Genomic DNA, 288,358 nt, shown 5'->3' with positions numbered 1-288,358 from the left:
GAAGCACCAGTTGAGTATTTTTGCCTTTGTTATTTATGTATGTATTTATCTTTTGTCTTGGAACCAATCAATGCTTTTACAGTATTATTTTATAGTACTCTTCTTACTGTACGCATTATACTTTGCAACCAGTATTACAATTGTAGAAGTTCACTTTACTTGCATGAGAAAGAAGACTGTTCAATAAACCCTTTTATTGAAAACGCCCGTCTCTCTATTTCTCTGCACCTCTGATGAAACGAAGCATGCACGATTGACTGAGTAAAATATCTATCTATTGTTTTCACGACTCTGAAGATCAGTTTTATTCTTGGGGAAACAAAGTTGTCATGTTTATGCGGTTGTCAGAAACTAATCCCTTCTTGTTTAATCGAGAAAGTTTCTAGTGACCTCTGAGTTAGCTGGCACACACAATTAAGTTTAATGTACTCGATAGAGACATACTGACCTCAGTCCTATGTCAAATCTTATAGTGTATATCATTCCACTGCGCATAGCCTATTCGGGATATAGGAACTACAGTATAATATGTTCACTAAAACCTTTAAAATTGCATATCTCTGGTTATACTGTTTGGATTATTGCAGTTTTGGTCTCAAATGATTTATTACATTTTACTTTTATTTTCCAATGTGGTGTGGGGTTTTCCTTGTGTTGTGTTTTCACTTTATTACTGTTTAAATGCTGCATAAATAGCCTCTAGGTAAAGCCTGGTGCCAAGCTACCAGAGGGTTAAGCACAGATCAATTAGGAGTGTACTTGTTTTTCACCCTGACATAGTTTGTGGTTGCTACTTGAGTAGGGTTTCGCCCTCCTCAAAAAGTAACCCAATTTCCAACACCTAAGTTGTGGTGTAGTTCCTATAAATCTATATAGGATCTGTGCATTTGGACAACATAAACTGTAGGATTCGTGTCCACAATGATTCTAGGCAACCCCACCGGGTATGTTAGCAGGTATACCAGCTAGCTCAAAGAGCCACTAAGAACCCCTCTTACCAAGCAGAGAATAGTTCTTGCTAATTATCGAACATGACAACCCTGATCCCTCAGGATCATGGGAACTGTGTATTACTTTTTGCTCAGTCACTCGTGCTCACTTTGTCTCAGAGAGATACACAGAATAAACAGTGGGTATGTTTTTCAATAAGCATTTATTGAACCAGCATCATTATACTGTAAAATTGGTGCGCTGAAACAACAATTAGACAGTAACAGATATAAATGATTATAAGCACTGAAGGGGTAAAAGGATGGTAGATTTCTACCATCGTACTAAAACAATGAAAAGTATATAAACTACATGAAAGTAGTCTGCATACTCCTATGATGCGACCCTAACTAGATGTACCTAAGTGTACCTAGCATGTATGTAGGTGTACAAGCCAAGAATCGCTATAGGAATAAAGTCAACCTGAAGTGAGAGACTGTGGGACCCGCACTGGTTTTGAGATGGACACCCCGCGAGGGATGTCAGACCACTGCAAGCTGGAGTGTCTGCATGCAGGAAACTCAGCCTCTCGCGTCAGTGTGTCGGCATGGAAGTCCATTTCTCTTCTGACTGCCTCAGCGAGATATGGGGTTTATATATACAAAGTGGTACCCTCAGGGGTTCTACCTTGCTGTGTCATGTTGGATTTAGGATGATGGAAGGAATGACCCTTAGACATAGTTAATATGCAGGAGATGATGGTCCTGCTGAGTTTTCAAGAATCCTCATGCATCATGGATGAGGCTAGTGTTCAGGGAAAACCCTGCGTCCTGTATGCAGTACTGTAACCAGGTAAAAGGTCAGTCCCAAGAACCGTTATGTAGTGTAAAGGTAGGGCGAATATAGGTGCAAGGTTAGGTGACTACATGAGCCTATATTGGGCTACCTATATGAAACATAACAAAGTGTGCTGAGAACTCTGACCAATGCAGAGCTATACAAGTATGACACTTTCGGTGCTGCTAACATCATGTGTTTCATGCACAAGCACCTCCACACTGTATTTCATGTTCCATAGAGAGAAGGGAAAAATATTTCCAAATACTCTGAATTTCTTAAGACAGAGGTTTTATAATTTATAATCAGGATGCCATTCTTTAACCTCATGATCAAATGCCTTTTGTGTATAGTGGGTAAGATGCCCATTCCAGTTGTAGCACAAGGTGTTTTGTACCTCCATAGCCAGACTCCCCTAGATATTTTTGATAGCCCCCGCCTATTTAATGGCTTGCATGTAGTATCCTGTATGGCTAGTCTGGACATCTGGCATGGGTCTGTGAGCACGTGACACCGACCTCTATTTTTCAGAGACTCAACTTCCCAACTCTGTGCAGTATGGCAAGCTCCTACTAATAGTGCATTCTGGACTTTTGCATTTTCAGTGATGTGGGAAAGCATCGGTGGTGCATGTGTGATCCACTGATGGAGTATTGCTCTCCCACGCATTGTGTTGTCCTTTGTCACACTAGTGCAACATACTCGATCCATGCCAAGTGAGCTCTGATATCTGTATCTTGGTGCTGGCATCTGAATTCATAACTGGTCGACCATACTGCACAGGACTAGTTTTACCGGTAATGTGGTCTTTTTAACCAATCAACTACTTCCATGATTATCCGCACTTTAGAAAAAGAGGATATTACCTACTGAGAGTATTTTCGACAGCTGGATTTCAACTAAGCTTGTTAAAAGCCCTGTTAATTCATTAATAATTAGCAATAGGCTAAGATATCATAATAAGCTGTCGACACAGTTTTGTACAGTGAGATGGCCTCAGCTGGCTCATTTAAACATATAATTAAAATAATTATGAATTGTGCTTGATTTAATTGGGGAGTTGCAGGAATATTTGCTGAATATTTGCTGAAGGTATTGACCTCTTTGACCTGCTTAAACGAGCTTTAAATCACAATCCAGTGAGCTTAGAAAGGTGGGAAAATAAGAAGAAAACCAAACGAAAGGGAAAATTACAGAAAAATAGCAAAATAAAAGCATCTTTACCCTGTTACAAACGTTCGATGGGGTAGGAACGCGCTGTACAGATTATTAAGTCCTTGCATTATAAATCCATAAAAGCTTAAATTGGGTAAATAAAAAGGCTCCACAAACGCTGCTGAAATGTTCCTGGAGTATGCACTCGACAAACTCAAAGTGCAATTCATACAGCTAATGACTTCACGACAAACACAATTGTCATGAGTCAAGCGGTCTCCATGGAGATGCCCCTCGCGCAGCTGTTTAGCCATCGAAAGTGTTGCACTTATTTAGATGCATATATAGAGAGATCACAGATTCCAGGCATCTGAAACGAAATAATTTAATTCCCCAATATCTTTCAGTATGAAGTGATTCTAAGAGCCGTGTAGTCTGTATTAGCATATCAATGTGATTCTGACAGGGGCTCCTGCAAAAGACATATTTTGCAGGCACTTCATGTCAATTAGAGGCCTAACTGTTTTATGGAATAATCATTCCTGCCAAATTAAACTCGGGCTGCAAGGTAATTTAATTGGTATCATTATAGCTAGAAAAAAAACCTGCAAGCATAAAGTGCACTGGCTAGAGCTGCCAGGGAGGAAATGTTACACGACTTGAACAAGCATTGGCAAGACGAAAGGTCTCGGTTTAATGTGCTAATGCATGCAAACTGTATTTGTGAGTATCTGTGTTCCAGGCACTTCTACATTGAAGCCAGAACTATCGCCAATGTTCGCTTTGTTTTAAACTACTAGATTGTGTACCCTTAAGCATGTGACTTTGTTGTGAACATTTTTGTATACATGCATGGACTCACTCAAGATTCCGTACTAAAATATTTCAAAAAGTATGCTGAATTGAACAAACTTAACAGTAAAGGATTGCTTACTGTGAACAATATAAATATGAATTGAATTCATTATGATTTAGTGTACTTCTGAAATGTAAAACAGTCCCTTAAGTTTTGCAATACAAGCATACCATAGGAGGCAGCTTGATACATTAACATCCAATAGTATGAGGCGAGATAAAATAGAAATACTCTTATAGATAGAGACAAAACCCTCTCTCTATATATTTTAAGTGCTTGGTATCAATAGGTATGCAGACAACTGGGTTCTCAAGCCAGACCTAAAAAGATGTATCAGTTTGATTCTTGATGCGGATGGGGATGCTGTATACCAAACTATGGCTGATGAACTTAGGCATCAGTATGGAGTCTAATTACATACTGTGGTAATACAAATAGCTTCCTTTTTTATGTTGCATTTAAGTGCTGGAAAGTAACAATTGTTACTATTTTATGGTTCTAAATGTACTGTTCTCATAAGATTAGCAGGTTAAGGAAATGTTGCCAGGATTGAGACTTGCCACCTGCATGTCTGACCAGATGTTAGTGTCAAATGTGTAACTTTGCGTGCGTTGTTGAATATTAACCCATATTTTTAGATCACGGGGATAAAGTCATGACATGTAGGAATTTTAAATGCAGCTCATACTCTTCTTCAGAAAAGACCTCCAACATATAAAAACAAGTTCACCACCTGCATGAATGTAGTCTCTAACTGGATTAAAGCCAAATGTCCCATGCTAAACAATGAAAAGACAGAAGTAGTGATTTTTGGCAAGTAAACCTCATCCTGGGACTCCAACTAGTGGCTAGCCAAACTCAAACCCACACCAAGCACCCATGCCAGAAACCTCAGAATAATCATTAACAGCAAAGTGAACATGACTGCACAAGTCAACGCCATCACTGTATCTGTTTCCATGTCCTAAAGATGCAAATGTCTTCCACAAAGCAATAGAAAAACAGTCACCATCAGACTAGTCACCAGCAAGTTGGACTACAGGAGTATCCTCTACATTGAGATCACCAAGCAGCTCACTAGAAGACTACAAACCATCCAGGCCTCAGCAGCTAGATTCGTCCTCAACCTCCCATACAGAACTCAAATCACACCACACCTCAGGGAGCCCCACTGGCTCCAGATACACAAACACGCTCATGTCAAACTCCTCACACCCACATTCAAGGCACTAACTACACAATTTAGGTGTCATCTTCCTCAACAGTTGCATCTCCTTCCCCAACCTACCCAGACATCCCTGCTTTGCACGCAATCCATGCATACAAAGAACCAGACCAGGAGGATGGCTGTGCCTTTACATTACTCCTAAAGTGTAGAAGGGCCTCCCACTCCACATCAGTGTCTACTCTCTTCTTGAATTCTTCAAGTTTTCAGTGGAAAAGATGTGATGTGTCTATTTTGTATTTAGGGCCCTTTGCTGCTACAGGCATTAGGCTTACCCACATGTGAGATAAAATATTTATTGGGAAACAGAATAGTAGAATATTTGTTATTACCAATTGTATTTCTCTGCATTTGTATCTTCCAAATATAAGGCAGTGTGTAAGAAAGAAGACATTTTGATAAATGCCCTCTACATGGTAGTATGGGTGCCCACAAAGTTGGAGAAGTTCAAATAACCACTACTCATAAACTCTGTTTCTGGTGTCTATTTCAGACATACTTATATTTATTATACCCATTTTGCACTCTTAAATGTTTTCCATATGAATTACTCTATTCCCAGCACAAAATAAAAAAAACATTGTAAGGTGCAGTTCAGTTGTTGGCTCTGGGTACCTTGGGTTCTTGTGGAATGTACAAACCCTATATATATCCCCACAACCAGAAGAGCTAAAGGGACATGATTGAATATTGCTTTTGTGAATCAGCCATCGTAGGATGTTACAAGGAAAATGTTGTTGCAATTGGCCATTTCTTCAAATTTATTTACAATATTTTTTTACTACAATGGTTGGCTTTTGGGGGAAAATCTTGTGGTATCTACACAAATGACACCATGATGAATTTAGAATTCTATCTACTTTTCAGAAATCTGTAGCTTTCTTAGATCACCCACGGGTTTCACCCTTGTCTCCATCACAAACTGGAAGTAGGTTGAAAGCAAAAAAATCCAGATAATGGCTACCACTTTGAAAAATATCAAAACAGTGGTACAAAAATAGTTTTTCAATGCCGGGAAAATGGTGACATTAGCCCAGCAAACCTTCCATTGATGCCATTTTTAGGAGAAAAAAAACAGAAGCTTTTTTGTGGAACAAATTTTCCTATTTTACCCCCCAAAAAAACAAAGAGTGCTATATTGTGAATATTTCCAAAATCCCTTTTAGTCACACCCACAAACCATGGCTACCTTTGGAATCGCCAGGATGTTGAATAAAAGGATGCGAATTTGGTATTGACACCGTATATAATAAAGAAACTATGGGGGCCTAAGTGTGAACTCCCCCAAGTAGCCAAAACCAGAAGGCCACAACGCAATGTTCCTATATGTTCCAGCCCCTTGACCTTACTGTGGGCCTACTTCTGTCCTTTGTCGACACGACTGTTACTAGGATTTGTGATCTTGCTTACAATCTTTCAACTAATAAAAGAAACTTCATGAAAGCCTGACCGAGACGGATGTGAAAAGCGTAATCAAAAAGATTACTTTTAAGCCCTGAAGAAGTCCTGCAACGGACGAAACGCGTCGGCTATTCGCAACTATCAAAAAAAGTAAAAAGAAAGAATAAAAATTGAATAAAAGAAAGAAAATCAAAGTCACAACTTTTGTGTGTCTTATCTGAACATTTGGGAAATCTAATACTTTGTTTATTTGTATGTTCGTTCTTAACAACTGTTCTGCTATGGTGCATAATTTTTGAAGGGTGCTGTGCAATTTCCAAAATTAGTTTCTTGGGTGGTAGATTGCCTATCTTCCTTAAGGCCCGTGTGGGGATCACGTGTCTGGACTTAGCACCTTGTATTCCTATATAGTGTATGGTATTTAAACAGTAGTGCAGATTTTTCCTTAAATTCCCAGTTCTCTTGCCTCATTTAAATTTTCCTATTTTACCCCCCAAAAAAACAAAGTGTGCTATATTGTGAATATTTCCAAAATTCCTTTTAGGCACACCCACAAACCATGGCTACCTTTGGAATCGCCAAGATGTTGAATAAAAGGATGCGAATTTGGTATGGACACCGTATGTAATAAAGAAACTATGGGGGCCTAAGTGTGAACTCCCCCAAGTAGCCAAAAAAAGAAGGGTTGCAAAAGCAGATGCAGGATAATAATAATCAGCATGATTCTCATATTGTAATCAGAATAAATAATTTAGATGATTCAAGAAAGATTTAACTATGGGAAAGGGTAGTTGGAACGGAGCTTGCCCGGCTTCATGATGGCTGCTTCTTGATCGAGCTCCGCCAGCCACCAGAACTATCCTGCAAGAATTGGATGCTTCTACCATCTTGATGTCTAGTGGGGATACAGTGCAGATGTAGCCTTCTGCTTGCTGATTCAGCAGCTGTGCTTCAGTGCTGCATAGCTCCAATGCAGCAGGAGATCTGTTTCGCCCAGTAAGCATCAGGGCGTGGCATGGTAGCGTGGCCGTTACGCGAGATGTCATGCAGTGCATTGGCCAATTGCTGGCTGGATTGTGGCAGCTGTAGGGCGCGGGGCCTCTCTCGGCGCTACTCTTTGCTAGGGATCGGCGGCGCTGTTGATAGCTGATAGAGCCGCATTGACAACCTGCAGGTGAGAGATTAGCCTTGCGCCCCCGTCATACTGTGAAGCGCGGACCAGACGGGCGGAGGGTACGCTGGAGGTTGGGCTGCACTGCTCCTCCGAAGCTCCTCCAAAGCCTCTGGCCCCCTGGAGATTTAGTCTTGCGCCCACGCCCTCCAATCCCTGTGACCGGGAGGTGCGGCATAGCATAGGCCTCGGCGCCTATTTACTCCAGCCTCGGGTCTTAGGCCTGGTACCCCTGAGGACATAATACAGATCTGTCAGTGCTGTCTGGGTGGTGGCTGATATCCTGACCTGCTTTGCCTCGTCCGTTTGGCGTGGGGGTCCCTACAGACTGATTTTGAAGATTTGGGGACAGTGTTTGAGGAGTGTGGAGTACAGTTGGTGACCCCACTCCTGCACTGCCCAATACTGTCGCTATTGATCCCGGTGCACTGCGGATTGAGCTTGAAGCACTTGGCGAGTGCTAATCAAACTTACTTGAACTGTAGTGCAGTTCCTATATTCCCAGTAGGCTCTGCGAATTGGAATAATATATCCTATAGATATGACGTAGGACTTAGGTCAGTAGGTCTCTATCGAATATACTAAACTTAATTGTGAGTGCCAGCTAGCTCAGAGGTCACTAGAAACTTTCTCGAATACACAAGAAGGGATTAGTTTCTGACAACCGCATAAACATGACAACTTTGTCTCCCTAGGACTGGAAAATATCTTCAAAGTTGTAGAAACAATAGATAACTAGTTCACTCAGTCAATCGTGCAAGCTTTGTTTCTACAGAGTTACATAGAAATAGAGAGATGGGCGTTTCAATATTGAACAGTCTTCTTTCTCATGCAAGAGAGATGAACTGCTACAATATTTAGACAGAATACAAAGTATAATGCGTACAGCGAGAATAGTATTATCAATTATACTGTAATAGCATGGTATGGTTTCTAAGCCGTATAAAAATAAATACATAAACAACACAGGCTAAAATACTCAACTGGTGCTTCTAAAATACGCCTACCCCAATGTACCTAACCTAGGTCTAGTATGAGGGAAGAAGTAAGTATTGTTTAGCATAAGTTTTAGTTCTGCCAAGAATTGCCAAAGGTTTCTATAGGTTCTAATCAGCTCCATACCTTAGACTGAGGAGGTTGGTATCTCTGTCTCGGACCCAATTTCCCAACACCCCGCAAGGGGGGTCAGAAACACTGCAGCTGGATTCTCGGCTATCTTGTCAGTGCATCAGATGAAGTGTCGGCTTCCTTCTGCACTTGCTGTAACGAGCTGCTTCGGGCAAGTATGTAGTCGAACTGCACCGAGCCACACCGTGCTTTGCTATAGCAAGTGAAGGTACCTTGAAGGTGTTTAGGAATGCAAGCTTTGATGTAAAGTTGGGCATATGAACGTCATGGATGAACCCCTAAGGAATAGTTGTTAATGCATATTAATGAGTTTCTTGGAGAAATCAATATCCAGGCTAGGGGAAGTTCCTTCTGCTTAAGAGTCTTGTTTTCCAAGAAATCGTTGTGACGTTGATGAACTGATGGAAGTAGCCATGCATGTATTTGGGCAGCATGGGCTATGCCTAAATAAGGGCTTGATTTCTATGCCTATATAAGGGTAACGTGGATTATCCCTATATAAGGGCATGACTCGGGGAAAGTCCTTTGGAATCTAAAATGCCATACAACAGACCTGTGAGCCCCAGCAGACAGGAATTGGTGGACGTGTGCCTGAGAGAGCCGATAGGAGCCGGAGGGCCGGCGGTGCTGTTATGGGCAAGCCCAAAAAGTAACAGCCGAAGATCAATTTCGAGCAATGAAGGTCCAGGCGCTGCGAAGACGTAGTGGAATCCGCAATGTCTGAGCCGGATAATTCTACGTAGGATTCTGTCGGCGACATTAAACAAATTATAGCTTCTATGCAGCAGGGTCTGTCGGCTATTGATGCCAAAATTGACACTTTGGCCTACAGAATGGAGAGAATGTCAGAAAGGGTTGACAAACATTCCGAGCGCCTGCATATGGCGAAGCGCCGCATCGCGGAAACGGAGAAGGCCCAATCTGACTCCAACAAAGCCCAGAAGCCCTGATGGCCCTGCAGGACCATGCTGAAGACTTGGAAGTGAGGTCGTGGTGCAGTAATCTACGCATTTCGGTACTGCTGTTGTTAACCTCCATGGGCAATATGGAAACCTTTGTTGAGAAACTTCTCAAGACGCTCTTGGGTGCTGATTCCTTTTTGCCTATGTTTGCTGTGAAGAGAGCGAATCGCTCTTTGGGCCTTCAACTTCAGCCTGGTGCACCACCCCAGCCCATCATTGCCAAATTCCCCATGTACCGCGACAGAGACGGTGCACTGCGGAAAGCTAGAGAACTGGGTCCCTTGCAGTATGAAGGTTCCTCTCTTTCCTTGTTCCCAGACTTTACTCTTAAGGTCCAGGAAGCCAGGAGATAATTTGCACCTTTGAAGCGCAAACTGCGTGATCAGAAACTTGAAAATGCTATGCTGTATCCGGCACGACTGAGGGTACTGTTTGATGGAAAGCCCCAGATATTCTCGGATCCGCAGTTCCTTCAGAGAGCTCTCAAAGACTGGGACAACACTGGCAAATGGAGGAGGGGTCAGGCTGGCAGCCCTGGAGCTAATGATGCATTTAGTAACCAAGATGAAAATGACTGAGTTGTGACTGTTGGGGTGCAGGCATGTTCATTGCTTGTACCTAAGTGTTGCTCTATGGTGTTTGGCTATCGTTGTTTTATTGCAGATTTTTTCCTGTGCTTTTCTATGCATGCATTTTACCTACAGTTTCTCTGCTTGGGTGTTGCCCGCCTTGGTGTGGTGGGTTGTGTAATTGGGTACTAAACTCTATGGTGCTCAGAGTTTTGGGGCTACGTCAAGTTATACATGGATCCTGAGGTCCTGTTCTTCTCAATTGAGGTTAGGGGCCAATGCTATTTCACAGGGGACGGTATAATCTGCTTTGACCCAAGCTATGCCTCGACTGCTAACCAAGTTGATCAGGCCTAAGCAGCAGTTGGGGGGGGTCGGGCACTCCTGGGTCCCCTCCTCGTATTCTAACTCTATTGCTGGTGTAGGGAGGTTCAGTTGGGAGGGGCTGTTATTATACTGGCGGGCTTCTAGGGGCAAAACGCTCTCCCAAGAATTGTTTAAGACTGCTTTTTCAGTTTTTTTCTCCTCGGGTCTCTTCTGCGCAGAGGGTCCCGATTGGATACCTGACATCAGGGGGTTACAGGATTCTGGGAGGATAAGTAACTCCTCTATATTACTGGTTGTAATGACTGAAGCTTTACGAACGTTGGTTGGTGGTTTGGTGGAGGGTGACCTAGTTCGGCATAGCTGGGCAACATCCACCCCACTGCATTACACGCTGCTTCATCTGTAGTTTTGGGGTTTTGTTGTTGTTTATGGTTGTTAGGAATGCAACTCTTAAATGTATTTTTTGTGACTGGGTGGGATGCTATTCGCCTTTGCTTCTTTGAGGCATGCAAGATGTGGAAGTGGGGTGGTATTGGGGGATTTTTGTGTTTGTTTCTTTTTGTGGTTATTTTCCTTTTGCAGATCAGATGTCTTCCTTCTCCTTTGATGAGCAGGGTGAATCACATGGCATTGCGGGGAGGGAGATATATTTGATCTTACTCATTCCATGACTACCACTCGCAAAAGTCTGGGTCGTAATAAGCGGCTGAGCCACATGACCTGGAACGTCCAAGGCCTGAATGATCACAGAAAGGTGCGTAAAATACTTGCCTACTTAAACCGGAAGGTAGTCAACATTATTTTGCTTCAGGAGTCGCACCCCCACCTGGGCTGTGCATTACTTACGGGCAGGGGGTTGATGGGAGCTTTCCACGCTGCATGTTTTACATCCCACTCTAGGGGGGAATTGACTTGGATTATTCTTAAATCGGGGCTTCAAATAGAACACTGTGCAACTGACCCAGCTTGTGGGTATGTAGTTTCCCGGTGTTAAAGTAAAGAGCTGAATCTCCTTATTGTTAATTCCTACGGCCCGAATTATGATGATCCACAGCTTTACCAGTCCATCTTTGAGCTCCTTATAGATTGTTCTCCCATACCGATGCTCTGGGGGGGTGATTTTATTTGTGTCCAAGATCCTGCTCTGGACCACTCACAAGGCACTAGCTAGCCCCCCCTCCCCCTCTGCTGCTTCTAAGGCCATCGCTGGCATCTCTTTGTGGTTGCAAATGGTTGACGTTTGGAGGACTAGATCCACTTCTGGGGGCAGATTTACACATTATCCAGCATCCCATGGTATCCACACATGTATATATTACTGGCTCATTTCCCAAGCATTACTGCCTAAAGTTCAGGATTGCTTGATACTTGCTCAGTCATTTTCAAACCACTTTCCCATTCTGCTGGCCATAACAATCCCTTCGCAAGATCCTCCTCCTTTCTTGTGGAAGTTTCCACCATATTCGCTACTAAATACAGTTTTTAAATCTGAGCTCCACAATGCAATCTCTGAGTTTATTGCCATTAATATCGGCTCAGTAAAGTATTTCGCTACGGTGTGGGAGTCGTTTAAGGCTTACATACTGTTACCATCAGTAAACACGCGGGAGTTCTTCACTTAGGGACAGGCTAGCCTTATTGGAATCTCAAATCACTGATCACGAGTTACAGGATATGCTAAAATCCACGATTGACGAATACTATATAGAGGTAGATTTTGAAGTCAAACATATGGGGAAATAGGCCACAGCTAGATTCTATGGTGAGGCTTACAGGCCGGGTTCGGTCCTGGCAGCGATGGCTTGCCGCAGGTTGGAGACTGGTGGCGTGGCTGCGTTGGGTGATGAGGGGGGTTCTACTTGAACAGAACTGGTGGATATCACTGATCGGTTTCGTGATTATTACCAAGAGCTATACATCTCTAAGGTCACCTCTAGTGACGGGGATATATTACAATATCTAGAGTATATTGAGCTGCCCTGGCTGCAAAATTGGCACTGTGAATTCTTAATGCGCCCTATAGAAGTTGAGGAGATTCGATTGGCCTTGAATTCTATACGAGAGGGCAATGCTCCGGGACAGGATGGGCTTACGGTAGCCTTTTACAAAGGTTTAAGTGATATTTTGATCCCCCATCTGGCTAATCTGTTCCAGGAGATGGGAGCGGACGGGATTATGCCACCTACCATGCGGGAGGCACTGATAGTTACGGTACTGAAGCCTGATAAGGACCCCCAAAGGTGTTCAACTTATCACCCTCTTTCATTACTTAATGTGTATACAAACATTTTTGCTAACATTTTGGCAAACTGTCTTTCCCCATTACTGCCTCAGTTGGTAGGCCCTGAGCAGGCTGGATTTATTCCGTACCGCACGCTTTTGGGCAATCTCCGTACGGTGTTTGGCACACTTCAACATGTTCGACAAGAGGTGAAGTCAGCAGCGGTCTTCTTAGATGCAGAGAAGTCCTTCGATTCCGTTGAATGGTTGTTTCTGCATGCTGTGCTGTGCCGCATGGGAGTGGGGGAGGTCTTTTTGCAATTGGTGTTGGTGCTTTATAATTCGCCTGTTGCCTGGGTCCACTCTGGGGACATGGTTTCTGCCCCAATTCACATATCACAAGGCACTCTGCAGGGGTGTCCCTATCCCCGCTATAATATGCTATAGCTGCTGAGCCCCTGCTTAGGGCGCTGTGGAAATACCATGGTCACAGGGGCCTTTGCTTTCCTACTTATAACTTAATAGTCTCAGCCTACGCTGACGACATGCTCTTGTATGTCCGGGGTCCAGAGAACCACCTGCTCCTGTGATTTGGGAGGTGATACGCTTTGGTAGCCTTTCGGACTAAAGATCAATTGGGATAAGTCCATAATTTTCCCCTTGATACCAGCCACAACATGATCCCTCTTGACTTCCCGCTCATGTGGACGTCTGAGCCAATCCGCTACTTGGCAATTCAAGTTCATTCGGTTGGTGCCTAAGTGCTTAAGGCTAATTACGGTAGGGCGATTGAGAAGCTGGATGACGACATAGACCGCAGGATTCGGCTCCCACTTTCGCTGGTGGGGAGGGTTTCATTAATGAAGATGGTGATCCTTCCTTGCTTTCTTTTTCTCTTTGTTAATATCCCTATAGTGGTGCCCCGGTCTATGTTCAGGGAGTGACGTCTACTGATGGCTCACCTGGTATGGGGGGGCATTGCATTGGACATTCTCATGCTGCCCCTAATCCCTTGTCTCGTTTCTTAACTAAAGAGCTGACGAGGCATTGTGTAGTTCTTGATACTGTGAATTCCACAGTCCATGCTTGGCATGTTCTTCTCAAACTGTATTCTGATGCACAATTGTATTCGCCCACATGCGCATAGCGTGGTGTCAGTGGTTTGCTCTTAGCTCAGAGCGTGGTACTCTTCGCTCGCTGAATGATCTGCGTATTTATGAGATGGCAGATCTCTTTAAAAGAGGCCCGGTGGTGACATGGGTGGAGGCAGTGGCAGGTATGATGATGCCCCCTGTGTTAATGCAATTTAATTTCTTTAGGACTAGTCATGTTATGCCTGCTGTGCTGGGTGATGAGCTGGCTGAACCAATGGAGATCCCACCACTGTCCATACTAATGCGTTCCCAATCTCCTATTAAGTTAGTATCGCAGCTACATGCCTCTGCTTTACAAACTAGGACGACCCCTTACACGAAGGCGTGGCTGGCCAGGCAGGCAAACATGGGGTTGCCATTCGTGGATGATTTTTGGTATTACTGCTGTGAGCTTACACACAAGGTCTCTTTGAATGGCCAACACCGGTTAGCACATTTCACGTTCTTGAACAGGGTTCACAATACACCAGAGCGCCTACATAGATATGGGTTGCAGGATAATGATAACTGTGAACGATGTGACATGCCGGGCCGTTTTTTCCACTTAGCTTTGCAGTGCCTCCCTGTGGAGGAATTTTGGAATCAGATTATTAAGATGTGAAACGTTATTGTGGGTCTTTTGCTTGTTCCGGACCCCATGATGGCATTGCTGGGGTATTCAAAGCCACTACAAATTTTGTTTTGCAAATTGATTGCCATTGGTCTTCTTCTCGCTAAACAAAGACTAGCAGTGAGATGGATGCGGGGACCTGTACCTACAATTGCGGAGCGACAAAAAGATATGGTGTATTGTAATACCCAATCGGATTTTTATAATGAACTGCTTCCACCCTGCAGCCGACCATTAAGAGCAGGATTGAGGATATTTGAAATGCCATTGTTTTTTAATGAACAGCCCTACTAGGGGTACTCAGGTTGTATTAACATAGCCTTTGGGCATGGGTACTTGCCTTTCTGCACGGCTCCCTAGCTTATGAATATGGTAGGATGAATAGCTGTATAAGTGATTGTTTCTCTCTTGAGGTCTATTTTATCAATGAGACCCTGCGGGCATGGTAATGATGTGTCACCTAGTTATGTGATCTGTTTATTTTGATTGATTGTATATTTCTTTTTTTTTCTTTTCTATGCCTAATGTAAAAGTCCAATAAAGAAATTAATTAAACAAAAAACTATGGGAATGGGTCTGTGGGCAGTCAATGTTTATATCTACATCTTCTTATGCAAAACACAATACATGACAGTAATGGCCATAAGATACCCCACTAGTGACAGTTCACAGTAAGTAAAAAAATCCATTGTGCTGCCATGTTTAAAGTCCCACTGTCAGGGGCACCGCCTCTAACAAACACACTACTAAGGGGAGCACCCTAAAAAATAAAATGTCTGTATATATAACTTAAATGTCTACAGGTCTAAAAACACCAACGGAGATCCATCATATATTTGTAGTTCAATCAACTTTTTCATTCAGTCTGTTCAGAATACTTGAGCCTATATCTGATTTCCACAAAAAATGAATTCTTTACATAGAAAATTCTCAGCCCAGGCCAACATGTTTCGTCCAATAAAATGGACTTCATCAGGGCTGTGAGAAACATGCAAAACACCCAATAAATAGAAACATATTAAAAATCTTATTTAAAAATAAAACTACAATACCACACAACACATTTTGGCTCACCTAACACCACATATGGACTGAAATTACTAATTGAAATAATCTGAACTATCTGTGACATAAATTTTATATGAAGTCTGTAATAAAATATTTTATCAAAAAGACCAGTTTTCACTTAGATCAAAGAATATTATAGAAGGAAATGGCATCAACCATTAATCTAAATCTCTTACTATTCATATAAAGTGATACTCACAATGGTCATCCCATTATTTCAGCATAATAATAGACAACTGTACTCATAATTGCAATGACGACAGTAAATTATTTAATTAACACATATGTCTCTTGGCGTAATTTTTTTTAACATATACTATATCCACCCCGTATTTCAAGGTGATTAGCATAGAAACCAAGGACTTTACAATTGTTTATTTCAAAAACAGGAGATTTATAAATCACATAATGCTTCTCCTGACAATTAACAACTTCATATTCATCCTGCAGCAGAACATTTCCATAATATCACCCCGTGATATAAAAAGTATCTAGTCACAGTCCCAAAATTCTTTCTAATTACATTTTAGTAGTCATGAAAGTATCAATGTTCTCCTCGATCTCTCCCTATTAATAAATGTGTGTACCCACTATTGTTAAACTTTGGAACTACATGACTCTAAATCAGTACATATCATCACAGAAAAAATAATTTATATACCCAAACCTCAAACTGTGCTGACCCTCCACATTTTAAAAGAATTTGTGAATAGAATACTCAATTAAATACACTCCCGCATAAAACACATTCAGCAATACATACTATATATCCCAACAGCATTTAAATAACACAACCTCCTTTCAGAAAGGACAAGCTCTCTCTTAACAATATTATAAGTCCCTTATTAAAAAATCTAGCAGCGGCCAGATTAATCTATATCCTCCTTTAAAAAAATAGCACTGCTTAATCACACTTTGTCCACAGGTACACTACTACGTGTCAGTGTTGCACGTCATACACTGAATAGACAAGCCACGGCATGCCATAAACACCTTATAAACTCAGTTACATTCCATCACCTATAACTACCTCTAGAGACACATTACCGCTTAACAGTATTAAGTGTCTATTCCACCAAGCAGCAAGTCTCATCCACATTACAAACTTGCAGAACACAGCAAACGTTGTCATACGTCCTCTAAAGAACTACTGCTGCTTATCAGTATTGCATGTCTATATCACCAAACAACCAGTCTCAGTGACATTAAAAACTCACGTAACATAGCAAATGCAATCACATTCACATCTGATACTAAACTTTCAATATTAAACAAATATATAAACAAACCCATGAGTCCCAGACAAATACAAACAAAAAGTAAACCAACCATACTAACTATAAGAGCATGCTTACATGTATCACCAAATATATATACTTACCAAATGAAAAAGAGCGTCCATGCTCCATCAATCTCGAACACAAGCAAAAGAGGCCATTTCTAACAGTATTGCTCTTTTAAATTTACTTCCCTCCAATCACAGCCACTACTACATTAGCACATCCACTCATATCTTTCGAAAAAGATATCCTTTACATAACAATCAATCAGTAATCTCCTGTGGAGCTACCTCACAGTCCTAACGCTACTACTGTGATTACATCAGTGAAACAAAGCACCACAGAGTGAAATAGTGTGGAGTGCTGTATAGTAGAGTTGCGTACAATGAAATGGCGTAGAGTGGAGTGACATAGAGTAGAGTGGCACACAGTGTAGTGGAATAGCAAAGATGGGTGTAGTGTAGAGTGCAGTGGTGCATAGTGGAGTGATGTAGAGTGGAGTGAGGTAAGAGTGGAGTATGTTAGAGTGCAGTGATGCACAGTGTGATAGTGTAGAGTGGAGTATCGAAGAGTATAGTGCTGTAGAGTGGAGTAGCATACAGTTGAGTACAATGGAGTGAGGTAGAGTGGAACACCATTGAGTGTAGGGTTGTACAGGGAGTAGCATAGAGTAGAGTGGCGTACAGTGGAATGGCGTAGAGCAGAGTGGCATACAGTGGTATATCATAGAGTGGAGTGACATACAGTGGAATAACGTACAGTAGAGTGCCTTAGAGTGGAGTGAGGTACAGTCTAGTGATGTATAGTGGAACGCAGTGGAATTGTGTACAGTGGAGTGGCATAGAATGGAATAGCAAAGAGTAGAGTGAAGCTGCATAGAGTTGAATAGTGTTGAGTGGAGTATTGTACAGTGTAGAGGAATACAATGGCGAAACTGTGACTGCAACGGTGTAGAATGGAGTGGCAAAGAGTGAAATAGTGTGTAGAGTAGTGTGGTGTAGAGTGCTGTTGTATAGAGTGGAGTGGAGTAGAGTGGAGTGGCATACAGTGGAGTTGTCCACAGTCTAACAGTATACAGGCATACAGTGGTGTGGCAAGCAGTGTAGTGGTACACACTGCCATAGATTATACTGGAGTGACATAGAGTGGAGGGGGTACAGTGGAATGGCATAGACTGCAGTGTCAAAGGCTGGAGTGAAGTAGGATGGAGTGGCATAGAGTATAATAGTGAACAGTGTAGTGTGGCTTATAGTGGAGTGACGTAAAGTGGAGTGGTGTAAAGAAGAGTAGCCTTGAGTAGATTAGCATATAGTGAAGTGGAGTGGCGTAGAGTACAGTGTGGTTGTTTAAACAGCTATTGTGTGAAATTTTGTTAACGGAAGTAGATGTAAAGTGGCAGGAATATAGATTATGGGGTGCACATGGTAATTTTTGGTAGTAGGTGTAAATAGTTTAAGTAGTGTTAACGTTATGAGTGTAAAATTACTTAGTTATATATAGTGCCATGGCATACTACAATAACTTTATGGTATACTGCTGTACATGCGGATGACAAGGCAGTATACGATTGGGCAATGATTGTCTTTAGAAATGTAAAAGGCAGCCATATAGTTTTTCAGCTCACTTCAGCTGTGTTCTGGGTTAGGGCCTTAAACATAGGTAAGTAGTGGATTGTATTATTTTTCCCTACCTATTATTACTTTATGAAAGTAGAAATAGGTAATGAAATGCATTTCTATTTTTCTATATATTTTTGTTAAAACATTTGTGGTGAACTGCGTTAGCACCTAGAAAGTACTGCAGTAGTTATAGTAAAAAATCTATATTTTTATGTATAAAAAATGCAAAATACAGTGTAGTACTCTATATTACCAAATAATCAAGAGAGAATGGATCACTTGTACCTTTGTAACCAGAGCCGGGTATAGTGGCCTTCTTAAAAAAAAACTCAATCACGAACAAAGGTGGTAGGGCGGTATATCTTGATTATCTGCCTTTTATTCACGTGACTGCATCATCATCGTGTTTTTTTTGTGTATACGTTATCCTCCACCTGGAGATAGACCTACTGGTAATACAGTAAGATCAGTGATGAAAAAAGTGATAAAGTGAGGTGAGTTAAAATTCCCTACTTCTCCAAGTGTGAACCGTCTTTAATTAATTGGAGATGTGGAAAAGTAAAATCAAGTGGTACATATGGAGATGAGTTACTAATCTAACGCACTAGTTTGTCAATGTGAGAAGTCGACATGTTTCAGCCCCATCGGTGCCCAGCCAGGTCGGGGCTTTCTTCAGGACCTTAGAGAAAGTGAGGTTGCTAGATCGGCAGCCTTATAGGGTTAGTTCAATGACTTACTCTTCTTCTTTAATCATTATTGGTATTGTTACCTATAACTGTCAGGAAAGAAGAGAGAAAACTCAGAGTCATACGGGATTAGTACATGATCCTTGTGATACCCAATAACAATACTACGTTACAGAGATGCTGATTGTGAATATAAGCTATTTTGTGCTTGTTGAGAAAAAAACATAAAAGATATTAAAAAGGGAACATTAAAAAAGAGGAACATATTTGGCACAATACTGGGTCAAGCACAGTGGTGTCTCTGGGGTGCTTGTACAAGGCAGAATGCATACTGTCAAAATTCAGTCCTTAGTTGTGAGAGGTTACTCACTGCGCACATTGGTGAAATATCTATGTTTAGCCATGACTCCATTGTGTTTTTTGGCAGAAGAGTCATCTGAGTGAGGGCCATATTAATTTGACGCTTTGGTTCTGAAAGGTCAGTAAAGCTTGTGTCGCTGAGTTTGGACACAGCTTTTTCGCGCTTTTAAATGGTAGTAAAGGCGCGATGCAACACAGGTAATGGGATTGTGTGCAGTACTCCGTTTTTAAACCGCTAGGCGTAAGTGTCAATAGAGAGGTGATGGCTGGTAAGCGGGTTTCACCATGCTAAGAAGAAAGTCGAAGCGCATGCATGTGGTATTGTTTTAAAGCTTATATGGGATATCTTGCACATGGATAATGAGCGTTGCAGTATGTTTAAAGTTTGTGTGTATGGGACTCCATTTCCAGCCTCTGGGCGTAGGTGTCAATAGCGAGGTGTATGGCCAGAAAAGGGTTTTCACCTTGTTAACCAAAAAGGTCGAGGCGTGTATATGTTGTATGTTTTAAAAAAAAGCTTACATGGGTCGCCTTGCACATGGATTGGGGGCGCTACACAAGGATACAAAATGATGTAAAAATACCTTGTATACCATTTTGTTGGCTTCCTCAGGGGAACAGCGGGCTCAATATTGGGCCTGCTCACAGAGAGTAAAGAGAAAAGAATCAATATTGGGAATGTTTAAAGATCGTATACACACGTAATTGTGTTGGTAACAGCCCCACATTACTTCAATATAATATAGTACAATGTATTTGTAATTTTGTTTCTGTGGTATTCTGTAAACCTTTTTATAAAAAAATGAAATATAAAAATTCTTTAACTACATTTATGGACAGATTATAATCCTGTTCAGAAAGCATTCGACCAAATTGGTTACGCCACAGGGCGCATTTGCACTAGCCCACCAGCTATCTCTAGTCAGCGCCACCGAGCAGTGCTTCAGAGTGGTGTTAAAAGGGGCTGTGGCCTTAGACAACCTCTCTGCAATGCAGCTCCCTGGCGCATACTGGAGGTACCTGGTGGGCTAGTTGGCCCCCAAAGACCCTCAGTATTCAAGGGGAATTAATTCCCCAACTTACAATGCACCAGGGGGCGCGTTTGCTGAGTGCTGCAGGGAGGGGTCAGGGCACAATGCCGTTTTTTAATTTTATTTATTTTTTAGAAGGGGGTCTGTGTGGCCCCACTTCTTTTACAATATTTGAGGCCCTGGGTACCCCATTCCCCAGGGCCTGACCTGTTTTTTACAATAAAAAAAAGACGGGAAGGAGGCCGCGTGGTCCCCCTTTCGAGGCAAAACCCCCGGGGCATGGCCACATATTTAATTTTTTTTAAATAATTTTTTAAGAAGAAGGGCTATGTGGCCTCTATTGTCCCCGGAGGCCCCATCCCCCCGCAGCTGTGCCTCTATTTATTACAAAAGTATATATGTTAATGACGGAGGGGGGCTTTGTGGCCCCACTCCCGGGCTGCTACTGACCCCGGTGGCAAGCCCTTTCCTTTGGGCACCCTGGGGGGAGCCCCATTACCCCCAGAGACCCACTGGCTCCCCACCTCCTACAGGAGCCGGCATTGCTTTTCCACAAGGGGAGCTGCTGACATGCAGCTCCCCTTGTGGAAAAGCAATTCTGCTTTGCTTCATTGAGACGAGAGCAGGTTTCCCTGCTCTCGCTTCAATGAAGCAAAGCAGCATTTGCTATTACAAGGCTCGAGCCGCACGGCTCCCGCCCTGCCATTGCAAACAGCAGTGCCCCTTGGGTAGCACACTGCAGGAGCCGGCCCTGGGGGGTGGCGGTCCCCAGGGCCATCGAGGGCTCCTGGAGGGGGCCACCCGATCACCCTCCCAACTATTTAAAACCCAGTATTTCAATTCTAAATGCCCCGGGGAGGTGGTGATCCCCGGACCCAAATTATTTATTATAACCCCAGCCCTTTTATAATGAAGCCCTGGGAGGTGGCGGTCCCTGGGGCAGAGTCCCCACACACTATTTTCTAAATAAGCCACGGGGAGGTGGATGTCCCCTGGGCTACTGGGGCCCTTGCTCTCGCTTCAATGAAGAAAAGCAGAGTTTGCAATGACAGGGGGTAGCAATTCCAGCCCTGTCATTGCAAACAACAGTGTCCTGAGGGTGGGACCCCTCGAGACACTGCAGGAGCCGGCCCTGGGAGGGTGGCCCAATTTTATTAATTAGAGCCCCAGGGAGGTGGCGGTCCCCGGAATGTGTAGGGGGGTTCGAGCCCCCCACACAGGAATAATTTAAAAAATAAGAGCCCGAGTGGATGTTGCTGAGAATGCCCCCAGCTACACCCATTGCATCCCCCTTTAGTTTTTGCAGAAAACTGTGTTAAAGGGAATGATATTTACAAGGCAGCATTAAGCTAAAAAAAGTGGCTTAGTGCGGCCTGGTAAATATGGAGCAGGCTCCTGCACCACCAGAGCATCACAAAAAGTTACACACCGGCAGCACAAGGGGGTTATAAATGAGCCCCTATGCATTTAGTACCTTCTTTACATAGGACCTCATAACAGCAAATTACCTAAATTCATCAGGTGCAAAGTCAAAAGCTGTCTTTTCGCGATACGAGCAGAGGGAGGATGAAGGATTAGACCTGGACGTAGCCGCTTGGATTTTTGAGAGCATTCCAAGGTGGACCAGGAAGCACAAAAATCTACCGCCCCGGGGGACTGAAAGCAAGAGGGAAGATTAAAACTACATTCTTTGATTCGAGGAAACAAGAAGGAAATACTGTTTACAATTGCCTACCAGCAGGGGACATAATTGCGCAGGAAGAGGAGAATTGAAAATAGTAGTGTAAGCCAAAGGAGAGTTAGGACACACGTGAAAAATAAAAACCATATTCCATTAAGGCTGACTACCATAACTCTGGGAAGAAAAGAAGACGCTTTTTACATACACTACCCGCAAACAAGAGGTAAAAATTACAATAAAAGACCTAAATAACAAGAAGAAGCAGGAATACATCGGAAAACAAACAATAGAAGAAAATATTCAGATGACTGTAAAAACAAAAAATGAGATGTGGAAGAAGTACAAGGCTAATATGATATAAGGATTTCCTTGAAAGTGGCAACCATCCAGTGCAAGTGTTTAGGAGAGACATATCTATTCTGTCTTGAAAAAGATGGTCAAATTTTAACCTAACCATCGAAATGCGTCGACGCCCGGAATCACATAATCAAGGGATAGAGCTTTTCCCATAGACATCGAAATTAAAGTGTGTCCTGGACTAATCTCTTATATTTGGGTTCTCTGATATGTATACATATGACAAATAGGATTGTCTGTCACTTGTTCTCTCCTCTGCCTTTCCCTCTTTTTTGATTATAATTGGTTTAGAAACCTTTTTTAAAAAAAATGTATTGTTATTTTATTTTTATGTGGTGTCTACAGATATGTATTTGAATGCACTTATTATGTATTGTTTTTAAACTTCGCAAACACAAAAAATCTTTTTTTTTAAACTGAAAATAAAGAAGAATTTTAGAACTTACTGATTGATTTGTAACATTCACTTCTAATATATGGGCTAGAATACTGTAAATCACATACCATCTGGTTGTGCTAATCCGATTCACCAAGGGATCCCTTCCTTTTTACTATCTGCAAAGTCAAATTATCCAAAATGCTACTGCAAGACTTCATCTCCACCTTAACCCAAGAGAACCAGGGCTCCAGTCTTGCAATGACTCCACTGGCTACATATAGCTTAAATAGCAATGTTCAGGAAACTGCATTGTACACAGAGTTTTTTAAGGAAAATGACGGCTATACCCACAAGTTAAATCCAAGCTATATAAAAAACAGGACATGCACTCTGGACGTGTACCACTTATCATCATACCACCTTACCATAAGAAATCTGTAGGAGGTAATGCTTTTTCAGTATGAGCTGCCAAGTTATGGAACTCACGACTATGCAGCTTCCAAAGCGATCAGTAGCATTTACGTATCAAAAGACAGTTGAAAATATGGCAATGTCATCTACACCACACCACATCCTAACAACAGAACCCAGAAAGAAGTCATGCCCTCAGAATGAATCTTCAGTTTACACTCCACAGACTGAAAACAACCCAACCAGCAACTACGTTCTATAGGCTAGTAAGTTAAGGAAGGCTGCCCTACAGTTTGCCATGGTATTATATAGTTATGCAATTTCACATTTTACATTTTTGTCCCACAGAAATACTAAATCCATAACACTGAGTGGTCAGCAGTCAACTGTAACTTACACCCCTTACATTCACATAAGACATATTTGCTACAAGGGTTGTGCTTTACTGATAGTGTGCATCCAATAAACCGGCTTCAACCAAATCAAGGCAGATCAGGGTTGGACCTAAGTTGGAGGGGAAGGGAGTTTCACAGTTTGGCGGCATTATAAGAAAACATCCTGCCACCAGCTCTTGTTCTCTTGATTCGGGGGAACTGTGGCTAAGAAGGCCTGGCTAGAGCGACGGTGTTTTCTGGGGTGGTAGTGTGTGATTAGTTGGTGACTAATTGCCGGTTCTTTGTGCCAAAAGGCCTGAGGAGATATGCACATTGCCTTAAAGGCAACTCTTTGCCGGACCGGGAGCCAATGCAGGCTACTCAGCCCAGGTTTGGCTGACAGTCTGCGTGGCAACTGGAGCAATGTGCGAGCCGCGCAGTTTTGGACAATCTGAAACTTGCGCAGTATGTAGTCGGGTGCACCGAGATACAGGATGTTGCTGAAGTCCAGGCGAGACTGGATCAGGCCTTGGACGGCAACTTGCTTGGCCTCCATAGGTAGAAGTGGAAGTACTTTTTTCAACATCCTAAGGAGGCCAAAACATGTTGCGGAGAGCTTCGTGGCCTGGGTGTTAAAGGGTAAGGCTTTATCCAGCCATACCCCCAAGCTTTTTATGTTGTCCTTTGGTATGGGGGGAGTGCCTAGGCATGGAGGCCAGAGGGAGTCAAAATGCGTTGGAGCAGGGGGGCCCAGGATCATCAGCTTAGTTTTATCCCCATTGAGCTTAAGGGAGGATGTCGTCATCCAACTTTTTACTTTCTCCAAACGCTTCATTAACTCCATTTGTGCTGATTGGCCGTCCTCCTGCGCCAGGGAGACCACTAGCTGAGTGTCGTCCGCGTATGAAATGATCTTAATACCAAACGGGCGAACAACCTCAGCCAATGGTCTCAGATAGATGTTAAATACCGCAGGGCTTAAGGAGGAGCCCTGCGGTACCCCACAGCTCAGAGGTTTTCCTGAGGAGACCGTATCGCCCTCAAAGATCTGAAAAGACCTGTTGCTCAGAAAGGATTTGAGCAAGAGTATTACCCCACCAGAGATTCCAACATCGGAGAGACGGTGCAGCAGCATATTGTGACTAACCGTGTCAAATGCTACGCTCAAATCGAGGAGGACCACTGCCACTGCTCACCCTCGATCTAAAATCCTTCTGGTTTCCTCAGTGACTGCTAATAAAGCAGTCTCCGTCCCATGTCTAGGTCGAAAGCCTGTTTGGGTGGCATCCAGCAACTGGTTATTCTTGAGAAAGTCCATCAGATGTATATTAATGTGCTTCTCAAGAATTTTGCTCACCCAGGGAAGCAGGGAGATGGGGCGGTAGCTGCTAAAGTCGCCAGGGTCCAGTGTCGGTTTATTCAGTAGAGCAAGTACCATAGCCTGCTTCCAGGGGGACGGGACAATGCAGGAGGTTATAGAGGCATTGAGGAGGTTCATGATAGTAGGGAGGACGGCCTGAATTACCGAGATCATTTCCTCTGGTAGAGCTGGATCGCATGGTGACCCTGATTTCACTTGCCGAGCTAGAGATTCCAGGGATTCCTGTTCCAACAACGGAAAGTATTCCAAAGTTGCAGGGGGTTGTGGGGAAGCGTTCACCGGACTTGACCACGCCTGAGCAGCGGGGTCGAGATCCATGGCAGGAAAGGAGTAGATTTGGTGAACTTTTTGATGAAAGAATTCTGCCAAGTCATTACAGTGGGCTATTGTTTTACACGGAAGCGTAGAGGGTAGAGGAGGTTTAGTGAGGCTTTTTACTATATGAAAGTTTTCTTTAGGTTTAGATTTTGCCCGTATGATTTGTGTAGCGAAAGATTTGTGTAAACGTAAGACAATTATAAATTCTCATACTTTTCTTACTGCTCTTCATGTATACACATCTTCAGTGGGTGAACTAGAGATCTAAGACCCCTTTAAGTTGTATGAGACCATCGTCATGCTTTTATAGTACAGTGACCCCCTACTGCAGAGAATTTTGTGTTCCTTCTGTACCATGGTCATGTTTTATATTAAGTTCTTCAATGTATATTCCATGCATTGCTTACCTTATTTCAGGCTGCGTTATTTCATTTGATTATCCTCCCTATCTCCATAGTGCTTATATGTTTAACTGTACTACATGTTATTGAGGTCGGTACAGTACAGAGAGATGCCCCGCCCACTTACCTTCCAATATTTTTCATTTGCTTGTGTCTTTGTCCTTCGTAAATGCTGGCTTCTGATTCATTAATAGTTTCTCCTTAATACCGCCATGTCTTCATTTGTAACCTCCCATGGCTACTGGCCACTTTACTTTGGATGTTACACGATACCTGTTATTTAGTCTTGTAAACATTATTTTCTTTATTCTTACAGCAGGCACGACGTGCTTAGCTTACGTTTAGCGCCCCAAAAGCGCTTTCACTTTCGAAGCAGCCAGGACAATAGCGACTGCTTGGTGTAATGGCATACATTTAACGTGACCGCTGGGAATAGGTTTACATTCAGCATTGCAACTCATGCTAAATGCCCAACAGTGAGCAGTTTCAGGTTGATTTAACTCATTTTGGGAGTATTTAACCGGTGCCAATATGTTCAGATTACTATACTAGAAGGCTGTGCATTGACTTCCAAGTTAGAGCTCTCTCGGTTATCTCTTTCTGTATAGAAAAGCTGTATCTAGTCTGTGATTATAACAAACAGCATACCACCAAGCTTGATAAGATAATTTGGCGAGGTCTTTCTAATTTTAAGTAATTTGTTGAAAGGCAACAGCCAATAAAAGGTCTATAATTTTTATATTGGAGGATTGATCCAACCATATCGGAAATAAACTACCTAGAAATATTTTGGAAATGGAAAAAGGAAATTGGGAATGAAAAATTTAGTTGATTTGGGTCCAGATCTTTTTCCAAAAAACATGAACGGGTGGACATGTAAAAAGTAAATGGTGAAGGTCTGCGTGAGGAAAGGAACATGTCCAACAAGAGTCCGAGACACAAGCATGTAGTTAATGTAGCGCAACTGGAGATAGTAACAGCCTATTATAAATTTTAAAAAGTGTTTGCATGGTGTTAGCCGCTCTTGAGAATTTCCTGATATTATTCCATATTTTATTCCAAAAAGTAATTGACCATTCAAAAGTCAAATCTTACTTCCAGGAGAGTTCTGTCTTGGATTTGTCCTGTGGGGTGAATGAAACGTGTAAATAATTATAAATGGCAGAAGCTTTGGGATTAACTTGTTATAGGGAATGTAATTTATCAATCAGAATAGTAAGCTGAGTACTAAAGGAGGTGGGTGGTGAGCAGTGAGTGTATGCATCAAGAATAGCTTGCTTTAGATGGATGTATGTATTTAGAGTGGAAGGAGGATGGTAACCCAAATATACTTTTAATCTGCGGAAAGGACATGAATTGGTCTTGTTGATATAATTGGCACCATCACTCAAGCCCTTGTCATCAGCTGCTTGGACAGCAATGCACTCTATACAGGAATCACCTCACACCTCCTGAAAATACTGCAGACCATTCAGAACTCAGCAGCCAGACTCATCCTCGACCTCTCCAGACAGACCCATATCACCCCTCAATTGAAAAACTCCACTGGCTCCCTGTCCACAAGAGATGCCAATTCAAGATTTTGACCTACACCTGCATAATCAAGAACCAGCATACATCAACCACCGCCTGAGCTTCCACAACCCTCCATACTCCTGTGCTCCACCTTCCTCTCGATCGCTCACACCCTCTGCATCCACCGAAGCAACTGGGGAAGATGTTCCTTCTCCTACCTCGCTGCAAAGTCCTGGAGCAACCTTCCCCTCCATCATTGGACCTCACCCTCCCTCCAGAAATTCAGAAGGGAACTCAAGACATAACTATTCAACTGATGCCTCCAGAGCAGTGCAGATCTCAGCCCCCTGATACCCTTGAGGATGATTAGCAGTACTTTATAAATCCAGTTGGATGTTGATTGATGATACTAAGCTACATAGGATTTATTTTGCCCACCATTCAACAGTTCTTGTAGCATTCGATTGGGGTCTTATAAATGCAGTTTGTGGGTTTTTCAATGGATGGATACCACAGGGGGGCTTTGTTCCCTATCATTTCATATGGGACAAGTAGGTGATGGTGATGTGACCTGTAGGGTGTGCGTTTTTACTGCGGCAGTGCTATGTGGATTGGGTGGACATTGTGGATCTTGCAGTCGTCTATAAAACCTTGCTTGTGTGAGCCATTAGACTAGAACACCTAAACTTGCTAAGGGGCATATTTTGCGTGATATTGCTTTGATTCCACAAGCTTTTATAATGGTTAGGAAATCAATGCAATGCTTTGTATTGCATTGCTTTGTGCCATACGAGCATCTATCTAAGAAAACTCTATGTAAATAACTCGCAAAATAAAGCATAATGATGTTCACTAATGCTAACCTGCAGCACACTGTCCATGTGAGCTTTGAAGGTGTTATTTGTTAGTGTCAGGGACTTAACAGGCACCCTTGAGCTTTCCTCTTCTGTTGTTAAGAATTTGCCAATCCACATGTGTTTCTAATCTTCTGTCAGTGACTAATTTTGTTTCACTGACCTCGGCAGAGTGTCTCCCGATGTGTGTTTCTTCCTGACTCTGTGTCTCTCTATCTCAATGTTTACATGTCCTTGTTTCTCAGTTGTAACTGATTTATTTTACCCCCTTCAACTTTCCATGCCTTCAAGTATCCATGTGCTGATGTGTCTCCCTTAGCCAATTTGTCTTTGTCTCAGTCTCTCCCTGACTCTCACTATCCCTAATTCTAACTGAGCCAGAGTCAAATGTAATGTAATATTTATTTTAATTAGGCATCTGATGACTGTTGTTACTTAACCTGCATACATTATTGCAGAAGAAGAAGCACATAGGCACACCGATACCACCAGAATGACAACTTGTCACAGTCTATAACAAGCATAGATAGACATTCCCTTCAAGGAACACATGCACTTCAGCCTATACACAAATTATAGCTCCACCCTGAAGTACACCCTGGCATACGGACCACCCAGACCATGATACAAGGTCAACAACCTCATCTCAGACTTCTTTGCCGCCTCATCATAAACTCCAAGGACTTTATACTTCTCAGCAACTTCAATTTCCATCTGGAAGATCCCATCAACCACTGCTCCACCTACCTTTTTGATAGCCTGTGCAATATGCAGCTTTCCCAGCACATCACAGACCCCAGGCACATCACAGGACACACTCTAGATGCAATCCTCATCTCTGACAGCAACATTGAATACAGCTGTGTCATACCACTCACAGTGATCGACTGCTCCATCATCCACTTTAGAATTTCCACCCGACAAGAAATAGCACCCACCAGCATCAACCTCCCTAGATAAAACTGGAAAAGATCAACAGAAACTGAACTGATCAGAACACTTAAAACAGACCTACCTAATACCGCTGACAACCTAGTCAATGATATCACCAACTTCAACCAGTGGAGAGCGAACTGTGAAGACACACTTGCATCCATCAATATACATAAACAGCGCAGACCCAAAAGATCGGTTACGTGGTACATTATGGGACTACAAAAGATATTGCAAGCAGCTGGAAAGGAAACTGAGGTCAAACCATAAAGGTGATGCCAGATCTTCCAATTAGGATGCACTTGGGCACCACCATCATCTTCTAAGAGACACCAAGGGAAGATTTCCCACAGATTGGCTATAGGCCAGCTCTAACACCTGCAAGGAGTTTTATTCTATCCTCAAGGAGTTCAACACCCTACAAGCCACAGCCAACTGATTCACTCCTTCCCATGAACACTGCAGCAAGTCCTCCAACTTCTTTCATAGCAAAGAAATCTACATTAACTTCCAAAAACAACCAAACCGCCATGACATCATCACTAACCTGCCCACTGCCTACCTGGACTCCTACTCAACAAACTGGAGAAAACTCACCAAGGCAGACACCATAGCAATCATGAAAACATACCTCTCTGGGAACCCAAAATACCCCTTTCCACTTCAAATCTACAACATAGGAGGACCTCTGATCACACATTTCTCACACACATCATCAACTCCTCTATCAAATCCGCCACCTTTCAGAAGACTGTAAATTAAGGGTGGGCAAATAATTCCGCCCTGCCGGCGGAGTTTGCAGAGCTTTGCCCGCTCTCTGCTTCGCTTGGAACATAGAGGTTCCACACAACGCTGCCAAAGTTAAGTTGGTGAGCGCAAGCAAGAATTTGCATCCCTCACTGATTTCCGGTCTCTAAAAAGCCTCCTAGTGAGATTTCTCAATGAGGGCGGTCGCAGTAGGTCATGACCACTCGTGTTGAGCAAGCTGCCACTCGAGTAGAAAATTTGCTTGAGCAGCAGAAAGCTGTTCCTTCCAGCATGCTGTGTGGTGCTGTTAGTGATGATTTTACAACACAGAAAAACCTCTTGGCACCAAAAACTAGTGCAAGCAGCGAGGCATGGCAAATTTTTATGTATCTTCCCGGAATTTTGCGGATTGAAACTTTATGAGTTGTACCCACATTCAGCAGTCACTTTCCTCCTCAAAATCTTCTGTCAACTCCAGCAAAAGGAGCACCTTCCACCCTAGCTCCCTGCTGCGATACCCAGCCAAAGTGATAGAGAAGTCAATCAACCACAATTCACCAACCACCTGGAACTGCACAACATACTTAATCACACTTAGTCTGGTTTTTGATGCAACCATTGCATGGAAACAGCACTCATCACTGCCTCAGATCAGATTCACGCCTTACTGTACATTGGAGAATCTGCTGCCCTCATTCTGCTGGACTTCTAAGTGGCATTTGACACAGTGTCTCACTTCAGCCTCATCAAAAAACTACAAGAAAAAGGCATCCAAGAATAAAACCCTGAAATGGATATGCTCCTTCTTCACAGGAATAGCACAGAGAGTCAGATTCCCACCCCACACATCAGAGCCCAAGAACCGGATCTATGGAGTTCTCCAGAGTTCATTAGTCAGCTCAACCCTCTTCAACATTTACATGACAACACTTACTGATATTATCAGAGCAAATGACATCTCCATTATTTTCCATGCAAATGACATCCAACTCATCCTATTAATGTTCGAAAAATACACCACCACTAGGACTGACTTCACTGAGTGCATGATCCATGTGGTGTGTGTGGCCAAGTAAGCCACTATGGCGGATGCTTGAAACAAATCCTGGAATAACTTGCACCATAGGGGTGCATCGGCAGCCCCCCGCCCCAGCCTACCAACCTATCTCCCTCTCCTTCCAACGGAGGAGTATGGCAGTACCAAAGCATTCACCAGACCACATATTAGCAATTACAGTAGCGGGCCTGCTGATGGAGCATGGGAAGGACCCCCTCCGGCAGCTGGGACAGACAGCCAGTGTACACTGCAGGGTGCTCCAGAGATCGGTGGGTCAGCCCCAGCCGCAGCCTACAACCAACCTCCTGGGGACCAGACCCCGGGAGAGACGAACTGAGCTAGGATACCTTCATTCATTGACACTACTTTGTAGTGAAGCTCCATCAGTTGGCCTACTGCCAGCACCAGAGTACATATTTGAGAGAAAGGGTCAGCAAATGTGACCAACAAGCACAAGCTGCAGAGGGCCAAAACTGGTGCAACAACATCCATATGTTTGGCCTCCCCAAGAGCACGGAGGGTTCAGACATAGTGGTGTACCTGAAGACGTGGCTATGGGTTATAGTGGCACAACCCAACTCACTCCCTTCTTTGTAATCGAGAGGGTGTACAGGGTACCAGCATGGCCACCAGCCCTGGGGAGACTGCTCAGGCCAATCACCCTAAAACACGCTCTGTCAGGAGTAAAACCCACAATAGTGAAACCCCCAAACAAACGCTAGCGGCAACAAAAGAGTCTGCCCTAATTAAAGGGAAAAAACCCACTGCAATTGACCTAATGTTAAAGAAGGTCTCGGGGGAAATAAAACGCATGGAAAGGAGTTTATCCTCCTCACCTAATCTCAATGTAGTAACTCTAACTCCCTCTAGAGATCCATCATTTGCTGATAGCCCAATTATGACAGGGAATGTGACCTCACCAAATAATGAAACTGAGGATGTTCCCTGCGCTCAATCCCCGGGGATAGAAATTTCCGGGCGCAGTGAAATGACCCCTCAGAGAAAACAAAAGCGACAGGAGAGGACTAAGGGACCACAGATACAAAGGAAATCACTTGTAGGAGGCAGTCGTTCTAAGGGTAGGCAAGAGGCCATCGTAGTAGAAGATAACAACCACTCAGGCACAAATCCTCCAGGATGGATTGAGGTAGTCCTAGGAGATCTCAAAAAACACCTAGAATCTTTCATAACTGCGCAGCTAAAACCCATCATAAGCAAGGTGGACAAAATTGCATGTGAGCTGGCTAAACAAAGTAAGGTAATAGAACATACTTTTAAGAAACCCCCTACTGGCTCTAATCAACCAAATGAGATGGTCACCAATGTCAATGTCGACAAAAATACATTGTCAAATAACAACTGTGTTAGTCACACTCAACACACAATTGGCCAGATTCATGAGGTACTGAAAATTCCCCAAGACCCAAGAGGGGGACCCAATAACGAACAGAGAGGGGGGCACCCTCAAAAGACGAGTTCTAAAAATATGAACAAAGCCCCTTTACAACCACTAATGCAATGGAGAAAGGAAGATTCTTATCAGAGAAATGGGAATCACAGTCCATCTCACATGGATTCTGACCCTTTCTTCACTACAAATAGCCCCCCCCCACATATAGATCTCCCCCCAGAGGCCTGCCTATTTGTAATAATCTTCGCAGGGGTACCTGAAATTAGGGCTACTGAGAGAGAATCACACTCCCAATTACATGCAAAAATCTCCAGGTGGCTGAATATACATAGACCCTTAAATAAGGGGGACAGAGGAGAGATAGTGCATGTAAGAAGAGTGAATTTGCTTGGCGGGAGGAAAAAGGACATAAGAGGGGACTGCATAGTTGCAAATTTCAGAGACACTAGACTGGTTGATTATATCCTGAAGAACGCCAACAGGAATCAAACTAGCAAAATTTGTGCACTCCCACTCGGGTATTTTTACCCAAGGAGTTGGTATACTAATTGTGCTGATGATGGTGGGTGGAACTCTGGAAGACCTCAACGCACACAAAGAGCAAGACCCGTAGGCTACCCTGACCAGTTCTTACCTCCACGAGATTACTCTCAGTGGAGAAACAGATATGCCCCTTTGCAGTCACTTGAGGATAATGATTGACTCACCCTGACGGAAAATAATTCTGTAACACCCGTAGCTACCAGTGAATGCCCATGTCTTGAAATAGAGGGTAGTCGTTTGAGTGTCGGGAATGAGCAAATCTTGGGGCTAGAAGAACTCCCTAAACACTGGGAGGAGATCGAAAATGCCATAGGGCCAATAGTAGTGGATGAGGGTAGAACAAATGAACTCAGCACAGAGAGTAGGAAAGAGAATAGAGTTGGATTGTCCGTGATATCCTGGAATATAGCAGGTCTGGAAGCTAAACTCAAAAACAAGGAGTGGAAAGAATTTTTAAGGGACTTTCATATTATAGCTCTCCAAGAAACATGGGCACGAGATTCTGACCCCTCTCAATTGGAAGGTTATAAATGTTTTTTTAGACCCGCCCAAGAGGTGAAATCTGGGAGAGCAAAAGGAGGCCTAGCGATATATGTAGATTTAGACCTAAAGGGCACCTGGTCACAGCCAGACTGGGCTTCAGACACATTACAAGCAGTCTCACTCCAGGGGCAGGGGCAGAGATTTCTATTTCTAAACTTTTACAACTCTGGCCCAGTTGACGGGAACTTTCCTATACTATTAGAGCTTGAGAGTAGGATAAATGAGGAAATAGATCTAAGGATGAGGGGGCCTGAACCAACTGTCCTGCTGATGGGGGACTTTAATTGTCACATATGCCTCAAGTTATTTCCCATTTCTGCTGATTGGTCTACTTGTCCTTTAGAAAAGGGTCCCCACGTCGAACATAACAAAGAGGGCACAATGCTGATGAAGCTTCTAGACAACTTTGCGCTCACCCATATTATGGATTTGGTTGAACTGAAAGAAGGGGAGACTCCCATACCTACATTTAAAGGGAGAGGCTGTGGGTGTATAATGGAAAGGGGCGACCACTCGGTCCCCCCGAACGTATGGTTGGGTGCCCCGATCCCCCCGGGAAACCATTTTGGGCGGGAGGCGTGTCTCGGCTGGTATGCCCGAAGCGGCGTAGCCGGGGCGCGCCTTTTCCCGCCCAAGAGGGGTTGTCCTAGACACCTACACCGTTGGACACGCCCCGTAGGCGGTTGGAGGAGGGTCCACGCCCTCCCGAGGAGGAATAAAAGGAGCAACAACCCAAGGAAGCATCCTCTTGTTCCTGTGCTTGGAAGCTGCACCTCCTCGTTGCACGTGAGCCCGAGACGGAACAAGGAGCCAATTTTGAGAACTTGTAATTTTGTGTTTCTCCTTTCAGTGATTCCGAAGCTTTGGACCCAGGACCTCAGGTCGAATATCCGTGAAACGATGCCTGGCAAGAAGGTCGGAAAGAAGGTTGGGACCGAGCAAATGCTTCGCATGCTGGTGAAGGACATGGCGAACATGAAGAAGCAGATGGCGGCAATGAATGGTACGGGTAGACCGAAGAAAGTCATCGGACCAGCATTGCCGGGAGTAGTCCCTGCCGGGAGAGGTAAAAGGGCCAGGAATAGGGCGGCAGGAGGGGAGGCCCCAGTTCCCGAGTCACCTCCGGCGAGCCCGGTCAGTCCGGTGGAGGCCCCAGTTCCGATCCCGAACGCGGGACAGCCGATCCCTGTGGTAATTACACCTGTTAACGAGGGGGATACGCCTCCTGAGCTGGCCGCCCAGTTGGCGGCGTGGTTAGGCAAGAACAACGAGGGTGCTGTGGCACCGGGAGACACGGCCGAGGAGGCCAGGTTAATAATGAAGCAGTTGCGGCAATCGAGAGATGCTGCGAAGGCACCTTGTCCTCTTGTTTTCCCGCAGGTTCCCTTTGGAACAACCGGCGTCGAGCATTGGAACAGCAGCGACAACAGATCCAGCTACTGGTTCGGGTAAGCAGCCGTTGCCAATGGCGGGGGAGGGATCGTTACCCTCAAGGAGGGAAAAGGTGGTCCAACATATCCCGATGGATGTGAAAGAAAGGGTTTTGGCCTTTAAATATGTGAACATGTTTTCGCTGTTGACCGACCACTATGAGATTGAGCACGTTAAAAATCAAAAAGAGTTGTTGCATCCGAGTGTATGGCGTGCAAAAATGGCGGGTTTTAGAGTAGATGAAACGATCGCTAATTGGGCCAGGGCGTTTGGAATGTTCACTGTAATCATGGGGGAACGTAGGCCTGAAGTACTGTCGGAATTAGCTTGTTACCAGACACGTATAATGGAATTTTATGAAACGTATGAAGGCAATCAATGGATGGGTTATGATAACAAATTTCGTAAGGCCAAGGAGCACGACTCATCCCTGACGTGGGATTGTTTTGACTCTATTTCATGGCAGAAGCAGGTTATGCCGAACACAACAAAGTCGTCTTCTTTTGGCGGGAATGGGGCGGAGCCTTCCCGACATTATTTGGCGGCGCCCTTTCGGGCGGGCGCCAACAGTGATCAGCACACAAAGAGTAATGGGAACTCAGGTAGGAAAGGGGTCTGTTGGAGCTTTAACAGAGGCAAGTGCACTAGGCCACAAGGGACATGCAAGTTCAGGCATGAGTGTGCAGGGTGCGGATAATCTTCACACCCCGAGAGTTCGTGCAGAGCCAAGAATGGTGATACAGGAGGTAGAGGAGGGGCCAAACAGGTCTAATATCGACCGAGGGGCACCGTTACCTACTCCCGTTGACATCATGGCAATGATCCCTTGGCTGAACGAATACCCTGATCATGTCTCCGCCAGGGTGTTGCGAGACGGTTTCTCATATGGTTTCCGCATCCCGGCGGGGGATTTTCGGGGGGAAGCACAGTGTAAAAACCAACTATCGGTTCAACAAAATACGGCGGTGGTACAGGCAAAGATTGCAAAGGAGGTGGCCCGAGGTCGGGTTGCGGGACCATATGGGAACCTGCCAGTTGTTAACTTTGTTTGTTCACCGTTAGGAGTAGTCCCCAAGAAGGACCCAGGTGAGTTTAGGTTAATCCATAATTTGTCCGCTCCTAGGGGTCTTTCGGTGAACGATGCGATTGACCCGGGAGTTTGTTCGGTGCGGTATGCATCCTTTGATGAGGCTGTCGCCATTTTGAATCGCCTGGGGCCCGGAGCGCTGATGGCTAAATCAGATATCGAGTCAGCGTTCCGGTTGCTCCCGGTACACCCACAGGATCAGCGTCTCTTGGGTTTTGTGTTTCAAGGACGCTACTACATGGATAAATGTATGCCGATGGGTTGCTCCATCTCTTGTGCGTATTTTGAGAGGTTTAGTACGTTTTTACAATGGGTGTTCACCAAAGCCACGGGCTTTACACAGGTTATGCATTACCTTGATGATTTTCTGTTTCTGGGGGCAGCCGGGGGCACGGAATGTGCACAAGCTGTGAGGGAATTCTGTAATCTCATGAAACAATTTGGCGTGCCACTGGCACCAGGCAAGACAGTGGGGCCATCTACTGCACTCGAGTTTCTGGGAATTGAGCTCGATTCTGTAGAGGGGTGCTTCCGTTTGCCCAAGGAGAAGGTAATGAAATTTAAGGCCTCGCTCGAAATGTGCCTCGGCGAGACAAACGTAACTCTCCATCAGTTGCAACAAGCTGTGGGTCAGCTTAACTTTGCCCTTAGAGTGATACCGATGGCTCGCCCCTTTTCCCGCTCTATCGCACAAGCCATGGTTGGCCTCAAGGAAGGGCACCACCGCACTAGACTGTCAGCATTTCTGGCGGATTTCAACGGTCGCGTCGTGTGGAACAAACCGCCAGCTTCCTCCGAGGAGCTAGGGTTGTGGACCGACTCGGCAGGGAGTGTGGGTTTTGGCGCCATCTTTGGTGATCAATGGTCGGCACGAACATGGCCGGCGTGGTGGCACGATAGTGGGCTCACAGGTAACATTGGGTTTCTTGAGCTGTTCCCCATTCTGGTGGCCTTGAAAACATGGCCAGAGGGGTTTCGTGATCGCACTGTCTTGTTCTGGTCTGATAATATGACCGTTGTTGAATGTATCAATAATCAGGCAGCACGCTGCAAATGGATTTTGAGATTGCTGAAAGAAATTGTCCTGCTATGTATGAGACTAAATGTCCACTTTAGGGCAAGACACGTGCCTGGGGTACTGAACCAGGCGGCTGATGCACTCTCTCGTTCCCACATGCAGGCCTTCCGGGGTTTTCTGCCCTCAGCGGACTTGGTGGCGGCACCATTTCCCGAAGCTCTCTGGTCTCTCGGTGCCCCGGATTACAAAACCTCGTGGGAGAGAGTCTAGCACCCAGGACAAGGAAGGCATATGAAGGAGCGTTCCGTTCCTATTGGTCATTTTTGGGTTCAGCTAGGGGGGAGCAGTGGGGGCAGGAGGAGTATGTCCTGAAATTTCTGGTATCGCTACATCAGGCAGGCCGATCACTGGCAACAGCCAATAGGCACAGGGCCGCCATTGCCTTCATGGCGCAGGCTCATGGCATCCAGGACCCCACATCGTCCTTTCTCGTAAGGAAAGCACTGCGTGGGTGGCAACGCCTTGAGGGTCGTAGAGTGGATGAGAGGCACCCGATAGGCCTAGCAAGGTTGTCCCTGTTAATGTCCGTACTCCCTGCGACATGTTCATCTCAATCGGAGACAGTGCTGTTCCGGGCCGCTTTTGCATTAGCATTCCATGGGGCTATGCGGGTAAGCGAACTGGTAGCAAGGAATAAGAAGGATACGGGGGAAGGTCTGTGTCAAGAACACATTCAAATTAAGGGCGAGACGATGGTAGTCTCAATAGCCAGGTCCAAGACCGATCAGGGAGCGATCGGGGACAGTGTGGTAGTCCAGCGGATTCCAGGGTCTCCCATGTGCCCGGTAAAATGCGTGGAGGAGTATTTAGCACAGAGGGCGGTATCATGGGGGGGAAGCTTGCTGAGGCACACCGACGCCACCCCACTGACTAGGTTTCAGTTCCAGCGGGTGTTAACAATGGCAATCGCGGCAGCGGGCTTGAACCCGAGCGATTTTGGGACCCATTCCTTCCGGATAGGGGCTGCTACAGAGGCCACAGCCAGGGGTCTGAGTGTTGAAAAGGTGAAACAATTGGGGCGTTGGTCCTCGAATTGTTATAAAAGGTATGTGCGGTTGCACATGTTGTGAAGCTAATGTCATGCACTCACGCTTCTTGTTTTCTGTTTGGTTTACAGTTTCGCGAGCAGGCTTTGCGGGGCGGACTGTGCAGTTGACCCGACACCTGGGGACCAGCGGTCAAAGATCACCGGCTGAGGGAAGTGTGGTGTGGGTCGTTGGCCACTCATACGTGAGGCATGCCGCGGACGTATTCAAAGCAGGTGACATGATTCACATGGCTGGGGAATACGGGTACAGGGTGACCTTCCACGGAAGGGGCGGGCTTTGTATTGACCAGTTTCGAACTTTTACTGAGGGACTGTTAGGGCGGACGAGGTCACCGCCGCCTGTAATCATAGTACATCTTGGGGGCAATGATTTGGTAACCATTGGTCGACGAGTACTTCTCGAGTCAATTTTGTCCACAGTAAGTTGGTTGGCGAGAAGGGTTCCGGGGTGCACGATTGCATGGTCACACATGATTCCTAGGAAGGTGTGGCGGGGGGCCCTCTCTGTGTCAGCTTTGAATCAGTCGGTAAAGAAGGTTAATAATAAACTGGGTAGGTTGTTTCGTACAGGAAAATTGCATTGTATTCCCCATGGATGTATCCGAGGGGACCATATGTATCTGGAGGATGGGGTCCATTTGTCCCGGGAGGGAAATGTCTTACTCATGGGAGACTTCATAGCTTGGTTAAAGAGTTTGTGTAGCCATGACCTTTAGTAGGAGTTTTGTGGGGGGTCCGGATAGCCGGTCAACTATCCGGCCTGTGGCGGTAAGGTCATGATCGGTGAGCAGTAATTGGAAGATCCCTAGAGGTGGGGCGCCACCCATTATGGATGGGAGCGCCCGGGGGGAGGCGGCCATTGGCCCCTCACACGGGGAGGCGGTACCCTCTAAGGATGGGGCAGCCGAAAGGGAAGGCGGTCATAGGCCCCTCCCTGGGGAGGAGGGGCTACGGGCCCCTCCTGGGAATTTCCCGGGGCCAGGACATCCGCGACGGCGGATGTGGTAAGCAGTGTGGGGTGGGAGGGGGGTCTACGCTACCTTCTAGACACCTCACACGAGTCCTCGGACGACCACCAAGATGGCGTCGAGTAAATATGGGGCCCCCGCTAAGACAAGGGAAATTGGAAGTTGGCACAGAGGTACAGTCCTCTGTGCGCCCGCCCCTCACAAGTAAGGGGAGGAGTTCTGGAATTAGGGATCTGACACCGGTTACGACCTTGCCGTTGGCCCGTAATGTTAGGATGTACAATTTGAATTTTGAGAAATGCATTTACAGGATGTTTAGAATCGGCTAGGAGAACCTTTGTATTAGAGATATGTTAAGGTTAGCCAATAAACATCGTAATGTGTAAATGAAATTGTACATGATATGAAACTGTTATTTTAATGTTTAATTTTGTTTCATATTTTTAATAAATACGGCCGGGAGGGTAACTCCCTCCCGCCTTCCAAAAGTTCAAGAACCGTTTCCGTCTTCCCATTCTTGGGGATTGTGTTGGGAGGGGGTGACGGGTATCCCGGCCATATGGAAAGGGGCGACCACTCGGTCCCCCCGAACGTATGGTTGGGTGCCCCGATCCCCCCGGGAAACCATTTTGGGCGGGAGGCATGTCTCGGCTGGTATGCCCGAAGCGGCGTAGCCGGGGCGCGCCTTTTCCCGCCCAAGAGGGGTTGTCCTAGACACCTACACCGTTGGACACGCCCCGTAGGCGGTTGGAGGAGGGTCCACGCCCTCCCGAGGAAGAATAAAAGGAGCAACAACCCAAGGAAGCATCCTCTTGTTCCTGTGCTTGGAAGCTGCACCTCCTCGTTGCACGTGAGCCCGAGACGGAACAAGGAGCCAATTTTGACCCACCCACCAACCCCTGATGGCAGCGATTTGTATTGCAATAAAGTCGATTAACGAGGATATTATCTCTAACGAGGATATTATCTCTTTTTCAGGTTGTTTCTAATAAAGTTGGGATTGTTTGATGTGACAATAAAATGCTTGCTCTTTTAGCATGTACTTAGGCGAAGTATCGCAGTTGAGTTGAAAGAAGTGTTATTGCATAGTTCGAAGTTTATACTTTGAAATGTCCAGTATAACTGTTATTCCGTACTCATTAGGTTAAAAAATGTCGCATTTATTTTTTGGTCGGGCGGTAAGGTCATGATCGGTGAGCAGTAATTGGAAGATCCCTAGAGGTGGGGCGCCACCCATTATGGATGGGAGCGCCCGGGGGGAGGTGGCCATTGGCCCCTCACACGGGGAGGCGGTACCCTCTAAGGATGGGGCAGCCGAAAGGGAAGGCGGTCATAGGCCCCTCCCTGGGGAGGAGGGGCTACGGGCCCCTCCTGGGAATTTCCCGGGGCCAGGACATCCGCGACGGCGGATGTGGTAAGCAGTGTGGGGTGGGAGGGGTGTCTACGCTACCTTCTAGACACCTCACACGAGTCCTCGGACGACCACCAAGATGGCGTCGAGTAAATATGGGGCCCCCACTAAGACAAGGGAAATTGGAATATGGCACAGAGGTACAGTCCTCTGTGCGCCCGCCCCTCACAAGTAAGGGGGGGAGTTCTGGAATTAGGGATCTGACACCGGTTACGACCTTGCCGTTGGCCCGTAATGTTAGGATGTACAATTTGAATTTTGAGAAATGCATTTACAGGATGTTTAGAATCGGCTAGGAGAGCCTTTGTATTAGAGATATGTTAAGGTTAGCCAATAAACATCGTAATGTGTAAATGAAATTGTACATGATATGAAACTGTTATTTTAATGTTTAATTTTGTTTCATATTTTTAATAAATACGGCCGGGAGGGTAACTCCCTCCCGCCTTCCAAAAGTTCAAGAACCGTTTCCGTCTTCCCATTCTTGGGGATTGTGTTGGGAGGGGGTGACGGGTATCCCGGCCATATAGACTTTATAATGATCTCTGCTCACACTAAAGATTAGATTATAAGAACAAGAACAGAGTGGAGTCCCTTCAGCGATCATAATCCCCTTTCCCTGGAAATTAATTATAAAGATCTACCGGGGAATAATCTAGGGGGTGTCACCGAAATCCAACCAACGGACCAAGGGAGACGCATAAGGTGGACAAGGGTCAATCTGCAAGATTTTTACATCAAGCTAGTGGGTGAAGGGAAAGGGCACATAGAGACTTGTCTAGACCCCACAATAGAGGGCAGAGGAGTGGTTGGGGCTTTTGAATCTCTAACCAAAATAGTGGAAGGGTTATTGAACACTAAGAGGCCTGTTAAGGAAATACCTTCCCCAAGATGGTTCGACACGAACTGCTCAAGGGCACTAAGAGAATTAAAGCAGAGTCTAAAGAAGGTCCCGAGAGACAAGATTGAAATTGCCCGATGTAGACAGAACTATAAAATGCAGGTCAAGAGAGGAAAGAGCGCTCTCCAAAAAAGAAGTTTGGGCAGACCTTAGAGAGGCTGGAGAAAATAGGGACTACACCCAGTTTTGGAGAATTATAAATAGACCCTGTTACCAAAACTCAAGCTCCCCAGTAATCAGTACCAATATACTACCAGTTCAATGGATTAACCATTTTAAATCATTGTATAATCAACAGGAGGTAGACATTGGAGATGGGATCTGGGAGGGACCCAGGGCAGAAGAACTAGAACTCTCTCTGGAGGAAGTCCTAAAAGCAATTCTAGGGCTGACGCGAAATAAAGCTCCAGGCCCGGATGGTACCCCCCCAGACCTATTTTTAAGTAATACTGATCTATGGGCTCCAATCAAGACTAGAGTACTTAATGCAGCAATTAAATCGCAATCTTCGTCAACTGCAGTGATTGTCCCTATATACAAGAAAGGCTGTAGGGACAATCCACAGTGCTACAGACCGATCTCGCTGATCGATGTCTCAGCTAAAGTACTTGGGAGGGCACTTCTTAACCGCTTAATAGAGTGGACTGATACCCATAACATCTTGGTGGACACCCAGTACGGGTTCCGAACAGGCAGGTCAACTAGTGATCAATGTCTCAATCTATACCTGCTTGCGGCTAAATATACTAAGACGGATGATGGGACCATATACATGGGATTCATGGACCTAGCAGCGGCATTTGATAACGTTAATAGAGCTAAACCCTGGACACTTATGTATAGATTGGGAATTGATCCAGACCTGATCAATGTACTTAAGAAGTTGCATTGGAACACCACTGCCAAAGTCCGCTATAGCGCGGGGAGGTGAGTACTGATCCCTTCCTGTGCTCTGGCGGAGTGACGCAGGGGTGTATCCTGGCTCCGTTTTTGTTTTCTCTCTACATAGATGACCTGGAGAGTGCCCTGCTAGCACTGGGGACTGACTGCCCAAGGGTAGGATTGCGCCATATACCGGTACTTTTGTACGCAGACGACGCGGTCCTCCTCGCCCGAACAGCAGCCAGTCTCCTGCTCCTGATCAGAGGTTTTTGCTGAATTTATGAAGAATCTGGACCTCTCCGTTAATTTGACAAAGTCTTTCATTATGGTAGCAGGGAAAAAACCACACCAGAGATTTGTCTTCAAAATAGGGGAAATTGTTCTGGACACTGTGACCACTTTCCCGTATTTGGGTCTCCTATTTGATGAAAAGATTAAGTTTGCCCCATTGATTGAGGAGAGGTCTAGGAAACTTGTTTCAGCAAATGGGCCTATATTAAATTTTGCGTGAAGAGTGGGTCATTGGTCCCCTGAGCAGGTGATGACACTGTACAGAGCGGTCAGCACCTCGAAGGCCATTTATGGAGGGGAACATCACTTACAACGCATTCATTACAACGCACTACCATTACATCGCAACCATTACAACGCAAACCATTACAACGCATTGCGCTGGGGGGCGCTCTAGGATAGGGAATATATTTAATTTACTATCCAACACCTTCCCTACTATCCACGGGGACTGGAGTTGGAATAGTAAATTAAATAATTCACTATCCAGCGCTTAAAAGCACTATGCGTTGTAATGGTATGCGATGTAAAAACCGTGTTGCAACAGCAGGCATTGTAATAGCCTGCGTTGTACCGACACCAATCCTTTATGGAGCAGAGGTGTGGGGTTTTAGGGATGCACAACAGATACAAGGAGAGGAAGACAAATTTTTTAAAAAACTGTTAAAACTTCCCCAGAGCATCACAGCAGCTATTACACACAAAGAGCTTGGCACCCCATATATATCTGACCTGATCAGAATGAGACCGATTTTGACCTGGTTTAAAATTTGGCTAAACCCTAACGCTGAATTAACCAGACAGATCATTAAGGATTGTCTACTGAGAGATAGATGGCTCCAAATCCCTTGGTTGAAATACATAAAAGAAACCCTAGGGTCCATTAACCGGGAAATGTTATTCTCTGACCCCTCAAATGTGGATACCTCCTGCAGAAATTATGTACAAAAGCAATTAATGGAAAAATATGATTGCAGGAGGATGGAACTTAACTCCACTAAATCCTCGGTAGTAGCCCACTCGCTTGTATGTAATGAAATGGGCATGGTACCGTATTTCTTTTTAATGTACAGTCAACATGAGAGATTTTTATTGACCCGGTTTAGGTTCAACTTGTTGCATAATATTTTAGCTTACCCGTCTGGTTTTACGCTAACAATTGAGCAGAAGGGTGCCTGCGGCTGCGACAATAGGTCTCCGCAGGACACCCTTCATTTTGTATTACTTTGTTCTTTTTATAAAATCCAGCGTCGAAGATTTTTGGTGAACATTTTAAAGGAATCAAAAATTGACCATGCCAAACCTGCTCTATTCTTTTTGCAAAGAGCAACTGAGATGCGTACCTTGTGTGCTATTATGAGTTTTCTAAAAATGGTGGTCAAATTAAGAAATGCAAGGGGTTGATGGAGGATGACATGTAATTTACTGCTCCCTTTTATGCTTAAAGCCTGTATATAATAATAACAAAACTCTTTTTTTTTAAATCGTTTTTAATTGTGATGTTCAGTATGATTTTATGTGGTTATGTAATGATATGCATTTTTATGATGGTTTTTAACCATCGAAATAAATAAAGAACTGAACTGAACTGAACTGACTGCTCAGGCCAGTGGTGGCATGCTTGTTACAATTCAAGGACATATATGTAATTTTACAGTAGATCTAAGAAGCAGGCCCCTTTGGAGTGGGCATCAGCTAAGAGACAGTAACCAGAATATATAGCAGTAGTCCAGGCCAGGAAGGCCTCTTTTATGACAGTTAAGAAGGCATTGAGGGGGAGGGCATGTTTAACTCCCTTATGTTACATGCAAAATTGAAAAGCATGGAAAATGGCACCTCATACTTCTGCCAGAAGCCGAAATAAGCTTTGTCCTGGATTGAAGCGTATCGTGCTGAAACACCAAGACCGACACAGACCAGATCCAATGGAGGGAAGTGCCGAAGGACTAAATGGTGTCCCTGACAGCCCTACAGAGATTGACGCTATCCAAGCCCTCCAAATCTCAAACAGATAGGGTCAGGGCAGAAACCTTGCAGATGGCCACAGAGTTGTTGGAAGCTAATGTCACGGAAGATGAGGAGGACTCACCCTCAGGGTGATGCTAGGAAGGGTCAGAATCAGAGGGCCCAGATCAAACAGAGATCGGTCCACCAGTGGTCACCCTGCAGACGTCGGACAAGATCATCTAGAGGAGGTAGCCTGGGGCTTGGGGCATGGGGAGCTTAACCCCTCTCAGCCTTCAGGCAGAATGCAGAAGACAACATGGAGGCTGGTACTGTAAAGTGGAAGTGCTGGCCAGACTTTGAACCTGCTCCCACCTTCGATCCCATAGACTTGCCATGGTAGTCAAAGGTAGTGACTATTTCTTTGACTTGGCTAGTTTGGGTAGACAGCCATTGCTGGGCTGCCCGAGGGCAGGGGTGTTGGGATACAAGTTCACTATTGTTTTGTTTTCTTTGTTTATCATGTATGCCAGTTTTGGGAGGGCAAACACTAAAGGAGGCACTGTGGCGGGTGTTGGGGGCGATGGACTCAGTGCACATACAGAGTTAAGTGCTATGACACGTTCACTGTGAATGAAGTGACCCGAATAGGTATTTAGGGCATCATTTATGAGGCCTTGCGTCAGTTTTGCGTTTCCAATGCGTCACTTTTTGTGACGCATCGGAGGCGTAAAACATGCCTCCTGTTGTGCACTATTTACAAAGTGACGCACCTAAGCAGATGCGCCACTTTGTAAAGCCCTGTGCTACATTATACCTGCGTCAGGTATAATGTAGCACAGGGGGGTTGTTCCCCCTCAAAAAGCCACGTAGAAGTGACGCAGTGAAATCTATGAGATTTCACTGCGTCACTTCTAGGATGCCATTGCGTCAAAATCTTGCACCTGCCTTACAGCAGGCGTAAGACTGACTCAGGCTCTTTCACATGGGGCTTGCCCCATGTGAAAGGACGCATTGCTGGAGTTGCGTCTCTTTTGTGACACACTCCAGCAATGCGTCACTTTTGCGCTTACAGATACATCAGAAATACTGACGTATCAGTAACTCCTTGCGACATGATGCGTCATACATTAACTATGACGCATCAGGGATGTCGCAAGGGGTGCACACTGAGAAGTGACGAACGCTGCTTTCACGCAGCGATGCATCATTTCTCATAAATGAGGCCCCTAGTATTTACACTCGGTTCCCTTGCACATTGCAGTCATGTTGTCGGGACCATTGGGTATAGGGATCAATATTCACGTGTACGATTTATTTTACATTGTTAACTAATATAAGGACTGCCCTAATCCATAATTTCTGTGTGAATGTAGTCCAGAATCAAACATCGGTAGAGAAGTATGAGTCCATCAAACTTTATTTCACATTAGTTATGGAAAACCAATAGACTTCAAAAGATTTTCTTCATTGATGTCGGTGTAAAGTTCAAATCATACTTCTTTGCATACAGATGTTATTCCAGTCAATGCTGCATAGTCAAGGTTTGCTAAAACACATGTGATCCCGAGTCCCTTTGAAATACTAAGGAAACCAGGTACAGCAGTAGTCCGCATTGTGCGCTACTGCTTTGATCCTGGGTGCATATATGTTGCTATTGTTACAAATTTAGTATTGAAAAAGTGATGTTTGAATAAATAATGGATGTTCTATTTTTTTCTTCACAGGGTATGTATGTACTTATATAGCGCTCGATTTTACCCTTGGGCATCTCGGCGCTTGCCTTGGGAACCCGTCCTGGTTTTTCCCTGTGAGATCACCCGTGCTGGGCATCCCCAAGATGAAAGCCAGGCATCCCGCCGCGGGGGGCCGTTGTGGAGATTAAGCAAGCTTGTTGCCCAGAGCTGCATAGTGTGAACTTGTGCTCAGAGTGGGCACCGAAGCGAGAATTATCGAGTCCGTGGACAATTGGGTTCAGGACCCTGCCGCGTCGGGAATCGAACCCTGGTCCCGGTTCTGACCTCAGCTTCAGGGTATGCCTCCTCTAACCAGTGAGCCACACTTCTCCTGGTATGCCTTTATTTGTTCTTGAGGGTATTTCCGAAACTGATAAATTGTTTCTAACTGGTTGGCTTTGTTTGACACCAACCACATTTTATCGTTTTACCCTTTCTAGACTATTTCTTGGAAAGCTTTTTGCTTTGAAGAAATCTTACCAAGTCTGTGAAGGGTACTATTGGGTTGTCCTTGTGGTATTTAAACCAATTGTGAGTTGAGTGGACTGGCATCTCCATGTACAATTGTACTGTTCTCAGTCATGAGTGCAATTGTTATGGTATCTTGGCTTTACCAGAAGCAGGAACACAAGAAAATTCAGCTTCTAAATCTCCTAACCTACACCAATCTCGCACATATTTACCATGTACCACCTGCTCAGAAAAGGTGGTAAATGTGTACATTAAACCCCATTGAAGCAGGGAGAAACATGCAGAATTCCAGCTGGTATTTTCTGTCTCGCACAGTTATTTCCATTTTGGGGGGTTTAACTGATAGTAGAAGTAAATATACGGAGGAATGCTGGTAGCCAAACATCTGCAATCTTTACACATATTTACTTATAATCTCTGACCTAATTCTCTCTGACCAATGGCATCTGGGTACAGTGTCTCACTCAGTCAGCATGTCTGATTCTTGTGTTTTATGTGATTAATATGAATTGTGGGATCTGTCACAATTTTTTTCTGAAATCACAGAGGCCCACATGCATCAAGCATTTTTGGAGTCGCAAACGGTGCGATTCCTTAAAATCGGCCGTTTGCGATTCCAAAAGTGCTGTTTGGGATGCATCATGCTATTTTAGAAATCACAACTTTTTTGCGATTTCTAAAATTGCGATAGGATATAAGAAATCGCAATTTTGCGATTTCTTAAATGCTGTGCATCATTTCCAAAAAATGTGCGATTTTTCAAATTGGAAGTGCAAATTACCACGAAGTTCAACCTCGTGGTAATTTGCGAAATTGATTAAAAATGCACAAAAATGCATTTTTTAAACTGTTAAGTTACAGACACACATGTCCTTAGGACATGTGTGTATGTAACTTCTACTGAAAAGTACATTTCATGGGTGCAGGGGGGGTCATTTAGACCCCCCTCTCCACTCTTGAAATGGATTGATGAATTGCGATTTCAAATTGCGAATTCGCAATTCCCATTCATTCCTATGGGCATTTTGGCCCATAGGAATGAATGGGAATTGCGAATTCGCAATTTGAAATTCGCTTTATTTATGCGATTCGGTAAAAATAGCGATTTTTACCGAATTGCATAAAAAATGAAAAAATAATCATGCATAGGCTTTTGCGATTTCTAAATTGCGAATCGCTATTTTTCGCAATTTAGAAATCGCATAAGCCGATATTGATGCATGTGGGCAAGAGTGTTCTATCCGCAGTCAAAAATTGGAGAATGCCTCTTAATGAGATTTATGGAATGCCATTGGATTTTTCTTTTAGCCACAAGAAGAGCAGCACACAGAGTCCCTGCATTTACACTCCCACAGTAGGGGACACTTTCCAATCAAACAATGATTTGATTAATACATTATACTATTTATTTTGGTCCATCATTCTAATTGAAATTGTATTACTCACCAAGTAATCAATTATGAAATGTAAATCAATTGACATTATGAAATGTGCAAAATAGTCCTTTGTCTTAAGCCTCATGACATTTACTAATTTAGTTATCATGGATATTAACCTGTTGGGTTATCTTGTTTAACCATTGAAAGATTTTTTGTAACATTTATTTTCTCCCGCTTACATATTTATATTCATGCATACAATTGAATGAAAGGCACTAGCATGTCTAGTACACTGTAACATTGATTTGAACCTTCTAAATTAGTTACATTGAAAAATGGTACCCTGAATCACTGCAGATGTATCAACTTCATATTATGAAATTGAGTAACATGCAACTGATTTGAATAATTAGCCCCTTCTTTAAGGTAAACAGGCTGCACTAATTAAAACAATACAATTGGTGGTTGAATTTACCATACTATATTTAAAGAATTACCAAGTTATCAACCACATGAAAAAAAGAATGCATTCAGTTTCAGCTTGAATATAAAATCTGATTGCAATAATGTTGCCTACTCAGAACTACAGCAGTCTAATTGCTAATTGCTAAGCTATTCAGGGTGACTCATACATGCATTAATTTGGAAACCTATTGGAAAAAGAAACAGACTGTCTCGTTTCAACTTGAAGATTAGAACCTATTAAACAAAACATTAACTTTGAGTAAAAGAGAGATATTTATAGGAAACAAATTATCTTGTAAAGGAACTTGCACTACATTGACCTTGAAGTCTGAGAAGGAACACATGCTGCCTGACATACAGGGACTTATCTGCTCACATGTTGCTTAGCAAATTAATAAAGTGGTTTCTAAATATTCCTTGTCGACAAAATTAGCTGCTTGTGTGTTCAATAAGGACAGCGTAGAGCCGTTTGATTACCACAAACTCATATTTACGTTTTTTATACTGTTCACATTTCACTCCAAGGGGCAGTAAAGGGGAGACCAGGTTCTATAAAATACAGATTTCCAAATAGAAGGCTAGGGAAACCCCCAAACCACCTTCAAACACCTTTAGGTTAATTAATTAGGGAAACTGTACCCCGACGCTGCTGTTGATAAAGCGTTTACATTACATTATTTGTTCATCATTAGGTAGGCAATTCAATTCAATTCAGTTCAATTCAATTCTTCCCTTATCTACCCGTTAAAAAATTATCATAAAGGAGTAGATTTGAAAACATGAACAATACTTTAAGCTATTCAATAAAAATAAAATCACACCAGTGAGTTGGAGAACATTAACACAATAATAATTGAGCCTATTCTGAACCTTGTCAGATGCATACTTTCCTAAGTGAGGCTAGCACACTCGATGTAGGGCTTCGGATCTAAGGTCGTCTGTACCAAAATATAATGATTAACAGATTGTTTTAAAAGTTCCTCCTTTTTCTGCTCATCTGGCATTCTTAAAATTACAATTTACCGTAGTTTTATCTCTAGCGTTTAAATTATCTGTAGTGGAAAAAAGACACGTTCCGCCTAAACTCTCAGAAGTCATTTTAATGCTCTGAAACCAGGGGATGGAATAACCAAAGTCACAAGAGAGACAATCCTTTTTGTTATCCTTGTCCAGTACAGCAAATTTGTTGCACAATATGGAGATCGGTGGCCCTCCGAGCTCGGTCGTGCGCCCCCCTTCCTAAGCAGGCAGTGAACAATTTACAAGTAAAAATGGAACAGGAGTTATCTTTGAGAGAACAGGTCAATCAATCAATCAATCAATCAATCAATCAATCAATCATCGAATTTATATAGCGCACTACTTACCCAGAGGGTCTCAAGGCGCTGGGGGGGGGGGGGGGTCTGTTACTGCTCGAACAGCCAGGTCTTGAGTTGCTTCCTGAAGGCGAGGTGGTCCTGGGTCAGGCGAAGGTGGGTGGGGAGGGAGTTCCAAGTCTTGGCGGCGAGGTAGGAGAAGGACCGTCCCCCTGTGGTGGTTCTATGGATGCGGGGGACGGCGGCGAGGGCGCGGCTGGTCGAGCGAAGCTGGCGTTTGGGAGCGTAGAAGTTGAGGCGGCTGTTGAGGTATCCTGGGCCTTGGCTGTGTAGGGCTTTGTGTGCGTGGGTGAGGAGACGGAAGGTGATTCTTTTGTTGACCGGGAGCCAGTGCAGATCTCTCAGGTGTCCGCAGATGTGGCTGCGACGGGGGATGTCCAGGATGAGTCGTGCTGAGGCGTTCTGGATCCGCTGGAGTCTCTTCTGGAGTTTGGCGGTGGTTCCGGCGTAGAGGGTGTTGCCGTAGTCAACTAAACCAGTGGCATTTGCTTTTCCACAATGAAACTTCTAAAAAATGTTTTTCCTTGGTTGACTTCCACCTCCAGGGAAACGCTGATAATAAGTCATCTAATTATAGCAATGCATTGTTGGTGACAGCGAACTCTTCGTTGGTGGCCAAATTGCAGTTGGTGCAAAATACCACTACCTGACTAATATGCAACATGCTAACCCAGTCACCACCAGTTCCTATTCTTAAAACTCTGCACTGGTTGCAAATAGAGAAACCTATAGTGGCTTATTTACAAGCCCCTTGCGCGGCTGGTGCATCACATTTATAACGGGAAAAGCACCGCACCAGGGGTGCAAGGGGCTTGTAAATAAGCCCGTAGTTTTTAAATTGTGCTGTGTAACCCATAAGGCCCTGTATCAGGCTCAGCCTGTGTATTTGCAGCAGCAAACATTGAGGCTTTACAGGCCCATAAGCCAGTTAAGATTGGTTTTTTTTTTCAGTTCAAGAAAATTTTTATTAAGGAAAAGCAGGGTGTCAATACAAAGTACAAAAACAGATCTCAAATGAAGCAATAACAATCAAGTGAAATAGCATGAAAAAAGCAATAAAAAAAATAAGTAAAACTAAAAATGGGTTTCAAAACTAAACAAAGGGAGTACAATGGTCGCAGATATAAAACAATGCAGTAATAAGAGAATAAAAATAGAATAATGAAGAAATAGGGAACATCTAGGGTGATTATGGGGGCTTGGAAACTTCTTGTTGAGCAGGTTGCAAATGGAAGGAGAATTTAGCACAAATATCAAGGTAAAGCGTAATTGGAAGCCATATATCCGTACGCTTTGTCGCCATGTGAATGGGGAAAACAAAAGCAGTATCTAATCTGTGATTGTGACAAACGTTGTACCACCATGCATTAAAGGAAATATTTGAGAAATCCTACCAATTGGCTGTGATCTGCTGAAACGCAACAGCCAGCAACAAATCAATAATTCGAACATTAAGGGAGACATCCTCCCAACAAGAGGAGAGACTACCCAGGAAAATATGAGTACAAGAGAAAGGGATGTGAGTGTGAAAAATTTCATTCATTTGGGACCAGACCCGAACCCAGAAATCATGGACAAGTTTATCGGAGAATAGCATATGAAATAAAGTAGAATGTGGGGAAGGACAAGTTCAGCACAGGTCTGAGGTTGTGGAAAACCTTTTACTGAGGAGAAGACTAATATATATGAAAAACAGGGATTGTGTCAGGGTTGCTGCTCTGGAAGATTTACGGATTTTAGTCCAAATCTTAGTCCATAGAGATGTCGACCAAGAAGTGGCAAAGTCACATTTCCATTGTTCTTCAACCTTAGTCTTAGATCTAGTGGAGTCTGTAGGGTGAAGGTACTTGTATATGGCAGAAGCTTTAGATGTAGTTCTCAGGAAAGAATGAAGTTGTGAGGCGAAGGTGGGAAGTGTGGGAGGTGCAAGAGAGTGCGAGAGTCGAGTGTAAGTGGACAATACTGCCTCTTTAAGTAAGAGATATTTTCGGGCAAAAGAGGCAGGCAGATCAAAAGATTGGCAAAGCACTGAGAACGGTATGAATGTGGAGTTGGAGAATAATTGAGATACCCATATTAACCCCTTTTGCCTCCATGACTTCCAGTAAAAGAATTTATTGTTGATTAGAATGTGTAAATTATGGCAAATGGCGTAACTGAGAATGTCAGCCACCGTAGTAATAGGGGGAGGGGTACGGGATAAGATCAATTTGGTGGTGAAATTGTGCAAGGGAGAAGACAGTGAAGACGGTTTTCGGGAGAAAGATAGATACTCAGCAAAAGAAAATGGGAAGAGTGAGAGACGCTCAACTGTAACCCAGAGAGTGCAAGGATCAACAGAATCCTGTAACCAGAAAGAAGCCTGACGCAGAAGAAATGCTTTCTGATAGGCCACAAAATCTGGAAAATTAACTCCGCCTTCTAGTTTAGGTCATAATAGTCTGTTGAGAGACATCCGAGGTTTCTTACAATTCCAAGGAAAGGAGGATAGGATGGAGTTATTTTTCTTTAAAAATTTCGAGGGAATGGGCACTGGGATGTTGGAAATCGTGTAGAGAATTATGGGAGACAGCATCATCTTGATGGTATCGAGGCGGCCCCACCATGACAAATAAAGAGGATGGCATCTAGATGTTAAATCCGATAATTTCTGGATGCACTTATTCAGGTATAGAGAAACTGTGTCAGGGATTGAGGGGGTAACATGTAGTCCTAAATACTTGATGTGTGAAGAACTCCAAGTAAAGTTGGAGGCACTAAAATCAGGTTTGAAAGTAAACTTTGTCAGGGGCAGGATTCCACACTTGTCATTATTGAGCTTATAACCGGAGATTAGGGAGTATTCACGTACTACAGTGAGAAGGGCAGGTATGGATTCAGAGGGGTGCAACATAAAAAGCAAGATATCGTCAGCATAAGCAGCCAGTTTAATATGAGACTGCGAGGTTTGAAAACCATGGATGTTAGGATGCTGACGAACTTTGGAGAGGAAAGGCTCCAGGAAAGATTGTTGAATAAAGCCTTGCTGCAGATTACCTGCATACGTTTAGTTACATTTGGTGGTTGGACTTTTTTTCTATGTAGCGCCGTTTCATTGGTACACTCTCCCCCGCATATCAGTTCCTGTGCTAACTTCAACAACTTTTAAAAACCTGTTGAAACCAAGGTTGTTCTGGAGTTTCTCTTCATGGATAACAACAGCGCAGCACCAAGATATCCCTATTGGGATGAGTCATGTTCGATATTAAGAACATAGAGCCTAGATCCAAAGTAGAAGAAGTGCAAGTTTAATACTATCCTGTATAAAGCCTATCCCCATTTCTTTTTCAGCATAGCATATCTAGAAGAGCTCAGTGGTAGACCCAAAATGAGTCTGCAGCCACGATTTTCTTTAGTTTGTAATGAGATAAAATTGCAGTATTCTCAAATTGGGGCCCAAGCGTTAGTATGGGTTAGTTCTTGCGTCTATACCAAAAGGGGGATAATAGGATTTTTCCCTAGATTAGTGCCTGGAAAATATGGTACCCAGAACACAAGCACAAGGCTCTTTTCTTGCAAGGAGACAATGCACAATGGTCCTCAAGTGCAGTTAGTGTCAAAAGTTACCCTCATATAAGGAGAAAATGTGGGTCCTCTCTAATCATTTCCCCCTAATAGTAAAACAACTGCACTTCAAGGTTTTGCGACCGCAGGCTATGGTGATGATTTCGTGAAGTTTGTCTCCAGGTTAAACCGCTCCATAAAATGTATTAAGATCTGAGTCATTTCTTCAAGCTTTTATGGGTTCTAGCCATGATAACTGCCTCATCCACATATAAGATGACAGGTACAGGTCTGCTATAAATCAGGGGCATGTCCTGCCCATCTTCAAGCAAATTAATTCGAACACTGAATGATTGAGGATAGACCATACATTTATTAGTTTATCCCGACAAAACTTTTTGTCACTGAATCAATACTTGAGTTAAACAATTTTCATTGAAAAAAAACAGACAAAGAATTACCATCAACTTCATTTCTAGCCATACGTATTTCAAAAAACGGTGTGTGCATATTTACAGTGAAAGAGTTTAAAGCAAGAACATTGCATTTAATCATACGTACATGGACACAATAAATCAGAAGTGAAATGAAAAAAACAGATAAACAATTCACAGTTGAAGATCATAAATGCAACGAAGTGAGAGAGCGGGAGTGAATATTTTTCAAAGGATCAACTCCTAGCTCATGAACTAAATTCGTTTATATCTAATGATCAAAAAAAGCCCATTTTATACATGACTGACAAAAGCCATTAGTGTCAAGTCAAATGCCGACGCGTTTCAAATCCTGTTGCGTTATTTGCAGGATTCTCATCAGGGCGGTGATTCTAGTCCATGGGAACTGTTTGCAAAGAAATGAATGAAAAGTTTGATTACCAAACTTCATACTCTCGCCGTTTTTATTTAATAAATTTTGAACCGAGAGGAGGAGCTTCGCTGCCAACCAAGATGGCCGCGTGAGCTCGGAGCTCCGAAGACCTCCCGATCCTCCGCAATAATCCTGCGACCCATCCTGTCCCACGATTGTGGGAATCGGTTGCTAAGCCGGTCCTGAGGCGGCACCCGCTTCCGGAATGAAAATCGGACATTCCTAGACTCAGTTAGCTCGACGGATCCCGGAGGCTCCGCCTGCATCGCTGGTGACCGTTGTGGGGTACAGTGGTACCTCCCTGCCTACGCTTCTTCTTCCCGATGGGTGCTTCTGATCCTTGAGCGCCTTGCTGTGCGGCCTCAACATTGGACTTTGGAGATATCGTAGTGTGCATTGGGCATACTACACTGGACCCTTTCGCCCCTGGTGTCCCCCCGTCCCGAGAGTGCCAACATGGCGGGCAAGGGAGGCTCGGACGTAGGCAAATCTCAGCGGCTCAACAGGAAACCATCCCAGTCCCAGTCCACCATACCGGAGCGTTTCTCCCAGTCTAGGGGATCACCGATACTGTCGGGTCGTTCCAAGGACTCGAGAAGGGATGAATCACCGGACGACTCCGAGATAACACTTCGGGACGTCATGGGAGCGATAACGGGGGTGAGGACGGAGGTGCACACTCTCCGCGAGGAACTGTCCCACAAGGTTGACTCCCTGAAGATTGAGTTAAACCTCATCAGGACCGACCTCGGGAAAACTAATGACCGGGTGAAATCGCTGGACCTCAAGACTTCCAGCCTGGTCACTGATGTGTCTGATATGCAGTTGGAGGTGCGCGACCTGAAAATGGCTAATGGAATGCTGGCGCGTCGACTGGACGAGTTCGAGGGTCGTGCGCGGCGCCAAAACGTTCGCATCACCGGAGTACCGGAAAAGGCCGAGGAGGACTCGACTGAGCTCTTTGTGGAAGAACTGGTGGTTAAGAACTTGGCGCCGGGGGGCCTGAGTAAGTTTTTTTCGGTGGAACGGGCCCACAGGATCCCGGGTGGGCCGCCGAAATCGGGTGCCTCCCCTCGCCCCATCATCGCGAGGCTGTTCAACTACAGGGACAGAGACGCTATCCTGCAAGCATCGAGGACCGCGGGCCCTCTCCGCTTCCAGAACTCTGATGTGAACTTCTTCCCGGACTTCACCCAGGCTGTCCAGAGAAAGCGCCAGAGCTTTACGGGGGTGAAACGGAGACTGAGGGAAATGGGCCTGCGTTACTCCATGCTCTATCCTGCCAAGCTCCGCATCGAGCGTGACCACCGGACTTTCTTCTTTGACTTTCCGGATGAGGTGGGACACTGGCTTGATACCCTGCCCCAGGAACGACATGAGCCGACCGACCAGACGGAGGAGACCACCGGAGGCGCGGAAGCACAGGAATGATTGTTTGGTTACTCGCCTTCCGAGAGCTGGGTTGCCGTCAGGGGCTTCGGCTTTTGACATTGCTGCTATTATTTTGACTCGTTTTGTAATTAATAAGGGGGATGACGGGGGGGATGGGATGCCTCCTTTCTCCTCTGTGGGCTTCTTGTAGGTTAGTTAAGGGGCGACAGGCACACTGCTAGTTGGGGTGGATTATAGTCTAATGCAGGGGTGCAGGGTGGTGGGTAGTTGGGGTGTGTTTTTTCTTACTTTTTCTTTGTTTTACTCTTTGCTCTGGCTGAGGAACTACTGGACTGAAATTTTATTGCTGTGGGCGCCGTGGTGGGTGGGGGAGGGGGCGCGGAACGTCCTTGATGATGGGGGGTAAATCTCTTAATTTGTTGAGCTGGAATGTGAACGGGTTGGGGGACCGCATTAAGAGGGGTGTTGTGCTGCAGATGCTCAAGCGCTGTTCGCCTGATGTGGTTTTTCTACAAGAGACCCACTTGGTGGGGCACGCCTGTAAGGCCTTGAATAGACGTGGATACAAAATGGTGGCACATTCGGGGTTCTCCTCGGGCTCCAGAGGGGTGGGCATCATGGTGCGCACGTCCCTCCCGTTGGAGGTGGAGTCTGTACTTGCTGATGACAGGGGCAGATACGTGGCGTTGGTGGGCAAGTGGGAGGGCCGCACGCTAGTGTTGGTTTCGGTTTATGTTCCCCCGGGGCTGCAGGAGACTACTTTCAGGGACCTGGGAGGCGCCATTTTAGGACTCCCCGAGGGATTGTTGCTGGTGGGTGGGGACTTCAACTCGGTAGCCTCCGGGGACTTGGACCGCTTTCCATCCAGGGATCTTCGCCCTTCCCAGTCTTGGCTGCCTGATTTTTTGAGTTCCATGGGGATGGTTGATTGCTGGCGATTGTTACATCCTACCCAGCGGCAGTACACTTTCCTCTCGGGTGCCCACGGTAGCCTTTCTAGAATAGACTACGTCCTCACCCCGGCTGCCCAGGCGCAGTCTGTGTCCACCGCGCGTCTCTTAGCTAGGGGCATTTCAGATCATTCCCCGGTCTGGGTCTCTTTTGACTTCCGGATACCCGCGTCCTCGCGAGTGGCTCCCATTAACCCGTGGTACTTTCGCGATCCGAAGACCAGGGCCCTCCTGACTAAAGCTATGGACCGGTACTTTGCCGAAAATACTGGCTCCGCTGCCTCCGCTGTCTCCCTTTGGGAGGCCTTTAAAACTGTGCTCCGTGGCGAGGCCTTCTCCCTGATTGCGGAGGCCCGCCGCCGCCGGGATGAGGACGTGGTGCGGCTGGAGTCCGATCTTGCTGACCTAAGCGCCCAATTGGAGCTGGATCCGTCTCCCGATTTGATTCACGCTCTCTCCCTTAAACAGTCCGAACTCCGGGTGACCACCACTGACGCAGCGAAGGCCTTGAGCAGGGAACAGCAGGGCAGGATATATGACTCGGGTGATAAGGCGGGCAAGCTCTTGGCGTGGCTGGATAGACGGGAGCTGGCGTCCCGGGTGGTCCCTGAACTGGTGGGTGAGGATGGTTTATCCCTGACGGACCCGGCGGCTATAGTTGGGTCCTTTGCTGAATACTTCGAGGGGGTATATACCTCCGCGACTCCTCTCCCAGAATCTGTCTCGGCCTCCTTTCTGGAGGACATCGACCTTCCCTGCCTCTCGGATCTTGACCGAGAAGACATGGATCGAGACCTGTCTGTAGATGAGGTGGCCCTGGCGATCCGATCGCTGCGCTCCGGCAAAGCACCGGGACCCAACGGTATCCCAGTCGAGCTTTATAAACTCAAGGCCGACGCGCTGGCTACACCGTTGCTTAATATGTTCCTTGAAGCCCGCGAGACGGGAGAACTCCCCCTCGACCAGAGACTCGCCACCATTGTGGTGATCCACAAAGAGGGAAAACCACGTGATTTGTGCCGGTCCTATAGACCCATCTCGCTACTGAACGCCGAACCCAAGATCCTGGCCAAATTGTTGGCCAACCGGCTAGTGGGTGTGATCACGGACTTGGTTCACCCGGACCAGTCCGGCTTCGTACCGCACCGGAACACAGCGCTCAACCTGAGGAGGCTTCACGCGGTCATGGCACGTGCACACCTGCTTCGTGAACCTGCAGTTCTCGCCTCGCTTGACGCCACTATGGCTTTCGACTCGCTGGAGTGGAATTACCTGTGGGCAGTCCTAGCCAAATTGGGGTTTGGGCCCACTTACATCGGATGGGTCCGGCTGCTGTATTCCGCACCGTTGGCTAATGTGACCATCAATGGTCGGCTGTCGGCCTCCTTTGCGCTGCACAGGGGCACCAGACAAGGTTGCCCGCTCTCGCCGCTCCTGTTCGCCCTGGCACTGGAACCCCTGGCGGCTTTGATCAGGACACACCCTGATGTCTCCGGGATTACGTGGTCACCTGGCTTCGAGGACCGAGTGTCGCTTTACGCGGACGACATCCTCTTGTATCTCACCTCTCCTTGCCGATCACTTATTGTGGTTTTTGACCTGCTGGGTACCTTCGGGACACATTCCGGCTTGGTGATCAACTGGTCTAAATCCTCACTATACACGTTGTGTGGAGACACTCCGCGCCTCCCCCGTGGGTGCTCAATACAGATAGCCCAGCAGGGTTTTCGATACCTGGGCATTTACGTGTCGCGCGACCCCCGAGCCCGATACTCGCACAACCTTCTACCACCGCTTGCGCGTTTACGCAGAGATGTTGAGGGATGGAAGGAGTTGCCGATCTCCCTAATGGGCAGAGCCGCTTTATTCAAAATGATGGCGCTACCCCGCTTCCTCTACGCTCTGCAAAACACCCAAGATCTGGTCCCGGCCAAATACTTTGGAGAGATCGAATCCCTGCAGCGAGCACTGTTGTGGGATGGGAGGCCACGAATCTCGTTGCTCAAGCTGACCATACCGTGTTACGACGGGGGTATCGCCCTGCCGGATATGCGGCGCTACTACTGGGCGTCCCAGCTTGCGGCCGTCAACCACGGCCTTTATGGCCCAGCGGCCAGCCCGGGCTACGCCATGGATCGGTGGCTCGTGAACGACGGGAACTATTATAGAGCCTTATACTCCAGGTCCTTGGACCGGAAGCTGACGGGCCCCACCAAAACGATGGTGCATCTATGGCGCGCGGTCACTGACACCCTGGGCTGGAGAGATAGGATTACCTTGGCCACACCCCTATATGACTCAGATATACTGGGAAAGCTGTGGAAAACTAAGGGTTTCGACCGGTGGGACACCATCGGGATTTCTAAGGTTGGGGACATGATGGCGAGGGGGAGGATCAAGTCGTTTGCCATGCTACAGTCTGAGTTCCAGCTGGCGTCGACGGAATATTTCCGTCACGCCCAGCTTAATCATGCCCTCTCCCCTCACATATCGGAAGGAGATGCGATCCCTGAGTCATCACCCCTGGAGGATCGGGTGCTGGACGGCCACATGCCGGACAGCGCTATCTCCCTGACGTACAAAAAACTCATCAATGTGAGAGTGGATTTGCTTGAACGATTGAGGTCGCACTGGGTGAATGATGGTATAGAGATGGACGACGAGGAGTGGCAAGCAGCGGTCTCCTCCCCCCGGGAGGTGGCCATATCAGCAAGACTCCGCCTTGTTCAGTTGAAAATACTACACAGGGTGTATGTCACTGGCCCTAGACTCATACATATGGGACTTTCCGCGGACGGCCTGTGTCGGAGGGGTTGTGGTATGCTTGCTACTTTCCTGCACATCATATGGGAGTGTCCTGGGGTTGCCCGGTATTGGGCGCGAGTGCATGAGGTGATGGAGGAAGTGACTGGAGTGGCCCTACCGGCTGAGGCCCGGCGATGCCTCCTTAATGTTTGGTGTCCGAATGATTACAGTGTAGCCCAGACCCGTTGGGTCACCCTGGGTAACATGGTGGCCAAGAGGGACATCGCCCAGAAATGGGGTGCGCCTGCTCCTCCCTCCCTCAGCTTATGGGAAACCAGCATGGACTGGTGCATGCTGCGTGAAAAGACGGTGTACGTGGCCAGGGGCAAGCCCAAAATGTGGAGGTCTGTGTGGGGAGCCTGGAACTCCTATAGAGGTGACATTTGCGACCCCCCAATAGAGATTGACACTGAAGACCAACCTTCCCCGTAGAGCCCCCTCCCGCAATTCCAGATGGGTTATCCTGGTGTGTTACCCCCGCATGCCTTACTGTTGTCAATGTTACTGTGTGCTGTCTTGGGTGTGCGGCCCTCGACCCCCTCCCGCTGCGCAATTCCACTACTTCTGCACTGTCCTCAGCCACTCTCTTTCCTATTTGACTCTCTTTCGTGCCTAGCGCACGCCTCTCTCTCTTAGCCTTTTTTGAGGCTCTCTGATTCTTTGGTTTATTTATTCTAAGTTTGATGCTATTGAAAATTAAACCTGATTGCTTCTGTGCATAGTATTGTACACGATCTTACCTGCTACCTCAATGCTGCCTGGCCTCCGGGATGTATGGCTGAATAGCGGTGTACTTTTTTCTACAAATAAAGGTTTTCCAAAAAAAACAAATAATAAATAAATAAATACATTTTGAACCCGCATGAACATGCGGCATACCTTGTCAATGTTAGCCCCAAGTGGCTTCTGTTTGACAATATCGTCTATGGCAGGCGGGTCTGGGCTGCAACAAAGTGAGACTGGTGTCACCAATTGATAGTGCCGGGATTAATACTGAAAGGTAGCGAAGCGGTAAAATTAAAATTTACCTTAAGTCTTCAAAACCTGGGGGCAGAAGTGCCGGTGGTCGGAATTAATTTTCAATGTTGTCATGAATTTTCGCTGGGGGGACAAAATCAGAAAAAGGCGATATTTGGAATGAATCCAACCATAAAAATGAAAGGACATGCACGGAAGCGTGCGCACCTCACTGGGAACACTTACTTTTCAATTGTTCAACACGGGCGGGATGTCCTGACCGGTGTTGGTAAAGGAACGCTGTCCGTTCTGTGAAATAAAGGGGAAAGGAGGCTAAACCAAAGTATGCTTGGTAGCGTTTTTGTAAACAGTTAAAGGCTATCGCTCCGTGAGCAGTGAAGAGAGGGTCGGGTTCTTACCGTAAATCGCCGCGAAGGGCTCCACTAATGCATCCTACTTTCAACCGGCACACACAGAGTTTAGTTGTCCAAGGCACTGCCGGTGCTTGCAACAATAAAAGCATGTGATCCGCTGTCATCCAATCAGGTGAGTGACAGGTGCTAGTGCATTGTGGGAATTGAGGTCCACTACTGAATTCAAGCCCGATTAATCTCACTGAGAGTGTTAAGACCCTTATTCACACTATCAAATCGGAGTATAAGATATGCCTCCTTACGAAGTAGCATAGTTTCAACGTCTGGGTAGCGTTTGGAATCCAGCCACACAAGTGGTGTCCATTTGAAATCGTTTTCAGTGTGATGATTATTTACAAAGTGTTCCACCATTGGTGCAGTCATCACTTTTTTCTTTATCCGAGACCGATGTTGCGTTATTCTGGCATTAATGGCTTGGCTTGTTTTGCCAATATACACCTTGTCGCAAGGACAGACCACTGCATAGACAATATTTCTTGTCTTGCAATTTGTAAATGCATCGTGTGTCCACTTGATGCCATGGTTGGTGAAGGTGTCTCCCTCAATTGTTGAAGAACATGATACACAGTTACCACAATTGTGATGCCCACTGATCGGTTTCAGGTTCCACTGAGCTATGAGGTCACTCTTGGGCGGCGGGATATGAGTGTATCCCTCGGGGTAAATTTGGCCCGAGGGATACACTCCTGCAGGTAAAAGAAAAAAAGCAATTAGACAAATTGGTTTGTGTGACGACCTTCGGTCAACACACGAACCAATTCAAAAACATCATAAGACATAATTGGCATTTGTTGGAAACAATTGAGTACCCTCTACCCAAACCCATCTTTGCAATGAGGAAGAACACGAGCATTGGACAACATCTCATTAAAGCGGATACTCATATCCCGCCGCCCAAGAGTGACCTCATAGCTCAGTGGAACCTGAAACCGATCAGTGAGATTAATCGGGCTTGAATTCAGTAGTGGACCTCAATTCCCACAATGCACTAGCACCTGTCACTCACCTGATTGGATGACAGCGGATCACATGCTTTTATTGTTGCAAGCACCGGCAGTGCCTTGGACAACTAAACTCTGTGTGTGCCGGTTGAAAGTAGGATGCATTAGTGGAGCCCTTCGCGGCGATTTACGGTAAGAACCCGACCCTCTCTTCACTGCTCACGGAGCGATAGCCTTTAACTGTTTACAAAAACGCTACCAAGCATACTTTGGTTTAGCCTCCTTTCCCCTTTATTTCACAGAACGGACAGCGTTCCTTTACCAACACCGGTCAGGACATCCCGTCCGTGTTGAACAATTGAAAAGTAAGTGTTCCCAGTGAGGTGCGCACGCTTCCGTGCATGTCCTTTAATTTTTATGGTTGGATTCATTCCAAATATCGCCTTTTTCTGATTTTGTCCCCCCAGCGAAAATTCATGACAACATTGAAAATTAATTCCGACCACCGGCACTTCTGCCCCCAGGTTTTGAAGACTTAAGGTAAATTTAAATGTTACCGTTTCGCTACCTTTCAGTATTAATCCCGGCACTATCAATTGGTGACACCAGTCTCACTTTGTTGCAGCCCAGACCCGCCTGCCATAGACGATATTGTCAAACAGAAGCCACTTGGGGCTAACATTGACAAGGTATGCCGCATGTTCATGCGGGTTCAAAATTTATTAAATAAAAACGGCGAGAGTATGAAGTTTGGTAATCAAACTTTTCATTCATTTCTTTGCAAACAGTTCCCATGGACTAGAATCACCGCCCTGATGAGAATCCTGCAAATAACGCAACAGGATTTGAAACGCGTCGGCATTTGACTTGACACTAATGGCTTTTGTCAGTCATGTATAAAATGGGCTTCTTTTGATCATTAGATATAAAAGAATTTAGTTCATGAGCTAGGAGTTGATCCTTTGAAAAATATTCACTCCCGCTCTCTCACTTCGTTGCATTTATGATCTTCAACTGTGAATTGTTTATCTGTTTTTTTCATTTCACTTCTGATTTATTGTGTCCATGTACGTATGATTAAATGCAATGTTCTTGCTTTAAACTCTTTCACTGTAAATATGCACATACCGTTTTTTGAAATACGTATGGCTAGAAATGAAGTTGATGGTAATTCTTTGTCTGTTTTTTTACAATGAAAATTGTTTAACTCAAGTATTGATTCAGTGACAAAAAGTTTTGTCGGGATAAACTAATAAATGTATGGTCTATCCTCAATCATTCAGTGTTCGAATTAATTTAATTGGAGGCATAGGCAAATCTTTTGGATTCACGTTAGTGTGGCCCTGCCTACCCTCTCTCCCATTGGGCCCAGCCACCATTGTGGGTTTAATCATCTTCAAGCAAGGCAGCCTGAAATCCATTTGTTTACAATAACAACAAAATTGGTGCCATGAAGCATCCTTGTCGTACCCCAGGACGTAATCAAAAGGATTCGTAAATTCTCCTTCAGTTCCAAAAACACTCAGAAGCTAATAAATCAAAGTGTAGCAAACACTAAAATGTCACCAACCCAGGGTCGATACCATTATCACCTAAAATAACCCACAGCTTGGATAAGTTGAAGCTATTAAATGCCCACGTAAGGTGCATAAAGGCTATATAAAAAGGACTGTGTTAACTACAAAGTATTTAAAAATAAGTAAACAAAGATTCAGACACTGTTCAACGGTCCCCATACCTGTCCTTAATCTGTACTGCATCCCTGAGAAATATCTGCACTCCCTGAGAAAAAACTGCACTCAGGGGTCTATTGTGGGAGCCTCCCCAACACACTGCTGCCTGTTACTTTCACAGTCTAATCCAGGAGAGATATTAGGCGATAGCAAAAGGGGTCTCTATAATTTTTGAAGACAAGGAATATGATTTCAGATCTCCATGACTGATGAAGCCTGGATGCACAAGCTGCATTAGTATCATCAGTCAACAAAGGTGTCCAAAACCCTATATTATCCTTCAAATAGATCTAAGGGAACCCCATCAGGATCGGGTGCCTTGTTACCGGGACTATTGTTGTGTGGAGCCACCAGCTCATGCAGTACAAAAGATATATCAAGGGTGCATAAAGGACTCTGGGATACAGCGGTTAACCTATCCCCCCTAATTATTAAATTCAGGGGACACTCGGGACTCCAAATAAATGGGAGCAAATCGACAATCCTACCTTTAACTGACGTTACCAGATCCTGTCCGATGGAGTTCCCATTGGAATGACAGACAGATTCCATTAAAAACTTGGGGATCTGGTATCACCGAAATCCTGAGGTGGTTGTGCGTTAAAACTATGGTGCAGTCATTAGTAAGCTAAAGGATAAAGTAGAGGGTGGATTAAACTGCCACTATCACTGGCAGATCGCATGGCTGTTGTTAAGATGGTTATACTGCCTAAACTTCTTACCTCTTCAACAACATTCCTATTACACCGCCGTTGGCTGTATTTCGTAAGTTGTCATCCATTCATACGCTACTTATATGGGCTGGTAAACAAGCGTGTATTGACCTCTATACACTAACTCTGCCCTATTTAGAGGGCTTCTTCAACGTTTCCGATATTTTACTATACTACCTGTGCGCACAAGCGCACTATGCGCACTACTGGTACCATCCAATTAGGTATCTACCACACACAGCGTTTGTGGATGGTGACGCATACCCAATACCACTAAACAATATCCTACCACACTTATGCACACATGTGGGCAAACACGAGATAAACACGATCCGCACTACCAATCTGGCCTGGCAGAAGATCCGTAAACTAGCAAATAAATAGCCGCTATATGCACCAGCACTACCACTACCACTGCAACAACTTCCAGAGTTATCTGTCACACAAAACAAGGTGGGAATGGAACTACTTCAGAAAGTGGAAATAGACAAGATGGAAGATCTATTCGACGATGGTGTCTTCATAGACCTTGGTAAACTTGACTATATAAGCAACCCCACACTGCTTTTTAGACCATACCATACATTACAAGGAGCTATCAAAATATTATACCCAACGTTCCCACATGAACCATCCACCCTACAGGCATTGCAAATGATCATCCAAAATCTGCAGAATGTACACTTTGTTAAGAAGCTGTACGCCTTGATTCAGGTGGATATAGGGGGAAAGGCATCTAAAGTGCTTGACAGGTGGAATACACATCTGGACACACACCTTACTGAGGAGGAATGGCATACCTGCTGCTCCCTAACTGACATGCTCACTCCGAATGGTAGTTTACGAGTTACACATTATACATATCTGCATCAAACATACTATACCCCGCTAAAGCTACATAAATTTGGGCTTTGAACAGATGCACACTGCCAACGATGTGGTACAGACAATGCAGATTTTCAGCACCTAGCGTGGCAATTCCCTGATATTGGAGTATACTGGGAAAATGTCATAAACCTGCTTAGTACAATGCTGAAGACACAGATAGAATGTACGATCCGGGTTTGTCTCCTTGGATTAGTGTCCAGTCTGAGAACCCTTAAACGCAAATTTTCTGTAATTGCATTGCTTTTAGCTAAAAGGAGGGTATCAATGCATTGGGGGGGGACAAAAGTTATCCTACTGTTAAACAGTGGCTTTGAGACATGGCATACTGCAGGGACACCACGCAGACCTATGAGGAAGGACTACCTCTGGCTCCAGGCCTAGAAACTTCTGGATACCTCTATCTGATTGCCTTCAAACCCATCACTGTGTAGCTGCATCACAAAAAGACTGAACTGTTATACACCAACCGACCACACTGTGAATTGATGTGGAATGCTGTACTGTACAACATGATTCTATATTTATGCCTGCACTGTTTTGTTCTTGTAACATTGTATGTATGTTATGTACAAAAAGCAATAAAATAAATAAAAAATTATAAGCACGTTGACTTATTTCTAGTGCTTACATACATTTTAATTTAAACTTTGCGAAAGTTTGTAATGAAGCACAATATAACCCTTCAGCCCAAAAAACAGTGACCCACCCCTTCTTCTTTCTCCATGTTTGTGACCAATTCCACAACTGGGTGCAAATTAAAAACATCAACCCCCTAAAAAAAAATGGTGCATAAGGACAAAAGCTCCTCACAACCACAATTATAATCTTGGGGTGTTTTTAAAGTGCGCAGCCCACTCTTCTGGGCTGATGTTCTGGCCCATGTCCTGCACCATGGCCTGGCGAGCTAGCTGGAATGTCCTGCTGTCTAAAAAGTATACGCATCTGTTTTGCTTACAAGAGCCCACTTACTCATTCCCAACATGTCTACAACCCCCTTTTTCCTCTGCTATATTGCTCTTCTATATTCTCCCTATACATAATGATCTCCTATTTAACCAGAGGGACATCTTTAGCTTGGTATTAGTAAGTCTACAAAGAGAGTTGACAGAGTCACTCCTGAGGCGAAAAGCCGGGAGCCTTGGAAACTGAAACTATCGCTTTTAATCATTGTATGCTGTGATTTTAATACAGCTTTTTGCACATTGCCCTGACCCTGACACCCACCCCAGCTTCGCCGATCAGCTGATTTACTTGCTGTATTCGGCAAAAACGCTTGTTTCTCTGCCACCATTACCACGAGCGAGGGAGCCTAGAGACACGCCCATCTCTGCTGGCCATGCCCCCCTCACAAATATAAATAGAGCGCGCTGACCACTAGCGCTGCCCTATTGACAGAGTCACTCCTGAGGCGAAAAGCCGGGAGCCTTGGAAACTGAAACTATCGCTTTTAATCATTGTATGCTGTGATTTTAATACCGCTTTTTGCACATTGCCCTGACCCTGACACCCACCCCAGCTTCGCCGATCAGCTGATTTACTTGCTGTATTCGGCAAAAACGCTTGTTTCTCTGCCGCCATTACCACGAGCGAGGGAGCCTAGAGACACGCCCATCTCTGCTGGCCACGCTCCCCTCACAAATATAAATAGAGCGCGCTGACCACTAGCGCTGCCCTATTGACAGAGTCACTCCTGAGGCGAAAAGCCGGGAGCCTTGGAAACTGAAACTATCGCTTTTAATCATTGTATGCTGTGATTTTAATACCGCTTTTTGCACATTGCCCTGACCCTGACACCCACCCCAGCTTCGCCGATCAGCTGATTTACTTGCTGTATTCGGCAAAAACGCTTGTTTCTCTGCCGCCATTACCACGAGCGAGGGAGCCTAGAGACACGCCCATCTCTGCTGGCCACGCCCCCCTCACAAATATAAATAGAGCGCGCTGATCACTAGCGCTGCCCTATTGACAGAGTCACTCCTGAGGCCAAAAGCCGGGAGCCTTGGAAACTGAAACTATCGCTTTTAATCATTGTATGCTGTGATTTTAATACCGCTTTTTGCACATTGCCCTGACCCTGACACCCACCCCAGCTTCGCCGATCAGCTGATTTACTTGCTGTATTCGGCAAAAACGCTTGTTTCTCTGCCGCCATTACCACAAGTGAGGGAGCCTAGAGACACGCCCATCTCTGCTGGCCATGCCCCCCTCACACATATAAATAGAGCGCGCTGACCACTAGCGCTGCCCTATTGACAGAGTCACTCCTGAGGCGAAAAGCCGGGAGCCTTGGAAACTGAAACTATCGCTTTTAATCATTGTATGCTGTGATTTTAGGTTTAAAGTATTTTAGTAAGGTACAAAAACCATGGGGAAGGGAATAGGAGGTCAAGCGAACATACAATACAAGATGCGAAACGTTGCAGCGATTTAGAAGGAAAGTAGGGAGGCAGGAAGCCCCGGAGGGTAACAAGGCATAAGTCATAAGGCAATAAGGCAATGTAAATGACCCTCCAGAAGACCCCCATTCCCCGAGCAAGGCCGAGCTAGAGCAGCGTCCCGCAACACAAAGAAAAACACACCATCCCTCCAACCCCCCATCCCCTGAGAAAAAGAAGAAAGAAAAGCAAAGGAGAAAAAGGAAGAAAACAATACCCCAACCTCCCCGTCCGAAAGTCAGCATTAGAAGCATGTAACCCCGCCTCCCACCCCCAGCCCCAAACCCCCGATCCCGCCACATTCACTCCGCTGGAGCCGCCGGCGGCGTCAGCCTAAGGAGTCGCAGGTACCGTGGACATGTGAGCTCACGAAATTCCGTGGACAGCAGTGCTAAAAAGGGGTGCCAGAGCTCTTCAAACTGGTCTACATTCCCAGCCACTGTTAGCGACATCTTCTCCATACCCAGTACCTGCCAGAGCCTGTGTAGCCAGCCAGTGATAGAGGGAGCAGTGGGGGTACGCCAGAGTACAAGGATGTTTTGAACCGCTGAGCCTAGCGCAATCGCAATCTGTCTACCCCTGCGGGACCTCAGCGGGTACATCAGGTCATTGGGGAGGCCTAGCAGGACATACGCAGGGAAGCGCGGGAGTTCGATCTGAAAATGCCTGTCCACCTCATCCAAGACCTCCTTCCAATAGGCCGACAGCACCGGGCACTCCCAGAGAATGTGCGTGAGGGTACCTTCCTGTCCGCAGCCGCGCCAGCAACCTTTATCGCCGATTTTGTGCATCTCGTAGAGCCTCTCCGGGGTGTAGTACCAATAGGTGGACACCTTAGTAAAGGTCTCCGTCAGCCCAGTGTGGTACGCAGAGTGCCTCGCCCGATATGCGATCCTGTCCCACTCCTTGTGGCTCAAGGTCCTGCCCAATTCCCTGTGCCAGCGCTCCCTCCCTGGGTTATGGTAATGAAACGGCGGGGGTTGGAGAAACTTATACAAGTCGGTGATAAGCTTGGCATCCGAGGTCCGGGTTACCAGCCACCGCTCATAGGGTGTAATCGAACGGGCAGCGACGTCGCGCACTGGGGGTTGAAGAGCCCAGTGGCGGACTTGCATATAATGCAGTCTGTCCCCTTCCGTCAGACCAAACTCCTGTCGGAGCTGCTGGAAGGGGAGCACACCTTCCGGCCCGTAGATCTGGAAAAGCGCCCTGCAACCCGCGCTCACCCAGTGGGAAAGGGCTCCCGGTTCCAGACCCGGAGTGAAGTCGGGATTGCCAGCTATGGGAGTGAACGGTGATGGAAAAGTGGTGAGCTCACGAAGCTCGCACACCGCGTCCCACACTCGCAGCGGAACTCGGGTGATAAAGGAGGCGTAGAGATTAGGCGGGCGGTGAGTGCGCCGCAGGAACGGGACCTCCTGGAGAGTACGGCCCGCAACTGCCTGGTCCTGAAAGAGCCAGTGCTTGTCCGATTCCCACCGGCTCCACTCCACCAAATATCGGAGTTGCGCCGCCTGAAAGTACTTCCGGAGGTCCGGGACACCGGGACCCCCCGCCTCCGGGGCAAGCATGGAGAGGACCCGTTTCATTCGAGGCTTACGGCCCTGGCACACAAAGCGGGAGATGTCAGCCTGCGCCTGCCGTATCCAACCTACAGGGGGCTGGAGAGGTAGAGCGCGAAAAAGATACAGGATCTGAGGCAGTATCGTCATCTTCACCGCTGCGATACGGCCCAGCCACGAGAGCAGGCCATTGTTCCATCGGCCAAGTTCCTCCTTGATCTTCTTGCCCAGGGAGGAGTAGTTAGCTGCGACCATTGCAGGTAGGGAGGGTGCAAGCAAAATCCCCAGGTAAGGCACCGTGGAGGAGGACCATTGCAGAGGAAAAAGACGCTGGAGGTCCCGCCTGGTGTCGACAGAGAGCGACACATCCAGGGCAGCCGATTTAGACATATTCATTTTGAAGCCCGCCACGCGGGCAATGGAGTTCAGCTCCTGGACGCAGGCAGGGAGCGACCGCTTGGGGTCATCCAGGGTCAGCAAGACATCGTCCGCATATAAGCTGACAGTATGTGTGTATTGCCCCATCTTCACCCCAATAGCGTCCGGGTTATCGCGAATCCTCTGGGCAAACGGCTCCATATAGAGGGCAAACAGGAGCGGCGAGAGGGGGCAGCCCTGTCTCGTGCCGCGCTCAATGGCAAAGCTGCTGGAGCTGTGTCCATTGACATGCACCGATGCTGACGGCCTCCTATAACAATTAAAAACCATAGTGCGGAACTTCTCGCCGATCCCCAGTTTCCCGAGAACCAGTTCGAGGTACGGCCAATGGACCCTATCAAAGGCCTTCTCCGCGTCGACCGACAGCAGCATCCGCTCACCCGGGACGCGTGAGGCCTTTTCTAGCACGTGCGTCACCCTCTTGGTGTTGTCAACCGTCTGCCTACCGGGTACAAAACCGGCCTGGTCCGCCTCCACCAGACCTGGTAGGTGCAGACCCAGTCTGGCCGCCAAGATCCCCGTGTAAAGCTTGAGGTCCACATTTAGAAGCGAGATGGGCCGATACGAGCCGCACAGAGTCCGGTCCTTCCCCGGTTTCGGAATAACCGACACAGTCGCCGAGAGAAGGTCCGGTGGGATGGCTCCCGGTTCAGAGAAGGAATTGAATAAGCGAGCCAGGAGAGGCGCGACAGTGGGACAGAAGGTCTTGTAAAACAAGGCCGTGTAGCCATCTGGGCCCGGGGCCTTGCCGTGCTTTAACCGTGCAATAGCGGAGATGACTTCCTCCACATGAATGTCCCTCTCCAGGTGGTCCGCCTGGGCGGGATCCAGGGCAGGGAGGGTTACCGATTCCAAGTAGGCCTCAGCCTCTCCCGGTGGGGAGGGCTCTGCAGCGTACAGCGCCTCGTAGAAGGCACGGAAAGAATCCGCCACCTCCGCATCACCGGAGACCGGGACCCCATCCGCTCCCACTAGCTCCTTTACCACGTTGCGTTGCTGCGCAGCCCTGAGCCGATGGGCCAGGAGCTTACCGCATCTGTCTCCGCCGGTGTAAAAGGTATGCTTCAAGCGCAACGCCGCATACTCCGCCCGGTCCAGGTCCAACGCAGAGAGGAGTTTCCGCGCCGCCTTCAGCTGCCTCCAGACTCGAGGAGCTCCCGTCCGGCGGTGAACCTGTTCAAGTTCCCTGACCTGCGCCGTTAGTTCCTCCCTCTTACGTTGCCGCTCCCTGTTCTCCGCCGAGGAAATGGAGATAAACTCCCCTCTGACAACCGCCTTCAAAGCCGCCCACTGCATGGCTAGGGACGTATCGGAGTTGTCATTGTGGGTCAGGTACTCATGAATGACCTCCTCCACTCGCTTCACCACCGATTTCTTATGGAGAAGCGTGTCCCGAAGCCGCCACATCCCTCTGGAGGGGGGGCCGCCGGCCAAGCAAAAACTCCGGAAACCGGCGCATGGTCGGACAGGGACAAGACCCCGATGTCTGCTGCTGTGGTGGCCGAGCGAAGCGGTCCGCTCACCAAGAGGTAGTCCAACCGCGAATAAGTGCGGTGTGCGTGGGAGAAATATGAGTAGTCCCTATCGGCGGGGTGCATGGTGCGCCAGAGGTCATGCAGATCCATCTCTGCAATCTGGTCCTGTACCGCTCTGGAGAGCTCCCCCATCTGCGGAAAGCGCTGGGCAGACCTATCCAAGGTGGAGTCGAAGACCATGTTCAGGTCTCCCCCCAAAATGACGTGGCGATCGGGCGAGGCAGTAACGTCTACCAACACAGATTCCAGGAAGCGATCCTGGTGGTCGTTTGGGCTGTACACGGAGCCAACCGTGAAGGCAACACCCCCCAGACGCATGCGATACGCTAGAAGCCTCCCCTTCTGCTCGGCATGTTTATACAACACCTCACCCCTGAAGGAGCTGGCTAGAAGAATGGCTACCCCCGCAGTCTTAGTCGCAGCCGAGGAAAAGAGTTGTGTGGGGAACTTGGCAGAGCGCAACCTATGACAATCTTTAGAGAGTAAATGGGTTTCCTGCAGGAGGCAGATATCCGCCTGCGACCCTTCTAGCAGGGAAAGGATCGCCCTACGCTTCACAGGATTATTCAGACCCTTAACGTTAAGGGTCACTACTTTCAGGGACGGCATCGCTCCCAGGGACGCAAAGCGCTATGCTGCAAGCGAGGGATCAGTGGAAGGGGCGCGCGGGGCAAGGGTGCAGGGAAGGCCAGAGTCGGCTTCGCATGTGTTCGGACAGTATCGGACGGGGCCCCCCCAACACCAAACCAGCTCTTGAACCCCCCCAAAACCAACCCATGGCAACCAGCCAAAACCAAAAACAAGAAAAAACACCCCATTGTCTCAGTCTAGCCCTAGTGGGCGAGTCTGTAGAAACCAGTCAGGTGGACGTCCAGCCACACACCTCCAACCTCTCCCCCCCAATCCCCAGCCCCAGCTCAGCATCGCAGAAGCTAAGAGTCTCTCCCCCCGGAGAAAAGTTAGGCCGTCTGGGCCACGCCATTAGATTCAGGCAAGTTCCTGGCCGCAGTCCTCAGGGCCTCCGCCATATCCGCCCTGATGGTAGGGGAGTCAGGGCGACTCGCCGTCGCCGGCGATTGGCGCCTTCTCGACCTCCGTCGGCCCCGCCGCTCGGGGCGCCTCCATGCGGGTGTCGCCCCTTCTTCCTCCGTAGCTGTGAGTCCCAGCACCCCACAGACATCTTGTAAGGAGCGCAGCTGATGTAGCACCCCATTCCATCGGAAGATAAGACGGAAGGGGTGACCCCAGGAGTAGGCCGTCTCATGCTCCCGCAGAAAGTCCGTAGCGATGCGGAAAGACCTGCGCTTCTGCAGTGTGATGGCGGACAGGTCTTGATAGAGCGCCACGGGTCGTTCTCGGAAGGACAGCGGCTGCTTCCTGCGGGCCTCTGTCATAATGCGCTCCTTTAGGGGGAAATCCATCAGGAATGCCAGGATATCAGGTGGGGGTGCCGATGACTGGCGCTGGCGACCCACCCTGTGTGCTCTGTCGATACGGATCGGGAAGTCCGCTCTTTCTCCCAAGATATCGCGAAACAGGTCCTGCAGGTAGGCCACTAGGTCCGCACCCTCATCCGCGGACGGAACGCCTCGCACCCGGATGTTATTCCGCCTGGACCTGTTCTCGAGGTCCTCAGAGTGGGCCTGGAGCTCGACACATTGCTCCCGTAGGCGGAGAACGTCCTGCTGGAGATGAACTATCTCTTCATCACGACGCTGGGCCGCCGTTTCCACAGTGTCGACCCGCTCGCCCAGGCCCTCGATTTCTCTGCGCACTTCACGGACCTCTCCGGCCACCTCGGTCTTGAGAGTCTGGAATTCCTCCTTGAGGGAGCTGAATAAGTCCTCCATGAAGGACCTCGTGACTGGTGGTTCGCCTCCGGTGGCGTCCGTTGAGGCCCGGGAGGACCCCGGGGACGGCTGCGTCCTGTCTCGCAGTTGCTGGGCCCTGCCGAGCATGTCCGGCAGAGTGCGATCTCCCCGTGCCGCGCCTCGTCTCCCAGCCATCTTGACCTCTGCGGTGGGTGAAGCCTAGAGCTGGCCGCTGTAGATGCGCCCAGCCGCTCGCGGGCACCAGATGTGAAGACCACACCGAGGACAAGGGTAGTGCGTCACAGGCGACAAAATGGCGGCACGGGCCAGGGCGATACGACCATCGAGCCAGTCAGGGCGATAATCAAGGTTCAGGTCGGAGGCTTTCAGCCGCGTGCTTCCAGGGAGGACGGCAGATGCGTAGGCACCAGGATGAGCCGAGGCGCCCGTATGACAAGGGCGCGGGTGAGGGTCACCAATATCAGCTCCTCAACGACAAGATGGCGGGAGGGCGGAACCTAGGAGGGCAGCTCAGGCCAGCAAGTCTATGGGCGACCCTCAAACATCAACGGGTCGGGAAAGTGCGATGCCAGTGTCCCCCAGTTTCACCAACTAGTACGCCCAGGTCGGTCACCGCTCAAACTCCACCGTCCCTCTCTTCCAGGCTCGGGGTCCGCCAGGCGTCACCCCCCGACACCCATGGCAGGGGGATAGATCGCCGGCGCAAGTCTGGGGTCTCTCGTCCAGCGATGACTCTGGTCACAAGGGCGCCGTCCAGGAAGCCTCCGCACTCCGCGGAGTCCGTCGAGTCCGCTCCCTCGGGATCCCTTGCTTTCAGCACTCGGCCCAGCCGAGGCGCGCGGACAGCGCCGCGATACGCTCCGCCTCCAGGCCCTTCTCCTCGGGGCGATCCAGGCTCCACTCCTCGAATCGATCGTTGATCAAACTTTTCGGGGACTTCCCCCGGGGCACCAGAAGTCAAAGTGGCATCAAAATGTGCCCCAAGAACTCCGGCACAGTTCTCTCGCCCGCAGAGCAGCCGCGGGGGGAGAGAAGCGTAGGAATCGGGGCTCGAGCTGAGCTGGGCCGGAGGAGCTACGGGAGGAAGCGTCCGCTCACCCCGCCATCTTGGCCACGCCCCCCCGTATGCTGTGATTTTAATACCGCTTTTTGCACATTGCCCTGACCCTGAACCCCACCCCAGCTTCGCCGATCAGCTGATTTACTTGCTGTATTCGGCAAAAACGCTTGTTTCTCTGCTGCCATTACCACGAGCGAGGGAGCCTAGAGACACACCCATCTCTGCTGGCCACGCCCCCCTCCGACGCCCGAGCTCCCACTATAAAGCATGAGTCTAGAAGCGCAGCGGACGAGCGCAGCGGGAGCGCCGATGGCGCGCCGAAGCCACGCCAAAGGGGTGCCAGTCTGCACCAGTCCGCGCTGGACCCGCGCCCAGCGCCCAATTCCCTGGCCGGCTACCACACCATCCTAGTAAGTTACTGAAATACTCTTCCCCCGATCTGTTAGATATTAAAAACACCATGTTTCGGCACGATTGCCCACACTTCAACTTAGAAGAGTGTTCTAACGTGACTCATATAGCCTGCCCAAACTGCAATTTTAAATTCACTCAGATACCACTAATTCCAGGGGCATCTTGTAATGAGGCCACACGCATTAAATGCGCACTGGTGAACGCTAGATCTATGTGTAAACATAGAGAAGATGTGGCTGAATTAATATCAGCACACAAACTAGATATTCTGTTTATAACAGAGACATGGGCCGACTTGGCTTCCGACCCCGATCTTGTGACAGCCGTCCCTGAGGGCTACTATATCGTCAGACAAGATAGACCGGCAGGGAAAAAAGGGGGCGGCCTTGCCATAAGTTTACGGCTAGACCTAGCAGTAAAAACTGGAACTTCAGATAACATTCCTGCAGAAATACTATCTTTTTCTATCACTTTATCCCCCATCCAAATGTTCAATTGAGTTCTGCTCTATCGTCCCCCAGCGGCCCGAGCGCCTTTTCTCCAATCTATTAGTACTTTATTAGAAAACAGTGCCAGAAGCCTCCAACTTTACAATACTTGGAGATTTTAACTTTCATTTAGAAAACACAACAGACAAAGATACACTGAGCCTTATTGAGGATTTCAAGGCCGTTGGCCTAAATCAGCTAGTTACCTCACCTACGCACAAAGCAGGTCATGTTCTTGACGGAATATTCACGAATAATCCGGCCATTACCCCCCCTACTGTTACTCCTATTGTATGGTCAGATCATGCAGTGGTGATCTTCTATGCCCGTGTCAAAAAACACAAAAATCAACACTCGGCAAAAAAGCAACATAGGTCTTGCAGGGACTGGAAAAACATAGATATGAATACATTATCTGAGAAACTAGAAAATAATAAACCATCCAAAGTGTCAGACTCTCAACTAGCAGCAAATTACTACAACCAATGGCTCACAGACACCTTTAATCAAGTAGCGCCTCTAAAGAGAGTGCTCCCAAATCGTGCAACACCATCAGCCCCTTGGTTCTCTGAACCGTTAAGATTGGAAAGACAGAAATGCTGCAATCTAGAAAGGTGCTGGTGAGTTAAGTATGACAACAACGATAACGAAAGATACAAACAAGCGCTTTCAGGCTACAGGAAGATGTTAAGATTGGAAAAAAGCAAATATTTTTGTGAACAGATAGAAAAAGCACAGAACTCCAGTAAGCAACTATATCAGGTAGTGGCAACACTAACAACTATGTAGTGAAGTATTGGAGAGATGCACAACTTAGTTGATTAAATTTCTCTTTGTTTTATAGTGGTTAATTCAGATTGGTGGTGCTCAATAAGGAGGCGTCGAGAACCCTACGACGTCAAGGAAACTGATTAATGTGTGAGACCAGAGGGACTCTGGTGTCATCCCTTATCGGCACACACTTGTATTGTGTCTCCTTAGATGAAGAAAACACTTTCATACCATGTTCGTTGTGTTCATCATTTATTTCATGATTTTCATTTTTGTTTGTATCATTTCTTATCACATCTCTTCATGATTATCAGCATTTCATAAATCAGGCAATATCAAAGCGTATCCAATGCATTTCGGGCATTTAAATTGGCATGCCCTTCATCAGGGAATTGACACTAGGGAATAATGATATAAATAAACATTAGGATGGACGATTTTACATGTTTGTACATCATTGACAAAATTTAATATAAATGGTGCACTCAGAGTTACTATGTAATTATCACATGTGTGTCATGCAGTTTAGTGTTAGTGATGAAAAGAAGTGAGTCAGAGGTTGTGATCGGTTTAAAAACTCAATAAAAGATTCTGGCGTTCACTTACATGCCTGTAGTGAAACTGTAATGGGATAATCTGAAAAGGATAAAAAAATCGTCAGCGGAATTAAGTCAGCTTCGTGGGCGCCCAAATGAAGCAGTGCGCTATGATCGGTTCCAAGGTGAGCGAGGAAACTAACCTGAGGGTTTGTGTGACTCGCGTCTTATATCTCTTTCCGAACTTCCACTCTTTTATAATGAAAAACCATCTTTATACCGCCTTCGATTCCGCACATTTACTTTTATTTATTACTTGTGAGTTAGGATCAAGAAACAACCACAACACGAAAGTCTTTCTTCTATTTCTCAACCATGTGAACGGTCACATGATCACGGGAACTTCTGATTTTAAGAACGCCGGAAGCTGTTTTGCTTCACCGGCGAATTCAAGAGACGAGCACCGGATAAGACGCGGATAAGACGCGAGTCACACAAACCCTCAGGTTAGTTTCCTCGCTCACCTTGGAACCGATCATAGCGCACTGCTTCATTTGGGCGCCCACGAAGCTGACTTAATTCCGCTGACGATTTTTTTATCCTTTTCAGATTATCCCATTACAGTTTCACTACAGGCATGTAAGTGAACGCCAGAATCTTTTATTGAGTTTTTAAACCGATCACAACGTCCGACTCACTTCTTTTCATCACTAACACTAAACTGCATGACACACATGTGATAATTACATAGTAACTCTGGGTGCACCATTTATATAAAATTTTGTCAACGATGTACAAACATGTAAAATCGTCCATCCTAATGTTTATTTATATCATTATTCCCTAGTGTCAATTCCCTGATGAAGGGCATGCCAATTTAAATGCCCGAAATGCATTGGATACGCTTTGATATTGCCTGATTTATGAAATGTTGATAATCATGAAGAGATGTGATAAGAAATGATACAAACAAAAATGAAAATCATGAAATAAATGATGAACACAACGAAAATGGTATGAAAGTGTTTTCTTCATCTAAGGAGACACAATACAAGTGTGTGCCGATAAGGGATGACACCAGAGTCCCTCTGGTCTCACACATTAAACACTAACAACTATACCAGCAGCCAATACTACTGAGACTACCCAAGATTTCTGTAATCAAATGGCTGAATATTTCAGGACCAAGGTCACAGAAATCTTTGACAAATTCAATAACATCACGACTGGGGAACCATCAGATAGCTTTAAGAACGCACAACTCACATCCTCCTCTCTGAATGAATTTCTCCCTCCATCACTGTCAGAAATAAAAGATCTCATTAAAACAACAATGTCGGGTTCCCCTCTGGATCCTTGCCCACCGACCATCATTAAATTAACATCTGATGTGGTAGCTCCAATCCTGGAGAACATCTGCAGGACTGTCTGTGAATCAGGAAATTATCCTCAAAGATGGAAAACTGCTATAATAAAGCCACTTCTAAAGAAACCCAGCCTTAACACCTTGGAATCAAAAAGTTATCGCCCTATAGCAGCCCTTCCTTTTCCATCTAAAATACTTGAAAAAGTTATAAACAAACAGCTGGCTAGCTACATTGATCATAACAACCTGTTAGATAACACTCAGTTTGGGTTTAGTAGAGGACATGGAACGGAGACGGCGCTCATCAAGGCTTCTGAAGAGATCAGACAGATCATGGACCAGGGTGGCACGGCTGTTCTGATCTTGCTGGATCTCTCAGCGGCCTTTGACACGGTCGATCATAACATCCTGATCGACCGGGTCACAGCTATGGGCATACAGGGCAAAGCTGCGGAGCTCCTGGCTTCTTTCCTGTCTAACAGAGAACAGTCGGTAAAGATGGGGAACTTCTATTCACCTACGTTTGTGCTGCCTTGCAGAGTCCCCCAGGGATCCTCGCCAAGTCCGACACTTTTTAACATCTATGTGTCAGACTTGGCGAGGGTCATTAAAACCCATGGAATGGGAGTGACTTCGTACGCCGACGACACTCAGTTGGTGTTAGCAGTGCATAAAAATGGGATCGAAGTGGCAGCCAACTTTCAGACGGGCATGAGAGCCATCAGTCACTGGATGGACAGTAATTGTCTAAAACTAAACACCGATAAGACCGAGGTAATGGTGTTTGGAGACCTAAAACCATCTTGGTCTCCGATCTGGTGGCCACCGGAAATGGGCAATCCACTCACCCCAGTTTCAAAGGTCAGAAACCTAGGAGTGTTGTTTGACAACAAACTAAGTTTCACCAATCATGCCAATGCAGTAGTCTCCTCTTCCTTTTTCACGCTACGAAAAGTGAAAAAGCTGCTACCTTACCTTCCCCTGTCTGCAGGGAAAACCCTTATGTCCTCCTTGGTGTTATCCAAGGTGGACTACTGTAATGGGCTTCTGCTGAATGCTCAGGAGCAGGTCTTTAAAAAGTTACAAATGGTGCAGAATACCGCTGCACGAATTTTGACCAAATATCCCAAGTTCGCACCTATCTCCTCCATCGTTTACCAACTACACTGGCTCCCAGTAAAAAAGAGAACCAAATTCAAGGCTTTATGTATTATATACAAAGCACTGAATAGCCAAGGACCTGACTTTTTTAGGGAATCACTGCAGGTGTATGTCCCCAAGAGAGCGTTAAGATCTGCCTCATCCGCATCCCTATGCATTCAACGGGTGAGAACAGTTACATGGGGAGACAGACGCTTCTTGGTGGCCGCCTCGAAGCTCTGGAATACTTTGCCCCACCATATAAAAAGCAGCTCTTCACTGATGATTTTCAGAAAGCAAGTGAAGACCTGGCTATTCATTCAATATTGCACAGGAGGTGCCTCTCTGTCTGCTCAGCGCCGAGACACCATTCGTGGTATTTGTTTGCGCTTTATAAGTTTAGAAAGAAATAAATAAATAAATACATAAATAGAGAATCAAAGCACCCTGGAGCTTCCTTACACAATTCCTCACGGTAATATACACCTCAGTTACTTGGTAGTCAATTTTGAAAGATTGTTGGCATCCCTATATAATAAAAAAAAACTGTTATTTTAATGTCAAGTTTTATATTGTAAGGACCTGAATAAGCACGTTTGCTGCCTGGTATTTTTTCCAGCCCAGGGGACTTCTTTCTCAGTAGGTTCTTAGCACAGCTCCTTGTCTACTCGGCCATTATTCAACTTGCCTCTTATTTCAGCCTGTCTTTATTTCTTCTCTTTGCTCCTCTCTGCTCGAGATCCCCAGGCTTTCCTTCTTGTTCTGGAAAAAATCTCAAAAGTGTAGTCCCTCAATACCTTAAAATAAACAAAACTCTGAACCTGTCTATCTTGCTGCCTTGTATTCCCCATTTTATAATTTGTCACAATCGTTGAAACTTTTAATTTACTCTACCTCTATTTCATGCATATAAAACAAACATTGACAAAGTCAACAGGCCTAATTTTCTCAAATATTAAATAGCAAAGCCGATAGGCCAGATGTTTTTGTTAGTTCAAGTGTTAGTAATGATTTTGTGTTTTTGTGGGTGTTGATTCCAGCTGCCTAAAAAGGAAAATACTATATTGAACCCCTTTGCTAAACAGACAAAATTCGAAGGGTTAGGCTGTACCCTCAAATATGAGTGTTAGAAAAAGGAGTCAGGAGATGGGCTTTGCCTTTTAAGTGGTGGATTTAAAAGGCATGCAAAGCAAAACGTTGTATAGTAAACACTTTGGATGATGGTCCAGTATTTTCAGAGTGGCATATGCATCTTTATTTTGTGAACAAAAATAGTAAAGGCGAATGTCCTTGCAAGCGTGATTAGTGAACAACCTCATTCTACCAAAAACGCAAGCAAATGCACTTTCTGAACAAAGAACTAATAAACCATTAAGTACAATGTCAAGGAAATTTATAAACAAAACCAACTCTGAATTCCAAAATACATGCAAGTTGCTTCAGAAGTCTATAATGTCTACTTAGTACAATCATCAATGGGAACACAAGTGGGGCAATGTACCAGTTCAGGAAATTCCATGGCCTTGAAGGCAGACCCTCCACCAATGGAAAAACCATAAAAACACATGAATGCCATTTGCTGCATTGTACTGACCCAAAGCTCACCACTTACACATATGCTTTTAATATGTTGGTAACATGAGTCTCCAAGACAGTTAAAGCTGTCTGTAGCGAGACCTAAACTTTGCAGTCTCGGTACAGTGATGCCCTGGAACATCTAGGGCCAGATGTAGGTCGCCAAATACCGGTCGGTAACGGCCCAAAATCGGTCAAATCGGCTGTTACCGACCGGTATAGCAAGATGGAGATGTAGATGACCAAAAACTACTGAATCGCAAAAAATGAATCGGAAAAATACAGACTCTGTATTTACCGAGTACATATTTACCGATTCGTAATTTACCGATAGGAAACTTACCGAGTCCTTATTCACCGAATCGGTTAATAAGAAATCGGAAAACATGCCCATCAAGATATAGGAAAGGCCAAACATACCAAAATCATTGAAATTCGGTATTTAAGAGTCGGTATTTACCATGGACTGAAAGGTGGTGGTAACCATATACATGCTATAAAAAAGGGCCCAAAATGCAACAGTGTTGCCAAAATGGCGGCACTCTATGAGATTGCGAGGAGGCGAAGGCTACAAGCTGCAGGTCTGAGGGTATGGCAAAGGGAGGAGCAGGTGTACAGGCAGAGGATCACTCTGTTCCAATTGACTGAGCCTGAGATACTCAAGAGGTACAGGCTGCACCCCAATACCATCATGGACATAATAAGGGACCTCCACCCATACCAGGATCATCCAACACCCAGGGCCCACGCCATCCCTCCCCATGTCCAGGTGCTGTGTAGCATACACCTGCTTGCCTCTGGGAGCTACCAGAGTGTGATAGCTGCAGTAGGAGGTGTATCCCAGAGCTGTCTGTCCCGTTTTTTCAGGAAGTTCCTGGATGTCATGACTCAGAGAATGGGACATTACATACAGTTCCCTGACACACCTGCGGAACTTGCCAAAACAAAAACAGACTTCTATGGACTGGCACACTTCCCGCATGTGATAGGCTACATTGATGGCACCCACATTCCCCTATGCCCACCTGCAGCCACTGAACACATCTACAGAAACCGTAAGTCTACGCACTCCATCAACGTGCAGGTGATATGCAATGCAGGGAACATCATCACCGACATAGTTGCTAAATTTCCAGGGAGCACGCACGACTCCTACATATTCCAGAACAGCGGAATATACACACGGCTACTGAATGGAGATTTTGGAGATGGATATCTGCTAGGTATAAATGTTGTACACACCCTGAAATGGATCTCAGCTCAATGTGAAATGTGAATGTAACTCATGTACCTCTCGTTCTCTCCCAGGTGATAGTGCATATGCCCTGCGTTCCTTTGTGCTGACACCGTACCTGAACCCAACCAACAGAGCAGAAAGGCGATACAATGTGGCACACAGGTCCACCCGCAACGTAGTGGAGAGAACCTTCGGACTCCTGAAGAGCAGGTTCAGTTGCCTCCACAAAAGTGGAGTTGCGCGACAGTACATCCCCATCCTGTGTTGCAAAATAATAGTGACCTGTGCCATATTGCACAATCTTGCTACCAAGGAAGGCACAGAGGTGGAGTTGACACATCATGAGAACATAGATAACGACCAAGAACATGCAGAGCCCCAGGCAACAGGACCAGCCGCACTAGATGGTAGATTGAGACGGACAGAAATAACACAACGATATTTCTAGGTAAAGTATGACACATACACAGGTATTCTCCAGGACATGAGTAGTTTCATCAGCACTACATCATAATTGTCATATGAAAGTACGTCAATGTCACTGGCTGCACATTCTCAGTTTCTGTCACTGTGTGCAGTTGAGTCAGTCTCCTGCATAGTTCAGTGCTTGCGTCCTCGCACTACATTGCAGGATTTAGGTGTCTGACCTTCAAGTTCCCTGCTGGTGCCTGACTCTGCATGGCTGTGCCTGCCGCTCCTGCGCACCTCCTGGACAGGTGTACTGGAGCCACTCCTGCTGGTTGACCCCTCAGTCTCCTCCACACCCGTGTCACCAGCATTGCCTGTGTTTGAGGTCAACATCTGCTCCATCGCAGAGGTCACTCTACCCATGCCCCGTGTTAAGTCTGTGCAGCAGTGCACTATTGCTTCCTGCATTGATATGGAGCATCTGCAGAGGAGTGCTGTATTGGTAGCTAACCTATTCATGGCCTTGGTCTATTGGCGCATGTACTGGCGTTCACTGGCACGCTGGAGATGATCCCTGTCCAACTTGTCGGAGAGGACTCCCATGTATGTTGAGATGTCAGTGATCCCTTGTGCAATGTGCTCCAGGCTAGATGCCATTTGGCTTATGCCCTTGTCCATGTTGGACATTTTTGTGTTCATACAGCGCACCTGCCTATGCATGGCTTGAAGTGATTTGGCCTGCTGGCGTTGAACTTTAGCCATTGTGCCCTCCAGCCCACAGAAGACACTCTCCCCTTCCTGGCCCTCCCCACCCTCACGTGCCCTCCTGCCAAGGACACTGGTGCGCGCTGCGCCTGCTGCAATAGTTGGTCTTGGCCTGTCAGCCACTAGTGCAGTCTTTTGGGGGACATCTTCCTCATCCTCTGATTCAGAGGTCTGAAGGATCCTCTGTGGGGGTTCCGCATGGCTACTTTCCCCTCCCGGCATGGACCCTCTGGACATTGCACTGGGTGTGGTACTGAGGTCATATGGCCGAGATACCCGCCACCCCCTCTCAACACAATCCCCAAGAATTGGGAAACCGGAAACAGTTCTTGAACTTTTGGAAGGCGGGAAGGGAGTCACCCTTCCCGGCCGTATTTATTAAAATATGAAACAAAAGAAAACATTAAAATAACAGTTTCATATAATGTACAATTTCATTTCCACATTACGATGTTGGCTAACCTTAACAGATCTCTAATACAAAGGTTCTCCTAGCCGAACTAACATCCTCCAAAACATTTGACTTGAAATTGTACATCCTAACGTTAAGGGCCAAGGCAAGGTCGTAACCGGTGTCAGATCCCCAAACCAGAAATACCCCCCTCACTTGTGAGAGGGGCGACCGCACAGAGGCGTACCTCAAGTGCATTTACCAATTTCCCTTTGTACTTGACGGGGGCCCAAATAAACTCGACGCCATTTAACGGTCGTTCGAGGACTCGTGTGAGGTGTCTAAAAGGTAGCGTAAACCCCCTCCCGCACCCCACACAACTTACCCATCTGCCGTCGCAGATGTCCTGGCCCCGGGAAATTCCCCAGGAGGGGCCGTAGCCCCTCCTATCCAGGAAGGGGCCTTGACCACCTTTCCTTTCCTTCCGGCGGCCTCTCCTTAGACAGGACCGCCTCCCCGTTGAGGGGCCAAATGGCCACCTCCCCCGCGCGCTCCCATCCGTAATGGGTGACGCCCCCTCATAGGGATCTTCCAATTACTGCTCACCGATCATGACCTTACCGCCCGACCAAAATAAATACGACAGTTCTACCTAAGTTACTAAGATCTATAACGCAAAACAACATTTATTATCAAGCGTAAATACTGATCAATCCTTGTTCAAAATTACTTTAGTAGCAAAACATACTGAAAATAATCAATCTTTATTGCATCATTAAAAACTTTCACGACAATCATCACAACCTGTAAGAAAAGAGAAAACCAAAGATACTATATCAACTGTATTTACAACGAATCGCTGTCCTCAGGGGCTGGTGGGTGGGTCAAAATTGCTCTTCGTTCCGTCTCGAGCTCACGTGCAGCGGGGAGGTGCAGCTTCAGAGCACAGGAACAAGAGGATGCTTTGTTGGCTTCCGTTCCTTTTATCCGTCTTCAGGGTGGGCGTGAACCCGCCCCCGCCTGCCTCCAAGGGCGTGGCCGGCCGTGTTGGTGTCTAGGCCAGCCCACTCTAGGGCGGGAAAAAGGCGCGCCCCGGCTACGCCGCTTCGGGCATACCAGCCGAGACTCGCCTCCCGCCCAAGATGGCTTCCCGGAGGGATCGTGGTACTCGACCATACGTTCGGGGGGACCGATTGGTCGCCCCTTTCCATATGGCCGAGATACCCGCCACCCCCTCTCAACACAATCCCCAAGAATTGGGAAACCGGAAACAGTTCTTGAACTTTTGGAAGGCGGGAAGGGAGTCACCCTTCCCGGCCGTATTTATTAAAATATGAAACAAAAGAAAACATTAAAATAACAGTTTCATATAATGTACAATTTCATTTCCACATTACGATGTTGGCTAACCTTAACAGATCTCTAATACAAAGGTTCTCCTAGCCGAACTAACATCCTCCAAAACATTTGACTTGAAATTGTACATCCTAACGTTAAGGGCCAACGGCAAGGTCGTAACCGGTGTCAGATCCCTAAACCAGAAATACCCCCCTCACTTGTGAGAGGGGCGACCGCACAGAGGCGTACCTCAAGTGCATTTACCAATTTCCCTTTGTACTTGACGGGGGCCCAAATAAACTCGACGCCATTTAACGGTCGTTCGAGGACTCGTGTGAGGTGTCTAAAAGGTAGCGTAAACCCCCTCCCGCACCCCACACAACTTACCCATCTGCCGTCGCAGATGTCCTGGCCCCGGGAAATTCCCCAGGAGGGGCCGTAGCCCCTCCTATCCAGGAAGGGGCCTTGACCACCTTTCCTTTCCTTCCGGCGGCCTCTCCTTTGACAGGACCGCCTCCCCGTTGAGGGGCCAAATGGCCACCTTCCCCGCGCGCTCCCATCCGTAATGGGTGACGCCCCCTCATAGGGATCTTCCAATTACTGCTCACCGATCATGACCTTACCGCCACAGGCCGGATAGTTGACCGGCTATCCGGACCCCCCACAAAACACTCCTACCTAAAGGTCATGCTGTAAACTCCTTAACCATGCTTTGAAGTCTCCTATGAGTAATTCGTTCCCCACCCGGGACAAATGAACACCGTCCCCCAAATACATACTGTCCCCTTTAATACAACCATGCGAAACAGAATGCAGTGTACTTGAACGAAACAATCTACTCATCTACTTTATTATTAATTTTCCTTACTGAATGATTCAGCGCAGAAACAGAAATAGCCCCCCGCCACACTTTCCGTGGGATCATATGGGACCATGCAATTGTGCACCCTGGAACTCTTCTCGCCAACCAACTTACCGTGGAAAGCATCGCCTCAAGAAGAAGTCGTCTACCAGTGGTCACCAAATCATTGCCCCCAAGATGTACTATGACTACAGACGGCGGTGACCTTGTCCGCCCTAACAAACCCTCGAAATATGATTGAAACTGGTCAATACAGAGCCCGCCCTTTCCGTAGAAGGACACACTGTACCCGTATTCCCCAGCCACGTGAATCATGTCACCTGCTTTGAATACGTCCGCGGCACGCCTCACGTATGAGTGGCCCACAACCCACACCTCCTTTTTCACAGCCGGTAATGTCTGACCGCTGGCCCCCCGGTGTCGGGTCGACTGGACAGTCCGCCCCGCCTCGTAGGCTTGCGCAACTGAAAACCAAACAAAAACAAGAAGCGTGAGTACATCGTTACAGCTTCACAACATGTGCAACCGTACATACCTCTTATAACAGTTCGAGGACCAACGCCCCACACGTTTTATTTGATCAACATTCAGACCCCTGGCTGTAGCTTCCGTAGCAGCCCCTATCCGAAAGGAATGGGTCCCAAAGTCGCCGGGGTTCAAGCCCGCGGCAGAAATCGACATCGCAAGCACCCGCTGAAACTGAAACCTCGTCAGTGGGGTGGCGTCAGCGTGTCTTAACAAGGTCCCCCCCCATGCTGCCGCCCTCTGCGCTAAATATGCTTCTACGCACCCAACAGGGCACATGGCAGACCCGGGGATCCTCTGGATGATTACACAGTCCCCGATTGCATCCTGATCGGATTTGGACTTTACAAACGAGACCGTCATCGTCTCCTCTCTGACCTGAATGTGTTCCCGGCACAGTCCCCCCATCGTATCCTGCTTGTTCTTTGCCACTAATTCGCTTACCCGCATAGCCCCATGGAATGCTAATGCAAATGCGGCTCGGAACAACACTGCTTCATACTGGGATGAACATGTTACCGGTAGCACGGATAATAACAGGGCCAACCTATCCAAACCTATTGGGTGCCTATCGTCTACTCTGCGACCCTCAAGGCGTTGCCACCCCCGTAGCGCTTTCTGCACAACGAAAGACGCTGTCGGGTCCTGGATCCCATGAGCCCTTGCCATGAAGGAAATGGCGGCCCGATGCCTCTGGGCCGTAGCTACTGACTTGCCTGCGTGACGTAAAGAGAGCAGGAATATTACTACAGACTCTTCCAGACCCCAAAGCTCCCTCCCGGCAGTACCCAAAAAGGCCCAATAGGAACGGAACGCCCCTTCATATGCCTTCCTCGTCCTGGGTGCTAAACTCTCTCCCACGAGGTCTTGTAGTTCGGGGCACCGAGAGACCAGAGAGCTTCGGGAAAGGGTGCCGCCACCGGGTCCGCTGTGGGCAGAAAACCCCAGAAGGCCTGCATACGGAAACGAGAGAGCGCATCAGCCGCTTGGTTCATCACCCCCGGCACGTGCCGCGCCCTAAACAGTACATTTAGTTGCATGCACAACAACACAATTTCCTTGAGTAGTCTCAGAATCAATTTGCAACGTGCTGCCTGACTATTGATACACTCAACCACGGTCATGTTATCAGACCAGAAAACCACAGAGTGACCCCTAAACCCTTCTGGCCATGTTTTCAAGGCCACCAGAATAGGGAACAGTTCGAGAAAAGCAATGTTACCCGTCAACCCGCACTCATGCCACCATGACGGCCATTTTTGAGCCGACCATTGTGTACCCAATATGGCGCCAAAACCCACACTCCCCGCCGAGTCTGTCCATAGTCCCAACTCCTCGGAAGACACTGCTGGTTTATTCCAGACAATTCGACCATTGAAATCCGCCAGGAATGCAATCCAAATGCGCATGTCCTGGCGAACCTCTGCCGAGAGTCTCGTACGATGATGTCCTTCCTTCAAGCCGACCATGGACTGTGCAATCGAGCGGGAAAAGGGGCGTGTCATCGGCATTACTCTTAGGGCAAAATTCAACTGACCTACCACCTGTTGCAATTGATGTAAGTTCACTTTCGTTGCACGAATACATGTTTCAAGGGATAACCTGAATTTTAACACCTTTTCTTTAGGTAAACGAAAACAACCTTCCACTGAGTCGAGCTCGATTCCCAGAAACTCGATTAAGGTCGAGGGACCCACCGTCTTACCTGGCGCCAATGGCACACCAAATTGATTCATTAGGACACAAAATTCATGTAAGGCCTGTCCACACTCAGAATCCCCGGCTGCCCCCAGAAACAGAAAGTCATCGAGATAGTGCATAACATGTTGAAAACCTGTCTTCCTCGTGAATACCCACTGCAGAAAACAACTGAATTTCTCGAAATAGGCACATGAAATCGAGCATCCCATTGGCATACATTTATCCATGTAATAGCGACCCTGAAACTGAAAACCAAGGAGACGCTGATCGTCTGGGTGTACCGGGAGCAACCGGAACGCTGACTCGATGTCCGATTTGGCCATCAGCGTCCCGGGCCCCAGGCGATTCAACATGGCAACGGCCTCATCGAAAGATGCGTACCGCACCGAACATACTTCCGGATCTATCGCGTCATTCACGGAAAGACCATGTGGGGCTGACAAATTGTGTATCAGCCGAAACTCACCCGGGTCCTTCTTGGGAACCACCCCTAGAGGAGAACACACAAAATTAGCAACTGGTGGCAAATCGAATGGACCGGCGACACGACCTCGAGTCACCTCCTTCCTAATTTTTACCTGCACCACCGCCGTGTGCTGTAAGACCGACATTTGATTCTTACAGTCCGGTACCCCCTGAAAATCCCCCACTGGGATGCGGAAACCATATGAAAACCCGTTCCGCAACACCCCAGCGGAAGCATAATCTGGGTATTCGCTGAGCCAAGGAATCATTGCCATGGTATCAATCGGGGTCGGTAAAGGCGCCCCTCGGACTATATTAGACCTGTTTGGCGCCTCCCTTACCACCGTTATCACCCGTTTTGGCTCTGCACATGGACTCAGGATGGGATGGCTGCCCGCACCCCCCACACTCATGTCTGAATTTGCATGACCCCTGGGGTCTGGTACATTTGCCCCTGTTAAAATTCCAACAGATCCCCCTTTTACCTGTGTTGCCACTCGGCTTCGTGTGGGACTCGTTACCTGTACCCGTCCGAAAGGGCGTCCCAGAGTTTTGGCGGGAGGATTCCCCCCCGCTACTCCCTACTAATGGCACCTTCAACATCCCTGTACTCTCCATTTTTTGCCAAGACACAGAGTCGTAACAGTCCCAGGATAACAACGGGTTGTGTTCCTTAGCTTTTCTAAACAGATTATCATAGCAGAACCACTGATTGCCCCCATATGCCACAGAATACTCCATAATACGTGACTGATAAATGGGTAACTCGGTCAACAACTCAGGTCTGCGCTCCCCCATGATGGAAGTAAAAATTCCCCACGCTCTGCCCCAAGTACCAATGGTCTCATCAACCTTAAAGGCGGCCATTTTAGCGCGCCAAACACTCGGATGCATAAGCTCCTTTTGACTCCTTACATGCTCGATCTCGTAATGGTCGGTAAGCAACGAAAACATGTTTACATATTTGTCCGCCCAAATCAATTCCTTGACTTCTAGTGGGACGTGCTGGGCAATCTTCTCCTTTCGAGAAGGTGCAGAGTCCCCCCCGCAATCGGCAATGGCCGCTTACCTGAAGTAGACCCCACGCTTGTCGCCGAACTTGGGCCTGCTGTACTTCCAACCGCTGGGACCTGCGGGGGAACAGGAGATGGAGTCTTCCCAGCCTCCCTAGATTCCCGCAGTTGCCTTATCACTGCCCGGGCGTCGTCAGCCGTGGCGCCCTCGCTATCGTTTCCCAACCACGCTGCCAATTGCGCCGCTAACTCGGGGGGCATATCCTCCCTGTTCGCAGGGGTGACCACCACAGGGATTGGGTTCCCCTCCTTTGGCGCCGGGGTTGGCTCCTCTCGTGGCGCTTCGGGAACCGGGGTCTCCCCCCCAAGTGCTCCCCTTCTGGGCCTCTTGCTCTTTCCACCGGGAATTGTTCCCTGTAAAGGCCGTTTCGGTCCACCCTCCCCGTCCTTAGCCTCAACCTTTCTCTTCAGATCGGCTATCTCCTTCATGAGCATGCGGAGCATCTCCTCGGTACCGACCCGCTTTCCGACCTTCTTGGGCGTTCTTAGACGGGATATCTGTAAGACAAAAAGAGGGATTACAACGCTCAAAATTGCTCTTCGTTCCGTCTCGAGCTCACGTGCAGCGGGGAGGTGCAGCTTCAGAGCACAGGAACAAGAGGATGCTTTGTTGGCTTCCGTTCCTTTTATCCGTCTTCAGGGTGGGCGTGAACCCGCCCCCGCCTGCCTCCAAGGGCGTGGCCGGCCGTGTTGGTGTCTAGGCCAGCCCACTCTAGGGCGGGAAAAAGGCGCGCCCCGGCTACGCCGCTTCGGGCATACCAGCCGAGACTCGCCTCCCGCCCAAGATGGCTTCCCGGGGGGATCGTGGTACTCGACCATACGTTCGGGGGGACCGATTGGTCGCCCCTTTCCAGGAGATCCAAACAACAGAGGGAACATTGGGACAGGTGTACTGGGTGGGTCTGGAGATGAGGGCTCCTGGGTGGGGTCATTTCCTCCTTCTCCTGCGCTGTGACTACTTTTCCTCTTTTCTTTCTCCCCTCTTTTAGATGTTGCTGCCCTCTCCTCCCTCGGCGGTGCAGAACTGTGTGACGACTCTCCTGTGGAATCAGATTGACATAGGGTCAATGTTGTTGTTTGTCTGTGTGTGTTTCTTCATTAAATAGTCTGTACACCTTTGCACAGTCCACATTGCTTCTTTGGTGATGTGTGTGTCATGCCTTGCTGAGTCATGTGTGGTGTACTTTGCATCTGTGTATACATGACTACGTTTACCATGATGCATTGCTGCCACAAAGTCTGAGCTCTCCTGCAGTGTGATGTGTGTACACAGTGGGGTACAGGGTTGGGATTGCTGGGGGTGGATGTGGGAACATGCCTCTTACCTTGTTTCTTGGCTGCTTGCGCTGTGCTGTCCAGGTCTCCTATCCCATGGATGCATTCAGGCTCCATGGTGGTTTCCACAAGCTCCTCTATTGGTGTCAGTTTTGGGGCTTTGCTCCTGCCACCTCCAGTCACACCAGCATCCTTTTTCTGTGCTGCAATTTTCTTCTTCGTCACAATGCGTAGGTCATACCACCTCTTGTTGATGTCCTCAATCTCCCGGTGGGTGACACCTATGGCATTGACTTTTGCCTGGATAGCTAGCCATATGTTCCTCTTCACAGTCTCTGCAACATGCAGAGACTGTCTCCCAAATATTTGGCTTTAGTGGCTAACTATTTCATCCACAGCCACCTGTAGTTCCTCTGGACTGAACTTTATCTTTATTTTCCTCTCACCACCATCCTTTTGCCCTTCCTGTGCCTCCATTGTGTCAGTCTGCTTGCCTGTGGATGCTCTGCTCCTCTCTCCTCTGCAGAATAGTTTGTTCTGTTGGTTTCCACCTGCAAGGCTGTGGCCACTCCCAGGTGCTGGGGTGGGGTGCTTCACTCTCATTGGTTGGATTCACAAGGCCTTGGTTGTGGGGTGTGTAGGCTGTCCCTGATTGGTTGCCAGGCTCACATGGCGTGTTTCAAACTTCCGAATCGGTAATTACTGATTCGGTAAATTCCGAATAAGTAAAATCCGATTCGGATTTTTCCGATTCGGTAAATCACATTCATTCCTATTGGCCATGTGGCCCATAGCGTTGCTTGGGTTTCACTGACTCGGAAATTACCGACTCGGATTATTCCGATTCGGTAATTACCTATTTGGGTTACCGGGTCATACCGATTCGGTAACTTTTACCGATTTTTTACCTACATACCATTTACCGATTCAGGAATACCGATTCGGTATGAGTCGGTATTTATGAGTCAGTAAATGGAAATTACCTACATCTGGCCCCTAATGTTCAGTCTTATTATATGAATACGCTTTCTGCAGCTAAGCTTACACTGACCTGTTTTACGTCAAGCTTAATCAATCTTACCATTAAAATATAATCTTTGTAAAGGCAGTTGCCTATTCGTCTCTGCAAGTAACTAAAATATCAGCTCATTATGCTTTAACCCAAGTAGTCTTTTCTGAGTTTGGGGCCTGCAACATAGCTATATATTTTTGTTTATACATATAACTGCTGAATCACCTGCCCTAAGCAGGCATGCTGACGTTTCAATTGTATGCTGCTAATTTCTTGTTACTAATAATATGATAGCATTGTATGACCACACCTTGTCTCGTGCCACACATCTAATTGTCTGTTTGTTGCTAGATGCCAGAGATGTTGCTGAGGAGATGATGCAATATTGGTCCACCTAATGTGGAGTTGTTGCAGAGACAAGATGATACTGCATAAAGCAAGTAACAAACATGGTAGCATCATGACCCTAGATCCAACGAAGATGCTGTTAGAGCATGAAGCCTCACTCTGCTGTTGCTACAAAACAGTTTGCCAGTCTAGACTCATATTAGTGATTGTCCTGAAATGGGTTGGTAGGCAGATCAGTGATGTTGTAGGAAGCACATAGCACCCAGGGGTATGCCCAAAGATTCCGGGTACTTTTACACTAAAAAACACAAGACATCAGATGTAAAGATAATTTCTGAAGTTGAATATGTGGTGGAAGAAGAGGGGTAATTTACCTCCCGGGGAATGTAGTCAGGATACAGGGGTTTGAATTTCTTTGGTTAGTAATAATGATGAAGGAAGTGAAAGTTAACAAAGGCACATACAGACCACTATGCCTTACTTACGATGTCGGGCAGACTTGAGTCCACCCGACACGTTTCAGAGTAGGAATCGACGGTAGCTCGGCAGGTCCGACCACCGTATTAGGATATGACCCCACATGGTGCGGTCGCAAAGTCCTAATTCTCTATATGAGCATGTGCTCAAGGTGCTTTCTGCCCACAGCATATGCTCCCATTGAAAAATGGGAGTTTGTGTAAATCCCTGCACTGTGTGGCAGGCACCTGATGGTGGTTAATCAAAGAGAACTAGCTATGTCTGTATGCTATGTGTCTGCATGGGAAACCATCTGGTTTAGTATGAAGGCCCTCACCCACCAACCTAGTTGGTGGCATGCTTCATCATCGGGCCCCACCCGAGGCACCGAGTGCGCCCTCAGGTGTGCTGTGACGCCAAATTACTGTGGAGCGGAATTTTTGGAATGTGAGTGTGCTGTGCAGGTGTGTTGCGTGAGATTTTAAAATTCTGTCCTGGGGTCCCTAACGGTTACTTCATTCGTGGGCCCCAGGCAGAGGTTAAAAACAAAGGCTTGGGATGTGTAGGGGTTGACTTATGTTCTGCCATGTCCAGTGAGGTCGACTAGTTTCAGCCAAGCCTTTTTATTAAACTGGCTTTCTTCAGGACCTATATGTGGGGGTGTTACAGGGATCTATGTGATAATCAGTGTCCTGTATGTGAAGCATGCGCTAAGGTGCTGATATATGTAAGAGGTATTCCCTCTCAGTTTGTACTCCTGTCTACAGAGGACAAAACTCCCTGGACTTCCGCCGGAGGGTCGGGACTTATTAGCACTTTGGCTGTGTCTACTGGCCCAATGAAACACCTGTGATCCGGTCTCAAGGTCCATAGGTGCACCCTTGACCCCCAAACGGCAGCTGCAGCGAGAAGGGGGCCCTGCTTTGGGTCCCAGAGTCACTTTCCGACAGGCTTTTTTATTTCGGAATGTCTGACATGAAAAGCCTGTCTGAAACTGATCTCATGAATCTGACAGCCGAAATGCCGTCTGTTTGGATTATGTTGCAGTTTCTGGCTGGCGGATACGCTCCTTGAGTCCGTCTGAAGCCAGTGAGAATTACTGGCCAGTTTGACTTCTGACCACCTACATTGCTTGTAGACGGTCGGAAGTCGAACCAGGGATGTCAGTCGGAAAGCTTACGACCTGTGGTCGGAGGCTTTCCTACCGACATCCAAATGAGGCCCTAAGGTGTAAATAATACAGAAGATGTTTTATTGCTGCTTGTTTTTACAGTACTGCCATTTCAACGCCTCATCAGGGGTGGTGCTATATGAATGTCATTCAAATACCGTTATGCAAGTGCACCTGTCATGGGTGACATTTGTGTTTTATCATAATACACAGTACAACGTAAAACAAAAATACCATAAACATCAATGAAGTAGCACGTGAATATTTAATTAAAGTATAAATAAGTGAGTTGAAAGGTAGAGAACTTGCTACACTAATGGAAATTACAGAAAAAAATGAAGAAGTCAATATGACTGGTTCATTTACCACATAATGAATTTGTCTTGATATCGGCTTACTGGCAAAGGGAGTCAGTTTGGGTTCATTCCTCTGTACGGGAGGGGGCAAAAGAAGGCTGTATAGGGGAACACAGTACATTGCTCATGACTGGGATCCTTAATGCCTCTACCAGCTACCGCGGAAGCCTTAGTCAGGTCATATAATGATGGTTGAGGACTGGGGTGATGCTGATATAGACCCAAGTGCAGATCACTGGAAACTGCTCGCAGGAACAAGTCTGGTAGGAACGCTGCAGGAGTGGCAGCCTGGGAGATACACACCCAAGTTTAGCACTGCTAGTAGGGATTCATTGGGGTTTGTCCTCAGCTCTATCCGACCAATCATGTGTGACCGAGCCGCCATGTGCACAACTGCTCTTTTGCTCTCTGCCATCGTCGTCTGGATACCATAGGTGTTAAAGCAATTAAGAAGCCTGTTGGAATATATTAGAGCTCCCGGGGTCCAGACATCTGGTTGGGGGAGTTTCGCACCTGCCGCATTGCTGTCTGTCGGCATGCTGCTCGGAGAGCAATAACAGGTGTGGGTAGAGCTAAAAAACAACCCCAGGAAGGAGTCCCAGCACACCCACCATGACCATTCACGATTATCCCAATGGTGTAACCTGCTGCAAAACTGCCAAAATGTAAGATAAGACATGGAAGTGGTTGGGTGTGCTCATGCCTCTGGTGGGGCTGTTCAATGCTTGAGCTTCATGCGCTTATTTCTCTTGCCCTTCCTGCTACATGTCCCAGACCATGGGGACCAGGGAGTTTCTTCCAGGTATAACAGCATCTCAGGGGCAGGGGAGTTGTGATGGGCATCAGGGAGTGCATGAGTGCACTCCGTTCCCTAGCCAAGGTGGCCCTAGCTCAGTTTACAGCCCTTTCTTGGCATCTGTCAGTGATTGACGCAGAGTGGTGCCTCAGAGATCTTCTGTTGGGGACATTAGGACAGCTGAAGGACATAACTGGTTAATTGAAGGTACTCAATGCCTTATGAAGGCTTTAATTACTGCAGTTGAACTCAAAGCCATCCTTACACCGTAGGGGAATAGGGCATCAACAGGGGCATGACTAAAAGAATATCCTCAACTAAGCCTTTTAGCTGCCTTAAGCCTAATCCATCAAAAAGCAGCTTGCAAGAAAGCGGGAGGGCTACCTCTCTTACATCCTATTTCCCAATCACAATCTCTACAGTCTTTACATGGTCATGCCTCCAGACACCTTGTAAGAAACTGGAGTATTAGTTGAGGGGGTGAAAACTCAACTCGAATAACAATCACAATCCTTGTCAGAGTGAACCATTCTCCCAGTGGTAAAAGCACAGGCTAAAAGATCCAGGATGTCAGCCCCCTGGTACACCACAGAGCTTAGGGAGAATAAACGGAGGTGTAAAAGGCTGGAGAGGAAATGGTGTCTGGACTATACAGATCTAGACAAAGCTGCATATAGAAATTCCATCAGGGACTATAAATTGGAGATTAAGAAGGCTCAATCCCAGCATTACACGCAAAAGATTAATGATGCTAGGTCCAATTCAAAGGAATTATATAGGATAGTAAAAAGTCTCACTGTCCTTCCCCAGCCTCCCATAAACAGTGATAATTTACAAGTTCGCTGTAATGAGCTGGCAGACTACTTTTTTAATAAAATAGACCTTATATACTCTGCCTTTCCAACCACCCAACCAAAGAATCTATTAGCCACTTCTGACCGCTCCAAACTTGGTGTGATAGATAGTGTGTCACCAGTGCTGTAGAATTTCCCTTTGTTGCATTCGGACCTATTAGCCATCTTAATGACCCAGGTAAAATCAGGCTCCCCCGCCGATCCCGCCCCTCCCAGTTTTTTAAGGACCGTCAGTCAGACCATCCTCCCGGTTATGCTGAAGGTACTTAATGCCTCAATTTCCACTAACACAGTTCCTTCTAAGTGGAAAGAAGCCAGGGTAAAGGCACTTGTTAAGAAACCTATTCTGAGCGTTAATAACTTCAGCAATTATCGTCCAATCTCCCTGCTTCCTTGGGCCAGTAAGCTACTGGAAAAATATATCAACAGCCTTCTGACCAATTTTCTAGAGGAAAACAGTCTCCTTGATCCCTCGCAGGCCGGCTTCCGCCCCAAACATGGGACGGAGTCGGCTTTACTGGCGGTCCTGGAGGAAACAAGGGGCATCTTAGATCGGGGAGGATCGGTGGCAGTCATCCTCCCCGATCTGAGTGCCGCTTTTGATACTGTAAATCACACAATCTTATTGCAGCGCCTCCGGGAAATTGGGATTCAAGGAGGAGCGCTGGAGTGGATCTGTTCATTCCTATCCAATAGAAAATTTCAGGTCTTCGAGGGAGCCACCATCTCTACCAGCAGGCCCTTGGACTGTGGAGTCCCGCAGGGTTCTTCATTAAGCCCGACGTTGTTTAACGTCTATATGAGACCGCTGGCTGGGATCGTCCGTCCGTATGGTATTAAGATCGTGACCTACGCGGACGATACCCAGCTGGTGGTCTCCCTCATGCGGGCTGGAGACCCTGTGGGCACAGTGGACCTGGCGGGATGCCTGAGTGAGGTCAGCAGCTGGATGACCCTGTCTTGTCTCAAACTTAATGGGGACAAGACAGAGGTCATGATGTTGGGACATCCAGCTCCATCCGCGATCAGCCAGATCTGGCCAGCTTGCCTGGGCACTCCTCCAGTCCCCAGGGATGTCATCAAGAGCCTGGGTGTGTGGTTGGACAAATCCTTGACGTTTGACCATCAGGCCGTTGTACTATCTGCCACCTGTTTTGGCCTCATTAGAATGTTGAGGAAGATTCTTCCGCTGTTACTTTTTGAGGTGAGACAAATTGTGGTGCAAGGACTGATTCTCTCGAGGTTAGATTTCAGGAATGCGCTTTACCTTGGGTCCCATATTTCACACTAAAGAAGCTACAAGTGATTCAAAAGTGCGCGGCTAGGACCCTGCTCCAAATCCCCCGCAGGACCTCTGTGAAAGACGGACTAATAAGACTACACTGGCTCCCGGTGAAGGACAGGATCAGTTTCAAATCTCTCTGTGTCGCCCACCAATCCTTTTGGGAAACTGGTCCAATGATCAGTCGCCCTTTAATTACTCCCTACCTTCCCAGCAGACAGCTTCGGTCTACCAACGCCTTACTTGCTGTTGTGCCAAAGGTTAAACGGTCCAGATCAGTAGGTCGTTCTTTCTCTCTGAATGCGGCCAAACTGTGGAACAGTTTACCTTTTCACCTAAGGTCCAACTCGGACCTTACTTCTTTTAGGAAACACTTGAAAACTTTTCTGTTCAATAAATAGTGTGTTTCTGTTTTGCATTACAGCCCAACTGAGATTACTTGTTAGCTATCAGCACTGGGACGCCCCCGGGCAGCTATATGCGCTTTACAAAACCCATTTTCATTTCATTCATTTCATTTCAAGTCACTAAAGAAGTCTGTGATTAACCCTCTGGTAGCTTGGCACAAAGCAGATAGGCTTAACTTAGAGGCAATTTGTAAAGTATGTGTGCAGTACTCAAACAGTGATAAAGTGAAAATACAGCACAAGAAAAATCACAAACCAATTTAGAAAAATTGAAAATATTTTAATAAATACAATGACATAAAAACAACAAAATTCCATTAAGTGGAACTGGATATTTGTCAAGTCACAGCTGAACACTGGCAGGAAAGCACTTTTGTTTTAGGCAGGAAAATTACAACTTCCTAATATAGTACTAAACTACCCAATAAAATGAGTCCTTGAACAGTTTTTAAGCTATTCCCGTAGTGAATTTAACATTTATTAATGGTAATGGTGTAAACCAGCATTAACCCACAGGACAGCCACCATTGGCGCAGTGAAAAAAGATGTTGGAGGTGGTACACTGCCAGGACATATAAAACATTCAATATAAATGTCCTGCATTTCCAATACCATGGACTGTGCCCTATGGGCTTTTAATGCCAGCTTAGGGGTGACCTATAAGTATTAAAGAGGATGGTTTATGCCTGCCAAAAGGTTTATTTTGCCAGATCGAAATGGATGTTTTTAAATCTACACACCCAGGCAATGCTGGCAGGTTTAAACCTGTTTTACAGAGCTACTTCAGTGGGTGGTACAATTAGTGCTGCAGCCCATCAGCAGCAATTAATTTACAGGTTCTGGGTACCAATGATACCATATACTAGGGCAGTGGCTTACAAACATGTTAGATCCAGAATCCACTTTTTAGTCCAACAAACTTGGGTGACCTGCCAAACTTTATTAGACACGAGGCAATGATTTTTTTATTGTTATAAAGCATTGTGTGGTAGTGCATTGTTATTTACAGACAGCGCATTTTCCATTGAAATGGTCAATACATTTGCAAAGGCATACAGTGTTATTGATAAAACTATATTGCACATAAATGATGCTGCATGGTAATTGGGTTTCAGTGAATATTTATTAATAATGCATCACCAAGAAAGTATCTTGATTTTTTCTGATCCTACTAAAATCTTTGGTTCCATCAGAATTACAAATACATGTGTTTCCTTATACTTTCCTAAATGCATTTTGCTTTCCTAACTGCTGAATGTCTACAGTTTATTTTTAGGTATTTCCATGTTGTTGTGTACATGGAAAAATAGCTCCCCACCCCCAGCTTTCCTTTTATACCTCATGTGCCCCAGCAGGATGTCACATAATTCACTTTACTTTTCTTTCTCTGACTGCAAAGTGAGAGGAGTTTGTAAACATCTCTCTGTGTTAAACAATAAGCAGCAGAAGGCTTAGCCTGATATTTAACATCTGTCTTTGAAGAGCAGCAAATGTGACAAAATAAATACAGAATTTAAAGGTATCTTTATTATTGACTAGCAATAGTTGACTCACCTAAATTTGACTCTGGGCACTCCCACAGCCACAGCATCCTCCACATGAGATGTAGTTCTCGAATACCATGAGATACAATCACCACCAACCTTGGAAAACATTTGACTTGCCATCAGAAACTGGCCTTCACTTCCACCAATACAGGCATGGAAAAACTTGTGCACAGACTCTCCTACATCAGCTTCTGACAACAGTAGGCCTTCACACATCAACTTGACGAGTGTTTTCAAGCAGCAAATAAACTAACTATGATCAAATTACTACATCCTCTACATACTCGGAAGAAACTCTCATAAATCGACCATGAACAATAGATGGTCAGGTCTGCCACTAGGCCAATAGAGCCACTATACTACAAAAAAACTGATAAACTAATTACAGAGATCTGCCAAATGAAAGTACCTACTACCAAATCTGCATTCAGCACATTCCCCCCCCCCCTAATGATAAAGAAATTCTTATAAATGTCAATACTGATAGTGCAGGCTAAAACACTTTGATAAAATAGTGCTCGACTGGTCGTGGCTGCCAGAAAGTACCAAAATAGCTTGCAATCACCAGAACCCCTAACAAGAAAGGAAATAATAAAAGGCAGCCTTGCACACAAAAAACAAAACTATCAATTTCTTATTTGTTCATGGAACGTACCTGGCTGGAATCAACTGAGACTTCAAATTGATGAAATCAATTACCTCAAAACATTTATCATCATATGCCTGCAGGGAATGTGAAGGCTGGAGGTGTCCTTTCCTTCAGAATACAAAGTTCAATATAATCCAGCTGCCCAGCCTTCCGAACGGTACATCAAACACAGAAAAGGTGATGGGAGAAATGCTTCAACAAGTCTAACCATTGACAATCAATTGGGATAGCATTCTAACTCATTGTTCTTTTGCCCAACATGCCACCACCTGGCAGTGTGGGAAAGACTGTTCCCATGAGGAGCAGGGTTGGTATTGATTTTCAGATGACATGCCATTCTTAACTATATTTCAGCAGGTCGTCAGCTCTCCCTCTATAACCATCAACATTATTGCAAGCAGAACCGTTTCAAAACCAACCAAAATAATTACATTTTCGAAAACGAAAACCATCAACTCCTTAAGATGGAAATTATGAGATGAGCATATCTCAAGCCCTTCCAATTCTCATCTTCAGGCCACTATAAACTACACGTGTAACATCTGGTTATAAAGGCAGAAGGATTCTGATTTTCTTTGGCAAAAGCAGCAGAGCAAATTTTCTTTCATCACTAAAAACACTGATAGGGGTACTTTCAGAATTCCCTGAAAAACTTAGCAATTGGTTAAAATGTTCCCTATCTAAACTATATAAATCAATATTCAAGCTGCCTAAATTCATGAGGGAAAGGTGATTCAGACTGGAATTTGGTCTAATCAACCAGAAACTGGATCAAAAAGAGCACTTTTCAAATTCAAGCTTTTGAAAGCAGAGGAAGGTTACCTAAAGTACCATCTTAGCAAAGAATTTGCACAGATCACTCGCAGAACATGGTCACTTATCATCAACTGACACTATAGAAACTCCAAACGAGCCCACCATGGGACATTTACATGCCTTCTCAAGAGAAAATAGTCGCTTTAAAATCCTGAGAATCGGATATGCACAACCTAGCAGCAAAACAGGAAAGACCTCTAGAAACCCAGCACAGCAAAAATAGTTTGACTTTGAGATGTCACCTAAAAATCTAATTTCTAAGGCTAAAGCTTGGGCTGGTTTGCTTCTTAGAAACAGCCTTTACTTTGGAAATATAAGAGATTGAATACAACTTTCAGATTCTGCCTCTTTCACTAAAAATCACTTAGAATCACTGGACCACGTCCTTTGATAGTGAACGAATCAAACATTCGTCGACTGATATTCCATGAAATGAAGATAATTGATTGTTTATTCGCTATCAATCAATATTTTGATAGTACAGATTTTTATTTTAAGTCTTTGTGTACACGAATAACCTACTGCATCATCTTTAGAGTCCGTGTATGACCGATGCCACCCTTTCCGGCTCACCAAATTTGGATCATTTCTGCTCACAGCACCGAGAGGAGAACATGTCTACTGCCGCCCTGCCGAGTGCCGCCACCCTGCCGAGTGCCGCCGCTGCCCGCAGCTGTGCTCCTGGACTGCTGTAGCGGTAGTTCCTCCGCTGCGCTGTGGTAACTGCTAGCACTTGTGTCTGCTTTATCTGCTTTGTTCCCCGCTGTATACTCTTCATTTTTCCCCCATTGTATTGTCTTCGTTTCCCCCTCTGCATTGCCCCCTGCTCGTAGTTTCTTTGCTCTGTACCTTTTTCCCGCCCAGCCCCGGTCGCGTTTCCCGCCCGCTCCCCACCGCTGCCCCCCTGCGGCCCGCCCCCTACCCTCTCTCTCCCTTCCCATTTGCCGCCCCGCTCCCGCCTCCCAGCTGCTCCTCCCTCCCACTGGGCAATATAGTGCAGAGTGCACGCAGTGGTGGGCAGTGACCTCTGAACCTCTGGGCCGGTCACCCCATGCACCGCGCACACTCTCTGCGAGTGAGCCCAGGCTGCCCCCGTTCCTGCCGAGTGCCGCCGCTGCCCGCAGCTGTGCTCCTGGACTGCTGTAGCGGTAGTTCCTCCGCTGCGCTGTGGTAACTGCTAGCGCTTGTGTCTGCTTTATCTGCTTTGTTCCCGCTGTATTCTCTTCATTTTTCCCCCGTTGTATTGTCTTCGTTTCTCCCTCTGCATTGCCCCCTGCTCGTAGTTCTTTGCTCTGTACCTGTTTCCCGCCCAGCCCCGGTCGCGTTTCCCGCCCGCTCCCCGCTCCCCGCCGCTGCCCCGCCCCCTTCCCTCTCTCTCCCTTCCCATTCACCGCCCGCTTCCGCCTCCCAGCTGCTCCTCCCTCACTCCGCCCCCCCCCCACTTTCCACATATGGCAGAGTGGCAAACGCGCAGCGTTGACGCGCCCTAAGCGCGCTGAAGGTGCGCCAAAGGTAAGCCCGTCTGCACCCGTCCATGCCTGGCCCGCGCCCTGCGCCAGAACCCCTGGCCCCCGCAGACACCAGCCCCCCGCCGGACCTACAACACCACCGAACTCAACGCACTCAACACCAGCCGAATACCGGGATGCTACCGAACCACCCCAAGACGAACCCACGGACCCTTCAGCTGCCACTCCTGCAAGTTCACCTGCACCTGCACCTGTACCTGCACCGCACCCGCCAAGACGAGCACCAGCAGCAACCACCTGAAGTGCATCCTGCTCAACACTCGCTCCGTCTACAGACACGCCGTCGAACTCTGAAACCTCCAAGACACCACATCCCCAGACGTCGCCTTCCTCACGGAAACCTGGATAAACGCCTCCTCAGCACCCGACATCGCCATCGCCATCCCGGACGGATACAAGATCACCCGGAGGGACCGCAGCAACCAGACCGGAGGAGGCATCGCCATCATCCACAGGAACACCATCTGCATCACGACCAACACCGACGACACCCTGACAACCGCCGAACACCTGCACTTTCAGATCCACACCAACCCGAAGACCACCCTCAGAGGCACCCTCCTCTACAGACCCCCGGGACCCCGCACACAATTCAGCGAAGACATCGCCGACTTCATCACCCCGCACGTCCTCCCCTCCGCTGACTACATCCTCCTCGGGGACCTCAACTTCCACCTGGAGAACAACAACGACCGCAACACCACCACCCTGCTGGACAACCTCGCCAACCTCGGTCTCAAGCAGCTGGTGACCACCCCCACCCACTACGCCGGACACACACTCGACCCCGTCTTCTCATCCAGCAAGAACATCGTCTACAGCCACGCCAGTGGACTCCACTGGACGGACCACAGCTGCATCCACTTCAGCTTCAAAAGAACAACGGTCCACCACCACCAGCAACAGGTTGCACGCAGAAGCTGGAACAAGATCACAGCCGACCAGCTCGCCGCATCCCTGAGCCAGCAACCCCCACCAGCTCAGCGAACCCCAGCCTGGCCGCAGACAACATCACAAAGTGGATCAGCTGCTGCGCAGACGACCTCGCCCCACTGAGGACCCCGCCTAGCAGACCCGGCAGCAAGAAAGGACCTTGGTTCACCGACGAACTCAAGAGCTCCAAGAAGAACTGCCGAGCCCTCAAGAAAACCTGGCGCAGAGACCCTACACCAGACAACATGACCACCCTCAAGCTTGCCACCCGAAAACACCATCAACTGATCCACGCCACCAAGAAAACTGCATTCAAGGAACGACTGGACAACAACGCACACACCAGCAAGGAACTCTTCAGCATCGTTAAAGAGCTCTCCAACCCCAACGCCGGAAACAACGACATCACCCCATCTCAAGACCTCTGCAACTCCCTTGCCTCCTACTTCCACAACAAAATGGCTGACATTCACAAGAGCTTCAGCACACAACCAACGCTCCCCACGACTGCACCTACACTCCCCACCACCACCCTACGCGCCTGGACCCCGAACAGCACCGAAGACACTGTCCGCACGATGAACACCATCCACTCCGGATCTCCAACCGACCCCTGCCCCCACCACGTCTTCAACAAGGCCGACGCTGTCATCGCACCCCACCTGCGGGACATCATCAACACCTCCTTCGACACCGCTACCTTCCCTGAGAGCTGGAAGCACGCCGAACTCAGCGCTCTATTTAAGAAACCATCAGCGAACCCCACCGAACTCAAAACTACCGCCCCATCTCGCTCCTCCTGTTCCCGGCCAAAGTCATCGAGAAGACCGTTAACAAGCAGCTGGCCGCCTTCCTCGAGACGAATGGATCCCTCGACCTCTCGAAGTCAGGCTTCCGGGCCAACCACAGCACCGAGACCGCCCTCATCGCTGCCACCAATGACATCCGAGCCCTGCTCGACAACGGAGCGGCCCTCATCCTCCTGGACCTCTCCGCGGCATTCGACACTGTCTGCCACCGCACCCTAGTACAGCGCCTCAGCAACATCGGAATCCAGGAGAAGGCACTGGAGTGGATCATCTCCTTCCTCGCCAGAAGGACACAGAGAGTCCGCCTTCCCCGGTTCAGATCAGAAGCCACCGAAGTCATCTGCGGCGTCCCTCAGGGCTCCTCGCTCAGCCCCACCCTCTTCAATGTCTACATGAGCCCCCTTGCGGCCATCGCACGCCAACACAACCTCAACATCATCTCCTACGCCGACAACACTTAGCTGATCCTCTCCCTCACCAACGACCCCGCCACCGCCAGAGCCAACCTACACGAAGGGATGAAAGACGTAGCCGAGTGGATGACGACCAGCCGCCTGAAACTGAACGCAGACAAGACGGAAGTTCTCATCCTGGGCTCCTCTCCCTCCGCCTGGGATGACTACTGGTGGCCCCCCGCCCTGGGCAGCGCACCCAAACCGACAGACCACGCACGCAACCTGGGCTTCATCCAGGACTCCTCCCTCTCCATGACCAGACAAGTCAACGCCGTCTCCTCGTCTTGCTTCAATATCCTGCGCATGCTACGCAAGATCTTCCGGTGGATCCCCACCGAGACCAGGAAGACGGTCACCCAGGCCCTCGTCACCAGCCGACTGGACTACGGCAACGCCCTCTACGCCGGAACCACCGCCAAGCTCCAGAAGAGACTCCAGCGGATCCAGAACGCCTCAGCAAGACTCATCCTCGACATCCCCCGACACAGCCACATCTCCGGACACCTGGGAGACCTGCACTGGCTCCCGGTCAACAAGAGAATCACCTTCCGTCTCCTCACCCACGCTCACAAAGCCCTACACAACCACGGCCCACGATACCTCAACAGCCGCCTCAACTTCTACACTCCCACCCGCCAGCTCCGATCAACCAGCCACGCCCTCGCCGCCGTCCCCCGCATCCGAAGAGCCACAACAGGAGGAAGGTCCTTCTCCTACCTGGCCGCCAAGACTTGGAACTCCCTCCCGACCCACCTCCGCCTGACCCAAGACCACCTCGCCTTCAGGAAGCAGCTGTTCGAGCAGTAGCGGACCTCCCCTCTCCAGCGCCTTGAGACCCTCCGGGTGAGTAGTGCGCTATATAAATGCTTGATTGATTGATTGATTGATTGATTGAGTGATTGATCAGTACCCTTCCTTTTCCTTCTCGGACTTGAACCGGAACAAAGGTAAAGAGTTTAGAATAAAATAGTCTACCAACCCTCCACATACTACTTGCCATGGGACCACATTGTCCTTTGCTTCATGTCAAACAGGTAACATTAGAGTTTATCCTACTCACGAACAAACGAAGGTAAAAGCTTCCTTATCTAACTTTAAACTCGCCACATGGACATAATTTTAAAACTCTTTTTAAATCACCGGAAAAGGTTTTTTTATGCTTTTGATAAATCTCTGGGAAACAAGACATTACCCCCAGGTCCCTACGTCCTCGACACCTTCCTTACTATATGAGATTATCACTATCTCTGACAGAAAAAAGAAAAAGAAGGAATGCTGGACCTACCCTCCCCCTCCCGCCGGGAGTACAAAAGGGTACATGTCCCAGCATTCCCTCTGTTTCTTTTTTCTGTCATTCTGACAGGGATTGCTGTGGCGCGTGGAGCATGGAATCGGCTCCTGCGCCGAACTTACCTTCCGCTGGGGCTTCATTGCTTCGGCGGCGTGGATGGCCTCTCCCTCCCTGCCGGGCTTGGGGGGAGTGGCGCGGGCTTCTTTTTGGCGCTCCTGGGGGCCGCGCTGTGATGTGGGACCGCGTGGACCTCGCGTCTGCCCGATGGCCGCCCCTCCTTCCTGCCGGGCTTGTTAGGGGGCGCGGCCGACTTCGCGTCTGGGATTGGCTGGTTGGATGATGCCTTCCTGTGACGTCGATGCCTGACTTCCAGTTTGGGACAGGGTCAGGCGCTTCTGCCCGGTCGTTTTTCCTGATTATAAAAACGGGGGCAGCTGGTGGGTACCGCGTAGCGGTGTTTCTTTCCTGTGCATTTTTGCTGGTTGCTACTGCCTCCTGGGTTGTTCCTTGCTTCAGGATGGGGAAGAGTTCGAGGAAGAGGCGTCACAGGGAGAGGTCCTCCTCTTCTTCTTCTTCTTCCAGTGTATCACGTTCTCCTTCTCCTGCCCGGTCCAGACGCCGTGGTGGGGGTGGGGATGCACGCTTGAAGCGGTTGATCAGGGAGACCCTTACCGAAATGGGTTCTGGTGGTGCCGGTCGCAAGGTGCCTGCTGCGGCTTCCGGTGCTTCTGCTTCTTCTGCTGACGAGTCGGCTGGGGCTGGTGACTCTGAGCTGAAGGGGAAGTATATTGAAAAGGACGCTCTTCCGGGTATCCTGATGCACGTGAAGCTGAATATGGGCTTTGCTGATGACGCTGTTCCCAGTACTTCTGGGGGTTCTTTACTCCGCCAATTCCAGAGTTCTGCAGCGGTGGATGTTCCTGTTCATCCCTTTATTAGGGATGTCCTGAAGAGGGAGTGGGCGGATCCGGATCGCATTATGGTTCCGCGTTTTATGGCCTGTCTTTACCCACTCCGGGATATGGCTACGGATCTTCCTGATTCCATCCCCATTGACTCGTTTGTTGCGAGTTTGGTGGGTCGCACTTCCTTATCTGAGGACGCTGTGCTGAAGGACCCTGTGGATAAGAAGGCTGACGGGGCTCTGAGGAAGGTTTATTCTGGCTCTCATCTGGCCTTGAGGGCCGGTGTTTATGGTACTTATTTGTCGCAGTCTCTGCTCTCTGACATTAAGTCTCTGTACCAGTCAATGGACGATGCCACGGACTGTTCTGGTCTTCTTGAACACATTGAGCGGCAGGTTGAACTTCTGTCCGATGTGTCTTTTGTTGTGGTTCGTGCTGCTGTGCTTTCTGGTGGGGCCTGTGTGGCGGCTCGTCGCAGTCTTGTTCTTAAAGACTGGAAGACGGACTCCGCGCAAAAGGCTTGTGCCTTGCGTTTGCCTTTTCAGGGTTCTATGCTGTTTGGGGGGGAGTTGGAGACCAAACTGCACAAACTGTTTAAGGAAAAGAAACATTCGTCTTCTTTTAAAGGGTCTGCTTCTGCTCCTGCTTCTTCTGCCCCCTCTAAATCTAAATCTTTCTTTCGGCCTTCCTTTCGTGGGAAGTTTGGGAAGGGCCGTGGAAGGTTCTCTTCTGGCGGGGGTCGGGACCGTAAGGCTAGGTCCCCTCCTCCCCCGAAGCCTCGCTCCTGACTCTTTGGCTGTGGTTCCCGGGTTGTTGGTAGGAGGGCGGCTGCGCTTCTTCCTAGATGCCTGGGTTCAGTCCTGTTCAGACGCTTGGGTGTTGGATGTTCTGCGGGAGGGTTACGAGGTGGAGTTTTCTGTTCCCCCTCCAGATTCCGGCCTCCGCCCGACACCCTGGCCTGCTTGCCGGTCCAGGAGGGCCCACCTGGTTCAGGGGGTGGAGGATCTTCTTCGGAAAGGGGCCATTCAGGCGGTTCCTCCTTCGGAGGTGGGGTCGGGCTTTTATTCCCTGATTTTTCTGGTGCCCAAGAATACCGGGGGTTTTCGCCTGGTCCTGGATTTGAGGCTCATGAACCGATGGGTGTTGCGAATTCCCTTCCGCATGGAGACCTTGCAGCGGATCATTCCGTTGGTTCTGCCAGGTCACTTCATGTGTACCCTGGATCTGCAGGACGCCTATTATCATGTTCCGGTGCATCCAAGGTCCCGTCGGTTCCTGAGATTTTGTGTTCAGGGGTGCCACTTTCAGTTCCAGGTTCTGCCCTTTGGCCTTCGCTCTGCCCCGAGGGTTTTTACGAAGGTTGTCGCCCCCTTGGTTGCCTGGCTTCATCTCCGGGGGGTGATGGTGTATCCCTATTTGGACGATTGGTTAATCCATGCTCCCTCTCGGGCCCTGTTGTTGGAGGCGAGAGAGTTGGTTTGCTCGGAGTTGAGGAGGCATGGGTTTCTGATCAATCTGCCGAAGTGCCGCCTGACTCCTTCGCAGGATCTGGTGTTCATTGGGGCTCGGTTTCGCACGGACCTCAACCGGGTGTTCCTGCCGGATCCTCGGGTGGTGACCCTGTTGTCCCTTGCTCGCAGATTCCAGGCGGGGGTTCCTTTCGGGTGCGCCTCTGGTTGCGTCTTATGGGTCTGATGGCGGCGACTGTCTTTACGGTGGCTTGGGCTCGGTTTCACCTCCGCCCCATGTGGTGTTACCTTCTGTCTCTCTGGGATCCATTGTCCCGCGATTGGGAGTGTCTGGTGCCGGTGTCTCCTGTGGTTCTGCCTGCACTGCTTTGGTGGTCGGATCCAGTCCATCTGTCTCATGGGCTCCCCTTGCAGCCCTCTCCGTCGCTGGTGTTGACGACGGATGCCAGCGCTTTGGGGTGGGGGGCGACCTTGGGTTCTCAGTCCCTTCAGGGTCGCTGGTCCCGGCTGGAGAGTCGCAGGTCTTCCAACTGGCGGGAGTTGACTGCTGTGTCCCGTGCCGTGATGGGTTTTCGGGTGTGTTTGCTGGGCAGGAACGTCCTGGTGAGGTCGGACAATATGGTGTCGGTGGCCTATCTCAACCATCAAGGGGGGATTCGTTCGGCTTCCTTGAACGCAGTGGTGGTTCCGTTGTTTTGTTGGGCGGAGGGTCATCTCCTGTCTCTGACTGCGATTCATATCAAGGGAGTGGACAACTGTGCGGCGGATGTCCTGAGTCGCTGCTTTCCAGCTCCTCTGGAGTTGTCTCTCACCCGGGTTGCGTTTCGGCTTGTGTGCGGGATGTTTGGGCGTCCCTTTCTGGACCTCTTTGCCTCCCGGCTGAATGCGCAGCTTCCACGCTTCTGCTCCAGGTTTCAGCAGGAGGGTTGTTGGGGGGTGGATGCCCTGTCGGTTCCCTGGCCGTCCCGCCTGCTCTATGCCTTTCCCCCCCTGGCGCTGATCCCCAGGTTTCTGTCCCGTCTGTGTCTGGAGGATCGGGAGGTGGTTGTGGTTCTGCCCTTTTGGCCTCGGAGGTCTTGGTTTCCGACAGTACGTCTTCTGGCGGTGCGGGCCCTTGGTTCCTCCCTCTGTCCCCGTCTCCCCTGCGGTCCTCCCCGCCACTGTCTCTTCTCCGCTTGCGGCTGTCGGTGTGGAGGTTGAGAGGCAGGGGTGGCGGCGGCGCGGATTCCCGGAGCATTTAGCTGCTGCCATCCAGAGTTCCCGTAGGCCTTCCACTCTCATGTCCTATGATCGCCACTGGGGGATCTTCAGTCATTGGTGTTCGGCCTTGGACCTTTCCCCTTTGCACTGTTCTTTGCAGGCGGTGCTTCAGTTTTTGTGGGAAGGTTTTGAGAAGGGTTGGGCTGTGTCCACCTTGCGTGCCCAGTGGGCGGCTGTCCGGGCTTTTCGTTCCCCGTGGGGTAATCTATCTGATGATGAAGATTTGGTCTCCAGGCTGCTCCGCGGTTTTTCTCTGTCTCGTCCGGTTTCCCGGCCTTCCTTTCCCCTGTGGGATTTGCCCTTGGTCCTTCGGGCCTTGATTAGTCCTCCGTTTGAGCCTTTGTCGGAGGTGGATTTGAAGTTTGTAACGTTGAAGGTTGTGTTCTTGGTGGCCATCACGTCTGCCAGGCGCCTGGGCGAGTTGGGGGCCTTGATGTCACGGGAGCCTTTCCTGTCCTTTTCGGAGGGCGGGGTGGTGCTCCGCCTTGATTCCTCCTTCGTGCCTAAGGTCGCTTCTCAATTTCACCGGTCCCAGGAGTTGGTCTTGCCTGAGTTGGGTTCTGTTCTGGATTCCCCGGGTGGTCCCTGTTGGTCTTTGTTGGATGTGTGCCGGGCTTTGCGTGTTTATCTTGAGCGCACGGCGGCTATCAGGTTGACTGACTCCCTGTTTGTCTCTTTTGGGGCTGCTTGCCGTGGGCGTAAGGCTTCGTCTGTGTCCATTGGTCGCTGGCTGAAGCAGGTCATTTCCTTGGCCTATTCTCTTTCTGGGTCCCCTCCTCCTGTGGGTGTTCAAGGTAGATCTACGAGGGGGGTGGCGGCCTCCTGGGCTGAGGTCCGGGGTGTCCCTCTTTCAGAGATTTGTAGGGCGGCCACTTGGGCGTCTTCCAATACGTTCATCAGGCATTACCGTCTCCTCAATTTGCTGGGTGATGAGGGCGGTTTTGCTTTGGGGGTGTTGGGTTGTGTTCGCCCGTGGTTTCTGTTCTGTGCTCAATAAATGCCTGGTTTTTGCTGTACTGGTTGTTTGTTGTGTTTTGTGGGATGAATGCCGGGGTTTGCTTTGGTATGTCTCATATAGTAAGGAAGGTGTCGAGGACGTAGGGACTTGGGGGTAATGTCCTATTACTTACGGTGATCTTCATTACTCCGGGTCCCGTAGTCCTCGACACCTTCATGACTTCCCTCCCTCCCGCCCTGTTTGCCGGCCTTCATCCTTGGGCTTGGTATTTCAGAGGGAATGCTGGGACATGTACCCTTTTGTACTCCCGGCGGGAGGGGGAGGGTAGGTCCAGCATTCCTTCTTTTTCTTTTTTCTGTCAGAGATAGTGATAATCTCATATAGTAAGGAAGGTGTCGAGGACTACGGGACCCGGAGTAATGAAGATTACCGTAAGTAATAGGACAATAGTAATTGTTTTATATGTAAGGTTCCTAGCTTTCCATTTTTACTGATTTTTAAAGATAAATGCATACAGAAAACAATCTATTTCCTGTCTGTATTTATTTTTAAATATGGAAAATACAGAAAGAGGGTTTTCTTCTGAACAATTCTCACTGCTGTCAATCATGTGGGGTAGATCAATCGATGTACAGACTGATTGGTACGGAAGTTAAAACAAGAAAAAAGATTTCCTACTGACCCTTAACTAACTACAGAAGTACAGCTTTTTAGGCTGCTCTACTATGCAAATGATTTCAAATGACTGCATTGTTCTGTACATGACTAAAAGCCTTTGAACATTCAAGCATGAGTACACATTTCATTAAAATAAACGTGGAAATATACTGGTGCAGCTTCAATTTTTACACTAAGCCCAAAATAAATATGGATAAATACAGATAAAATGAGCAACAAATAAATATGACCAAATATAGGCTGACATTTTAAAAATACGATAAATCCAGGAGGCTTATTTATATTGTAATGGCATTAATTAACTATACAGCAAAGATTCCTAGTTTAGGTCATATACTTGCTAATTTTTTAAAGAAAAATAGGACAGGTTTTGACTGTGACCATTCAAAACATTTATGTAGTTGCTGAGATAGTTATGAGGTTACTGCATTAACTGGAAGGTTTGTGAATTGTCATTGTATACACGTTGCAAGACCCTCGTCACATCACTGGCTAAGCATTAGCAGCAATAGTAAAGTAGAAAAGGCAGGAAGTGTGAAATGATGATAAGGTATGGCGGCCAAGTGTTACAATGTCATTTGTGACTTTGCAGCCCACTGTACTTAGCATGCTAGAAACTGTAACACAATATATATGGCGTGAAAATAAGACTACACTTTTCTAAAGTGAAATGACGGGAAGTATAATAAATTGGACAGTTTATAACTTTATATTCTTATTTTTTGCACCTGGCTCACCTGTTAGAATACAACTATATTGCCCGGTTTGCTTTTTATCAATATAGAAAGTTTTATTCAAATGCTTTCATATGAAATGTTTTTACATCTAAATTCATATATTATTAAATACTATTCTAGATATTGCTTTACTAAAACACTTAGGGGTCTATTAGGATGGCGGGCAGATCACCACTGCCCGTGTGGCGGTGGCGATCCATTCGAATAGGAATCAATGGCAAATACCGATTCGGTAATTACCGAATTGGTAAAAATAACGAATTGCCAAGGGGAACAGGGTGTCACTTTGACACCCTGTTGCACCCCTGTTTCTGGCTTGTGTGCTATGTGACACACATACATGCCCTTACGGCATGTATGTGTGTCACATGGCACAGGTGTACATGCACAGATGTGCATGTACACAGGAATTTGTTATTTACCATGCATTAGTATTACATGGTAAATAACGAATTCTTAGGAGCCTGTGGCACTGTTTGCAGTGCCACCTACATCTGGATTTACAGAATCGGTAAATTTACCGATTCTGTATTTTACCGAATCGGTAAATTTACCGATTCTGTAAAATAAAGCCCCCCTACATTTTAATACCCAAATACCGGTCAGTAACGGCCGAAATCGGCCGTCACAGACCGGTATTTGGTCTTCTACATCTGGACCCAAGTTCTTAGGTACAAAGGCAGGAGTAGTGACTAGGTGACAATGTCATACAGGATATAAGGTCACTTGGTAGCGATGGTAAGGGCTTAAGCAAAAGTAGCAGCTGTTACCAATTTCTATTCTTCTTCTTGTGCTATAAAATAATGCTAGCAATGTGACAATGAAATCCAGGTAGTTGTAATGTGTATTTGTTTATTTAATTTAATTTTGAACTGAACCTTGAATTATAGCTTGGTTAGCGATTGGAATTTAGCTACTAGTTGTGTGCTTATGGGCTGCTTAGACAAGTGGCTCTAGCTTGATTTACTTTCACTCACAGCTCTCAAGTTTCCCTGTTTCATTCATGTGTAGCTCATATAGTCCAGGTTTTTATTTGCATGCCGGATATTTGTAGTCCTGTTTGTATCATTATAAAATAAGGACTACAAGTTCCAGGATGAAAGGAAAAAACCTGGACTGGATGAACAACTCACCTTGAACAAAGACTCCCAACAGCTCTGCTTTTACTGCCTTAAATACCTGTGGTACAAGCTGAGACCCACAGTCAGATCTGAAGGCCATACCTGTGAGACTCAGCAGAGGAAGGACTAAACTCTAGAGGTTCCCACCGCAGCAACAGGTGGACACAATGACACAATGTGCTAGTCTTGGGCACTTCTATGTTTATATGTTACTAGCTGTACCCTGGCACGCGTTGCTGTGGCTCAGTCTGATTAAATGGAGGAGAAAGAAAAGAGTAAGCGCATGTTTCTAATATGTTTAATTTCAAAATGCTTGTGGGCACACAATATGTTTTTGTGACTATTGTCACGTTGTGTATATATAAACACGCGCTAATGTTGCAAAGTGAACCAACTCCTCCCGCTCCCTCCACCCACTTCCCGGTCTGACATCCTGACACCAATTGTTCATCCTAATATATGTAGACTATTGTCTCTATGCCTCCCTTGTAGTTGTTGCGGAGCAACCAAATCGATAGGTTCTGTTCGGCCTTTCGATTAAAAACACGCGCGTATTGACACATGCGTATTTGAATCCAACGTTGTATATATATAAACACGTGCTAATGTTGCAAAGTGAACTGACTCCTCCCCCCTCCCTCCACCCACTTCCCGGTCTGTCATCCTTACACCAACTGTCCATCCTAATATATGTAGACTATTGTCTCTATGCGTTCTTTCTTAATGTTGCAAAGTGTTCCAACTCCTCCCCCCTCCCTCCACCCACTTCCTGGTCTGCCATCCTTACACCAACTGTCCACCCTAATATATGTAGACTATTGTCTCTATGCGTTCCTTGTAGATTTTGCGCAGCAACCAAATCGATAGGGTCTGTTCGGCTTTTCGATTAAAAACATGCGCGTATTGGACACGCGCGTATTATAATCCCACATTGTGTATATATAAACACACGATTAATCAAATCCAACGTTGTGTCAACATTTCAAATCAATCGGTGAAGAACTTTCAGAGATTTAAGATTTTGAACAAAGGAACATTGACATTTTTTTGTGTCTGTTCGGTATTTCGATTAAAAATATGCGCATATTCGACATGTGCGTATTGGAATCCAACGTTGTGCATATAAAAGCACCCCCCTATTCGAATCCAACGTTGTGTCAAAATTTCAAAGCATTCAGTGAAGAACTTTCAGAGATTTGCGATTTTGAACGAACAAATATTTACTTTTTTATTTATATAGATAGAGTTTCCAGCTTATGGGTAAGGGGGACAATAGCCTCATAAGAGGCTTTTCTGTTATAAAGGTCAGATAAAGAAAGCACATGGAGCTGTTGACATGAGCCCCAGGTAGCTGCGTAATCTGACACTTGATGCTTGCCTGATCTTGTTGCGTCTCAGTGTCAGTGAGTAATAGGTGTTAAAGGAATTGTCAACACTAAGATCCATGGCACTTTTTTGAGGTATATATATTGCATTGCTGGCCTATTATTAAATTTACTGAAAATAATTAGAAGGAGCACAGAAATTACAAGCAAGCAGTCAGGTACGAATTAGTGGCTGCCAGCCTCCCAAAAATTTCAAATCAATCGGTGAAGAACTTTCAGAGATTTAAGATTTTGAACAAAGGAACATTGACATTTTTATGTGCCTGTTCGGTATTTCGATTAAAAATAGACGCATATTCGACACGCGCGTATTGGAATCCATTGTTGTACATATCAAAACACCCCCCTATTCGAATCCAACGTTGTGCCAAAATTTCCAGGCATTCAGTGAAGAACTTTCAGAGATTTCCGATTTTGAACGAACAAATATTTACATTGTTATTTATATAGATAGAGTTTCCAGCTTATGGGTAAGAGGGACAATAGCCTCACAAGAGGCTTTTCTGTTATATAGGCCAGATAAAGACAGCACATGGAGCTGTTGACATTAGCCCCAGGTAGCTGCGTAATCTGACACTTGAGGCTTGCCTGATCTTGTTGCGTCTCAGTGTCAATGAGCAATAGGCGTTAAAGGAATTGTCAACACTAAGATCCATGGCACTTTTTTGATGTATATATATATTGCATTGCTGGCCTATTATTACATTTACTGAAAAGAATTTGCAGGAGCACAGAAATTACAAGCAAGCAGTCAGGTACGAATTAGTGGTTGCCAGCCTCCCAAAAATAGAAATAAGTAAAACAAACTAATGAACAAAACTCTGGATCGGGACAGGCAGGGCACCACCAGAGTAGGACCATAATCATCAGAGGAGACTAGATGGCAATGGATGGAAGGGGGTGGGGCAGCCTGACTGTGTGGGTATGTTGGCTGGGGTCAGTGATCTGAAACTGCTAGATGACCATACTTCTCTGGTGTATACATCAGCAAAACAATGTGGGTTGATTGAAACCCTCTAGGATAACCTTCAGAGCCAATGCTAAGTCAGGAACACCATAATCACCAATGACACTTTCTGTATCAAAAATAAAAAAAAGATGTAACCTGAAAATTTTAATTTATGTAAAAATAGTTTTTAATCATACTGTGAACTAAACAAATAAATATATAAAATAATGATATAAAACCAAATAAAAAATATTCAAACAATTTATTAAAAAATATATTAATAAATGAACATCTCAAAATTTTAAAAAATCCAAAATAAACTGCACTATCAAACTTGTTGGACTTCAAAGGAGTCAGAGTAACTAACATGACTCCATTTGGACTTTGGTGGGTTTACATGTATTATTCCCACACCAATGTAAACAAAATCAGGAAAACGGTTGGCCTTTGGAGGAATCAGTTCACTATTTCCACTCCAACGTGAACAACATTAGAGAATGTGTAGGGGTAATATTTACTATTCATCACTCTAACCTTAGCAAAAGCAGGGAAAGTGTTGGACTTTACAAACATTAGATTTACTATTCCTACTCCTAAATGCAGTACAGAAAGTATGGAAATGTTGGACTTTGGAGGGTTAGATGTACTATTCCCACTCCAATCATAAAACAGTAGGGAACGAGGTGCACGTTGGAGAGGTTAGATTTACAATTTCTGCTCCAACATAAGCAATAGCAGGGGAATGCATTGGATGTTGGAGAGGTTAAACTTACTATTCCGACTCCAATCTAAGGAAGATTAGGAAAGGTGTTCAATTTTGGGAAGGTTCGATTTACTATTCCCACTCCAACATATGCAAAAACATGGAAAGTGTTGGATTTAGGAAAGGTTACATACACGATTCCAAATACTAATCATGTTTAGGATAGCATTAAACAAATTAACAGCATAACATTCTTGACATATATTGAAAATATATACTATATAAATAAAAAAATTAAAAAATGTAAAAAATAATAATAATGCAACAATAAGCACATTTAAAAAAGGTACTTTGCTCCCAACTGCTCAAACAACCCAACCCCTCCAAAAATTATAAATTAGAAATATAACAATAATAACATAACCAAATAATTAAATAGAATTAAATTCAATAAACATATAACGTACATGTTCAAAATGTTATCATGAAATACACTAATCTACCAATATCAATTAATTACAATCAACAAAATAAATATCAAATAATCAATTAAAGATTTACATAATTAAGGTCCAGTTAATAATTTTATGGAAATAAGAAAACATTTTACAAATTGCAATTTAAATAACTTTCAACAATATTGCCCTACAAGCCCAATAATCTGCAACTAATATATACATTACTAATTTTTGTATACAAAAATAAAATACAAATTGAAATCACAAAATACAACTACATACTACTAAATTACAATTAATCAGTTAATCAGTTTATAGTTAATCAGAGCTAAATGCTTAGTTAAGGCAAAAAAGAAGAAAAAATAAAAAGATTTCATCATGTAAACAGCTTTCCAAACATTTTCCCTACCCTGCAAACCCAAGAACCCACTAAATGATAAATGATAAAAAATGTAACTACGCATTAAAATTACAAACTGTAGAAGATATATTAAAACAATTACATTAATAATTTAAACTGCTAAACTCAATATAATAAGTAACATATTTTACATTAATTTAAAAACAATATTTAAAAAAAGTGATATTATATACATATAAACTGATATTCTTACCTTCTCAATTTTGTTTCTCAATATTTTTGTAGTAACAATATTTTTACACAATATTCATGTCACAAAATATTTTTGATTCAATATGTTTGTCAATTATCCTTTAAACATTTCCGAGTAGCAGGGCCAACTGAATTATATCAAAATAACTATGGGCCCGATTACGATGAGGATGGGACCGCCACCGACCGTTTCATAGCTGTTTACCTGCCATGAAAATGCCGTCGAAAAGGGACATTGGGGGTCTGTAGCTGCCCCCTTTACTCTCTGGCCCTCAGCGTTGGGTTTTGGGGGGCACCTAAGGTGGCCCCTACATGTCCCTGCACCATGTGGCAGCCACCACATGATGCCTGCCACTTATTGCAGGAATATGTGTAATATCTATTTTTTGTACTGCAGTGTGTGCTGCAGCCTGCAGCACCTGCCGCAATACAACATATAGACATTGTGACGGCCACCACAGCCTATGGCGGGACCCCTGACAGCCAGTTGGTCGGTCTCATTAACAAAAGGATGGCGGTCAGACAAAAGACCAACCACAATCAGAATGAGGCCCTATGCATCTACATTGACGAAGTAATTCAGAAAAGAAAATGAAAATAAGATTATTTTACTGTGAATCTCTGGCAAAATGATGAGATCAAGCTTCATACACATATGCGATTTTAATTTGACAAACATTTTATACTAAACTGCCTTAATTTTCACTCTGGCAAATGTACTGCCTGTGCACCGGGCTTCCGTGCAGTTGAAGAGAGTTTGGATATGAGGTGCTGAATTGACAGAAATACCTTTTCCCACTTCCATCTTAAAAAGAAACCTATAGTTTCTGAACTGAACATTCTACAGCGATTCTGCTGCAGGAGGCCCTACCTTCTAAGTAAAAGTTGAGTGGCATTTAATTGCTAATCTTTGAACCTCAATAGCTATTAAAGTTTAGGGCTTGATTACAAGTTTGGTGGGTAGGGTTATGTGTCACAAACCTGACGGATATCCAGTCCGCCAACTACAATTCCATTATATCCTATGGATTTGAAATTTGGCAGCTGGATTATCCATCAAATATCCATGACTTATGTGATGGAATAACTGTTGTAAATAAACAAAGTCTGGAAGCCAAAATGTAAGTTCCATGAGATGGTTTATTGTTCTTAGTTGCTGGTAAGTTCATAGGTTATTAGCTTAAATCTCAGGATAGCTTCTAAAATAAGCTCTATTATAAGCTATATTGTATGCCCTATTGTAGGCCCCACCAGGAGGAGCCTCCCTGCTGCTCAGCCCATACTCCATCTGACACTCCAGCACCAACCAGGCGCCCTAACATTCCTAAGCCTCACCATCCACACCAACATTCCACACAGTACACTCATACTGACTGAGCAGCAGGTATAACTGTAACCCTGTCTGCAAAACTCGTAATAAGGCCCTCAATTTGCAGATAACAGATAAACTTAGCTGATATAACATTAGTGTAGTCATATTCCCTTTACCTTACATTATTTTACAACTTATGAGTAAGACATTTTCTTCATAAGCTTAGCTGAATCACTTAACTAAATGCATAGAAAACAATTAATGGCCCCTGTCACTCCTAACCAAGTTCCAGCCTAAGCCAGCATCTACCAGTGCAAAATAAAGTCAAACAACGGTTAAAATTTGGAGGGAAGATCTACAATCCTCCTAGGTCTCGTCTATCTCTTACTGGCTCCTGTAGTAGATTGTTCCTTTCCTATTGGAGCCACTCTGAATGGGAAGTCTGGCCAATACATTGAGAGAACCTAATTTAGATCTTGGCTGACGGGTTACTCCATCACAACGGTGACAGATATCCCCATCTGCTGAAATTGAAATTCCAAAGGATATTATGGGATTTATATTTCGGCAGATGGGATATCCATTAGCATTGTGATGGAGTAACCCATCCGCCGAAATCTAAATCAGGCCCAGAGTGGCTATAGATATCCATTACGATGAGGAGAGGGTTAATTGTGTGATGCAAGGGACTATTGCCTAGAATGTTCCCCAAAGCATACATCTCAGGCAACAATTAGATCACACTGAATTAAAATCAGTAGAGTAAGCCTGTGAATTTGATCAGGAATGGTTATTCGGTTTTACCATTGAAAACATCTAACTCATTCAAAGGTCTTGCTAAAGCAGATGCCTATTAAACTAAAGAATTCCTGTTTTCATAACTAAGTATTGAAGTTAGGTTTTTTCCGCTTTTCTTGTAAAAATATGCTCCACAAATGTCTTGATGGTTACTGTCACTAGTCCTCTACTGATTCCATTGGCACCAAAAGAGGTGGAGGGGGCAATGAAAGCTGAAAAGGTATGCCTGCCAATATGTAACTACCTGTCTGTGGCTTGAAAGCGTGTAATATCCTGTAGCAGAGAAAGCTGTTGACTAGCTAGAAGAAAATCAACAGACCTGTTATAACTGGCAATTTCCCTGCCTATTCCTATAGAACATCTATCCTGTGTGTAGAGAACACAGAAAGGACAGTGGACAAGGGAAGAAGTTGTTGCTTCAAAGAAACCTAGAAGATCAGTTAGAACTAGATGTTTTCCTGTTTTTATTTTGGACCAAACTTCCCTCTGTTTTCACATTGAAGTAGCGCCTATATTTTTTTGTTATTTCAATGTGGGAGCGGCAACAAATGGCATGATTAACAAATGTGTTAGTGCACATAAGCTTAACTTAAAGGCCAAAATTACAAGTGACAAAATTTAAATTTGCTCTTCGAGATCAAGTCACTCACAAGTAATACTACACCGACATGCTTCAATATTATATATCTCCTCCCTGGGGTGGAAAGTAGGCTTAATGGGGTAGGAATGCTATGGAAGCTTGGTGAACATCAAAAAACACTACAGCACATTCCCATCTGAGTTATGGGGGGGAATGTACTGTGTCAGGTCGTAGTAAGACCTTATCCACAGCAGGATTGCAAAGGAATTGCTCAGAAAAATAGTGTAGAGTAGGGGAAGAGGTTTCTTCGCAAGGAAAAATATTTTCTCTGTAAATAAAACAAAATGGCATGCAAAAACTGCATTTTTGTGAACCATATGAACATGTTTAATTTGACACAAAATACCAATATGTATGGTTAACTGCTTAAGCATCTGAGCACTTCTAGTATGTATGGCTGTTTCATTTCAGCTTCCCTGAAGAACTCCTACAAAGCACTGAGAATAAAAAAAAGAATAATAAATGTACTACAAATGTAGATGTAAATGTATAGGTGTTAAAGTACTTTGTGGTTTGGTAATCAAGCTTGAAGAATCTTAAGAAATACAATTCAGTGTTGAGGAGAAACACAATTGAAACAGAGGTTGTCTTCAAGTTTTGAAAAGAATCATCACATTGATACATTTTGTAAATTCACCTACTTCATGAGGAGATGCGTAGCAGGCAAAATATTCATTGAAAGTCAATGGCAAAATATAAAAATAAAGTCTCCGCATTAAAAAGAAGGTGGAGACCTTCTCTAAGTTTAAAGATGCATATAATTTCTCTGAAAGTAAAATGCAAATGTATCCCATAAAAGAGAACGTAGGGCCATATTATCAAGAAAGGGCGATACATTAGAACCTGGGCTTCTATGGGAATTCACAAGGGCATATTATCAAGCCCATTATCGCCGGTTTAGCAGCAGTTTCCTGCCGATAAAAGCGGCAATGATGTAGCGCCTTTCTTGATAATATGGCCCATAATTATTTAAAATATTCTAGCTCAACTGAATTTAGGCTTGTTATTCTGCAATTGATCTTGGTTGCTAGCAAAAACTAATCTAGCAAGAGGTTATCTTTAAAATGCAAAACTGTTAAAGTTCAAAACAGTTTTAAGCATGAAGGAAGAACTGAGCAACTTCTGAACAAATTATCAGTTAAAAGTGGAAAGCATGATGGCTCTTTTCACAAGAATAATAAAGCATCTGACATTTACACAATGAAGAATTAACAATAGACTCAATTTTTCCTCTCAGAAGCTACTAAAACTTGGATTATCAGTATCAGGTAAGCATTGGCAGTATGGCTTTGTAGGCAGATATAATGTTTTAAATAACAGATCCTCCTTTCATACCTTTCATACCTTTGGCGGCTTATCTGCCCAGTTCATAGCTGTGTCCTGTTGGCAGGTACACTTCAGACTCTGCCTCCAGTCACCCAGAGAGTCGTGCTAACACAGAGGGTTGTCATTCAGTCACCCTATTTACAGTTCTTTTAAGCAACAGTGGTCGCCGGGATGGGTTATATACAATTAATAAATATAAACTCAGTTGTTACTATATTCCAGAGACATGTCCAGCCAGACAGAGGTCTATGATTTACTCAATAAAGAAATAGGCATGGAATTTCAACAACACAATACATAAGGTAGACACAAGACTGTATCTTGTTTAGCAATTATAAAACAGGGGGGAAGAGACAACAGGGGGCTTACGCAAAGCTTGATGGTTTGTTACACATAGGGAATATGCAGTGACAAAATGAAACAAGCATTTGCAATGCAATAGGTCTCGCATTAGGAAAGTTTGAGCTATTGGTATTGTAAATGACAAATATTGTATTTATGTGTTGGTTTTGAAAATAGCGAAATTAATAGCTTTGTCATTTACAATGCCAATAGGTGTAACTTTAGCAAATGTGACACCTATAGCATTTGTAATGCAAATGTGTTTTATTTACGTGACTTAGATGTATTGATATTACAAATAACAATGGCTTTTATTTATTGTTTAATAATTAGTACTTAAATAAAAGTTATTGTAATTTATAATGGCAATAGCTTAACGTTTTGTAAATAACTTTTGTGAAGATTATGTTCAGTGTATTTTATTGTGACGAAAATCCAAGAATAGATGTGAAATATTAACGTCTTTTTGTGACATTTATAATAAAGCTTGAAATATTGAGAGAACATATTTGAACCAGTTGTTGTTGAATGGTTGCACAGATTGATGCAATGGTGGCGCTGAGTGATGTTGTGGTGCCCCTGAGTGATGCTGTGGTGGTGCTGAGTGATGTTGTGGTGATGTGATATATAGAGTGAGGGCAATAGATAGATAGAGTGAGGGCGATAGATAGATAGAGAAAGGGCGATAGAGTGGGGGCGATGGATAGAGTGGGGGGCGATAGACAGATAAGTAGAGTGAGGGTGATAGGTAGATAGATAGATAGATAGATAGATAGATAGATAGATAGATAGATAGATAGATAGATAGATAGATAGATAGATAGATAGATAGATAGATTGATAGATATAGTGAGGGCGATAGATAGATAAAGTGAGGGTGATAGATATAATTGTGTGGCACTGAGTGGTATTGTGTGGAGTGTGTGTGTTGCATTCAGTAGAGTGTAATTATGGGGGGTGTAATTATGTGGCACTGAGTGGTATTTGGAGTTAAGGTTGCATTGAGTGCAGTGTAATTATGTGAGTGTAATTAAGTGGCACTGAGTGGTATTTGGAGTGTATGTTGCGTTGAGCGCAGTGTAATTATGTAGCATATAATTATGTGGCAATGAGTGGTATTGTTTGGAGTGTATGTTGCATTGAGTGCAGTGTAATTATGTAACATATAATTATGTGGCACTGAGTGGTATTGTGTGGAGTGTGTGTGTTGCATTCAGTAGAATGTAATTATGGGGCATGTAATTATGTGGCACTGAGTGGTATTTGGAGTGTATGTTGCATTGAGTGCAGTGTAATTATGTGCCGTTTAATTATGTGGCACTGAGCGGTATTTGGAGTGTATGTTGCATTGAGTGCAGTGTAATTATGTGGCGTGCAACTATGTGCACTGAGTGGTATTTGGAGTGTATGTTGCATTGAGTCCAGTGTAATTATGTGGCGTGTAATTATGTGGCACTGAGTGGTATTTGGAGTGTATGTTGCATTGAGTGCAGTGTAATTATGTGGCGTGTAATTATGTGGCACTGAGTGGTATTTGGAGTGTATGTTGCATTGAGTGCAGTGTAATTATATGGTGTGTAATTATGTGGCACTGAGTGGTATTTGGAGTGTGTGTTGCGTTGAGCGCAGTGTAAATATGTAGCATATAATTATGTGGCACTGCGTGGTATTTGGAGTGCATGCTGTATTCAGTAAAGTAATTGTGTGGCGTGTAATTATGTGGCACTGAGTGGTATTTGGAGTGTATGTTGCATTGAGTGCAGTCTAATTATGTAACATAATTATGATGCACTGAGTAGTATTGTCATATAGATGCTGCTTTTCTATATACTGTGTTAAGTTAGCATGAGTTTATTAAGTGTTTAAACGACATATTTTCCTTTGGCTTCAGTTTGCACACAACACATAATTGTTATTGTAGCTTTCAACCTAGACGAAAGATGTGATTTATTTGAGAATAATATGTTATTACTCTGATATCAGTCATGCTTGGTACACTGTCTGAACAGTGAGTGCTGAACCCTCAAAGAATAACCTAACACAAGGTTGCTGGGTGGTCTGATCCTCGCACCACTAGACATAACACAAATACAGTTGCTGCCAACATTGGGCTCTAAGCGGGTTTAGGATAGAGTTACTGAGAATGCAAAAACACACTTGATGATGCTTCGCATGCAGAGAGCTGGTAGCAGATGATGTGATCCTCTCCTCCTGACATTTAGAGGTATGGGCCCGCCCTTCTAAAACCCAAATGAGACCTTCTTAAATATAATATAATATGCTAAATAGGGAGTGCGAGAAATAGGTGATATAAATTTCTATTGATTTTTGCATTATAATATGCTATCACCGTTTGCTTATTATGGACTAGTGACTATGCTGATAACTCTGATTCTTATAATATGTCTTCTTGTATTATATAAGATACTGCGTTTGAGAACCTTGCATTGAATAATAAATATTTCAAATGTGCACGTGTCCTCTTTTACTCCAAGTTCTGGTTTGAAATGATTATAGAGCGAAAGAGTGTTCATGTGTTCCACGATACCTGAGGTAACCTAAGTTCATGTTCTGGTTTGTCTAAGTCATTGGGAGTTTGTTATGACCAATGAGACACTGTAGCTAGCTCGGTAAGGGGATTTTGGATACTGAGGTGAGTTTTGGGTCACCCTGATTCACTGAGGTTCCGGATCTCTATGCACAGTTCTCTAAGAGAACGGAATCCCTGCTACATGGCGCCCATACGTTGGTGGTCTTATATCATGACACTCGAGTAGTATATAATTCAATCCTTAACCCCTTCATTCTCGTTTCCGTAAAACGGTGGTGTCGGAAAAACCTACCTATTTTTAAAATAGGTCTTTTCAAGCTTGAATCTATCTGAAACGGTTTCCTTGAATTACTACCCAGTTGTGCTACAAAGTTTGCTTTGTTGTTTCTCTTTCCTGTGCTGTCATGGCACAAGCCGTGGACATCCCGCTGCATAGTCGCATTGCGGTGCGTGATCATTTGCGGGCTTATGATGTTCCTTTGGAAGGCTTGGCTGTGGTTATGGTGGTGAGTGCGAAACATGCTTACCCATACGAACTGTTTTATTCGTGGGTGACATTTCCGGCGGTGGACGCAAATTCTGGTGTGTTCCACTTGTACACTGCATCTCCTGTACCTGCTGAGTATGCTCCGTACAGAGCAAAGGAAGTTCCTATAGATGTTTGGCAGCATGGAGTTTGGTTTGGTGGCGCCCTACCCCATTCTTTGACCGCTCCGAGATTAGGTCCTTTGTCCATTCCGGCGCAAATTGGCCCTCTTTGGCTGGATTTACTACTCACCCTAATCACGGCAATTGTAACTTGGATGAACTTCGGCGACTACATGTCGTCGCGATTGCCGCGATTAGAGCCCTAGTGCACTACACAAGCCGTAATCTTCAGGGTGGAGCCCCGGGAGGTGCGGTGCTTCCGGCAGGGCAGACTGGTTTGAAAATCAGACCTGTAATGGTCAATTCCGTGATGGGCAAGAAGCCCCAGGATAAGGATGATTTTCGTTTCTGGCTTGCCAAAAAATTTGACCAGCTGTAAGCGGTGTTTCCGAATACGACTCCGGGTGAAAAACACCTGATTCTTACGCTTAGTTTGCCGAAAGATTTAGTCCCTGAGCTCGTTGACTGTGAGACATGGGGAAAGATTTTTGCAGCGGTGTATTCGAGATGCTTTGGCACCCGTCTATGTCCAATCTGTCTACGGTCCTTAAACGTGTTCAAGATGATCACGGACCGGAGTCTGTGGTTGAGTTGGGTATGCGCCTGTGTGGCACCTTTGATGTAGTTTGCGATTTGATCCTTGCAAATGTCAAGGGGGATGCAGTGAACTTTGTATGTATGTATGTATGTATGTATGTATAGGCATTTATATAGCGCAGTACTTACCCGGAGGGTCCCAAGGCGCTTCGACCGCTGCGAAACCCTTCCTGGCTTCCCTGAGAGATGGTCCCTTAATGGGTATCTCCAGGGTGAGACCAGGCATCCCCGGCGGTCTGGTGGGGCCGTTAGTGAAGATGAGGCAAGCTAATGCCCAGAGTTGCCGAGTGTGATCGCTGATCAGAGTGGGCACCGAGGCGAGAGAATTATCGAGTCCGCTGACCCTGGTCCAGAAACCTGCCGCGCCGGGAATGGAACCCTGGTCCCGGGCCGTCCTCTGCTCTCGGGTCTGCCGCCTCTCGATTCCCGATCCCGAGAAACCCCAACAGTTGCAAAGATAATTGTGGCGGCTTATAAAACAGTTGGCCGCAATGCCAAGGGTCTTAAGCCTTTTTCTGATAAAGAGAAAAAGCAGCCCCAGGTACAATCTTCAGTAGCGGCGGTTCAGCCCAATCCGAATAAAAAACAAAATTGGCCTAAAAACAGAAACAGGGTAAGCTACAACAACAACAGGCTCAGACATCTCGCCCTGCATCTCCATTGCCTGCGCAGTCGGAACGTGTTTATGATTTGCGCGACCGCGCGATGATTAAATCTCCTGATCGTTTTCAGGCTTCTGAACAACGCTCTCCTCGTTCCTTTCAGGACTCATTGGCCCGTCAACCGGTGGTGGAGGGGGTGGCAGGGCCGGGGTGGCCAGCAAGGACGTGACCAGCCCCGCCCGCGCAACGGTGCAGACAAGCAGGAGGGCTCTACGCCCAAGAGACCGCAGTTTGCCAAGAAGAAAGTCACTGCCTTAACGGCGCATCGATATGCCTCAGATTGTGAGAACGCGGCTTCGGAATCTGACGTGGGCTCTGACCTTGCTGGACAGCGCGACGGAGATTACCATAGTGAGAGAGGCCCTCTGTCCACTACTGAAGGTGACAGCGACTGATACTTATGTTGTAATTGAAGCAGCTGAGACAAGAGTTGCTCCCCCTGATAGACTTTTTGAAATTGTCCTGTTGATAGAAGGTGACATACAGCGTACCATAAAAGGGGTATTTTGGGAAAATCTTTCATCTACGTATGACATTTTGCTTTCGGAGGCTGACTGGCCCCCACCAGTTGTTCTCGCAGATCCGAGAGGGGAGGAGGTAATCCTACCCAGTTTCGCGAACACTGTTTCGAGAGTGGAAGCGCTGCACTTTGCAGAAGAGTGGGCTCCAGCGCTTGCACCGGCTGTGTACCGCAATCAATGTGGCTGGGATAAATTGTCCCCAAGCCACGAGATTCCTTTACGTGTCAGCCGCAGCCTCAACCTCAATATCCCATACGACGTGAAGCCAAAGATTCAGTCGCGGCAATCCTTGAACAATTGGAATATCAAGGTGTAATTGAAACATGTGTGTCACCGATGAATAACCCCCTCTTTACTGTGAACAAGCCGGAAGGCTCATTTCGTTTGGTTTTCGATTACCGGCATTTAAACTCGCATTGCCGTAACTGTGCAGTACAGAACACCCACGGCTCTGCCTTTGTGAATAGTCTTGTGCGTAAGCGGTTCAAAACCACGCTTGACATTTCCAATGGTTTTTATGCCCATAGATTGGATGGTCTAAGTTCCCAATGGACCTCCTTCACATGCAGCGGTGTGCAAAAAATGTTTCGGCATCTCCCAATGGGCTATAAGAATAGTCCTAGAGTATTTTCCGCCCGCATAGTCTCTCTGTTGGAGAGGGTCGACCCAGATGCTTGTTTTTATGTGGATGACATCTATCTCACAGACGACAAGCTTTGGGAGCATCTGTATCGAGTGAACAGTATTATTTGTAACTTTGCAGACATGGGTTACAAGTTTAACTTTGCAAAATCGCACATTGCAGAGTACACAGTGTTGATTGTAGGCTATGAACTCAACAATGAAGGAAAAGGTTTGGCTCCTCACTTCTTGGAGAAATGCGCACAGTTGCGCTCTCCGACAACACTGAAAAAATTACAATCTTTACTAGGCTTCTTGAATTTCGGAAGAACATACATTCTGGAATATGCCCAGCGTATCAAGCCTTTGTATGCTTTGATACAACCATCTTTTTCCAAATCATGCTGGCTGCCTGAGCATTCAGCTATTCTGCAGTCTTTGCAAGCTGATTTGCTCGCTTCTGAATATTTACAGGCTCGTGATAACCAGACCAACCTGGTGATAAGAATTGTCCCTGGGACGGTAGGTTTCACGTACCTAACTTTTAATGAAGGAGATACAGTACCTATTGCTTACAAGTCACACTTGTACACCTCGGCTGAAATGCGATTTTCCACTGTGGAGAAAGTTTTAACGGCTGTGCAGATGGCAATTCTCAAAGAACGTGCCCTGTCACAGGGAAAGCGCATGTTGGTTGTTACCCCGTGTCCTGCGTTGGAGGCAGTTACGAAAGCCAGTGTACCAAATTCCAAAGCTTTGCACCCTCGGTGGATACAATGGACTGCATCCTTGACATCCCAGGATGTCCCGTTTATTTTTGATGCCACTTTACGGTCGCAGGAGTACTTACAGTATGAATTCGTTCACCCGGCTCCTTTAGCAATGCGGCCGTTGGAGGATTTCCATTGCATCATTTACACTGATGGTTCGGCGCAGGTTGCGCATGGCTCTAAACATGCCTACGTTTCCGCATGCACCATTGTGGTCGGTGCTATGGTGAACGATGAGTTCAAGCCCAGTGTCGTGCACACGCAGACACTTGGTGACTGCACTGCACAATTAGCAGAGCTTGGTGCTCTGATGCTAGCATTGGAGTACGCAGATCCTTGTGTGACGACTTTAATCATAAGTGACTCTTACTACTGTGTCCAGTCTTACAATGAAAACTTGTTCTTTTGGATTCAGAATGAATTTCGTGATTCCAAAGGTAGCACAATAAAACATAAAATGATCTGGGTCCGAGTGGTGGAACTTAAAGAAAAGTTACCACTCGTGTTTGTGATTCATACTCTTGGCCACCAGCGTGTGGGAGTCCACGCTGTTGGTAATTCACTTGCTGATGAAGCGGCGAAGTCAACAGTATCAAAATACTTAGTTGCAGCAGTTACACGGTCCAAAAGTAAAATAGATGATGACATCTTGGCGGCTGTTGCTGCCACTGAGAAGGGAGGTAAATATCCTGCGGGGTTCCCTTCGAAGTACACATACCACTTAAGTCCCGAGAAGGTTCCTTATGTGAAAATTCCTGAAGTTGGCGAACGTTTAATTCCCAACTCGGATCACAGAGCTACTTTGATTACAGCAGCTCATGAAGGTGTGGCGTCTGCGCATGTGGGCGTCTCGGCCACTGTAACTCAGCTACAACAGAGGTTCAGGTGGCGGGGACTGTACAAACAGACGCGCGATTATGTCCTTCAATGTGACATTTGCCAGCAGATTAAACCTTCAACTGCTGCGCGTCCGCCTCAGACACAGTTGTACATTTCTAATAAACCACTAGGATGTGTTTATTTAGATCACTGCGGTCCTTTTTCTTCTGATACTGCGTATAAGTACATCTTAGTAGCAGTTGATTCATGCACACGCTTTGTGTGGGTATGGCCCCATCGGAGCGCTGATTCGCGGACTGTCATTAAGGATTTGCGTGTCTTTGTAGGGATTTTTGCCTGTGGTACCTTCCATTCGGATCAGGGTCCGGCTTTCGCCTCTAAGGCGTATAAGGATGCTATGGTTTCGTTGGGGGTCCAAGTCAAGTTTTCGTCTCCGTACAGACCTGAGGGTAACAGTGTAGTGGAACGAATGAACCGTGACTTAAAGCAATCTTTGACAGCTCGAGTTATAGGCACTGGCAGAAACTGGTTGGCCCATCTCAATTGCGTGCAGCGTGCGCTTAATAATCTCCCTTGAAGGTCTCTGGGTGGGCGGACCCCATACGAAATGCTCTTTGGTATCAAGATGTATGTCCCTGACCTCGACGGTCTAGACTGCAAGGCCCAGGCCACGGCCTTTGACGTAGATGAACATTGCAATGTTTTACAGGATCTACAAAAGACCAGAGACAGTCTAGCAAAGGACCATTAGCCCTCCACATCGGATGATGCGTTGCAGATCCCGGTAATTGGCTGGCTACCCCAAGTTGGAGAACTGGTTCGAGAGAAGATCGATAACAAGAAAGAGTTTGGTCCTTCATATCGTGCACCGGTTCGGGTTCTTGGAGTGAAGGGCACGAGAACAGTCATATTAACACCACTTCCAGGTCGTAAGGAAAACAGATTTATCTCAATTGACAATGTCAAGATACACAGGGTGGCCGATTCTTCATAGCATGACACCGGCAGTATCCTGTCCTTCCATGGTGAGGCATTCTGTGTTGGCCATTACTTCTGGTGCTGAGCCAGAGGTGTCCCTCGAGATGCCTGTTATTTCCAGTCCTTTATTAAATACTTTTCCTGTAAATGACACTGATGAGCTGAACTACACCTATCCAACTGATTTATCAATGCCGGATTTGCAGACTCGTTTGGCCACACAATCCAGATTCTCTTTTGACTCTGTTTCAGTACATTCAAAGAAACCCTCAAATATTGCAATATATGCCACTTTATTTAAAAAAAAGAATTTTGGTTCCCCCTTGGACATACATTTGGATGATTCTATTTTCAGTTTATCTTTTTATGTCAATTGGTTTTGTGTTTTAATTTTTCCGTCTGATCGATGGCCACTATGTCAAAGAAAGAACAGGAATTCGGTACCTTAATGGGACATTGGACCCTCATTCCTCTTCACATTCAGCGCACAGACTGAAAAGAGATTTGACTACAGTTAACATCACTGCGTGGCCTGTTCTTAATGGGATTGTGTGGGATGCGGTTAGGTTTCAAATACATGGCCCCACTGAAGTGATTAATGTTCCGAATGTGCTTAGAGTAAACATTGGGGATGTGGTAAAACAAAATATAAGTTCTGATGATTGGGATATTCAGGCCGTGGAAGCATTATTCTCTGATTTGAAATACTATGCTGCCTTTGATGCTGAGGATTTATACTTAGATTCTGTTAATTATGGTGATTTGTTTTGCTTTCAACATTATGGTAATCATTTTCTGCATAAAACAAGTTCCAGAAGGGGCACTGTAAATTACACACAGTGGGAACATTGCCCAGCTCCATTAAGAGGCAGCTCCAGTACATTTCTGAAAAAATACACTTATTTTACAGACTTTAATCAATGAAATCCTGAGTCATTTTATTTCAAAATGACACAAAAGTCCCTGTACAAAGTTAGACTTACCGATACAAAATTGTCCTTTCTAGACAAGTTAGCTGTGGATGGCTATGAGCTATGGAAGGAAACAATTGACCTTAAATCGGTTTAGGGTACCAAAGATTGGCAGGTACAAGGCACTGAGGCTTTGCACTGTGCATGTCTCACCCGAATCACATGTTGTTTCTAAATTCTACTATTTCCCAAAAAACATGCTTTGGATTTGCTACTTCTAAAAAATTAAATACACCAATTATCCCTGAATTGGAAGAATATTCAGGTTGGGGTAATTATACTGAATTGTCCATTCGTGAGTTACAAACTCTATTGCATAATTCATCCTTTAATGTATCCAGTTTGGATCTGAAGGGTTGGCTGATATGGCATAGAAGTGCTGATTCTTGCCAACGTCGTTTTCTGGGTTTGACTGAGGGGTTTACACAAGCCAGGCCTGATCCACCGTTTTGAAACTAATCATACTGTCACAACTTACTCCGTGGGGAAACTGTGTCAGAATTGGTTGCAACATTCCACGTTAGCTGCAGTTAAACTACATCTATCCCAGTTAAATGATAATGTGGATTTAAATGATTTTATAAAAGGCCCGGCTAATGGTAGATCTAAATGGTGGATTTATGCGGTTTACAATGAAATTTGGAAATGTTCACAAATTGAGGCTGCTAAGCGCCCAAGAGCGATTGACCAAGCAAATTTGGAAAAAGTGCTTGCAGTTGTCGATAACAGTATTAACATGCTTTCTTCCCGAATTTACACGTTGAATAATATTATTTCTTCTGTAGTTGACATTGTGAATGATGAGGTGTCTGTATTATACCATGGTCAAAATCAATTGCGTTCTGTAATGCAGTTTGCATGGACACTACAAACTCTTAAGGCGGGCCGTGTGCCCTGGAGTTACATGAACGTGTCCTCCCTCTTTGCCCCATTTAATTTGACTGACAAGCAGCGCATGCTTTTAATGCCGATTGCATCATTTTCTATGTTACATATTGAAATGTTAGAATCTTTACCCTTTTCTGTAGCTGAAGCCGCTGCTGCAACATGGCTTATCCATGGATTAATTACGTTACCATTTGCTTTGTACAAATTTACTAATTGTATGCGGTATATTGCAATAGGGCGATATGAACCACTAGGCAGCGCATTCCTCCATGGGACATGGTCTCTACCATACACATACAGATGTCTGAAAGATGGAAAGGAAGTGAATCTTAATGGTGAAGAATGCACACAGTCGCCTGACCATTCATTAATATGCAGACACATCCAGTTACACGGTTCTTGTAATTAGGACCGGCCTAATTTAGCCTGTGTTTTGAAAGGCACACTAGTTCCAGCAATAGTTCCCACATTTACATTATTGGCAAATTGTAATTATTTGCTTTTGAATAATGAAGAGTGTTGTGGGTTAATGGTCGGTATCGCTTATGTGGTTACTGTATCAGAACGTGTGGTGTGTTGCAAAAATGTACTATATCCTCCCACACATGGGAATTCAGATGTTTTCATCTGGCCACGCATCCCAACCTTGAAAGCGGAGTTCAATGGTATGAGGAGAATAAGAGCTCTTTTGTCTCAAAAGGAAGTGGCCCTGAGCTCGGCCCGTGAAACCTATGTCCTTCACATAGCTAACACACGCACAGAGGTGCAGGCACTTTCAAATACTGACTTGCCGTTTCATTTCTGCGAATTAGTTAATCAAATCTTTAATGCCTCCTCCACGTCTGGCTTAGCTCATTTTTTTAAATTAGTTAGCAGTGGTCTCGTGACTACATTCGAAAAGATTTTTGGTGTCATCCCCGCTTTCTTCCATTCTATATTTTCAAGTTTGTTTGGCGGATTCCCTGTTTTGCTGGCTTTGGCTGCAGGCATTTTGATATTATTCTGCTTCCTAAAACATGGATGCCCGTCCTGCGCAAGAAGCCGCTCAACTCCTTCTGACACTGTTTCGTAACCGGATGCTTGATTACTATGGCGCCCTGCCGCTTGCGACTTTAAGCACGGCATTTGGATTATCGTTTCGATTTTCCTATTTCACATGTGCCCAGCCTGTGTTTCATTGCCTGAGCTGCGATTTCGACTGGGCCATTGATTTGTGTCTCTGCTTGCCGATATCTTCTGACGTCGATTTTAATCACCTGATGGGCTCCGTAGTTGCTCACGAGTTGGTTTGTTCTGGCGAAAGGATTATGGCCTTGGCAGCGATGCATGGACTAATGGGTCAGTGGGACATACCCGCAGCGGCGCATGAGTTTCTGGCACATAGCGTTCTTGAGAACCCACCGAGTTGTCCTCTGATGTTGCTAGAGGATCTGGTGCCGGAGGAGCACGTATGTTCTTTCCCATTACTTAATTGGATGGCTGAACTGTTTTCGGATGATGACAGTGATTTCATGTTGGAAGCTGTCTATTTTGCATATTCTGTCCAATCATGAGATGCCTTGGAGACTTTCATTATTATGGCACGTGACTTTTTAGTATTTTTGAAAGGTGCCTTTTTTCTTACGAACATTTAACTTTATATGACCTAGGCCTATAACTTTATACTTGGCCTCGAGTTGAAGACTTTGGATTAAAACATTTTTTTGGCCACTATAGGCATTCGTACATATTTTTATATAATTTTTATATACACATTTAGCTTGGCTCAATATTGTTGAACTCTGCTTTCATGTTATGCCTCTGTTCTAGTATTGACTTGTGTAATTTGACCATCTTCGGATCATTGGGGGGTGTCATATAGATGCTGCTTTTCTATATACTGTGTTAAGTTAGCATGAGTTTATTAAGTGTTTAAACAACATATTTTCCTTTGGCTTTAGTTTGCACACGACAAATAATTGTTATTGTAGCTTTCAACCTAGACGAAAGATGTGATTTATTTGAGAATAATATGTTATTACTCTGATATCAGTCGTGCTTGGTACACTGTCTGAACAGTGAGTGCTGAACCCTCTAAGAATAACCTAACACAAGGTTGCTGGGAGGTCTGATCCACGCACCACTAGACATAACACAAATACAGTTGCTGCCAACATTGGGCTCTAAGCGAGTTTAAGATAGAGTTACTAAGAATGCAAAAACACACTTGATGATGCTTCGCATGCAGAGAGCTGGTAGCAGATGATGTGATCCTCTCCTCCTGACATTTAGAGGTATGGGCCCGCCCTGCTAAAACCCAAATAAGACCTTCTTAGATATAATATAATATGCTAAATAGGGAGTGTGAGAAATAGGTGATATAAATTTCTATTGATTTTTGCATTATAATATGCTATCACCGTTTGCTTATTATGGACTAGTGACTATGCTGATAACTCTGATTCTTATAATATGTCTTCTTGTATTATATAAGATACTGCGTTTGAGAACCTTGCATTGAATAATAAATATTTCAAATGTGCACGTGTCCTCTTTTACTCCACGTTCTGGTTTGAAATGATTATAGAGCGAAAGAGTGTTCATGTGTTCCACGATACCTGAGGTAACCTAAGTTCATGTTCTGGTTTGTCTAAGTCATTGGTAGTTTGTTATGACCAATGAGACACTGTAGCTGGCTCGGTAAGCGGATTTTGGATACTGAGGTGAGTTTTGGGTCACCCTAATTCACTGAGGTTCCGGATCTCTATGCACAGTTCTGTAAGAGAACGGAATCCCTGCTACAGTATTGGGTGGAGTGTGTGTTGCATTGAGTACAGTGTAATTATGTGGCTTGTAATTATATGGCACTGAGTTGTATTTGGAGTGTATGCTGCATTGAGTGCAATGTAATTATGTGGCATGTAATTATGTGGCATTGAGTGGTATTTGGAGTTTATGTTGCATTGAGAGCAGTGTAATTATGTGGCACTAAGTGGTATTTGGAGTGTATGTTGCATTGAGTGCAGTGTAATTATGTGGCACAGTGGTATTTGGAGTGTATGTTGCATTGAGAGCAGTGTAATTATGTGGCGTGTAATTATGTGGCACTGAGTGGTATTTGGAGTGTATGTTACATTGAGTGCAGTGTAATTATGTGGCATGTAATTATGTGGGCCAGTGGTATTTGGAGTGTATGTTGCATTGAGTGCAGTGTAATTATGTGGCGTGTAATTTTATGGCACTGAGTGGTATTCGGAGTGTATGTTGCTTTGAGCGCAGTAATTATGTAGCATATAATTATGTGGCACTGAGTGGTATTATGAGGAGTGTATGTGGTATTCAGTAAAGTTATTGTGTGGCGTTGAGCGGTATTGTTTGGAGTGTGTGCTGCATTCAGTAGAGTGTAATTATGTGGTGTGTAATGACGTGGCATTGAGTGGTATTTGGAGTGTATGTTGCATTGAGCGCAGTGTAATTATGTAGCATAGAATTACGTGGCACTGAGTGATATTGTGTGAGCGTATGTTGTATTCAGTAGAGTGTAATTGTGTGGCATATAATTATGTGACACTGAGTGTGTGACAGTGCAGTGTGTGAGGGTGCAGTATGTGAAAGGTTGCAGTGTGTGAGAGGTTGCAGTGTGTGAGAGGGTGCAGAGTGTGTGAGAGGGTGCAGAGTGTGTGTGGGTGCAGAGTGTGTGAGGGTGAAACAATATTATTTGCCTCTTGCTTGTTTCAATGTTTTGCAATATAGAATGTACATCCTCTGGCGACGTTTGACGTTCGGTATCAAGTCCTTCACAAGCACAGCTGTGTGCACCCACAAGTATATAGCATACCCACACTCGCTACCCTGGATGTGTAAGGGACAGTGTCAGCCGCTCCAGGCATTGTAAAGATTTGCTGGCCTCAAAACCCAAGAGTAACGAATACACCTTAAACTCAACACTGCATGCGTGGAACTGTGGGCTTTAAGAGATATTAAAGCTATGCATACATCAAGTGGGGGGAGCAACAGAAGAACACTAGAATTCGGTTGCGCAGGGCAGGTGAGAGGCTGGGGTTCTGCCCAGGCACCCCGGTACCGACCATGACCGTTTAAACATTCCAGCCCCACGGGTCTGGTGCAGTGGCAGCTAGTAATATACTTAAAGTTAATTTACCTGGGCTGTACAGAAGAGGGCCGGGACACTCACTGCCTTATTGATTACTCCGTAGTTCCTGTTAGGCGGGATTCAGAACTGGGGCACAACACTGCCTGGCGTGCACAATCCCGGGCGGAAGTCAGGCAGGCCGGGGGCGGGACATCAAGACACACCGGAAGCCCGCGTGTGGGCAGGAGGAGAAGGGCGGCTGGTGCTAGCGGGGCTCCCGTGAGGTGAGAGAGCCCCGCACCGAAGGAAGAGACCACCGCCGCCTGCAACGAGCCCTTGCCTGGAGAACTGGAGACGAGTACCGGTGAGTAGGGGTCTTTGCTGAGCTGCGAGGGCGGAGGTGTGTGTGTGCGTGCGGGGGGGGCTCTGTATGTGTGTGAGCGTGCGTGTGTGTATGTGTCTTGGAGTCTGTGTGTATGCAGGGGCGTAGCTAGAGCTTGTGGCGCCCGGGGCTACCCCTCAGATTGGCGGCCCTTGGGGGGGGTGATGGGGAAAAAGGACGGTGAGCACTTCAAAGATGTCCGAGTCTCCGAGGAGAGACATGTAGTATTGCTGCTAAGAATTACCTCGATCATGTAAGTTACATTTTGTTATTTATAAAGTTTTATATAGCGCAAACTTGAACCCAAAGGATATCAGAGCGCTTTACAATTTGAGGCAAAGGTAACAAATCAGAACATTAGTCTAAGATGGGGAATCTAATGGGCATTGAGATGTTTACTCCTCTCAAAATCGCAATGGTTGTTTGTTAGAAATGGGGGTCTCTAGTTGGCAATGGCTGGCCACTGTATAAGTGGGGACCCTTCTTCCTAAGTCAGTCTAAGGGGGCTACACCCTTTGATAACCCCTGCTCAACCCTGTGGTATACTACTTCGAGTCAGATTTAAGACTACGCAAAACAGAAATTTCTCCAAGAAATACTTTAACCTCCAGGGTTATCTCACCAATTGTTATTCCCTGATAGTTACTGGGCACCTCTGAAACAGATGCCTAATGCCTTAACCCTATAAAAATATTAGGAAATGTAGACTTTGTAACCAATTAAGCATAAGTACTAAGTAACATGCTTCTCCTTGTGCGCCGGACCCGGGGCCTCTCACCATTCTTTCTTTGAATATGTGTAAAACCAGTATAATATAATGTATAACTTTTTTTAGGACTTCACTTTACACCTTTGTGATAGTGCAATTTGTATTTATTCATTTATTTGAACGATCTCATGTTAAGAGCAAAACACCACCGGGTTTTGCGCTGACACTTCCCAGCATTCTTTTTGATCTTATTGCACTAGCAACCAATAATACCTGAGAATGAGTGATGGTATAACCAACCTAGTTGCACTTGCTATGCTATTAATTTCTCTTTTTTAGGCTAGCGCAGGTCATGAATGAGCAGATCAATTATATCATCTTATTAACAGCTGCTGTGCCTGCCTGACCTCTGATACAGTAGTAGTCACACAGTCTGTGTCTGTTTAGTGCCCTTCCATTGCTGGCGTAATGTCACTTATAATTGCTCTAAAATTATGACAGTGCCACACATAGCAATCTGAAACTTTGGCAGCTATGCCTGCAAGACAGTGTCACTCATAGTAGTTGCAATGTCACTCATAATTGCACTGCAATTATGAAGATGTCACAGTCACACATAGCGATTTGAAACTCAGCTATAACATCAAGCCCCACCACCCTGGTATGTCTGCCCCCATCTCAACACCTGTGAAAACAAGCAGTCAGTAATGTAATCCATATTGCCTTCTGGTTTCAGGTAGAAAATAAACCACACTGTTAGAAAAGAGTTGGCACGAGCTACAAAAAACAGGCTCTGGCCAACGATGTATCCAGCACTTTATTCATCCTTATGGCCCCACTACTACACGTCGATCTAAGAATTCTTCACCTGGCGTCGCCTTGAGCGTGGAGCAGTTCAGACAAATGGGGACGCTCCTTCGAATATCTGGCCCCAGAACTCTGGAACCATCCCTGCCTACACTTGTCCGAAGCTGTTTTCAGGAAACAATTACAAACCTGGCTGTTCTAAAAAGCTGCCCCAGTTAATGTATATCTTTCAGTACAGTCCCTAGTACTAGGACTCCGAGGTTATGGCAGCTATGTGTTTTGCAAATGCCAAAGTTCAAACGTCATGTAAATGCAGATTCTCGGGGGAAGATGTCTGGTCATTGTTGATTTCAAGCATGGTGATTTCACAGTTGAGTGTTTGGCGATGCCTCACAAAGATCTTATTTATGTTTGCCAAGTACACTGCTGTGTTGGCAGAGCTGTTCTTGGGGATGCAAGCCTGACCTTATCTAAGTACCGTATGATCCTCAAGCTCGTCCTTCGACGGTCTTGCTTCTAACTGTGCTTGAAGTCAGAAAGAAGATCATGCATTGCCATTGTCATCACGGTTGTGATTTTCAATCCTTGCTGATGGGCACAACTTGTAACAAAAGTATTTCTGGAATAAATAATTACTTCAAAGGCATTCTCTGGACTCGACTCGACTCCCCGCTCCCCCCCCTAGGGCCCCGCTGCGACCGACTCTCTCTCTCACCTCAGTTATTTTGGTGTGTGTCGTCGTGTCGCGCAGAGTGCCGCCCGCCCGCAGCCGCACAGTGACAGCCCACAGCACATGGTGGTGACACAGAGACAGTACGGTCAGTGAGTACTGTAAAGCGCTGAACAGGGCAGGGGCCGGGCTGAGGGCAGCAGGGCCCCGGCCAGGCCAGGCAAGAAGAATGGTGGTGGTCGTCTCTCTCCACAGTCCACGCACTCCTCGACACGACGGGTCACGGGAGGGGCTGGGGCAGTGAGCGCGCAGCCGTAACGCGTCATAGGTCACACTGGCGTGGCGGCAAGAAGGCTGGCCCAAAATGGTACAGGGCCGTCATTGGGTGCGGCTGTGTGCACCGCGCACGCTACCTGATTGACGGCCCTGGCCCCTGTGAGCGACGTCGTGCTGCTAAATAATCGGAAGTGAAACCAACCGAACCGACATGTATTGTACATTTAAATGCATCATGGTGTGTGCGCTACTGACTGTGTTAAATCGATGGAGATGGCCTGATGAGATGTTGGATCTGATTTACTGTCACTGTCCGTCCCGTCCGACGGGTGTCACCGCACTGTAAAACTCAGATTTTTATGTGTAAAGCAGGTGCTGCCCTGCGCCACTGGCCACGGGCCACCGCGCCGCCCTATCACAGCTCACAGGCCTCCGTGGCCGCAACGGGCCTCGGCCGGGCCTCCTCCAGTGTCCGTGCGGCCTCGGCGGCCGCCTCAAAAGTGGTGCCGCCTGGTGTGTGTGTATGCGTGTGAGGGGGGGGGGGGTGTGTGAGAGAGCGAGTGTCTGTCTGTCTGTGTGTGTACATGCGCGCGCATGGGTGCCAACTTCAAGAAATCGGAGGGATGTGCACGGCGCGGGGCTGGACGTGCGCGTTCGCGCACCCAAATCCTGCAGAAAAGCCCGTAACACCCTCTTGTCCCTAATTCCCCTGATATGGGCAGCTATACGTCTCCAGCTGGACGCATTCTTCGGATGCTATTCCAGCGAGACCTAAAAAACAATTCACAAGGTACACCTTTACAATTTCAATGAGGATACATTTTACATGCATAAGGTGTATTTTGGTGTTGAAGGTGTTTCGATCCAACAAGGGGGTAAGTGGATCATCATCAAGACATGGCTTGCATGCCTATTAAATGAAAAGCCTTTACTGCCTGGGGAGGAAAATAGGGGAGGGAAATTGCAGAACGCACAATTAGGATACGTTCACTGTTTTTCACTTTATACAAGGAATTTTTTGACATATGCAAGCCAACTGATCTTAAGCGTAAGGCAGTCATGTATGAGGCTTCGAGACAGTTCGCACTGTACAGACGACCAAACACGATGCCATAGAAGGATTGGTTGGATTTTTTTTTTTATATTTCTTTTTATTTTCAAATATAAAACAAAATAAAACAAATATGTATCTGGGACATCACATTCAGTTACAATAATAAGCAAACATTTTCAGATATCAGAATTCCTGTAAAAAACAATGGGAGGGGTCATTGAATTATCGTCGCTTAGATCGTTCAATAATGGTTCACTGCACACAATTAAGCTACGTTTGATACGCTACGATGCTCAGTTCCCGCCACCCAACAGAACAGGATAAAGAAAGGCGTAGTGCCCCCAGATACGAAAAAACTCAATCCGGATAAATGACAAAATATTCACGCCACAGCCTAAACTAACTACACTAACACCCATCCCCCCACCCTGCACCCCTGCATATGGCTTTCGCCGAACCCCAACTAGCAGTGTGCCTGTCGCCCCATCTAACTAAATACTAAAAATAGAATATGGAGCAGGGTACCTTCGTACGTGCCCCCGGTCCCCCCTCCCCCCCCGCCAGAACCAAGGATCCCCCAGAGTAAATCCACAAATCTATATAAAGCTAATGCAGTACGCAACAGGGGAAACTGTAAACACCGCCCAACCTCCCGCAAGCATCATGGTAGCAAATCTTACATCCATAAAGACCACGATGTCAAACCCAGTCAATCAGTCTCATCTTGGACCCGTCCGATCGGATGTGCGAACCCCTTTCGGACGAACTGCCGCCTCCACTGGATAGTCAAAATACGAGAAAAGTGCAGCAAAGTTCAAACTGAGATCAAGCAGAGATGTTAAGTCACTGAGAACTCCATCAGGTCCTAAGACTCTCCTCACCATCATGAACTCCCATCGTTGTTTCCTCCGCCATCGTAATGGAACTGGCGGATAAGGGAGAGACGCGGTTTCAAGCCCAAAACAGTTCTCATCAAAAGTCTCCAGAAAGGGAGCAACAATTAGTCCTTCCACAGACAGCATTGATAGTAGGTTTGACGATCCATTCGAAGCACCGATCTCGCTCCTATCGGCCATCACACCGGCTGGAGGCTCCGACACCTCTCGTTGCACGGGGCCCGCTTCCTCTATCAAAATGGCCATCGTGGGTATCTCGAGCTGCTTCATTCCTTGTAGTGGAGCAGGGTCCGGTCCAATCCGCCCATTTTCAAATGAACGCGCTATCATTTTATGAATAAGGGCTTCCACGTTAGTATGAAGAGACCCAATGGCCGCCAGCACAGTTCGCAACGACGGTTCATTCTCAGTCAGCACCACCGCTCCTCGCTCGATAACGACCATTTTCACATCCCCCATAGAGCCCGGTCTCCCCGGGGGAACAGTCAAAAGTGGAACGGACAACAGCAGAGGGAGACTCAATGTTCACAGCGGCATCGATCTGCGCTTCTCCACCGCAAGCGAAGATCCCAAGCAAGCGAACGCCGGCGGGTGGCTAACTGGACCACCGGGTCAGGGACCTCCGCCCACTGCCTCAGTTGTGCATCATCACCCCTCCTTCGATGTTTACCAACTCAGCAGACCGCCATCAAAATCGGGCCAAGAAAACCTCCACAGCAATAGACCAGACCCTGCCACACGTTCACGGCCTATGCTGTTCGACTGGAACCCGGCTGGGCCTGTACTCGAGACCCTAGCTTCCAAGCGGGGCTAGGCCGCAAACTTTAACACAATATAACTCTGTCTACCAAACCGGTAGAAATCTCGGGATCGCACCATCGAACTGTAGTCCGGTTAATACACACGGAGGCAGGGCGTAAAGACAGGATAAATGACAGGATCATCTGGCAGGAGACGGAGGTCGGCAGAGCCGGGAGCCTAAGCAGCCATCTTGTTCTCTAGCGTAGCTCCTCCCCCGATTGGTTAGATTTTAATGGTATCTGTTATATACACCATCCCTAGTTCTAGATAGCAGCAGTAGGTCGAAGAACTCTGGGGAACCGCAAGTGGGTATCTCAGAAGGCTGTTCTCAACTTTCTGCAGAATATCTACGTTAGCATAACCCCAGACCCCGGCTCCATAACTTGCTACACTGGTGCACTTCGCTGGATATATTTTTATCATTTCGGGTGGTGACCTCTTCCCTAGCTTTTGTGCAAATGCTGCAAGGGTGGTGGTAGCCCTGAGAAATGATAACTTTCTCGCATCAATAGGCTGCTTCCATGAGGACTTAATATCTATTAAAATCCCTAAATAGGGATAGGAGTTTGTACTCTCCAACTTAATATTATTGATAAAAATATCCTTCGTTCTCTTGGATCTTGTTCCTGCATGCATTACATATGTTTTTTTTATGTTAATATTCAGATCCAAGCTTGCCATAAAACTACGGTATCTATCCAAAACGCATTGGAGCTGCAGGGAGGTTCTTGCCAGAATCACGGCATCATCGGCGTATAGGAGCGCCGGTATAGGACGAGAGCCAATGGAGGGCAGGTCCTTGCTCCCTTCCAGCATAGCTGATTCCAGCCCATTAGCATAAAGAGTAAATAGGAAGGGAGCCAGGACACAGCCCTGCCTGACCCCCTTCTCCACCCCAAATGATGCAGTGAGTTCTCCCCTCAATCCGTACCTAACTCTTGCTGTTGTGCCCGAATAGAGTTCACGAAAAAAGTTCACTAGGGGTAGCTCTACACCCATTTCTAAAAGAATCGATCATAATACAGTATGATTTACACAATCGAAGGCCGCGGTCACATCAACGTAGGCCATGTGTAGGTGCCCCCCTTTGGCTCCAACATATTTCCGCATTAGAAGTGAGAGATTTAGGGCTTTCTCCACAGTACCCAATCCCTCTCTAAACCCCTACTGTATGTCAGATTATGGGGCCGATGAGGATGGCGGACCGATCGCCACCGCCATGCAGGCAGTGGCGATCCGTCCGCCATCCGTGCCCGTCCGTCACCTATTTCCCCCCGCCATATTACAATGGCGGGGGGACCGCGGCGGACGGAAAGACTGTCCGCTGCTTTTCCGCCCGCAGTCACCTAGCGACCGCGGCGGAAATGGTCTAATATGGTGGCGGTGTCTATCAGACACTTCCAGCCATAGTAGGATGTGCTGTGGGCAATTCCTTTCCGTGGTGGTAATGCCACCACGAAAAGGCATACGGTCTTTGCTTTGGGGGGCCATTGCGGGACCCCAGGGTGAAGGGGGGTGGGGGTACACATGGGGGGTACCTATGGTTCCCCCCTTCGTTTCAAATTACAACATGGCAGGCACCGCGCTGTGCCTGTCATGTTGTGCTTTGAAACGCACAACATACATTTTTAGCATTCCGGCGGGCGGTGCTTTTAGCACTGCCCGCTGCAATGTTAAAAATGCGGGATGCACCCGCCACTGTGGCGGGTGCATCCTAATTCGAGGCACGGGACCTCCGCCCCTGTGGCGGACAGTCCCGTCCCCCGACAGGATGGCGGACGGACTTTGTCCGTCCGCCATCCTAATTGACCACTAAGTTATGATCATCGGCCCAATCCTTAAGGCGTTCTAAGAGGATGCAACCAGCGACCTAACCAAGGGAATCTAAAAGGGAGATAGATCTAAAAGGATTCGGCCAGCGACCTTACCAAGGGCATCTAAAAAGGAGATAGGGCACTCAAACGTAGTGAGAGACATGAAAGGAGTGCGGTTAGGAACTAAGAAATAAGGAACTGAGCATTCAAGGATAAGTGAATACGGCATTTGAATTCGGTGATATACCAGATATTTTTGGGAAAATTAAGCTATATTGTGTAAGAGGGTAGCCACCATAGGCGCGTCCATTAATTGTCCTTCAGTTTTTTCTGCCAGACAACTCAGTGCAGTGAGAGTAGAAGAGTTGCCATTCAACAAAATAACAAATGCGTTAGGGTGACAGTCAGGCATTTAACATAATCCGAGATATCGGAAGAGGAAGATGATGAAGTGACCGTGAACTAAGGATAAATCATTCAACCACTTTCACTGAGCACAACATATAGTTAAGGGCACCAGTAAGAAACATAGCGCGAAAAGTAAACAATTTAGTAGCGTCCAATAGGTGGTACTAAATTAATTGCAACCAGAAAAAACGGCACAGTGACTGTGAAGAAGGAAGCGATAGAAAAGGGGGAATAGCAGTCAGAGTCGGATGTGCGGGCAGTATGGCAATCTTACCCTGCAGTTAGAAATTGCATGACCATAGTAGTAAGATGTCTTGGTGCTGATTCATTTTAACCACGCTATTTCGATGGGTGAAAAGAGAGAGATGCCGAATTAATTAGGCCGCAAATTGTGGTTGGTAGGGTGGAAAGTAAAGTTGCGGAGGCTCACCGGTGGACGGTCCAGGCTCATGGAACCCAAAGGGGATGGCTTAGTAGCATTTCCGAAGGGCAGGATCGCCTACAGGAAGACGGGAGGGTGGTAGACTTTTGTAAAAAATGCGCCACTTGGCCATAAATGGAGATTGCCTTTCAGTATGATTAGCAACCCTGACATAGCACCAACCCTCCCTTTCAGAGAGCAAGAATAGAAAGATGCCTTACTCTCAACTGGTACTGTAGAAGAGGATGTACTTGGGGTGGAATATGGATGTGACGAGGGTGAGGATTCAAGAGATTGGACCCCACCAGGTAGGTCGCTCCCCCTCCACACAGCACCGCCTGTGTCTCCCTGCCCCAGCTGCCGCTGCTGAGGAAGTTCAAGGCCCTCCACCACCCGCAGGCTACCACCTGTGCCTCATCCCTGGTGGCCAGTGGTAGGCCCTAGGTAGGTTTTTTCATCCTCCGCTTCATTGCTCTTATTGTATTGCCTGTATTTTCATTGTTGTGTCTGTGACTGCTGTTGTCTGTCTTTCCCTGCTGCCTTACGTGGTCTTTGCCCCTTTTTCTTCTCTCTGTTTCCCTCACTGTCCCTGTGCTCTCTCTGCCTGGTCTTTCCTTCTGTACCCCTTGCTGCCCCTGTGTCTCTGCCCGGTTTACCCTTCTGTTCCCCTCGCTGTCCCCGTGCCTCCCTGTCCCTTCTGCCTTCTGTTTTAGCCTCTGTGCCACTCGTTTTTCCGGTATTTCTGTGCCATTTTGCCTTCTGTAGCACTCGTTTTCCACTCATTTTTGTGCCCCTTTTGCTTTCTGTTCCACTCGTTTATTGTGCTCGTTTGCCTTCTGTGCCACTCGTTTTTTTGTGCCTATCTGCCCTCTGTGCCACTCGTTTTTCCCTTTTTTTTGTGCCCCTTTTGTCTTCTGTTCCACTCGTTTTTTTTGTTCCCTTCTGCCCTCTGTGCCACCCGTTTTTCCCCTCGTTTCTGTGCCCCTTTTGCCTTCTGTTCCACTCGGTTTGTATTCCCGTTTGCCTTCCATGTCACTCGTTTTTCCCTCGATTTTGTGCCCCGTTTTCTTTCTGTTACCTTTGTTGTCCCTCACCGCCCTCGCCACTGCTTCCCCTGTGGCCCTGCCCCCTTGATAGCCCACTGCCCATTCGCTGCCCTCGCCTCCCAGCTACTCCTCCCTCCTACCTCCCCATATATGCCGGCTGCTGGCACGCCTTCGGCGTGCCTAAGGCAAGCCCATCTGCGCCCATCCGCGCCTGGACCGTGCCCAGCGCCAGAGCCCCTGGCCCCCGCACCCACCACGAAGATCACCGCCACTATGATGTCATCACTCTGCACGCTCTCAACTCCAGACGGAGCCACACCTGCTTCAAGGCCGCCCGAAACACACATACGCCCCCTTCACCTGCTGGAACAGCAGCTACACCAGCCTCAGAGCCAACGAACCACCCGCCAAGAAAGAACCCAACCACCTCCGATGCATACTACTGAACAAACGCTCCGCACACAAGCATGCCGTCGAGCTCTGGGACCTGCTTGACACAACATCCCCAGACGTGGCCTTCCTGACAGAGACCTGGATAAACGACTCCTCCACACCCGACATCGCCATAGCCATCCCACACGGCTACAAGATCACCCGCAGGGTCCACACCAACATAGTTGGAGAAGGAATCACCATTGTCCACAAGAACAGCATCAGGGTCTCAGCTAGCACCGATGACACGCTCAGCACCGCTGAACACATGCATTTCCAGATCCACACAGACCCTAACTCCACCCTCAGAGGCGCCCTTGTCTACCCGCCACCTTCTTCCACCGCAAGATAGCAGACATCCATGACAGCTTCAACACCCAGACAGCCCAAACAGACAGCAACAAAACAGACCCTCCGCACACCATCGACCACGACCACCTGCTACCCTTGGCCAGCATGAGCATGGATTACACCATCAAGACCATGCATACAATCTACTCCGGCTCTCCGTCAGACCCATTCCCACACCACATCTTCAACAGAGCAAGCAGCTCCATCGCACCCCACCTGCACAACATCATCATTCTCTCTCTCGAGACAGCGACCTTCCCAGAGATCTGGAAACACGCCGAGATCAACGCCCTACTCAAAAAACCTAAGGCAGACCTAAGAGATCTCAAGAACTTCCAGTCCATCTCTCTGTTCCCCTTCCCGGCCAAGGTCATTGACTAAACCGTCAACAGACAGCTAACCCGATACCTCAAAGAAAATCCTTGACCCTTCCCAGTCAGGGTTCCACAGCAACCACAGCACCGCGACTGCCCTCATCACCGCCACCGATTACATCAGGACCCTGCTGGACAACGGCAAGACCGCTGCACACATTCTCCTAGACCTCTCTGCTGCCTTTGACACCGTCTGCCACCGCACACTACGCGCACGCCTCTACGCCACAGAGATCCGAGACAAGGCTCTGGATTGGACCACTTCCTTCCTCTATGGCAGAACCCAGAGCGTCTGCCTCCCCCATTCCGTTCCAAACTCTCTGAGATCATCTGCGGCATACGCCAGGGATCCTCCCTCAGCCCAACGCTGTTCAACATATACATGGCCAGCTCGCACACGTGGCACAACCTCAACATAATATCCTACCCTGACAACACTCAGCTGATCCTCTCCCTCACCAAGTACCCCTTCACCGCCAAAGTCAACCTCCATGAAAGAATGAAGGCCGTTGCCGACTGGATGAAGACTAGCCATCTGAAGCTGAAGTCGGACAAGATGGAGGTCCTCATCCTCGGCTCCAACCCCTCAGCCTGGGACGACTCCTGGTGGCCGACGGCACTGGGTGTGTGGCCGATGGCACAGGGTGCAGCCCCGACACCCACCGACCATGCACACAACCTGGGAATCATCCTTGACTCAACGCTCTCAATGACCAAGCAAGTCAACACAGTCTCCTCCTCCTGCTTCAACAACCTCTGCATGCTCCGCAAGATCTACAGATGGATCCTGACAGATACAAAAAAGACACTCACCCAGGCCCTCATCAGCAGTAGACTTGACTACGGAAACGCCCTCTATGCGGGATCCCCGACCAAGCTCGTCAAATGACTACAATGTATCCAAAACGCCTCGGCACGACTGATCCTCGACGTACCACGCCACGGCCACATCACCCCCCACCTGAAAAACCTGTACTGGCTCCCCGTCAACAAGAGGGTATCCTTCAAGCTCCTCACCCACGCACACAAGGCACTCCACAAGACCGACCCAGCCTACCTCAACAGACTGCTCTCCTTCTATATCCCCAACCGCCAGCTACCCTCCGCCGTCCTCTCACTCGCCACCGTCCCGAGCATCCGAAGGACAACCACCGGTGGGAGATCCTTCTCCCACATCCCCGCAAAGACATGGAACACATTCCCACTGAGCCTATGACAGACCCAAGACCTGCTGACCTTCAGGAGGATACTCAAGACCTGGCTGTTTGATCAATAGCGCCCCCCGTGCCTTGAGACCCTCGCGGGTATGTAGTGCTCTTTACAAATGATTGATTGACATATGGAGATTCTGCAGCCCTCAGCTAGTGGTGTGTATCAAAAGACGAACCAACTGCAATCACAGATCATTCCTTAAAATTGACGTTTTGAGCATACTCAAAGACTCAGACCTGGGAAGTTAAGAAATAAAGTTATGGGGCCAGAGTCAGCATTAGCATTTACTGCTCTACCTTCAAAAGGTGCTAATGTTCTGCAGCTCCTTGGACCGGACATCAATTAAATTTAGAGCCGTTCGTTATTGGGGACAAAAAAGGTACAGTGCCCAACCCCAAGCTCTGAAAGGGCTTTATTGCTTACCAAAGTTTTCCACACATTCCAACACTCCTGATTAATTTTCATTTCATCTTGCTATGAAAGTGCCCATGCTTCAGTGCAAGTCATTGTTTCCCTAAATTATTACATTTGCCACTTGCCCATTAATGGAGACTGTGATAATAAATATAAATTCTGCCCCTTAATCTTCATACTCACTGTAGGCATTTAGTCGTAAAGGGCCTATGTCATAGGCACCCCTTTCACATCGCCACCATACTCATCATGCCACTGCCAGTAATGTTCTGCCCTAATCCGTAACATGTATGCAGTAGGTTCTAGTTACATAATATTCAGAAATAGTGACCCCGGCTTGGATAGGGTTACTGGGGCAGGGAAATATTATCAACTAAAGAACACAACCCCGTCTTCCCTTGCAATATGCTACCACCAATACATCTAAAAAATTGTGCATGGCTCAGAATAACTCTAGGGCATATTTACAAGGAAACAGTACCGCGCAGCCAGCAACATTGCAGCGCGGTGCTGCGTTATTTTAAAAGTGCAGGATGCGCCATATTTACACGAATACTGTGCATCCCTGTGTGTTCCCTTGCGCTGGCACTAAAAATTCTGCCTAGCATTAACATGGATACCCTTGCACCAAAGTGCGAGTGTGCCTGCATTGCAGGGATGATTTCTGGCAACCCAGACACCCTTGCACCATGGTGCAATGGTGTTTGCGTTAGAGGGAATGATTGTGTATGAGCACCTAAACAATCTTTAAAGGCGAGTCACTCTTTTTATGTTTGCAGAAACATGCTGTACACATAGAAAGGGAAATAAAAGTATTTCTCCTCATTACACCAATCTAATGCCTCCTTTTGAATGGCGTTCGGTTTTGCCTCTGCTTCAGATTTACACATCCATGGGTCTTTATACTACATTGGTACCAATTTAACTCTGTACTACTGCTCATTCCTATATTTTCAAAAATGGTACCTGAAATTGCTCACACATGAACTTTGTTCATCCAAACTGAAATTGGCATTAATTGAGTTGTAACACCAAAGAGTCTTATTTATTCGGTGGGCACAAACGTTTGGTCTATCATTTTAAAGTTAATGCCGTTTTATCCATCCAAATCCTTATTGTTATTAGTGGCTTGTACAATTCTATACAGACTTTTTGATGTGATAAGCCTTCATCAGGACCACAATAATTTCTTGAGATGCCAAACTGTATCCAGGTGACCTTTGATATGAGATGTAATGCAGGGTACTATGGGACACATTTAGAGGAATTCCCCTCCTAAGGTATCCCTTGTAAGGCAGCCAGAATATATATATATTCATTTCCAGTTGTTATTCCCCTTTGTAATTAATTTTATTTAATGCCATGTTAAGATGGATACCGTTGTTGCGGGTGGACTCATGTGCATTCCTTGGACTAGTTAAATTAGGTTTCCTTTCCTTATTTATTGTAAGGAGTCAGCGTAGAAACCCTCACAAAAGAGGCAATCCATCCCACACTATGGATGACAATAATTGTTATCACCTTATGGGCACCCATGTATGAAAGATGGTAGATTGCCTCATGGAAGAGTAACACACATCAATGTTTGCACACTGTATGTTCAGGACTTGAACTAAATGTTCAAGGTTTCATGATATTGTACTTATGAAGTGGAATTATAAGCAATGTGATTTCAGGGAAACTAGTCCTGCACTGTCAGCCATGTAAATGTGTGTCAAAAGCCATCATGTAGAAAAGAAGGCAACTTAAGGAGCGTGTACCGGTAAAATGCCAGTGTTTCTTCCTGTGACTAACCTAGCCACATGAAATCATTTTATATGTAGTATTGTAATAGGTTGTTCCTATTATTTTTCTAAATTGCATTAGAATGGAAGAGAGGTAAAACTGTCCCTATGTCAGATCTAAAAAGCATGGGATTTTACTGATGGATTGAAGTCTGTCTAAGACTGTCTGCTACTACATGTCGTCCAGGGATTTCTTAACATCTTTAATCAATGATTTGTAATATCACATAAAATGATGAAATTGGATTCATTTTATCACTAAGCATACTCTTTTATATAACAGATACTTATTCATCAAGTTTGTATTGTTTTCTTTTAATTTTATATAAAAAGATATAAGTATATTTTCATGCAGTAAAGGTAAAGCCCAAGTAACCTAATACAAATACTATTAGATATCTATAACAAGGCATTGAAACATTTATCACTTCTGAGAAAAGGTCTCATCCTGAGTATTTTTATAGCATAGCTGAACAAATTCGAGAAATCACTGGATATACTACTAACTGCCTCACAGATATGATATGATATGATATAAAGGCTTTTGTAGCGCGCTCTATTACTAAAATAGTATCCTGGCGCGGGAAGGTGAGGGCGATTCAGAGGACAAAAGGAAAGAAAATAATAGTTTACAGAATGATGTTAAACAGGTGAGTTTTCAGCCCCTTCTTAAAGGCCATGATGGTCGGATCAGTCTTGAGATGGAGGAGGAGAGCATTCCAGGCCCTCGCGGCTCTGACCGAGATAGACTGACCGCCTAGTCGGGAGTACTTAAATTTGGGCACGATCATTTGGCACTGGTTGGCTGACCGGAGGGATCGATTAGGGATGTACAGGGTGAACCTTTTTCTCAAGTAGACAGGGCTAGTCTGATGGACAGCACGAAAAGAGAGGACAAGAGTTTTAAACATGATCCTGTGGGCAACTGGAAGCCAATGAAGGCTGCGGAGGAAGGGACGAACACTGGATCTCTTGGGTAAATTAAACAGGAGCATTGCGGCCGCATTTTGTAAGACCCGGAGGCGTTGAATCAAATAGGCCGGTAGGCCGCAGAACAAACCGTTTGCGTAATCCAACCTGGAAAGTATTAGAGCACCAAGACTGTCTCTTTAGCCTCTCTCGGGAGGAGGGGAAAGAACCTACGTAGGGCTTTGAGAGTAGAAAAACAGACCCCGTGAGTTTTTTGTTGTGGTCCTCAAACTTGAGGTCGTTCCCAAACCAAACTCCCTGTTTTTTTGCTGGGCCACCAATGGATTTTGGACAGGGCAGATTGCTGGGCCATAGGAGATCGCTGAAGTTATCGGGGAAAAGAGCCATAAAAGAGAACCTCAGACTTGCCTTCGTTGCATTTAAGCTGGGCAAGTGCTAACCAGCGGAAGACCGATGAGAGGTAGAGTTGGACCGCCGACGTATCCAAATTGTCCTTAGGCCAGGTGAACAAAAGTTGGGTATCGTCGGCGTAGGCCATCATTTTAGCCCCTAGCTGTTCTGCTAGATAAACCAAAGGGGTTAGGTAAATATTAAAAAGCAAGGGGCTCAGAGTAGACCCCTGTGGAACCCCAGTAGAGAGTTTCTTTGGTGAGGAAGCAAATGGAGGCATCCTGACTTGTTGCATCCTATTATCTAAAAAAGACGTCAACCAGTCGAGTGCAAGGCCAGTGATGCCAATAGTGGCTAATCTAGTAAGAAGAAGGGAGTGGGGCACTGTGTCGAAGGCGGCAGAGAGGTCTAATAAAATCAGAACCGCTCTGCGACCTCCATCCAGGCACTCCCGGATAGCCTCCGACATTTCGACTAGGGCTGTTTCGGTGCTCTAAGCAGCCCTAAATCCAGACTGCGCTGGGTACAGTGCCTGAGATGTTTCAAAAAGGTTGTCCAACTGTTTAAAAGCGATCTTCTCGCAAACTTTTGCTAAGGCTGGCAGTAATGATATGGGCCGATAGTTGGAAGGCACAGCAGGATCCAACCCAGTCTTTTTCAGAAGTGGCAACAATTTAGCTTGCTTCCAACAGAGCGGGAGAGTAGCGGAGAGAAAAGAAAGATTAATAATCTGGGTGACCTCCTTGCCAACTGTTTCCGCTATCCCCCGAGGACTCTGGCAGGTCAGGGGTCGGAAGGAGACCCCGACTTCAAGGCCGCAAGGACAGCAATGATGTCGGACTCAGTAGACAGAGCAAAGTTAGCAAACTGTTCAACTGGCTTCGGCATGGTAGAGGGGGGAGATGCAGGGGGAGACAGAAAGCCATCACAGACGGCATGCAGGTCATCCTGGATTTTGGCAATTTTATCTACAAAGAACGAGGAAAGCTCTTCACACCATAGTGTAGTTCCTAGTTTCCCACTAGGCCCTGCGCATTGGAATAACATAAACAGTAGTATCGACGTGGAACTGCTTATATTCCAGGCCTCCACTGACTATGCTAAACTTAATTAGGTTGTGTTACCAACTAGCTCAGAGGTCACTGGAAACTTTCTTCTCTGCATAGGAAGTGATCAGCTTCCTTGGCACAGACAAGAAGGGATTCAGTTTTCCAACAACCGTGCAACATGACAACTTTGCTCCTCAGATCAAGAGTCGATCTCTAGGGTCGTGTGAAACAATAGACACAGATTTCACTCAGTCAGTCTAGTGCAGTTTACTTTCACAGTATGTAGAGAATAGAGAGACGGGCGTGTATCAATAAAGGTTAACATTTATTGAACAGTCTTTCTTCTCGTACAAGAGAAATGAATTGCCACAATTGCAATAACTGTTATTATAAAAAGTACGTACAGTAAGATAAGGATTGCGAAATAGAACTGTAAAAGCATTGATATGGTTTCTTAGCCATACAATGGTTTAAAAGTGATACAACATATATACAGTCATATATACATTAGGCTAACATACTCAACTGGTGCTTCTAACTAAGCCTACCCCAGTGTGCCTGACCTAAGCCTAACACGTGAGAAGGGGAGTAAGTAAGTAGCTTAAGTTAAGTTGGTTTTGCCAAGGTTTGTTTCAAGAATTCTCATCTAAGGGTTTAGTCAACACCATACCTCTGAATAGAATGATGGAGGATTGGTATCTCCTTCAGGGGTCTCTCTCGATATCCCAGTCACCCGCGAGGGTAAACTGGAAGCGCCGGGACTGGATTTCTCTGCACGAGAAATGCAGCGGCTTCTCTCTTCAGCGCGTCGAGGAAGGAGGGGTGACAGCGTCCGCGGGCAGCTGGGCTGGATGTCTTCGCAGAGGACGGCTGTTTCAGCTCCTTAAGCGTACTGCACCATAGTTCGCGCTGTAGCGGCGATAATGGTAATCAGCAGCTTCACCACCACAGGATAGCAGGCTGCAGCGACAGAGTGCTAGTTTTTACCAACACAGGGTCATGCAGGCAGCTGGCATCAGCAACAGGTTCGCATTGCTTAAGGCAACGTTGGTAATATTTATACCTGACAGGTGCCGAGTTTGACGCAAGTTTGCTGGACATAAGACGTCAATTAAAGATGTCACTAGGAAGTGACAGTTATCAGTTGCTCATTAGAGTTCCATTACTAATCAAAACATAGCAAGCGGGGATTTCCAGGTTTGCTAAGTTTTTATCTTGTTGAAGAACTCGGAGTGTTATCTAGGAATATCAGATAGTGACTGCTGCTCTGTCATTGCACTAATTGGTCGCAAAGGAAGTAGCAGAGAGTCATGCTGGAATGTGGCTCTGTTCGTGTGAGGCCAGAGATGACTTTTCAGAAAATCGCACTTGAACGGTTATGCCAATATAGGGAATAAAGGGATTTATAGCCGAATAGGGGCATAAGGTCACAGTATCGATCAGGAACCTAGATAAGCACGCAACACCATTGCTCAGATAAAGGCAACAGGGGTTGTGCAGCACATGGTGATAAAAAGCTTTTTACAATTGAGAACATTTCCTTGCTGTTATTATTTGCTTTATCGATTCGCCTTGCATAATAACTGCTCTTGGCAGATCTGATGGCCGCATAGTAGTTTTTTTGCGCCGCCCGCAGATTTCTCTTTGCCTCAGGCAGATAGGCTTGTCTCCACACCCGTTCGAGTTTCTTACATCCCAGTTTCAGTTCCTGAAGGGTGTGTGAAAACCAAGGTTTGGAGAGGGTAGATCGCAGCCTACGGATACAACCTTTGTTGATGGAGGTGGCGGACCCGTGTTCTACCCAAGCATTAAAAGTGCTAACCGCCGCTTCAATCTCCAAGGGCAGTAGTGGACGGGTTAAAGATAAAGAGTCCGTCAGGGTGTCTAAATTGATCCTCTGTGAATGAGCAAGTGGAGGACCATCTCCGAAGCAGCAGCCAAAGACCAGGAGAACCTGATCAGCTTGTGGTCCGACCAGGTCACGTTCTCAGGAAGGGCCATAACGATGTTGAAGTTGGAGCAGACCAGATCTAAGAGATGGCCCCCCACATGGGTGGGTGCAGCAGCCACTGTTTGAGGTGGGCCATAGAGAGGGCTTCGCCTAGGCGAACGGCCTCAGTGAAGTCCAATATATCGACTTGAATGTTAAAATCCCCCAGAAGGAGAAACCTTGAATATCTTAGAGCCCGCGGAGTTATAACCTCTTCCAGTGCCCCCACAAAGTTCCCAACATATCCCGGAGGCCGGTACACCAGTGTACCACCCACGGTAAAATGTGAGTTAAATACAAGGGCAAAATGGAGCACCTCCGCGTCCGACAGCTGATCCTGGGGCTCGCAGGAGAAAACCCATTGGTCCCTATAAACCGCGGTGACACCGCCCCCTCTTCCAAGCGGGCGGTCCACCCTTGTGATTTTAAAGCCCCGTGGAATGACTAACTCCACCACCGGGGCACACGTGTCATTTAACCAGGTTTCAGTAATGAAAAGTAGGTCAAACTGTTTCTCTGCCAACAGTTCAAAAATATCCGCAGCGTGCTTGACCAATGACCTAGCATTAATCAAGCCTGCTCTGATCAGTGAGGGGTCAGCATTACCTCGAACATGGTGACTTAATGTGGGCTGAAAACGGAAGTTACATACAGAGCACTCCAGAGATAAACTATCAGCCACCCCCCAAGGGTTATCACTCCCACAGTTCCTAACATTCAGTGCGATAAGATAATCACGGGAATACCGTAGGTTAGTGGCATGTGGCTTCCTATGGAAACAGGCAGGGGGACTGGCACTGGGCACGTCCGGAGCACGGACGGGCACAGACGGGCCCTCCTTTGGCGCTCCTATTGCGCTCCTTCGGCGCGCCCACTGCGCCGACTGCGCAGATTCCATACTATAATCACTATTGAGGAAAACAACTGGTCCTGGTTTAATAATACCAATTTAATAACACCTTCAAGAGCTCCATTGGGTTCCAGTGAACAAAATATTCACCTTCAAGCTCCTCGCACAAGCCTACAAAGCTCGCCACTATGCAGGACGTGCATATCTGAACCACAGCCTCTTATTTCACCTACCTGCCAGACACCTTTGCTCCCCCCAACTGGCCTTAGTCTGCCCTGTTCCCATGATGCACTGGGCCAGGGACAGACTGATTTGCATATAGCCAGGTTCTGAGCTGGGATGGTGCAGTGAGATAAATAACGGTGATGGATCAAGCCCTGATCTTTGGATTGGGTAAGAGTGGTCTGCTTAATTCAGACACTCTGTTCATCACCACCCCCTTTTCTGAATCGTTTTTGACCACTATAGGTGTGGCAGGGTATACTCAGACATGAGTCCCTTTCTCACTGCACCATCAGGATTCAAGCAAGCCGTGCCGAAGACGGCTGCAATGCCAGAAACCGGTCCCCGGTAGCTTGTCTCCTTTCTGGTAAAGAATTGGCTTGGTAGTTTAGTCTGCCCTGTTCCCATGATGCACTGGGCCAGGGACAGACTGATTTGCATATAGCCAGGTTCTGAGCTGGGATGGTGCAGTGAGATAAATAACGGTGATGGATCAAGCCCTGATCTTTGGACTGGGTAAGAGTGGTCTGCTTAATTCAGACACTCTGTTCATCACCACCCCCTTTTCTGAATCGTTTTTGGCCACTATAGGTGTGGCAGGGTATACTCAGACATGAGTCCCTTTCTCACTGCACCATCAGGATTCAAGCAAGCCGGGCCGAAGACGGCTGAAATGCCAGAAACCGGTCCCCGGTAGCTTGTCTCCTTTCTGGTAAAGAATTGGATTGGTAGTTTAGTCTGCCCTGTTCCCATGATGCACTGGGCCAGGGACAGACTGATTTGCATATAGCCAGGTTCTGAGCTGGGATGGTGCAGTGAGATAAATAACGGTGATGGATCAAGCCCTGATCTTTGGACTGGGTAAGAGTGGTCTGCTTAATTCAGACACTCTGTTCATCACCACCCCCTTTTCTGAATCGTTTTTGGCCACTTTAGGTGTGGCAGGGTATACTCAGACATGAGTCCCTTTGTCACTGCACCATCAGGATTCAAGCAAGCCGGGCTAAAGACGGCTGAAATGCCAGAAACCGGTCCCCGGTAGCTTGTCTCCTTTCTGGTAAAGAATTGGCTTGGTAGTTTGGTCTGCCCTGTTTCCATGATGCACTGGGCCAGGGACAGACTGATTTGCATATAGCCAGGTTCTGAGCTGGGATGGTGCAGTGAGATAAATAACGGTGATGGATCAAGCCCTGATCTTTGGACTGGGTAAGAGTGGTCTGCTTAATTCAGACACTCTGTTCATCACCACCCCCTTTTCTGAATCGTTTTTGGCCACTATAGGTGTGGCAGGGTATACTCAGACATGAGTCCCTTTCTCACTGCACCATCAGGATTCTAGCAAGCAGGGCCGAAGACGGCTGAAATGCCAGAAACCGGTCCCCGCTAGCTTGTCTCCTTCCTGGTAAAGAATTGGCTTGGTAGTTTAGTCTGCCCTGTTCCCATGATGCACTGGGCCAGGGACAGACTGATTTGCATATAGCCAGGTTCTGAGCTGGGATGGTGCAGTGAGATAAATAACGGTGATGGATCAAGCCCTGATCTTTGGACTGGGTAAGAGTGGTCTGCTTAATTCAGACACTCTGTTCATCACCACCCCCTTTTCTGAATCGTTTGTGGCCACTATAGGTGTGGCAGGGTATACTCAGACATGAGTCCCTTTCTCACTGCACCATCAGGATTCAAGCAAGCCGGGCCGAAGACGGCTGAAATGCCAGAAACCGGTCCCCGGTAGCTTGTCTCCTTTCTGATAAAGAATTGGCTTGGTAGTTTAGTCTGCCCTGTTCCCATGATGCACTGGGCCCGGGACGGACTGATTTGCATATAGCTAGGTTCTGAGCTGGGATGGTGCAGTGAGATAAATAACGGTGATGGATCAAGCCCTGATCTTTGGACTGGGTAAGAGTGGTCTGCTTAATTCAGACACTCTGTTCATCACCACCCCCTTTTCTGAATCGTTTTTGGCCACTATAGGTGTGGCAGGGTATACTCAGACATGAGTCCCTTTCTCACTGCACCATCAGGATTCAAGCAAGCCGGGCCGAAGACGGCTGAAATGCCAGAAACCGGTCCCCGGTAGCTTGTCTCCTTTCTGGTAAAGAATTGGCTTGGTAGTTTAGTCTGCCCTGTTCCCATGATGCACTGGGCCAGGGACAGACTGATTTGCATATAGCCAGGTTCTGAGCTGGGATGGTGCAGTGAGATAAATAACGGTGATGGATCAAGCCCTGATCTTTGGACTTGGTAAGAGTGGTCTGCTTAATTCAGACACTCTGTTCATCACCACCCCCTTTTCTGAATAGTTTTTGGCCACTATAGGTGTGGCAGGGTATACTCAGACATGAGTCCCTTTCTCACTGCACCATCAGGATTCAAGCAAGCCGGGCCGAAGACGGCTGAAATGCCAGAAACCGGTCCCCGGTAGCTTGTCTCCTTTCTGGTAAAGAATTGGCTTGGTAGTTTAGTCTTCCCTGTTCCCATGATGCACTGGGCCAGGGACAGACTGATTTGCATATAGCCAGGTTCTGAGCTGGGATGGTGCAGTGAGATAGATAACGGTGATGGATCAAGCCCTGATCTTTGGACTGGGTAAGAGTGGTCTGCTTAATTCAGACACTCTGTTCATCACCACCCCCTTTTCTGAATCGTTTTTGGCCACTATAGGTGTGGCAGGGTATACTTAGACATGAGTCCCTTTCTCACTGCACCATCAGGATTCAAGCAAGCCGGCCCGAAGACGGCTGAAATGCCAGAAACCGGTCCCCAGTAGCTTGTCTCCTTTCTGGTAAAGAATTGGCTTGGTAGTTTAGTCTGCCCTGTTCCCATGATGCAATGGGCCAGGGACAGACTGATTTGCATATAGCCAGGCTCTGAGCTGGGATGGTGCAGTGAGATAAATAACGGTGATAGATCAAGCCCTGATCTTTGGACTGAGTAAGAGTGGTCTGCTTAATTCAGACACTCTGTTCATCACCACCCCCTTTTCTGAATCGTTTTTGGCCACTATAGGTGTGGCAGGGTATACTCAGACATGAGTCCCTTTCTCACTGCACCATCAGGATTCAAGCAAGCCGGGCCGAAGACCGCTGAAATGCCAGAAACCGGTCCCCGGTAGCTTGTCTCCTTTCTGGTAAAGAATTGGCTTGGTAGTTTAGTCTGCCCTGTTCCCATGATGCACTGGGCCAGGGACAGACTGATTTGCATATAGCCAGGTTCTGAGCTGGGATGGTGCAGTGAGATAAATAACGGTGATGGATCAAGCCCTGATCTTTGGACTGGGTAAGAGTGGTCTGCTTAATTCAGACACTCTGTTCATCACCACCCCCTTTTCTGAATCGTTTTTGGCCACTTTAGGTGTGGCAGGGTATACTCAGACATGAGTCCCTTTGTCACTGCACCATCAGGATTCAAGCAAGCCGGGCTAAAGACGGCTGAAATGCCAGAAACCGGTCCCCGGTAGCTTGTCTCCTTTCTGGTAAAGAATTGGCTTCGTAGTTTAGTCTGCCCTGTTCCCATGATGCACTGGGCCAGGGACAGACTGATTTGCATATAGCCAGGTTCTGAGCTGGGATGGTGCAGTGAGATAAATAACGGTGATGGATCAAGCCCTGATCTTTGGACTGGGTAAGAGTGGTCTGCTTAATTCAGACACTCTGTTCATCACCACCCCCTTTTCTGAATCGTTTTTGGCCACTATAGGTGTGGCAGGGTATACTCAGACATGAGTCCCTTTCTCACTGCACCATCAGGATTCTAGCAAGCAGGGCCGAAGACGGCTGAAATGCCAGAAACCGGTCCCCGCTAGCTTGTCTCCTTCCTGGTAAAGAATTGGCTTGGTAGTTTAGTCTGCCCTGTTCCCATGATGCACTGGGCCAGGGACAGACTGATTTGCATATAGCCAGGTTCTGAGCTGGGATGGTGCAGTGAGATAAATAACGGTGATGGATCAAGCCCTGATCTTTGGACTGGGTAAGAGTGGTCTGCTTAATTCAGACACTCTGTTCATCACCACCCCCTTTTCTGAATCGTTTGTGGCCACTATAGGTGTGGCAGGGTATACTCAGACATGAGTCCCTTTCTCACTGCACCATCAGGATTCAAGCAAGCCGGGCCGAAGACGGCTGAAATGCCAGAAACCGGTCCCCGGTAGCTTGTCTCCTTTCTGATAAAGAATTGGCTTGGTAGTTTAGTCTGCCCTGTTCCCATGATGCACTGGGCCCGGGACGGACTGATTTGCATATAGCTAGGTTCTGAGCTGGGATGGTGCAGTGAGATAAATAACGGTGATGGATCAAGCCCTGATCTTTGGACTGGGTAAGAGTGGTCTGCTTAATTCAGACACTCTGTTCATCACCACCCCCTTTTCTGAATCGTTTTTGGCCACTATAGGTGTGGCAGGGTATACTCAGACATGAGTCCCTTTCTCACTGCACCATCAGGATTCAAGCAAGCCGGGCCGAAGACGGCTGAAATGCCAGAAACCGGTCCCCGGTAGCTTGTCTCCTTTCTGGTAAAGAATTGGCTTGGTAGTTTAGTCTGCCCTGTTCCCATGATGCACTGGGCCAGGGACAGACTGATTTGCATATAGCCAGGTTCTGAGCTGGGATGGTGCAGTGAGATAAATAACGGTGATGGATCAAGCCCTGATCTTTGGACTTGGTAAGAGTGGTCTGCTTAATTCAGACACTCTGTTCATCACCACCCCCTTTTCTGAATAGTTTTTGGCCACTATAGGTGTGGCAGGGTATACTCAAACATGAGTCCCTTTCTCACTGCACCATCAGGATTCAAGCAAGCCGGGCCGAAGACGGCTGAAATGCCAGAAACCGGTCCCCGGTAGCTTGTCTCCTTTCTGGTAAAGAATTGGCTTGGTAGTTTAGTCTTCCCTGTTCCCATGATGCACTGGGCCAGGGACAGACTGATTTGCATATAGCCAGGTTCTGAGCTGGGATGGTGCAGTGAGATAAATAACGGTGATGGATCAAGCCCTGATCTTTGGACTGGGTAAGAGTGGTCTGCTTAATTCAGACACTCTGTTCATCACCACCCCCTTTTCTGAATCGTTTTTGGCCACTATAGGTGTGGCAGGGTATACTCAGACATGAGTCCCTTTCTCACTGCACCATCAGGATTCAAGCAAGCCGGCCCGAAGACGGCTGAAATGCCAGAAACCGGTCCCCAGTAGCTTGTCTCCTTTCTGGTAAAGAATTGGCTTGGTAGTTTAGTCTGCCCTGTTCCCATGATGCACTGGGCCAGGGACAGACTGATTTGCATATAGCCAGGCTCTGAGCTGGGATGGTGCAGTGAGATAAATAACGGTGATAGATCAAGCCCTGATCTTTGGACTGGGTAAGAGTGGTCTGCTTAATTCAGACACTCTGTTCATCACCACCCCCTTTTCTGAATCGTTTTTGGCCACTATAGGTGTGGCAGGGTATACTCAGACATGAGTCCCTTTCTCACTGCACCATCAGGATTCAAGCAAGCCGGGCCGAAGACCGCTGAAATGCCAGAAACCGGTCCCCGGTAGCTTGTCTCCTTTCTGGTAAAGAATTGGCTTGGTAGTTTAGTCTGCCCTGTTCCCATGATGCACTGGGCCAGGGACAGACTGATTTGCATATAGCCAGGTTCTGAGCTGGGATGGTGCAGTGAGATAAATAACGGTGATGGATCAAGCCCTGATCTTTGGACTGGGTAAGAGTGGTCTGCTTAATTCAGACACTCTGTTCATCACCACCCCCTTTTCTGAATCGTTTTTGGCCACTTTAGGTGTGGCAGGGTATACTCAGACATGAGTCCCTTTGTCACTGCACCATCAGGATTCAAGCAAGCCGGGCTAAAGACGGCTGAAATGCCAGAAACCGGTCCCCGGTAGCTTGTCTCCTTTCTGGTAAAGAATTGGCTTCGTAGTTTAGTCTGCCCTGTTCCCATGATGCACTGGGCCAGGGACAGACTGATTTGCATATAGCCAGGTTCTGAGCTGGGATGGTGCAGTGAGATAAATAACGGTGATGGATCAAGCCCTGATCTTTGGACTGGGTAAGAGTGGTCTGCTTAATTCAGACACTCTGTTCATCACCACCCCCTTTTCTGAATCGTTTTTGGCCACTATAGGTGTGGCAGGGTATACTCAGACATGAGTCCCTTTCTCACTGCACCATCAGGATTCTAGCAAGCAGGGCCGAAGACGGCTGAAATGCCAGAAACCGGTCCCCGCTAGCTTGTCTCCTTCCTGGTAAAGAATTGGCTTGGTAGTTTAGTCTGCCCTGTTCCCATGATGCACTGGGCCAGGGACAGACTGATTTGCATATAGCCAGGTTCTGAGCTGGGATGGTGCAGTGAGATAAATAACGGTGATGGATCAAGCCCTGATCTTTGGACTGGGTAAGAGTGGTCTGCTTAATTCAGACACTCTGTTCATCACCACCCCCTTTTCTGAATCGTTTGTGGCCACTATAGGTGTGGCAGGGTATACTCAGACATGAGTCCCTTTCTCACTGCACCATCAGGATTCAAGCAAGCCGGGCCGAAGACGGCTGAAATGCCAGAAACCGGTCCCCGGTAGCTTGTCTCCTTTCTGATAAAGAATTGGCTTGGTAGTTTAGTCTGCCCTGTTCCCATGATGCACTGGGCCCGGGACGGACTGATTTGCATATAGCTAGGTTCTGAGCTGGGATGGTGCAGTGAGATAAATAACGGTGATGGATCAAGCCCTGATCTTTGGACTGGGTAAGAGTGGTCTGCTTAATTCAGACACTCTGTTCATCACCACCCCCTTTTCTGAATCGTTTTTGGCCACTATAGGTGTGGCAGGGTATACTCAGACATGAGTCCCTTTCTCACTGCACCATCAGGATTCAAGCAAGCCGGGCCGAAGACGGCTGAAATGCCAGAAACCGGTCCCCGGTAGCTTGTCTCCTTTCTGGTAAAGAATTGGCTTGGTAGTTTAGTCTGCCCTGTTCCCATGATGCACTGGGCCAGGGACAGACTGATTTGCATATAGCCAGGTTCTGAGCTGGGATGGTGCAGTGAGATAAATAACGGTGATGGATCAAGCCCTGATCTTTGGACTTGGTAAGAGTGGTCTGCTTAATTCAGACACTCTGTTCATCACCACCCCCTTTTCTGAATAGTTTTTGGCCACTATAGGTGTGGCAGGGTATACTCAAACATGAGTCCCTTTCTCACTGCACCATCAGGATTCAAGCAAGCCGGGCCGAAGACGGCTGAAATGCCAGAAACCGGTCCCCGGTAGCTTGTCTCCTTTCTGGTAAAGAATTGGCTTGGTAGTTTAGTCTTCCCTGTTCCCATGATGCACTGGGCCAGGGACAGACTGATTTGCATATAGCCAGGTTCTGAGCTGGGATGGTGCAGTGAGATAAATAACGGTGATGGATCAAGCCCTGATCTTTGGACTGGGTAAGAGTGGTCTGCTTAATTCAGACACTCTGTTCATCACCACCCCCTTTTCTGAATCGTTTTTGGCCACTATAGGTGTGGCAGGGTATACTCAGACATGAGTCCCTTTCTCACTGCACCATCAGGATTCAAGCAAGCCGGCCCGAAGACGGCTGAAATGCCAGAAACCGGTCCCCAGTAGCTTGTCTCCTTTCTGGTAAAGAATTGGCTTGGTAGTTTAGTCTGCCCTGTTCCCATGATGCACTGGGCCAGGGACAGACTGATTTGCATATAGCCAGGCTCTGAGCTGGGATGGTGCAGTGAGATAAATAACGGTGATAGATCAAGCCCTGATCTTTGGACTGGGTAAGAGTGGTCTGCTTAATTCAGACACTCTGTTCATCACCACCCCCTTTTCTGAATCGTTTTTGGCCACTATAGGTGTGGCAGGGTATACTCAGACATGAGTCCCTTTCTCACTGCACCATCAGGATTCAAGCAAGCCGGGCCGAAGACCGCTGAAATGCCAGAAACCGGTCCCCGGTAGCTTGTCTCCTTTCTGGTAAAGAATTGGCTTGGTAGTTTAGTCTGCCCTGTTCCCATGATGCACTGGGCCAGGGACAGACTGATTTGCATATAGCCAGGTTCTGAGCTGGGATGGTGCAGTGAGATAAATAACGGTGATGGATCAAGCCCTGATCTTTGGACTGGGTAAGAGTGGTCTGCTTAATTCAGACACTCTGTTCATCACCACCCCCTTTTCTGAATCGATTTCAGGGGTACAGCAGGGTGTCCTTGAGACACCCCTGCACCCTTGAAATAATTCTCATTTTGCGATTAGCAAATTGCGAATCGCAAAATGAGATGTATTTCACAATAATTCCTATGGGCCTCCTGGCCCATAGGAATGAATGGGAAATTATTCCTTATTTGCGAATTCGCAACTTGCGAATTCGCAAATAAAGAATATTAAGAAATCGCAAAAAAATTGTGATTTTAAACATACATCCCATTTTGTGATTTCTAAATAGCCATTCTCTAAAAATCGCTATTAAGAAATCGCAAATAGGAACGATGATACATCTAGGCCCTAATCTTTAAGTTAAATTTGATAAAATAGTTGTTTTAATGTGTTTTCATTATGTGGGCATTGTGTATCTGAATCCTGCAATGTAAACACGTCGACCTAAGCTGTGCATTTACCCCTAACGTTTGTTAGATATATATTTATAACATTTTCTTTCTTTAATTATTTAATAATGACATTATTGTGTCATGTTTGTTCCTATTTTAAATATACATTTTTGTTACATATCATCAAGTATGATTTATAATTGTTGAATCCAGTTGCAATTTTTTTAAAATTAATAATATTCAATGGTAATGTGGTTTATTACTTCATATAAAATACTAATATAATGTTTTTATATACTACGTATTTTATGTGTATAATAAATGTTTTGTGATTTAACATTTAAGACCGAATACAATGAGTGTCAAAAAGCCTCCGACCTCAAGTCGGTAGTTTTCCGTGGTCATTCTGGGTGGCTTCTGATGGGCTCCAGGAGCCCGTCTGCCAGTCAGAGACCAGCATGTAATCCAAATGGAAGGCATTCCTGCCTTCTGGATTACGATACACTGTTTCCCGCAGGGTTTCCATGCCGGCATTTCCGTCATGAAAACCCTGTTGGATAGCATGTTTGGGGGCCCCTAGCAGGGTCCTCTGGTTGGGCCCCTTTGGTGCCCCCTTGTTCATCCCTGCATCTAGTGGCAGCTTTTGACGTAACACGAGCTCCAATAGAGAAATGGGAGTAAGCTGTTGCATCGTGATTAGGCCGTTGGGATCCGACATCAAAATAAGCCCCATAGTATTTAACTATATTGATTTTTAAAGTTATGTGTATTTTTTACACATTTTCTGAAGGTATTATGTTTATGTGCTATTTTTTGTTATATATTATAAAAATATGTTATTATTATTATTTGTGCTTTTTTGCTAATGAAATCCACTTTCGACACATGAGTTTATGAGTATGCCTATATTTCCTAACAGGAATAAAGGTAATATTATAAAGTAAATATCAATAAGATAAAGCAAATATCGATGATTTGACCATTATATTTCCATAGCACAACTTTTGTTGTGGTTCATACCGTTTACTGCCTCAGAGACTGTATGACATGATAACTCTACACATGGACTCACCTAATAGCCATGTGGTCAATGAATTAAAGTTGTGTAGGATGGTAAATTCACAACGAAAAATCCTCATGACTACTAAAAGAGTAGTTACCATATGTTAAGAATTTCTTACTTGAACTCTATAAAGCAGTAAAAAGTAATTTTTTCATCTAATTTTTGCACTGTAGTAATAAATGTTTGAATGTGTGTTTATTAGTGAACTTGCAGTTCTTCCAATGGAGCAACGCTTGAAAAATGTTAATTTATTTTAAAAATTTCACTTTCATTTCATACTTTTTAAGATGAATCACATTAACTAGAATGCACTGGGAGTGATTCCAAGACATGTTTCACTTGAAACCCATAGCTAAATTATATTACAAGATGTTTTTGGTTTTGCCTAAAACCTTGGTATCATTTGACAAATCTTCACTAAATTATTCTAATAAAACACTCCACCTTGGCCCTTCCTGGAAAGTTTCAGGATGACCCGTTAAGCGAAGGGTGAAAATAGTGGGGGGTCTGTTCAAATCCCATAGGGAAAATCTAGATAACAATACAGAAACAATGAAATGCGGCTTAACCCCTGGTATTTGAGTCTCCCTAAGATTCAGGAGGGACTTATTGACGCAACAGAAAACTATTTCAAAGAAAATGTGGGCTCCGTGGGTTTGGCCTCCACGCTGTGGGAGATATATAAAACCGTTGTCAGGTAAAAGAAAGAAAAGTAGGTACAGTTACTTGTCCTAGAAGACAAAATAAGCCACCTGGAGAAGGACCTAGTTGGTGCAGTGTCCCCCAAACTCAAACATAACTTGCTCCTCAAGCAGAAGGAATATAGAGATATTGCCGAAGAGGCAGCTAAGGCTTACTATTAAGCCACCCAGTGTTGAGTCTATGAAATAGGTGATAAAGTGAGTAAACTTCTGGCGTGGCTGGATCGATGTGAGCAGGCCCCCAGGTGTGTTTCAGAGATTGTCACGGAGGGTGGGGGTCGAGTCAAGGACAGGAATAGTATAACAGGGGCCTTTGCGGAATACTACCAAGCAGTATACTCCTCTGCGGGTGTGTATTCAGGAGATGAGGCAAGAGAGTTATTGTCCACCCTAAGACTCCATGTGTTGGATGGCACAGAGGTAGAGGAGCTCAAGTTGGATTTGACCACAGAAGAGGTTACCAAGGCAATTGGTGCCTTACAATCTGGGCGATGGGACCATGTGGTCTGCCAATCGAATAGTTTAAAATTAACGCATCTACCATTGCCCCCTTTTTAATAGATATGCATGAAGAGAGCGTCGTTACCGGCTGCCTTCCTGAGACACAAAGGCTGGCGAATATGGTGGTGATTCACAAACCGGGCAAGCCTCCAGACCGGTGTGGGTCATATCAGCCAATATCGTTATTAAATCCAGAAGTGAAACTATTGGCAAAGATTTTGGACACATGTTTGTCGCCTCTGCTCCATAAATTGATTCATCCTAATCAGTCTGGTTTTATGCTGGGCAGGAACACAGCGCTCAATCTGCCGAGGCTTCATGCGGTCCTGGGTAGAGCGCAAACTATACAAGAAGACGCAGTAATTATGTCGCTAGATGCAAAATGGCCATTTGATCTGATAGAATGGCCCTATCTCTTTGCAGTGTTCAAACAAAACAGATTGAGCCTGAAATTTCTGTCTTGGGTGAGGCTGCTGTACTTGGAACCCTTGGCAAGTGTGACGGTCAATGGGGGTCGTTCGGCACCCTTCGCCCTGCATAGGGGGATGGGGCAGGGATGTCCGCTCATGCCTTTGATATTTACTTTGGTCCTTGAACCGCTGGCGATCTGGATCAGGGGGGATTCCTTCATCAGAGGATTGAATTGGACGCAGGATTGGGAAGATAGAATTTTATGCAGATGTTATCTTATTGTATTTGGCCCGGCCCTATACCTCCATCCATAGAAAACTCCACATATTCACCCTGGTTTAGAAGTACAGAAGTATTCCGGTTATACAATAAATTGTGATAAGTCCTCAATCTGCGTCCTTTCTGGGACTGAGATCAGACTACCCGCACATTGCGGTGTCAAAACAGTTACGGAGGGCTTTTGCTATTTAGGAATTTATGTTACGACGGACCATGTCAGCCTTTTATGATAATAATTTGGTCCCACCTCTATGCCGTCTACAGGCCGATGTACAACACTGGTAGTCGCTGCCCCTTACGCTATTGGACAGGGCGGCTCTATTTAAGATGACTGCCGCGATTTGTTTATGGATTAAAAAATATACCCTTCCCCGTCCTGTCCAAATACTTTCAGGACGTAGCATTGGAGTTTAGGACCCTCTTGTGGAACACTGGAAGCCCCAATTTCACGTTGACTAAGCTCAGGAAGAGCTGGAGCGATGGTGGGATTGCTCTTCTGGCGCTCAGGAGTTACTACTGGGCATCACAACTAGCGGTCACTAATTATTGGGTACATTGGCCGATCAATGAACCTGCTTATAGGATGGATAGGCACGATATGATAAATGGCTCTTACCAATAAGCACTCTATGGGATGGCGGAGGAATGCCCCAGTATTCACCCTGACTGCAACCACGGTTGCACTGTGGCACACTGCGACCGCCGCCTTGGGCCAGAAAAACAAAATTACCCTTTCCACTCCCCTCTTTGACTCTGATCGACTGTGGCTCCTGGCTCATAGCCCTGGGTTTCGCAAGTGGGATCTCATTGGGCTCTCAACAGTAGGTGACTTGTGGGCGAAGGGCAGGGTGGTCCCATTTAGTGATCTACAACGTCAGCACGATCTTAATCCGGGAGAAACCTTTCGATACTTGCCGGTGTATAGCGCATTGTATAAAGCCGTCCCCATGAAAACTGACCTCCCAGCAGCCTCGCCCTTAGAAGATAGGCTACTAGATGACTATTTGAAGGAGAAAGTAATCTCCTTGACCTATAGGAAGATTTTAAATAACTCCCCAGATGTCTTAGGAAAGATAAGTTCTAAATGAGTGGAGGATGTGGGAAATCTAGATGACGAAGAGTGTCACAAAGCACTTGAGAGGTTGAGGTTCACTCCAGATTTAAATTGGTCCAGCTTAGACTCCTTCACAGAGTTTATTATACATGCGTTGCGTTAGCTAGGATGGGCATTTTGGGTTCCTCGCAGTGTCCCTGGGGATGTGGGCAAGTGGGTACGTATTTACACCAGTGTTGGGAATGTCCAAGTATATGCCAGTATTGGAGGAAAGTGCCCCAATGCAATGGTGCCTAATGGGTTTAGAGCGTCTGTGTTACCATCTAACCTTTTAACATCTCCCCAGGGCATCATTACCCCCATACCACCCGATGATCTGACCATTCTGTGTTGGAACATCGCCGGTCTTAATGCAAAAATGAAAATCAAGGAGTAGATAAACTGGGTTACTAACTTCGATATCTTAATGCTCCAGGAAACCTGGTGCACCAGCCCCCTGCTTCAATAAGGATATAGTTGTTATAACCAAATTGTACCCTTCCCGGCCATGGGCCGATATAGTGGGGGCCTATCCATCTGGGTCAAGATTAGGGCAGGAGTTAAAACTGAACTATTTGACTCCGCATTGTTTTTAATTGTCGCGTATCCCATTTTAAGCCTTGCATACTTTCTGAAATCATCATTTCTGCCTGACATCTGCATTTTATGTAATGTACAATGATGGTAAACTATGTCATCTTTTATTAGTTTTTTAATGACTGTTTTACTGTGTTTTTATTGGATGATTGTTGTGATTTACATGAACTTTTATGGATGTTTTTTTTAAATCTGAATAAAGATCTTTGACTTGACTTGAAAGTGACCGCAAAAATGTGGGAAGTTTGTCTTTGCCTTTTGAACATATGGGAAGCGACTGACCTGACAGCTAAAGAAAGAATATAGGTCTCACTTGGCAATGTAGTTGCGAAACATAATATAGCCAGAACATAGAAGGGCGACATGATACCCATACTCTGTGATTGGGAAACAGATATGGACTGGTGTATGCAGACGGAGAAGGTTGTCTATGAAGGGAGGGGTTGCCCCCAGAAGTGGACCAAGATCTGGGGTGACTGGAACAAAGCAAGGGGAATGTTGTTTGAGTCGTTTCTTGATCCCTCTACACAAGATGGTATGACTCCGTGATATGATTGATGAAAATGTTGCAATTGATGTTCTGTAATGTGATGAAAATGTTGGACCACAAGGACATTTCAATGCTGTTATGGTACCTATGCACTAAGGGCCAGATGTAGGTAGCCCTTTACCGGTCGGAAACGGCCGAAAATACCGATTTTTGGCCGTTTCCGATCGGTAAAGGGCTATTGAGATGTAGGGGCACATTTTCGGAAATTTTACCGAATCGGTATCATTACCGAATCGGTAAATTTACCGATTCGGTAATATGTACCGAATCGGTAAAATAATTACCGATTCCGTAATATTTCCCGATTCGGTAATATTTCCCGATTCGGTAAAATTTCCGAAAATACAATGTAGGTAGGCAATGTACCTTCTGCACATGGCTTACAGAATCGGTATTTTACCATGGAATACAAATCCATGGTAAAATACCGATTCCGGTGTGCATGCACATGTGTGCATGCACACCTATGACATGTGACAGGCAGACCTGCCCTTAGGGCAGGTATGCCTGCCACATGGCACCTGTGCCTGTTTTGGGGGTGCCAGAGGGTGTCAAAGTGACACCCCCTGCACCCTTGTGAATTCTTTAATTACCGATTCGGTAAATACCGAATCGGTAATGCCTAATCATTCCTATGGGCTTCAAAGGCCATAGGAATGAATGGCCATTACCGATTCGGTATTTACCGAATCGGTAATTAAAGAATTGTTAAGGATTCGGTAACGAATCCAGATGTTGTGACCTACATACCATTTACCGATTCTGAAATACCGAATCGGTAGGATTCGGTATTTTAAAATCGGTAAATGGCATTTACCTACATCGGGCCCTATGTCCCTTATTTTATGCTGTCAAGGGTTTATTTCTTTTGTCAATAAAAAGATTTATTAAAAAACACTACAGAAATAGTGGTTGAACAGAATTACACAACACTTTGGCAGAAAGCTAGTGCTTTATTTAGAAAATATGCTTTTTGTAATTTGGTGAAGATCTGTTCAGCCATTTTGGAGATATTTATGGTCGCCAAATATCCATATCTAGTGCTGCAGGACTCTCACAGAAGTCCTGCTAGACCAGAATTCAAAATAGCACATTTTGTTTGGCTGATCCTGTGGTACAGAGAGTAGTCCCACACGATTAAGTGTTCTGATTCGCTGGCCACAACTTGTGGGGAAATGTTGCGAGCACCATTACAGAACTCAGCATTTGGTCACCTAGTCCTGAAAAATGAGATAAATTAACACAGAAGAGGACAGGACAGGGGTAACCTGACTCCCTAGCTCATGTGAGGGGGATCTAAGAGCAACCTCTTCAAGGAGCCAAAATAACAAAGGAAAAGGTTTTAGCTGTTGCAGTCCACCTGGAGTCCCGCAGCAGCAATTGCGACCTATGCGGCCCAGCTAGACTCCAGAGGAAGTTAAGACAGACATCTGTGCTCCTGCGACAGTCCCTTGACATCGAAAAAAATTACAAAACAGGAATAATGTAGGCAATGGGTGGCAGGCCCCTACTGTTGACTAGACCACCTGTGGGGGTAGAATACCCTAATGGTAAAAAAACAGCCACTTGCACCTAACCCTAAAAGCGGGTTTCCATCAGATCCAGCCCCCATGAGCAAATTAAAACTGGTCGCCGCCACTGTCGCCCCTTCATTCACCCAACTGATTAACTCTTCCCTTGCACTAGGCACTGTTCCAGCCAATTGGAAAAAAGCTACAGTCAGGGCACTTCTAAAAAAAAAACACCTCGATCCAACGGACCTATCCAATTTTAGACCCATTTCGCTCCTCCCGGCCATCAGCAAAGTAGCCGAGCGAATTGGCAACCACCAACTATCCCTCTTCTTGGAAACCAACAATCTCCTGCGCCAATCCCAGACAGGGTTTAGACCTGGACAGAGAACAGACACCGCACTACTAGCAGTGGTCGAGGAGGCAAGAACCATCATAGACGCAGGAGGATCCGTGGCAGTGATCCTCCTCGACCTGAGTGCCGCCTTCGACATGGTGGATCATGCCAACCTCATCCTCCGGCTCAGCTTGGTAGGAGTTTCTGCCACCGCCCTGTCCTGGATCAAATCCTTCCTTGAAGGCAGAACCTTTCAGGTGTCCGATGGCACAGTTATGTCCAGAGATCTTCCTCTCCAGTTTGGGGTCCCCCAGGGCTCCTCCCTGAGCCCCACACTTTTTAATGTCTACATGTCCCCCCTAGAGGACATTATAGCCCCATTCGGCATAAAAACAGTCATGTGTGCCGATGACACCAACTGGTGGTGTCCTTAAACCAGTCGAGTAAATGCCTGGACAACCTGGCAGCTTGTCTTGAGAACATCTTCCACTGGATGTGCGAATCACGCCTGAAATTAATCGGAGAGAAATCCGAGATCCTCCTCTTGGGAAATCCACGCAAACTCCCTCCTTCCCTCTCGTGGCCACCCTGCATGGGATCACCTCCCACCCCCAAATCAGAAGTCAAGAGCCTTGGTATCTGGTTGGACCAAGAGCTCAACTTTAAAGCCCAGGCCAGAAAAACTACAGGCATCTGCTTCAGTCTCATTCAAACAGCGCGGAAGATCCTCCACCTGATCCACTTCCAATCCAGGAAATTGCTCATGCAGGGGCTGGTGAACTCCAGACTAGTTTACGGAAACGCCCTTTATCTAGGGGCCCCTGCATCGGTCATTAACAGACTGCAATACGCCCAAAACGAGGCTGCCAGACTCCTAACCGGGACCACATCCAGATGCTCCGCCAAACCAGCCCTCAAAAGCCTACACTGGCTCCCGATTCAGGAAAGGATCACCTTTAAGACCCTTTTCATTTCACACAAAATAATGCAAGGCAGAGGCCCGCCGATCCGGAGATCCCTCGTCAAACCCCTTCAGTCGAACAGACAACTCAGATCAGACTCTCTCTCCCTGGCCAGCATCCCCAGAATAAAAAAGACCCATTCTGGGGGGCGATTGTTCTCCTACAATGCTCCAAAACTGTGGAACTCCCTTCCACTGTCCATTCGAAGAGAACACAATCTACTTGCCTTCCGTAGGCAACTAAAAACATGACTCTTCCCATAAATTCTTTACCTCCTCTTCCCCCCCTCCGGAACAATAGGTCGCCTGTCAGCGCTGGGACACCCTAGGGTAGCTATGCGCTTTATAAATCTGTATTCAAATTCAAATTCAAATTCACAGGTGGTGAATCCCCCTGCAGGTGGCCAACCCCCACTGCACATAACCTTCAGCTGTGTGCAGTGATGTGTTGGCTGTAGGGCCTCGCTTTACATGCAGGGCCTGTATCCAACCCTGTAGGAAACCAATGCCCATTACACGCATCCTTCAGCTATATGCAGCATCAGGTTGGGTGTAGTGCCTGTTTCCAGGACTTGGCCTTCTGTTGCAGGATCTGGTCTCTGTCTAGGCCCTGCTGCTGACCCCCTGCCCCTCTGTCCTGAATCTAAGAGAATGCAAATGGATGCAGTCCTTTGACTCTGTCCAGAATGGTTTAAATGAACTGGAGACCACATTTGCCCAGATGGCTTTGATTGACCCTGATTGACCTTGAATGATAGCTTCTACATTACAGGTATTGATCCGTAGGTACACACCGTCATGCTAGATGTATATTTTATAACTTATACAAAATACAATACTAATGCATAATCGCTATGTGCTCATGTGTATATATATATGCATTTATGCTCAATGGATAAGTATAATCACTTTCTAAATGCAATCAATTTGTATACAGCAATACTCTATAACTATCATGTGATCCTATGTATAGATATGTATTCATGTCCATTGGATATCCCTAGCGTTGGTTTTGAGACACTGACACTGTATACTTGTCATCGAGATGAAGAGAGACGAACTTCTCTCCCCCACTAATGGTTTTCTGAATACAATGCGGGTTCCTCTCTATGAGTGTGGCTTTGCATAACTTATGGCACAAAATTAGACCGTTTGCACGCTCCCCAAGGCCTAAAACCAAGTACACAGGACCTTTTGCCTCACTCCCTTAGACCAAATCGGGTACTCTCCGGTGATTGGCTGTCCAGCGACGAGCCTCCGAGCAGTATCCAGCGTCTGCACCTCGAGGCAGTTCAGACACCCATCGGCTGCCGTCATAGTGAGATGCATACGTGAACCTCTCGGTGTAGGTTAGGTAAGATACAAATTTTCTTTCCCCCTTGGATTAAACTCCCAGCCGCACTATTTCACTCCCATTGTCCCGTGGTTTAAAAACTGCATCAGTTAGAGTGTTTTAATATCAGGCGCGATACGAATCATTTAACGAGTCTTTTTCCTCCTCGGACTAAGTTCCCAGCGGTACTATTTCGGTCACAGTGTCCCGTGTTTAAAAACAATATCAGTTAGACTGCCTTAACATTTGGCGGGAGTCGCACTGGTCGAGAGACCGGACATTGTCTGAGTCAGTCATGGTGTAACACACCAACACGCAGCCCTTACCGCTTATTGATTTAACATATGAGATTGGGCTCCAGACCATGCCTGTATTACCTTGCAATTTATCCTCTTACATGTTAAACGTTAGAACAGACTTTCTATATTAACTGTTGGCGTGGTCCTTGTCCCAAGCACAATGCGGGCAGGACTATTCCATTTAAGTTTCTAAGAATACAACAGACTGATCCATGTCATTACCCCATCCTTTAGAACCATCGGGTCAGTGAGTCTTTCCACGCACCCCCACGACCAGCGATGGACAGACGACGACTTTGAAATGTACAGATTAACTATTTGGAAAGCGACCACGTCCCAGTAAGTGCCCCCATGGTATCTTCATCGCTCATTTTGGAGTTAAGGGACCCCCTTTACATCCTATTGTAATCTTGATCCTTTAAATAATTGCAGGCTATACTCCACAACATAGGAACCCAGGAAGGTCCTATCCTAACGGCCATTGAACTGGCCCCACGTAAAGTATGTACTTTATTTTTAATCTAGTCCCAGTGCACGACTGTTCCTTTTCAGTGGGTTGATACATTCATTGTAATTGTATTATTTGTAGGCGCTCCAGTTCCATTTGTGTCCAGAAGAAGACCCCAGCATGAGGTTTCCAATAACCCTTATAACCAGGGGTCGAAACGTAGACAACCAGTCCACAGCATTTCTCTAAGCATAGGAAAAACCAATGGATTTATACAGATCCTGTGCTTAAGAGTAGTATGGAACTACTGATCTAAACCAGACTGTAAAGGCTGCACTCCATTTTACTGTGATTGTTTTATGGTCACAACACCTTTACCCGGTCCCCACTTATATCCCATCACACCCATCCCCTCTAACTACCTCTTTTTCCTGTTCACTAAGAGCGCGTTGATACACCAGAATGTAATTTATTCTTGATAACTTTAAATCACATACATGATGAGCATACTTGTTTTTTCCAATTTATTTTTGATCCAATGAAGTAACTGATATGTCTTTAGTTTTGATTTCATAAATTCTGATACTCAATGACTGATACCAAGTATCCTACTTACGATGTGCTTAAATAAAATATGCACTGCATTTATGGACTGTTTATGATTTAAGTTACATAATCTTGATTTGTGGTATTTGTGACATTTGATGCCTATGAAAGCAATAGACTCCGACCACCTTCATATGTACCTGATTGACTGACTCAGGTCAGAGAGTTCTTAGGGTTTACCCCGTTATAACTCATTGCTGACCCCCTGCCAGCATCCATCTTCCCCACTGCACAAAGCCTTTGGCCGTATGCACAGTGGGATTGCCTGCAGTGCCAGCCAGATGCCAGGTCCTGTGCCTAGCCCCTCCCAGGCACACAAGCCTCACCTGGTGTTGTGTTGATGGCATTGCATGCAATTAACATGCATTTAATTTCCCTTGGACAGGCACACCCCCTCAAACACAGATTCGCACCCCAGAAGTTTATTTTTAGTTTTTTTCCTGTTTTGGGGAACTGTGGTATTTCCACAGTACAGTGCCTAAGGGTTACCTCCATAGTACTGAGGCCCCATGCTAGCTTCACTCTCTGAACCTTGCATGGTCCTGCGGTATGACTCCCATTGGAGTACCTTGGTACCTCATGGGAGGGCTATACTGGGTCCCACAGGAGCATCTTTGTACCAAGGTATGAATGTTTTTATTTTGTGCCTCCTGGGGGACCTTGCACATCCGCCTATGAGTGCTAGGGGATCAGGGTGTCCCTATTCTGCACTATAAGAACTTCAGGACCTGAGGACTGAGATCCGGAGTCCTGTAATGGCGACCGTAACATTTCTGTTCAAATTGAGGCGAGCAAATCAAATCACTTTGTCTCATGGGACCGATACTATTCCACCCTGACTGAGATGAGGAATGGGAAAAAAAGCTCTCTTGCCTAATCAGATCACTATAGTTTTTAGATTCTCATATGGAGCACAGACTACAAACAGGTGTCCTTTGAATTTCACCTATGACTTACCTAGAATAGGATTCACGTTACACGCTAGGAAACAGACAAACCTGGCACAGATGAACAGGTAATATTTTTGCCTTCCATTCACCCCTTAACCTGAATCTGTACACACAAGATATCTGGACTAGCATTATCAGAGGAATTTATAGAAGGCCAAACTAAAGGCTTAATTTCGATCTTGGTGGTATTACCTCAATCCCACCACAGCTGTGGTCTCTTGTACTACCCAGAGTTGAAGGTCTTTCACCTGTCATTTTTAGATGCATGCAGGCTGCATCCCCATCCATGCTGGCAGAGTATTTCACGTGGTCAACATGGGGCATTTCAATGCAGGTAAATACTATTTTGTCACCGACAGGGTGGCGGGTTCCCGCCGAGCCGATTTAGATTTCACAGTTGTGCTGGCGGTCTACTAGCAGCGGTTCGCTGACGGCCTGGGTCTGTTGGGGTTTGCGCTCAACAACACACCATCACTGTGGCCATTGGATGGATGCAGAACACACTTGATGTCAATTAGCCAAATGGAAACACCTTCATACCAGACTATAAAATACACCACATTTCAGACCATGATCCTTTGCCATTCTGGCTCCACCATGACTTTTGACCCCAGAGGCTCTGCCAGTGAAGTGAGGTTTTTTGTTTTTCATTCTCCTTGTCACCTGTCCCTTTATCCCCTTTCTTTTGGTATCTTGTGGTTAATAATTTACTTATCTTTTGATTTTGTGCACAGTGCCACAAATTCATATTTTACTGAGGGAGAATTGTCAGTCATGGTGGATGAAATGCTAAGAGTAGAGCCACAATAGTTTTTAGCCCAATTCCAAAATATACCCCTTTAACAAAAAAGGCAAATGTGAGCTAGAAGAGTCGAAAAAGTGAATGATGTAGCTAACAACCTGCTCAGACAGCAGGAAATTAGGAAGAGGTGGAACGACCTGCGAGAGAGAGTGCCTTACCTGGCCTCAAAGTGTCACATGGAGGCCAACAGGACTCGTTGTAGTTCTCCCAGGCCCTCAATACTATTCATTCCTTGGGAGGAGAAGGTCTTACAGATCCTATGTACTGAAGGCTTGACGGGAATACCTAATATTTTCAGTACCCCTGAAAGCTATCATCACAATAATCTATTTTCTCTTTTAGGTACCTACATTTTTTGTCTCAAAAGATTAGAATGTAAAATACACACTTATTCAAATAAAAATGTTCTCCATTTCCCAAAAGGCCACAGGTCAAAGATGTGGGCAGGTTCCAGTCACTGAAGGAACCTCCACTCCAGCCCATTATCAAGCCTACAGTGAGAACAGCACTCCTGGTGATTTGGGGAGACTCGGGGAGCCTGCTACTCCAGGTCAGTCTGGGCAAAAAGCTCCAGTGACACTTGTGGGCCACAATATTGAGTCCATTAAGAACAGTGACACCAGACCACTAGTGACTAAGTCTTAGGATCCTACCACCAGGTACTCACTGAGCTCTAGGAGATAGAGCAGAGGGAGTGCAACCACCTGACGGAGGAGAAGAAACTGTACAAACCTCAAGGACTATGACTCGCAATCGACAATAATGAAACAAAAATTTCTTGAATGAGGCTATCCACATCGTCTCGTCAGAGAAGCATATAAAAGAGCCTGATTCTATGATCGAGATGCTTCACTCATGTCACAAAAAGAACAAGAACCAAAACTAGTTTGCATCACGAAGCACTCTACGCTGAATGCCACAGTTAAGCAAGTCATCAATGCCAATTGGCATCTACTGAATATAGACTCGTCACCACCCAAACATAAAATACCACTGTTTGCACACCGACGTAATAAAAACCTAAAAGACCTAGTAGTTCGATCAAGGTATACTACAGTAACTACCAAAACCCCTTTTCTACAAAAATCAATACAAGGTGCCAATGCTGTTAAGGGCACTTCCCGGTGTGGCTCTTGCCAGTCTTGTGACGGCATCATACCAGGAGAAACATACATCTTCAACCAATTCAGTATACAAGCAAAAGAGTTATGGACATGTAATACATGTAACATAATATATCTTATCATACGCCCATGCAATTTGGGCTATGTGGGTGAAACCTCCCGCGCTATAAAAACCCATCTCACAGAGCACAGGTCCGCCATCAGAACGCGCAAATTAACAGCTCCACTTTTGAACCACTTTTGTGATTTCCAACATTCCCTATCTGACATCAGATGGCGCATCTTGGAAAAGATACACACACCAAATAACAACGGTGGTGATAAAATCAGGAAAAAGAAAGAAGTATTTTGGATCTTTTCCCTGGGGACTTTCACCCATGGTTTGAATAATGAATTACCGTGGGAGAACGCCATTCTTTAGAGTGACCAATAAATAAAATTATATTAGATTATGCTAATAATTAAAAATTATATGTTCAAGTTAATGCGTCAAATAAATCAATATTTTTTGGGTCCACCGGCGCCCCAGCCCCGCTCTCCCCTTATTCGTTTTCTGCGCCATACCAGGCATTACCTGTTACTCATACTTTAGGACCCATATTGAGTAATATATGACGATTTAAGTGATACACCTTTAAGAGATTAGGTAATTCTGATAACCAATGGCGTAACGCATTGTATAAACAAACCAACGCAACCAATTCAGATTCTTTTGCTGAGGCCGTGGTCGTTTGTTCGTGTTAATCCGGCACGTCGTTCTTTCGCGCATTACAGGTAAGAGGTTAAATAGAACCTCGCGCTTCTTGAAATTATAAAACTGCCAAGTATACTGCAATAGTAACCTCTATACACGGCTATTTTTAAACCCTAGGCAGCCGGATGTCTGATATCGAAAACTGTAACTACTTGACAAGCAATGCTTTTCCGGCACAGTTTTACTTCGCCGCATATGGGTAAGAAGTAATTAAAATAGATGTGTTCATCATTGCCGTTTAATTAGTGCTATAATCGCTAACGACCTTTAATACTACTTTACCTTTAGACAACGATTGGTCTACGAATCACGACTAAAATCCAACAATCCCGTCATCCGGTTTGATTATAAACTCAAATTGTTTCAGCATTAACATGGGTAAGAAGCATAAAGTCCGTACAATTTTTTCAATCATTAAAAAGCATAGTTTCTCATGCATAGTTATTTAATTGCAGATAGCTGCCAAACTGCCAAACAATCTTAAAACAACATCTACCCGGGTAACTATGTAACCCTGATACATCTCTGGTTTGTCCTGAACAGGTAAGAAATAGATATGAGGTGCACGTTACCAATACTCTGCTATCTTGACGTAGCGTTCTATACCTGTATCTACATACGGCCATTCTTATATTTTAGAGAGCCGGTATTCTGAACAGGATTACACCCCATTAGGCTGGATAGTCGTTCAACTCCGTCACCTTGTTATTATATTACCCCGAGAAAGAAAGGTAAGAGAAATAACAATACTGCCACATTCATTGCAACTATTTAGAAACAAGCTCTTTACTTTATCTCTGTTCAAATTTCAGATAGTTGGCAACTGTAACCCCATTCGAGTAAGAAACTGCAGGTCCTATTAAGGATTATTCAAAAGAATTCCACACCAAGTAGTCATCGAAACTCCTAAAAACAGGTGAGAAGTAAAGAAGATACTGTAACTATTGTTAAGGAGGTTAACCATGTAAACATCAAACTAAGATAGAATCAATGTTTATTTCTATCCTATAAATGTATAGACAATCGTTATCAGAGACCACACAAGCTATTGTAGTGTTATATCATCGATCTCTTCACCATAAATGCAGGTACCTCACTAAAAATATCATCGTGATGACATACCTTGTCTGAAAATATGATGTATAAATAGGCCTCCCCCTCCCCTTGTTATGTATTCACAACCTAAAATAGATTGAACTTAACAAATACAATATCCATAATGAGTAAATAAACACCAGTTCTTTTTCTTTTTCCTTTTCCACTTCAATGCTTAGTATCTGAAGGGCATTCTTATTATTTTTTTCTCTATGTGCTCTTAATCAGGGCAAATGCTATATGGGATATCAACTGCTTTGTCCAATAATACAAATGTAAATATGTATACTATTTGGTTCCATGTATTTAAGTTGTGACAAATGTGAGATGAAATGTGAACTGTTTCTCTATTAATGTCTGCTTGATATTTATTATTATTATTATTATTTTGTACCAATGTCATGCGGTATATCATGAAATTTGAACATATTACTGGCCTCTAGAAATCGGAAAACTGTAGTTAGCATTATCAACTGTTTAGCATAAAGACAGAAATTTAAAAGATTATTTATTTATTTACAGCATCATGATGGTAAAGTCCTGAGGAAGACACCTTCAACGTGTCAAAACGTGTAGACAGGAAACCATCCCTCACCTATATCATAATTTTTATAAAATCAATGTATATGTGATAATGAATCTAGCTTTTTATCAAATTTTATCAGTATGTCAATGAGTTCATTCATGACGTCTTTTATGAAATTTATTAAAATGTACTTTATATGCTAATTCAGTTGTGTACTATTAACTTTGTTCTGTTTGCCATCTTACTTGTGCCAGTAGTCATATTGCTTGCCTGGGTGCGTTTCTTTACATACACCACCAGACGGAGGCCCATAATATGGACTCCCTGTTTGGGGTGCTGCTGGACATTTACACCCACTTGAGCAGGGCTTTCTGAGCACCATCTACCTCTTCTGTTGTCCTACAATATCAGTGCCATCTACATCGCCCACAGGAAGAACGGCCTTGTCACCAGAAGATCCACCTGCATCCCCCCAACACCTGCAGTGTGGATCTAGGGGACATCCCTACAGATCACCAAGAAACCTCAACGCTAGTTTCCTCCAGTGTGTGCCTATCATTCACTCTTTCTCGACATATTTACCTTTCTGATGCCAGTAGTATTTCGGACATTCAACTTCAAACAAATTTGGTTTCAATCAGAAATCTGAAGACGTGGCACTTTAGCCAGAGCTAGAAGCCCACCTGGTCCTAACTTTCGTGAACCTGACAAGAGGCTACTGCAGGCTCTCTATAAATTCTAAATACATTCATTCATTCAATCACCATGACTGACTTCTTAACTTTTTGATTTGCTTAAGTTATGTTCATCCTCTTTAATTTGATCACGTTTGGCACAATAAATGTAGTCAAAACATCATAGACTGGTGTTGTATATCTCAACTCTATCAATTTAGTTTTTTAATTCCATCATAACTTGACAATGACAGAATATCAAAATATTGTGTCAACATAAAGGATTTCCACGTAGGTTTTGTTTATTTCAAGTTCCCAAACATGAATTCCAAATATGTCCTACCCTTTAATCATGAAGTCCTATGCTTATACCATTTGATCAATACTTGTCAGTCAACATTTGCACTAACATAACAATCCATGCATCACACTAATACTCAGTGCCAGTTTGCACATTCCCAGTTCAAGTCCAAGCCAACATGGAAGAAGGCGATATGCCCAAAACAATAAGATTGAATAGGCAAACTTACTTTGATTCATGTCATCAGCTGGAGCCACCAAATTTCAGAGGTGTACCACAAGAAGTTTGTTCCACTAGGATGTGACACATCAACACCCACATACACGCAAGAAGAATCAACACATCGCTGGTTAGCAGTTGGATAAATTGACGCAGCACCTGGTTTGCCGCCACTGCAACGCCTTCAGCGTGCCTGGATTTTCCACACATTGCACTTGTGCAGCGAAACTATAAAACGCTGGGGTCGTGGTACGAAACCAACGGATCACCTCTCTGCACAGTAAGAAACCAACGCATCTATTCTACTCCAATAAGGAACCGATGCATCACCTCCCCTGCGTGGCAGGAAGGAACCAACACATCACCTCTGTGGAGCAAGGAACTGACGCATCACCTTCCCTGCGTGTAAAGAGCTAACACATCACCCTCCACGGGGCTGATTTTTACGCATCCAAGATACTTTGTGCCAAAAGTGACACATCCATAGTTAGACAGAACTGTTTTTACCTTTTAAAAACCATAGTTTGATATCTGTATGTTGGATTTTTGTCATTTTGGTCTTATTTGGTTTAGATACACATACTTTATTGTTCCAAACTGGTATGGTGTCCATTTGTGGTGTTTTCACTGTGTTACTGTGGGTTATATACAAATGCTTTACACATTGCCTCTGCACTTTTGCCTGACTGTTCTTTTCCAAGCTACCAGAGGGTGAGCACAGGCAAACGGAGGAGTGTACTATACTCTTCCTGACTAGAAGGAAGGGTTCCTACTTGGATAGGCTGAATACCACTACCAACTAGAGACCCTAAATTCTAACTGTCTGCAAAGTTGATGAATGTCAACAAAAAAGATGGAGTCAAGGTCAGCAGTGTGTGTAGATATATATTTAAAAGAATGGGGCTTAAGGCTGAACCTTGGCACTCCCTGTGAGATATATTTGAACTCTGACCAAAAGGGTAGAAAAGAGATTGCTTTACATTTTTCAGATAAGAAGGAGTCAACCCAGTTCAAGAAGATGCCCTCCACACTGATCTCCTTTAGTCTGTTGAGTATGATCTGATAGTTGACTTTGTCAAAAGCAGCCAATAGGTCTAGTAAAATCAGGACTGCCACTTGACCACCCTCAACCCTCACCCTCACTTCATCCGGCTCCAGGATAAGTGCTGTTTCTGTGCCATGGGCCGATTTAAAGCCCATTTGCTCTGAGTCTAGTACATCATTTTGTTCTAAAAAGCCGGCTAATATTTTACTGGTATATTTTTCTACAATCTTGACTGGGTACTGAACCTGAGAGATTGGACAGTAGTCACTAGGGTCCTAGACATTGGCCAGAGGTTTTTTCAATAAAGGTGTAACTAGCTCTTTCTTACAGGCAGGTGGTACTGTTATAGTGGCTTAGGATTGTTTACAAATGTTTAGTAGGTCTGGGTAGAGTTCAGTCTCTCTATCTTTCCAGATCCTTGGTGGAATTGGGTCTAGCAGGAAGCCGGATGAGATTGACATAGCTAGTAGTATGAACTCTTCCTCTTTTGACAACTCCACTCTATCCAGCTTACTGTGAAGCCCTTACCACTGCATGTCATCAATAGTCGTAAGAGTAAGGTTCATTGGTACACCATAGTTCATAGGTTCTTTGCCTGCTCAGGATTGCTGTCCCTTTATAAGCCATTTAGGATCCGATCAATGTTATTGCGAAAAAGGTTGGCTTAATTATTGCACAGTTCTTGTGATGGTACTACTGATTGCTTTACAAAGACTGTGTACGTTAGTTCTTTCACTATGTCAAATACTCTTTTTGAACTGCTTTGGTGATGGTTCTCGTATAGTAGCTTTCTTTAGCTTTTGTAATTTCCTTTTTATAGATGTTTAATGCCATTTTCAGTTGTAACTTATCTTTATCTAAATAGGATCTATGTCATTGCCTCTAACGTCCTGCAGTCAGTTTTACTTTCCAGTGCTCATTCATAATCATGGCCTAGGCTGGGCCTGAGTCACAGAGTCGTACAACTGATGCACTGAGGAACAGCTTTTAAGGACAGATATCCCTTGCAGGTCAAAATTTGAGGTGTGCTTAGATAATACCTCTAAATGCTTTTAAATGGACAACACTTGAAAGTGAGATTTCCCTGTTTTCTCGAGCTAACACTTCTTTTCAATGGGCTAACATTTCAAGGAATGTGATGTCCAAACTTCAAGCCCCTTATTCACAGTGGCCACTATTAACTATGCCTTAATAATTAATGTTTAGACTTCAGTAGTTCACAAACCGTCCGGTACACTCGCTTCCCGACGGCAGCACGCACATACCTGCAGTATGCATGATTTTAGAGACTGTAAATAGAGGTTTTTTATTATTTTACTTACCTTTTCATTCTTGCTAGTCTTGTTGTTTGGGGCATTTCCTACTTCCCTGGTCTGCCATGAGCCAGTCGGCATGATTGCTGTGGAGGGAAGCAGCACTTGGTAGCACTTCCAGGGAGGCGAGAACACTGTCACCCAGGGCTCTAGTGTCTCGACTAGACACTACATTAAAAGGGAATTGTGTACGCAGACGAACAGCCTATGCATGCAGCGGGTGAGCTGCTGGTGCACCAAAGCTACACCAAAGGCAAGCCCGTCTGCATCTGTCTGCCTCCGGACTGCCCCCAGCACCCGGACCCCTGGTCCTCGAGAGGGGAAAAAGGAATTAATGATCAGTTACACCAGAGATTTGTTATTAAAGCATAGAGGGAGATGGGAGATCCCCTCCTGCATCGTGGTCTTTTCCTGGACCTATTTGAGCAGTAGTGATGTAATTGTGCCTCATGTGGTTTCCATATGACTTACCTTCAAAAGAATCCCTAGGTACATATGACATCTACACCGAACCCAAATATAAGGAACTCTGTCCCTATCTGTGAAAAGAAATATAATGGTTTCCTCATAAACTCACGCTCCCTTATAAAACATAAATTTGAATTTGCGGTTTTCTTGGCAGCATTTGAACCTGACTGGGTCTTTGTGACTGAAACCTGGGCTAATGAAGCATCCGGTCATGAAATAATACATGCTATTCTGTCTAATTACTCAATACTGCGGAAAGACAAGGCTGTGCAGCTTCGTGGGGGTCTGGCTTTTGTGTTCAAATCACATCCTAAATGCTTAATGGAATATGGATATGCTCTAAAAGTATGTGAAGCTCTCCACTTCAAACGTATTCTAACAGCCACTTGTTTATTTGGAGGTGTGCTGATCTTTAGGACCCAGATCCCCTTTTCCAAAGGAGCTTAAATTCCTATTAGAAACTTTCTTAGCTAGTAAATGCTTGACCATCTTGGGTGATTTTAATTTTCATCTCGAAGAGTCTGACCACCAAGACTCACGCTCTCTTACAAAAGCTCTCTCGAATCAAAGTATGACGCAGTTGGTATTCGCCCCCTACTTACAGGGTGGGTCACACACTGGAAGGTATTTTTACTAATGATAATAGGCTGGCCTATAAATCAGTCACCCCATTAGTTGGTCTAACCACAGTGTGTTAGCCTTTTCTTTAACATCCCCATCTTCAGTCAAAGGCAGTCAACCCCCCTCACATCACGATTAGGTCCAGAATTTGGAAGGAGTATCTGCCGAAACTCTCTATAGAACATTAAATAGCATACCTTTTGAAATCCCAGAGTACTTAGATATGGAGGCAGGGGAATTTGCAGATTGGCTGGAGAGGGCAGCCAACAAGTTAGCCCCTCTTAGGGCAATTTCTCAAAAAAGAGTCTCTCCATCAGCACCCTGGTATAATGACAGGCTCAGAACGCTCAAGCGGGCATGTCACTGTAAAAAACGTTCATGGAGGAAAAACCAAAAGAGCAAGAAAAAATCACCTTTAGGAAGCATATTAAGGAATACAAACTGGCTTCAACTGAGGAAAATTCCAAATACTGCACACAACCATTTTAAAATGTCACATCTGCTGGAGAACTCTTCAGGGTAGTGCAACAGATCTCCATCATGCAGCTCACTGGAGAGCCTGAGGGCTCCCAACTATTTTGCAACCGGTTAGCACATTTCTTTCATTCTAAGATAGTAGATATCCATGAAGGATTTGAAGCAACTCCCAATTCATCTATGCAGCCAATCCCAACAAGAGGGCCTCAACCGACATCTCAAGGGATGTCCGTTCAAGCAGACCAAGAGACTAAAATACTATCTGTCTTCCTAACTCTCACCCCTAAGATGGTGTAACAATATCTTCTTAACACAAAATCCGGGTCATACCATGAAGCCTGCCCGCCTGCAGTTCTTCATCTGGCAGCCAGCACCATAGGCCATCCTCTTTCCAATTTGATGAATAAAGTAATAGGTGTAATATCTTGCTGTAGTAACTGTTATTGTTTGCTTTTAAAAAGAAAAAAAATAATATATATAACTTTGTTTCATCAATGGAATTAATATGTATAACATAATTTGTTTCACCTGAGCCCAAGTCATCCTCTGTATTGTTTAATAACGAGTAGAACAAGTTTAAATGCTATACGGTTAATAATTAAGCAATGTAATAATTGAGACAACCCTGGGGTCTAACCTAATTGATGCACTTTATTATTGTTCTTGAGCTATGGAATTACTAATTATGCACGTTGATACTTTAATTCGCAAAATGTGCAATATCTTGCTATAGTAATTATTGACGTTTTTAATAAAAAATTAATTTGTTTTATCTTGGAATTAGTTTTTATTGCATATATGTTAGATTTTAAGATATATTTATGAATGTATTGGTTCAACTGGCAATAATGTTTGCAGTACAGAGTTCTCTGTTTTTATATATTATGTGTCTGTGAAGATGTTTTGTTGACAATGATTTTTATTACCCACACAATAAACAAATTACTTTTAATAAAGTGATAATTTCCGGTCTCACCCCCAGAGTTGAAGGGAGGAAAGTATTATTCCCCTCCTAAAGAAATGTGTAATCTGTATATTACAGACTGTAAAAACTATTGTCAAATATCTCTGCTTTTCTGTCCAGCAAAGATTCTGAAGAAGCACCTTAATATCCATCTGATGGATATTGCAGAACAGCAGCATTGGCTGAATGATTCTATTATCGGTTTTAGAAAATATCATGAAACAGAAACCGCACTGATCTCAGCCACAGTCTGCATTAAGCGGTAAGTGTATGAAGGACAGGGTGTGGCTCGATACTCTTGGATCTATCTGCAGCATTTGATACCATCTCTGCTTTACTGCTGTTAGAACGTCTCCAAGGTTTGGCTATTTTTTATCAAGCTCTGGATTTTCTGAGAGATCTCAAAAGTTGAAGGTACAGCACCTCTACTGAGAGATTTTTTCACTGCCATGTGGAGTGCCACATGGCTCTTCATTGAACCCCACGCTCTATGTGGCCCCCGTCGAGCAATAAATCAAGCATTTGGGATGAAGGCAGTGTCATATGTTGACGACACTCAAATTATTGTGTCAATTCCCAGAAATTCATGCTCCACAGCAGATAACGTCTCATGATGCATGTCGCCAGTGGCAGAGTGGATGGGCTGAAACTTTCTGAAACTTAATGGGGAAAAACACCCAGGTGCTACTTTTTGGCACAGGATCATGCAGCTGGAATAGTAGCTGGTGGCCAGAATTACCAGGAACCTGCCCAACACCGTAAAGAGGGATAAGAACCTGGAGTTCTCTTAGACACTGAAATCAACTTTAATGCCAAGGCAAATCGCACAGTAGCTACCTGCATCTGGATCATAAGGATGAGTAAGAAAATCTTTCAGATTATATTAGCAGTCAGATCGTAAGCAGGTTGCACTTGCCCTAGTTATGTCAAGACTGGATTACTGCAACTCACTTTACCTAGACTCTAAAAAGAGCACTCAGTACAGACTTCAGGTGGTACAAATGCATTTGCCAGACTAATTCTAGACATCCCTAGGTGCCAGTCTGCCACCAAGGGACTAGAGGCCTTTCACTGGATTCCTATTAGAAAGCACATTATGTTTAAATCTCTATGCATTGTGCATAAGGCCCTTTATCTTCCCTACCCCGTAAGAATAAAAACTATGTTTGGTTGGTACCTCCCAGAAAGAAACCTGTGGTCAGAGCATCAAAACCAGCTCATGGTGCCAAGAAACAAAAGAAAGAAATGGGGTGCCAAAGCATTCTCAACTGCGGCAAGCAGACTCTGGAACTCCCTCTCACAAAGCCTTTGGGCTATTCCTCAGCTGATGTCCTTCAGGAAGGCACTCAAGACCTGGTTGTACTCTCTATAGACCACCTTCCTGGCACAGCAGGGTTTCTCTGGACTGCCTTTCACAGCACCTTGATGCCTTTGGTTCACTGTTACGCTTACACATTTAAATCAAATCAGATCAGATGAATCTTTAGCACTAATCAGAGTAGGTCACATCACAAATTATGTTTGAGTCCCTGTGCTAGAAGATGTTACAGGCCTGGTTTCGTTAGTTGAGACCATGACATGGGATGAGAATGGGCAACAACTCACTATAAAAGTGTGTTTGAGGATATTGATTTAGGGCAGCATGTGACAATACACATATTGTATGGTAACCTATGAGCTATGCTATTAATAGCTGTAGACAATTTGATGACAGAAATACAGACAAACAAAAAGTCTCAATACCATTGCTTGTTTTTTCCTTTCTTGTATCCATACAGGTCCACGCCCATCAGAGGTGCAACATATGTAAGGTCATCAGCAAGAAGGTGTGGCCCTGGGGGTCTAGGAGGCAGCACAGCATCCATTGCCTCAACAGGTGGGAGGACCTAAGACGTTGAACCCAGAAGATCACAGAAGTCCTGTTCAGGAGGTCCTCCCAATGTGTGAGGGGCATGCACCGAACACTGACCCCCTTAATGGCTCGCATTCTTGTTGGTGGCCTATCCCGAGCTTGATGTTCAGTTGAGGGCCCAACAGGTGCAACAAGGAGGTAGGTTCTTATCAGAGTTACACATTTTAAATGACCCATTTTTGTTGCTGCCAAGATTTTTGCCATCAACATTCAAGAGTTCTTGAAGGTGTATGTTTTGTACAAGGTGTATGATGATGTGCTTTATCTGTTATTTTAGGATTATGACATAACATAAAATGTGTATTTGTAAAGCTCACATTCACCCTTGGGTATCTTGGTGCTGAATAACAGATGTTTTAGAATTATAACATAACATGTGTATTTGTGTATTGCAAGTTCACTTTTGGGCATCTTGGCGCTGAATAACAGAGGTTTATTGCTACCCAACTCAAAGGATTATGATCCCACCTGCTTCCTGCCCCCAACCGATGGACTGTTTTGAGCAGACCTAACCTCCACATACACATAATGTTGTTTGATGTAATGAGAAACAGTTGTAATAAACAGGCAACTGTCATTCTGTGTCAGGTGTGATGTTCCTTTACTGATTTGGATGATGTCTTGTTAGCCCTTTTGCAGGTGACATAGCATACTAGCCACTTATGATACAGTGAATATACCAACCATCACATTGGTAAGTTGGGATTCTGCACGAGTGAGCATGTGATCCAACATAACTAGGGACTGCAGAATTGATGGCTACATATGGGTATCAAGACATATCCAAAATGTGTTCTGCATCAGAAATACTGTTTCATTCATGTTAAACAGTGATAGATTAGCACAATTAGACATAACAGCACAGGTGCACCACAACATTCAACAATTATGTTTTGAATGAATCAAGAAGAATAGAGTTCGTCGGTTTAGTTCCTTTATTTGCAAAAGATGAAGCACCGTACAGCCAACGAGTTTTGTTCCAAACATGGGACTTCTTCAGGGCTGTTAAATACAAACATATACGAAAACATAAATCAGACACAATTAAAAGCATATACCAAAAGAGATATGTGCGTGGAATGGGTGATTCACATAAGAAAAAAAAACCCTTAAGGAAAATTTTTAAAAAACCAACACAACAACAACAGGTCAATTTTTCACATAATCGTTAGTTGTTGCTATGTCAGTCCAGTTAGACTTGCTCAACATATATGTGCAGGAGCAAGCAGACTTTAACAATACTATATATACATAGGAATAGTGAATATTAAACATAATGCATCTCGCAATGGGTTATCTCATCTTTAACATCCTGAGTGCTATCTTCTAAAAGCATCAGGATTTGGAAAGAGCAAAGAGTAGAGAGATCATAAGACATCCCCACTGGGGAGGGGAGAGCACAAGTTTTTAAAGAGACTATAAGTATAGAACAGGGATGTCGAAGATATGATGTAGAGGGAAAAGCGCCAGGAAGAGGAAAGTATAGGAAAGCATGAAAGGACCTCAGCGATGTCATCCTGGAAAACTAGTACAGCGACATGCAAAATGATGTAAAATAAGACAAAGCAAAAGAAGAAAAGAAAGAACAATGTTGTAGGAGGACAAAATCCAGATCTACCTTCTGCTATAGTTGGGAGATTTCAAACAAGGAGTCTATATGAAGCTCTAGCGTACAATCACCGCAAAAGAAGGACAGAATGATGTCCCATAGAATCTGGAAGTCAAATAAGCTTATGGTCAGAAGACCACTATGAATCTGACAAAAGAGGGAGCTAAAGCAAATGAAAAGCGGAAATAGGACTTACTCAAGATAAAACTTTCTGTTGTCTCTGGAGAATATAGTCATTAGTGCTTCACAAATGTGTGGGTAAGGCAGTCTTCTTTTGGCCAAATTATTGCTATAGACGTACTATTTTGATGAAACACAAACAGGAATGTGTGCACAATGGTGAGAGAGTACCAAATAGAACAAACCATTCCTCAATGTCCTTTGTCATGTCCAGATGAACTATCAATGATGGAGTCAAATAGGAAATATGAAGGTACTGTGGAAGATGGAATGCTTCTTCACATATATGTAAGAGTATCCCATCAGGAAAGCTCAGGCCGAACTCTGAAATGCATGAAGGTGTACTATGTTGCATAATGTGATTGACATTTCATTCTTTGAAGTAAATGATACAATATGATTCACTGTATGTAATGATTAGTGTGATGTTGTACAATGTTTTGACTACAGGAAAAGCCAGCATATTTGGTGAAATCATTTCACAAAGATACACCAAAGTTGAAATCCATACAGATATTTAGGAGTAAACTGTGATGATGCTTTTGGTCTGTACTGAATTGCTTTAAAAATGTTACAAGTGCTATGCATTTCATTATGTTGTAGTATTCATGTGTCCTTCTCCCCAAATATTACTTTCAGACTGTTTACAACAGCATATGTATGTAGATAGTATGTGATACTTTGCTAATCTACTTCAGCACAGAATTCATGTATGGAGGTTGACACTTGATGTATGCTTTACTAACTTGATGTGAGTGTTACCATCATGAAATGTCCAAACAATGGTAACCTGCTTTAAGTTTATGCCAATATTGTTACAACAATGCAGTATATGTTGACAGACATTGAGTAAAATGTGACTTATTGATGATAAGTCTGGAGATTTTAGGGCCTTGTGAACACACAATACAAAGGTGTTGGTGTACATCCTTTTTGGTCATATCAGTTCACTAATCTGTACAACAAAGGCCAACCATTCTGAGGTGTGCAACAGTTCTTGAAGAGACATAATAAAGGATAATAGACAAAATCATACATGAAATACGATATATCTTGGTAAATTACATAAATGTGACCAAGTGTCTTCTCAAAATGTTGCCTATATGCATGTATTTATGCTAAGGTAGTACCAAAGTTTTAGAGGCTTGTAGCAGGCGAAATCTATACTGCTCATGTTACACATGCATCCTTGTCTGCCACCTAGAGTAACATTTCAACCTTCCCTCTTGCTCCCCTCCTCCCAGTTGGCCCACCCAGGTCCAGTAAAAGGACTGGGATATCGTTTGCAGTGGGCTGAACGTGGAGGCTATTGACCATCTTCGGGCATGGCTGTAGGCCAGACTCCCCTGCTGAATGCCATCCAGGGAGTTAGCTGCCATATGCCACAAACAGTATCTTACCTGGAAGGCATACACTGTGGAATGTCTCTCCTACAGTGGTCATTTCAGCCTCTCAGCCGTTCTAACCTTCTGCCCCACCTCCTGCCCATGCACCTTCCCCATCCCAATTCTGTATTCCCAGCCCTGTCCAAAGCACACTTGCACAATTTTGCATGCACATACTCAAACAGATGCAAGTAGCTAACACACACACAAACAGAAGCACAACAAAAATCAACTTAAGCACTCATCGAAACATACAGTACATATTGACAGACAGCACACCCCGACCACACACATGCACAACACCCACAACCAGCACACCAAAAGATAGCACACCCACCACCACAAACACATGCAGCACACCTACAGACAGCACACCAACAGACAGAAGACTCACCACAGCACAAACATGCAGCACTCTGACAGACAGCACACCAAGAGAAAGCACACCCACCACAATACACATGCGCCACACCCACCACAGCACACCGACAGACAGCACAACCTCCACTTTGCATACATGCACAACACCCTCCACAAGCACCATTAACACAATCAGCACCTCCGCAACACACACATACACAGACAAATGTAGCTTAGAACACACACCCAAAAAACTCAGATGCTCACAAGCACACAAACAGTAGACACCTATAACAAAAAACACACCCAAACAAGCATATCACATACCAAACCCACAGGCACCTGCACCTTCAACACACACATGTACATCAGACACTGACACTCCCTCTACGTCCCAAGCCTCACTCCTTCCCCAACAGGCTATCAAATTTTCCATTGAGGATCTGAGTATTTCCCTTGCCTCAACCCCTCCCACACCCCAAACCATCCATTCCACATCCCAATCTACCACTTTCAAATGGTCATCCACCACTTCAAAATCTCAACCTACCCCTAAAAAACCCCAGAGCACACCTCCCAATACCACAACCTCCCCTTCCAAACCAAAGGACATCCCTCTCAAATTATAGGGCACCCCTTCCAAACAGAAGGGCATCCCTCCCGAACCCAAGGACACCCCTCCCAAACACTAAACCCCCACTTAAATGTAAAATATTGAAGGTGCCTGCTCTGCTCGCAAGGCTTTCTGAGGCGGTCTCCTTTGGCAGTTATGTAGGAGGCAAGCTGAGTGCCACAGCACAATAGTCCCTAGGACTTATGACAGTAGGAATGGACTGCCATTTGAATACTTTGATTCCTAAGAGACTCATTGGTATGAATAAATACCTAGTTTTCATTTCACCAAATTTGTCCTGGCATTATTTTTTTTTCCTAACAATGTTTCTTAGTAAAATGTGAAGTACTTATTTGTCTTTCCCATGAACGCAGGTAGTGCACCTGATTAGGGTAATGTCTTCTTTTTTAAGTGCATACACTGCTGAACATTGCATGTGATGGTTATTTTAATTTATATGCAGGCATTCATAATACTAATAGCCACTTGCACTAACTATTTGATATAGAAATATTTTTGGGGATGTGTTACTACAGGTGTGTTTGTTTCACCCTGATCTCTGATCACTATGAGCACATATAAATACCACCTTTAAAATTCAATTGTGACTATTGATATTAGAAACAGTACAGGAATTACTCTCGACTAGAGGAAATGTTACATGTATATATGTTTTGATTACTAAGTATTTGAGATGTTTACTTCTAAGATAAAGATAACACCTTTTCTAGTGCAATTTCTGTATCATGTACATTTAAGATGTAACATTGGAGCTATCTCGATAATGTGTGTTGCATATGTTTTTAATGTTGGAATTTTCTACCTTTATTTATACACACTTGTATGGTGACTTTTAGATTTTAAGTTGGATATCCAATTTTTTGTGCAAATGTCAATTTTTGGGAAGATTGCTTGAACCAAATTCACACCTACAGTGTGTGGATATAGCTGTGATTCTTTACATTTCTAAGATGTTAACATTACAGACATTTGCATTCCAGATTGGTATGCTATTTGCTAATGTTTGTATGAGCGATTTCCAAGTGCACGAATCCTGTGCACTTGTCAAATGTTAATAGTCAAGTCAATGGATAACAGGTAGGAGAGAGCTTACCATCGAATGTGTCCATGACGATGTTGGTTTTCTTCAACACCAACCGGCAGCAACAGTGGCAGGACTTGGCAGATCGGATCCATGGCAAAGCAGAATGTGTGAAAGTGAGAAAATGTGAGTTTCAACCTTATATCCCTTCCATTTCACCAACTCAGGTGTCTACATTTGATCACCACAGTCCAACGTGCAGGAAGGCACACCGTGATTGGCCTGGCAGAAAAACTGGCAGTACTTCCTCTGACAGCAGATTTTGTTTGTCCCGCTGTCGACGTTGAGGTGATGGAAGGACCACAGCGGTCTGTTGTCTATGCAGTAACCAACATCTAAATAGAGTGGGCAGACCACCAAGCCAGCTGGTGGGAAGACTGCCGAAAAAGCGAGGTTGGGACCAATTCCGCCAAGAACATTTCAGGCCCTATGTGTTTGTATATGTATGCACTGATATTTATAGTGCAAGATAGTGCAAGATCAATTGGGCACCGGACAGGCAGTATGGTCCCAGGCAGTTATTGTGTGAAAGTCAAGGATAGACTTCCAGGTTAGAGCTAGTGCTTCTTGAAGAGGTGTGTATTCAGATTTTTTCTGAATTGTAGAAGAGTTGGTGTTGATTTGCTGTCATTAGGGATAATGCTCCAGATCCCGGGCATCATGAACAGAGAAGGCTTGCATTTCTTTTTTTACCTGCTTGCCTTTTTTTCTGTCTGTGACTGACAGTGAGGGGCAGAAAAAATCACAGCAACGCATAATGAGAAAACTAGATAAAAAAATCCCATTGAAAATAACAGTGGCCGGGACTTAAAAAAGGGCCCCATAGGAAATATTGTTAAATTAATAAAATGAATTAAACCTTCAAAACATGAATTTTGTTTAGTTAGAAAATGGTATATAATTAATAGACAATGAGTTTATCCTTTCAAAATGTAATATTAAACCTAATTTGTTAATAAAATTAAGTTAAACTTTTAATAATGTATTCACAACAATATTTAATAAAATGTAAAGCATAATGAATAAAAATAAAATGTTACTGTAAGTGGGATAAATATATCGGATAAATATTATTTGATTCTTGTTTAGAAATATCTATAAATTAAATAAATATATTTAATTTAATGAGGTGATGTACTGTACTATTTTATTTCCATTATGTTAATAATACATAATTTAGTTTTTTACAATTAAATGATATATTAAAACATTTTAAATATTTTTAAAGTAAAATAAATGTCAATACATTTTGCGTGCTATACTAAATAATTGATTCCACTGTAGTACTATTTTACATATAATAAAATGAAGTTTTGAATCGAGCCATACGTGTTTTAACATGCAGATAAAGTTTGAGCTTGCAGTTCAAAATTTTGTTGAGTTGCTGTGTAAAAAGCTGATTCAGAGTGTTCACATGATTTTTTCCATCACATGGTTCTGAAGCAACGTCTCCACGCTAAGATTGGGGACTTTGCTTCACCGTAAACATTGGCAAATAGCCATCATTATTTAAATTATAAAAAACACAACTGAGTGCTGTTCACAATGACCTAAGGCAAGATAACATAAAATGTAATCTATATTCCAAATGCAGCTAATAAATCCATAACAATTTGTTCTGTAGAAGTACAATGAAAAGTGAAAATACAACATTGGAGCAAAATGCAGCAACAGAATTGTTCATGTTTGTTCAGATGCTCCGTATGGATCAACCTGATGTTTATTACTCGATTTGAAGATCTGCAAGTTCAGACTTAGGCAAGCTGCAATTCCTTGTCTTATTTTGTAGGGTGCCGGGATCGGTGTGTCACATCTCGATCTTTTCTGGCATGTAGCTGCTCGTCTGCGGGGAGTCCTCCGGTTTGCGTATAATACCCATAAGGAACAGGCTTTCCCACTGTATCCAGAAAACCAGTCATATGCAGGATCTACCTTTTAAACAGAATCTATATGGACATTGTGAAATTGAGCCTTTCACCACATCAAATAGCTGTGGATTGTCTCTACCGCTACTTTGAATCAAAGAAATCCAAGAACCCCCTGGTTTTAGTATTTAGTGTATGTATTTGTTTGTTGTTCAGTTTGTTTTGGCCCTGAAGAAGGTGAATCAAATACCTGCAATCACCAAAACGTACGTAGGCCGTACGCATCTGAGACCCCTATATTGAAAGTCACCACTCATATATAAAGAGAAAGAAGCAAAGACTCGTAGAAAATGTACAAACCAAAAAGTGAAAAAATCTCAGGACTTTTGTCTCAAATTAACTTATAGGGGTCTTTCAAGAATGACTTATTGTATGTCTTCTGATTTTTGTTCTATATGTCAATGCAGTTCCTTTTAGACCGGGTAGCGAATGTGGTAGTATGCATGATGGAATGAATGGTATGAGTTGAAGATGAGCTTATGGGGTTCTTCTTTTTTTGTCTAATTATGTATTACTTAGATTGATTTATAGAAAGTGTTGCTTAATTTTCTGTATACAAATACATTGTTATGTATTTTTTACAAAAAAATTAGAACAAATGAAAAAAATGAAAAAATTAAAACAATATGTTTGAATAAATTAAATGTCTTTTTCATATATATAGCATCCTTTTTTTAAATATATTGTGAAGATTATCACTGGAAAAAATATATAGGTCTGACTAGAGGTACTTTTTTTGCTTTGGTTTCTTCTCCTCCCTCCTCTGGACCTTAAATTACAATTGGGAGAACTCTTCTCTTTAATCCATTATTTAATGTTCCCTCGTGGTCATCTCTCGAAATCTCCCCTCACCTGACCCCACCGGTCTGACCTGTAGCGGCTGTACACTACTGGGTAGATTTAAGAACTTGTCACGCAGTGCAGTGGGGTAAGTCACCATGCTGCCCTGCACTGCATGAGAGGGATAGGGCAGGAGTGCACCATATTTAAGTCAATATGGCGCATACCTGTCATTTCTCCCCATGCTTGCATCAATTTGGCAGCTTAGCACCAACACAGACACTCTTGCACAATGGTGCAAGGGTCCCTCTCTTGCATGCAGGATTGTTTTTGTGCAAGAAGGGGCACCTTCTGGTACGCAAATAATCCTAAGCGCATGAAGATATTTCTCCTTGTTACGCCTCTACTGGGAAGGCGTATCTGTTTGGAGCATTCCCTGGTTTACCTATTCCGGTAAATCTGGAAATGCCTCAACATCTATGGGAGTTGTGGGGGAACATCCATGCAAAGCCCATGGAATGCATTCTCAGGGCAGAGTAAGGCAACGCATACTTTGCACTGCACTGCATTGCTCCAGATTTGTGGAGTCATTCAGGACCACGCAAAGTGGCCTTCTGTAGGTTCATAAATGCGTCGCGAATGTACCACATTACGTGGTGCAAACACAACGCTGACCAGGTTAAATATATGCCCCAACATAATAAGGAATAGTACAAACACCATTTATGAAATTCTAAAATGTTATGAACTATGTGGCAAAATCATTTTTCTCAGTTTTGTACCATGATCGCCACATAAGTGGCTCCAAATCGTCTTTTTTGATTTTTATGCAAAATTGTGCTTATAGATTATGTGGCTTCTATGTTAGAAACTTAATTCCATAAATGCAAACATTTATAAGCATACATTGGTTTAAGTTTTATTTGCTATTTAACAATCATCTATTTTTGCCGGAGCAAAAAATTTGAAAAAACAGGCAGAATTCTTTATTTGCTTTTATACATGCAAAAACAGTGCGAAGCAGTTTTTTATCCATCTTTTTACCAGTACAAAGTTTATGTAATCAAGGCATCCGAAATGTTAAACATCTATCTGCAAAAAAATCCCCTCCTTTACTCTTTGGCCGGTTAAAAGGATGAAACCCATAAATCTACAAACGTGGTTTTCGAAAATGTGGATTTACTTTCTATAAGTGTTTCTTCCCCCCTGTGAGTTAATCATTGTAACATCTTTATTTCTGAGTGCTGGGATTTTCTTAAAGTTGGAATAGCCGAGAACGTTCATAGCCAATCTGATTACACGGCCCCTTATCCATTTCAGAGAGCCTGTCAGTTTCCCTGTTTCCATCTGCCTCCCTCGGCCTGACATTTTCCTGCATGACATTCTTTCAACAGAGGGAACGTCAGTGAAATGCACACCCTGCACGCCTGCTGGAAATGTTTCCGTGACTCTGCTACACGGTCAGATTCTCAAGAATGAAAGAGGTCTTTGAAAAGAAGTCGAGTTCTACATTTCAGGATTCATTTATTATGGGGTTGGACGTGATAAACATGCCTGTGTGTAGCGGTCGAGACCGTATTAATTAGAAGCAGAGAGTTAAAGCAAGTGGCCCCTTCTGTTCTCCACTCCCTCGTGATTGCAGCAGTCCAGGGTTGGCAGCCAAGCGCCGGTTTGTTTTGATTTCCAAGCCTTCTCTTTCCTAACCTCTGTGTATAATTCAACCAATGTGCTACCTATTGGTAAAGTACACTGTGATAATTCAGGGTCGGTTGACTAAGTCTGTCCTTGTTATTTACTCATAGCATGAACTTACCTTTTCCTAGCGGGCACCACTCCTACAGAGATGGACTGTTGGACCTGTCATTCTTGGCTAGGTAATGCCCAAACTATTTGCCTTCACTCCCTGATCTTTACTGAACTTGTTTTTGTTGACATTAAAACTCTGCACACTTTACTTCCGGTTTCAGACAGTCCTCAGATCCCCCTTATGGTTAAGGCAGATGAGGGGGGAGAATCCCAAACTGTTGAGGTGTTCCATCTCCCTAGGAAATGGGACTTTCTGGTGGAGCATCGCCCTGGGACTGACCACACCAATGCTGGTGGTCTTTTCATGTTTTTCTATCTTAGCAATGAAAATTCCAATGAGGGTGGGTAGTTCTACCTGCTTATAGCTAGAGTGGACATCCTTGGCATAGTATTCCCTCAAGCATTTTGCCTTCACTCCTTGATTTTAGCTGAACTCAGTTGTGTTGGCATTAGGATTCTCCTAACCAGTGCTAAAGTGCTTGTGCACTCTCCTAAATGTGGCCTACACCTAATTGCGACATTTCATTAACTTACAAGTTCCTAGCGCATGGTACTACATGCACCCAGTGTCTGTAAATTAAAGGCTACTAGTGTTTACCGACTATCGTAGCACTGCGGAACAAGTCTCGGAAATTCCACTGCAGCCTGTAGAGCAGTTTTAAACTGTCATTTTGGTCTGGCAAAATACACCTTTGCCAGGAAAAACCTTTCTTTTTAATTCTTTTTGGTCACCACGAAGTTAGTCCCTAAAAGCATATAGGGCACGGTGCCGGGCATTTAAAAGTATGAAAAGTGTTTGAGTTTAACTCCTTATGCTGCTTTTTTTTTTGTAAAATTTTTTATTTTGCAAATAACAAGAAGGAAAAACAACACAAATAAGCCGCACCGGGGCGCCATACGTGTTCCCACACCGTGGGAAAAGAAGCAAATTAAGACGGTGGTAATGCTACAACGCAAAGAGAAAGATCAGTCAATTAGTCCAGGCACCTGTAGAAAAAATAAAGCCATAAGAAAAAGCCACATAGGAGCCGAGTCTTGCGAATCAAATTGTCCCATCAAGCAGGTCTTCAAGCTATACAAAAATCACAGATATGCACCATCCGATGAAAATAGGCACCTCGGCTGCAACACAGGAAAGAAGAGAAAATACAACTCCCAGCCCCCCTCTCCACCCCCCCCATGACGGCGACGCATACATACCACATTCATACAGCAGGCACACTAAAGTTGGAAGAGGTGTAAGGATCACAATGATGCTGGGCACACCGCCGAAGGCAGGCCAGTAGATAGGAAGGTTACCAAGGGGCCCCACACGTGCTTAAAGTTCTTGTAGTTACCGAGGAAGATGTCCGCCATTCTTTCCAGGCTCAGAAGCCTCCAGAGTCTCGCGTGCCAAAGGAAATCGCCGGTGCCTCCTTCCGTTTCCAAACTGCCGCCAGCGTGAGCTTGGCTGCTCCCAAGCACAGCCATAGAATCTTTTTATCCGCGCGCGTCTGGTGCTCAAGACCGGGGTCCCGCAGGCCCAGGAGCACAAAGGCCAAAGAGTCCTCAATAGGATATCGCAGGATATCTTTGATATGGGAAAGAATTTCAACCCAGAACGGCCTGATTACTGGGCAATCTCACCAAATGTGGCGGAAGTCCCCCAGAAGGCCACACCCCCTCCAGCACTTGTCCGAGGCAGCCGGGTAGATACGATGGAGCCGTGTCGGAACCATATACCACTGCGTGAGAGTCTTTAAGTGAGCCTCCCGTAAGTGGATCGAGTGGTTGAATTGGTTCATATCCCTCCACAGCGCTGACCATTCGGCGTCGGCGATATCCCTTCCCACCATCTCCTCCCACTGCTCCATATAACGTGGCCTAGGTGACAATTCAGATTGAAGCAGCAGCTGATATAGGAAGGAGATGGCTCCCTTCATGGTGGATGTCCTCAGCAGAAAAGCCTCAAATTTCGATGGAGGCCTCGTGGCTGCCTCCAGCACTCCTGGCGACGTGGCCCAATGTAGCAATTGGACATGCCTATATCTATCAGTTTGCGGCACCTGGTAGTCTCGCATGCAGTTAGCAAAGGTCAAAGGATCAGAGCCATGAAACAAGTGAAGCAGCGCCCTGCACCCACCCTCCCTCCATGCGTCAAAGGGTCCCTCGGCGAGCGCCGGTGGGAAGGCTGGGTTGAAATGCAACGGTGTGAACGGAGATGGGAAGGTTGTCCATCGCTCATCGCCAGCCAAGGTGTCCCATACCTTCAGCGTAGTGCCCGTGGGGGTACTGATGTAAGCATTCAAGGGGCGGTCTTTCTTCGGCTTCCAGGCTAATTCCCAGATGGACTGACCCGCCACGCTCCGGTCCATATGCAGCCAGTGTTTTTCTGAGAGCTGCTGCGACCATTCCACCATGACCCTCAGTTGGGCAGCCTTATAATAGAGGCGCAGGTCCGGGAGACCAACCCCACCCTCCAATCGAGGTCGACGCAGAACCGCGAAGGACAGACGCGCTCGGCCCCCTTGCCAGATAAATTTCAGTACCAGCATTTTGAGTTGCCGGAAGTAGGCGCTATCCAGCGGAATAGGCAAGGCCTGGAACAGGTACAAATATTTGGGGAGAAGGACCATTTTAATCGCATGCACCTGACCTAACCAGGACAAGAATTTAGGTTTCCACCTCTCCAATTCCACCCGGGTCTTCGCCAAGAGGGGCGGGAAGTTGGCCGCGAACAGCTTACCCACCGTCGGAGTCAGGTGGACTCCCAGATAGACAATCGAGCCTGAGGCCCAAGCCAATGGCGTCAACGCCCGCACCTGAGCAACATCAGCCTGCGATAAAGTCAGATTCAAAATGTAAGACTTGCCATAATTCACTTTAAATCCAGCCACACCCTCAAATTCAAGCAAAATGTCCCTAACAAAGGGCAAGGAACCAGCCGGATCCGCCACCGAGAGCAGGACGTCGTCCGCAAAGAGCCAGATTTTATGTTGCTCTCCCGTGAACGGTATGCCCTTCACGCCTTCGTGTTCCCTCACCGCTATCGCCAGGGTCTCAATACTGAGCGCGAATAGCAAGGGAGAGAGGGGACACCCTTGTCTGGTGCCCCGCGAGTGTGGGAAGAAGGTCGAAAGGTGGCCATTCACTGCCACCCTCGAACGTGGGCTGCAAAAGTTCGCCTGTACCATAGTAATGAATTTATCAGAGAAGCCGAAAGCTCGGAGCGTATTAAACAGAAAGCCCCAATCCACGCGGTTGAAGGCCTTCTCCGCGTCCAGGCCCACCAACACAGCCGGTATGCGAAACCTGTTCGCTTTTTCCATGAGGTGAACCACTCTACGGGTATTATCGTGGGTCTGACGACCCTTAATAAAGCCAGACTGGTCCGGGTGTACAATCGCCGGCAGCAGATCTTGCAAGCGGCCAGCCAGAATCGCCGAGTATAGCTTTGCGTCAATGTTAAGCAGGGCTATGGGACGAAACGAAGCGCATTGCTCCGGGTCCTTCCCTGGTTTCGGCAAAACCGTTATCACCGCCTCAGCCAGGGTCCCCGCGTTCATTCCGGACATCACCATATCATTAAAGAGAGCAACCAAAAAGTCACACAACTCAGTAGCATACGTTTTGTAGAAGACCGCAGTATAACCATTCGGACCCGGGGCCTTGTGTAATTTCAAATTTTTGATGGCGGAGAGAACCTCTTCTCTCGAAATCGGTGCCTCTAATAGTTCGTTCCATTCTCTAGATACTCGGGGTAACGGCAGACGTCGTAGGAACTCCCGCTGTGCCTCCGCATCCAGGGCGTCGCCCGTATACAACTCGGCGTAAAAGCGACCAAAAATGTCCGCCTTCGCTCCATCCCGGTGGTGCAACACACCTGCGGCATCTCTGATCCCTCCTATGTATTCCCGCTCCCTCCTATCCCGCAATTGCCGCGCCAGGTGTCTACCAACCTTGTTACCCCAAGAGCACGATTGACGCCCCAGTCGCAGAAGCGTAAGCTCGGCCCTATTGGCATAGTGCGCCTTTAATTTGCCCCTCACTGCCGTCAACGGGCGAAGAGTCACCCTCGAGGGTTTGAGTTTGTGGGCTCGTTCGAGCTCGACCACCTCAGCCTCCAATGCCTCACGTTCCTTCCTCCGCAGGGCGTTAATCTGCGAATTGAGTCCCAGGCATGTGCCCCTGATCGTAGCCTTAAAGGCGTCCCACGTGGTCGACAGTGAGGTGACCGACGGGGGATTAAGGTCAAAGAACTCTCGGATAGCGAGGCGCAATACTTGATTAGACACATCGTCCCTGATCACCGACGCCGGGAAATACCACTTCCGATGCGACGCATCAGGTGGCGACCAGCGAAGGGTAAGCACCAAGAGACTGTGGTCCGAAATAGAGATTGGAAGAATGGCGGCATCCCTCACGTCCCCGCGTAGGGACTGGCTAAGGAAAATGGAATCTAAACGGGAATAGGAATGATGCACGTGGGAGAAAAACGTGTAATCCTTCGTGGTAGGGTGGAAAAATCGCCAGCCATCAACTAGTCCAAGCTCCCCCACTCCTTGCTGTGTCGAGGCAGAAAAAACTCCCGTACCCGCCCTATGGCCCCCTGAGCTGTCCAAATCCTTGTCCCACACCAGATTAAAATCCCCCAACAGGAACAAGTGACCCTCTGCAAAGTCCCCAACCTTCACCAACAGATCCTGCAAATACTTATTCTGACCAACATTGGGTAAATACACCACCACAAAAGTGCACAATCGACCTTGTATAAGCCCTTTGACCATCAACCAACGGCCCTCCTTATCGTGACGGACCTCCACAGGCTGAAAGTGCAGCGCCGCTCGGAAAAGGAGTGCCACCCCCCTGTGTTTCGTAGCAGCGGAAGATCTATAAATAATGGGATAGGCCTTATGGCGGCGCCGCATCTCATCTTTCCGTGCCAGGTGGGTTTCTTGCAACCCCACAATGTCAAGGTGATGGTCCACTACATACTTCCAAACCCTCTGCCTCTTCTGTGGCGAATTCATGCCCTTAATATTCCATGTCCCTATGCTAATCGGCATTACAAAGACGAACCCAGAGAACTGCTTTTGTCACTCCAATTGTCCCCTTCCCCACAACTAGGCCACTCCCGACACAAGGGACGTTCAACACTCGCCAGCCAACCACTACAATGTTATCTACAACGCCATTGTGCACACACATCCGCAGCCATACATCCAACAACCCTCCAGTCCCACCGTCATGGGTCCCCCCCCAAAACCCCAATCTCCCCAACTCCCACCCCTCCCCCAGTCGAACCACAACCAAAAACGAGAGCAAAATCAAAAGTGTGAAAGCAAAGACAGTACTCATCGTATCCAGAAGGCCGGAGTCCGTAAGAGGCCTTCCTTCCAGGAAGCAGGCCGGGGAAACTAATACACTATCCCCCATGGCCACAGTCGAGGGTGTCTCCTCCAAGAGTACATTCATACCCGCAGACCATAAGGCCCGAACCCCTCCGGCGCCGATCCATCAGCGAGAAAGAGGTCACGCCGCTCCGGAGCTTTGCTGCGTATCAGCCAATGTAGCCGAAGCCACCGATGCCACAGCGTTGCCCCGCTCCTGCAGGCTGGTAGTGAGGTCCGGTCTCTGCCGGTCAGAGGAAGCGCCCACCCTATGCCAGGAAGACGAACGGTGGCGCCTCTGAGACAGAGAAGTAGCTGTGTTCTGCGAAGGCGGCACATCCTCTAGGCCCAGAAGGTCCTTTGCCGCCTGGAGCGTGCGAATTTGTGCGAGACGATTCTGCCACCGAAAGATGATCCGAAACGGATGCCCCCAGGAATAAGCGATGCCCCGCTCTCTCAGAAAGGCAGTCACTGGGCGGAACTCCCTTCTTTTCCGCAGGGTGGAGGCCGCTAGATCCTGGTACAGTTGAGGGCGGTGATCCCTGAATTGCAATGACGTGATTGCCCTGGCCTTGCGGAGGATTCGCTCTTTCACCTGAAAGTCATGGACGCACACAAGAATATCGGGAGGGGGCCCCCCCCGCGCCTGGGCAACCCCACCCTATGCACTCTGTCCATTTGAATTTCCCGCGTCTCCTCCTCATCCAGTATCTGGAGGAACAGGTCCTGGACATACCCACGCAGGTCCCCTGCCTCACCATCCCAGGGCACAGCCCGGATACGAATGTTATTCCTGCGGGAACGGTTTTCCAAATCCTCTGTGTGCGTCTGTAAGTCCAGGTTCTGCTCGGTGAGGCGAATGATATCCTGCTGCAGCAAGTGCACGTCGTTGGCCATACTTAGATCATGGTCCTCCAGGGTCGCCACCCTCTCGCCTAAGCCGTCTACGTCTCTCCGCACCTCCCGTAGATCAGAGGCCAATTGCGCACGGAGCTCGGAGATATCCTCCTTAATGGAAGCAAAGAGTTCAGTCATAAAAGCCTTCGTCGCTGGTGCTTCATCGTCCGATTGCTTCGAAGATCCACTAGCTCCAAGGGATGCCGGCTGTTGGGAAGATTTCGAAGTGCCATCTTTCCCCAGGCGCCCCTTGCGCTGCGCGTTAGACATGGCGGCAAGCAGCACTCCACCCAAGCGCCACGCGGCCAAACAAGATGGCGGGCCTTGTCGCTCGGCCCAGACTGGAGCAAGTGCCGGCAATCTCAACGGCCAAGCCTCGAACTATAGTCCGTAGCACCCCTGATACGACTGATACGTCGCCAACAGCATACACAGCAGCTCGTTCCTTAGGCGTCACAGGGAACAGGGCAAAGCTCCAGCCCGCGGGCGACCAAAATTCCAATGGCAGCCATGCATGAATGCCGTCGCTATCCCGAGGATCGCTTCCTTCTCACACGAGGCCCGGGCCTCACTGGAGTCCGCCGCTCTGGTACCGCTCACCACCACCGGTCTCGGTCAGGGTCACAGCCACCGCCCAGGCATACCACCGCCGGTGTTCAGATGTCTCGGGCCACCTCTCGGCGACTACCGCCGGCCGCCGTTAAGCCTCTTCAGCCAAGCCTCACGGGTCTGCCGTACCCCACAAGCCAGGGGACTCCAAGCCACCCTTGTAGCACACTCATCCGCTTCGCCGATTCAACGCGACTCTCCACCTTCCGCCAGCTCCGGGGACTCCAGGCGGGATCTCAGGAGCTCCGCCCTCCTCCTACATCGGGCGCCAAGACCCACGAGAGGCCGGGGTCGCGCAGGCCGCGGAGTTCAGTCGATCTCGTGGGCGATCTTGGGGTCTCACCGCCCCATCGACGGCACCAAACCCCTCCGCCACGCCAAGGAGACTTCCACACCACTTTTGAAGCGAAGTCGCTCCCTCAGGACCGTGCTATTAGATGATTTAGTCGGATCAGCGCCGGAGCGGCTCGGAAAGGCGTCCTACTCCGCCGCCATCTTGGCCACGCCCCCCCTTATGCTGCTATTTACTTATGTAAAGCCTGTCTGTCCGATAGGCTAACACTTGATAACATTATTTCAATTAAAAAGAGCTAACTTCAGATGGGGAACAGAAGGAGAAATTATGTTTACACTCAAAGAAATTCAATTTAAAATTATTTTCAGTAGAAAAGTCTGATTTTTAGTTACTATTCTAAAATTACCTCTTTTAGAAAGTTGGCATGTTCCTGTCCAAAGGTTCTAAGGCCTTCCTAGGAGTTCACAGCTGTGTGGGGTGCCTGGGCCTGTTAAAGGTTCCACCATCAAGAATGTATATTAATCCTATACTGTGAACAGTGGGACCTTGGTGTAGTTGGGAGAGGGTCTTCCTGGCAGGATGGCTGTGGAGCAACTTTACCCTGCTCTGCAAAGATCCTTGCAAACAGCACACACAAAGCAACCTTACACTAGACCTGTCTTTTCCGTTGTCCCTCTAGACAGTTCCGAGCCAGGACCAGGAGAATGGGAAGTTCTGACCAAAGCCAGTTTTGAGGTTAAGTCAGGAAATTCCCGTACCCAAGGCTGGGAACCAGGTGTGAAATTAGGGACCTTTAGAACCACTCATGAGAATACTCCTGGACCTGTGAAAGATTCAGAAGAAGGACTACTCTGCTTCCAGAAGGACTGCCAGGCTATCTGAAGAAGGAAGATTGAACCTGCTTTCCTTGATCCTGGACTACTCGACATGACTCCATGGGCCAGTCAGCTGACCTCCTATGAGAGCTTCAGGGACACAACAAACTTCCTACAACTGCCCAGCGTACCAGTTCCAACTGGAACTCCCAGAACCTGCCTGGACCTGTACTGAGCCCTGCAGTTGGCCTCTGCTGAAGTAAGTCCTGATCCCCAAGAGGTGTCAAAGGTCTGGAATCCTTGGCTGACATCAGCAATAAATCTTTCTGTAAAATTGAAACAAGAAAATCATGAAGTTTGGGCTCCTCCTAACTGCGAAGGAACCTGTTTTAGCCAAGACTCTGCCACCTGTGACAACCACCAACACAAAGTTCCAGATGGTCCTGCTCCTCGTGCTGCCATGACAGCAACCATCTGTGATGACTGGCAACACGAGACCTGCATTGTGTGCCAACAGCAACCGTCCACGATGAAACACTAATGTGAAGCTCCAGCGGCACCCGGATCTTCGCTCTCCAGCAATGACTGTCTGTGACACTCAACTTGCTCTTAACACCTAAAGCCTCTTTGCGGCTTCCTCCAATGCGAACTGAACTCTTTGCACCAGACTTGAGAAGATAACTCTGTGTCCAAGCCAGTACATCAAACCTGGCGGTACATGAAGAGCTGGGTAGTCAGTACCTATCCGATATTGTTGGGCTAAGACCACTCACATATTGGGTAAAATTATGGTTAAATCAAGACATTCCGTTAACCCACTTGATAGTGAAAGACCTTGTATCTGTGTTAGGAAATATGTCATGATAAAATCTTGTGATGCTATGGAACTATACCTAACATGCTCCTTTACTTCTCATGAAAAATTTCTGCTGACGAGGTTCAGGTTTAATATTTTTCATCACCTTTTAATTAGACCTAAGTCGGACATTTTTAATAAAACTGCAGCGCCCTGTGGCTGCGACGGGAAGTCTCCACAGGATATGCTACATTTTATATTTTTATGTAAGTTTTATGAATACCCCCGAAAACGCTATCTTGTCACCCTTTTAAAGAAATTAAATTTTAACCAAATAAGACCTGCACTTATGTACTTACAGCTCTTGCACAGTGATAGTGTTCTTCAGGTGATAGAATTTTTAAAATTGACTGTTAAAATAAGAAAGTGCCTAGACGAGTGATTATATACCGCTGAAGGATGATGAATTTAAGCATTTTGTCGTAAATTCTGTACCTTTCGCACTTTAGATATGATCTTGCCTACTTACTCATTAATGTAATATGTACTATCTGTTTTTTAGAAACTGTGATTTTATCTATGAATTGTTTAATGAATTTCTGTGCTTTTATGGATTGAAATATATCCGAAATAAAGTCTTATTGAATTGAATTGAATATTGAGAAGATAACTCATCAGTGGGACTTACCTGGTCCCTGTATTCGACCCACGCTCCACTTCAGTCTTCCTGAGCTACTAACTTTCTCTCAGTCTAGACCAACCAGATAAACTCAAGTTGCACTTTGTGCTTATTTGTGCTATTTTCAATAAAACATAAAAATTCAATATCTTTCATTCCTCCGATTAGATTTCTTTTTTCTGGTATCATTTACTTTATGAACATGTGCTCTATTTTCTAAATACTTTATGCATTGCCTCTGAGTTAAGCCTGACTACTTTTGTGTGAGAGGGTTAAGCAAAGTTTAATTTAGTGATTTTGTTGTTCACCCTCTCAAATAGTAACCCAATTTCTCACATGAAACATATGCAGATTCCATTCAGGAAGAGTAAAGTCCCCTGGGTATGGTCCTGGTTAAAAATCTACTCACTTAACATAGCTCTGTTACCGTTAGGGATCTAATACTTGCAGGGGTGCTTCTCTTGATGGGCTCTCTAGGATAGCCTGTCACTTGGTCAGTGTGACAATCCTAACTCTGAACACACACATTAGCTAGGGAACAGTCTAATGGGCAAACCAGTGCAATTGATTCCTCCTTTCCCAACTCCAGACAACTGCGCCTTATTTATTATATTGTCACAGGAGCATTTACAGATAACATCATGGAATTTCTGCTGTGAGACGTTCAAAATATTTGAGGCAGAAAGCTAGTATTATCTGTTCACTGTATGTTCTATTGACATCTTCATTAACCAATGTAATATAATGTGCTAATTCACTAATGATCTGTCTCTCTAATGACATTTATGAAATTAAAGTTATTTATTTGTAATTAAGTATAGTATAGTAGGTGTGATGAATATCATTAGTTTTTTGTGCCCCCATTATGTTTTCCCTCTTCGATTTTGCTAGCTTTAGAATTCTATATGCTTTACTATGGCTACACACTTCTAAATCACCTGTCCTTTCACCGTAAAACATTTGATGTGCATTGGAGCCCCAATTTATTTAACTTCTCTTTAATTCTTAAAATGATCATATGACATGGAAAACCATGTGTCCTTCGTGGGCTGCGGTGTTTATGTACACAACCCACATATCTGGCAAAATTATATGTCTGCAGGGAGCACCAGTGACTTCTTGGCAGGCTGCAGTTTAAAGGCATTTCAGAAACATAAAGCAATGGAAAGTGCCTTTCTTATGGAGAAAAACCTCTTTATTATATGTTACTAAATCACCCTTAAAGTATACCTTTAACAGCCACATTTTCAGGTACCTAATACATAAAAAAGTGGCACCCTCTAGATTTAAAAACTGTGCCCCAAAATGAGTAAAGCCCTAAAAGCTATTTCATTGTGTAAGTCCTGATAACATTTCGATATGGTGGCCCTAAGTGTCATTTAAAAAGTTTTATATTATATAACATGGAGCAGTTTAAATCTCCACCTTGTAAATTGCTAAAAAAAAGTCCTTGAAATGTACTTCCTACTTCATTTTCAAAATTTGATTTTATGGTAACATCAGATTTTTGATAACTTTACTGGGAAAGTAACTTTATAAGCTTGAGCAGGAACTGGCTTAAACCCAGTTCTGCCGCTAATCCCAACTCCAGAGCTGGAATACACACCATTGACTATGAGAATTAATGACCCAGGCTAGGAAGATAAAGGGCTTCCTTGCACCCTTAGAAGAACAGGGTGGTGTTAGTTATTAAACACTGATCACTTAGCAGGGATTAGTTATCTTTGATTAGAGAGGAACAGCTGGTAGAACGAAGGACAGCCTTAGCATTACCCCTTTTAAATTAGAGGGAGAGCTTCTTCTATTCATTTCCAAGACCCTCTTAGTGAACTAGGCACCAGTCACAGGGGTGTAAAGAACCAGATTGGATTACATCAGGTGGGACGAGAACTCATCTAATTAGGGGAGTGTTAAGGGAGCAGAAGACAGGCCTATCTGGTGGCAGACGTGTTCTGCCATATTGAAACTCAGTGCTCCTCGGTAATTGCACAGTAAGGAAAAGAGGAAGTGCTGCAACAGGAGGTGAGATAGTGTTGGAAAATAGGATTGGTTGGCAGAATTGCTCCAATCACTCAAATCTGTCACTTCATTTGCTCTTCCTCAAAACATTTCTGGACTCGTGAAAACTCTATCAAACTAAGGTAGCCTCAAGACTCAAGAATGTCTAATTCTGGCTGGCTCAATTCTAAAAAAAGGGTGCGAGAAGATGAACCTCTCAGAAGGACTTGTCCTCCTGTTCAGGTATGTCTTAAAAAGACAGAGCCTGTCCATGGTTTTTATGCTAACCCTACACGAAATGGGGAGTCAACTCTTGGTTTTCTTGTATAACCCTCACCCACCAGGGTTGCCCATTGGAGGCATGCTTCATCATAGGTTTCCTCCTGTTCCATTATGGAACGAGGCATGCTACGACCTACGGATTATTAGGGAGCACTAAGTGGTGTATTCCAAATGATGAAAGGAATTGGAGTGGGAGAGGTTCTGAGTGGAGGTTAAAAATACCTGCCTGGTAGGTTAAAGATCCGGTCTAATATTTCCTCCAGGAGGTATGGTTAAAAAATGGGGGGCTAGAAAGTATATGTTATAATGTACCTGCCCTTTTAATGGTGAACATGTCTCAAGCCAATCCACATGGCTTTTCTTTAAGACCAAGGATCTACCTCCTTGATAACACTTACTTGGTGTTCACTGCTTTGTAATCTCTAAAATATAACCATGAAAGGGTTTGTCTGTCACAAAATGGTTATCCAACACATTAATACTGAAAAACATAATGCATATATTTATTCTACATATTCAAAACTCCACCTCTTTGTGTCTTAACCTTTACGCAATTAAATGCCATTTTTTTCAGTGAGCACATCCAATAAAGCAGTGTATCCTTTAGCACACAACATAAAACACACCACACACACAAATAAACATTGTACATAACACAACACCTATTAGGCAATAATTTAGCTTCATGGATCCACTGGTGGTCAAGGTGAGCATGTAGTCACACTCTACGGATTAAAGAATTCATGGCATCACTTTCTAATAATGCATTATCGATCAATCTGTTATGGGAATGTAGTCTTCATTTCCAGAATGACTGTGCCATACTCACAACATCAAAGCATCTCCTAAAGATAGACATGCACCGGGGCCCGGATCATACTAGCCTCATACCCATGGGTTGGCTAAATAGCTTATATCACTGCAGACGGTGTGTCCTCGCTGCATCGTGTATCACCCCTGAAAAAGATTAGACTGTCTAAGATGACGTCCTACTAGTGGAACCACTTTCTTGTTTCACTTGTGCTGTTAGGAAATAGCTCATACATGGTTATTGGTTGAGTTATTAACAAAGTGGCTGAGGAGTTGAATGGGAGAGGTGTCCCTATCTCACTAAATCTGATGTTTGCAACAAAAAAAATCACAGAGGTAAAAGGGTCTGGATACCGACATATATTCATGCCTTCTAGCATCTAGGTGAAATTACTCTGTTCAAAGAGGTCCAGCCATAAAAAAAAATTGTCATATTTGCTGTCTGTGGGTGGTTGCATACCAAACACATCATGTTTTATTGTTTTGAAAAATATAGTGGTCATCAAGACTTACACCAAATGGTAGTATCTAACATATTAAGGGGCATATTCACAAGGAGTTATCGACGTGTTAGCCGCACTTTTCTGCTGCTAATGCGGTGATAATTGTATCGCCCGTTTACCAAGCTGTCGCTAACAGCCCTTAGCTACAGTATTTGGGAAAAAAACGTCCGTTGTAAAGTTCGCTACTTCTGTTAGCGATAATTATATGCAGCAGAGGCGTTCCCGTGCAAAAAGGGCTGCAAACCCCACTACGTCCTATTCACAAGGGGATCCTTGAAGGTCTGAAGACAAAAACACTGTCTCTAACTGCAGTTAGAGCCAGTTACTTAAGACCAGAAAGTAGCTGGTCTTAAAAATGGGGATAACTCTTGGGGCCTCATCCCAGCAGGTTTTGGTGCTGGACAGCGCTGCATGCAATGTTGCAGCGCTGCCCTGCGACAAAACTGTAGGGCAGGAATGCACACCATTAATAGGATAGTGCACATTCCTGGGCCCCAGTCATGAAAGGTTTTGCAGCACTGCGACAGGGCGGCGTTGCAACACTACTCCCTTCTTGCGACAGCATGGATGCACTGTATTCACTGGATAGCGCTTCATGATGCAAGTAATGACAGATATGCCAGAAATCCTGATGTATTTGTCTGCGCTAAAGTCACACATTGCTGCAGTCATGTCACAACCATGATGCATCTCCATCAATGCATGGCGCAAGCCTATCCCAGTGGCACTGCGCCCCCTCACGCCTGCCATCAGGCAGGCAGAGAGTTCTGACGCTGTGCCGTTCATGAGGGGTGCCCAAATGTTGGCGCTGTTGGAGATCCATCGGTGGCGGTTGAGCACTGAGATGTCATCGTCTGTAAGCGTCGGTGGAGTGTTGGTGTTGAGGGAGTTGAAGAAATTTTCTTTGGTGTCCTTGATCCAGTTGCGAGGGGGTGTGATGATGGTGGTGGCATCCAGTGGGCAAGGTGAAGACGTGATGTTACCAATGATGGTTGGTCCAGTAGAGTCCGATGTTGTGGCTGTAGTTGAAGTTCCTGCTTGCAGAGGGGATGTGCTCAACCGTGTGTCCTGCTATGTGGCTTGATGAGGTGACTTGCTGCTTGCGTCGGATGTGGGGGACCTTCCCCAGGAAAGGGTGGTGTTCTGGTCACTGGGGTTGTCCAGGTCGAACTTGAGTTCACCAAGTAGGATGTCGTCAGTGGATGGTAGACCCTGGGGTACAATGAGGTCTACAATGGTATTAGAGAATGGGGATCCATGGCCCGGGAGGCCTGCACATGAGGGTGCCACAGAGGATGTGCACGGGCTTGGTCTGGATCTGGGAGTTGAGTGGTCCATGGTCACCCTTGGGTCATTAGAGTGTGTGGTCAGTCGAAGTGTGCTTCTGTAGGTGATGGCAATGCCTCCTCCTTGATGTTGAGGGTGCTCATTGTAGGTGATACTGCAGCTGTCAGTGATGGCGGTGCCCGGTCCAGAGCAGAGTTTATGTTATTGTATGTTAATGCCATTTGCTATAGCGCACGTATCACCCAGGGGCATCTCGGCGCTGTTGCAGAACCTGACTGGGAGACCACCATATGAGATTAATACAAATAGGCTTTAAGCTGTTTCCTGAATTTACTATATATTGGGATCTCATGGAGTGCTAAGGTAACTTATTCCAGTACCCTAGGGCAAGATAAGAAAATGCCTTGTCCCCAGTACGAGTTTGACGTATTTGAGGCACACACAGAAGGGCTTGGGTACTTGGTCTAAGATTTTGGCCAGGTATGTCAATTGAGAGTTTTCTTTGAAGATAGTGTGGGCCTTTGCCTCTCAAGGCGTTATAAGAGAGCCAACAGATTTTGAAAAAGGACCGCAACTTCACAGTCAGCCATTGCAGTTCCCTCAGCAGCAGCGTGGAAGGGGTGCCTGCCGGTCGGTTCAAGATTCGTCTTGCAGCGGTATTTTGGACCACCTGTAACTTAGTGAGCAGGATATCACCCACTTCAGCCAGCAAAGCGTTCCCATAGTCCAGTCTGCTAATCGTCATAGCCTGGACCAGGGTTATGGGGTCGTTAATTGGAAGAAATGGGAAAATTCCTACATGTTTTACACTGTTTTTGGGCCTGGGGTGGCACCCAGTTGGTGGGGCCACCACTCGCTCGACCAGATGCATGATCTCTGTTTTTTCTGGATTCAACTGCAGACAATTCTACATCATCCAGTTGGATATTGCAAGCATGCCGGCCCAGAAGCGCATTTTCCCTGATTCTAAATTGGAACCCACAGTAAACATAAGCTGGGTGTCATCAGCGTATGAAATGATCTCAAAACCAAATTTCTCTACAATCTTTGCTAGCGGGGCCATGTATTTATTGAACAGTGTCGGGCTTAGGCATGGTCCCTGAGGTACGCCTTTGTCCAACCGTCCAATGTGGACCTAAAATGATCGACTGCTGTCTATCTGACAGAAAATGCTGTAGCCATTTCAGTGCTGTTCCCTGGATACCACAAGCCTGCAATCTATTCATGAGCCCTACGTGTGAGATGGTGTCGAATGCCTCAGACATCCTGGATGTTGGGCAGTTTGCAGGGGTTGTTAATGTGTGCTGCACTTGGCCCAGGCAGCTCCACTCTGCGTTTATTTTGTTTTTATGCCTATTTTCTATTGGATGTTGACTGATAGGCTATATTTTCCATTCGAGGCAAAAATAACTCATGTTGGGCAGGCGGAGTTTTTTTGCCGCTAATGGGCCTATCAGTAGTTTTCACCCGCTTACGCCAGATTTACTATCACCTTTGCGCTGATGTTAGTGGCAGTTTTCACCGGCATTCCCTGATACTATCACCATGTAGCGACAGCTTGTTAGTACGCCGCTAACATGGCAATAGTTTTCAGGGTTAGTCGGCAATAAAAAAACTGCCGCTAACTGGCCTTTGCGATTGGTATCGCCGGTCTTTGTGAATATCCTCCTAAGAATCATACGGTAAAGTGCCCCCAGGGGATGTTATCATTCAAGCCCTCTTTTTGTGTTTTAAGTTTGAACACCCAGGGTTGCTCTTTTTCAAAAAGTCTGGATATATTTCAGGTGTGGGCTGCTAGGTTTGGGGGTTATAGTGTGGCAAGTTATTCAAGTAATAAATAAATTACAATATTTTTAATTGATAATTAATTATTACATTGTTTAATAATCATTGTAAATGTTTAATTGTTATTGTGTACAAATATGTGTGTGTGTGTGTGTGTGTGTGTGTGTGTGTGTGTGCGTGTGTTTGTGTGTAAATATTACCTCACCAAAGTCAGATGCTTTCCCTACTGTTGCACAAACTTGAATGGAAATAGTAAATATTACCCTTCTGAAGGCCAACTTTTTCCCTACTGGTGCACAGACTGGAGTGGGTCTAGTAAATGTATGTTATATATAAACATACATACACATATGTATCTATGTGTGTATGTTAATGTAAGTATATATTTATATATAGTACTAAATATTACTTACATTTATTTAATTTACATTGAAGTAGTGGTATGTATTGAAATGTATATTAAAACAATATTTGTTTGTTTTTTAACAATATTAGTATAAAATGGGATTTTATCTTGATATTTTTGCCCTTACCATTAAAAGTATGGGGAAGCTATACATTTTTTATAGATATTTTTGATACAATATTTATCTATGTCAATATTGTTGTGATCAATATTATGTCAGTGATCCATTTATGTTGTATTATTTAACTGGGTAGTTTCCCCATCCTAATCATTACCTTAGGTAGTCTATTAGTATAAGTTTTGTAATGTTTTAAGGGAGAACTTCGTTGAAATTTTGATAGGCGGTCAGTAGCCCAGGTTGTAGATTTAGAATTACTGGTATTGCGAAAGGTTAAAAATTATTGGTATAATATTTTGTTTCAGAAACAGGTTTGCACAAACAAAATGTGAGAGCCACTCTTTTTTTACAATGTGGTCAGAGAAGGTTTTAAGGATATGCTAGTAGTAACATATGTGCCATTTGTGGAGGAATGGTTGCACATAAAGACTAAAATATAATTGTTGAAAGCCAAAGAACTATAAAAGAAATATGAAGATAAACATTGACATAAGGTCTCAATCTATCAGCCTGATGATCCAGTGTGGCTTTCTGCTAAGCATTTGCAATTGCATAGAAAATAAAAATTTCAACCTTGTTTTATTAGTCTATTTTCTGTTAAAAAAGTAATAAATTATGCAGCTCTGAAATTGGCTTTACCGCCAACCATGAAGATTCACCCGGTCTTTCATGAGGCTCTATCGAAACTGGTAACAATCAATACTCACCTGGTGTAGCCTCCTTCATCTATTGTATTGCATGCTAGATTTCTGGGTATATTGACATAAACTCATATATTTAGTGGATTGGAAAGAATCTGGTCTGGACAAAAGATCTTAGGAACCACCTATACATATTTATGCACCTAGACTAGTAAAGAAATCTCATGCCCAAGCTCTCAATCAGACAATCCCAGCACAGGGACTCTGGCTAAAGGGGGCTAAGGGGTACTGTCTGGAATGGCAATACATTATACAACACCTGTTATCAAAGTAGAAGAGGATTCATCACAGGGGCCAGTCAAGGCAGATGGGCAATGACATTACGTACACCTATAGTTTGTCACAGTTTAAATTTTCACAGCAGGATATCTTGAATTTTGATCTCATGGAATTAACATTGAATGCAGATTCACGTAACTGTCTATATTTTAAGAAGGAAATGGTGAGTGTCTGATATTTCTTTCCCTAACCAGTATGGCATTTGTGTAATGAAGATATTAAAGCAAATAAGAGTAAACATGAACTTGAGTGTGATAGATATCTTTAAACTCTAGTGTATCAAGACACTTACCTGGAAGAACCTTACTTCTCCAGGTGCACATCTCACTTACTCTGAAGACTCAATCCTGCTACAGCTATCCTGTGGAAACTTCTTGTTCTTAGAGTTCCACCATCAGCTTTTGTGTGGATGTCATCAAAGGTGTGAATATTCATGAACCATTTGTATTCACAAGCACACATAGATGCAAAGTGTTATCGAGCTCTGAAAAATTAATCATATATAGTATATCAGACTATTATCCTCCTTTGAGTATAAGATAGGTATGACAGAGCAGCATCCAACTCCAGACATCCCAGAAATTGCCCATCTTACCCATCCTTGGCACTGGCCCTGGCTATCATCCTTAAAACCCCATACTAAACTCACCACTACTAAGTTCAAGCCTGGAAAGTAGAGATGAGGAAAGAATAATTCATGCATTGGAGGGAGAAGGACACATGCCTGCCTTGCAGACGCAAATGCCAATATATTTTCTCTAACCTTTGTTTAGATCTTTGCTTGAAAGATTCTTTATCAGTATGGCAGAGGATTGAGGGAGATGTTTCCTCCTTTGCTTCCTTTCGAAGTCTGCAACGTACTGTGAAGCTTGTATGTTGAACCTGTAAGAACTGGTAGTTGATATATCCAAGCAAAGAGGAGTCTGTTGCCCACAGACTAGAAACATTACCAGTTAATTAGACAGAGGCAAAGATAGAGAAAATTGGGACCTTTTATCTTATTCCTGTCTATTCTGAAGCATACTGAAGCATACTGTGCTTGTTGGAATCAGTCCTGAAAATTTCTAACAATTGTGATGGTTGAACTGCTATTACCCTTCAGATCTTTAGAGCCATGCAAACTTCCGCACAGGAACGCTTTGACCTCTATTTGTCAAACTTGCTTCATTCAGGTGTTGTCTGGAATATCAAGTAGGGAATGCCTAAATATTGTAGTCAAAATATCTTGGTCTAAAGTATCCTAGGTAGTGCATATAAGGAAGGAAAGAATTTCCATACCTAATTTCACATCTAGGTACCATGAAGATATATATCATCATGATACATACATGTGGAGTTAGGTATAGAAAATCTATACAAATCAGTCAATATGTTTGTCCTCAATATTATAGCTATGATATTAAGGTATAACACCATTCTTACTTGATATTTAACGACCCACACCTTTCAAGACATGCTGAAAGATTCTGTCACCCAGCGACAGTTGTGCACAGACCCTTCATATTATGAGTACCAACGCTCAATTGACAGCCTATCACATACAGGTTTCAGTTCAGCCTGCTGTTCTACATTTACCTCCGGAAAGTTTTCTAACTTAGTAGATAAAATACTTGACTGACCCAGAGCCATGATACATTCAACTATTTGAACATGGGCATTATATATCAATAAGTACTTACATTAAAAGGAGAGCTTACTATTCATTATTATGGCAATAGTTTTTTTCTTTAGTGTTTCCCAAACCCTGTGACATTTTTACTTAATTTTTTTCTCATTACATTTGTATCTTTTTAATTCAACTTAATTAGAGCGCTTAATTAAATTATTTATTTACAGCATGCTTGTGTACTGCATTGCTTTTGATTTGTACATTCCCACATGGCCATTCCTCTTGAAGTTTGTCTTGATGCTCAAGCCAAGAACCAACATTAGTTATCATTAGGAAAATGTAGCCCTACCCCTCCACATCCTTCTATTTAGCCGCCATGGCTAATTATTGCTCACATCAAGTACTTGATCTCCCTCCCCTATATCCTGCCATTATTGTTAAATACTGTGACTGTACCTGTATGTTTATGTCCACTACCAAACAGCTTTCGCAATGAAGACATAGGGGCAGTTTTATCAAGACTTTGCACTGCCACAGTATCACACAAAGTCATGTAAAGTGGTGAACAGATTTGATAAAGTATTTACTTCCCCGTGCAAAACCTTTTGCACAGCAAATTTGCCCTTAAAGTAGCGCAAATCGTGCTTTACCCGGCTTGTGGTAAATTGCATTAAGTAGACATCCATGGGTGGTCCTTGGCCATTCTAAAGCTACCACCCATAGATTCTAATGCAAAGCCAAATCTATAAAAATTGTCAGACCTGGATTTGCTTTAAAAAATAATGCCTTCTTGTGACAGGCAATAGGTAGAAAAAAATTATTAATTTCTCCTAACATTTCACACAATATATGTGTATTACACTGTTAGCACACATCCAATTTGAGAAATGTTTAAAGTTTGTCTAAGCAGAGGAATTGTACTGGACAAGTCTCATTACAGTAAAAAACCTACAGTCTATGCTAGAAATCATGGACATACCACTGCACTTTGTTGCAAAAGTGTGTTTGTGATGCTGGGTAGCCAGTTTGAGTGCTAGAGAAGGTGTAGAGAGCAACAGAAGACTATATTTAGTAAATATTTTTTGTCTTGCTGCCTCCAGCAGCACAGCAACTTTAGTTTCTGCACAGCATTCTGCTATATGTTAATACATATACTATATACTGTTCCTTACCAAGACTAGTGCCATTGCATTTTCTAAGGAAAAGTTTGGATTTAATAAGTCTCTTTGCCTGCCATGAAGATCCTAGCTTTAGGGAGCTGTGTAAAGAGAGGGATTTCCTTGTTGCCACTGTGTGAATAAACATGAATTGAAGTAATTCATGACAGCCTCGGAGGAGGTGAGTCAGGCCCTGGAGTGGCCAATAGACCCACATCAAGACATCAGCAATGAATATGTGCATATGGAGGACGACGTTCCAGAAATAGGTGGTGCTCAGGCCTTTGAACTCTTTCATGTCTGCTCTGAAGCAAGCAAAACTAAAGGGGATGATGGATGGAGTGTTGAACAATGCAAGTACTCACCCCCAGTCAATGGATCTGGGTTTAATCCATCATAATTCTTTAGCACACTCTACCACTCCAGTTCAGACATGGCCATATGCAAATCAGTCTGACATTGTGCCTCATGGAAACAGTCCTGCCCGAACTACCAAGCCATGTATTCCCTGGACCAGAAACAAGCATCTGGGGACCGGTTTCTGGCTAATCAGCCGTCTTCAGCCAGGCTAGCTTGAAACCAGTGGCAAAGTGAGCAAGGGACCCACGTCTGGACATACCCTGCCAACTTAGGGCCAACAAATAAAAACCAAAGGGGATGATGGACGGAGTGTTGAACAATGCAAGCACTCACCCCCAGTGAACTGTTCTGGCTTTAATCCATCATCATTCTTTAGCTCACTCTGCCACCCCAGTTCAGACATGGCCATATGCAAATCAGTCTGACCCTGAGCCTCATGGGAACAGTCCAGCACAAACTGCCAAGCCATGTCTTCCCTGGACTAGAAACAAGCATCCTGGGACCGGTTTCTGGCTAATGAGCCATCTTCAGCCAGGATAGCTTGAATCCAGTGGCAAAGTGAGCAAGAGATTCACGTCTAGGCATACCTTGCCAACTGAGGACGAACAAAGCAAAACCAAAGGGGATGATGGACAGAGTGTTGAACGATGCAAGCACTCACCCCCAGTCAACTGATCTTGGTTTAATCCAGCATCATTCTTTAGCTCACTCCACCACCCCAGTTCAGACATGGCCATATGCAAATCAGTCTGACCCTGTTCCTAATGGGAACAGTCCAGCCCGAACTGCCAAGCCTTGTCTTCCCTGGACCGGAAACAAGCATCCTGGGACCAGTTTCTGGCTAATCAGCCGTCTTCAGCCAGGCTAGCTGAAACAAGCAGCATGGCCACTGGAGGTAAATCCAGGCTTAGAAAACCAGAGTGGGATAGGCTTTACGATTAGCCCCCAATGAGTAAAATGCCTGGCTGCCTAGCTAAGGTGAAAGGTATCATTTAATGGCCCTGGAATATTGACAGACGGTCAAACTGAAAGACTGAAACTCCAATTCGAGGCCCTGAGACTGAGTCAGAAAAACTCCCATGATGACCAAATATACAACACAATTAATGGCCATTTAGGAGTCAGGTTTAAACAGGTAGCGAAACATTTGAAATTAGAAGGGGGTCTTATCCCCTTTCAGATCATTAGGTATACTCATCAAATAACTAAATCACTCTTTAAAGGTTGTTAGGGAAGCACCCCTATACAGTCCCAAGATGTCATCAGTGATGTTAGTGACAATGATATGAGTGATGTAATATGTGAGGTCATAAGCAGTACATTGCGGGGGTCACAAGTTACAGTTAGCTCAACTAACTGTAACTGCTGAATTTCACTGGTTTTGTACTAGTGAAACCTGAAACCAAAATATTACGTCCCTGTAACCTTTGTTTTTTTCAATGAATTTCTAAGGTTTTTGAAATGCTAATTCCTAACTATAATGTCCCTTGAAGGAGTCCATGCCTACTTCGATTGGGAAGTGTATCTATTGGGATTGGAATTACATATCATCGGCACAGGAAACGGCTGTTCCTGATTCACAGATGCCCTCCCCGGAAGCAGGCTATGCAGCATTCAGCCAACAGCGAGTCTATGCGAAGCATTTCCGGAAGGAGATTAGCCTCAAGAGCCCCCTTTCAGAAAGTGAAGCACTCGGCTGTGCTGGGTTCAACGAAGGACGCAGGAGACGTGGAGATATACCAATGGTAAGATGGGGCTGTCAATATGGCCGGGATGCCCGCCACCCCCTCCCAACACCAATTCCCCATGGGAGGAGACAAACACAAGTTTGAGTTTTTGGAAGGCGGGGGGGAGTTACCCCCCCCCCCCCCCCCCCCGGCCGTATTTATTAAAATGTGAAACAAAATTTAAAACTTTAAATTAAAACGTTTCATGAATTATGTACAATTTTATTTCCATTACATTTTGATGAAGACATGTTCTTTGGCTAACCGTAACAGATCTCTAATACAAAGGTTTCCTAGCCGAGTCTAGCATCCTGAAAATGCATAACATTGTAAAATAAAATTGTACATCCTAGCATTAAGGGCCAACGGCAAGGTCTTAACCGGTGTCAGATCCCTACTACCAAATTCCCGCCCTCACAGTGTGAGTGGCGCATGCGCAAAGGACTTTACCCTCGTTGCCAACTGTAACTTCCCTTGTCGTGGGGGCCCCCTTTCACTCGATGCCATCTGAAAGGTCGTCCGAGTTCCCGTGTGAGGTATCTGTAAGAAGGACAGCGTGGACTCCTCCCCTTCCCCACACTCTCTTCCGCCGGAGCGGATATCCGGCCCCCGGGAAATTCATAGGAGGAGCATCTAGCCGACTCCCCCCCTGGGAGGGGCCTATGGCCGTCTCCCCCTAGGTGACCCATCCTTAGTGGGTGCCGCCTCCCTGTGGGAGGGGCCAATGGCCGCCTCCCCCCGGGCGCTCCCATCCGTACTGGGTGGTGCCCCCCCTAGGCACCTTGAAATCACTGCTCACCGATCATGACCTTACCGCCCGACCAAAATAAATACGACAATTGTTTTACCTACTAAGGAAAGAAGATACGCCTAATCTGCCACAGCTTTGACAATTCATCAACTTTCACATTTCTACAAAGGGAAAAAAGTCCGAAAGCCCAAGACAATTATTCTTAACTTATACATTCCTCCATTTTTCTACAAAGGAAGAAAGGCCTACAAACATTTATTCAATTAAAGGCATACGTGAATGCTGTAAACTGAAACTGTATCTCTTTAATACATTCGAATATCACCAACAATTATTTTATTCAAACTAACATTGCAAAAGGGGCTGGTGGGTGGGTCAAAATTGCTGCTTGTTCCGTCGAGGGCTCACGAGCAACGAGTGGTGCAGCCTTCCGAGCACTGGAACAAGAGGACGCTTCATTGGATTCCCGCTCTATTTATCCATCTGTGGAGGGGCGGGGGCCCTCCTCGGGTACGCCCATCCGAGCGCGGACTTCTGGGCTGGTGTCTGGGACAACCCCTTCTGGGCGGGAAGGGCGTGCTCCGGCTACGCCGCTTTGGGCATACCAGCCGAACCACGCCCCGCCCAAAATGGTTTCCGGGGGGGATCGGGGCACCCATCCATACGTTCGGGGGGACCGAGTGGTCTTCCCTTTCCATATGGCCGGGATGCCCGCCACCCCCTCCCAACACCAATTCCCCATGGGAGGAGACAAACACAAGTTTGAGTTTTTGGAAGGTGGGGGGGAGTTACCCCCCCCCCGGCCGTATTTATTAAAATATGAAACAAAATTTAAAACTTTAAATTAAAACGTTTCATGAATTATGTACAATTTTATTTCCATTACATTTTGATGAAGACATGTTCTTTGGCTAACCTTAACAGATCTCTAATACAAAGGTTTCCTAGCCGAGTCTAGCATCCTGAAAATGCATAACATTCTAAAATAAAATTGTACATCCTAGCATTAAGGGCCAACGGCAAGGTCTTAACCGGTGTCAGATCCCTACTACCAAATTCCCGCCCTCACAGTGTGAGTGGCGCATGCGCAGAGGACTTTACCCTCGTTGCCAACTGTAACTTCCCTTGCCGTGGGGGCCCCCTTTCACTCAACGCCATCTTAAAGGTCGTCCGAGTTCCCGTGTGAGGTATCCGTAAGAAGGACAGCGTGGACTCCCCCCCTTCCCCACACTCTCTTCCGCCGGAGCGGATATCCGGCCCCCGGGAAATTCATAGGAGGGGCATCTAGCCATCTCCCCCCTGGGAGGGGCCTATGGCCGTCTCTCCCTAGGCGACCCATCCTTAGTGGGTGCCGCTTCCCTGTGGGAGGGGCCAATGGCCGCCTCCCCCCGGGCGCTCCCATCCGTACTGGGTGGCGCCCCCCCTAGGGACCTTGAAATCACTGCTCACCGATCATGACCTTACCGCCACAGGCCGGATAGTTGACCGACTATCCGGCCCCCCAACTCCTCCTAAAGGTCATGCCTCCTCAATCCCACTAGCCATGCTATGAAGTCTCCTATGAGTAAATCATTCCCCGCCCTGGACAGGTGAACCCCATCAGTCAAGTAACAGTGATCACCTCGAATACACCCATGGGGAATGCTTTGCAAATGCGCGGAGCGAAACAATTTCCCAATTTTGTTGTTGACCCTCTTTACCGAGTGGTTCAACGCCGTTACCGAGAAACCCCCCCGCCAAACTCTCCTGGGGATCATGTGAGACCAGGCAATTGTGCACCCCGGGAGCCTCCTCGCCAACCAGCTGACTGCCGACAATATGTGTTCGACTAACACCCGTCTTCCCAGTCTTTCCAAGTCATTGCCCCCCAAGTGCACTATGATTACAGATGGCGGTGATCTTTGCCGCCCTAAGAGTCCCTCCACAAATGCTTGAAATTGGTCAAAACAGAGGCCTCCCTTCCCATGGAAGGTTACTCTGAACCCGTATTCCCCAGATGCGTGAGTCGCGTCACCTGCCATGAATACGTCCCCGGCGCCTCACGTATGAGTGGCCCACGACCCATACCACTCAATCTCCCGTTGGTGATCCTTGACCGTTGGTCCTTTGGTGTTGGGTCAATCCCCAATTCCGCCCCGCGTCACAGGCTTGCGAAACTGTAATTCAAACAAAAGACAACAAGCGTGAGTGCATTTCATCAGTCTTTTACAACATGTGCAGTCGCACATACCTCTTGAAACAGTTCGAGGACCAACGGCCCAGCTGTTTAACTTCTTCCGCACCCAGACCCCGAGCCGTAGCCTCTGTAGCGGCCCCTATTCTGAATGAGTGGGTCCCAAAATTGCACGGGTTCAAGCCCGCCGCAGCAATCGTAAGTGCCAGCACCCTCTGAAACTGAAATTTTGTCAACGGGGTGCCGTCCTTGTGTCTAAGCAGGCTCCCTCCCCATGTCGCCGGCCTCTGTGCCAGGTAGTCCTCTAAACACCTTAGGGGACAACTGGGGCTCCCTCGGGCGCGCTGCACAACAACACTACTCCCCGAAGCTTCCTGGTCTGTCTTGGACCTGGCTATCGAGATTAATATAGAATCATCCCGTATTTGGACGTGATCCCTGCATAGGCCTCCCTCCACATCCTTCTTGCTTCTTGCCATGAGTTCACTTACCCGCATGGAATGCCAATGCGAAGGCCGCCCGGAACAGAACTACCTCGGAAGGGGAGGAGCATGTCTCATCAAGTTTTGCTAGTAGCAAAGACAATCTCTCTAAACCAATCGGGTGCCTTGTATCTTGTCTGCGACCCTCCAGGCGTTGCCAACCCCGGAGCGCCTTTTTGACAAGGAAGGAACCCGTCGGGTCCCGTATGCCGTGGAGCTGTGCCATGAATGATATGGCCGCCCTATGTCTGATGGCAGTTGCAGCTGATCGGCCTTCCTTATGAAGCGCCACTAAGAACCCTAGGAAGGATTCCTCCTGCCCCCAGCTATGTCTCCCTACCGGCCCTAAAAAGGCGCAGTATGAACGAAACGCTCCCTCATAGGCTTTCCTCGTCCTGGGCGCTAAGCTGGCTGCCACGCGGTCCTGTAATCCGGGGCACCAATTTGCCATAGTGCTTCAGGGAATGGTGCCGCCACTAGATCCGCTGTAGGTAGATAGCCCTTGAAAGCCTGCATGTGTCAACGAGAGAGTGCATCCGCTGCATTATTCAGTACACCCGGCACATGTTTTGCCCTGAACTGTACATTCAATCTCATGCATCGCAATACAATTTCCTTCAACAGTCTCAAGGTCCACTTGCAGCGTGCTGCCTGGTGATTAATGCACTCGACCACCGTCATATTGTCAGACCAAAACACTACTGAGCGGTCCCTGAAATTTTCTGGCCATGCCAAAAGAGCCACCAAAAATGGGAAATAGCTCCAAGAACCCAATGTTACCTGTTAGGCCACTGGAGTGCCACCACGTCGGCCATACTTGTGCCGACCATCGGTTACCAAAGATTGCGCCAAATCCCACGCTCCCAGCCGAGTCGGTCCACAAACCCAGTTCGTCAGACGAGGCTGGGGGTTTGTTCCACGCCACCCGACAGTTGAAGTCCGCCAGAAATGCCAACCAAATGCGCATATCCTGGTGAACCTCTGCCGGCAGTCTCGTGCGGTGGTGTCCCTCCTTGAGGCCGACCATAGCTTGTGCAATGGAACGTGAGAAGGGGCGAGCCATCGGTATTACTTTTAAGGCAAAGTTAAACTGGCCCACTGTCTGTTGTAATTGGTGCAGGGTCACCTTCTCTTTACCCAGGCATTGTTTTAAGGAAGCCCTGAACCTGGCTACCTTCTCTATTGGCAGACGGAAACATCCCTCCACGGAATCAAGCTCAATCCCCAGAAACTCGAGTGAAGTAGATGGCCCCACTGTCTTACCTGGTGCCAATGGGACCCCAAACTCCTGCATGAGAGTGCAGAAGTCCTGCAGTGTCTGAGCACATTCCGTAGTGCCTGCCGGACCCAAGAACAGGAAGTCGTCTAAATAGTGCATCACCTGTCTATGCCCAGTGGTCTCGGTGAACGCCCATTCCAAAAAACAGCTGAACATTTCAAAATAAGCACAAGAAATTGAGCAGCCCATGGGCATGCATTTATCCATGTAATACTTCCCTTGGAACGTGAATCCCAGCAAGCGCTGGTCCCGAGGGTGTACTGGGAGCAACCTGAATGCTAATTCGATGTCCGATTTTGCCATCAAAGCACCGGGGCCCAGGCGATTCAGTAGCTCGACGGCATCGTCGAATGATGCGTATCGAACTGAACATACTTCAGGGTCAATAGCTTCATTCACCGAGGCTCCCCTCGGGGCCGACAGATTGTGAATGAGTCTATACTCCCCCGGGTCCTTCTTCGGAACCACTCCTAGGGGTGAACACACAAAATCCGCCACTGGCGGGCATGCGAAAGGTCCTGCTACCCGTCCCAAGCTGACCTCTTTGGTAATTTTCTTGGCGGCCACCGCTGGGTTATGTTGAACAGATAGTTGATTCTTACAGAAGGGGCTCCCCCGAAAATTCCCCGCAGGGATGTTGAAGCCATACAGAAAGCCATTCCTCAAAATCCCGGCGGATACATGATCAGGGTATTTGTTCAGCCAGGGAGTCAAAGCCAAGATGTCGATGGGTGAAGACGATTGCTTCCCAGGCACCACCTCAATCCTTCTTGGATCCCCCCTTTCGTCCCGAACTACCGGACTTGGATCTACAGCTAATTTCCGGGTGTGTGGAGTTCCCACAGCCCGCACAAGCATGCCGGAACCTACATGTTCCCTGGGGCCTGTTACAGTTACCTCTGTTGAAACTCCAACAAACCCCACGCTTGCCCCCATTCCCGCCGGTCTTGTGCCATGACACTGTGTCGAGACAATCCCACGTTAAAGTCTCATCAAACTCTTTAGATTTTCGAAAGTGAACATCATAACCCTTCCATTCACTCCCCCCGTACACTGTATAAAAATCCATGATCCTGTTCTGGTAACATGATAATTCGGGCAACACTTCGGGTTTACGTTCCCCCATTACTGCTGTAAATATAGAAAAGTCCTTGACCCAGTTCGCTATGGTCTCATCGACCCTAAAGTCCACCATCTTGGCCCGCCATACGCTGGGGTGCCATAAATCTTTCTGAGTCTTTGCGTACTCTATCTCACGATGGTCGGTCAACAGTGAAAACATATTAATATATTTGTCCCCCCATATCATTTCCTTCGTGGCCGGCGGGATGTGCTGAGACAACCTTTCCCGCCGCGAAGGCACTGAACTCTCCCCAACCATTGGCAATGGGCTCTTACCGGGTTCAGCCGCCGTGTCTGCTGTCTTCGCTCGACCATCCGTCGTGACCCCTGATGCTACCTGTGGGGAATATAAGGAACATTCGCCGTCCCGGCTTCCCTTGACTGCCGTAACTGCTCAATTATTATTCTGGCTTCCTCGGCCGGATCCCCCGCAGCCACTGCCCCCCCCTGCTTTCTTCTTTAGCCAGGGTAACACTGCCGCTAACTGAAGGGCCAGTTCTGGGGCATCTGATCATCCTCAACTGGCGTTATCACCACCGGGATTGGTAAACCCATGTCCGGACCTGCTACCGGGCTGTCCACTGGTGCGACTGCGTTGATTGCGCCCGGGCTTGCTGGGGGCACCTCCGGGACTGGGCCCTCCCTGGAATCCGCCCTCCTCTTATTACGCTTCCCCTTACCCTCTGGGGCGACATCCGGCCAGGCCGGTCCTATCACTTTCTTAGGCCACCCCGAGAGGTTGTTCTGCGCTGCTATCTGCTTCTTAACCTCTGCTAAGCCCCGACCGATCTAATCCACTTTACCCATCCTCCGGTCCATCGCCGCTACTCGGTTCACAAGGGTGCGTAGCATCTTCTCCATCTCGGAGCTCTTTCCCGCCTTCTTGCCAGACATATCTTGGCTACTCCGTCCAACTTGATCCAGGAAGGCTGGTACTGAAAGAGAAACAACAAAGATCACAAGTTCTCAAAATTGCTGCTTGTTCCGTCGAGGGCTCACGAGCAACGAGTGGTGCAGCCTTCCGAGCACTGGAACAAGAGGACGCTTCATTGGATTCTCGCTCTATTTATCCGTCTTTGGAGGGGTGGGGGCCCTCCTCGGGTACGCCCATCCGAGCGCGGACTTCCGGGCTGGTGTCTGGGACAACCCCTTCTGGGCGGGAAGCGCATGCTCCGGCTACGCCGCTTTGGGCATACCAGCCGAACCACGCCCCCGCCCAAAATGGTTTCCCGGGGGGATCGGGGCACCCATCCATACGTTCGGGGGGACCGAGTGGTCTTCCCTTTCCATTTGATAGGTTGGCAGGCGCCAAGGTGTGCAAATGAACAGTACTGAAAGATTAAAGTACCAGAGCTTAAAGATTATTGCATAGAAGTCCAATAATGTCCGAGAAAGATGCGCTGCGGGAAAGGGAAGCTGTAGCAGAGGTATTGTTTTTAAATGTAGCAGAAATCAGTACTAACAGAAGGAATGTGGCACCAGCCAATACCGCAGGATCAAATGATGCCAGGTCATTATTGAAGGCACTAGAAAAGAATATGAAAATGGAGTTAACCCAATGGTGGGTGAAAAGAATCACTAGAATAGTACCCTGATGTAGGAAGAGTTCTGCGCGGTCTGCGCATTATGCTTGCGTCCAGTTTCGAGAACCCAAACCAGCTAATGATCAGTGAATGGGCAGAAAGCAACCTGGAAGCTTCCATGAGACTCATATTGATTTTGAACAAATATGCTGAAATTGACTGTGTTACGTTACTAAAGGAAATGGAAAGTAATTAATGTTTTTTTGGATTGATTGGATCAAAAAGGCTTTATTGCAAAAAGCCACAGAGATATAGCGGAAAGTCTGAAGAAAACTGTAGATGATATCAAAACTAGGAAGGCATTTACATTTTCAAGGGACTAAATGTATTATGAAATGGGACACAATTTTTCTTTTTTGAGAACATTTGATACTGCCAAAAGGCAACATCAAGCTAGCACCAACATAGGGAGTCACAATGCTGCTGGTAAAGTCAACATAAGGAAGGTACATCAGCCTCCGATTTAGGTTCGGTTCAAAGTGAAACCGATTCGGAGGGTGGGAGGGAGCTGGCAAGTGGTTGTTGTATGTAATGATCATACGTGGTACGTGGTATTTCTTCTTTGTTATTTGTTTCTTCAGTATTTGTTTTTTTCTCTTCCTTTGTTAACAGTGCACTTTGGGGAGGAAGTATATGGTAGGAGTGATTGGATATTCTACCATCAGGAATTTTCTTTCATCCTATGTTATTAGTCCTCTGCTCGGAGGAAAGCGAAATGGAAAAGAAATTCGATGAAACAAAAAGGCAATTCACACAACGAGGGTATAAGTACTCCGATATCCAAAGAGGAGAAAGCAAAGCCAGAAATAAAACAAGCCGGGCCGAAGAGGCTGAAATGCCAGAAACCGGTCCCCGGTAGCTTGTCTCCTTTCTGGTAAAGAATTGGCTTGGTAGTTTAGTCTGCCCTGTTCCCATGATGCACTGGGCCAGGGACAGACTGATTTGCATATAGCCAGGTTCTGAGCTGGGATGGGGCAGTGAGATAAATAACGGTGATGGATCAAGCCCTGATCTTTGGACTGGGTAAGAGTGGTCTGCTCAATTCAGACACTCTGTTCATCACCACCCCCTTTTGTAAATCGATTTTGGCCACTATAGGTGTGGCAGGGCATACTCAGACATGAGTCCCTTTCTCACTGCTCCATCAGGATTCAAGCAAGCCGGGCCGAAGAAGGCTGAAATGCCAGAAACCGGTCCCCGGTAGCTTGTCTCCTTTCTGGTAAAGAATTGGCTTGGTAGTTTAGTCTGCCCTGTTCCCATGATGCACTGGGCCAGGGACAGACTGATTTGCATATAGCCAGGTTCTGAGCTGGGATGGGGCAGTGAGATAAATAACGGTGATGGATCAAGCCCTGATCTTTGGACTGGGTAAGAGTGGTCTGCTCAATTCAGACACTCTGTTCATCACCACCCCCCTTTTGTAAATAGAAATAAAACAAGAGCAGAAACACTGTTAACAAAGGAAGAGAAAAAAACAAATACTGAAGAAACAAATAACAAAGAAGAAATACCACATATGATCATTACATACAACAAAGAGAGCTATAAAATTCGAAAAATCGTGACAAAGTACTGGCATATATTTCAGAAAAATCCGGACATAGGCAATAATATAGGTGATCGGCCATTGATGACCTACAGGCGAGCACCTAACCTACGGACCATCTGGTGCACAGCCACTTTGAGATCAAAAAGACTGATAACTGGCTCACAGACAAGAACAAAGGATTCACCAAATGCCATACTTGCAAGGCCTGCAAGATAGGAAAAAACCAAAGGAACCTAAAAGATCCAGCTGGAAAAATCTTCGAAATCAAGGATCATATCACCTGTGACACCACTTTTGTGGTATACATGCTGCAATGCTATTGCGGAAAAAGGTACATAGGCAGCACGACTTGTACATTAAAAAAGAGAATCTTGGAACACACATGCGCCATACAGAATGGCGACCACTCTTATGCTATGGCCAAGCATATCACCATTCACGCCAACAAAACATGGAAGAACATTCAGTACTTTGGCTTAGCAACGATACCACAGCATGAACGTGGAGGAAACAGGAAATTAAAATTACGAAGATTGGAATCCAAACTAATCATGAGATTCAGGACAAAACAACCTACAGGATTGAACGGGGACGAAGAACTTTATTTCCATCTTTAAATTGATGTATGACAGGAAAGATCATACACCATGCCTGCAAATGTGATTCAGAACAACATATCCTGAACACAAAGCACTAGTATATTCATGGAAATGCCACTGAAAGATGAATTACAGATTCATAAAACTCTTTGAACTTACAAACTTGATTCAGACATTAATCGCGACTAATCTTTAGCAGTGACAAGGGCACTCAGCCCTAGATATAGAAACCAGCACTGTCCGCAAACATGACACTGTTTAATACAGTTAAACAACATGGTTTATGACATAACCTTATGCGCACAGTAACACACTGCTTAGTCGCGCCTTTAACACATGCAAATGTTAAATTGAGATGTCAAATGGGACGAATTGGGTAGACAAGCATAAAAGACAGCGCGCAGTAAAGGGCACTCAGCCCGTAACCGCACCCAATTTTCGATGTTAATTTGCTAACACAACCATCACGAAAACACAGTGAACCGCATGAAAACAAGTAAAGCGCAATTGTGAAATGTAATACAATTGAAGTGGTAAACGTATGCTAGCAAGTTAGCGACAATGAAATGTATAAACTACATGTCCCGAAATGCATCACTTACGTCCAATGTATATATAAATGGAAAGTGAAAAAGGACAACTGTATGACACTGCCGTGAGAAGGAACGTTATGTTCGAAACGCGTAGGCGATCAAAGTGTGTGGAATAAACTCATTTAAATTACCAAGCGGAGTGCCAGAATTTTTCTTATTTGGAGAGTGGATTAATTTCGAGACCCTGTCCTGGTCTCGATTCTGACACCAACTCTGAGGTGCTCCCTCTGCGACAGGACAGCTCGTGTTGCATTTATATATATATATATATATATATATATATATATATATATATATATATATATATATATATATATATATATATATATATATATATATATATATATATATATATATATATATATATATATATATATATATATATATATTACCTACTTTCTGAAAATTCTATGTGGAATAACTTTGGCGTTTGTGGACGGAATTGGCTGAAATTTTCAGGAAAATGGCACATTTTATTGCTGAGCGTTCTCTAAAAGGTTGGGGGGGGTTCATCAAGCGGGGGCCGAGAAAAAACTGGCGTCCCAAAACGTGTTTTTAACATTGAGTTTTCCATAGGGCGGTTGGTCTCACTTTTAGCTCGAACGGCTGAATGGATTTACACAAAACTTGGCAAAATTGTAGATATGGTTTGCCCGACGTGCCTTTGCTATCTCTCAATATATGTGCTCCAGTGGATTTTGAGAAATTAAAGTTTTAAAAAACAGATATATCTGTGACAGCGCTCCGGGTAGCGCCCCGGTTCGCGTACCTGACGCGTAACGGAACTTCGCGAAGTGAAGCTGATTGGCTCTCCAGTGTCTGTCAACATTCTAAACAGTCCGGACCGGCCGCCATCTTGTCTCTCGGTAGGATCGAGAGACAAGAGAAGGAGAAAAATGAAAGGGGAATTTAATGAAAGGGGGCAAGGTAGACCCCTCTTGACCCCCTAGGAATGATGTTGGGGTTATTAAAGGGTCCCGTGGGGCAAATAAAAAAAATAGATTTTTCGCGGTAGAAGCGCTTCCCGGTACGCGAACCGGGTCGCTCATCGGTAGCGTAACGGGAGTTCGCCATTTTGTGTTTCGGTGGAATTTAATCACAAGATGGAGGAAAAACAATGTGGGAAATAGGTATAAGGGGGCACGGGAGATGTATCCTGACCCCCTAGGTTTTCTGAGGGTGGCTAAGGAGGCTCATATATGTTGGAATAAAAAAAATTGAATTTTTCGCGCGGTTAGCTGCCGGTACGCGAACCGGGAAGCGAACCGGGAAGCGAACATAAGTGAACATTAGTGAAAAAAGGTACATTCGAAATTTGGTTTCTAGGAAGAGAGAGTGGTCCACAGGAGAATCCAAGTCCATATCAGTTTTCACGTATTTTTTGTAAAGAAAACACACCCAAAAAACTCTGGACCTCTTGAGTTTTTGAACAATAAAGTTTTGCGCCGGGGCTTTTTCAAGGCTATTTCAAGGCTATTACAATATATAGTTTGTTCTTTACAGTTTCTTCATAATTTGTGCTCCTTTCAAAACCAAAATCCGTCTTTTTTTCAATACGTGAATTTGTAAGGGTATAAATCCCTGAGTTACATCGTCGGCAGGCAAATCGCCACAGGGGGCGAAACACGTGTCGGCTGTTCATGTTTTTATCTAAATTAATAAAGAGCAATTTTTCTACACAATATGGACTCTTGACTTTGACTACATGAGCAAGGATTCAGCCTAAGGATATCAAGAACTCTTGCTAAACACACTCATTACCCCCTTCAAAACATTCGAAATTTGGAAAGAGTAAATATAGTTAAGGTAGCTCTGAAAAGAGCTTTTGGATTCTGTGTAAGTTCTAGGTACTTATAAGTAGGTACCAATACACAGTCTTAAATTTTGTATGAAAACTCTGTTTCCCTCATCTGAGAAGTGCACACCATCTCCTCTGTAGATATCTTGCATGTAGTAACGCAAGTTATTGTTATAGATGGAGCCCATTCCATGGTTTGTTATGTAAGCTGAAACAGACTTCTTTACATGCTTCCTCGCTTTCTCAATTTGTGGATAAAATTGATTGGACCACTTCCATTTCTGTCTTTGGCATATATTGGAATATACCAAGGCAGTTTGAGGAAAAAGTGCCATCAATTGCTCAAAGGTGTCCTTTAAAAGCATTTCCAGACCTACCCCAGAGAAGGAAAAAATGGTGTCTGCTTCTTTAAACAAATATTTCACTTGCCCCATGATTCAGGGAGAATAATTTGCTTACTTGATGTGTATAAAAACGTTTCTTGAAGTCATTTAGGTTTCTTGATATGTACTGCTAGAGTTTCATAGCCAGCATGGGGCATATTTACAAGGCCTTTGAGCCACTTTCAAGTTATTTTCCCCATGTTAAAAGTGATGCAAAAGTGGTGCAATGGCCTTGTAAATACGCCCTCATGTGTGTTAGGGCATTTTAAGTAAATTCCCCATGAATGGGGGAGAATAATTTGCTTACTTGATGTGTTTAAAAACGTTTATTGAAGTCATTTAGGTTTCTTGATATATACTGCTAGAGATTCATAGTCAGCATGGGGCATATTTACAAAGCCTTTGAGCCATTTTAAGTAAAAAAAACACATTTTTAAAACACATCAAGTAAGTAAATTATTCTCCTAGATTCATGGGAAAGTTGAAACAGATCCTTTGAGCACTCCCTGAGCACATAGTAATATAAAAATGTTGTACTCTTTACCATTAGTCTGACTTTTTTTTATAATTACTCTACTATTATATCTTAAATTTTGAAAAAAAATGAATAATAAACAATTTTTAATTTATAAATAAAATTTTATTGATATTAATTTTAAAAATCTTTGCAAATTTCAAGTAGTACTTCATCTGAAATTTCATGATCTTTATTTTCATAAATTGTCTCTTGTTTATCAAAATTGTCCATAAATTCCAACAGTTGTTCGTCTACTGTCACATTAAAAAAATCATCATTATTGTCCTGTATTTCAGGTTGTACTTTGGGTTCCTGTGCTTCTTTATCCATAATTGCTGTTAAGGTAGAATAAAAAGAGAGAGAGAAATAGAGTTTAAGTAAGAAACTTCAACATTTTTATTTTTAACTTAACGTGTACAACATAGTTCTGAGTTTTTAAGAGTGAATTTATGTTTGGGCAGTGTATTCTACAAGGCAGGAAGTAGAAATATAAAGTACTGCATGTGATGAAGTCTAACTCAATCTATGACTACAACAGAAAAGCCTCTCAATCTATAACTATAACTGAGGGACAGTAAATATCTAACAGGAAACGTTTTTATAAAAATAACTTTAGGTGCACAACATATTTCTCCTTCAAAACTATTAACTTACCTTTGGAAAAGTGTCTTAGGTTTCTCAGGAAATGCACTGTAAATGTGCCTCAGGGAGTTCCAGTCAAAATGGCTGTCTTTCCCTCTTATTTTTTATATATATTCATGTACCAAACCAATCAAATGTCAGCACATAAAAATACAACTTGAAAGTAATGTTATCATTGGTTGAAAATGTCAACTCTTTCTAATGTGTTTTTGCCATGTAATTTACCTCAGGTTATTTAGACAGGGCTACAACTTGAATGGCTCTATGGAATTCCATCAAATTTGGGAAAATGGTAGGGACTGGTATGTAGTAGGGACTATTCCAAATTTGGTGAAAGTGTCTGTGGTAGTTTTTCTGTAAATTACTTTCCCACCTTTTTTTATCGAGCGCTTACCGGTGCGCTCCCCGGTACGCGAACCGGCAGCGTTACGGGAGTCCTCCATTTTGTGTATCGGTAGAATTGATACATAAGATGGAGGACAAACAATGTACGGAATGGGTAGAAGGGGGCACGGTAGACACTTTGTGACCCTCTAGGTTTTCTTAGGGGGGATTAGGACGCTGATATATGGAAAAATACAAAAATTAAATTTTTGAAAATTTCGCGGGGGGAGTGCCCGGTACGCGCAACGGTAAGCGAACCGGGGAGCGTACTTTGGAGAATAAATTTTTTTTAAAAAAAGATAAACGTTTTGAATGATCAGAGGTAGAGTAGCTCTGAAAAGAGCTATTGTGTTCTGTGGCTAATTTAGGTACCTACAAGGTAGGTTCCAATGCACACTTTTAAATAAAGGACAAATATTCTATTCCCTTCATCAGAGAAGTGCACACCATCTCTTCTGTAGATGTGTTGAATGTTGGAACGCAAGTTATTGTTGTATATTAAACCCATTCCATAGTCTCTCATGTAAGCAGAAACAGATTTATTCACATGAACCACTTACATTTTTGTCTTTGACATATATTGGAATATACCAAGGCAGTTTGGGGAAAAAGTGTCATTTAAAAAGAAGAATACATTTTACAGCTTTTGATATTTGCTATTAAAAAACCATTAAAATTCACTGAAAAAAACCATAGGTTATAGACCATATATAGTTAGGAGTTAGCATTTACAAAACCTTGAAAATTCAATGAAAAAACCATAGGTTATAGACCATATATAGTTTAGGGATTAGCATTTACAAAACCTTATTTTACTCGCACAAAACCATTGAAATTTGCATATATAGTTAGTTGCACTAACTATATATCGCGCACCCGCAATCCACTGCTGATGATGTCACATATTACATCATTCATGACATGGTCAGTGACATCACTGATCTACGCGTTTCGGTGTCTCACCACCTTGCTCACGATCACCGGGTTTGCCCCACCCTTAAACATTTATACACATTTTTTTCAAAGTTTAGCATTTCCTGTCACATGTTATGCTAAGGATTCTGGTCCTTGTAGTTTCACCGGTTGTTTTTAACTAAATGATAATTTTAAATGTACACCACACTCATAACAAATTAAATCTGTAAATGATTATTGATTGCATAATCTCATACGCCTTCCAATAGGCTGATGTCTCTATTATTGTTCTACCTCTTGGTAGGTATCGTTTTCATTTCCATTGCCATTTTATTCACCAATGTCCGCTATTTTTACATTGCATAATCAATTTCAAAGGTGCACATACAGGCTCGTCTGAGCATTTCTTACATTTGGATTGTGTTAGCAATCTCGTCCTGAACCCACCACGACGCCTGGGGGACACAGCGGTGAGGAGGTAATTTTACTTCCACTTTGGGTGACCGGGTTTCCTGCGCCAACCCCCGTGAAAGGCTCCAGGCGAAAGGGTGCAGCGGTATATGCGGGGGATTTGAGGGGGCACTGGACTGTTGAATTGCCTCACCTCCCAACTTACTTTGACGCTGTGCCTGCTTTGACGACCACTCCGTCAGTGTCACCCCACGCAGCTTCTCCTTCCCCGGGATGCACCACATGGCGGCATTATGGGACATGTAGTCCGTATCCACAGGACTACACAGGAGAGCCCTATCAGATCAGGGGGCGGAGCAAGGTGTTTAATTCTCCACCAAGGCAGGGTTGCCTACGCCACAGCACATGAAGCATTTGGAAGAGGAGCGCTGACGAAGGCCGACACGCCGAAATGCATTCGCTGAGAGACTTTTCCTCAATAAAATGCTTCTTTGGATTCTCCACATGGGTCGCTACTTCTTTCTTTGGGAGGAGTTTATATATATATATATATATATATATATATATATATATATATATATATATATATATATATATATATATATATATATATATATATATATATATATATATATATATATATATATATATATATATATATTCTGGATGATGTCATCAGTGATGTCATTTGAGGTGTCATCAGTGATGTCACTGAGCATGTCATGAGTCATGTAATGTGTGACGTAATCAGCACTGCATTGTGGGGGGGCGAGTGCTTAAAGAGACAAGAGGGATACGGAAAGAGGCAAGAGCAGTGCAGAAACAACCAAGAGAAGGGCAGAAATAAGCAACATAGATACAAAAGGAGGCAGAAAGAAGGAAGAGAAGTACAGAATTAGCAACAGAGTTACGAAGGGTGCAGCATGAGGGAAGAGAAGTACAGAAAGAAGCAACAGAGGTACAGAAAGAGGCAAGAGTGCTGTAGAAAGAAAGAAGAGAGGTGTAGAAATAGGCGAGATAGATTCACAAATAGGGAAGAGGGGTGCAGGAAGAGCCAAGAGGGGTACAAAGAGAAGCAACAGAGGTGCTGAAAGAGGCAAGATAGGTACAGAAAGAAGCAAGTGACAAGCAGAAAGGCAAGAGAGGTGGTGAAAGAGGCACAAGGGGTGCAGAAAGAAGGAAGATAAGTGCAGAAAGAAGCAACAGAGGTGCTGAAATAGGCACGAAGGATGCAGAAAGAAGCAAAAGAAGTGCAGAAAGAAGCAACAGGTACAGAAAGAAGCAATAGTGGTACAGAAAGTGGGAAGAGAGGTACAGAAAGAGGCAAGAGGGTTGCACAAATAGGGAAGAGGGGTACAGAAAGAGGCAGGAGGGTTGCAGAAAGAAACGAGAGAGGTACAGAAAGAAGGAACAGGTGCAGAAAGAGGCAGCAGGGGTGCAGAAAGAGGGAATAGGTGTGCAGAAAGAGGCAAGTGGGGTGCAAAAAGAGGGGAGAGTGGTGCAGAAAGTGGCACAAGGGCTGCAGAAAGAAGCAAGAGAGGTGCAGAATGAGGGAAGAGGAGTCAGAAAGAAACAAGAGAATTGAGAAAGAAGCAAGAGATGTACAGAAAGAGGGGAGAGAGATGGAGAAAGAGGCAGGAAGGGTGCAGAAAGAAGCAAGAGAGGTATAGAAAGATACAAGATACAGCAGAAAAAAGCAACAGAGATGCAGAAAGAGTAAAGGGGTGGAGAAAGAGGTAAGAGAAGTGCAGAAAGAAATAACAGACATGCATAAAGGGGGAAGAGGGGTGAAGAATAATCAATATGCGTGCAGAAAGGAGAACAGACATACAGAAAGAGGCAAGATAAGTGCAGAAAAAGACAAATAGGTGCAGAAAGAAGCAACAGAAATGCAGCAAGAGGCAAGAGAGGTACAGAAAGAAGCAAGAGTGCCAAGGGTACCAATTTAACACCCGCATTTAGCAATAAGTAACAGGTAACCATTCCAGCTTTGCAAAGGGCCTTCCCCCACGCTGTAACACTTGTTGCTGCATTTTTGGGAATGTTTGATCCATTTGAGGTAGAAACAAGGCTTTTTTTGTTCAAATCTGCAGATTATGCACCAGAAGATGAATTACTTGGCTAATACGGAAAATGTACAATTATGCAAAAGTTGGTTCAGCCAAAATGTCGCATAATTCCAGTGGTCCTGCTCATACCTCTAATTAGGTCCCAAATACTTCTCAGTTATTCCTTTTTTTGTCTCATTGAGTTGATAGTTTAGCTTCTATGGAAACGAGGAAGACTAATCCTGAGGTTAACACTCCACAATACAGACTACCATACCACATAATTATTCTCCATAACATATTATCCCATCCTATGTAATTCCTATAAAATAAATACCACATACTTTCTATCCACATCATTTCACTGCACAACTTACCACATAATTCCACTACACAAAACGTACGTCCACTCCAAAAAACATCATCATTTAAAAACGTTTACATTTACATTGCCAATAGCTCTAACTCTTGCAAATGCGAAACCTATTACATTGGAAACACTTCTTTAACTAGTAGTCACGTTTGCAGAGTGATGGAGAAAGGGTGCTGGGCCTCCCACCAGCGCTCAGGAATTCCGCTGCGTAGGACTTTCAGGAGGTACCAAAAGGGCTTCTTGGCCCCCAAAGTCCCTTGGGAGAAACTTGGACTTCATCCCTCATCCCGTAGTCTGCCAGGAGGTGCATTTGCAGAGTGGTGGAGAAAGGGGGGCATGGTCTCCGAAGACAACTTAGAAATACGACTGTGCAAGACTTACTGGAAAAACAAAAGGGGTAGTTGGCCCCCAAGGGCAGCCTTGGGGGCCAACTGCTCCTCCTAGTACCTCCAGTAAGTCATAAACAATTAGACCTAACAGTGAGACCTTCTATCTGCCAGCACCTAACCTATTGTCACTCTATCAGTATTGTCCCTTCTATACTTGCAGGGGTCTGTGTGCACACTAAATGGCACCCACCATCACAGTGCTGTTCCCTAAGGAACCTAACAACTTAGAACAAAAGCACAGGTTCACCACACAACAAAATTTGATCAACAAGGACAATTATAAAGTCCATATCCAGAGAGAAAAAAGTTCTTCAATGTTTCTTTTTATCCCATTTTCATTTTACTTAGATAAAAACCGAGTTCAGTTCTAATGACTCAACACACAGTACAGCCGAAGCGTTTGCTCCTGGTGAAAGACTTCTTTAGGTCTTCAGATTATCACGCCAAGGTCTAGAAGCAAGAGAGATGAAACCACTTGATGAGGGATAAGCTTGTGCAGTAAAAAACACACAGTTAGACCTATAATACTTCAGAGCAAAGGGGATGTCCCATCGTCAACCAACTCTTGGATGGCATATCAATAAGGCAGGAAGAGCAACAGCTGCAATACGATAGTCTAGGTCAACGGGGGCACTGAAAAACGTAGCAGCAGAGGAAATCCAGACAACAAACACAAAGAGGTCTTAGCAATCCCACTGTGTGAGACTTACTGGAGGTAACACGAGGGGTAGTTGGCCCCCAAGGAGATCCTTGGGGGCCAACTACTCCTCCTATTACCTCCAGTAAGTCCCACACAGCAGGATTGCTAAGTTGTTATAGCAGGCCATGCCCCCTTACCCCACAACTCTACTAACGTACTTCCTGGCTTGCTCTTGGATGGGGATTAAAGTCCTGTTTACTGCTGAGGGTCCTTAGGGGCCAACTAGCCTACCTGATACCTCCATTATGTCCCAGATAGTGGGATTGCTGTAAGCTGGCCACGGGGCACACCCCCTTTATCCACCACTCTGCAAACGCCCCTCCTGGTGCGTTCTAAATTAAGGAATTAAGTCCCCTTGAATACTGAGGGTCCCTGGGAGCCATCTAGCCCACCAGGTACCTCCACTAAGTCCCACACAGCTGGATTGCTGGAAGTGACCAGAGGCCATGCCCCCTTTTTACACCACTCTGCAAACACGCCTCCTGGTGCACTGCTATTTGGAGGATGAAGTCCACTTTAGTCTTTAGGTCCTCAGGGCACAAGAGGACCTCACCAGCAGTGCGCTAAGAGACACGTTTGCATAGTGGTGTAAAAAGAGGAATGGCCTCGGACCACCTCTCAGTAATCCAGCTGTGTGGCACTAACTGGGGGTACCTAATGGACTACTTGGCCCCCAGGAAACCTCAGTATTCAAGGGGACTTAATTACCCAACTTAGAACGCACTAGGGGTGCATTTGCTGAGTGGTTAGGGAGGGGGCGGGCCACCAGCGAGATGCCGACTTATTTTTTTTTGGGTCCCCCTTCTTTCAATATGTTTTGGGCCCTGGGGACCCCATCCGCCAGCTCCTGCACATTTCCCCCCCAAAAAATGGGAAGGGGGACAAGCAACCCCCCGCCCGAGGCCAATTTCGGCCCCAGGGACCCCATCCTTTGACATGGCATTAAATACATGTATGTTATTTTTAATTGAGGAAGGGCCACATGCCCCCCCCCCGGCAGAGGCATTTATCTTCCCCGGGGACCACATCCCCCGGGGCATTGCCTCTTTTTTTCATTTTTTTTATTCCAGAGGGGGGTCGTGTGATCCCCCTCACCTGGGCCAGTTCTGGCCCCTGGCACCCCATCCCCTGGGGCCTGCCCAATTCTTTAATATATTTTTTAGAGGTAGGCGGGCCATTTTTGCATCCTAAATGCAAAAATACCGGTCTTACCGCATCATTGCAAATACCAGTCGCAAAGGGGCCCCTTTGCGACCGGTATTTGCAATGATGCATTTGGCCCTAAACTTTGTGATATTTAATGTTGCATTAGTTTTGTGAAATGTTGCTGTATTTCGGTAAACTATAGCAGAGCTCAGAGATGACAAGGCATGCTATGATTGGCTAATGACAGCCTTTACAAAAATTATAGACAGCCATGTGGTTTTCAGTACACTTTAGCAGTGTTCTGAGTTACGCTCTTAGACATAGCTAAGTATTAGGTGCGGTAATAGATAGGGAAAAATATTTGTACTTTTTTGTGTATTTAAGTAAAATATCTCAGGATTGCCTTGTGAGCCGGCAATACATGCTCTGCAGAGAGAAGCTTGAGCAATGTAGAATGTTCATGGGCAAAACAAAATGGATTATGAAGGCCTCATATGTTCTACTACTAATTCCGAGGTGCGGACCAAGTCCTAAAAATTTCTGCCTCTTTGTGCATTCCATCTCCTATTTCAGAGTTGAGTTATACAGTTTTCATTTATACTTGACTGGCGTTACAGAACACATCTAATTACGCTTGTAAGAACGTTTATATGGGGTCAGACTTTGCTGGGTTCAGCTACTTCTGACCTACTACAGTATATACTCTCAGCACCATCTTTTCGTTGCTGTTTGCCTTGAAAAATTCCGTAGGACGAAGCACGTTTCGGTCGCCTTTGTGCTTGGTTTGTGTGAAAAGACTGGACAATAAGCACTATGCCTTAAAGAAGAAAAGGTTTTCCGGACTGCATTTGTATATGAACTAGCATCACTGTATAGACTAGTGATGTGAGCCTCGGTACTCATTTGTGTGATTAGCCTTATCCCTAGAGTTTTCTCTAGGGACTATACCCTCCAAGTGGCTGGGGGGTTTGGTACCTTGAGAGCACCACAATTTACTATTTGCTGTTTATAAATATATCCGGAAACTCTCTCATTACATCTGTATTTGTACATGGCAGAGCCACATTTGTTCTTTAGTTTTGTCACAACACTGTACAACAATCTCCACCACTCTACTGTACAATGCTCCACCTAATGGCACTCCATTCAACGACAGTAAACTCTAGCATTTCAAAGACATTTTTATGACAAAATAATGAAATTTAATAAAGCTTAAACCATTGTTATAGTTAAGAAAATGTTATTTATTCTTTCATACAAGCCAAACTACACAAGCATTACAGATTCTACACTTATAGTTATACCTTTAATTTATAATTTATGCACCACCTTTACAGTACTATAACTATAACCCATGGAATGCCTCCCTGATGCATGGTAATGCAACACAGCGATTTGTGCTGCATTGCGTTACTCTGAATGCCTCAAGTCACTCAGGACAGCGCAAGGTAGTCGTGTGTGGCTTGATAAATCTGACTTCGGTTTTGCGTCCCCCTTGCTCCCACTTGTATGGCACAAGGGTGACACAAAACCTACATAAATAGGTCCATCAGTGTATTCAACTTTGTAACCACACTCCATTGATTATAACTCACCACTGTGATCTCACAAATGATATGAAGTGTGATGTCATAAGTGTTACCTCTAAATACAATTTTTTTATATGGTAGTAGTGCTAGAATATAAAAGGGTATAAGCTGTGCTCACAGAACACATAAGTAAATGAGCATTTTGACTTTACTGCAAACAGATTTTAAGGATGCTGTAGTCAGACTACGCATGTTGGTCCTAAAGCCATGTTTTCCAGACCAACTATATGGATCACAAAATAGGTGCAACACTTCACAGGCAACCCCAGCGCCTGCAACAACGACATCGCACCCTCGCAAGAGCTCTGCGACTCACTCGCCTCGTTCTTTCACCGCAAGATCGCCGACATACACAACAGCTTCGGCGGACAGACCACACACCCAACCACCAAACCAGCGCCCCCCACCACCACCCTCTGCACCTGGACCTCGGTCAGCACTGAAGACACCACCCGCACGATGAACACCATCCACTTCTGCTCCCCAACCGACCCATGCCCACACCACATCTTTAACAAAGCCGACTCCATCATCGCACCCCAACTCCGGGACATCATTAACAGCTCCTTCACATTTGCCACCTTCCCGGAGAGCTGGAAACATGCCGAGCTCAGTGCTCTCCTGAAGAAACCCACCGCAGACCCCACGGACCTCAAGAACTTCCGCCCCATCTCGCTCCTCCCTTTTCCTGCCAAAGTCATTGAGAAGACCGTCAACAAACAACTCTCCGCCTTCCGCTCGGGGCTGTGGTTTCTGAGCAAACCACAGCAACAAGACCGCCCTCATCGCAAATACCGACGACATCAGGTCCTTGCTCGACAACGGGGAAACATCTGCTCTCATCCTCCTGGACCTCTCATCAGCCTTCGACACCGTATGCCACCGCACCCTGATACAGCGCCTCAGCAACACCGGAATCCAAGGAACGGCCTTGGAGTGGATCATCTTGTTCCTCGCCAGAAGAACCCAGGGAGTCCGCCTCCCCCCGTTCCGATCCGCGGCCACCGAAGTCATCTGCGGCATTCCGCGAGGATCCTCGCTCAGCCCCGCCCTCTTCAACGTCTATAGGAGCTCCCTCGCAGCCATCGCATGCCAACACACCCCTAACATCATCACCTACGCTGACGACACCCAGCTGATCCTCTCCCTCACCAACGACCCCGCCACCGTCAGAGCCAGCCTCCAGGAAGGAATGAAAGACGTTGCGGAATGGATGAGGCTCAGCCGTCTGAAACTGAACTCAGACAAGACGGAAGTCCTCATCCTTGGACCATCCCCTCTGCCTGGGACAACTCCTGGTGGCCCCCTACCCTGGGCACCGCCCCCAAGCCAACGGACCATGCACGCAACCTGGGCTTCATCCTGGACTCCTCCCTCACGATGACCAAGCAAGTCAACGCCGTCTCGTCATCCTGTTTCATCACCCTTCGCATGCTCCGAAAGATCTTCCGGTGGATCCCCACCGAAACCAGGAAGACGGTCACCCAGGCCCTCCTCACCAGCCGTCTGGACTACGGGAACACCCTCTACGCTGGAACCACAGCCAAACTCCAGAAAAGACTCCAGTGCACACAGAGCGCTTCGGCACGACTCATCCTGGACATCCCCCGTCACATTCATATCTCTGCCCATCTGGCTCCCCGTAAGCAAGAGGATCACGTTCAGACTCCTCACCAACACACACAAGGCTCTCCATGACATGGGCCCCAAATACCTCAACAGCCGCCTCACATTCTACACACCCACCCGCCAGCTCCGATCCGCCAGCCTCGCCCTCGTCACCATCCCACGAATTCGCAAAGCCACCACCGGAGAAAGATCCTTCTCCTACCTGGCGGCCAAGACATGGAACTCCCTCCCCACCCACCTACGGCTGACCCAGGACCATCTCTCCTTCAGGAAGCAACTCAAGACCTGGCTGTTCGTGCAGTAGCAGCTCCCCCTCTCCCACCCTCCTCCCAGCGCCTTGAGACCCTAGCGGGTGAGTAGCGCGCTATAAACATTTTTTGATTGATTGATTGATTTAACTGCTCGGACCTTTGTGCAATTACTGCACCACATACTCAGGACTTGTAGGCAAGGTAAAAAAGTAAACCAAGGTTAAACATGTATCATGTTTAAAGGCTGAAGCACTGGTACTTTAATCCTGTTTAGCATGCATGCTCAAAGTTCTAAAGCCAGCAAAACAGATATTTAAAAATGTCTTGTGAAAATGATGCAGAAGATGGTGGGTTACTACACTGCATAATTCTTGATTGTATTCATGAACTAAATTCAGCCTGCCCCCTTTTATCCTGATTATCTACAACAGGAAAAGAAACGTCGAGGCAGACCGTGGCATAAACTCACTTTGGAGGCCTTTAACATTGCTATGTCGCAAAACAAGGAAGAAAACAAAAATAAAAATAATAAAGACAGTACCTATGAAAGTGTCACGGACAAGTTGGCCAACTTTAACTCAATACCAATGACCTCATTTGACCTAGTTATCCCCCAATCAAATCTTAGCACGATCCAGAAATGACCTTCTGCCACCTGGTACTCTGGGGAACTAAAAAAAGATAAAGCCAGGTGCAAGCGCCTGGAGAGACACTGGAGAAGCATAAAAAGTCATCAAGACCAACGAGTCTATAAATTGGCACTTGCCAATTATCATCAAAATATCAAGACGGCAAGACGTTCATATATCCTGAACCAAATTGAACTCGCGACCAACTCCTCTAAAGCCTTATTCAATGCAGTGAAAGACTTTGTGACACCTCAGGCATGTAAGGAGACACCAGCGGAGTCACAGACACTCTGCAACTCAATAGCAGAATTCTTTCATAATAAAATCGAAATGATCTATGCTAACTTCTCTCCCTTGCGGCCAGATACTACAGCTACCACCTCCAGCCCAGAGGTCGAGAGGGTAACATCTCCCGCTGGGTGTCTTGACCAGTTCAACACCATCTCTCTGGGTGAGATAGAGAATCTTCTGCTATCAGCTAAATCAGCTAAATCAGGCTCGCCAGGGGACCTCTGCCCTCCAAAAATCATGGCCCTCCTTTCCCCCAGCTGTGCACAGGACATTGCAGAAATATTTAACTGCTCAATTAAATCGGGCAGTATCCCCGCAATTTGGAAAGAAGCCTTTGTTTGCCCAATCCTAAAGAAAGCTACAGCAGACTCCCAGGTGCTCACTAACTACAGACCTATATCACTGCTCCCCCTTCTCGGTAAAATACTAGAAACATCAGTAAATAGACAACTTAGTTCTTAATTGGGAACCAACGGGATCCTTCATCCATCTCAATCTGGTTTTCGCCCAGGGTTTAGCACAGAGACAGCGATTCTCGCTGCAACCGATTCTCTGAGATGGTCTCTGGATGCGGGTGGTTCTATGGTTCTGATTCTCCTCGACCTCTCCGCAGCATTCAATACCATCTCTCATGGAATGCTCGCTGAGAGAGTACACGCCTGCGGCATACGAGAAAAGGTCTTAAAATTTCTCAATGACTTTCTGAAAGACCAATGGCAAACCATCATGTTAGGGCCCTATCTGTCAAAAAAATATTGGTTAGACAAAGGGGTAACCCAGGGCTCTTGCCTGAGCCCAACGCTATTTAACATTTATATGGCCCCACTGGCTTCCATCATTGAACCTTTTGGGTGCAAAATTATCTCATACGCTGACGATACTCAGCTATTGTTCCCAATCGGTTCCTAACCAGAAGAGGAGAAAGTGCGTTTCTCAGAGGGCATGCAGGCCATTTCCCAATGTATGACCGAAAATCGGTTACAGCTGAACCCTGGGAAAACTGAGATAATGCTCATGGGCAAAGCAGCATCCTTCTGGAATGAGAAATGGTGGCCAGACCTTCTGGGACAACCCCCTGTTCCATCATCATCAGTAAAAAATCTGGGCCTAAAATTAGACCAATCCCTTACAATGAAGGACCACATCTCAGCCACAGTGAGCTCCTGTTACTACAGCCTACGTCTTCTGTGCAGAATAATACCTTTTCTGCCAGAAAGCCATCGTAGAAATGTGGTACAGGCGCTGGTCATCAGTCGCCTCGATTACGGTAACGCCTTATTGGCAGAAGTGGGTGAGACCTCACTGGCCAGACTACAAGTCATTCAGAACACGGCCACCAGGATGACACTAAATTGTCCCCCTGGCTCTCCATCACTCCCCCCTATTGAAAAAACTACATTGGCTGCCAATAAAGAAACGTTTGTTCTTTAAAATGTGCTATCTGACGTTTAAAGCCTTGGAAGGCAGGGGTCCTAAATATCTTCAAAAGCTGCTTGTCCAACATATCTCGGGTCGAATTCTTATGTCCAACTCCCTAGCACTACTGAAAATTCCATGCATTCGCTTGTGCGCACCGGCTGCAGAGCATTTTCTTATGTCGCCCCCAAATACTTGAATCAGCTCCCCTTATCCCTGCAAAAATGTAACTCATACCTGATTTTCAGAAAACTCCTGAAAACTTTCCTGTTTTAACTGCTCCCGACTTCATGGTCACTTCATGGTTACTTTCCTGCCCTCACTGTACCTGCTAGGTGAAGCGCTGAGATGCCCCCGGGTGATTAGAGCGCTATATAAAAAAACCCCTAACATAACATAATTGAAATGAGTATTGTAAATGCTTTTAAGATTTGCCATCTTTAATGTATGTATTTTGATTTTAACCTAAGTAAAACATGTAACTAATATGTGCATATGTGTGCTTTTAGCTTTCCTCCGAAGCAAGTGAGATGTTGACCAATCTTCAGGGGAGAGGCAGGAGAGCACTAAGAATCGGAATGTGAAACAACCAACACCAAAGGACCCAGTGGCATTGGGAGGTGATGGGGTGGCCAGGAGGCATCCACAACACTTGATCTGGGACTTCTGATTTGGGCCAGTCCCTCGTGTAGGTGGATGTACCTATTCAAGAGTTTCTATCTGTTACTGTGATCTACTACCATCTTGCACCCCTGGTAGAGGGCCAGCACTCAGCCCATAAACAGTCTGTGCTCTTCTTTGCCCTGGGTATCTCTCGACCTGTCCCATCTCACCAGCAATGTTGTTCGGAAGATGCACTGGAAGTCCTTAAGAACCTCTCTGTGCAGGAGACAGTACTGTTAGATGACATCCAGGGTGTCAGTCACAACTGTTTTAATCTATTAACGTGCACTCTGTCCTGTCGGTCTTATAGAGATGTTCTCTGTCTCCTTCTGCCATAACTGACACCAGCGTTTCTGGCACACCTGCCCCCGTACCACCACCTCCCCCCATTCTACTACCGGCCCTGTTTCAACACCTGATCACATTCCATCACCTGGCCCTCTTCCACCTGCCCTCATTCCCTAGCCATCACTTCTCCTTCTGACCTTATCCCTCCACCTCTCTCACCCATTACACTTGAGCCAACTGCCCCCAAAAACCCTTAGCCTACCCATTCCCAGAAATCATGCCATACCCAAACCCTACTTATTCCATCACCTTCCTTCCACAGAACCACCTGGCCCAACCTCCCCCAAAACTCAAAAATCAACCTCTTGTCAAACAGTCCCAAACCCTACAACCTCACCATTCTCATCACCCTTCCTCATCAGAATCTCCAGGCCCTCCCCTTCCTAAAAAGAAATCATAAAAATCTCATCCGACACCAGATCTAGGTTTATAGATGACCATCAGCTTGAGGAGGAAGGAGAGTCCCAGAGGAGGACGGTGCTGATAATAGTGACAAGGCAACACCAAAATCTAAAGGCACAATTGACTGTGATAGAGCACAGCCGAAGCCCGTACAGGTACGATAGGTGTGGTCGGGTGGAGGTGGATTTCGACATACATTCAATGCAGGAAAATTAAATAAATAATTAATGTTCCCTCCTCGTCGTCTGTCGAAATCCCCCTCCCACCTATCCTCACCACTCTTACCAGCACTGGCCATGGTTGATAGCGCAATATTTATTTATAACTCACTCCCAGACTTTGTTTGTTACTCTTTAGTTTGAAATGCACTTCAGTACAGTCTCAAAGGAGGAAGATATTTGTTGTCCTTTTTTGTTTTATTAATATTTTAGTTACAACTTTTTTTTTTCACTACAAAATGTTATTGTTGATTGCTTAATCAGCCCTGAAGAGCCCAGGGCTACCAATGTTACAAAAGACATAGTAGCATTATTGATGCCAACATTTCCGGTAGGAAAATAATACAGTTTAGTGGGTAAGAATAGTTTAGCAAAAAGCCAAACCGTAAACAATAGCGCCATATTTGCAATGCATAGCCTGGGGTAAACAATTCCCAGCCAATGAGTCAAAGAAATGTATGATTATAGTTCAGTCTGTCCCTCCATCCTGTCATCACGCCAATTCCCCAATGTTTGATGTGGGGAGAATGTGCTCCAAATAGAGTCCCCGGTAGTCCACCTATCTCTTCCATATTTTATGACGTTTCTTAGGGCACCCACTCCCCTTGGAAACAGGCATCTCCAATCCCATAGAGAAGTCAAGGCCCCTTTTCAGATTCTCACTGATGGCGAGGATGCATATTTGCATGCCCTGGCAATATTGCTCTTTGCTAGTGTAAGACCAAGGGGATCGTTTTTTACCTCTTGCTGGGACACCCTGCTTTTGCCCCCTCATCTGCTGTCCAGGACACTCATTGCTGCCTGCCACAGGACGGGGCGTTGACCCCGAGGGGAACTGTTGCTTGGGCTTGCCACTACCGCCCATCAAACAAGGATTTGAAGACGGGGACTACATCCCCCAGAAGCCTTGAGTGTCGCGGATTGCCACGTCAATCACCAGAGGCAGGAGGCGCTCAAATACACTTGAGCACTCCTGCAGCGAGGGATCGTTTTTTCCTCGTGCTTTGACACCCTGCTGTTGCCCTCTCATCTGCTGTCTGGGACATTCATTGCTGTCTGCCACAGGACGGGGCATTGACCCCGAGGGGAAGCGCTGCTTGGGCTCGCCACTACCGCCCATCAAGCCGGGATTTGAAGATGGGGACTACATCCCCCAGAAGCCTTGAGTGTTGCGGATTGCTGCATCACTCACCAGCGCCAGGAGGCGCTCAAATACACCTGAGCACTACCGCAGCGCGGGATACTTTTTTACCTCTTGCTGGGACACCCTGCTGTTGCCCTCTCATCTGCTGTCTGGGACATTCATTGCTGCCTGCCACAGGACGGCGCATTAACCCCGAGGGGAACCGCTGCTTGGGCTTGCCACTACCGCCCATCAAGCCGGAATTTGAAGACGGGGATTACATCCCCCAGAAGCCTTGAGTGTCGCAGATTGCCACGTCACTCACCAGCGCTAGGAGGCGCTCAAATACACCTGAGCACTACCGCAGCGCGGGATACTTTTTTACCTCTTGCTGGGACACCCTGCTGTTGCCCTCTCATCTGCTGTCCGGGACATTGATTGCTGCCTGCCACAGGACGGGGCGTTGACCCCGAGGGGAACCGCTGCTTGGGCTCGCCACTACCGACCATCAAGCCGAGATTTGAAGACTGGGACTAAATCCCCCAGAAGCCTTGAGTGTCGCGGATTGCCACGTCACTCACCAGCGCCAGGAGGCGCTCAAATACACCCGAGCACTCCCGCATCCGGGACGCGCGCGGGTGTGCGCTGGGAGAAACCCGGGACAAGGGCTGACCATCTAAGGCCCTCGTGGGCCGGCAGAGGCTGGACTGGGCCACCCCCCTAACGTGACGTTACAATGTGAGACATTTATTTATTGTTTCTTGACTGCTGCATGTATTTTGATCTGGCTACAGGTATCCCACTGTCATTATTAGCCCTTAGATAATTTTGATAAGATAAAGTCACTAAACGCTTAGGGAAATGGCGCTACGATCAGGGAAGGGGAGGAAGGCAGCGTTAGGCCCTATTGGGGGGACCGTTACTGGGACCATGGACCAATTCATAAAAAGAGCTGCAGTAGTCCTAGAGCAAGAAATAGCCCTTACTGAAAGGCGATTATCATTAGAACCTCTATACTCTAAGCGATCTTCGCTGGGAACTATTATGTCAGCAAAATCACCAGAACAGCTATATACCCAGATATCGAATGGTGATAGTCTGTTGGAAGTGAGTGTTGGGTCTGCTGGGCCTATTGCTTGTGCTTCGGTCAATACCACAAAAGAAAGCACCTTATCAGAAGAAAATGGGCCCGCAGAAACGAGTACTCCTAATGTTCCAACTGACTTACAATCTAAAAAACAAGTAACAGGCCCAGCACCGACTGATAAAAGGAAGCGGGGGAGGATTGCAAAAGGGTAGATGCCCGAAAGTAATTAAAATAACCAACAAAGGAGGGAATCTAACTACATCTACCCATTCAACAGTAAATAGTGCTCCTCCACGATTGCCCACTAAAGCCCCAAACATCTTTACGCCACAGCCCCCAAAGCGACTCTCTTTAACACCGCAAATACCAGACGGCTTCATGGAACAAGTAGAGCAGATAATGAAGTCAAGGGGCGCTGCTTCTATTCATTTTGGGACATAGCTGTTTCCCCTGCTGACTTATTTTTCTTCCTGGCGCTGGACGCTCTCCCCTGCCCTGTGAGTCCCCCCGCTGCCGCTTTGCTTATACCTGCGGCCGCCGAGCGGGTGACTCAACTTCCCAAGATCCTTGGCGACGCTCTCTGACGCCATCATACCTGCACCCGGAGGCGCTTTAAACATCATGTAGCCCTGGAGGAGCGGGCGCTGCTTCTATTCATTTTGGGACATAGCTGTTTCCCTTGCTGACTTGTTTTTTTTCCTGGCGCTGGACGCTCGCCCCCTGCCCTGTGAGTCCCCCCGCTGCCGCTTTACTTATACCTGCGGCCTCCGAGCGGGGGACTCAACTTCCCAGGATCCTTTGCGGCGCTCTCTGACGCTGTCATACCTGCGCCCGGAGGCGCTTTAAACATCGTGTAGCCCCAGAGGAGCGGGTGCTGCTTCTATTCATTTTGGGACATAGCTGTTTTCCCTGCTGACTTGTTTTTCTTCCTGGCGCTGGACGCACGCCCCCTGCCCTGTGAGTCCCCCCGCTGCCACTTTGCTTATACCTGCGGCCGCCGAGCGGGGGACTCAACTTCCCAGGATCCTTGGCGGTGCTCTCTGACGCTGTCATACCTGCGCCCGGAGGCGCTTTAAACATCGTGTAGCCCCCGCATCGCGGGATCGTGCGCGGGTTGCGCCGGGCAAAGCCCGGGCAGAGGGCGGGCCCTCTTAGGCCCTCAGAGGCCAGAGGAGGCCGGGCTGGGCCACCTCCCTTATCGTTTACATCCCGTCAAGGACTCCAGTAAGCGGTCTCATCAGAAATATACTAACTGACATTTTCATTTATTTCTGTATTCTTTGAACATCATATTCCTGTTAGACTGTTCGGGGTAACTGTAGAGGTTTAGTGTGGTCTAGTCAGGATCCCATTGTCTCTGTACGCATCATGTCCTCAACTCTCCGTAAAGAAAAAACTGTATTACCTGGAGGAGGCAGCAAGGGAACGTTAGATAACTACGTTATCAGGGTTACAGCAGGCAGCGATAGGGAAATTGTACTTGCCGAGAGGCGGGCCGATAGACGCCGCTCATTTGAATTAATAAAGAACAGGCGTTCATCTTTGGGTCCACTACAACTTGTTATCTCACCGTGTGCTGGTTCACATGTTAGTGCACCATCTGAATGTGAGGGACTTGGGGCAACTCTTAATGATAGCATCCCATTACTCCTTCAAGACAGAACCTTTTTACCAGATGAAAGCAATGAATTAAATATAAGTGTTTCTGCATCTCCCTGTAAACTGACAACAGAGGTAGAAGTTCTGACAGACTCACTGCAGACAACTGTAGAGTCTGTCCAAAAACCCAATAAATCTTCAAAAAATCCCCGAGCCCAAGGTCCACCCCCGAAAAGAAGGAGAAAAAGGGGGAGTGGATTTCAGAGAAATAAGATCATCCCAAATAACTATCACAATTCTAAGAGCTCCACACCTAATGTACCCATAACACCTGCCATATCTAAACCCTTAGTCTTCCCAGAAAACGTAACACCATCTACTGATCTTATGGGAAGTATGGAACGCCAAATTAGGTCTTTCATATTGCCACTGACGGAGAGACTAAAAAGATTAGCTCAGCAGTTGGGAAATTTAGAGCAGTCAATTGGGGAAATTAAAGGGGCTATCAAGGATTTACCAAAGCCCCCTTTAGTGTCTATGACTACCGGTCTATCCTCAAATCGCACTACCCAAATGGGAGCATAATCCTCTAAACAAGTCACTTTGAAATCCTCGACATTACCTCCTAAAATAACACGAACAAATGTTAAAACCAGTGATAAAGAGGCTTTAACAGGTGTAAAACTTAAAAACCCAGGGAATCAACAAAAAACAAACAACTGTGAAATCCCTGATGAGGTAATTCTTCCCAAGAGGCGCAATGTAAAATTGCCTCCAGAAGCAGCTCCTCTGGTGGTAGTTCTCACTGGAGTGCCGGTTTTGGAGGATACTAAGAGAGAAGATCAATACCAGTTAAAAAACAAAGTTATATTTTGGTAAAAACAGAACAGACCACTCCCTCCAAATATAAATGGTGAAATTCTACATGTGAGGCGTCTTCCCTGGCTGGGGCACAGAGTAAAAGATATAACGGGGGATATCATTATAATTAATTTCAGAGATGATCGAGCAGTTAGATACATCTTAAATTGTAACCCCCAAGATGGTAGTAATGTAATTACACCACGTGAACTGCCCTATTTTTACCCTAGAGCTCTATCGGTCCCTGTAACTAATCTTAGGCCATTACTTCAACATCAGGACGATCACATTAGACCCTTATTCCAACAACAAAATGATCGCTCTGGGGAATCATTTCATTCATTCTATTATCAGGATGTCTATCTTAGGCCCCCATTTCAACAGCAGCTAGATCACTCTAGGTACTCACCCCAACTTCAGGCTAATTATACTAGGCCGATATTTCAACACCATTATAGGCACTTTAGGCCCCCATATCAAAATCAGGATGATAGGATACCGTACTCACAAATAAGCCAGCCCTGGGAATATTCTAGAAAGAGACATCTATGCCACCCATTCCGGCCACAAAGGGGAAATCCGGGATATGCTCCTGTATTGATAGGACCGAACCGGTTTATACCTCTCTCTGGTCTAAATGATTGTGACTGACTGGGTGGTGGTAAAGATAAAGTCACACTGATACACATAGATGCTCTGCAAGGGAGGAGGTCTTCTGCAACACAAAACCAACAGAACCATGTAACTAAGGGAGCTAGAATAACAGGGATAATGTATGATCAATTAGACTCCAACATACAGGAAACTGTACCCACCAAAGATGCTCTACATGACATCTCACCTGTGTCAGTAATCGATATTAGGGACTGTAGGGGCTTAGAGTTAATGTCAACTGGGAATAAAGAGTCAAATTACGAGCAAGAACATGCAGGACTAGATCTCATACCAGACTTACAGGGGGTGACCACTAACAAGGAGAAATCGTTGTTAAAGCAGAAAGCACACAGGGAGCGGGTGGCTTGGTGAGGATTGTCTCCTGGAATGTATGTGGACTACAGAGCAAAGTGCCCAACACAATCTGGGGAGACTTCATCGAAAACATTGACATCTTATGTGTACAAGAAACATGGCTTATTAATGAGAAACATCTTTTAGGTTTTAAAACTTTTTAACATCCCTGCGGTTTGTTCCCTGTTTGGGAGACATAAAGGAGGAATTTGTATTTATATCTCCAACTTACTAAAAATCGTTAAAATTACGAGAAATTATTACACACTATCAGACGGTCTCAGTCACCCTTAACAATCGGGTTGAGCTACTAATAGTCAATTTCTATAACAATATAAAGAATAAGGAGTTTGCAGGGGTTTTAAGTAGCTTGCTAGGGGAATTAAATGCCCAGAATTTGTCGAGGAGGGGAAACAAAATGCTGGTTTGGGTAGGGGATTTTAATTTGAATATCTGTGACCAAGAAAGCTGTAGATTTCAGGAATATGGAAGGGGGGAATATGTGAGCAGGTCCCACTTTCTGCACTCCGATAAAGGAGAGGTACTAAATATTATTATGGCAAATCTTGACCTTGGTTTTGCAAATTTAATGTGTACACCCAAGGTAGAATTTAGTGCTACGTTTTTAGCAAGAGGATGTCACTCCATTATTGATTTTATAATTAAGCCAAATAGTTTCACACATTGTGTAAAAAACTTTGAGATACCAACTATTGGACTAAGTGACCACCTCCCTCTCAGTATGACCATAACCACAGAAGAGCTAATTAGTACCACTACTATTGAGTCACTTACTTGGACTCAAAACATCGCCATAGCTCGCTACAATGGGCTAACACTTAAATGGAGCACTGTAGACTCGGTCAATAAAGTTAAAGAAATAATAACCTTGGCCCTTACAGATATATTGGTTTGTCTGGATGAGAATTCTCGAGAAGAACGTACCCTGGAGGCCTTTGGTAAAATTACAAGGATCATCCAAGATAATCTAACCAGGGTGCAGAGAGACAAGCCCAATAAAGGGGTGGGCTGGTTTGACTCTGGGTGTACCAAGGCGTATACCGCTCTTAAGGACGCCTTGAGCCGAAAACCAAGGGATCATGAGGCAATAAGACATTACAGGAAGGTATACACGCAGGCAAGGTGTCCGCGGAAAAAGGAAATCAAGGACCTAGCGTGTCAGAACCTGTTGACTGCCACAGGGTAGAGATGCCAGGGCCTTTTGGGAGGCAGTCAATGCACCATTCTTTAGTAAAAAGGAGGTAGAAAGGCTAGAAATCGCCATAGATGAAAAAACCTGGTTTGACTTCTTCTCAAAGGTTTATGAAAATAAACAGAGGGCCTCCACGATAGATAAAAAACTTATAGGGTGCCCACTGAGAGGGGGCAACTGTCATCCTATTACTATGGGGATCACCCTGCAGGAAGTACAGATGGCTATACAAGCTAGTAAAAATAATAAAGCGCCGGGACCGGATGGGATCCCTAATGACATTTTTAAATTAAATACAGATCTATGGGCCCCACTCTGTACCCGGGTTCTTCAGGCTTCTTGTGCCATAGGCTTTATTGGTACCTGGTCAGAATCGGTTATTATACTGATATACAAAAAGGGGGACAGGGAGTGCCTGTCAAATTATAGACCGATCTCTTTACTAGATTCCCTCATGAAAATGGCGGGGAGGGTGGTCTTAAACAAATTACAACTATGGGCGGAGGAACACAATATTTTGAGCCCTGTACAGTATGGCTTTCGTGAAGGGATCGGTACAGTAGAGCAGGTTCTAAACTTCGTTTTGTTACAAGCCAAATACACTCGGGCTAAAGAAGGTCAACTATATGCCATCTTTGTTGACCTATCCGCAGCTTTTGACTGCGTGATACATTCCAAGATGTGGCAAACTCTTGAGGAAATGGAAGTTGAACCTGCCATTGTGCTCTTCCTAAGGCAGCTATATTCGGGGGCAACTGCCAAGGTTAGATATGGGCTGAGGGGAGAGTGCACTGGGTCTTTCAGTATAGAAAAAGGGCTAAGACAAGGGTACGTATTGGCCCCCTTTCTCTTTACCCTTTATACGAATAAACTTGAGGAAGAACTGGGTGCTTGCAAAATAGACTCCCCAAGGTATGGAAGTAACCCAATTGTATCACTCCTGTACGCAGACGATGCGGTACTGATGGCGAGAACTAAGGTGGGAGCGCAGAAAGCCCTAACAAAATATCTTGAATTCATGAAAGAAAGGGGTCTTATGATAAATGCTAAAAACTCATACGTGATGCGGTGTGGGAACGAACGTGCAAGTTGTAAAAACCTTAAGGCGTCGGGACTTGTAATTGAGCACACTAAAACGTTCCCATACCTAGGGGTCATAATTGAAGGCTCTGGCTCGTGGGGCCCGAGATCAAGAATAGGACCCTATCTTTTAAGCGCACTTTTGGAGCACTAAAAAATGTTGCCGCCAAGTTGGGCAAAAGACCCCCTGAAATCATGTTAAAGATTTATATATCTAAATGCAGAAGTGTTGCATTGTATGGGGCAGGGATCTGGGGGTATCAGGATACATTGGCGATCCAAGTTGAAGAAAATAACTTCCTTAGATACCTTTTTGCTCTCCCGAAAGGTACCTCAGTCTTTAATTGTCATCAGGAAATGGGGTTGGACTACATATCCGATTTGATTAAATTACAGCCGGTTCTACTCTGGCGCAGAGTATGGGTCTCAGAGTCCCTTGTCCTAAACCAGGATATAATAAAGGATGTAATGGCCCTTGAAAACGCAAAGAGCACAGCCTGGCTTGAGTATATCAGGAAAATATTTACAGACATACAACGGCCTGAGTATTTTAGTAATCCAGTCTCAATCATGAACATCTCGAAGTCTGAATTAAAGAGGCTATGTTTGGCTCACTTTGAACTTCTAAGGTGTGTAGGAGAGATGACTATGAAAACCGTTAGTGAGCATCAACTATCGCTGACTACATACACACTTCTACCATATTTGACCTTATGTAACCTGCGCTTTGACCGATTTATTTTAACAAGATTTAGGTTTAATTTATTCCACCGGTTAGTTACATTCCAAAGTAAAAACGATTGGTCAAGAACTCTAGCTCCTTGCCCATGTGACTGTACATCAGTGCAATCCACCTTTCATATAGTATTGTTTTGTAAACTGTATGAGAGTGAGCGTAAAAGGTGGATTAAACAGTATTTGAAACAAGGTGCTTGTCGGCAATGCCGCCCTGCGTTTCTTAGCCTGCAGCAACTGGGAAACGCAACTTTTACCATGGTGATGAATGGATTTTTAAAAAATGTTTTAAGAAAAACGGAATTTAGTGATTAGCGAAGTACCTTACACTGATTTAATACTGTTTTAAAAAAGGTTTTATTGTGTATGAATTGTATGTATATATTTGAAATGTTGTAACAAAAATCGAATAAAGCTAATCTGAATCTGAATCTGAAGTCATTAATGCTACCTTTACTAGAAAGAATGAAAGTAATAAATGAGAATCTGGGGAAGCTAGAACGGGCTGCCACAAGTAACTCGCATACATTGGAAAATCTTGCTGCCAGTATGCAGAATTTCGGCTCTGCATCACAAATTAGAACAATTAATGAGACCAACAATATTTCATCAAATATAGCCCCCTTAACATTAAACATAGTGAGTGGGTATCTCACCAGACCTTTTTAAATCTAACCCCACTCTTAGGGCATCAAGCCTGGTGGCAGTGGTTAACTCAGCCGCCAAGGAAGGGTGCCTAAAGTCATGGGGAGTCTCCACAATTGTTCCAGTGTTTAAAAAGGGAACTGTACTATGAATTACAGACCAATCTCCCTTATCGACTCAGTGGTTAAGGTCATAGGTGAAGTCGTAATAAATAGATTGACTGTCTGGGCGGAATATTTATTTCCGATATCCAGTATGGGTTCCTCCCAGGCCACTCGACCATGGCACAATGTCTTAATCTCTATCTAATCCACGGAAAGTACACCATTGCCCACCAAGCGACAATCTACATGGCCTTCATGGATCTTTCCTCCGCCTTTGACTGTGTCAACCGGGGAAAGTTGTGACAGTCCATGAGGGCCATGGGGGTGGAGGCAAATTTGGTGGACTTCCTGATGGAATTACATAGAGATACTAGGGCGAATATCAGATATGCCCAGGACCTCTAGGTAACCAGGAATTTTACCACAGAAAGGGGGGTATTCCAGGGGTGTATTCTAGCCCCTTTCCTTTTCAACCTCTACATCAATGACTTAGATAAGACGTTGTTGGAAACTGGGGCTGACTTCCCGTATGTGGGACGCAGGGGACTGCCCGTTTTGGTATATGCAGACGACGCAGTCCTTCTAACACGTACCCCCAAAAGTTTACAAACACTGCTTGATGCCTTTCGTGGGTTTATGGCTGACAGAGATCTGGCCATAAATCATTCTAAATCCTACGCAATGCAGGAAGGGCTGCACTCCAAAAAGCAGTTCTCCTTTAAGGTGAATGGAGAAAGAGTCCCAATATCTCCGACCTTCTCCTATTTGGGCGTCCTCCTGGATGATCGCCTGAACTGGGGCGCACTGCTAATAAAGAAAAGGGGAGAGGTGACCATGTGACCAGGTCCAATGCAGCGATATTTAACTTTGCAGCTAAAATGGGCAACCGCCCAGTGGCTGCAATGTTGAAGATCTATCAAGCTAAGAGTGTATCAATAGCTAGCTACAGGAGCGAATTATGGGGGTATACTGGTCTAGAGGGTATACAGGTGACGAAAAATCACTTTTTAAAGCAGCTGCTGGGGGTTCCTAAAGGGATCGTAAACTTAATTGTTCATGAAGAAACTGACCTTACATATATATGTGATATTCTTGCTATGCGCCCATTACTTTTCTGGCTCAAATGTTGGCTAAATGAAAATTTAGACCTTACTCAAAAACTACTAAAAGAGACTTTGAGCCTGGACCACATGACTGACATACCGTGGTTAAAGTATTTAAAGGGGTGCTTTAGTGAGCTAGGGCGTCCGGACCTGTTTTTAATACCTGATTGTATTATTGGAGCAGATGTGACTTTTGTGAAACACTCTTTTATCATACGCAAAAAAATGAAAAGAGAGGAGACGGAACTGTTAAAGAATAGTGTCCGCAAGCACATGATGCTTAAGTCATCCCTAGAAATGGAGCCATATTTACTGTGGCCGTTATCTGCCCAGGAGCGCTTTTTACTAATCAGGTTAAGAATGGATTATTTCCATCTTTTATTAGCTGTTCCGAAGGGGAGTCACAAAGGCAAAGTACTAGCACCCTGTGGCTGCGACAACATGTCTCCACAGGATCTGCTGCACTTTGTGTTCTTTTGTAAATTTTATGAAACCCCAAGGAGGCTCTTTTTAAAGTCTCTTTTTAAAAAGTTACATTTTATACAGGTACGCCCGCTCTCTATTTTTTACAATTATTAAAACCAGAATGTATTCCGTTTGTGGTTGGTATTCTGAAATGTTCGTTAAGGTATAGAAAATGTTTGAAACCCTAACGACTTGGACGATGTATTTTATGAATTAATTTTTTAAACAACTGAATCAATGTGATGCCCTCCTCCTTTTAAACATTGAAAATATAATGGAATAACTGTACTGTACATCTGGGAATGTATTTTGTGTCTTGCATATTTTTATAGATGATTTGTAATTTAATGGTATTATGTAACTTTTATGGTTTCCTATTATGTGAACCGAATAAAGTTTAATAATAATAATAGTAAGACCAAGGAATAATACATGTTGCTTCTACCTGTTGCCCCCTATTCTCCCTGCGACATGCAACATGGACAATCGTGGGGAATATGCAATATCCCATACCAATACCTCCGAAAGGCATGTGATGACCCCCCTCCAAAACTTTGACAATGCTGTGCACTGCCACACAGTGTTTATGAGTACCCTCTGCAACCATTGATGTCTGTTGTTTTCTTATTGCCATAACATGTTAAAAAATGTAAACGTACTTGCCGTATTTGATTACATATTGCAATATATTTCATAGGTTAACTACTTACTTCCATTTGCAGATTTTGACATTTGATATCTAATGCATTGTGAGAGATGTTGTTTATTTCATTTCCATGTGTGTTAAAGGAAGCAGAAGTGCTGTTGTGAGTACCTAGTATCAGTGTCATTCAGAGTGGTAGTCTGTGTGAATACACTTAACAGCAAGACATTTTATGTGTAATATATTATGATTCAGTGGTTCACATATAGTCCATGCAGTACATTATGTATGCCGGGACCTAGGTTAAGGATATGAGTGCAATGATTTGCATGTGAGTGTGTGTGTCTAGTCCTTGAAATAATGTTATATAGTTTGAGGAATAACATATCAGGGATTGGGTAGTATAAGTCTTAATTCGGCTACATTGTTGATTCAATGGATTGTGTAGAGTGTAAGAAGCGTGTAAAGTATGTTTTAGATCAGATTATCAATAATCTAGTGTTTTCAAATAAACAACCAAAGTTCAAATGTGAATTACTTTTCCTATCATGCTGTACAAGATTAGTTATACAGTGCCTGATACACAAAAGTAAATTTACACTTTTGTGTAAGTTGACACTTCCTATTGTAACTTGGTATTCACAAACTATGGGCCTTATTTATAACGAATTAATGCAGCGCAGTGCCGCAGGCCATTTGGCTGCACTACATTGCGTTAATTCCTAAAGACAGGGATGCGTCATATCTACAATGATATGACAGATCCCTTTGCTCTCTCTCCTGCGCTGGTGCACAATTAGCTGGCTTGCGCCGATGCAGGCAGCCTTGCACCATGCAAGAATGCCTGTGTCACGTGGCTGATTGTTTATGTGTAGGAAGGTGTCCCTTCTTGCACATAAACAATCTGAAATGGTGTTTTTCAACTTCAATGTGTGCTGCATTAGCATACATTGAAGTTGCGGAACGTCATTTTTTTAATGATTGTTTATGTGCCGGTAGGGACACCTTCCTGCACATAAAAAATCACAGAAGGTGTTTTCCTCATTCTATGTGGGCTGCAGAATGCCTCCAAGGGAATTAGTTCCAGAAATCTTTTTAAATGATTAGAAAAATTCTCAAAAGGACAAATCACTGGCCCTATAATAGAGTCAATCAATAATTATATAATTTAGTCAATGATAGAAAATCAATTTTTGAACATAAAACACATATGGCAAGAAACAGGAGACACAAGCGGTGTATATGAAAATCTTAGAATTTATCAAAAGAATTAAGAGGCATAAAGATTTTGAGGTACAAATATATAAACAGGCCTACAGGAAGAACAATAATGCATCAATCTTGTACTCTGTAGGTCCTGATCAAACCTATCCTATTTCCAACTATCGTCAATTACGTAAGTAAATTGACAATAGTTGGAAATAGGATTTTGTGTAAGTTTGCTATTTTTTTGTTTTTCCTAAAACTGCGAGTTAATAGTAAAGTTACCACTGTCTCCAGTCGGGGCAGAGAACTCCGCACATAAAAAGATAGGCCTGTCCTGTCTTTTTATGTGCAGAGTTTTCCGCCCCGACTGCAGAGTCTCCGCACTTGTAAACTTACTGTTAACTGGCAGTTTTCAAATAACAAAAAAAAATTATAAGCATACATAAAATAGGTGTTTTTCTTCAAAGTGTATGGCAATGTCTGTACTTAAAGCAAATTTTGGACACTGATCACCAGGTCTCTTCTACCTGAATGTATTGGCTCAAGCAAGCGTGGTTGTCCCAGTGCTAAGTGAATGCAAAGAACCTCGACTGACTCTATATTGGACCTATGTTCTAGTTGGAGGAAAGAGAGTGTATGGAAGGAGGAAATTGTCAGTAGAGCCCGAAGGACATGGATGAGGATGACCAGAAAGGACAGGGTCAGGGTGACCAGAAAAAGTGGAACATGGCCAGGAGAATGAGGACTTGGAGAACCAGAAGCAGGACCAGAAGGACTAGGACCAGGATTTGGTAAAGGTCAAATACCAGAATGACTAGGAGGAAGAAGAAGAGGACCAATAACACTACTAGGAGGACACAGAGAAGGGCTAGGAGATAGAAGATGAATAAAATGAGTCTGAGGACAAGGTTCAGAATATGAATGGCCAGGAGGTGTTAATATGGATAGTGTGGAGGACCTGGGCCAATTGGACGTCAACAAAGTGTAAGAAGGCCATGAGTAGGACTAGGAAAAAGTGGAGGAGGAAAGGACCAGGAGAAATGGAATCATAAGATAGAAGACCAGGAACATGATGGTTATAGTGATGAGAAGAAGGATTAGAAGGACCAGGATGGGGAGACTAAGTACATAGACTAGTTCAGGGCCAAAACACAGGGGAGAAACAGGATCAGGAGACTGAGGGATAGAGCTAGGACAAGGAAATGAAGGATCAGGAGGCAAACTAGAGAAATGCAAGTTCTGGACAAGGAAGACCAGGAGGACCGAGACCAAAGTCACTGAGATCAGGACTGATGACAAAAGGAGCAAGACTCGAAAAAAGATCAGGATTAGTCCATCAGGAAAGACCAAGAAAAGAACGACTATTACAAAGAAGACCAATATGGGAAGGACTTGGTTGATTCAGGACCTGGAGAAGCAGGAGGACAAGGAGTACCAGTTAGAACCAGGGTCTAGAGGAGGACCAGGCGGCTGAAGGAGGCTGAAGAGTTGGATCAGGACTTGGGAGATGGACCAGGAAGAGCAAAAGGAGGCAGCCCACAAGGATTAAAAGAAGCATCTGAAGCAGGAAGAGGAGGATATCAAATAGGAAAAACAGGACCAAGCCATAGAGAAGCACCAGTATATTGAAAACGAAAACCAAGACATAAAATTCAGCTTAGGGGTAGGAGAAGAAGCAGGACGCAAACCAGGATAAAAACCAAAAAGAGAACAGGAAAAATACAATAGGAATGAAGAAAAGGTGGGCGGTGATGATAAGAAGGACCGGGTGGATGAGGAGGAAGCCATTTGATTCTAGGACTTAAGGACCTCGCTACATAGGCTACATCACTTATTAACACATTTTTTGTTGCTTCTCTTAGATCACCACTCCTTTAGAGGTTTCTCATCTTTTTCAGCCCATTTAAAATATTGGTTAGCACTCTTGACTATGAGGGGCGTGGCCAAGCAGCATGGCCGACAGGACGTGAGCTTCACCAGCTCCGTCCGAGGACCCTTTATATCCTGCCAAAAAGATCGTTGCTGGACCCTCCAAAGGGGTGCTGACGGTCCAGATCCTTTCTCGTCCCGTCTGGGACCACCACGTCGCCAGGAGAGCCTCCGGTGCCCCGTTAACGCTGCCGGAGAACACCGCGGCGCTCGGTGGGCTCCGCCTGTCTTTACGCGAGACCGCGGACTGGGCCTGCGCGAGAGAGTAGCGGTGCGTGCGGCCCGCTTGCTGAAGAAGTATCCCGGCTGGGGAAGTGCTCGCATACACGGCGGACCTCCCGATGGTTGGAGACCTGTAGTGGATGTCCTGAGAGGCCAGTGGAGGGCTGAGCTGGGGTCCGGTGATTCCCGCTGACCTATGCAGGGGGTTGAGGTGCTGGCCCCTTCCCCCACCGACCCTATCCTACATCGGAGCTCCCGGCTGCGGAGAGCAGCTCAGGGTGAGTGTTTTCACTGGTGCCTGGGGCTCTACGCGACTTCTTGGGGACTGAGGCGGTGAAATCGCCGAGAGCTGGACGCTGGCCCGCCGCATCTAATTGCATTAAGGCCCGCCTCTACACTGGGAGCCGGTGCGGCCTGCGCGGACTGTCCCCTGTGGTTTCCCTGCGGCTGTGGGGATTGCGGCCTCCGTCCCTACTGCGGGGTGCTGCGGAGACCATTCCGCGTGGAACTTGCACTGGCGCAGTAACTAGTGATGTCCTGCAGTGTCGACTCCTGGGGGACACGGGCGATCTGGGGCCCCCCCATAAACTACGTGCTATTTTCCCCGACTGCCGGAGCGGCCCCTCCCCTGTGTGGCAGTGGAACTCGGACTGTGCTGCCCCACGAGGCTTGAAAATCACATTGTTGCACCTGGACCTGGAGGGGGCTTGCCCGAGGTGCGCTGGTTGGCGGTAAGCTGCTTTTAATCTGATTCTTGGAGGTCCTCCCGCCCAGCTCGGTGAGTGTATCTTGCCCACTGGTTGCCACGCTCTCCCTTTGCTAGTGGTGGGGGTCGTCGCTTGGGCCGGATTTGCCTGGTACGCCCTGCTGACTTGTCCTCTCCACCGGTCCTCCCTCCTACGCTCTGCTGTTGGGATCTGTGCCTACCCGGTGGGACCGGGTGAGTCCTAGCTGAGGCGCCTCGTGGGGGCTCCTGGTCTGCCCCCCAGGATGACGACCCGCAAGGATAGGACTGCGAAATCCTCCCAACCCAACACCATCGTGCAGTATACCACCCCAAGACTGCCATCGCAGAGGATCACGCAGCAGACCGGACTGGACGATGGGGGCGATGGACCGCATGAACCTTCCCGGGAAGAGATCCTGAAGGCAATCCAGGGATCCCATTCTGCCTTGGAGAGGCAGATCGAGACTGGGTCGATTGATGTAAATCTCCTCCGGACGGACCTCCGTAAGGTGGCAGACAAGGTCTCAGACGCGGAGGGCAACATTGCTCAATTGCAAACTGAAGTGGCCTCCCTGCAGAAATCGGTCGTGCACCTGACGTCCACTACCCGTGCACTGGAGAGGAGAGCGGAAGATGCGGAAGGCAGGGCCCGTCGGAGAAACATCAGGGTCCTAGGCGTACCAGAGCGCCTTGAGGCGGGAAACGCTGAACGCTTCTTGGCGACGTGGATCCGTACCCAGCTATGCCCGACCGGACTGTCCAGTGTCTTTGTAATTGAGAGGGCGCACAGGGCCCTGGTTCCCCCTCCACGCCCAGGCGAGTCACCTAGAGCCATCATTGCAAAGATTCTAAATTATAAGGATTCTACGGGCCGCGACAGAAATGGAGTCCATCACCATTGAAAATAGTAGTGTTTCCATTTACCCTGACTATACTCAACAGGTGCAGGAGCAATGGAAGTCCAACCTGGGAGTCAAGCAGAAACTCCGGGACATGAAGCTACAATACATGCTCCTTTACCCGGACAAACTCAAGGTGCTCTCCCAAGGACGCGCTCACTTCTTCGAGTCCCCGGCGGAGGTGTGGGAGTGGCTTGAGATACGGGGAGACGACCTACCTCCTGGTGAGCGAGGTGGCCCCCGCGAGACCTGGGGGACCCGGCCCCCGAAGCGCCGGCGAGGCAGAGGGAGACGTAGGTCTGGATCCCGGTTTTCCTCCGAGCCCCGGATTACCGTGGGTGAGGATGGGGCGCTCCACGTGAGACCATCGACGGCGGGGGCCGCTCCGGAGTCACCTGAGGCCCCTGCACCTGGGGAGATCCTGGTCCCAGATACCTTGCAGGAAACTTTGCTGGATGTACACTCTGCTCCCCCGGTGATACCGGAAACCGCCCTCTCCGAAACACGGCCTGAGTGAACTCTGATATGAGGTACTGTCTTGTTAAAATTTTGGGAGGTTGGGTGAGTCGCCCTTCCTGATTTTTGCCTGCCCAATGCTGTCTCTACCTGGCGCTGGGAACCCTGGTTGGTGGGCTGAACAGAGGATGCATACCATGTTGGCCGAGGCGATGTGGTGCGAGGTCCAAGAGTTTATGGCGTACCGTTGCCCATCATTGGAACTGACTTTCATGAACATTCCCAGAGACTGTCCTGGAACATTGGGTCCTCGGGGAGTTGGGGGGGAGGGTGGGTGGTTTTTGTTGGTTGTGTGTGAGTGTGGGGTGCGTGTGGTGTATGGGGTGGCTGTGCGCGTCCTGGCACTGGCAGGCGAAGGGCAGAGTAGCGTTCTTAGTTGTTGCTGTCCTCTTGCTCGCGGGTGGGGAAGGGGGGGACTGGTTCTGATGGGGTGTTTAGTCCTATTGTTTTTGGATGGTACTGGCGTGGGATGACCGGGATGGTGTGCTTTCCTGTTGAGTCATTCCTCCTTGTGGGTGGGGGAGGGGGGGGGACTGTTTTAGGGGTTGGGTGGTTGCGGGTAATGTGGGGTTGGGGGGAGTTGTGGGGGGTATTTGTTTAACATTGGCTCGAGGAGCTACATGGGGAACAAGATCTGAAATGGACCATAATATCCAAAATTGACCATGACCCACGTGGCGGAGATGTAGAGGCCAAATTACGCCAAAGAGAAGCTATGCTTATCTTGAAATTCAATACAACTACACAGGGTTTGAATGAAATGTCAGAATTATACAGTCTGTAAGTTATCACTCGTGATAGGCTTTCCACCAGCCAAGTGAACCTAACCTCTGAGTAATTCCTCACACACCCGCTGGCTTTTAATTTTGAATTTTACATCGGAGTTTCTCCTTTCTCCAATCTCCATTGAGTGCAGCAAACCCCGAGCAACCTCGTATACATCCTTCTCCGTCAAGTATAGCGCCTGATCTAAAGGGTCCGCTAAACTACAATCCCCATGAACTCCAGTATCCAAACTACAACTCCCATGAGTCATAGCGCATGAACCTGCGAACCACCACCCAAACTTCAACCCCCATGAGGCCCAACATTTAAACTACAACTCCCATGGGTCGTAGCGCTAAAACCGGGAAACAACCGTATCTTCAAAATAGCACAACTCGGCGGGTGCACGCATCGCGCTCTTTGACTACCGCGACCCAGTGGAGGAATGACACGCTAAACCTCAGGTAATTAGATAGCGTTCTGTCTTCCGTAGCCAACACGCGTAGGATAGAATCCACGCTTTGACTTGATGTAGCTCAATCCAGGAAGGAGCACGAAAAAGCGCATTGAAAGCTGTCTTCCTCTCTTTGTAGAATTGGCTTCGAGGTGCGATCCCGAATTGATTTAAACAACACAGGCAATGGATTTTTCGCCAGCGAGGATACTCCCATGAGGTGTCTTCTTCAACTTTAATCGAGTGAGTTCACATGATTTTCGAAAATCCGAGTGTAGAGAGCTAACTAAAATAGGTTCTGAATATGAATGTCCTTTTGCTTTTTCAGTTAACCGGCGTGTCCAAGTCATCTCATTGACAGGTAACGGTTTGACTGTGGTTTGGATGCTGAGTGAGAGTTGAGAGTCCCTCTATGTTCCACTGACAGTTTGCTTTTCATTTGTTTTCTTCACAGATTGATTGTGTATGGTCCTGAAGAGAATCCTAATCAAAGGTGTAGGATTCGAAACGCGTCGACCAATTGAGGCGCTATTTGTTAGGTGGCTTGAAATGAATTGTTTCGTTTTCTAGTTAATGCAAGCTCCTATTTAGTTGGATCTAAATATAAATTAAGTGTAAAAAATCTGAATTGCACAGATGATTAAGTTACAATCTGGGTTTCTATGATAAATAGCTTGAGAGAAACGCCACCAACTCCTACCGCCCCAACCTCTTGTAGATAGCCATGAATGTTTAATGTTGTCCAGTGTCTACGTTTCGTGTTAATTGTCTAATTGTTCGATAACATATTGATTCATCGTTCCCTGCGTGTACTCCCCTGTTCCTCCCCATGTATATTGACAGATAGTAGATTCTGAAAATACCGCAGAACAAAATATTGCGAAACACATGAACTAGAACTGAAAGACAGTTCAGATAAAATAATAAAATAAAAACTGATGTTTTCATAAACTGTTCGGACTGAAAGAGTGGTCTTTGTCGAGGAGCAACTAGTAGCTCTTCAACTAAAAAATCAAAAAATTGCACAGTACTGGCAAATTGTTTTGTTTGTTTCTTGAATTGGCACAGCCTTACTGTGCTACATGCCAGACCCGTTTTGTTACATTCTTGGGTATTTGTTTTTGGCATAGTGTGTACTACTGTTCGTGCCCCTAGGAGGCTGTTTGCAGAGGTTAAACTTGGGTGCCCGGATGGGCAAGACAAACGCTTATGGGATTCAAATATTTAACTTGGAACGTGCGTGGCCTGTGTACTTGCTCCAAGCAGCATAGGGTGCTATCCTTCCTTCGTCGGCATGGAGTATCAGTGGCGTGCCTACAGGAAACGCATTTGAATGAAGAGGGTGCTCTTAAATTGGCAAGGAAATGGAGGGGTCAGGTGTTCCATTCCTCCTTCTCTACCTATGCTAGGGGGGTCCTGATCTGGGTGGCTCTGGGGGTACCCCTAGCAGTCCAGTATGTTGAGGCTGATGTTGAGGGCAGATATGTTCTTATACGTGTGAAACTGGATGGGAGGAAGTTCCTGCTGGTGAACTCTTATGCAGCAAACATAGATGACCCGGGTTTCTTTACCGGCCTGCAGGAGCTTATAGCGATGGACCTGGATGCCCCCCTCCTCTGGTTTGGAGATTTTAATTGTGTACTGGATCCACTGCTGGACAGGCATCCCCCCCGGGCGGGTACAAAACCTCGGATGACGGCACGACTCCGGGAGGTGATGGAGAATCTGGGTGCTGTAGATGTCTGGCGCCTCGGCAATCCGGGACTGAAGCTTTACACTTGCTATACCCCCACACATAACACACATAGCAGGCTCGACAGGGTCCTTGCGGCCAACATTGGCACATCTCTTGTTTTATCGGTCACACATCAGGCCCGGTTCTTATCCGACCATTCGCCCGTGACGGGCACGGTACAGTGGGTGGACCAATCCTCCTGCCCAAGGACCTGGCGGATGCCAGGGGATCTTCTGCAGGATCCGGTGGGACGGGACCATGTGGAGAAGTCCCTGCGTACTTATCTGGACCTGAACTGGGAAGTGGGTGATATCCCTTTTGCGACCAAATGGGATGCCCTTAAGGCAGTCGTGCGGGGCGCTTGTATGGGTCTGACATATGGAGTCCGCAAACAGCTGCTCCGTGACCTTGCGAGTGCTGAGGAGCGCCTCAGCCACTACCAGTCCTTACCGGACCCGGATGGGTCGAACATGGACTCTGAGCGGACAGCCCGAGAAGGCGTCCATGATATCCTAGACTGGCTAGATAGATTCACTCTTGGTCGATATCGCCAACGCCTTCACCGTGGGGGGGATTGCTGGCCTGGATTCTCCGAAGGGAATCGTTCCCTGCGCGGATTGTTGCGTTGAGAAATCCCGCTGGGGTCCTAGTACACTCAGAACGGGACCTTCTTGCGGTGCTCCGCACACATCTGCAGAAGGTCTATACTGCTGACCCCCTGGTGACAGAGGCGTCCTATCAGCCATACCTCTGGGATTTGCCCCTTCAGACCCTCTCTAAAGAGGATGCTGAGGTCATGGATACTCCAGTGACGCTTCATGAGGTCAAGGTGGCGGTGGCCGCCCTGCCGAAGGCTAAGTCGCCGGGTGGAGACGGTTTTCCCCCAGAGTTTTACCAGGCGTTTGCTGATACCCTCGCGCCCCATCTCTTGCAGGTTTACCATGAAGCGATGGTGTGAGCCGCGCTCCCGCCCACCATGCAGCAGGGTGAGGTCTGCATGCTCCTGAAACCGGGTGGGGATGACTGTGATCCTGCGGCCTACCGGCCAATCACTTTAATCAATACCGATGCCAAAATTCTTACTAAGATCTTGGCCACCCAGCTGGCTCCACATATGATGCACTTGGTTCATTATGATCAGTGCGGGTTCATTCCGGGCTGCAACACCGCCATGAATCTCCGGCGTCTGAACCACGTTCTACATGAGGTGCGCGATAGGGAGGATCCTCAGGTCCTGGTCTCGATAGACCTGGCTAAAGCCTTCGATACAGTTAGCTGGGGGTACCTATTGGAGGTGCTTCGGTTAGCGGGATGGGGCCCCTTTTCTGCACTTGGATTCGTATCCTTTACAGTGCGCCTACGGCCAGGGTCAGGCTCGGAGCGGCCCGCTCGGAGGAGTGGAGGTTGGGCAGGGGCACCCGCCAGGGAAGCCCCCTGTCACCGCTCCTGTTCGCTCTGGTGATTGAGCCCCTTGCAGTGACACTACGCGCGGAGATGGCACCCTGGGGAATACGAGTTGGGGATGTGGTACACCTGGTTTCGCTCTATGCGGACGATGCGTTGTTCTACCTGACCTCCCCGCGGGAGTCGCTACCGATCCTGTTACACCACTTGGAACGCTTTGGGGCAGGTTCTGGGCTACGTCTTAATCCTGAGAAATCCCTGATCGTTCCCCTTGCGGGATGCGGTGAAGACCCTCGTGTGGGTTTCCCGCCCCTGGGGCTGCTGTGGGAGATGGAGGCCTTCCGCTATTTGGGTATTCAGGTGGCTGTCTCTGATGAACAATTGCTGGCCCGCAACGCCAACCGTGTGCTTAGTTCCCTACAACAATCTGTATCCTTTTAGAATACGCTTCCACTCTCTCTCATGGGACGATTGGCCATCTCAAAGATGGTGATGCTGCCTAGAATATTGTATATCCTACAGAATACTCTCTCTCCTCTTCCTCCTCGAATTTTCAACAAGCTTAATACGATGCTTACCTCCCTGCTCTGGGCAGGCAGACGCAGCAGAGTTGCGCTGCGTACGATGGTCAGACGCTGGGAGGAGGGGGGCTTGGAGGCCCCACGCTTTGATCTCTACTATTACGCGGCCCAACTTATACCGGCTGTGCGCTGGTTCGCGGGCGCGGAAAATTGGGAATTGCGACTCCTGGCTGGTTGCGCAGATGAGAAGGCGTTGCAATTGGCTCTGATGCGTGGCAGAGGAGCGGATGGCAACCTGCCGTATATTGTTCGGCATACTGCGGGGATCTGGCAGCGAGTGGTGGAAAGAGTGCTGGGACGGGCCCCTTTTCATAGGGAGCTGCCAATATGGATATTGGCACCGGTCACTCTAATGGAAGAGCACATGTCGTTTCGGGAATGGTGTGAGGGCAGCTGCGACACATTGGCAGACTTATACCCAGACGAGTCCTTTGTGACCCTGGAGAGAGCTAATGAGGCCTTCAGTCTTACTGGGGGCCAATACCTTCACTATGGAGGCCTGCAGGACATGGCGAGAGCGACGTGGCCACAGTTCCCTGAGGCGCCCCAGGTGTCCCATACTTTGAATATCTTGCTATCGTGCGGCGCGGGACGGCGATTGATAACGCTTTTAAATACAGCGATGAGATGCGACTCGGCGCCTCTGGTGTCTCCGTCCTGGGCGGCGTGGGAGGCAGATTTAGGGGTACCCTGATGACTACGCACATGTTACCTTATGTCAGTTTCGATACTTGCACTGTATCCCGTGGATCTGATTCTTGCATCTCCTGTTCTATCTGCAACTGTTGAAGCCGTGCTGGGAGTGTGAACTACGTACACATGTATTTTCTATACACTGATGCCAATTTTGGGGGGGGGGAGGTAGTGTTTATTCTGCTGAATAAAGAAAGTTTTTTTTTAATTTTACCTTAAAAAAAAAACACTCTTGACTATCCTAAAATGCAATCTGTTTATGACCAATTACGTTAGGCAGATCAGCTTTACTAGCATATTTTTGTTGCCTATTTCTTAGGGGCAGAGTATGTAAAAAATAAAGCATAGGTTGACTATCATTGGCAGCTCTCCGCATAACTCTGTCTCTTATGGCCCTGTCCATCATTACTCCTTCCTCTTATATCCAATTTATATTATGCTATGTTATGTGTGCCTGTAGTATGCACAACTAACCAAAGGGTATCCTGCTGCTAATAAGTGGCGACTGCACTGGCATAGGTATGCCAGAGCCATAACTTCAGCTTATTGCAGATCTCAAGGACTGAGTAGTCAGCGCTGATGTGTTGGGGTGAGAGTCGTTCCGGGCTTTGGGAGCAAAGGGTATGTAGGTGTGACCACCAGCTATGGCTCTGAATATGCAGGAGATACGTTTAAGCAGGAGGCAGGAAGAGTGTAGATTCTGATGGGTGTGTAGAAGTTGATAAAGCTGTTGAGGTAATAGGTGTCTTGATTATGTGGCCTTTGAATTCATGTGTGAGAAGCTTGAAGAGTGCACATTTATAAACAGGAAGCTAGTGACCGTCTCTGATGTATGGAAGATGTGATTGTGTGGGGGGAATCTGAGTGTGAGTCTGGCCACTGCTTATAGTGTGGTCTGAAGTATTCTGCTAAGTTGGGCAGTGTTAAAGCTAACTTCTGATTAGAAATATATTTGCTTATTAACATGAACATTTTCCAATTGAAACAATAATGCTATGATGTATGGAACTATGTTTCCTGGCAGAAGTCAAACTAAGCATCACCTAGATCTCAACTCCATCTTGTTTCCTGGATTATACATATTATGTATTGTGTATTAATAATTCTCATTGACACTGGACACAGTGAAATGTACGCTGATGCTTAGCAATTACATGTTGCTCTTGAAGAACTCCATAATAAGCCTTAAATTACTTTTTAAGCCTCCTCTTCTCCCTCACTGTAAGGTATTCATGTATGAGTCTTTCCAATGTTTGTATATCTAGATTTGTTCTGACACCTCAGATAACATTAGGTCAGGGGGTATTCATTTAAGGGGATACTGCTATGATGGTGGCAATACTTGACATTTAACCACATGGCTGCTGCGGGGATTTTTGCCCTGTGCTGCTGATCCTTTAATACCATTATTCATGACGAGCTCAGCTCGTCATCAGCACACGACACCCGTGGGTGATGACGAGCTGAGCTCGTCATCAGCAGCGAAAGGGTTAATAATGCTATTCTGTAATTAGAAGAGGACAAGCTAAGTAAAATTGGCATAGGAGATGATGTTGATTCCATGGGTTTGGATGATATTTGCTAAAGGAGCAATGCAGATGATGATCAGTTCAGAGCTGAGAGAAGACACTCAGGGTACTACACAGATTCAAATGGTGACAGTCAAGGTGTAAGAAGTGAGGCAGACTGTCTGAATGTGGCAGGTGAGGAAGGAAAAGATACAGTGGAGCACAGGTCCCTTTATGCTGGCTTTGTGGAAGCTCTAAATGAGGATAGTGTAGGAAATGGTGTTAAAAGTACCGGATATGTCACGCAGGATGAAGGATGCTGTTTCTCCATTTTTCGTGATTGTTAGACTGGTCAGCCTTAGGGTGATCTTCCTCCAACCATTTTTGCCTTCTCCCTTCCTATTCTGCTGATTTTGTTTTTGTTGTCTTTAGAACTCTATGCACTTTACCGCCGCTAAGCAGTGCTAAAGTGCTTCTGCTCACTCCCTAAAACATGGTGACATTGGCATACACCTGATTAGCATATTTAGTTTACATGTAAGACTCTAGTAATGTGATAAACCGTCTACCCAGGGCTGGTAAATTAAAGACTGCTGGTGAGCCTGCAGCACCTATTGTCCCACCCACTTAAGCAGTCCCTTAAACATTTCCCAGGCTTGCCATTGCAATCTGAGACCAATGTTAAATTGCTAATTTCACTTGGTAAAATGAACTGTTTGCTAAGCCTACATCTCCTTTTTAATACATGTAGATCACCCCTATGGTGGGTCTGAACAGCCTGTAAGGCAGGATGCATTGTATTTAAAAGGTTGTATATGTACTTTTAGGTTTTACTTGTTCTGGTAGTGAAAAACTCAAAAATCTGTTTTTCCCAACTGGGTAGTTGAATTTTAAAAGTCACAATCTGGAAAACGCTACTTTTAGAAAGTTGCCATGTTCTTGTTCTAATCATCTGGTGCTTGCAGCCTGTTCCTGGGACACATGACTAGGTATAGTTACCTATTGGCCTTTGTGTATTTCGTCCAGCAAGCCACACAGTAGAAGGACTGAGTGTTGGCAGGATGGGCCATCTTGCAGGATGACGGGGTGGATCTGTTCACAGTCCCACTTGTACTTCAAAGACAATGCCTCAGCACAAACACAAAAGAATTTCACGCTAGACTATTGTGACTGCAGACTGCCTGGGACCAGGACAGGAAGGCAGGAAATTCCAAACGCTTCCATGGGGGGAAAACTTCAGATATTTCTTCTACTTCAAAGCTGGCAGCAGGTATAAAAATAGGACCGTCAGACCCAGTATTCAGTTCACTTCTGGGCCTGTAGAAGGAGTTGCAGCGAAGTGTCCTGCTGCCTGTAGCTTACTGTGTACTTCAGAGGACTATCCAGCTGTACCAAGGAGAATGCCCTGATGCCTGTAGCCTTCCTTCTGCCCTCAGTGGACTGGCCTGTTGCTTAAGACCTGCTTCTCTGCATGAACCCAGAACTTTCATAGGGACTTGAAGGGCTAATTGACTGGCCTCCTGATCAGAGCTTGACGTACAGAAAAGGCGCTTACCATCATGAACCCAGACCTGGAACCAGCCTGAGTAAGTGCTGTCCATCCAAGTTATGCTCTTCCATTCCTGGACCTTTGGAAATGGTGCTGAAGGTGCCCAGAAAGCTAGAATTTAAAACTTGATACTTGAACATTTTCAAACCAAAAAGTGCCCTGAGAACCGAAAGGAGGCTGGGACCTCTCTTCCCATAGATCCGCCCAAGGTTCATCGCAGGTTGGCCTGACTTAGCAGCATCTTGTGCTACATTCTTCACCACAGCAGAAAATCCTTTTCAGCAACTTCTTGCAGAAGGAGTATTCAGCCTTGTGGAGCACTAATCGGCTACTGCCGGCTACTGCCTGCAGCTTCATCCTGCTGAAGATTTTCAACTTCCATAATAAAGACTGAAGGCCAGATTTATTAAGGTTTTAAATCACACTAGGGCAACGCAAAGGAGCACAAGTGGGGCGCGAAACCTAAATGAGATTTATCAAGCCACACAAGGCCACTTTGCATGGCTTGATACATCTAGATTAAAGCAAGGCAGCGAAAATCCCTGCTATTTGCTATTCCACGGCAGGTAAGTGTTCCATGGGTGGGCGTGGGTGTTCCCATGCATCCACCCAATGATTTTGGTGCATAAACCAGAATTATCATTAGTGGTAGACCTGGGGATGCGTCAAAATGCTAAGCCTCCATAGGTGATAAAGATAATTCTCCTCGTTTTTTCCTCTTTCTACATGTGCTGCATTCTGCAGCACACATAGAAAGAGGAAAACGCCTCTCAGCATTGTTTTTGTTTAAGAAGGTGTACCTTCCTGCAAAAAAACAATCCTGTCTACAGCGCAGGCAAACTTGCACCATGACAAAAGAGTACTTGCATTGGTTCTAGACAGCTACAAGTGCGCTAGCACTAGGAAAGGACAGGAATGTGCTGTAAATGGTAAATATGGACCTTTTTTGCCCTTTCCTTTACATACAGTGCAGCAAGGGGACTTCCTGCATTGCACTGTGTGCAAGAAAGATAAATCTGGCCCTAAGTCTGAAAGCAGAAATCTTCACAGCGACTTTACCCAGCAGTCCCTAATGACAACGCCTCCTCCTCGGACACTACTGGCTGATTTGCCCTGCTGAACTTTACCTTCTCAGACATTTTACTTAAAAAAGTCTTATAAATCCGAAGGTAAGCGAAGACTTTGTGCATACGACCTGCACTAAATCGCAGCTGTCCATAACTTCCAATTTTGTCTCAGTCTCGTGTGATCAGATGTGTGTGATTGGCACTTTAAAACATTATGCACTATTTTTTACTTTAAAATTTAAAAATTCATAACTCCGGTTTTATGATTGGATTATTGTCATTTTGGTGTCAAATAGTTTATTAGAAATTATTCTATTTTGCTAACTTGGAGTATGAATTTACTTGTATTGTGTTTTTACTTTATTACTGTTAAATTGCTGCATAAATACTTCACACAATGCCTCTAAGTCAAGAGTGTCTGCTTTGTGCCAAGCCACTATAGGGTTAAGCACGGATTAGTTTAGTGATATTTCGTAGTTCACCCTGACAAGGATTGTGGCTGTTGCTTGAGAAAGGTTTCACTTCAATCAACCAACAACACAATTTCTCACAAGGATCAGTCAAATCCTGTTTGTGGCGGCAATTAGGGTAATATAAGTGCTTTGGTTGCACCTGAATGGGTGGGGTTGAGGTGGTCATCAAGTTGCTTGTAGATGATTTTGTCCAAAACAGTTTAGCAAGGTAGAGCAGCAAGAAGATCAGGTGGTAGTTGGCCAACGCTTTTGGGTTTGCTGAGGTTTTTTTTGGAGGAGAGTATTGTAGAGTGCTTCCAGATGTCTGGGAAAGTGACTGTGCAGATGGAGGTGTTCAGTATTGGGATCAGCTGATGAGTGCCAGTCCTTTGGTGAAGACGAGTTTTAATTAGAGGGGTTATGTGATCCTCCTGAGTGGATGGAGCACATGATTGCTATGGTTTCTGATGTGATGGTTGCACAGTTGGTCATGGTGGACTACTGGAGGCTCATCTCAATAGGCAGGAAGTCGGTGCTGGTGGATGGGTCCAGCTGCAGGTTGAGGGTGCTGTAGATGCTGCTTATCTTGTTGCTTAAAAACTGCTAGAGTCAGGTGCAGAGGTCCTGTGAATGAGTGATGGTTGTGGAGCGTGCAGTAGGTGTAGTAAATCCTTCAGAGAAGCAAAGATTTACTTTCCATTGTTAGTACTGTTATCAATGTATTTGGTGATTGCTAATCAATTTGTGGATCTGATTTTCTGATGGTAGAACATGTGACTGAATTGTAGGTGCATTCTTCAGTGTCGTCGTGGGTCTGTCTCCATCTGAGGTTGATTTTTGTGTGGTGGCGGATGGGTGAGTCTAACTTCTTATGCATACCAAGTCCCTTGCAGCCTGGTCCTGGTGGCAGTGGTGGGCTTATCGTAGGACATGATCCAGGCTTCATAGTTGGTGATGGATCATGTGAGGTCATTGTGGTTATGGTTGGTGGGCTAGAAGCTCTGAGGGTCATATTCTTTCTGGAATCCTTTTCAAATTTTGTAGGGGGAGAGAGGGAATGGGGGGTGCTGTTCCATGATGGTGAATGAATAAATGAAATGCCATTTCAGAGCGCCTGATTACACCAACATGTGTGTCCCTGCAGTAGAATCAGACCATTTGGAATCAAGAAAAAGGGCAATATGCAGCAAAAGGAACTAAGACAGAGACCTAAATAGCAAAGTTTTTAGTTTTTGTGAAAAGCTTGTTCTGCCAAGCATGTTTTCAATGGGGTTGGTAGGGAGTACCACACTTTAGCAGCCAAATAGCTGAAATAACCATCAATCAATCAATCAATCAATCAGGAGTTTGTTAAAGCGCAACTACTCACCCGTAAGGGTCTCAAGGCGCTAGGGGTGGGGGGTGCAGGTTCCATTCCATCAAGGAGGGGGTCTGGGGGACAGGGGGTCTGGGGTCTGGGGGAAGAACAAGCACCCATTCTACCTGTCCGGATTCTGGGAGCCTTTGCTTGTAAAGTTCCGCATGACCTGAGGGTGCTAGATCGAAGGTAAGGTGTGACCCTATTTTCGACTGGTAGCCAGTGTAAGATATTGAGTGCTAGGAAGATCTAATACCATGTGAGCTGCTGTGTTCTGAATGTGCTGGAGTCTCAGCAGACTCCCTTTGTTCAGGTCCAGTTATAGGACATTCCTGTAGTCCAGTTGCGATGTGACCAGTGCATACACAATGGTCATTCCAGCTGACGAGGTAGAAGGTCAATCCGTTTCCTTAGCATTTTAAGAATGGTGAAGCACTTGCCGGCAACTATTCTGATTTGGTGTCCGAAGGAAAGGTCAGTGTTGAACCAAATCCCCAGATTTGTAATGGTTTTTCTGGGAGCAGGGATCTGACCCAGGGGTGTGAGCTACCATGCCAATGACCATATAGATGGCGACTTCCCTACAATAAGCACCTCAGTAAAATAGCAATTTACTTTAAGGCAGTGATAAGCCATCCAAGTAGATAGCTCTTTTAAGCATAAGATGAAGCAAGATGCTGTGGCTTCAGGGTTTTGATACAGCATGCCTATAAGTTGTGTGTCGTCTGCATATGACAGAATAATCACCTTGTGCTGTTCTACAATATCTGCAAGTGGGCCAATAAACAGGTTGAACAAATTTGGGCTTAAAACAGAGCCCTGTGGGACACCTTGCACTAAAGGCATACTTTCCAATACGAAAGGCTTCTCGAGACACCTGAAAGCTGTGGTCATGAAGATTGGAACATAGCCAGCGGAGCGATATGGCTACAATCCTGCAATGGCTGAGTCTTTGGGAGAAGAGACTATGGGAGACTGTGTCAAAGACCACACTTAAGTCCAAAAGGATCAGTACAGCCATTTGACCTGCATCAGCTCATTTCCTTAAAGTTTCAGTGGCTAGCAAAGAGCAGATTCTGTTGAGTAGTACGTCCTAAAACCCGACATGGTGGGATGGTGAAGTTCATTTGTGATGATATAATCAGTGAGTTCGTTGTTTACCACCTTCTCTGCTATTTTGGGGAGAGTCAGGAGTAAGGAGTAAGGACGTAAGTTATCTAGTGGCATAGGATTTTGTAATGGTAGAAATATAGCTTGCTTAATTACAAAGGAATCTCTCCAGTATTAAATGAGAGGGCAAGTCATTGTTAGATATGTGGAGAAATCACATTATATCAGAGCCTTTGTGCAGGATCTAAAGGAGAACCATATTTAATACCATATACCAAGTTCTTCAAGTTTTCTTAGTTAGGAACTGTGAACTCTTCAAGACTGAAGGCTCTGACTGAATTCGATGGTAAAGCGTCAAGACTCAAGGTACTTCTTGCTTCAAGAGGGAAAGTCTCATACATTTTAGCTACTTTGGATAAAAAGCAGTGCGCAATCTTATTACAGTTCTCTACCAATGCTGGAATCGATGTCTTAGTGGGGGATGATTAGGCTGAAATTGATGAGGGCATTCTTGGTTCAGGTGAAGAGCGTGGGCTTATCCACCGAAATGTTGTTGAAATGGGTGAAAAATTGATCCAGGAGGTGTATGGCAACACGCATGGGGTCATTCACTCACTGGGTGAGTCCAGATGTTGTCAGGTCTTTAAGGTACTCCAAGTGATATTTTAGGTCACCAGTGGATGTTCTCTTTGTCAAATCCTCATTTGGATTTGTAGACTCTGTCCTGTCTTAAGATTTTGTATCTGGGAGGAGGTTTTGGAGAGGTATTGCAAAAGTGATGTTGGAGGTTGGAGGTTGGTGTCAGGGTGATCTAGGTTTCCGTCAGGTAAATCAGGACTGGTGAATGGTCAGGCAGGAAGTCCCAGACTTCAGTGGCATGTCTGGTGAGTGAACAGGTATTGAGGGGGAGGCAGAACAGGGAAGGCTGAGAGCTGCCGGGGAGGTAGTGTGGAGTGCATGGTCATGTATGTCAAGAGGTGGAGAAAGGGGGAGGTTGGAAGGAGCGTGGTTGGGAGGAGTACCACAGAAATGGCGGTTTCAAAGTCAGCCAGGGAGGTCTGGCAACAGTACTTTGAGGTGTCAGGAGTTCAGGGCATGGAGGGTTGTGGTGGAGTAGCATCTAAGGTTGAGGTGGGTGGGAGGTTGGCCTGGGGTCCTTGCAGACATGCGGCAGATGCGGTTGACTCTGGTGTACCTTTGGTGCACCAGCAGCATACTCGCTGCATATGGCTGCCATACAGTAGGAGTGGAGTGTGTGGAGCTCCGGGGTCAGTGGGCAGAGCTGAAGTGGGTGTCAGGAGTGGCAGAAAAAGCAGGTGGGATCACAGGGAAAAAGCAGAAAGGTTGCAGGGAGCAAAGAGCTCAGAAGTGAGAGGCAAGAGCAGGAAAAGCAAAAAGGTTGTAGCAAGGGGCAATCAAGGAGGGAAAAGCAGAAAAAATGGCAAAAGTTAATGAGGTGAGCAAAGAAAAAAGGCAAAAAAAGAAGAAAAGTGAAGAGTGGGAGAGAAGCGAGCAAGAGTGAGTGTGTTAGGGTGAGAGGACATTGACGAGCGAAGAAGCTGAAAGTAGAGCACAGAGTGAGAGGAAAGGTCTTGTTATGTTATGAAAATTTGTAGAGCACAGCTAATCACCCATGACGGTATCCAGGAGCCGAGTAGGGTGTTCCTGAGGGAGGAGAAGGAGATCATGCCAGTTTCGTCGGGAAGAGTCATGTCTTGAGTTTCCCTTGGAAGATCATAATGGAGGGGGAGGTTCTGAGGTGTTTCAGAAAGCCGTTCCTGGTCTTGGCTGCAAGGGATGAGAAGGAGCTTCCTCCACTTCTTGTCTTTTTGATGCAAGAAAAGTGTGTTTTTGCCTGGAATGCAGATCAAAGTTATTTGGAGGTTTGAGGCAGTGGTGAAGGTAAGCTAGACCTGTTGAGTAATCAGAGAGCAGGACAAAATCATTGAGAGAAATAGCAAAGAGTTAGAGGAAAGTAGTTACAGAGCAAGACAAAAAGCAAAGCAAAGAGTGAGTGAAAAGTAGACACAGACAGTTAAAAGAGAGAGTAAGAGAAACAAGATAGAAAGAAGAGGGAGGCAGGAGTGTAAGACTGGGAGCCTTGGATAAAGTCAGAGCGGGGTCCGCAAGAGCCAGACCTATGCGGAAGACTAGGCACAAGCAAGTGGTGCAGGCAGGGCCAGGTAACAGGTATTCTAGAGTAAACTTTTTCTGTTTCCATCACTGCTTCCTACTACGCAAAGACATATAAGAGACACAGAAAAGTTTCACAGATGAAAATGATAGCTGGAGGAGGAAGCGTCAACAAATGTATTCTCCTATATAAACTGATTATGGTCCTTCATTGTGATGACCAGTTTCTGTTCTCTGCTGTTGTCGAAGAAAAAACTGAAACAAACTGCACAGTACACACTGAGGCATGCAGATTCAGCTTTTGATTGTCAAGGATTCCTTGCATGACAGCATATACTGTGGCATAGTTAGCCGTGAAGAATGAATATCATGCATTTTGCTGTATATGGGTACAGCAGCCGCAGATTCTCCAGCACCGTGGAAGCAGTGCATGACTGTAGTTTTATGTGATAAACTGGATTTCATATTTACAGTGAAATGGGCAATCAGTCAAACAATTGCAATTCATGTTTGCTCATACAGAACTGCCTGCTCCCCTGTAATCTTCACACTCTCCTGGCTGGAATGGGAGGAAAAAATTACACTAAATAGATCAATTTTTTCCTGCCACCTTCATAGCACCATCAATACTGTGTGCTTTGCACCAAGGTGACAGCGTCTTTCAATGCATCTTCTGCCGTCTAATTGAGCTTGTCTTTATTTCGAGCTTCATGTAATTCTCAAAGGTGGGCAAAAGTGGCATGAGATCCGGCCTGGAGACAAAAGAGTGCTCTGCAATAATCTTTGACACATTTCTTATGGAACGCCTTTAGCTCTAGTTTAATGTCATTGCATGAATTACCTTCTGTAGCGTTTAAATAATACTGAGGTGCTCTGCAAAAAGTGATGAGAGGCGTAAGGAACCTTTCTATCAGCAAACACTCAGGGGCATATTATCAAGAAACTGAGTTAAAATTATCGCCGCTTTAGCGGCAGGAAACTGCCGCTAAAGCGGCGATAATGGGCTTGATAATATGCCCTTGTGAATTCCCATAGAAGCCCATGTTCTGGTTTGAACAAGGACTTCTATAGGAATTCTCTACGGCATATTATCAAGCCCATTATCGCCGCTTTAGCGGCAGTTTGCTGCCACTAAAGCGGCGATAATTTTAACTCAGTTTCTTGATAATATGCCCCACAGTGTGTAGAATCTATCTACAGATCAGGCTTGTACATTTCAGCTCTGTAGAACAAGAAATATAATCTATCTACATATCAGGCTTGCACCTTCAGCTCTGTAGAACCGGAAGTAGAATCTTTCCACATATCAGGCTTGCACCTTCAGCTCTGTAGAACCGGAAGTAGAATCTTTCCACATATCAGGCTTGCACCTTCAGCTCTGTAGAACCGGAAGTATAATCTATCTAAAGATAAGGATTGTACCTTCCAGCTCTGTAGAACAGGAAGGATAATGTAGCTACATATCAGGCATGCATCATCAGCTCTGTAGAACAGGAAGTATAATCTATCTACATGTCATTCTTGTACCTTAACCTCTGTAGAGCGGGATGCATACTCTACATATCAGGCTCAGGACCTGCAGTGCCGTAGGTAGCAGAATACTCTCTTTGAGAAGCATCACACAATTTGTCAATAAGAACCCTCCCGGCTCCACCCAAGCCCTATTGCAGAATCTGTCCTTAGACTCTCCTCACACGATTGTACCTGATCTCATTGTGGTCCATTATGCTGTTGTACATTAGTATCGACCCTATTACACTGTGCAGCATCTCCACTAATTCAGGCTATATAAACACCAAAACCTACATCTAACACATACTATAGGAAGAGTCCGATTGAAAGGTATAGGAAGATGTGTTCGAAATGAAGATGGGACTAGACATCACATGTCATGCTGCAAATGCACTCTACCTGTGGCTTTACCTTTAGTCCCCTTGCTCTCTACTCTCAAAGATCATGAAGGCAGCAAGAACAGAAACCCAATAGTTGTTTACCCTCATCAGTTTATTCTCCATTACTTTCATCTAACCCCTCAAAAACAAGGGCAGGCTGTTGAATGGCTGAGAGGCAAATTACCTGGGGTCATCTGGGGTCTAAGGGTTCATAACATCAATCCTGCTGCACTTTGTATTTTGGTGAATTGACGTTCAATGGCATCTTTGTCCTTTGTAAAATTAATGTTACTTCACATTAATAAATCTATACTCCATTAATGGAGAGCGGATTTGGGATATCATTGACCTAAATCAAATTGGCATGGCAAGGATAGTGTGAATATAGACACTGCTAATATTATTCTCATATTTGTATCTGTTTCTTTTTAGGTAATGATCTAGTATGTTGCACAGCTGATTGCTAGTACTCAGCACTGTACAGGACAGTGCCACATGAGAACGTGACAGGGTCAACTTGGGGTCTTAAAAACAGACAGGTATTTTTATGGATTGCTCATGTGCCAAGTGGGGGCAGTTTATCAAGTACTTGAGGGGATCCAGTCAGGTTCAGCTGATCTTCCTGAATCTTCTATGAGGCTCACTTGGCAAAAATGTAAGGATTTCAAAGCCTTGAAATGAGGATCATAGAGCAACCAATAGCAAATAAAATATAAATAAACTGATGGGTTGTTGATAGCCATCTGATTAACTAGCAATGGCTCTCAAGACTTGGCTTTTCATATGTTAATAACTCTGCTGTTTTATTCTTCATCAGCTAGCAACAAGGCGCACCTCGGGGCATACAAGCACTTTGTAAAAATGTGTACCATAACATAAGAATGTGCAATAGGAAGTGCAAGCCTCCTGGTTTGTAAGAGGGCTGGCAAAATGTGTCTTTGCACCCCTGAACCACTTCACTAAGGACCCCAGTTAGGGTTTGGTGGATACGGTACACCTGCAAAAAGTAGCACATGTCGCATCTGCCATTTTTAATGCATTAGACCTCTGTGCACTCTAAATAAGGTAGATGGGACATCAGGGAATGTGTTATGTACATGGAGCATTTTCATTGTTTGTATTAGAGATCCCCTTGCAGGTGGCTGCAGGGAGTGACTGCACCTGCCTGCAAGGGGATGTCTGGGTGGCCCATGGAACCCCTTTTCCCCCTCCAGAGTGCTGACCGTGGGCCACCTTTCAGGTGAGACGCACTCAGTCACGTTTCAGGTAGCGCTCTGTCAGTGCGCCTCCTGAGAGCTTCTTCATCTCTGCGCTCATGTCTGTAATACAACGCTGGTGCAGAGGCAAAGGGGTTCCCTAATTTGCATGGGGCACACCCCCATGCACATGATGGAAGCCCTCTGGGAATAGCGCTAGTGCTTTATGTGCGCCAGTACCATCGGTATTACAGAAGGGTACGCACAAGCGTCTGCTTCCTCTTCTGAAATACCAAAGTGCACCGGGGGCGCACAAAGCTGGTGCAAACGCCTGTTGTGCCCCCGGGGCACATGCATAATACAGCCCATGTTAGTTTTTGGTGGATGTCCCTCATTTGCTAAACTCTATATATTGCTAGTAGTCTCCTTCTTGTCCAGGATGTTTCAGAAGAGTTTTGAACTCTCAATAGGAACAGATAATCCCTAAAATCATTTATATCTTTATATTGCAAAATTTTTATTTATTTATTTCTTTTTGGAGTTTTCTATAGCGCTGGCCAGACCCAAGGGTATCGGAGCGCTTCACATTTTGTTTGGGAGAAACGAGTGCGAAATAGTACAGTAAAAAAATAGACAGAAATCATACAAGTTCAGCGAATTAACAGCCGCCTGAGGGGCGGATTTGAGGTAGTGTTTATGAGGTAGTCAAGGTTCCAATCGCGCTGTTGAGGTAGTGTTTATGAGGTAGTTAAGGTTCTCGGTTGCGCTATTGAGGTAGAGTTCGGGAATGCACGGTTGAGGTAGAGGATCTTTAGGCGGTTCTTGAATTCAGGAAAGGACGGCATAGTTCTGATGTCCACTGGGATGCAGTTCCAAATTTTCGAGGCGTTGCCGGCAAAAGAGCGTCTGGCGGTTCTTTGTTTCCGGGGTTTCAGGGGGATGAGTAGTAGGGAGTTTGAACTTCTGAGATTTCTGGATTGACCTGCTTTCTTGAGTTTGGAGGCTAGATATTCCGGTTTCCCTGTGTGTAGGGCTTTGTGTGTGAGACAGGCTGTTCTGAAGTTTGCGCTCATTTCAACTGGGAGCTATTTCAAGTCGTTGAGTGCGGGGGATATGTGGTCGAATTTCCTTACACCTGAGACCATTCTGGCTGCTGCATTGAGGGTGGTTTTTAGTGGCGCTAGGTGGGATATGGCTGTGCCGGTTAGGGTTGCGATTCCATAGTCCAGTCTGGACAGGACCAATGCTTGCGTGGCTTGTTGGAGATCTTTTTGTGGGATGTGAGGTTTGATTTTATTGAGGAGCTTCAGATTAAGGAAGGCGCTTTTCGCGGAGTTCTTGATGTGATTTTACATAGTTAGTTTGTGATCCAGGATGATTCCCAGGGATTTTACTGAGTTGGTCAAGGTGAGATTTCCACTGAGGGCGTCAATGTCTTTCAACCATTCAGTTATTTGTGGGTGTTTGTCTTTGTTGGAGATGAGGAGGATCTCTGTTTTTCCTTGATTAAGTTTGAGGTGATTCATCCCTAGCCAGTCTTGGATTTCTTTTAGAGCGTTATTGAGTCTTCGGATGTCATTGTAGGACGTTATTTCTATGTAGATCTGTGTGTCGTCCGCGTAGAGGTGGAAAGGGATGTTAGCTTTCTTCAGTATGGTGGTGAGGGGGACCATGTATATGTTGAAAAGTTGAGGGGAGAGAACGGATCCTTGTGGGACCCCTCTGGTCACAGGGAGAGGATCAGATGAGAACGATTTTATTTTTACTCTTTGGGAGCGGTTCTGGAAGAAGGAGTCAAACCATTTCAGGACCATGTCATCCGCACCTACTCGTTCTTTGAGGGCCTTGATGAGGCGCTTGTGGTCAACCGTGTCAGCCTTTTTGCCCCTGTTACCAAAACATGAATATGGTCTAGGTGCATCTGTCATTTACACTGGGTCACACCACCATTAAAATAAGAAAACGATACCCGGACATTGCATTCAAATGTCATGTGCACCAGCTCAAAGGGGATTTAGAACAAGCCATGCACCTACCACTTGTGGTAAAAGCCTTCTACGGATCTCTATCATGATCTTTAAGATATATGACCATCTTTACCCATTGTGTACAGGGGCAAGACTGATTTGCATATGGCTGGGTTCAAACTGGAATGGCATGCTGAGCAAAAAAACGATGGATTTAGGTACAGATCTCTGTACGGGGGTGAATGTATGATATTGTTCTGCATTCTGTCCATCAATTGTTGTTTTTGCATTTGTCACCCCGAATGGGGCGGATATGCCCAGATATGGGTCCAGTGCTCTCCATGCCACTGGAGCCAAGCTATCCTGGCTGAAGAGGAGTGAAACCCCAAAACCGGTCCTAGGATGTGTGTTTCCCATACATGGAGGTCTGGCCTGGCAGTTAGGGCTGGACTGTTCCCGTTGGTTACAGGGTCAAGACTGATTTGCATATGGCTGGGTTTAAACTGGAATGGCATGGTGAGCAAATAAAACGATGGATTTAGGCCCAGATCTCTGTACTAGGGTGAATGTATGACATTGGTCTGCATTCTGTCCATCAATTGTTGTTTTTGCATTTATCAACCCGAGTGGGACGGGGATGCTCAGACGTGGGTCCCGTGCTCTCCATGCCACTGAATTCAAGCTATTCTGGCTGAAGGGGGGTGAAACCCCAAAACTGGTCCTAGGATGCTTGTTTCCATTCCAGAGAGGACCTTGCCTGGAAGTTGAGGCTGGACTGTTCCCTTTGGGTACAGGGTCAACACTGATTTGCACATGGCTGGGGTTCAAACTGGAAAGGCATGGTGAGAAAAATACGATGGATTTAGGCCCAAATCTCTGTACTGGGTAGAATGTATGACATTGTTCTGCATTCTGTCCATCAATTGTACTATTTGCATTTGTCACCCCGAGTGGGATGGGTATGCCCAGACGTGGGTCCCGTGCTCTCCAGCCCACTGAAGTCAAGCTACCCTGGCTGAAGAGAGGTGAGACTCCGAAACCGGTCCTAGGATGCTTGTTTCCAGTCCAGAGAGGACCTGGCCTCGGGCTGGACTGTTCCGATTGGCTACAGGGTTAAGACTGATTTGCATATTGCTGTGTTTAAACTGGAATGGCATCGTGAGCAAAAAAACAATGGATTTAGGCCCAGATCTCTGTACTGGTGTGAATGTATGACATTGTTCTGCATTCTGTCCATCAATTGCTGTTTTTGCATTTGTCAGCTTGAGTGGGATGTGTATGCCTAGACGTGGGTCCAGTGCTCTCCATGCCACTGGAGCCAAGCTATCCTGGCTGAAGAGGAGTGAAACCCCAAAACCGGTCCTAGGATGTGTGTTTCCCATACATGGAGGTCTGGCCTGGCAGTTAGGGCTGGACTGTTCCCGTTGGTTACAGGGTCAAGACTGATTTGCATATGGCTGGGTTTAAACTGGAATGGCATGGTGAGCAAATAAAACGATGGATTTAGGCCCAGATCTCTGTACTAGGGTGAATGTATGACATTGGTCTGCATTCTGTCCATCAATTGTTGTTTTTGCATTTATCAACCCGAGTGGGACGGGGATGCTCAGACGTGGGTCCCGTGCTCTCCATGCCACTGAATTCAAGCTATTCTGGCTGAAGAGGGGTGAAACCCCAAAACTGGTCCTAGGATGCTTGTTTCCATTCCAGAGAGGACCTTGCCTGGAAGTTGAGGCTGGACTGTTCCCATTGGGCGCAGGGTCAAGACTGATTTGTATATGGCTGGGTCCAAACTGGAATGACATGGTGAGCAAAAAACGATGGATTTAGGCCCGAATCTCTGTACTGGGGTAAATGTAAGACATTGGCCTGCATTCTGTCCATCAATTGTTTTTGCATTTCTCAGCTCGAGTGGGACGGTATTCCCAGACCTGGGTCCTTTGCTCTCCATGCCACTGGAGTCAAGCTATCCTGGCTGAAGAGGGGTGAAACCCCGAAACTCTTCCTAGGATCCTTTTTTCCAGTCCAGGGAGGACCTGGCCTGGCAGTTCGGGCTGGACTATTCCCATAAAGTACAGGGTCAAGACTGATTTGCATATGGCTAGGTTCAAACTGCAATGGCATGGTGAACACAAAAAACTATGGATTTAGGCCCAGATCTCTGTACTGGGGTGAACTTATGACATTGTTCTGCATTCTGTCCATCAATTGTTGTTTTTGCATTTGTCTGCGCAAGTGGGACAGGAATGCCCAGACATGGGCCCCAAGCTCTCCATGCCACTGGAGTCAAGCTATCCTGGCTGAAGAGGGGTGAGACCTCGAAACATGTCATAGGATGCTTTTTTCCAGTCCGTATGTAGGACCTGGCCTGGTAGCTGGAATGTTCAAATTGGCTACAGATTCAAGACTTATTTGTATATGGATGGGTTCAAACTGGAATGACAAGGTGAGCAAATCAACGATGGATTTAAGCCCAGATCTCTGTACTGGGGTGAATGTATGACATTGTTCTGCATTCTGTCCATCATTTGTTCTTTTTTCATTTGTCACATCGAGTGTTATGGGTATGCCTAGAGGAGGGTCCAGTGTTCTCCATACCCCTGGAGTCAAGCTATCCTGCCTGAAGAGAGGTGAAACCCCAAAACCGGTCCTAGGATGCTTGTTTCCAGTCCAAAGGCAATTCGGGCTGGACTGTTCCAATGGGCTACAGGGTCAAGACTGATTTGCATGTGGCTGGGTTTAAACTGGAATGGCATGGTGAGCAAAAAACGATGGCTTTAGGCCCATATCTCTGTACTGGGGTGAATGTACGACATTGTTCTGCATTCTGTCCATCAATTGCTCTTTTTGCATTTGACACCCAAGTGGGATGGGTATGCCCATATGTGGGTCCCGTGCTCTCCATGTCACTGGAGTCCAGCTATCCTGGCTGAAGAGGGGTATAACCCCTAAACCGGTCCTAGGGTGCCTGTTTCCAGTCCAGGGAGGACCTGACCTGGCAGTACGGGCTGGACTGTACCCATTGGGCGCAGGGTCAAGACTGATTTGCATATGGCTAGGTCCAAACTGAAATGGCAAGGTGAGCAAAACAACAATGGATTTAGGCCCATATCTCTGTACTTGGGTGAGTGAATGACATTGTTCTGCATTCTGTCCATCAATTGTTCTTTTTGCTTTTGCATTGTAAAGCGGCGGTTGGAAGTCAAACCCATGGTGGGAGGCTTTCCGAGTCTCATCATAATGAGGCCCTGTATATTCCTACAAGACAATACATACTTTTTCACAATCATAATTAATAATAAAAAAAATAACTATTGCTTACAATACCCATTAACAATTTACTAAAATACACCAAACTTAGGAGAACAGTTAAAAAGAAACAGAAAATACATGTCATAATCAATTCAAGAATTTATCAACTATAATATTTTATTACTCTATTGCACCTTTAATAACAATATATTTTTCATACAAATGAAAAAATTCTAATTTAATAACTTATTAGGTCATTACGATGACAATCGGATGACCATCCAACTGCCAAAGTGAGACCGGTCAACAAGTAGTCTACGGCACCACCCGCCAGATTAGGATGTGACTGCCATGTAGGTCGCCAGAAACATCCTTTTTCAATTGTGCCTTGTACTGTGGCCCGGAAAAGTGCTGCCACAGCAGCCACAATTAACAAGCATTTGCAATGCAATAGGTCTCGCATTAATTAATTTTGAGCTATTGGCATTGCTAAATATTGCAACACCAATTGCAACAAAAGTCTGTAAATCGTAGGCCAAAAAAATGTGTATTTATTTTTGTAGCAATGGTGGCATGCTGCGCTTTAGATGAAGATGTTTAAAAGTAAAGTGCAGAAACGTGAAATGTGGGTGGGTCTGCACACCTATGGTAAATTGGTTTTATGTAGTTGTGATGAGTGAATGTGATCAAAAGTGTGTGCGTGCGGAGCATTGGGAAGGGGTACCACATCCCCTATGTACAATGTGTAATATGAGCCCTTGGAAACCAAGGGCTATGCTACGCACAGCTTTCAGGCAATATTGCCTACAAATTTTAAACAAGTTTTATGAGCAAACATTTATTCATGTTCATCATATGTATTCTTTTCACTTTCTTAGTGCATCATGGTTTCAAAACAAAACAAGCAGCCCTAGGACCTCAGGAACACAGACGTGACTTTTGCATACAAAAACTGGGATAGAGCTGTGATGAGACCAGCGAGGAAGGCCGCGGGGCATTCAACTCCCACTGCTGTCCATACACAGCGCCAGTATTAGTGTAGCAGTCGTCAAGATATGGTAGTTGAAGAGACCCCGATACCTGCATCATTTAGCAACAATGAGCGCAGTAGCACGAGCAGCCTCAAGCAACTGCAGCACAATAGGACCCTCTAGCAAGTGTAGCAGCCGGGACAGGGAGGTATAGTAGTTCACAGAAGGATGCAGCAGGTGTTAAGTCATGAGGGCCCTGGGTGAACAGCCTAAATATTGCAGCACAGCAGGGATTATGTTGATACAGTGTAGGTATCAGCAGGGACCCAGTGGATAATACAGCAGTTCAATGCACCTATGTCCTAACCCTCTGTTAGGGAGTACTGTCTGGGCAAAGTGCATTCATAGGTGGGGCCAAATCCATTCTAGGCCCGTTCAAAGGCAAGTATGGCACGTTTTTCTTACCCACCGCATGGAGCGCCAGCGACCTCCGTTCACGGGAACACCAGTCCCACGATCACTCAAGCCTGGCTGTGCGCCAGCCACAGGGGAGTGCGGGTGTGAACAGTACAACAACTCCAGAGGCAAGAGTCACTCAGGATGAGTGCTGCTCTTGTGCAGGACCCCCCCGGGGTGACATCCGGTGTACTGTTAGCAGTGTCGGGAGGAGGGGGACCCACATATCACACACTCGGAAGCTCCAATGGCAGTCCCCTCAGTCCATGAAAGCTGCGCCCCTCTCTAGCACACCTCCCCTCCAGGCTTTCCTTTCAACTGAACGGCAGTCCACCGATGGGATAGCCGCCAGGTCCTCCTCTACTCTGCCTAGGGAGTCAGCAACCCAATGCAGTAAGTGTGCCACGCCAGCCGCAGGCCCGGCCCCCGGCGCTATCAACCGTAGCCTTGCACATTTGATAAACAGAGCCCAGACAGGAGGGAGACGTTTCGATATCGGATATCAGTTCCGGTTTGTACCTTAAGCTAA

Source organism: Lissotriton vulgaris, chromosome 3_1 (assembly GCF_964263255.1).
Source record: "Lissotriton vulgaris chromosome 3_1, aLisVul1.2, whole genome shotgun sequence".
NCBI classification, from domain to species: Eukaryota; Metazoa; Chordata; class Amphibia; order Caudata; family Salamandridae; genus Lissotriton; species Lissotriton vulgaris.
Note: the sequence above shows the minus strand (reverse complement) of the source record.